This window comes from Bufo gargarizans, chromosome 1 (assembly GCF_014858855.1).
Source record: "Bufo gargarizans isolate SCDJY-AF-19 chromosome 1, ASM1485885v1, whole genome shotgun sequence".
NCBI lineage: Eukaryota > Metazoa > Chordata > Amphibia > Anura > Bufonidae > Bufo > Bufo gargarizans.
In genome coordinates, this window is record NC_058080.1 from 410505075 (window position 1) to 410766464 (window position 261390).

General features: G+C 43.8%; 2 protein-coding genes across 2 annotated transcripts; one reads left to right on the forward strand and one right to left on the reverse strand.

The window, feature by feature from the left end:
• Nucleotides 1–97334: 97334 nt before the first annotated feature.
• On the forward strand, nucleotides 97335–130875 carry LOC122932147 (thioredoxin-like). Its single transcript, XM_044286401.1, has 5 exons — nucleotides 97335–97463; nucleotides 127993–128097; nucleotides 129685–129744; nucleotides 129851–129916; nucleotides 130759–130875. Exons 1-5 carry the CDS (start codon nucleotides 97437–97439, stop codon nucleotides 130828–130830), a joined length of 330 nt encoding a protein of 109 aa, XP_044142336.1. The 5' UTR covers nucleotides 97335–97436; the 3' UTR covers nucleotides 130831–130875.
• A 7012-nt stretch (nucleotides 130876–137887) lies between these two features.
• LOC122932156 (prostaglandin reductase 1-like) lies at nucleotides 137888–228768 on the reverse strand. Its single transcript, XM_044286412.1, has 10 exons — nucleotides 228679–228768; nucleotides 180861–180976; nucleotides 179231–179276; nucleotides 172404–172463; nucleotides 171287–171454; nucleotides 166144–166261; nucleotides 144966–145121; nucleotides 143403–143508; nucleotides 141472–141590; nucleotides 137888–138061 (listed from the first exon to the last, which is right to left on the reverse strand). Exons 2-10 carry the CDS (start codon nucleotides 180964–180966, stop codon nucleotides 137948–137950), a joined length of 993 nt encoding a protein of 330 aa, XP_044142347.1. The 5' UTR covers nucleotides 180967–180976; nucleotides 228679–228768; the 3' UTR covers nucleotides 137888–137947.
• Between the last annotated feature and the right edge of the window lie 32622 nt (nucleotides 228769–261390).

Below are 261390 nucleotides of genomic sequence, written 5' to 3' on the forward strand. Positions count from 1 at the left end.
TTGAAGATGTTTTAGAAGCCCTTCAGTCTCAGATGCTGTCTGATGGTTATGGGGCTGCAGTCAGCACCAGTAAGGGCCTTCATTTGGGTTGAGGATCGTCCTGTGTCTTGACGGACAGCCAATTGGATCCTCCGGCTCAGTGCTGATGAAATTTTTTTGGGTCTTCCACTTGACTTTTTTGTTCCATAACCCTCAGGATCATTTAAGAAATTCCAAATGACTGTCTTACTGCGTCCCACCTCAGCAGCGATGGCGTGTTATGAGAGACCCTGCTTATGCAGTTCAACAACCCGACCACGTTCAAAAAGGGAGTTTTTTTGCCTTTGCCATCACAACGTGTGACTACCTGACAGAAAATGACAATGAATCCACATCTTTGCACAGATTTGGCCTTTTAACCACCTCAGCCCCCCTAGCTTAAACCCCCTTAATGACCAGACCACTTTTTACAATTCTGCACTACACTACTTTCACGGTTTATTGCTTGGTCATACAACTTACCACCCAAATACATTTTACCTCCTTTACTTCTCACTAATAGAGCTTTCATTTGATGGTATTTTATTGCTGCTGACATTTTAACTTTTTTTGATATTAATTTTCTGTTGTAAAATTTTTCAAATAAAACTACATTTCTATATACATTTTTCTCTAAATGTATTGTTCTACATGTCTTTGATAAAAAAAAAATGCAATAATTGTATATTTATTGGTTTGGGTAAAAGTTATAGCGTTTACAAACTATGGTGCAAAAAAATTAATTTACGCACTTTGACTTTCTGAGCACCTGTCATGTTTCCTGAGGTTCTACAATGCCCAGACAGTAGAAACACCCCACAAATTTCAGAAAGTAGACACCCTAAGGTATTCGCTGATGGGCATAGTAAGTTCATGGAAGTTTTTATTTTTTGTCACAAGTTAGCGGAAATTGAATTTTTTTTTTTTCTTACAAAGTCTCATGTTCCACTAACTTGTGACAAAAAATAAAATTTTACATGAACTCACCATACCCCTCACGGAATACCTTGGGGTGTCTTCTTTCTAAAATGGGGTCACTTGTGGGGTATTTATACTGCCCTGGCATTTTAGGGGCCCTAAAGCATGAGAAGTAGTTTGGAATCCAAATTCGTTAAAATGCCCTGTGAAAATCTAAAGGTACTCATTGGAATTTGGGCCCCTTTGCGCATCTTGGCTGCAAAAAAATGTCACTCATGTGTTATCGCCGTACTCAGGAGAAGTAGGGCAATGTGTTTTGGGGTGTATTTTTACATATACCCATACTGTGTGTGAGAAATATCTCTGTAAATGACAACTTTTTAAATTTTTTATACAAAGTTGTCCATTTACAGAGATATTTCTCTCACCCAGCATGGGTATATGTAAAAATACACCCCAAACCACATTGCCCTACTTCTCCTGAGTACGGCGATACATGTGTGACACTTTTTTGCAGCCTAGGTGCGCAAAGGGACCAAATTCCAATGAGTACCTTTTAGGAGGGCATTTTTAGGCATTTGGATTCCAGACTTCTTCTCACGCTTTAGGGCCCCTAAAATGCCAGGGCAGTATAAATACCCCACATATGACCCCATTTTGAAAATAAGACACCCCAAGGTATTCAGTGACGGGCATGGCGAGTTCATAGAAGGTTTTTTTTTGGCACAAGTTAGTGGAAATTGATTTTTTATTTTTATTTTTTCTCACAAAGTCTCCCTTTCCGCTAACTTGTGACAAAAAGTTCAATCTTTCATGGACTCAATATGCCCCTCAGCGAATACCTTAGGGTGTCTTCTTTGCAAAATGGGGTCATTTGTGAGGTGTTTGTACTGCCCTGGCATTTGAGGGTCTCCGCAATCATTACATGTATGGCCAGCATTAGGAGTTTCTGCTATTCTCCTTATATTGAGCATACGGATTTCTTCATTCGCATCGATCAATGTGGATGAAAAAATCTCTGCCAAAAAATGTGCAAAAAAAAAAAAGAGGGGAAAGGCGTCTGCCAGGACATAGGAGCTCCGCCCAACATCCAAACCCACTCAGCCCGTATGCCCTGGCAAACCCGATTTCTCCATTCACATCAATCGATGTGGATGAATAAATCATTGCCGGAATTTTTATTTTTATATGCAAAGTGTTTGCCAAAGCATATGAACCCCGCCCCTCAGCTCATAAGCCTCGGCAAACGTATATTTTTTACTGCAGAGGAGAAATCTCGTCTTGCAGCAACGCATATATCGACTTTTGTGTAATCTGACAGCAGCACAATGCTTCTGTCAGAATGCACATCAGTGCTGCAGCTGGTTGATCGCTTGGACCACCTAGAAGGTAAAAAAAAAAAGCAGGCAGCAACGCAATAAATTTATTAACATAAACTTTATATAACATTTGAAACAGAACATTAACTTTTATAAAGTTTATTGAACTTTTGGAACATTAACTTTTTTGCTTACCTGTGATTTTTTTATTTTATTTTTTTTACCTTTAGAGGACAAACCTCTCCTTCCCCATGGGACAATGTGCAAAGCGCAAATCGCCCAGAGATGTGGCGAAGTACATTATGCACTTTGTCCCAGGTGAAATGAGAGGTTTGCAGCAGCTCTATGTGGAAGGGCCCTAAGACCGCTGTGTGCCTGTCCTGTGTCACGCAATCCCTATACTAAGTGTACATGTGTGTGGTACTTCCGGAAACACTCCCCTACGCCTTATTCCACTCCTGCTGTCACGCCTTATTCCACTCCTGCTACGGATACAACATCTTTTTCGGGGTGACGCTTGGTTTGAGGTACCAGCAACGACATTGGGGAAATGTCGCTCGTGTAGATGGCTCACTACACTAGTGGTTGGGGCCACGGAACCTCCTGGATACAGGAGGTTCTTGATCTCTTACTGAAATTTGAGGAAGGATCCTGTTCTCCCAGCCTTACTGTAGAGAACAAAACTATTGTACATAGCAAATCGAATTTGGTATACAGACACCTTCTTATACCAGCGTCTGGTCCTGCGGGAGAGTAAATAAGGAGCCAACAACTGGTCATTGAAGTCCACCCCTCCCATGAGCAAATTATAGTTGTGGACCGAGAGGGGCTTTTCAATGACACTGGTTGCCCGTTCAATTTGGATTGTCGTGTCTGCGTGAATGGAGGAGAGCATGTAAACGTCACGCTTGTCTCTCCATTTCACCGCGAGCAGTTCTTCGTTACACAAGGCAGCCCTCTCCCCCTTGCAAGACGGGTGGTAACGAGCCATTGGAGCAAGCCCCTGCGACTAGGTCGCGCGGTGCCACAGCAGCCAATCTGTTCTAGAAACAAATGCCTGAAGAGGGGCACACTTGTGTAGAAATTGTCCACATAAAGGTGGTACCCCTTGCTAAATAAAGGTGACACCAAGTCCCAGATTGTCTTCCCACTGCTCCCCAGGTAGTCAGGGCAACCGACCGGCTCCAGGGTCTGATCTTTACCCTCATAGACACTAAATTTGTGCGTATAGCCTGTGGCCCTTTCACAGAGCTTATACAATTTGACCCTATACCGGGCGCGCTTGCTTGGGATGTATTGTTTGAAGCCAAGGCGCCCAGTAAAATGTATCAGGGACTCGTCTATGCAGATGTTTTGCTCAGGGGTACACAAATCTTCAAATTTGGTGTTAAAGTGGTCTATGAGGGGCCGAATTTTGTGACGCCGGTCAAAAGCTGGGTGGCCTCTGGGACGAGAGGTGCTGTTATCACTAAAGTGCAGGAAACGCAGGATGGTCTCAAATCTTGTCTTGGACATGGCAGCAGAGAACATGGGCATGTGATGAATTGGGTTCATGGACCAATATGACTGAAATTCATGCTTTTTTGTCAGACCCATGTTGAGGAGAAGGCCCAGAAAAGTCTTAAGTTCGGAAACTTGGACGGGTTTCCACCGAAAAGACTGGGCATGAAAGCTTCCCGGGTTGGCGGCTATAAATTGAGTGGCATACCGGTTTGTTTCTACCACGACTAAGTTAAAGAGCTCCGCAGTGAAGAACAGCTCAAAAAACCCCAGTGCCGATCCGATCTGAGCTGTCTCAACCCGAACTCCAGACTGGGCGGTAAAAGGGGGAACTACTGGTGCGACTGAAGATGGGGACTGCCAATCAGGGTTTGCCAGCACCTCAGGGACTCTAGGGGCTCTATGGGCCTGTCTGTGCGGTGGCTGCGACGGGGGAACTACTGCACGTGCCACGTTAAAAACAGTCAGATTTTGACTGTTTTTAACATGCTCCTATATTTGTACTTTTGTGAGTATATTAAATATTTTCTATCTGACACTTTGGTACGTACTTCACTATTGTTGTGACCTCCTTTCTTTGAGACCTCGGAAAGTGGGGAGTCCGGTGTTATCCTTTGAAAAACGATATTCCACCCTCTGGATCGCGGTATTCTACCCATTGGATATCCTTTGAACTGACGACTGCAGGCTCGGGTTCACGATATACACAGAGTTCCTCTACACCGGACATCTTCAAGACTTCTGTCCGTGCGGTGAAGTCCTCCGTCCTTGCGGTTCACCTTTGGAATCTCACCTTTTGGATGTGGAAGTTAAGTGATATTGTTCAATAAATTAAGGAATGTCGCACTAAGACACTGAAACCACACCAGGTGCTCCTGTGAATTGAGACCACTCTCTCAATACAGTAAATTATTTAAAATGAATAAACAGGGCACTCAAGGATAACAGAGACCAGGTACTATAAGCAAATATTAGCTTTTATTACTACAACGAAAAAAGTTGATAAAACAATGTAGCACAATGTATCACAAATATAACAGATAAAACTATGTATCATAAGGATTGTAACATGGGTAAGCTGTAGACAGAGTAAATTGTGTTTGATGACCAGCTGATAAATGTTCAAAAATGCGATCTAAATAGGCCTCTTAGTCCAATGGGAATGACTCCGAAAATAATGTCAGTATTTCATTAACTGCAGTATTTCAAATAAATATGGCGACGTCACGCCAAAGCAATCTAGGTAGCGGCGTCCCGCTCCTGAATAGCTTGCAAAGAGAGATAATCCGTTACCTTTCCTTCGACCTGTTGTTCATCCGATGATATTACTTTGAGCCTTCAGGTGTTTTTACTCCCAGAATATGCCTTTAGTTGTTTTTAGCACTATTCCATCAGGATATTGGGGTCGGCTCGTTTTTTCGGTTGCGGTCGGTTGGTTGGTAAATTCAATGTTTCAGTACAGCAATGGGGTGTAGCACCAGACGCGTTTCGGGGTTCAACCCCTTCCTCAGTGGCATGCTTCACCCCATTACACACCCCTCTTTTATACTGAGTATTCCTTGCTTTAATTGGTCCCATTTTGGTCGTAACTTCCTGTTTGTCAATCAGCTCAGGTGTTCACCCTTGCAGCTCTGACATGAGCATAATGTCTTTTAAAGGAGATTTGTCAAAAGTAGCAAGGCACCAAAAAAAGTCTTTTTTAACGTCTTTAGCAATTGACTGTAGTTCTGCAATTTCATCCAATTATATATCTCTGACTGCCGCATGTTATGGTACAAAAAACGCATCTACACCTTGTGCGTTTTTGATGCGTTTTTGATGCGTTTTTTGTTTTTGCAGTGTTTTTTTTTTTTTTTTTTTTTTTTTTGGGTGAATAAGAGCAGAACTAGTTCTACCAAAGACGTATTACTCGTATACAACTTCAAAATTAGAATTAAATTCCACTTTCAGGGGATACTTTGTAACCCAGTAGCTGTTTGCAACATATCACACGCATATAACAAATGACATCACTTATACAACCATATATAGATCAGATTTTCGATTAAAACATATTATGAACACAAATAGAGCATTTTAAAATAAAATAATAAAACTCCAAATACTATATAAAAAAAGTTAAGATAGGGGATGTCCTGTGGTGGGCATAATGTCATATAAAGAAGATTTGTCACAAGTAGGGAGGCACCAAGAAATCATCTTTTTTAGCGCCTTTAGCAATTGAGTATAGTTCTGCAGTTTCATCCAATTGTATTACTCTGACTGCCGCATGTTATGGTCCAAAAAAGCGCATCTACACCTCATGCGTTTTTGATGCGGTTTTGATGCGTTTTTTGTTTTTACAGTTTTTTTGGGTGAATAAGAGCAGAACTAGTTCTGCCAAACACATCTTACTCATATACAACTTCAAATTTAGTGAAAAATTGAGAAAAATTCCACTTCCAGAGGATACTTTGTAGCCCAGTGGCTGTTTGCACCATACCACATACATATAACAAATGACATCACCTATAAAAAATCAGATTTTCGATTCAGACATATTATGAGCACAAATACAACATTTTAAAATGAAATAAAAAGACTCCAAATATGAGATAAAAAGACTCCAAATACTATATAAAAAGTTAAGATGAGGGATGTGCTGTGGTGGGCACCCATGTCTAGAGGAAAAACCGACCGTATTGAAAGCGGTCGGTTAATCGTCGAAACACCGGTGACCACCACCTTCTCATAGAAATCCAAAGAGCTCGAATTCTGCATTGAGCCCCCTGGGCATCAGGGTATCAAGTTCAAAAATTCTTTTAGTTTCCAATCTAGACATCTTTTCTATGTGGTTGCCTCCTCTCCATTCTTTCTCCACTTTGTCAATAGCGAAAAATTTTAGACCTGAAGGGTCCTGATTATGTGTAATTTTAAAGTGGTAAGATAGTGAATGGTTTTCCACTCCCTTCCGTATATTATTTATATGTTCCGAAATGCGTTTTTTTAAAACCCTTTTGGTTCTGCCTATGTATAATCGTTTACACGGACATTCTATGGCATAGATTACATTATCCGTATTGCAGGTTAAACAATCTTTTATTAAATGGCAATGTTTATTGTGGTTAGATACCAATTCGCTGGTTTTTTTTCGGAAAAGATGTAACTTTACAATTTTTACAACTACCACACCTAAAGAACCCCTGTAGGCCTATCCAACTTGGAATAGTGGGTTCCCTATTTGGTTGTTTTTTCACAGTGGGTGCCACTTTTAGGCCTAAATTGGGTGCCTTCGTAAAAACAATTCGTGGGTTTACTGGTATTGCAGTGCCTATAGTTTTGTCCTTTTGTAACAGATGCCAGTGTTTGGTTATGATCTGGCGTATTTTTTTATGATCATCGCTAAAGGGCAAGATTACCTGTAACATTTCCTGAGGAGACTCTGAATTATGTATTTTATCCTCAAAAAAGGACTTTCGATCCATGATTTCTACTTGATGTAATGCTTTTTCCAGGACCTCTATGGGGTATTTTTTCTCCAAAAAACTTTCCCTCATTTTATTGGCCTCCAACTTATATTGTGTTTCCAATGTACAGTTTCTTTTTATTCTTCGGAATTGTCCTTGTGGGATATTTAATAGCCAGCTAGGGAGGTGGCAGCTATTAAACAGAATATAGCTATTCTTGGCGGTAGGCTTAATGAATGTACTGCAGATTACGTCTTGATTTACTATATTAATATTCAAATCCAGATATTCTACCTTCTCCTGACTTGTCACTCCTGTAAATCTGAGATTAATATCGTTAGAATTGATGTCCTTTATAAAAGTTTGTAGACTCTCTTCTCCACTTTGCCAGATAAATAAAATATCATCTATATAACGTTGCCAGAGCACCAGGTCCGTCCCCAGCCTTGGCCGTATGATCTGTCTTTCCCATTCCGCCATAAATAAATTAGCGTAGCTGGGGGCGAACCTGGTGCCCATGGCAGTACCCTGTGTTTGCAAATAAAAAACTCCCTCAAAATTAAAATAATTATGATTTAAAATGAAGTCTATTCCTTCTATAATAAAATCTATTTGTTCAGTTTCCAACCTACCCTCTAATATTAATTGAGATCTTACTGCCTGCTTACCCTTATCATGATCTATTACTGTGTATAGGGATTGTACATCTAAGGATCCCAAAATCCAGGTATCCTTAAATTTCAATTTCTCCACTATTTGAATAATTTGTGTAGTGTCCTTTGTATATGACTCTGTTTTTTGGACCCTAGGTTGCAACATTTGGTCTATATACTGTGACAAATTTGACGTAAGGGATCCAATGCCTGACACTATAGGTCTACCTGGGGGATTTTCTTGATCTTTGTGAACTTTTGGTACGCAGTAGAACATGGGTATTCGTGGAGTTTTATTCAATAAAAATTTGTGCTCCTCATCTGTTAAAATACCTTTCTTGTGGCCTCTATCACAGAAGGCCACAAGTTCTGCATAAAAATGGTTGGTGGGATCATTAGGTAATTTGCGGTAGGTATTGGTATCTTGCAATTGTCTTAGACATTCCATATTATATTTTGAAATGTCCTGGATCACAATGGATCCTCCCTTATCTGCTGGTCGTATCACTATACTATTATCTTTCTGCAAGGTCTTGAGAGCTTTTATTTCATCATTGGACAAATTTTTCCGTTTATATTTGGTGGTGTTTTTTATTTTTCGTATATCACATTCTACACATTTTTTGAAACTTGCCATTTCGTGGCTAATTTCATTTTTGGGATATTTTTTAGATCTATTTTTACATGTTGTATGGATGTATTGATCATTTCTATCAATTTCTCTAGTAGTTGGATTTTTAAGAAAGTACTTTTTGAGACACAGACGTCTTATAAATTTTTCCACCCCTATAAAGGTGTCAAATTTATTTAAGGCAACTGTGGGAGCAAATTTGAGGCCTTTATTTAATAGTTGTTTTTGGGGATCTGTAAGGGTTATAGAACTCAGATTAATAATAGAGTCATTTTCTATTGGATCTAAACTTATCTGCGTTGTCCCCTTTTTCTTCCTGCCTCCTCTACGTATTTGTGTCTGTCTCCCTCGTATGATTTTATCCTTTTTGGGTAATGATGTTCCTGATGGTGATTTGATTGTGCAGTGTAGTGCTCTTGGTAAGGGACATAATGTCTTTGTGATTTGCCTCCTTGTTGGTGATATGGAGTGTACATTACTTGGGGCCTGTTCCTCAAATTGTATTGGTGATCCCCCTGGTGAGTGGTATTGTGTATTTGTGGTTCCTCCTGAGATGGTATGTGTCTTAACCGTGTCCTGTGATGTGGTGGGGTCCTGTCTAAAAAAACCTGCCTATCTTCAAGTGCCTCAAAACGGTTTTGTGTTGGTATTGTGTATTTAATTGTGTTGTGGGGCCTTTCTCTGTCCGTCACATTTTGTCTTTCTTCTGTTAAAATTTCTATAGTTTCAGTGTCTATGGTGGTATTACCTATGTTGGTGATTTGATTATGCCCAATTTTAGGTATAAAATGTAATTTCTTAATTTTCTTTTCCATTATATCTTGCTCTACTTTATCAAGATTATTACACAATTTAGATTGCCAATAGTTAAATTCATCATTTTTTGGCAATTTTCCCATATTGATTTTCATCTCATTAATCCTATCTGTCACTTCATTCAATATTTCTTTCCTCCTTTTCAGGATTAATTCCACCAGGGAAAGGGAATGCTGATGGAGCAGCTTGTCCCATTCAGTATTAAATGTGGGACTATGGAGATCCTGTGCAGGGGATTTAGTTAATGTTAAACCCTTTGGGGTTTTACCACAATCCACAAACCTGCACAGTGTCTTAATCTCCCATCTCTGTCTGAGCTGCTTCACCAGTAAGTTCTCCAATTCTCTGAATGTGTTTTTCATCATCCTATCATTTTCCACATTTGACTCTTCATTGTTAAACACAAAATTTTCAACCTTCAATCTTTTAGTTTCTACATGGTCCCAGATATCCATGGTGTTTACCGTGTCCTGTGCAGACATAGTGAGTGGACAAAATGTGGCTCAATAAATTAAGGAATGTCGCACTAAGACACTGAAACCACACCAGGTGCTCCTGTGAATTGAGACCACTCTCTCAATACAGTAAATTATTTAAAATGAATAAACAGGGCACTCAAGGATAACAGAGACCAGGTACTATAAGCAAATATTAGCTTTTATTACTACAACGAAAAAAGTTGATAAAACAATGTAGCACAATGTATCACAAATATAACAGATAAAACTATGTATCATAAGGATTGTAACATGGGTAAGCTGTAGACAGAGTAAATTGTGTTTGATGACCAGCTGATAAATGTTCAAAAATGCGATCTAAATAGGCCTCTTAGTCCAATGGGAATGACTCCGAAAATAATGTCAGTATTTCATTAACTGCAGTATTTCAAATAAATATGGCGACGTCACGCCAAAGCAATCTAGGTAGCAGCGTCCCGCTCCTGAATAGCTTGCAAAGAGAGATAATCCGTTACCTTTCCTTCGACCTGTTGTTCATCCGATGATATTACTTTGAGCCTTCAGGTGTTTTTACTCCCAGAATATGCCTTTAGTTGTTTTTAGCACTATTCCATCAGGATATTGGGGTCGGCTCGTTTTTTCGGTTGCGGTCGGTTGGTTGGTAAATTCAATGTTTCAGTACAGCAATGGGGTGTAGCACCAGACGCGTTTCGGGGTTCAACCCCTTCCTCAGTGGCATGCTTCACCCCATTACACACCCCTCTTTTATACTGAGTATTCCTTGCTTTAATTGGTCCCATTTTGGTCGTAACTTCCTGTTTGTCAATCAGCTCAGGTGTTCACCCTTGCAGCTCTGACATGAGCATAATGTCTTTTAAAGGAGATTTGTCAAAAGTAGCAAGGCACCAAAAAAAGTCTTTTTTAACGTCTTTAGCAATTGACTGTAGTTCTGCAATTTCATCCAATTATATATCTCTGACTGCCGCATGTTATGGTACAAAAAACGCATCTACACCTTGTGCGTTTTTGATGCGTTTTTGATGCGTTTTTTGTTTTTGCAGTTTTTTTTTTTTTTTTTGGGTGAATAAGAGCAGAACTAGTTCTACCAAAGACGTATTACTCGTATACAACTTCAAAATTAGAATTAAATTCCACTTTCAGGGGATACTTTGTAACCCAGTAGCTGTTTGCAACATATCACACGCATATAACAAATGACATCACTTATACAACCATATATAGATCAGATTTTCGATTAAAACATATTATGAACACAAATAGAGCATTTTAAAATAAAATAATAAAACTCCAAATACTATATAAAAAAAGTTAAGATAGGGGATGTCCTGTGGTGGGCATAATGTCATATAAAGAAGATTTGTCACAAGTAGGGAGGCACCAAGAAATCATCTTTTTTAGCGCCTTTAGCAATTGAGTATAGTTCTGCAGTTTCATCCAATTGTATTACTCTGACTGCCGCATGTTATGGTCCAAAAAAGCGCATCTACACCTCATGCGTTTTTGATGCGGTTTTGATGCGTTTTTTGTTTTTACAGTTTTTTTGGGTGAATAAGAGCAGAACTAGTTCTGCCAAACACATCTTACTCATATACAACTTCAAATTTAGTGAAAAATTGAGAAAAATTCCACTTCCAGAGGATACTTTGTAGCCCAGTGGCTGTTTGCACCATACCACATACATATAACAAATGACATCACCTATAAAAAATCAGATTTTCGATTCAGACATATTATGAGCACAAATACAACATTTTAAAATGAAATAAAAAGACTCCAAATATGAGATAAAAAGACTCCAAATACTATATAAAAAGTTAAGATGAGGGATGTGCTGTGGTGGGCACCCATGTCTAGAGGAAAAACCGACCGTATTGAAAGCGGTCGGTTAATCGTCGAAACACCGGTGACCACCACCTTCTCATAGAAATCCAAAGAGCTCGAATTCTGCATTGAGCCCCCTGGGCATCAGGGTATCAAGTTCAAAAATTCTTTTAGTTTCCAATCTAGACATCTTTTCTATGTGGTTGCCTCCTCTCCATTCTTTCTCCACTTTGTCAATAGCGAAAAATTTTAGACCTGAAGGGTCCTGATTATGTGTAATTTTAAAGTGGTAATTTTAAACTATAGGCACTGCAATACCAGTAAACCCACGAATTGTTTTTACGAAGGCACCCAATTTAGGCCTAAAAGTGGCACCCACTGTGAAAAAACAACCAAATAGGGAACCCACTATTCCAAGTTGGATAGGCCTACAGGGGTTCTTTAGGTGTGGTAGTTGTAAAAATTGTAAAGTTACATCTTTTCCGAAAAAAACCAGCGAATTGGTATCTAACCACAATAAACATTGCCATTTAATAAAAGATTGTTTAACCTGCAATACGGATAATGTAATCTATGCCATAGAATGTCCGTGTAAACGATTATACATAGGCAGAACCAAAAGGGTTTTAAAAAAACGCATTTCGGAACATATAAATAATATACGGAAGGGAGTGGAAAACCATTCACTATCTTACCACTTTAAAATTACACATAATCAGGACCCTTCAGGTCTAAAATTTTTCGCTATTGACAAAGTGGAGAAAGAATGGAGAGGAGGCAACCACATAGAAAAGATGTCTAGATTGGAAACTAAAAGAATTTTTGAACTTGATACCCTGATGCCCAGGGGGCTCAATGCAGAATTCGAGCTCTTTGGATTTCTATGAGAAGGTGGTGGTCACCGGTGTTTCGACGATTAACCGACCGCTTTCAATACGGTCGGTTTTTCCTCTAGACATGGGTGCCCACCACAGCACATCCCTCATCTTAACTTTTTATATAGTATTTGGAGTCTTTTTATCTCATATTTGGAGTCTTTTTATTTCATTTTAAAATGTTGTATTTGTGCTCATAATATGTCTGAATCGAAAATCTGATTTTTTATAGGTGATGTCATTTGTTATATGTATGTGGTATGGTGCAAACAGCCACTGGGCTACAAAGTATCCTCTGGAAGTGGAATTTTTCTCAATTTTTCACTAAATTTGAAGTTGTATATGAGTAAGATGTGTTTGGCAGAACTAGTTCTGCTCTTATTCACCCAAAAAAACTGTAAAAACAAAAAACGCATCAAAACCGCATCAAAAACGCATGAGGTGTAGATGCGCTTTTTTGGACCATAACATGCGGCAGTCAGAGTAATACAATTGGATGAAACTGCAGAACTATACTCAATTGCTAAAGGCGCTAAAAAAGATGATTTCTTGGTGCCTCCCTACTTGTGACAAATCTTCTTTATATGACATTATGCCCACCACAGGACATCCCCTATCTTAACTTTTTTTATATAGTATTTGGAGTTTTATTATTTTATTTTAAAATGCTCTATTTGTGTTCATAATATGTTTTAATCGAAAATCTGATCTATATATGGTTGTATAAGTGATGTCATTTGTTATATGCGTGTGATATGTTGCAAACAGCTACTGGGTTACAAAGTATCCCCTGAAAGTGGAATTTAATTCTAATTTTGAAGTTGTATACGAGTAATACGTCTTTGGTAGAACTAGTTCTGCTCTTATTCACCCAAAAAAAAAAAAAAAAAAAAAAAAAAACTGCAAAAACAAAAAACGCATCAAAAACGCATCAAAAACGCACAAGGTGTAGATGCGTTTTTTGTACCATAACATGCGGCAGTCAGAGATATATAATTGGATGAAATTGCAGAACTACAGTCAATTGCTAAAGACGTTAAAAAAGACTTTTTTTGGTGCCTTGCTACTTTTGACAAATCTCCTTTAAAAGACATTATGCTCATGTCAGAGCTGCAAGGGTGAACACCTGAGCTGATTGACAAACAGGAAGTTACGACCAAAATGGGACCAATTAAAGCAAGGAATACTCAGTATAAAAGAGGGGTGTGTAATGGGGTGAAGCATGCCACTGAGGAAGGGGTTGAACCCCGAAACGCGTCTGGTGCTACACCCCATTGCTGTACTGAAACATTGAATTTACCAACCAACCGACCGCAACCGAAAAAACGAGCCGACCCCAATATCCTGATGGAATAGTGCTAAAAACAACTAAAGGCATATTCTGGGAGTAAAAACACCTGAAGGCTCAAAGTAATATCATCGGATGAACAACAGGTCGAAGGAAAGGTAACGGATTATCTCTCTTTGCAAGCTATTCAGGAGCGGGACGCCGCTACCTAGATTGCTTTGGCGTGACGTCGCCATATTTATTTGAAATACTGCAGTTAATGAAATACTGACATTATTTTCGGAGTCATTCCCATTGGACTAAGAGGCCTATTTAGATCGCATTTTTGAACATTTATCAGCTGGTCATCAAACACAATTTACTCTGTCTACAGCTTACCCATGTTACAATCCTTATGATACATAGTTTTATCTGTTATATTTGTGATACATTGTGCTACATTGTTTTATCAACTTTTTTCGTTGTAGTAATAAAAGCTAATATTTGCTTATAGTACCTGGTCTCTGTTATCCTTGAGTGCCCTGTTTATTCATTTTAAATAATTTACTGTATTGAGAGAGTGGTCTCAATTCACAGGAGCACCTGGTGTGGTTTCAGTGTCTTAGTGCGACATTCCTTAATTTATTGAGCCACATTTTGTCCACTCACTATGTCTGCACAGGACACGGTAAACACCATGGATATCTGGGACCATGTAGAAACTAAAAGATTGAAGGTTGAAAATTTTGTGTTTAACAATGAAGAGTCAAATGTGGAAAATGATAGGATGATGAAAAACACATTCAGAGAATTGGAGAACTTACTGGTGAAGCAGCTCAGACAGAGATGGGAGATTAAGACACTGTGCAGGTTTGTGGATTGTGGTAAAACCCCAAAGGGTTTAACATTAACTAAATCCCCTGCACAGGATCTCCATAGTCCCACATTTAATACTGAATGGGACAAGCTGCTCCATCAGCATTCCCTTTCCCTGGTGGAATTAATCCTGAAAAGGAGGAAAGAAATATTGAATGAAGTGACAGATAGGATTAATGAGATGAAAATCAATATGGGAAAATTGCCAAAAAATGATGAATTTAACTATTGGCAATCTAAATTGTGTAATAATCTTGATAAAGTAGAGCAAGATATAATGGAAAAGAAAATTAAGAAATTACATTTTATACCTAAAATTGGGCATAATCAAATCACCAACATAGGTAATACCACCATAGACACTGAAACTATAGAAATTTTAACAGAAGAAAGACAAAATGTGACGGACAGAGAAAGGCCCCACAACACAATTAAATACACAATACCAACACAAAACCGTTTTGAGGCACTTGAAGATAGGCAGTTTTTTTTAGACAGGACCCCACCACATCACAGGACACGGTTAAGACACATACCATCTCAGGAGGAACCACAAATACACAATACCACTCACCAGGGGGATCACCAATACAATTTGAGGAACAGGCCCCAAGTAATGTACACTCCATATCACCAACAAGGAGGCAAATCACAAAGACATTATGTCCCTTACCAAGAGCACTACACTGCACAATCAAATCACCATCAGGAACATCATTACCCAAAAAGGATAAAATCATACGAGGGAGACAGACACAAATACGTAGAGGAGGCAGGAAGAAAAAGGGGACAACGCAGATAAGTTTAGATCCAATAGAAAATGACTCTATTATTAATCTGAGTTCTATAACCCTTACAGATCCCCAAAAACAACTATTAAATAAAGGCCTCAAATTTGCTCCCACAGTTGCCTTAAATAAATTTGACACCTTTATAGGGGTGGAAAAATTTATAAGACGTCTGTGTCTCAAAAAGTACTTTCTTAAAAATCCAACTACTAGAGAAATTGATAGAAATGATCAATACATCCATACAACATGTAAAAATAGATCTAAAAAATATCCCAAAAATGAAATTAGCCACGAAATGGCAAGTTTCAAAAAATGTGTAGAATGTGATATACGAAAAATAAAAAACACCACCAAATATAAACGGAAAAATTTGTCCAATGATGAAATAAAAGCTCTCAAGACCTTGCAGAAAGATAATAGTATAGTGATACGACCAGCAGATAAGGGAGGATCCATTGTGATCCAGGACATTTCAAAATATAATATGGAATGTCTAAGACAATTGCAAGATACCAATACCTACCGCAAATTACCTAATGATCCCACCAACCATTTTTATGCAGAACTTGTGGCCTTCTGTGATAGAGGCCACAAGAAAGGTATTTTAACAGATGAGGAGCACAAATTTTTATTGAATAAAACTCCACGAATACCCATGTTCTACTGCGTACCAAAAGTTCACAAAGATCAAGAAAATCCCCCAGGTAGACCTATAGTGTCAGGCATTGGATCCCTTACGTCAAATTTGTCACAGTATATAGACCAAATGTTGCAACCTAGGGTCCAAAAAACAGAGTCATATACAAAGGACACTACACAAATTATTCAAATAGTGGAGAAATTGAAATTTAAGGATACCTGGATTTTGGGATCCTTAGATGTACAATCCCTATACACAGTAATAGATCATGATAAGGGTAAGCAGGCAGTAAGATCTCAATTAATATTAGAGGGTAGGTTGGAAACTGAACAAATAGATTTTATTATAGAAGGAATAGACTTCATTTTAAATCATAATTATTTTAATTTTGAGGGAGTTTTTTATTTGCAAACACAGGGTACTGCCATGGGCACCAGGTTCGCCCCCAGCTACGCTAATTTATTTATGGCGGAATGGGAAAGACAGATCATACGGCCAAGGCTGGGGACGGACCTGGTGCTCTGGCAACGTTATATAGATGATATTTTATTTATCTGGCAAAGTGGAGAAGAGAGTCTACAAACTTTTATAAAGGACATCAATTCTAACGATATTAATCTCAGATTTACAGGAGTGACAAGTCAGGAGAAGGTAGAATATCTGGATTTGAATATTAATATAGTAAATCAAGACGTAATCTGCAGTACATTCATTAAGCCTACCGCCAAGAATAGCTATATTCTGTTTAATAGCTGCCACCTCCCTAGCTGGCTATTAAATATCCCACAAGGACAATTCCGAAGAATAAAAAGAAACTGTACATTGGAAACACAATATAAGTTGGAGGCCAATAAAATGAGGGAAAGTTTTTTGGAGAAAAAATACCCCATAGAGGTCCTGGAAAAAGCATTACATCAAGTAGAAATCATGGATCGAAAGTCCTTTTTTGAGGATAAAATACATAATTCAGAGTCTCCTCAGGAAATGTTACAGGTAATCTTGCCCTTTAGCGATGATCATAAAAAAATACGCCAGATCATAACCAAACACTGGCATCTGTTACAAAAGGACAAAACTATAGGCACTGCAATACCAGTAAACCCACGAATTGTTTTTACGAAGGCACCCAATTTAGGCCTAAAAGTGGCACCCACTGTGAAAAAACAACCAAATAGGGAACCCACTATTCCAAGTTGGATAGGCCTACAGGGGTTCTTTAGGTGTGGTAGTTGTAAAAATTGTAAAGTTACATCTTTTCCGAAAAAAACCAGCGAATTGGTATCTAACCACAATAAACATTGCCATTTAATAAAAGATTGTTTAACCTGCAATACGGATAATGTAATCTATGCCATAGAATGTCCGTGTAAACGATTATACATAGGCAGAACCAAAAGGGTTTTAAAAAAACGCATTTCGGAACATATAAATAATATACGGAAGGGAGTGGAAAACCATTCACTATCTTACCACTTTAAAATTACACATAATCAGGACCCTTCAGGTCTAAAATTTTTCGCTATTGACAAAGTGGAGAAAGAATGGAGAGGAGGCAACCACATAGAAAAGATGTCTAGATTGGAAACTAAAAGAATTTTTGAACTTGATACCCTGATGCCCAGGGGGCTCAATGCAGAATTCGAGCTCTTTGGATTTCTATGAGAAGGTGGTGGTCACCGGTGTTTCGACGATTAACCGACCGCTTTCAATACGGTCGGTTTTTCCTCTAGACATGGGTGCCCACCACAGCACATCCCTCATCTTAACTTTTTATATAGTATTTGGAGTCTTTTTATCTCATATTTGGAGTCTTTTTATTTCATTTTAAAATGTTGTATTTGTGCTCATAATATGTCTGAATCGAAAATCTGATTTTTTATAGGTGATGTCATTTGTTATATGTATGTGGTATGGTGCAAACAGCCACTGGGCTACAAAGTATCCTCTGGAAGTGGAATTTTTCTCAATTTTTCACTAAATTTGAAGTTGTATATGAGTAAGATGTGTTTGGCAGAACTAGTTCTGCTCTTATTCACCCAAAAAAACTGTAAAAACAAAAAACGCATCAAAACCGCATCAAAAACGCATGAGGTGTAGATGCGCTTTTTTGGACCATAACATGCGGCAGTCAGAGTAATACAATTGGATGAAACTGCAGAACTATACTCAATTGCTAAAGGCGCTAAAAAAGATGATTTCTTGGTGCCTCCCTACTTGTGACAAATCTTCTTTATATGACATTATGCCCACCACAGGACATCCCCTATCTTAACTTTTTTTATATAGTATTTGGAGTTTTATTATTTTATTTAAAATGCTCTATTTGTGTTCATAATATGTTTTAATCGAAAATCTGATCTATATATGGTTGTATAAGTGATGTCATTTGTTATATGCGTGTGATATGTTGCAAACAGCTACTGGGTTACAAAGTATCCCCTGAAAGTGGAATTTAATTCTAATTTTGAAGTTGTATACGAGTAATACGTCTTTGGTAGAACTAGTTCTGCTCTTATTCACCCAAAAAAAAAAAAAAAAAAAAAAAAACTGCAAAAACAAAAAACGCATCAAAAACGCATCAAAAACGCACAAGGTGTAGATGCGTTTTTTGTACCATAACATGCGGCAGTCAGAGATATATAATTGGATGAAATTGCAGAACTACAGTCAATTGCTAAAGACGTTAAAAAAGACTTTTTTTGGTGCCTTGCTACTTTTGACAAATCTCCTTTAAAAGACATTATGCTCATGTCAGAGCTGCAAGGGTGAACACCTGAGCTGATTGACAAACAGGAAGTTACGACCAAAATGGGACCAATTAAAGCAAGGAATACTCAGTATAAAAGAGGGGTGTGTAATGGGGTGAAGCATGCCACTGAGGAAGGGGTTGAACCCCGAAACGCGTCTGGTGCTACACCCCATTGCTGTACTGAAACATTGAATTTACCAACCAACCGACCGCAACCGAAAAAACGAGCCGACCCCAATATCCTGATGGAATAGTGCTAAAAACAACTAAAGGCATATTCTGGGAGTAAAAACACCTGAAGGCTCAAAGTAATATCATCGGATGAACAACAGGTCGAAGGAAAGGTAACGGATTATCTCTCTTTGCAAGCTATTCAGGAGCGGGACGCCGCTACCTAGATTGCTTTGGCGTGACGTCGCCATATTTATTTGAAATACTGCAGTTAATGAAATACTGACATTATTTTCGGAGTCATTCCCATTGGACTAAGAGGCCTATTTAGATCGCATTTTTGAACATTTATCAGCTGGTCATCAAACACAATTTACTCTGTCTACAGCTTACCCATGTTACAATCCTTATGATACATAGTTTTATCTGTTATATTTGTGATACATTGTGCTACATTGTTTTATCAACTTTTTTCGTTGTAGTAATAAAAGCTAATATTTGCTTATAGTACCTGGTCTCTGTTATCCTTGAGTGCCCTGTTTATTCATTTTAAGTGATATTGTACCCCTGTAGATCACGGTGCTAACCTACACCCGCCTAACCGACCACTCCAGACTCACGTTCACCACAACCTGTGAAGTTCTCAGGTTGAAGATACCGACGAGACCTCTTTCCACGCGCAATATCAGTGGAGTCTTGTGAGTATAATCTGTTCACAAGGGGATAATACTATTGAGAATCTACTACACCATAGTGCGGTTTTTATTCCATTTCAGGTTTCCATACCATAGTTGAGATTGATGTGTGTATGTGGCCCTATTGACTGAAGATTTTCGCATATAAAAGAATAGGAATTGACTTGAACACAAAAAGAACTCTCTCCTGCAGCGCAATCCTTTTTCTACTACTATTATAGATCTGACTGTGATCAGTTCTGAACACTTACAGATACTATAAAGTACCAATGCTGATTAGCGATATGCTAATCAGCGAATCAGTGACTGCGGTGCGGTGGGGTTGGCGCTAACTGAAGCTAACTACCTACCAAAGGGGCCTAAACTAACCTAAACCTAACAGTCAACACTGGTGGGGAAAAAAAGTGACAGTTTACACTCATCACCGTTTTCCCTTTCCCTTGCGAGATGACGCGTATATGCGTCCAGGAGGAAGAACCCGGCCGCCCGCAGGACGCATCCCTGCGTTAGGCGGTCGGGAGGTGGTTAAAGGCATGTGGTCCTAAAATTTGCATCAGCTGAAAAACAGCCTGTCTCAGTTTAATCGTTATTTTCAATTAATTGAATGCTCAAAAAATGTTTTGTCTCACTCCCATTTCTTCTTGTTGCATGTTGAAGCTCTACTTGGAACCTTGTTAAGATCCAGCCATGCTAAATATGATTTTTTGACATTTTTCAATTGGTCTTAAACTTTTGATCAGGACTGTATATGTATATGTATATGTATGTGTGTGTGTGTGTATATATATATATATATATATATATATATATATAGTACAGACCAAAAGTTTGGACACACCTTCTCATTCAAAGAGTTTTCTTTATTTTCATGACTATGAAAATTGTAGATTCACACTGAAGGCATCAAAACTATGAATTAACACATGTGGAATTATGTACATAACAAAAAGGTGTGAAACAACTGAAAATATGTCATATTCTAGGTTCTTCAAAGTAGCCACCTTTTGCTTTGATTACTGCTTTGCACACTCTTGGCATTCTCTTGATGAGCTTCAAGAGGTAGTCACCTGAAATGGTCTTCTAACAGTCTTGAAGGAGTTCCCAAAGATGCTTAGCACTTGTTGGCCCTTTTGCCTTCACTCTGCGGTCCAGCTCACCCCAAAGCATCTCGATTGGGTTCAGGTTTGGTGACTGTGAAGGCCAGGTCATCTGGCGCAGCAACCCATCACTCTCAATCATGGTCAAATAGCCCTTACACAGCCTGGAGGTGTGTTTGGGGTCATTGTCCTGTTGAAAAATAAATGATGGTCCAACTAAACGCAAACCGGATGGAATAGCATGCCGCTGCAAGATGCTGTGGTAGCCATGCTGGTTCAGTATGCCTTCAATTTTAAATAAATCCCAGTGTCAGGGTCAGTGTCACCAGCAAAGCACCCCCACACCATCACACCTCCTCCTCCATGCTTCACGTTGGGAACCAGGCATGTAGAGTCCATCCGTTCACCTTTTCTGCGTCTCACAAAGACACGGTGGTTGGAACCAAAGATCTCAAATTTGGACTCATCAGACCAAAGCACAGATTTCCACTGGTCTAATGTCCATTCCTTGTGTTCTTTAGCCCAAAGAAGTCTCTTCTGCTTGTTGCCTGTCCTTAGCAGTGGTTTCCTAGCAGATATTCTACCATGAAGGCCTGATTCACACAGTCTCCTCTTAACAGTTGTTCTAGAGATGTGTCTGCAGCTAGAACTCTGTGTGGCATTGACCTGGTCTCTAATCTGAGCTGCTGTTAACCTGCGATTTCTGAGGCTGGTGACTTCGGATGAACTTATCCTTCACAGCAGAGGTGACTCTTGGTCTTCCATTCCTGGGGCGGTCCGCATGTGAGCCAGTTTCTTTGTAGCGCTTGATGGTTTTTGTGACTGCACTTGGGGACACTTTCAAAGTTTTCCCAATTTTTCGGACTGACTGACCTTAATTTCTTAAAGTAATGATGGCCACTCATTTTTCTTTACTTAGTTGCTTTTTTTCTTGCCATAATACAAATTCTAACAGTCTATTTAGTAGGACTATCAGCTGTGTATCCACCTGACTTCTCCACAACGTAACTGATGGTCCCAACCCCATTTATAAGGCAAGAAATCCAACTTATTAAACCTGACAGGGCACACCTGTGAAGTGAAAACCATTTCAGGTAACTACCTCTTGAACCTCATCAAGAGAATGCCAAGAGTGTGCAAAGCAGTAATCAAAGCAAAAGGTGGCTACTTTGAAGAACCTAGAATATTACATATTTTCAGTTGTTTCACACTTTTTTGTTATGTATATAATTCCACATGTGTTAATTCATAGTTTTGATGCCTTCAGTGTGAATCTACAATTTTCATAGTCGTGAAAATAAAGAAAACTCTTTGAATGAGAAGGTGTGTCCAAACTTTTGGTCTGTACTGTATATAGTTCATCTGTATATCTATATAGAGATATATATTTACAGATCTATATCTCTATATACATATATAGATAAAGCATATAGATATATATGTATACAGAGATATAGATCAGTAAATATATATCTCCACATACATATATATATAAATGATATATATAGATCTCTATATACATATCTATATATTTATATATACAGTATATCTTTGACATCTATATATCTTTTCTATCATGTGCAAGGATTTACTTGGTTTTGTTCGTGGCGGGGGTTGGCTTTGGGGTCCGATGGCCAGTGGATCAGGGCAATACTCCTTTACATAGGATCAGTACAGGAGCCGGCTGACAGCAGGACACATAGGGATGGGGGCGGGCACTCCAGTGGAGCCGGCGCGATGCTCTTTTCACAAGGCTGCCGGCACTAGTAAGGATCGCGCATGATGTTTTGTGTACAGAGCCGGGCCACTCCCTAAGGCAGGGATAAGCCTGTACACGAAACATCAGCACAGGGAGCTGGCTGGATGATGTCGTGGGTCACGTGACCCTCATCAGCACAGAAGAAAAAGATGATATAGATTAAGAGAGTAATTTACAAAAGTATTATTTGACATGTTATTAAAGCAGATTGGCCTATATTTATATAATTCAGACAACCCCTTTAACTCTATGTTGACTTTTCTTTGAAACAAATATTTTTATAATAATTTTTTTTAATCAGTAAGACAGCGATATTTCAATTCATGGATTATAATTAGAGATCTTGACATGGTGAGGATTTGAATAATATGGTCATGGAAAGTTAAATAACTATTCATTATACATCATTCATCTACATTTATAAGTCTTTAATAACATAATGATAGACTGAATACTTAGTGCAAGATAAGAACAAGAAAGAAGAGTTAAAGTCTCCATACACACTATAATAGAAATGTATCATTCCCTTACGTCCTACCAGCAGCAAAGATGGGGTTAACTGCCCCTGTGGACTGGTAGGACCGGCGGAATTTTTAATGAGCCCAAGAACCAATAAACGATCTTCAGCTCCCTGAAAGGGAGGAGATCACCCCCCAGCCCACTGTGTTTTTTTCTGTCCTCTGGACAGGTGGACTGGCGTGTCGCTCCCCCTCAGGGAGCTGAAGAGTGCTTAGGGGCTCTGTTATTCCTTAAATCCAGGATTGCCCTTTTTTTGTTGCGCTCATTGCCTTTATTATAGGCCTTATTGCGGCTATTTTTTTCTCTAGGGTACCGTTGAGGGGGGAGTGTTTCCCTCCCCCCTTCTTCCGCTGTAGGCCGCCCGGTTGTCCCCGCATGTGTGCGGCGCCGCGGCGTCCACCCAGCGCGGCAGCTGTGCGCCTTTCTCTGCTGTCGGGTCCCTCGCCAGCTGCCGGTGCGGTGTCCCGTTCTCAGCTTTTCCCGCATGTGTGCGGCGACGGTGGGCGCCGCCATCTTCCGGAAGTGACGCGCACTAGGTGCGCTACGTCACTTCCGGTTTTTTCGTATCAAGGCAGTGAGATTCTAAACCTCACCGCTCTATTCTGTTTGTCTCCTTATGGACTTCCTCGACTTCCTGGATTGCAGGGAGAGACACATAGGGTTAAGTGAGCCAGTATGGGCTCTATTACCTCTCTGGGCTGGTCTCAATCGAGGGCCCGCCCTGGGGGCAGGGCTTCCTCCTTTTAAGCACCCAAAGCCTCTCATTCAGTGCTCTCGTTGCATCGCTTCACAAGCTAGCTCCAGAGTTCCCTGTGCCTTGATATATTCTAGTGATATATTGCTTGGGTTGTCCTTCTTCTTCCACAGCTCCATTTTCTTCAGTGCTGGTGGGCGCCCAGATGGTCTTGTTTCACCTCCTCCTGGTGTTTGTAGGTGGTATGACCTGTTTATTCTTTCTTTACAGAATTATAGCTTCCCCTAAGGATTCGGATCCGCGGAAGTCTGGGGCCAAGAGGAAGCATTTGGCCTGTTACGAATGTAACACACCTCTAGACGACAGCTGCCTTTACTCCAGGTGTGAGAGTTGTCGCACGGCATCCACGGAACCCACGAGGATGATTCCTACGTGGATGATTCCATTAAGGGAGTGGTGCGTCTGCTTAATGAGAGACTACCAGGTTCCTCTCAGACTCCCATGGATGTGGTTGCACCGGTCGAGAGACCTACCCCGTGTTCCGTGGGGTCTTCTTCTGAGGAAGAAGAATTAACTTCTTGCTTTTTTCCTCCAGAGAAAACGCAGAAGTTACTAAAGTCCATCAGGTCGGGGGACCAGGATGTTGACATGGGGGAGTCCTCCGATCCCGCCGGACGGACACAGCGTGTCTTTAGAGCGGATGAGACCCTCCTCTCTGTAATGCGTACAGAGTGGAGAAAGCCTGAAAAAGGCCCAGTCCTCACTAGGAAATTTAAGCTCATGTATCCGATGGCTAAACTCTTGGTAGAATCGTGGGGTTCTGTTCCCAAGGTGGACATGGCTATAGCCAAGTTGTCCAGGCGCACTCTGGTCCCTGCAGACGATGGGTCTAGTCTGCAGGACCCTCTAGACTGGAGGGCAGAGTGCACCCTCAGAAGGGGTTACACGGCGGCTGCTGCCTCCGCATCAACTTCAATTGCGGCCACTGAGGTAGCCTCCTTTCTACGCTCTAGGCTCAACCAGATCCAGACGGACGTGGACCAGAGCGTTTCGAGAGACTACATCTTGGCAGCCTTCAAAGCAGCCAATCTGGCTATGGACTTCCTGGTCGATTCCTCTCAGATGCAGCTGAAGCTGGCCGCCAAAACTATGGCCCTAGTTTCAGCTGCCCGCAGACCACTTTGTCTGAAGCCATGGATCGGGGACAACGCGTCCAAATTTAATCTTTGTGGGCTCCCCTTCGAGCCGGATAGGCTGTTCGGGTCCGAATTAGACAGGATTATGGAGGGACTCTCCGACAAGAAAGGGAAGAGTCTCCCCCAGCAGCCCTTTCGGGGACGCCCTAGTCAAGAGAACAAAGGCAGAGGCCGTCCAGGGCAGCAGGCTAGGCGCAGAGATTGGGGGGGCCGTCTCGTAAATTTTCGAGTTGCTCCCGCAAACCCACCAGGGAGGCAAAACCCTCCTGACTATGGGCCTCCTCGAGGCTCTTGGATAAGCCCTGCTGCCCCTGCGGTATCTCCTCTAAACTTTCCCGTACCCCTCCCCCTGATTCCCGTGGGGGGCCGTCTCTCCCATTTCAAAGAACCTTGGGCCCAGTTGATCACAGACCCCTGGGTTCAGGACATAGTTTCGGCCGGGTACTGGGTAGATCTTATCTCCCTCCCCCCAGAAAGATTCATCGCCACGCGAAACTTCGGGGCTACCAAACAAAAGATCCTAGAATCTTATATTCAGGACTATATCTCCAAGGGAGCCCTAGAGGAGGTGCCGGCAGGGGAGAGAGGCCTAGGGATTTATTCTCCAGTGTTCTTGGTTCCCAAGAAGACGGGAGATCTCCGGATGATCATTGATTTGAGATTCCTCAATCGATTCATAAGGAAAACCAGGTTTCGCATGGAAACCATAAGGTCAGTTAGCCATGTCCTCAACCCTGGGGACGTCATGGCTACTCTGGACCTCAAGGATGCGTATCTTCACATCCCGATCCATTCCGTTTCCCGGAAATTCCTCAGGATCGCGGTCCAGATGTTAGGGGTTCGCAGGCACTTTCAGTTCACAGCGCTTCCCTTCGGAATCTCTTCCGCCCCCCCTTATCTTCACCAAGGTTGTGGTGTCGGTGGTGGCAGCCTTGAGACTTCAAGGACTGACTATTATTCCTTATCTGGACAATTGGCTTTTCGTAGCCTCTTCAGTTTTGATTCTCACCCACCATCTTCAGATCGCAATCTCCTTTCTCCTCCGCCTGGGCTGGATTATCAACTGGCAGAAGTCGAATGTGAGCCCATCGACTTCAATCCATTATTTAGGATTCGTGGTCGACTCTGTGGAGATGTCCCTCCGGTTGACTCTAGAAAGGAGAGCGAGAGTCCTTTTTGTCCCTCGTCGAGTCTCTATCCGGACTCTCATGAAGATGCTGGGGCTCATGTCAGCGGCTGCGGACGCAGTCCCTTGGGCGTTATGGCACCTCCTCTTCAGTCGGAGGTATTACACTTATGGAACGGCAGCCCTGCGGGGCTAGATTCCCTGTGCTCCCTGTCCGGTCAAACCCTGAATTCCCTCAGATGGTGGTTTCAGCTACCAGCAGGGAAGTCTATGACCCAACCAGCTTGGGTCATATTGACTACAGATGCGTCCCTTGTAGGCTGGGGCGCTCACCTGGACGGATCCCCAATACAGGGATCTTGGTCCCCTCTGGAGCGGCGTCTTTCTTCCAATCTTCGCGATATGCGAGCTATCCGGCTAGCCCTCCTTCACTTTGCCCCTCAGATCCGGGGCAAAGCAGTGAAAGTCCAGTCAGACAATATGACTGCGGTTCTCTATATAAACAAGCAGGGAGGCACAAGATCATTGCCCCTTCTGTCAGAGATCGGGGTAATTCTTCGGTGGGCAGAGACGAACCTTTCCCATCTATCTGCCATTCATATTCGAGGCTCCCTCAATATGATAGCGGACCGCTTAAGTCGAGGATTACCGACCATGGAGTGGTCTCTGCATCCGGAGATCTTCAGGCAGTTAGTTCACAGATGGGGTATGCCAGAGGTAGATATCATGGCAACCAGGTTCAACGCCAAGGTGCCGAGGTTCTGTTCCCTTTACAGGGAAGACAACCCCCTGGCGATAGATGCTCTGTGGATACCGTGGAGGTTCAGGCTGGCTTACATCTTCCCTCCGTTTTCCATGATACCGAGGGTATTGATGAAAATCCGTCAGGATCAGGCCTCGGTAATAGCCATTATACCGTTCTGGCCCAGGAGATCCTGGTTTACCCAGCTCATTCAGATGAGTCGGGGACAATACTGGAGACTCCCCCCGGAGCAGACCCTGGTGTCGTGGGACACTCACCTCTGCCCAGATCTGCACAGGTTCAACCTGACAGCCTGGAGGTTGATCAGTCCCTTCCCAACATAGAAGGGCTTTCCGTGTCGGTCCTGAGAACGTTGTCGCATTCCCGAGCAGAGTCTACGAAGAAGGCCTACTCCAGGATCATGAGAATCTTCAGGTCATGGTGTGATTCCAAACAGGTGGCGTCTGCAGATCCGCCCCTTCCTGCGATATTACAATTTCTTCAAGATGGATTAGATAAAGGTCTTTCTCCAGCTACCTTGAAGGTACAGATTTGTGCCATCTCGGCCTGTCTCAACAGGCCGCATTCTCGGGACCCACTCATTAAACGCTTCCTGAAGGGAGCTGAAAGACTAAAGCCTACTATACTGAAACCCATTCCCCAGTGGGATCTTTCGATAGTGCTCAGGGGGCTAGCATCTCCCCCCTTCGAGCCTTTGGAGGAGGTCGAATTCAAATTTCTAACTTTAAAGATGGTCTTTCTTCTGGCTGTAGCTTCAGCCAAAAGAATTTCTGAATTGCAGGCGTTCTCTGCGATGCACCCCTATATTATCTTCCTACAGGACAGGGTACTCCTGAAGTTCTTACCCTACTTCAGGCCTAAGGTGCCTACCTTCCAAAATATCAACCAGGTAATCTCCTTACCAGTTTTGTTTTCAGCCTCCTCCTCTTATACTCCAGCAAGAGACCCGCTGGATATTTCAAGGTGCCTCCAGGTCTATGTGGATAGATCCAGAGAATTTAGGATAGATGAAAATCTCCTTATCTTGTTTGCCGGTAAGTCGAAAGGCCATAAAGCGTCTAAAGCCACCATTAGTCGCTGGATCAAGGAGGCCATCAGGGAGGCTTTCGTCTCCCAATCCCTAGATCCTCCGGAGTTTGTGAGAGCCCATTCTACTAGGGCTGTCTCCACCTCTGTTGCGGAGAGAAGACTTCTTCCCTTAGAGTTGATCTGTAAGGCGGCCTCCTGGAGCTCTGAGTCAACCTTCATCTCCCATTATAGGATAGATGCTAGGATGGCAGAGTTTTCGGCCTTTGGGCAGACTGTTCTTAGTTCTGCCAGGCATGAGGACCCTCCCTAGGGGATTCTTCTTGCTATCTCCCCATCTGTGCTGCTGGTAGGACGTAAGGGAATCGTTAATTTCTAACGATAATTTTCCCTTAGTCCTAACAGCAGCACACAAATATCCCACCCTAAATACATTTTTGCTTGTTAAAAACACAGTGGGCTGGGGGGTGATCTCCTCCCTTTCAGGGAGCTGAAGATCGTTTATTGGTTCTTGGGCTCATTAAAAATTCCGCCAGTCCTACCAGTCCACAGGGGCAGTTAACCCCATCTGTGCTGCTGTTAGGACTAAGGGAAAACAAATTATCGTTAGAAATTAACGATTCCCCCACGTCTGTTTTTGGGTTTGTGACTTTTCAATGCACTTTCTAGTCGCAATCTGCCTTTTATGCTGCCCTCGCCAAGTCTACGAAACTGGCGTAAATAATGACTGAAAACGACGGCACCCCCGAGCTGCCATAGACTTCATTGTGGCACACGGAGAGCCAGAGGAAGAAAGTATGGTAATTTATGACGAGGCCTCCCTCCTACGGCAGTGCAGGGCCTACATGTTTATCTGCAAACTCACCACTATGTATGGGGATCTCCTAGCTCTCCCCTGAAGGCAGATGTCAGAGGAGATAAAGATTGGACTGTCGAATTTCAAAATTGCCAATCCTTTTCTTCTCAGGGAGATTAGCTGCAGAAAGAGGTCATATTTAGATGTCAGTGTGTCACTGAATTGTGCTGTCCATGTTCTCCACAGACAGCAAACATACCCATTGATTTTAATGTGTTTATTTACACATCAGTGATTTGATACTGTGGGTCAGTGGAAATACCACAGAAACATGTGCTTCTTTGATCTATGATGCTGCTGTGTTCTGTTTTTCACAGACCATTGGTAAGAGATACTCTAAAAATAAAATTTCAGCCTAGCAGTATGCATGGAAAATGGATCATGCATGGAGAGAAAAAAACGGACACGGGGACAAGACCCGGATTCTTCACAGACATCTTCACGGATGAACCACTGACCATCTTATCACAGATGCCATTATGGACACGGATGTGTAAATAAGCACTAACTTGTTGGTTCTTGTGCCTATAAGTAATAAATAATGGTATAAGAAGTCCTTACCATTGTTAATGAAGCCTCATTATGTAAATTAAGCCGTACAAAAATTACTGCTGCCTGTAATTATGAGCTCTTCCCTAAAGGCACAATTGTATGCTTGCGAAGAATCGGTGCAACAGGCTTTGTAGCATCCACTAACCTAAGTATGCAGGAAGTATGGATGTAGCAATCCTTATCTTGTTCCTTAATGAGTTAACATTGACAGAAACATTTAATTGACCTTTTTAATGGATTTCAATGTCTTTTGTGACATAATATCACACTCAAGTTTAGAACTACTACGTCTGTAATAATATATTCAGAAATTCACCACAAATTTATTTGGATCGAATCTAATTTTTCCCCAAAAATTTGGGAACCAGTGAATCGAATTTTTCAGAAATTCGCTCATCTCTATTTTAGATGTATTTAGAACAATAAACAAATTGGTTGCAAGAATGCTTGAAAAGGTTTCAAGCATTCTTGCAACCAATTTGTTTATTGTTCTAAATACATCTAAAATAGAGATGAGCGAATTTCTGAAAAATTCGATTCACTGGTTCCCAAATTTTTGGGGAAAAATTAGATTCGATCCAAATAAATTTGTGGTGAATTTCTTTTTTAAAAAAAGGCTATTTCCTGGCTGTAGAGAGCTTTTATAGTGGTGTAGAATACTGTGCCTTTCAGTAACACGCATAGAGAGTCTGTTGTGGTAGTGAAATAATACTGTGAGTCCGTATTGCATGCAGATCACAGGTGTCACACTTAGAATCACTGCACACCAGGGGAGGGCTGGCAGCCTTAGCCCTGGGGGGGCAAATCCAGTCAAGTGGCCCATTTTTAGCCCCACCCATTATTAAAAGCCCCTCCTACATATAATAGGCCACTCCCAACAAACACTGTACAGCTGACATTCTATAGTTGAGGCCTGTCTCTACACATCATCCGGAGAGGGGGGTCTGTCCTGGCTGCACTGTCTGCTTGACATTATACAATAAACAGCAGGCTACAGCCAGGAGGCTCCTCCGCTCTCCTCCCTTCCCAGATCCTGCTCAAGGCCTGTGGTTCCCCCACCATCTACCACCCGCCCATGGCCTGCTGCCCCCTTTGGCCGTCCTCACCCAGCTCTGAATCCTCCTTCTGCAAATGGCAGGGGGAGGAGCCGGAGCATCTCCTCTCCTACATAGTGCCACATACCTCTTACATCCAGTGATGTCACCTTTGTTGTAGACGTTCTCTTTCTTTATCTTCTCCATTCAGACCAGACCGCCATGATGATTTTTCTGCCATCTCCTGTCTCTGCAGAGATTGACAAACAGACATTAGTTTCCCACATTTCCATCATCTTCACATCTTCTGAACACCCTTTCCTGCCACCCCCAATACTATACTGTAGAAACAGTCCCCCTGGAAATACTACTACCACACAGATAGTGCCCCCAATACTGTGCCCGCTGTGCCCCCAATACTATACTGCAGAAACAGTCCCCCTGAAAAATACTACTACCACACAGATAGTGCCCCCTTCAACAATTATTAGCACACAGTGCTCTAAAAAATAACTGCGCCCAGACACTAATAGTATAAAGATAATGTCCCCCAAAAATAATTGTGCTAAGCTGATACTGTGCCAGGGTGCCCCCCAAAGTAACAGTGCTCCCCAAAATCCCACCAATAGAAATAATTCTCTGCCAGAGCACACTTAGTAGTAATAGTGCCCCTATAGTGCCCATACTAGTAATCATGTTCCTCATAGCCCCTAGTAGTAGTAAAGCTCCCCATAATACCCCCTAGTAGTAATAATTCTCCCTATAATATGACAGTACATGAAATACCCCCGCTTAGTGCCCGCAGTTGAGCTAATGCCCCCATAATGTATGCCAGTAAAAAAAATACCCCTATATAGGGCCCCAGTAAATGCCCTCATAGTGCTCCTCTCCCCCTTCCCCATAGTGTCCCCCATAATATGCCAGTAAAAAAATGCCCTTTCTTAGTGCCCTCAGCAGATGTCCCTAAAGTGCTCCTCTCCCCCATAATGTGCCAGTAAAAAATGCCCCTTCTTAGTGCCACTATATGCCCCAATAGTGCTCCACTCCCCCATAAGGCCCCAAATAATGCCCCATAGTGCCGCTCTCCCCTATAGTGCCTCCCATAATGTGCCAGTAAAAAATGCCCCCTTAGTGCCACCAAATGCCATAGTGCCCCCATAATGTGCCAATAAAAAAGGCCCCTTTAGATCCCCCACTTCCCCATAGTGCCCCCAAATAATGCCCCTATAGTGACACCAGATGCCCCATGGTGCCTCTCACCCCTATAGTGCCCCCATATTGTGCCAATAATTGAAAAAAGCCCCTTTAGAGCCCCCAGATACCCCATAGTGCTCCTCTCCCCCATGGTGCCCGCCCATAATGTACCAATAAGAAATGCCCCCATAGTGACAGCTCCCCCCATAGTGACAGCTCCCCCATAGTGACAGCTCCCCCATAGTGACAGCTCTCCCCATAGTGACAGCCCCCCATAGTGCCAGCTCCCCCATAGTGTCAGCCCGCTTCACCCTATAGTGCCAGTCCCCCCATAGTGCGAACTCCCCCCATAGTGCCAGCCCCCCAGAGTGCCAGCTCCCCCCATAGTGCCAGTCCCCCATAGTGCCAGCCCCCCCATAGTGCCAGCTCCCCCCGCAAAGAAAAGAAAAAACACTAATACTTACCTCCATCAGCAGCGATGCAGGCCTCTTCCGGCCTGTGTCCCTGCTGTGTGCTGCCTGGCTCGGGCGGCGCAAATGATAATGACGTCATCGCGCTGCCTGAGCCGGCCTCTGATAGGCTACAGGCATTAGTGCCTGCGGCCTATCAGAAGACCAGGGGAGGGACACGCCTCTCCCTCCCCTGCCCCACAGCACACAGCCGCCACCGCCGCCGCAATTACATCCAGGGCCGCGCCGCCTGTGGTGATCGGCGGTGCAGCCCTGAGGAATAAAAAAAAATAATTATCATTTTTAGGGCGGCCCGGAGGGCAATTGCCTCCCTGTCCCCCGGCCCAGCGCGCCCCTGCTGCACGCTTCACTTATTTGCGCAGTCACGGCCAAAACTGACCAAATAAGTCGCTCATCCTTACAGGTCAATGTTAGTGTCAAGAAGAAGTGCACTCCTTTTACACCATCATCAGCTGATTCCACATAGATGTCTACAGACCCTGTTCTTTTAAACGCTTATACAAGTAAAGCCCCCCCGACAGAGTGGAGAGGTTGTCAGCAGTAAGTTTGTGTTGACGTCACTGATTATTTTGCCCTTCCTCTGATCCGTCAGAACAATAACCCCCCCAAAAAACGGATCCTGTCTGTGGAGCATCCGCCTTCACTCGGTCAGCATTTGGTCAGTAATCCATCAGTATTGCTAATACAAAAAAAAAAAAAACAGGAGTGGATCCAAAACAGAGATGACACGTGAACCGAATATTTTGCATGTCTGTGTTTTGTACACACTCCTGCTTTTGGCTACCAAATCACAAGTCAATTGTTAGTTTTTTACTCCTCCATTAAAGGGAGTCTGTCAGCAGATTTACCCCTTTTTAACAGTTGCCATACCGCTGTAGCCGCAAAACAGATGATTAACACAGTACCTTTATATGCTTTGGTGGACTTTTAAATATGCCAAAAACGAACTTTGATGAGGGCTCGCAAGTGCCCAGGGCGGAGTCCACCGGGTTGGAGCCCAGGCAGCTCTGCCTCTTCGGCTCTCATCCCCGCCCAGCCTCCTCCTCTGTCCGCCTTTCTGTTTTCTCTCCCCCCTCAGCGAGATCCCGCGCCGATGCGATAACTTCCTTGGCCGGGGCATGCGCACTGCCATGCCCATTGCTGACACGGCATCGCAGTAGCTTATGCGCATGCCCCGACCAAGGAAGTTATCGCATCGGCGCGGGATCTCGCTGAGGGGGAGAGACAACAGATAGGCGAGCAGAGGAGGAGGCTGGGCGGGGATAAGAGCCGAAGAGGCAGAGCTGCCTGGGCTCCAACCCGGTGGACTCCGCCCTGGGCACTTGCGAGCCCTCATCAAAGTTCGTTTTTGGCATATTTAAAAGTCCACCAAAGCATATAAAGGTACTGTGTTAATCATCTGTGTTGCGGCTACAGCGGTATGGCAACTGTTAAAAAGGGGTAAATCTGCTGACAGACTCCCTTTAAAAAAAAATAAAAAATGTTTATTTAACAAACAGGATATTAACACACATAAAATACAACACAGAAGGGGCAAAACCACAAGATTTAAAAGACAAACTGGAAAACCAAAGTGCTTCATCAACAATAATGGCTTGACGACTAGTGTCGGGGTGACCACGATGGTAATGCATCTGGATCAAGAAATGTATGGGGTTATGGTTGATAACTGGAGTACAGTCCAGCAAACAAGCTGACTCCAGCTCATTCGGTGATGAGCTGGGTTGCTGATAAGTGAATTCTAAAGTGTGTGAAGAAATGCGAGTAAAGACATTGGAATAAATTGTCCACTTCCTCCAACGTGACCTTGTCCTTTGATATATGAATATCGTTCCATAAAGTCTTGAAGTCTAATGCGTAAATGGCATAAGAAATGTCCATGCGAGGTTCGACGGGCACAGAGAAAACAAGCTCTGTGGTCGACACTGATCCAGACAAGTCATACCCGGTCCACATCACTGCTAGCCAAGTAAGGGCCTGAGAACTGATCACCAGCTTACCCAAACAGCAGTCAAAGTTTCTTTAAAACCACGTCCCTACGATAGCCATGAGCGCCTAGGATCCATTATACAGGAAGAGCAGGAGGCAAGTAAATGTCTTTGGTAACACCTCCAAAAGATAGTCTTCTGAGTACGTCCCGCAGAACCAACTTGTCCACACAATCCGGGCCTCTGTGCTTGCCTTGGTGAGTGGAGGCTTTGATGAAATCTGTATGAGCACAGCCAGTGGATCTTTGTCCTTTACTTTGGGTCCAGGTAAACAGGAAAATTTGGCTTTTAGGTTCAACTCTGAGCCCACTTCATTGGCAAGACCCTTCTGCTTCTCAGCAGCTTTGTTGGCAGACAGGTACTTGGAATACTCTTTCAGTCTGGTGTATGAGAAATTATACGTCAGTGTCACGCTGTACAAAGTCTGTTGTTTTTGAAGGAGAAAAGCAGCCTGTGCCAGATCAAGAGTTTACTCCAAGGGGGTACACTGCGGGATTTTTTCTTTTAAACAAGTTTTGCATGCAAACCATCGATGTGCAGAGGTCAAGCTTCCGGGAGGATACCTCGAGCTGTGAAAATGACTGCTCCTTCGTGCCAATGCCCTACTTCTGGCGGTTAACACCCCATCGGTTGGTGTTTGCATATCCTTGCTATAAATAATGTTCCCGTTTACTGACTGTTAACAGACATATTGACAGAAAAATATATCAAACTCTGCCGCTGTCTTTCTAGGCACCACGTCTCCAGTCCCCTGACCAGCCAGATTTATCAGCATCTGTTCCAGGACATGAAACGGGGGAATGACATAGTTGATCCCATAGTCCTGGTGACTGACAAATAGCGTGGCCTCCTCAAAGGGCCTGAGCAAACGGCAGGTGTCTTGCATGAGCTGCCATTGGTTGACATCGTAGTTACACAGGGGAGTACTCCTGTCCACTTGGATCATCAAGAAATTGTTAATGGCCTTTCTCTGTTCATACAGTTGATCCAACATATGGAGGGTGGAATTCCAATGGTTGGAAACGTTGCATATAACCCTATGTTGGGGGATGCTGTTCTGCCACTGCAGCTCAAGGAGGGTGTGCTTTGCAGTGTACAAATGGCTGAAGTGCATGCAAAGTTTCCTGGCCATTTTTAGGATGTCTTGCAGATGGGTGGAAGACTTCAGGAACCACTTGACAACTAGATTGAACACATGTGCCATGCAGGGCGCATGGCTCAGCCCTCCTTAATGCAGCGCCAACACCATGTTCTTCCTGTTGTCGGTCACCATAGTTCTGATTTTGAGTTGTCGCGGAGAAAGCCAGGATTCGATTTCTTAATGAAGGACAAGGAGCAGTTCCTCCCCTGTGTGACTCTGCTCGCCCAGGCAAACCAGGTGCAGAACAGCGTGAGAGTGATGAGAGGGGTTGCACATGGCTTGCATACACTTCATGCCTCCAACATAATTTTTGGATGTCTACATGAAAATAATGTATTTGGTGTAAATCACGAGATGGGCATAGACGCAGCGCCAACACTATGTTCTTCCCATTGTCGGTCACCATGGTTCTGATTTTGAGTTGTCGCGGAGAAAGCCAGGATTCGATTCGATAAAGGACAAGAGCATATTTGGAGACATTGACTTCACAAGAGTTACAGAGCAGCGGAGTTTACTTTGAAATTTAAAATTTCAATACTGCGTAATTCAGCCCATATAGCAAAAGGAAGTGTACAGTCATCAATCAATTTTCCCCAAAAAGGCCAGTGTCACATAAAGAATTTAACCACTAAATTAGTCATTCCATACCGCAAAAGGAGGTGTACATTCACCCATACATTTTCTGAAAAAAGCCAGTGTTACATTAAAAATTTTACCGAAAAAAAGGGAAAACAGAAAGTAGGCCCTTAATTGATAGGCTCGCACATGGCTTGCATACATTACATGCTTCTAACATAATTCTTGGATCTCTAAATAAAAATAATGTATTTTCTGTAAATCTCAAGAGGGGCATTGCTGGAGACATTGGGCCAGATTTATCATTACTCTGACAGCTCACTCCACTTTCACATATAGCTAAAGTCAGTTTTAGCCAAGTCAGATTTATGATCGGCCCTTTAAGACTGTAATAAATGTGGTTTGACGGTAGCAGTTTATCTGTCAGTAAGCAGCTTTACAAAAGTCGCACGTCTTTACGAAAAAGTTGAATGTTCTATTAAAAAGTCTCATAAGATAAGCATGGTCCTCGCTGGAGTGAAATTGCGAATTTTTTTGCGACTTTTTAAATAGTCCCAATAGTAAATCTGTCTAGAGATTCATTTACATAAGAAAATACTACCACTTTCAGGAAATTGGCGAGCATAGTGCAGAGCAGAAAAAAGTCGCAAATTTGTGCGCAGTTTTAGCGATTGCGCAAAAATTTGCGACTTTTTCACTCCATTATTCTGACTTGAGCTAATGATAAATCTGGCCCATTAACTTCACAAGAGATAGAGGTCGCTGAACTCCGCTGCTCTGTATTTGCTTCCCGCTCTGTTCCTGAATTAAAATTTGTACAACCAGCTTCAGCTTCCTCTGATGTGTATGCCTACGGAGTCCTTTTGTCATGGCTTTGCACAGGAAGCAAGATTGTTACGCACAATTCTAATGGAACTCCTGATCTCTAGAAACTGTACTTGGACTCCAAGGCAGAGGCTCTCCTGTCATGTCTTGTGTGCTGTGAAGATCGAATGCAGACGGAGCAGATAAAAACACATGAATATTTTCAACTTAGTGAAGCTGCTTGATTTAATTGTGAATAGATGGTAAAGGGAAAGTCTGCTGGTGTGTTGTCATCAGCATTTTCATTATGTTTACTGCAGGACCCACAACAACATCACTCAGGCCATACCGCAAAAGGAGGTGTACAATCACCTATCAATTTTCCCAAAGAAAACATGGTTGAAATAAAAAATGTCACCAATGAATGGATAATGGAATTCGGTTCATAGAAAAGAAAGTCTACTATCACCCATAAATTTTCCCCAAAAAAGCCTGTTTCACATAAAAAATTTCACCACTACGTAATTCGGTCCATCCTGCGAAAAGTACTTTACCATATATTACTGCACCGCTGAACGGCAATTAGGCCCTAATTTCTTTCTACTTTTATACAACAAAAAAGGCTGTATAATTAGTGTAACGCTGGACCGCGAATATATTTTTATTTCGCCAGTAATACATGGCAAACTGGGCTGTAAAATATCTCACTGCACCCCACAAGGGCAATTAGGCCCTAACTTCTTTCTATTTTTACACAAACGGCTTTTCAACAGATAAGTGCAACGATGAACAGCGATTATATTTTTATTTTGCCAGTAATACACAACAAACTATGCTGTAAAATATCTCACTGCACCGCTGAACGGCAATTAGGCCTTAATTCTTTTCTATTTTTACACAAAAGGCTTTTCAACAGATAAGTAAATAAACAGCTTTATTTATGGTGCTGGAACAGGCGGCCCACTATCTGATCTGGCCAAATAGTGAAGACCAAAAAATACCGGTACAAAACAAAAAAAAAAATACCAGTAACCAGGGTGAGCAGTGCGCTGAGCCGACATTATAAACGTGTGAGCGGGGGCACAATAATAGCTGCACGGCCGCGCACCCGGGAACATTGGCGGGCACTCCAGTGGATCTGGCGCGATGCTCTTTTCACAAGGCTTGTGGCACTAGCAAGGATCACGTATGCGCAATCTCTTACAGGAGCCAGCCGGCAGCCAGATGCAGAGGGGGAGGGCGGGCACACAATGCTTTGATGTTTCGTGTACAGAGCCGGGCCACTCCCTAAGGCAGGGATAAGCCTGTACACGAAACATCAGCACAGGGAGCTGGCTGGATGATGTCGCGGGTCACGTGACCCTCATCAGCACAGAATAAAAAGATGATATAGATAAAGAGAGTAATTTACAAAGGTATTGTTAGATATGTTATAAAGGTGATTGGCCTATACTTATATAACTCGGACATCCCCTTTAACTCTAAGTTGACTTCTCTAAAAAAAAATATTATGGAAAGATTTTTTTTTCAATTAGTAAGACAGGTATATTTAAATTCATGGATTATAATTAGAGATCTTGACATGGTTAGGATTTTAATAATATGGTCATTAGAAAGTTAAATAACTATTCATTATACATCATTTATCTACATTTACAAGTCTTTAATAACATAATGATAGACTTAAAACTTAGTGCAAGATAAGAACAAGAAAGAAGAGTTAAGTTCTCCATACACACTACAGTAGAAATTTATCATTCCCCCTGAATATGTTTTCGGGTTTGTGACTTTTCAATGCATTTTTTTAGTCGCAATCTGCGTTTTACGCTTTCCTCGCCAAGTCTACGAAACTGGCGTAAATAATGACTGAAAACGACGGCACCCCCGAGCTGCCATAGACTTCATTGTGGCCCACGGAGAGCCAGAGGAAGAAAGTATGGTAATTTATGATGAGGCCTCCCTTCTACGGCAGTGCAGGGCCTACATGTTTATCAGGGCCTACATCTCCTAGCTCTCCCCTGAAGGCAGATGTCAGAGGAGATAAAGATTGGGCTGTCGAATTTCAAAATTGCCAATCCTTTTCTTCTCAGGGAGATTAGCCGCAGAAAGAGGTCATATTTAGATGTCGGTGTATCACTGTATCCATGTTCTTCACAGACAGCAAACATACTAATTTTTTATGTGTTTATTTACACATCAGTGATTTGATACTGTGGGTCAGTGGAAATACCACAGAAACATGTGCTGCTTTGATCTATGATGCTGCTGTGTTCTGTTTTTCACAGACCATTGGTAAGAGATACTCTAAAAATAAAATTTCAGCCTAGCAGTATGCATGGAAAATGGATCATGCATGGAGAGAAAAAAACGGACACGGGGACAAGACCCGGATTCTTCACAGACATCTTCACGGATGAACCACTGACCATCTTGTCACAGATGTCATTATGGACACGGATGTGTAAATAAGCACTAACTTGTTGGTTCTTGTGCCTTTTAAGTTATAAATAAATGAGGAAAATTGGCTTCTACCACATAAGTTTTTTTTTTTTTTGCCTTCCTATGGAGCAACCTGCAGGATAACAGGCTGAACTGGATGAACAAATGTCTTTGTTCAGCCTTGCAAACGATTTTACTATCTTTTTGTACCATTAATCATGGAGCCACATAATTACATCAGTATACCTTGTTGCATCGCTTGCAAGTCATTAAAATATCTTACCATTGATCTGTTGACAAAAGTCAGTGGGGCAGATTTACTAATCCTGTCTAAGGCCTTAGGCCTCATGCACATAACCATTGTGTGTTTTGCGGTCCGCAAATCACAGATCCGCAAAACACGGATGGCATCCGTGTGCGTTCTGCAATTTGCGAAACAGCATGGACAGCCTTTAATATAACTGCCTATTCTTGTCCGCAAAGCGCGAACAAGAATAGGACAGTTTATATTTTTTGTGCGGGGCCACGGAACTGAGCAACGGATGCGGACAGCACTCTGAGTAGTGTGAAGGAGGCCTTATGCATACTTTTTGGTATGAACTTGTCCATTGTGTATGTCTCTCCTCGCTGTTCTTTTTGGCAAGGCACAGGTTAATTGCCCTTCCTTGCTGGGTGTACTCTGTTCCATGTAGAGGTTAATTCCCCTTGTATGTGGGCACCTTCGGGTGTTTTGGTCTAATAAGGTCACCTATATGTTCTGTCTGTCTACCAGGCTGTGCACTGCGATTGGCCAGCGCTGCAGCCTAGGAGAAGGAGACGCCCACAGGACAAGGGAAGACCCGCCTACTATAACTTAAGGAGCAAAGGTACCGGAGCCTATAACGGGAGAACTGAGCGACGCCCGGGGATAATAGTAAGTGCAGTGAGATCCCCGGGCGCCGCTCTATATGGCAGCATACTCAGTTCACATAGTTTATACAAGTGAAAGGTCCTCTTTAAAGGATAAATATCGGGGAGGTGCCAGAATAACACCCTTAGATTTTGGGCCAATGTCAAACCAGTTACTTGGCACAGTGATTCCACATGATCCTTCTTGTTATATAATCAGTGGATCTGTAACAGTGAGACACTTTTGTCAAACTTTACACTTGCTTAGCTTATTTTGTGCCAACAATTTTGCCACAATTTGATTCATCTTAAGCCACACCTCTTTCCAGTAGGCAATGCTCTTTCTAATAAGTCACACCACCATCTGTCAAGCATGTGAGAAAACACACAGGGGGGAATTTTTTATGAAGAGAACATTTAAAGTAAGTTTTGCTTGAGTCTGTGTTAGCGTATTTTATGCCGTATTTATGAAAGTCTAGAAAAGCTACTCCAGTTTTCCTACTTCAGCCTCCATACTGGCGTGAGATTGCAACTTTTTTTGTGACTTTAAAAAAAAGTCTCAATGATACATCTGGAGTGAAACTCATTAGCATGAATAACCACACCCACTTTTCAACCCACATTATGAAACTGGAGCAAGTGCTGTAAAACTGCAAAAAATAAAAAATAATTTTTTTTCTACAAGGGAGTACAAAAAGTTGCAAAACTCAAATTTTGCAACTTTTCGACACCAGAATTTTGGAGTTAATGAGTGATAAATCAGGGCCAAAATGTGGAACTAGGGAAATGCACAGGGATTCTGGCCTTAATTTGAGCTAGAATTCTGCTACAGTTTAATTAGAAATCTGCTCCAATTAGAGATGAGTGACAGTCATCATTGAGTAGATGATAAATAGCCACTGTCAGAAATGTCAGATCTATTCATTGGCCTGACATGGACGTGTGTGAAAATCTGCATGGATCCATGTCTGATTCCATTTCACAGATGTAATGTTTTCCACACTTGTGAAGGACAATTTTGTCCACTTTGGTAGGATGAAACCACCTGCCATGCTGAATAGAGGTCCATGGGGTCAGGCATGATTTTATCTGCCAGAGAAAAATCACAGTCCATGTACAGCTTAACCTAGTAGTTCAGATTTGTTGATGTATGTTAGGTTGCCGCGGCAGTTGAAAAACTGTTCCATTATGTTCAGCAAACTGTATTGCCTGCTGCTTTTGTTACTTGCTGTAGTAGTAGTGCTGCAGAGGTGGTAGAATTATAAGGAGGATGACATCAATGTTGCTGTTGTTCCTACTCATAAATCTTTGAAGGGCTTGAGTATGTGACATGCGTCTCAAATGAGCTTCCATGTCTGAGCTCTGGTACATGATGTGATAAATACAGATGTTCCAGCATACTATGTAAGGTAGAATCCCAGTGTTTTGGAATGTCAGAGATCAAGCTGGGCAAAGTCAGACCCTTCTATCGTTTCAAGTCCATGAGGGTGTTCTTACCCACATAAGAATGGCTGAAATGCACACACAATTTCCTAGATATGGTCACCACCTTCTGCATCACCAAATTTATTCTGTGCACCATGCAGGGAGCATGTGTTCTTTCCCCAAAATGCAGCGCAGCTACAATGTTCCTGCCATTGTCACTGACTACATTGCCCAGTTGTGGTTGGCTGTGAGACGTCCAGTGTGAAATTTCCTGCTTGATGTGTAACACCCCAGAGTTGTGTTGCTACACGCCTCTACCCCGCTACTATCTCCTAAGAGCCTTTACCTTGTCATCTGATATGATTTTGCTCATGTCTTCACAACTGTGCATTTAACCACCTCCCGACCGCTGTACGCACCGATGCGTCCGGGAGGTGGTTGATTTATTCCTCCTGGACGCATTGGCGCGTCATCTCGCGAGACGCGAGATTTCGTCACAGCCGGCCCGCGCATGCGCATCGCGGGCCGGCATTTCGTCGAACAGTATTTCGTCAGCAACCTGCCGGCCAATGATCGTGGCTGGCAGGTTGCTGATTTTTTTAAAAACCAATCAGAGTGCCAGATAGCAGATCATATTTGTAAATATGATCTGTTATATGGCTGCCTGCTCCTCTGCTGGTTCTTTTCGTCGGTTGGATCCAGCAGAGGAGCAGGCTACACAGTGAGTACACCAAACACCTCATACTAGCCCCAGATCACCCCCCTGAACCCCTATTAACCCTTTGATCACCCCTTTGATCGCCCCTGTCAATCACTAATGAAAGGAAAAAAGTGATCAGTGCAAACTGTCACTTTTTTTTCCCACTGGTATTGACCGTTAGGTTTTAGGTATAGTTTAGGTCCCTTGGTTAGGTAGTTTAGGGATCAGTTAGCGCCCAGCCCACCGCACCGCAGTCCGTTATTCGCTGATTAGCGTATCGCTAATCAGCATTTGTACTTTTATAGTATCTGGAAGTGATCAAAACTGATCACGGTCAGATCTATAATTGTATTAGTGTCACTTTAGGTTCGCCCTCCACCCAAAACGCAGTGTTTGCCCGATCAGTCCTGATCGGTCGCCCACACGTGCATTCACCCACGCCCGCCCCACCGCAGTGACAAAAAATTTTTTTTTTTGATCACTGCACATTTACTTTACACGCACTGCGGCGATAAAAAAATCAGTTTTGATATTTTTTATCAACCGCAGCGGCCTCCAGTACTTCGCTAGCCTCCCATTTGTAAGACAGGCTTGCTTTTTTTTTCTTGGGTAGTCTCAGGGAATACCCCTAAATTTAGTTGCCCACATGTCAAACAGGGGGTATTCTTCTGAAGAGGCCTACAGGCTTCTGACCCAGTCGGATGAGGAATGGGAACCCTCATCTGATGAATCCAGCGGGTCAGAATACGAACCTGTAGAAAGCAGTGGCTCTCTGACCCAAAGTTCGGACGAGGAGGCTGAGGTCCCTGATACCACCAGGCGTACCCTGCCCCGTGTCGCTAGACCGCAGGTTGCGCAGGATCCGCTTCAAGAGCAGCAGAGTGGGGCTGGTGCTGTCGGATTACATGGTGCGGCATACACCAGCAGCCCAGCCCTTCCTGGACCTAGTACCAGCACTGCCGTAGAACATGGTGAAGTAGCGAGCACCAGAAGGGCAGTTGAAGCTGGTACGGTGGCACGTGCAGTAGTGACCCCGTCGCAGCCACCGCAAAGACGTGCCCGTAGAGCCCCTAGAATCCCTGAGGTGCTGGCAAACCCTGATTGGCAGTCCCCAACTTCAGCCGCACCTGTAGTTCCCCCTTTCACCGCCCAGTCTGGAGTTCGGGTTGAGACAGCTCAGATCGATTCGGCCCTGGGATTTTTTGAGCTGTTCTTGACTGCGGAGCTCTTAGACTTAGTTGTGGCAGAGACAAACCGGTATGCCACACAATTTATAACCGCTAACCCGGGAAGCTTTTATGCCCAGCCTTTCCGGTGGAAACCAGTCCAAGTTTCCGAAATTAAAACTTTTCTGGGCCTCCTCCTCAACATGGGTCTAACTAAGAAACATGAATTGCGGTCATATTGGTCCACGAACCCGATTCATCACATGCCCATGTTCTCTGCTGCTATGTCCAGGACACGATTTGAGACCATCCTGCGTTTCCTGCACTTTAGTGATAACAGCACCTCCCGTCCCAGAGGCCACCCTGCTTTTGACCGGCTCCACAAAATTCGGCCCCTCATAGACCATTTCAACCTGAAATTTGCAGATTTGTATACCCCAGAGCAAAACATCTGCGTAGACGAGTCCCTGATACATTTTACCGGGCGCCTTGGCTTCAAACAATACATCCCAAGCAAGCGCGCCCGGTATGGGGTCAAATTGTATAAGCTCTGTGAAAGGGCCACAGGCTATACCCACAAATTTCGTGTCTATGAGGGAAAAGATCAGACCCTGGAGCCGGTCGGTTGCCCTGACTACCTGGGGAGCAGTGGGAAGATAGTCTGGGACTTGGTGTCACCCTTATTCGGCAAGGGGTACCATCTTTATGTGGACAATTTCTACACAAGTGTGGCCCTCTTTAGGCATTTGTTTCTAGAACGGATTGGCGCCTGTGGTACCGCGCGAACTAGTCGCGCGGGCTTCCTCCAACGGCTCGTTAGCACCCGTCTTGCAAGGGGGCAGAGGGCCGCACTGTGTAACGAAGAACTGCTCGCGGTGAAATGGAGAGACAAGCGTGACGTTTACATGCTCTCCTCCATTCACGCAGACACGACAATACAAATTGAGCGAGCAACCCGTGTCATTGAAAAGCCCCTCTCAGTCCACGACTATAACCTTCACATGGGAGGGGTGGACTTCAATGACCAGATGTTGTCTCCGTATTTAGTTTCCCGCAGAACCAGACGCTGGTATAAGAAGGTGTCTGTATATTTAATTCAATTGGCTCTGTATAATAGTTTTGTTCTCTACAGTAAGGCTGGGAGAACTGGATCCTTCCTCAAATTTCAGGAAGAGATCATCGCGAACCTCCTGTACCCAGGAGGTTCCGTGGCCCCATCCACCAGTGTAGTTAGCCGTCTACACGAGCGACATTTCCCCAGTGTCGTTCCTGGTACCTCAAACCGACCGCCACCCCGAAAAAAATGTTGTGTCTGTAGCAGGAGTGGAATAAGGCGTGACACCCGCTATTTCTGTCCTGACTGTCCTGACCACCCTGCCCTATGCTTAGGGGAGTGTTTCCGGAAGTACCACACACAGGTACACCTAGCATAGGGATCATCTCACCAGGACAGGCACACAGGGCTATTAGGGCCCATTCACTCACACAGCTGCTGCAAACGTCTCCTTTCACCTGGGACAAAGTGCATAACGCACAGGTAAAAAAAAACAAAAAAAAAAAAAACACCAGTAAGCAAAAAGGTTAATGTTTAGTTAAAAAAGTTAAAGTTTATATGTTCTGTTGCAAAGTTAATAAAATTATTGCGTTGCGGCCTGGTTTTTTCTTTTTTTTTTTTTTGTTTTTTTACCTTCCGGGTGGACCAACCAATCGACTAGCTGCAGCACTGATGTGCATTCTGACAGAAGCATTGCGCTGCTATCAGATTACACGCAAGTCGGTGTATGCGGCGCTGCAAGACGAGATTTCTACTCTGCAGTAACAGATACGTTTGCCAAGACATACGAGCTGAGGAGGAGGCGGCGTTCCTATGCTTTGGCAAACACTTTGTATGTAAAGAAAATAATAAAAAGTCCCGGAAATGATTTATTCATCCACATCGATTGATGTAAATGGAGAAATCTGGTTTGCCAGGGCATACGAGCTAAGTGGGTATGGATGTTGGGCGGAGCTCCTATGTCCTAGCAGACGCCTTTTCCCTCCTTTTTTTTTTTTTTTTTGGGCAGATTTTTGTGATCGATGCGAATGAAGAAATCTGTGCCGTTCATTTTTTTCTTTCAGCCCGGAGGCTGAACGGAAAAAAAAATCTCATTACCTGTATGCTCAATATAAGGAGAATAGCAGAAACTCCTAATGCTGGCCATACATGTAATGACTGCGGAGACCCTCAAATGCCAGGGCAGTACAAACACCCCACAACTGACCCCATTTTGGAAAGAAGACACCCCAAGGTATTTGCTGAGGGGCATATTGAGTCCATGAAAGATTTAAATTTTTGTCCTAAGTTAGCAGAAAGTGCGACTTTGTGAGAAAAAAAAAAAAAAAAATCTATTTCCGCTAACTTATGCCAAAAAAATACATTTCTATGAACTCGCTATGCCCCTCATTGAATACCTTGGGGTGTCTTCTTTCCAAAGTGGGGTCACATGTGGGGTATTTATACTGCCCTGGCTTTTCAAGGGCCCTAAAGCGTGAGAAGAAGTCTGGGATCCAAATGTCTAAAAATGCCCTCCTAAAAGGAATTTGGGCACTTTTGCAGCCTAGATGCGCAAAAGTGTCACACATCTGGTATCGCCGTACTCAGGAGAAGCTGGGGAATGTGTTTTGGGGTGTCATTTTACATATACCCATGCTGGGTGAGATAAATATCTTGGTCAAATGCCAACTTTGTAGAAAAAAATGGGAAAAGTTGTCTTTTGCCAAGATATTTCTCTCACCCAACATGGGTATATGTAAAATGACACCCCAAAACACATTCCCCAACTTCTCCTGAGTACGGCGATACCAGATGTGTGACACTTTTTTGCAGCCAAGGTGGGCAAAGGGGCACATATTCCAAAGTGCACCTTTCGGATTTCGCAGGCCATTTTTTACACATTTTGATTGCAAAGTACTTCTCACACATTTGGGCCCCTAAATTGCCAGGGCAGTATAACTACCCCACAAGTGACCCCATTTTGGAAAGAAGACACCCCAAGGTATTCCGTGAGGGGCATGGCGAGTTCCTAGAATTTTTTATTTTTTGTCGCAAGTTAGTGGAATATGAGACTTTGTAAGGAAAAAATAAATAAATAAATAAATCATCATTTTCCGCTAACTTGTGACAAAAAATTAAAAATTCTAGGAACTCGCCATGCCCCTCATGGAATACCTTGGGGTGTCTTCTTTCCAAAATGGGGTCACTTGTGGGGTAGTTATACTGCCCTGGCAATTTAGGGACCCAAATATGTGAGAAGTGCTTTGCAATCAAAATGTGTAAAAAATGGCCTGCAAAATCCGAAAGGTGCTCTTTGGAATATGTGCCCCTTTGCCCACCTTGGCTGCAAAAAAGTGTCACACATCTGGTATCGCCGTACTCAGGAGAAGTTGGGGAATGTGTTTTGGGGTGTCATTTTACATATACCCATGCTGGGTGAGAAAAATATCTTGTCAAATGCCAACTTTGTATAAAAAAATGGGAAAAGTTGTCTTTTGCCAAGATATTTCTCTCACCCAGCATGGTTATATGTAAAATGACACCCCAAAACACATTCCCCAACTTCTCCTGAGTACGGCGATACCAGATGTGTGACACTTTTTTGCAGCCAAGGTGGGCAAAGGGACCCACATTCCAAAGTGCACCTTTCGGATTTCACCGGTCATTTTTTACAGATTTTGATTGCAAACTACTTCTCAAACATATGGGCCCCTAAATTGCCAGGGCAGTATAACTACGCCACAAGTGACCCCATTTCCTAGAATTTTTTATTTTTTGTCGCAAGTTAGTGGACTATGAGAAAACTCATATGCCCATCAGCGAATACCAGGGTGTCTACTTTCCGAAATGGGGTCATTTGTTGGGTTTTTCTACTGTTTGGGCATTGTAGAACCTCAGGAATCATGACAGGTGCTCAGAAAGTCAGAGCTGCTTCAAAAAGTGGAAATTCACATTTTTGTACCATAGTTTGTAAACGCTATAACTTTTACCCAAACCATTTTTTTTTTTTGCCCAAACATTTTTTTTTTATCAAAGACATGTAGAACAATAAATTTAGCGAACAATTTATATATGGATGTCGTTTTTTTTGCTAAATTTTACAGCTGAAAGTGAAAAATGTCATTTTTTTGCAAAAAAACGTTAAATTTTGATTAATAACAAAAAAAGTAAAAATGTCAGCAGCAATGAAATACCACCAAATGAAAGCTCTATTAGTGAGAAGAAAAGGAGGTAAAATTCATTTGGGTGGTAAGTTGCATGACCGAGCGATAAGCGGTGAAAGTAGTGTAGTGCAGAAGTGTAAAAAGTGGTCTGGTCATGAAGGGGGTTTCAGCTAGCGGGGTTGAAGTGGTTAAAACTTTGTTAAATGTAAATTTCCTTGTAATTTCCCATGTTCACCAGCAGATGGCAGCAATGCGTTGGTAAGGTATTCATTTCAGTTTAGTATGTCTAGGCTGGAAAGGTTCATTCCAGCTTAGCTCCCCCTCTGTGGAAGTGTGGACTGTCCCCACATCCTGCACTTGGGTGGAGAAGGAAGTTAGGTCAGTGTGCCAGCCACCCCTGTTGGGGAAGGCTGTGTGATAGCCTTCAGGAGATCCCCTGCATAGGAAAGAAAGCCAGGATCTTGTCTCGGCTGAGACATTGATCAGATTCCCAGTCTGAGCCTTACAGCCTCAGCTGGATGACAAGAAAGCAGACAATTTCCAGAGTTCCAGGACGAAAGCATTCCCTGAGAATATATATGTGAGTAAAGTCCAGAGACCCAGGAGAAGCCATATTCCTCCTCAGCTAGTCAGTCCCCATACAGCAGAAGATAAAGAGAAGCACAGAAGCTAAATTCCTGCCACAGTTACAGAGCTAACAAGCAGACGTCTTATCCTGCAAGCTCCAGATTTATATTGCAGAAGAGTTATTTCTGCCAACCATTGCCAAAACCTGCTGGGACCAAATACCAAAGCTGTATTCTGCTTGGATGAAAGTTATCTTCAGTAAAGACAAGTTTGAATTTCACCTAAAGATCTGGACATCAATTTCTGCTGCAAAATCCCTCTATTACTCTTACTATCACTGCACTCAATTTATTGCAAGTGAGCCAGGAGCCAGGAGTCCAGCCGTACCCAGGTAGGAGACACCGTTGACACCATTATCATCACCATACAGAGACATTATAGGCCATTACACCACTCTGGCATTCCTAACCTGGGACGTGCGTTATAACACCTTGGGAGGGCCCTGTGATAGTACCCTGCGCACGCTGCAATTGGCATCACAAACAAACTATAGACTATTATCCACCCATATCCTGACCCACTGCATAAGTGGCGTCAGCGTATACGCATATCCTGCTCATTGCAGATGTAGAATAGCAAGTGATCTGTAGTGTGGCCTTTTCATCTAAGCCCATCAGTTGGAAGACAGCATGGCAGTGTTCAGTTTAGACACGTTAAAGGAGTTAGGGGGAGTGGAAACAATGCTCTGCCCAGTGTCTATTGGGAACAGGAAGATATCCATTGAGGAGATAAGCACCTGGTATGGGAAGTAGACCAGCTCAATTGTGGTGGTGTCACTTGCACTTGGCCTTGTTTCTGTGGTGCATCATCAACACTGCAGCAAAAAACATTAACCCAGTGGGCCATGAAGGACATGTACTGTCCTTGGCCATAACAGCTGCTCCACGTGTTTATGGTGGTACCACCTCAGTGCACAGCGACAATTCCAAGGTTGTTTTCTGCCATGTGAGAATACAAGGTAGGTATGGCCTTTTTTGAGAAATAGTGGCCACTAAGTGTCCTTGCTTGCACCATCAAGGCTGATTTTTGTAGCTTTAAATCTTGATGTGCAGTGCAAGCAAAGTCCAAACTAGCCTTAGGCTCGTTCCCACTGAGTACTTTTGATTTTCAGTGGCTGACTCCCAACTGAAGTGAATGGGAAGTGTAAAAACAAAACGATTTGTACGTGTTTGCGCCTTTTTGCTCAGTTTTTGGCACGTATCCATGCCAAAAACCACAGACCACAAACTGTTTTGTATTGAATTTAACACCCTTTTGTTAAAATAAAAGAGTAAAAAAAGCATCATTAGGGCTCATGCACACGACCGTAGGTATTTTGCGGTCCTCAAAAACCGGATCCGTCCGTGTGCATTCCGTATTTTGCAGAACGGAACAGCTGGCCCCTAATAGAACAGTACTATCCTTGTCCGTAATACGGACAATAATAGGCCATGTTCTATTTTTTTGCTGAACTGAAATGCGGACATACGGAAACGGAATGCACACGGAGTAACTTCAGTTTTTTTTACGGACCCATTGAAACGAATGGTTCCACATACAGTCCGCAAAAATAAAACGGAACGGACGCGGAAAGAAAATGCGTTTGTGTGCATGAGCCTTAAAACTAATAAAGGCAACAGCAACAAATTAGTTTATTCCCTCAAGTTGTGAGTTCTTTTCATTGTGGATCCAGTAGGTGGCTAATCTGCGGGCGTGTTTGCTTTTAATTCATATCAGGAAATAGTATCAAAATGTTTTAAAATTATTTTGCTGATTATGCGATATATACTGTATGGAAAAAACACAAAAATCTCTGTATAGGAAATTTGTCCCCTCAAGCGCTGCACATCCTAGGACAATGTGGGAAAAAGTCAGTTGAATGAGGTAATAAGGAAAAAGGATTGCGCTGCAAGAGAAGATTCTTTAGATGTTCCTTTTCTCTCTTTTCTTTTCTTACAATCGGAAAAATCTTCAGTTAGATGGACCACAATCAATAATGAATTCTCAACGGTTGCATGGAAACCTAAAAGTAGCAACAAAAAAACGCACTATGGTGTAGTATGTACTGAACACCTGTCGCATCAGGTGCATGCGATATACTCACAAAACTCGCTCGTGATGCGCAGAGAAAAAGACCGGTGCGTCTTCAACCAAGGAGCTCTAGTTGTAAAGCAGGCAGGGAACAGGAGCCGTCGATTCTGGTGATCTTTGTCAGAACCACGATCCCACCAGCAGAGCGTCGTTTTGTGGTATCACCCGTCTCACACTTCCATAGGACTCAAAGAGGAAGGAAGGTGCAGAAATGGTGAAGTACGTACGAGTGGTTGTAGATAAAAATAGTTTATTGTACTTTTACATTGTACTTTTATTTAAGTACAATAAACTATTTTTATCTACAACCACTCGTACGTACTTCACCATTTCTGCACCTTCCTTCCTCTCTGAGTCCTATGGAAGTGTGAGACGGGTGATACCACAAAACGACGCTCTGCTGGTGGGATCGTGGTTCTGACAAAGATCTCCAGAATCGACGGCTCCTGTTCCCTGCCTGCTTTACAACTAGAGCTCCTTGGTTGAAGACGCACCGGTCTTTTTCTATGCGCATCACGAGTGAGTTTTGTGAGTATATCGCATGCACCTGATGCGACAGGTGTTCAGTACATACTACACCATAGTGCGTTTTTTTGTTGCTACTTTTAGGTTTCCATGCAACCGTTGAGAATTCATTATTGATTGTGGTCCATCTAACTGAAGATTTTTCCGATTGTAAGAAAAGGAACATCTAAAGATATATACTGTATGCTGGAGTGCCCCCTGTGGACTACATTATGTTGGCTGTACTTCGTAGTCACTAAGAGAACATATGACCAGACACAGAAGTATGATTAACCCTTTCCTGTGCTGTACTGGTACAGTTCTGGCCAGGTTATTAACTTTTAGGATACCAGAGGTTTTTTGCTTTCATTTTTCTTCTTCCCTGTTTTCCTTGATCCATAACTTTTTTATATTTCCGGTCACATAGTTGTATGAGGGCTTATTTTTTGCGGGACAAGTTGTACTTTCTAATGCCACCATTAAAAATGGCATAAAATGTAGTGGGAAGTAGTAAAAAAAATCCAAATGGGGTGGAATTGAAAAAACCCCCACAATTCCTCCATTTTACGGGTTTTGTTCCCACAGCGTTTCGTTTGCGGCAAAACTGACCCATTCTCTGGGTAAGTATGATTACAACGATAGCCCATATGTATAGTTTTTTTATATGTCTAAATAGTGTAAAAATAAATTTATACTTTGATTAAAAAATATATATTTATATCACCATATTCTGACCCCCATAGCTTTTTTATACTTATGTCTACTGAGCTGTTTAGGGGCTCATATTTTGCGGAACAATCAGTAGTTTTTATTGATACAATTTTTGAGTGTGCATGACTTTTTTTTATTCACATTTTATTTAAAAAAATTGGGTAAGAGAAGCAATTAAAAAAGAATGGCAAATTGGCCATCTTAACCCTAGTATGGGCATTTTCAGTCGTGATGATAGCCATGATGTTTATATTTATTGTTATTTAGGTATTTATTTTTTAATTATATGGAAATGGGGGTAATTTAAGCTTTAATTAATATATATACAGTACAGACCAAAAGTTTGGACACACCTTCTCATTCAAAGAGTTTTCTTTATTTTCATGACTATGAAAATTGTAGATTCACACTGAAGGCATCAAAACTATGAATTAACACATATGGAATTATATACATAACAAAAAAGTGTGAAACAACTGAAAATATGTCATATTCTAGGTTCTTCAAAGTAGCCACCTTTTGCTTTGATTACTGCTTTGCACACTCTTGGCATTCTCTTGATGAGCTTCAAGAGGTAGTCACCTGAAATGGTCTTCCAACAGTCTTGAAGGAGTTCCCAGAGATGCTTAGCACTTGTTGGCCCTTTTGCCTTCACTCTGCTGTCCAGCTCACCCCAAACCATCTTGATTGGGTTAAGGTCTGGTGACTGTGGAGGCCAGGTCATCTGGCGCAGCACCCCATCACTCTCCTTCATGGTCAAATAGCCCTTACACAGCCTGGAGGTGTGTTTGGGGTCATTGTCCTGTTGAAAAATAAATGATGGTCCAACTAAACGCAAACCGGATGGAATAGCATGCCGCTGCAAGATGCTGTGGTATCCATGCTGGTTCAGTATGCCTTTAATTTTGAATAAATCCCCAACATTGTCACCAGCAAAGCACCCCCACACCATCACACCTCCTCCTCCATGCTTCACGGTGGGAACCAGGCATGTAGAGTCCATCCGTTCACCTTTTCTGCGTCGCACAAAGACACGGTGGTTGGAACCAAAGATCTCAAATTTGGACTCATCAGACCAAAGCACAGATTTCCACTGGTCTAATGTCTATTCCTTGTGTTCTTTAGCCCAATCAAGTCTCTTCTGCTTGTTGCCTGTCCTTAGCAGTGGTTTCCTAGGAGATATTCTACCATGAAGGCCTGATTCACACAGTCTCCTCTTAACAGTTGTTCTAGAGATGTGTCTGCTGCTCGAACTCTGTGTGGCATTGACCTGGTCTCTAATCTGAGCTGCTGTTAACCTGCCATTTCTGAGGCTGGTGACTCAGATGAACTTATCCTCCGCAGCAGAGGTAACTCTTGGTCTTCCTTTCCTGGGGCGGTCCGCATGTGAGCCAGTTTCCTTGTAGCGCTTGATGGTTTTTGTGACTGCACTTTCAAAGTTTTCCCAATTTTTCGGACTGACTGACCTTTATTTCTTAAAGTAATGATGGCCACTCGTTTTTCTTTACTTAGTTGCTTTTTTCTTGCCATAATACAAATTCTAACAGTCTATTCAGTAGGACTATCAGCTGTGTATCCACCTGACTTCTCCACAACGCAACTGATGGTCCCAACCCCATTTATAAGGAAAGAAATCCCACTTATTAAACCTGACAGGGCACACCTGTGAAGTGAAAATCATTTCAGGTGACTACCTCTTGTCGGGTATTTATCATATATAAAAATATGAAATCATAAAATTATGACTTCATAATTTTTTTTATGAAAAAAAAAAAAAAAAAAAAAAAATGGAAATGTAATTTGCGTGATATATAAACGCCAGTTCTTTTATTGATGAGATCTAAAGTTAATTTGTGCAGCTAATGAAACAGGGTGCAATTAATTATACAAAATATGATTTATTATAAAAACAAGCAGTACAAATGGCATACAAATGAATACAAAGATATATCAAAATTGACCATAAGATGGTGCTCCACCGTTTACAGGCTGACTTTAGTACAATATAATACTACTTCCTTTTATCAAATTATTACCGATTAATATACTGGTAATCAAAATTTTATAATGTAACAACAACAAAAAAAAAATAATATAGAAATGAATCTGAGGAAAATCCCTTATGCTCAATCAGAGAATATGGCAGTAAGAGACACCTTATAAATACGCCCGTTGACCTAACTACGGATAATAAAATCCGATCAGAGATTCCACTCTGATAGCAATATTACAGAAATTCTAATGATGTGCACGTTCATTAAAATTTCCCATAAAATTATTGTTTTAACACTATTGACCCACTAATAATGGGGTCTCAACTATATGCCAATTGGAGCGATTTATAATTACTGCAAATAAAATAGGTTATACATTACCCCTGGCTTTGGGATAAAGAGCTTTTAAAAGGGACCCAGCTTTCCAAGATTCAGATCTATCCCGTCCTGAGGTACGTTTCTGACGTGTGAAGTGATGCTGATGAATGAATTCCCAAGTGTTCTCCCTGAAGAAGTTCCAAGTGATGTTTGGCTCAAGTCCTCTTTGTCTCAAGTGATTTTTCAAGTGATCTTAGTTTTTTTTTTTTTCTCCCAAAAACTGCATTAGATATCCTCATCCTTATCTATGCCCATCCCCTCTTGGATTAGGGATTTCCAATTAGATAAGGTGGGTGTTACGTATGGTAATCATGGGGATGATGTCATTTAATTGACATTCCTTCTGCCCATCTACCACTTGATGGCACTGTTGTATCATATAGCAATTTTTAGAATTAACATATATATCCGGCTTTATTACACCTCTTAACCTTTGGTCTCTCCCAACTTAAATCAATTAGGAGGTACTCTTTCTGACACTTTAGGATCACTTTCCCAGACATCACGGATCCATTTTGACAGTCAACAGACCATCTTATTTATGGTCAGATAAGAGAACCATAAACTTCTAGCTCTTGCCCTGGTTTGTATACACCTAATTGTCACAGCTATTTGAATAATGATGTTTGAAATACCCTCAGCTCCTCTGAATAGACCCTTCTTAAGAGAAGAAAACAACAACTTGCTATATCCCCTCAATGAGATACAATACAAAAAGATACATTAATAATGTCTGGTTATAATACTTAATATTGCTTATTATATATGAATCATTAACAAGTTCAAACGCTAAATAAATGCACACAGGAATATATATATATATATACGTGAAAAGATACCCATTTCACACCAGATGTGTTTTATGGATGTCTCTTATCAGATCTGGCTTAGCTATATAACACCCATTGTTCCTCAGACTGATATGTTTAGAGAAACCAGTGTTTTTAAGCAATAACCTCTCTTGACCCCGGTAGTTGAGACAGTTTATGTGAGACCCATTACATTCTCTTAAGATACCACATCTGTTGGCAATAACTTTTAAAACAATATACATTGTATGCCAGTGACCATCATGATCTTCTCTGGCTTATTCCAACAGAAAGTTTGGCCTCTTAAAGGGAATGTGAATCTCCATTTTGGTTCTAATATTGTCAGACCTTAATGTGCAGATATACATATGCCCGACAAATCCCCCTTCATTCCAAAATATTCCATAAAAATGTGAATGCATTTGGAATGTAATAAAGGGCTTTCCATATATTTTCTTCGACGCGTAGACTTGGCTCATAGTGTTCCAACCAGAGCTTGGTTAAAGTTCTTCTGGAGAACCTTATCTAACGCATGACTTGGATGGGACACAAATTCAAACATCCTATAGATCCTGCAAAACAGGATATAAGTTCGATAAAGGTTTGTTTTGATTCTCCATCTCCATATGAATGTTTAATAGGTTCCTTTTCAATGAACCAACTTCAAGTTCCAATGTCTTGATAGAGATGGAATCGGTAACTGTCACACCGGTAGTAATAACAGTGCCCACTATGCCAAAGATTATGGCGGCTACGATTGCAAAAATATGAATCGCTTTGGTCTGTAGAAAACTCTTCTTTGGTCAAGGTCTTCCTTGCTTGTTCCAGGATCTGCGTAATCCGTTCTTGGAAATATCCGATGTGCATCTGGTACCAGGATTGGAGCTCCGTCGACAGGATCTCATACATGTTGAGTTGTTTTTCGACGAAGATGCGAGGATCCAGGCTGCTGTAGATCTTCTGGGATAATATCCTCTTGTTCGTCAATATGAACCCCGCGGTGTCTTGTAGCATGATTCCGGACGAAGGACCTGGCACAGCAATCGGCTCAGCGTGGAACTTCTTCCCCAAGATCAGGACGACGTAGATAATGGCAATCATCTTTGATGACATCTTACGCCCCTAAAATATTGTATGACACATATGAGCACATACACTTTTTAACTTTATCCTGCAAGAAAAGAGTTACTAATACCATATACCTCCGACTGGCATAAGTTCTTTTCTTGGACAGAGTAAGTTCTGGTTTCAGAGGTGAGTTAGGAGACATTTTGTTACAGAGGAAACATACATGAGGATGGGTTAGTATGAGTTAAAGATGTTCAATAACAGATAACACTTTTTAGTTCATACGATACCAATCCTTATTCCCGTCTTTAGCTGGAACCGTAAAGTCTCTTCACCTCTTTTCATCCAACTCCTTCAATCTCTCGAAGTCGTGCACTAGGGTGACAAACACGTAGCTGATTAATGTGCACCCATTTTTCAATAAACTCATCCCCCTTAGGGATTTTGATCTTGTAGACCACTGGAGATAATTTGTCAGTGATGACATAGGGACCTTTCCAGGAAGGCAGGAATTTTCTCTCCTTCACTTGATCCCGAGTGAAGTTATAGAGATATACCCGATCGGAAATTTGATACTCCTTCTGTGTAGTCTTCAGATCGTAGTATGTCTTAGCACTCATTGCGGCTTTCTCTATATTCTTCTGTGCGAACGCAAAAGCATGCTGAAGGTGCTTGCGTAAATTTTCCACATACTGATGCGATGTTGTAGCATTGATCAAGTTATGGTCCGTTGTTCTGTAAAGTAAATGCTGGGGTAACACCATCTTCCTTCCCGTGATCATCTCGAAGGGAGAAAGCTTAGTTGCTGCACTCGGGGTGGCTCTGATGGCCATAAGCACCAAAGGCAACTTGACATCCCAGTCCTTACCAGATTCATTGACAAACTTTTTCAGGATGTTTACAATGGACTGGTTGTAACGTTCTACTCCACCACTAGAGGCTGGTCGATAAGCTATATGTAGCTTCCTCTTTACCCCCAGGATTTCCCACATCTTTGTCATCACCTCACTGGTGAAGTGACTTCCACGATCGGATTCGATGCGCTGGGGAAGGCCAAATCTAGAAAATACGTGGTTAATAAGCAGAGATGCACATACGCTTGAACTGCATGTTTTGCATGGCAAACATTCCACCCATTTGGTGAACAGACAAGTTACGGTTAACATATACTTGTTTCCTTTTGATGAGGTTGTTACTGGTCCAATGAAGTCAATTTGGATGTCTGACCATGGCATGGACATCCCCCTTTTCATGAGCGGTGCCCGATGAGTGGGTCCTTGTGGCTGGAATTGAGGGCAGATTAGACATCCCTGACAATATGTTCGCACATCTTGTAACATATGTGGCCAGTAAGCGTAGTCCCGTAGTAACTCGTACGTTATTTTCTCACCTCGATGACCAGCGGTTGGGGCATCATGTGCATGTTGTAACATCAGACCTCGGTATGCTGCAGGTACTACCCATTGTGTGATACCGTTCTTCGAGGTCCTTATCAGTAATCCATCCTGTAATGAGAATTGGGACTTACCTTTCATCAAAATCCGTAACTCCTCCTTATCCCTACAGTCTTCCGTGGTTATGGGACAGTTGTGTGGATCCTCAATGTACTTATAAAAGAGACCAATAATCAGATCCCCCTTTTGGCTCGCAATGAGATCTTCACTAGGGGAATCTTGGCTCCACTGTGCCACATTGGCTTCAGCTCCCTTTTGGGCTTGACTCCTTGTCATAGCATCCACTTGGATAGTTCCCATGAGGTCGTCAACATCAAAGACTTCTCCGTCAATGGCTGCTTGCTTGGCAAGGGAATCCGCTAGGTCATTCCCCTCTTTATCCATGCCTGGATACTTTGAATGACCTCTTACCTTCTTCCAATAAATGATAAGACTGTGGACGGTAACCATCTCATCAATTTTACAAAACATCTTACCATGCTTTACTGGCTTGTTATTACTTCTCATCATGTTGGATCTTTTCCATCCGGGAAAGTACTCCACAAAGCTGTTACGAACATAATCGGAATCTGTGATGATTACAAACTCCTTAATATCATATTCGATAGCCATTTGTACAGCTTTGTACACATCAGTAAGTTCTGCAACCTGGCTGCTTTTAGAACCAATTTTGTATCCAACAGATACATCTAGGAATGTATTATTCCATACGACTCCAATACCTGCAACCAATGTACGTTCAGATCCTTCCTCGGCATGGAAGGAACAGCCGTCTACGTACACACATGGTAACGATTTGCAGTACTCCTCTTCATAAGATTTATATGGTGATGATGATTGTTCCTCCAGGAAATCATTTTCCGTTGTCTCACCTTTATGTTCCGTATTGGTACAGTCATGGAGTTCTGCTAATCCCTGAGCAACTGGGTTTTTATTATTTTGTTTGTACCTGATCTCCAATGGCCATCCCATTAAGGACATTGTCCAGGCGGTTATCCTGCTGTTTGACAAGTTTCCATCTCTTATACGATCACTCTGCAAGTATTGCAGCGGCTGGTGTGCGGTCTCCACAATGATCCTTTCGCCTTGGATAAAACTCCTAAAATATTGCAAAGCCCATACAGTTGACAATAATGCTTTTTCACAGCTATTGAATTTTACCTCTACCGGTGACAAGGACTTGCTGGCATAGGCGATGATCTTGTTTCGGTTTTCCTGTTTTTGGAAAAGAACTGCACTTATGCTTTTATCAGTGAAACCTGTTTCCACGAAGAAAGGTTTTCCCCCTTCTGGATAAGCAAGGCATGGAGCCTGGATAAGTTTGGCCTTGAGCTCAGTTACAGCTTGCTCATGACGCTCGCTCCATTCCCATTTTACTCCTTTCTTTAGCAACTGTAAAAGAGGTTTTGTAATTTCGGCATAATTATCTATGAACTTACGTGAGTAGTTCATCATACCCAGAAATGATCTCAACTCCTTGAGATTTGTAGGAGATTTTGTCTTGGTCACTGCTTCCACCTTCTTTTTCTGTGGGTTAATTCCATCCGCAGTGACTTCATGACCTAGGAAATTAACCTTGGTCCGGCACCATTGAGCCTTCTGCAAAGAAAGTTTTACACCTGCTTTCCTCAGCTGGGTTAGTACATGCCTCAATTCCTGAATATGTTCCTTAAAAGTTGTACTTTTGATCAGGATGTCATCCACATAGGATAAGGTACCTCGTTCAGCGGCATCAGGCATTGCCTTATGCATGAACACTGCAAACTCATGTCCCGCATTTATGTACCCGAAGGGCAATCGGGTCCATGCATACTGTCGTTTGCCAAATGTAAAGGCCAGTTTGTATTGATCCCTTTCATCTATCTTAATCGTCCAATATCCTTGTGCACAGTCAAGGGCAGTGAAGATTTTGGATCCTTGTATTTGTGCCAAACTTTGGTCAATATATGGCACGGGCCATCCGGACATATAAACACGTTTGTTCAACTGTCTTAGGTCCGAGCAGAGACGAAATTGACCGTTAGGTTTGAGGACTCCAAGTATCGGATGATTGAATGAACTGTGTACTGGACGGATGATATCCCTCTCCTCCAAGTTCTTGACGATTTCCGATAGTGACTCGTAAGCCGCCAGCGGAAGTCGGTATTGTTTGACAAAAACAGGGGGTGCATCGGGATCTGTTTGGATTCTTGTAACGTGTAGGTTTGTTTCCCCACAGTCATAAGAATCCTTGGCAAACATCTCCTGGAACTCTGCGAAGAGCTCCTTTAGCCGTTGACGCTTCGACTCGTCGGAGCATGCGTCAGCCATGGAGATTTGTTCTTCCACCCGCTCCTGAAATTCTGGGAAAATCTCAGGCTGACTTAACTCGTAAGCTTCTTCAAGCTCACTAGTTAAATCATTCTGGGTGTAGCGTACCTTATCCTTTCCTTGCTGGTATGATTCATACTCTTTTTCATCGATCTCATGGTTGAAAACTAATGATGACTCTTCGATGTGGCATGTACCTTCTTCAGAGCTGAAAGGATAAACAGAGTGTATGTTAAATAACCCCTCAGGGGTTGAGGAAAAATGTTGTTCCACTGTTTGTTCCTCTGTCAGGTATTCATCAGGAATTATTCCAATAACATCATTTTGGAATCCAAATGTGTAGTATTCCGAATCCATAGCTAAACCAATTACGGTGTCCTTTTGTAGGGATATGCTATGGGGAACCATATTATGAATTACCATGTGTAACTGATCCTGATGGATGTTTATCAGTGGATTAGGTTTTACCTTTAGGCCGAGTTGCTGCATTCTGTTGGATAAACAGATCAACGCGTCTGCGTTCTTCAGCTTCTGTCCCTTCTTTACTTTAATGGGGAGAAGAAATGGTTTGCATCCTTCAGGAATTTCAACTTTCTCAGCAACCATGATACTTACGGCATAGGGCATCTGTTGTCCCCATCGTAAGGCTTGTTCTTCATCCTGGAACCCCTCTGGGTTTCCCGGCAATCTGGACCATAAGGTGTTATTTACCATGTCAATCTGTATGGCAAATCGGTGCAGAAGGTCATTACCTATATACATTTGATATTGTGGTTCATTTATCACGATGAAAACGTGCTCCGTAGTTTTACTTCCTATGGAGATAGATAAAACACATCTTGCAACAACATTATGACTCTGAAAATCTCCATCCAGATCATGAATCCATTGGTCCTGTGGAGAAGAACTTTTAATCATATTAGGGTTGGTGATCTGTTTTAAAAGTCCTAGGCTTATGTAACTCGCTTCGGATTTCAGATCCAACTTGGCATATTTCACCCGGGCTATATTGTTTACCTGTACGGGAATCAATAAACTGTCATTGACCTTTTCAATCCGTACCATCGATTGAATGTGCCTGGTCAGGTCCAAGACTTCTTGATTCCCCCTTTCAAGAGAAATGGTTAATATATCTTCATCCAGAGTTACCTTTTTGATTTTGTCCCTCTGGATGGTAATGGTGTGAGCAGCACCATTGATATCTTCCTCGGGCTTACCATTCTTCAGGATTGTGACCTCTGGTATTTGATTGTTCCTGAAATGCACTTCAATAGAGTTAGGTTTCTCTTCAATCACATGACAACTGCGTTGTGCTTGTGTGTTGCAAGAGTATTCATAGGCAATGGGTGCCTTCACCTGAGTCCATACTGCTTCATTAATGAAATCAACTATGGGACTCAATCTTTTTAATAAATCGATTCCTATGATCATCCGATCATATGGAAGATCCACAATCAATGTGGGATGTCTAATTGTCTTCTTGCCAATCTTAAATGTCAACCAGGATGTTCCTTTTACCTGTAAGGCATTTCCACCTACACTTATCAAAGAGCCATCAAATGACCTTAATCGTGGCTTCTTTGATGTTAAATCTGAAACTTGTTTGAAATAGGTGTAAGATAAAATGGTGGCTTGTGATCCAGTATCTATTAATCCTTTGATTGGTCCGATAAGTTCATTTTGTAGATATATGTCCACAAAGTACCGGCCATCCACCTGCAACAAATCACAGAGAAAGTTAGGATGTTTACCCATCTGCTGTCTGAGAGGTTGACCTCTCTGCAGCTCCGTGACCTCTGCATTCCTGAGTCTCCCAGGACAAGCTGGAGGAGCAGCGTTAGCCCCCCCCTTTGGGACAAGCTGTGTGACATCACAAATCACAGCTGGCTCATGGCTAGATGCTGGGACGATGTGATTACACACTGGAACAGACATCTGGTCAACTGAATTGACATCATTAGACTGCAAGACAAATGACATATTAGACATTTCCCCCCTGGTCCTAATTTCAGGGTCAGAGGTACTGCAAGGAAATAAAGAATTAGGAATCACATCAGATTCTACCACAATCAATTTAATATCCTTACAGTGGCCTGGGTTTTGACCCGGCCCAATCTGCTTTATGCTGTTACATTGCTGGGACCGGCAGTTGCCCCTAAAAAAGGATTAGGCTGTTTTTCTGGGGATAACTGGGACAACTTATTTACCATATTGCTCAGCTGGGCCACTTGCTCTACCAGCTGATCAAACCTGTTTGGTTTGGGCACATTTTGGCTTTGTTGGGCACCCTGGTTATTGGTAGGTGACCTACTCCTGGGTGAATTCAAGGATTCCTGCCTATCTTCCCTCTGTTGTCTGGGCCTATTATCCCAACGTCTATAACCCTGATAAACTCGATTGTTATAGGGCCTATATCCCTGGGGACCGTAATTGTAATAGGGACGGTAGTTAGACTTCCCATTACCTGAATTATTCCCCTCTAATCCATTATTATTTAGGGGTTTGGTCTGTTTGGGCGGTCCTACCTGTTGTTGCTGGGCTTGTTGAGAAGGTCCTGTAGACTGAGGGAACCTTCGTGGCTGGCTTTCAAATCCCAAGCTAGGGTTTACCTTAGCTTCAGCTACCTTTTGCTCTGGGGAATTTTTAAACCTTCTCTCACCTGTTGTATGGCACTCACTGATATTATACAGCGTGGTGGCAGCCGTCACCAACCTATCCAAGGGAGCATCAATATCCAGATCTCTGGCTAAGTTAAGTTTGATCTGGGTTGGCATAGCATCATAGAATAACTGCTTGAATTCTTCAGATTCCCAATTTGGGGATCTATATGCCAACCCATAGGCATTTTTGAGGACAGAGAGGAATTCACGGGGACTTTGATTGGGTCTACACGTAAGGCTATATATGTCCCGTTTTGCAGCAGTAGTGGTTCGGTATGGTCCGAATTCCAATTTAACCTCATGCAAAACACTTGGCCAATCTTGTACTCCTCTCTCCTTAAAGGATGTAAAGTAATGACGATATCTATCATCAAATGCCCATGGAAGGAACCTAATCCGGTCAGCATCAGAGAATAATTTTAAAGAATCCATAGTGGATTCATACAGTTCTAAGTGATTGGCTATCTGAGACGAACCTTTCTTGGAAAACTTGGATACTGTACTATTTAAAAACTTAATTATGCTGGAGGAGCTCTGATCCTTTTCTGAATATTGGGAATTTTTCTTTATAGAAACCACCTCAGCATATGTTGGTCGCCTGTGATTCTGTGGCAAGGAATAAGTCACACGCTTCCCCACATCACCGTCAGACTCACATGCGCTTTCACAACTTTCATGAGACTTATATCGCACAGGTGATTTAACCCTAACCCTAACATGTCTATCCAGGGGAGTATGAGGAGAGACACTTCTAGGGGCTTCCATAATATCAACACCTAGTAAGGTGGTCACAGTTTGGAATGCGCGACCTAATTGGGTTAATGCCTCCCGTTTAATCATGCCAACACTTTCAGGTTGCTGAGTGTTTTGGATGGGGTCTGCTGTAAAAGCATGTGATGACATGTCTGGATATTGGGGAGTAAGAAATGGAGGGTCAGGAGATCTCACAGTGTTAGATGGATCCCTTTCAGCATTGACTATATTATGGGCTGATTCCTCTGTCTGTTTAATTCTGGAATACTGGAGATATAAATCCTCTAAATCACTTTTTGCCTTTTGGTATGCATCAAGGCTGAGACTAAGGTTGTATTCTAAGTCTTTGACCTTCGCTTCTGCGGATTTTAGTTCTGATTCCATTTTGGATACATATATTTTTGTACCCATTATAGACTCATACCTAGCTTTTGAAAGAGTATTGACTGCCAACAATGCATACAAAACAGGTGGCAATGCACATAAGAGGTGTTGGTCCCTCTTGGTATTATCATTTGCCAAATCCATATAGGTCAGGTATCTATCAACCATGCCACCTAACTTCCATACATCATAACGTTCTTCAAAGGCTCTCGCTTGCAGTTCATTAGTCCATTCATCTATATTTTTATCTAACTTCAAACGGGAATAAACATAATTGATAACCTTAGAGATTATCTTTTCTGGGTCAGATGGATTATCTGCTAAAACCTGGCCATTACCTGGGTCGCTGTTTGTTACACTCATGATTCTGATCAATAATCAATAACAACAACAATTTGACTTGCCAATAAGGTTTAAGGAATATTTAATTGGCGGACATATAAACGCCAGTTCTTTTATTGATGAGATCTAAAGTTAATTTGTGCAGCTAATGAAACAGGGTGCAATTCATTATACAAAATATGATTTATTATAAAAACAAGCAGTACAAATGGCATACAAATGAATACAAAGATATATCAAAATTGACCATAAGATGGTGCTCCACCGTTTACAGGCTGACTTTAGTACAATATAATACTACTTCCTTTTATCAAATTATTACCGATTAATATACTGGTAATCAAAATATTATAATGTAACAACAACAAAAAAAAAATAATATAGAAATGAATCTGTGGAAAATCCCTTATGCTCAATCAGAGAATATGGCAGTAAGAGACACCTTATAAATACGCCCGTTGACCTAACTACGGATAATAAAATCCGATCAGAGATTCCACTCTGATAGCAATATTACAGAAATTCTAATGATGTGCACGTTCATTAAAATTTCCCATAAAATTATTGTTTTAACACTATTGACCCACTAATAATGGGGTCTCAACTATATGCCAATTGGAGCGATTTATAATTACTGCAAATAAAATAGGTTATACATTACCCCTGGCTTTGGGATAAAGAGCTTTTAGAAGGGACCCAGCTTTCCAAGATTCAGATCTATCCCGTCCTGAGGTACGTTTCTGACGTGTGAAGTGATGCTGATGAATGAATTCCCAAGTGTTCTCCCTGAAGAAGTTCCAAGTGATGTTTGGCTCAAGTCCTCTTTGTCTCAAGTGATTTTTCAAGTGATCTTAGTTTTTTTTTTTTTCTCCCAAAAACTGCATTAGATATCCTCATCCTTATCTATGCCCATCCCCTCTTGGATTAGGGATTTCCAATTAGATAAGGTGGGTGTTACGTATGGTAATCATGGGGATGATGTCATTTAATTGACATTCCTTCTGCCCATCTACCACTTGATGGCACTGTTGTATCATATAGCAATTTTTAGAATTAACATATATATCCGGCTTTATTACACCTCTTAACCTTTGGTCTCTCCCAACTTAAATCAATTAGGAGGTACTCTTTCTGACACTTTAGGATCACTTTCCCAGACATCACGGATCCATTTTGACAGTCAACAGACCATCTTATTTATGGTCAGATAAGAGAACCATAAACTTCTAGCTCTTGCCCTGGTTTGTATACACCTAATTGTCACAGCTATTTGAATAATGATGTTTGAAATACCCTCAGCTCCTCTGAATAGACCCTTCTTAAGAGAAGAAAACAACAACTTGCTATATCCCCTCAATGAGATACAATACAAAAAGATACATTAATAATGTCTGGTTATAATACTTAATATTGCTTATTATATATGAATCATTAACAAGTTCAAACGCTAAATAAATGCACACAGGAATATATATATATATATATATACGTGAAAAGATACCCATTTCACACCAGATGTGTTTTATGGATGTCTCTTATCAGATCTGGCTTAGCTATATAACACCCATTGTTCCTCAGACTGATATGTTTAGAGAAACCAGTGTTTTTAAGCAATAACCTCTCTTGACCCCGGTAGTTGAGACAGTTTATGTGAGACCCATTACATTCTCTTAAGATACCACATCTGTTGGCAATAACTTTTAAAACAATATACATTGTATGCCAGTGACCATCATGATCTTCTCTGGCTTATTCCAACAGAAAGTTTGGCCTCTTAAAGGGAATGTGAATCTCCATTTTGGTTCTAATATTGTCAGACCTTAATGTGCAGATATACATATGCCCGACACTCTTGAAGCTCAACAAGAGAATGCCAAGAGTGTGCAAAGCAGTAATCAAAGCAAAAGGTGGCTACTTTAAAGAACCTAGAATATGACATATTTTCAGTTGTTTCACACTTTTTTGTTATGTATATAATTCCACATGTGTTAATTCATAGTTGTGATGCCTTCAGTGTGAATCTACAATTTTCATAGTCATGAAAATAAAGAAAACTCTTTGAATGAGAAGGTGTGTCCAAACTTTTGGTCTGTACTGTATATATTTTTTTTTTGTGATGATTTTTAAGCTCATATATGAGCCTATAAATAATGTTTTTTAATTGTTGTTCTATCAGGGATTTTTAAAATGAGATTTACACTAGAAGATGCTGATTTCTTATCCTGGCCATCTGGTGGCCGAAAAAAAATTGCAGCATGAACACTGTAAGCCTCGTCAGCATTATTGCCGTTCACGGTAATTAGCCGCAGGTCTCTGCTGTATGAAACAGCAGAGACCTGCCGGCCATGGCGCCCGCTGCACATGAGAGCGGGCGGTACATTTACATATCGCTCCAGAATGGGTTAAAGAAAATAATATGCAAATGAACCCATGTTGTAGGCAGGGCCAAACTAGTATTAGGCTTGGTCATAATGCTCGTTGGTGGGTCCAGTACAAACAATGATTCTTTTCATTAGGCAAGTATAATTTAAAAGTAAGGTCAGGTTCACATCACGTTTCATTTTCCATTCTTCTGATCTGTCAGAACAGAAATTTTTTTAAAAATCCTTTATTTTGAGCATCCGTTGTGCTTATTTTACATCCATTTTAGGCTAGTTTCACACTAGCGTTCGGCTGTCCGCTCGTGAGCTCCGTTTGAAGGGGCTCACGAGCGGACCCGAACGCTTCCGTCCAGGCCTAATGCATTCTGAATGGATGCGGATCCGCTCAGACTGCATCAGTCTAGCGGCGTTCAGCCTCCGCTCCGCTCAGCAGGCGGACACCTGAACGCTGCTTGCAGCGTTTGGGTGTCCGCCTGGCCGTGCAGAGGCGTGCGGATCCGTCCAGACTTACAATGTAAGTCAATGGGGACGGATCCGTTTGAAGATGACACACTATGGCTCAATCTTCAAGCGGATCCGTCCCCTATTGACTTTCAATGTAAAAGTCTGGACGGATCTGCTCAGGCTAATTTCACACTTAGCTTTTTTTTGCCAATATAATGCAGACCGATCCGTTCTGAACGGAGCCTCCGTCTGCATTATTATGATTGGATCCGTTCAGAACGGATCCGATCGAACGCTAGTGTGAAAGTAGCTTTAGCCATTCCCATCTGAGATCCTTTTTTTTCTTTTTTTGACAATCTAAAATAACAGATCTCACACGAAAATGCCTACAACCCATGCAAAATAAAGGATTTTCTTTTCTTTTTTATTCTCTGTTCTTCTGACAGATCAGAAGAATGGAAAATGAAAACATGATGTGACCTTAGGTGATGTTAACACACCAGTAGGGAGTGTGATTTCACTTTCTTTTCATTGTCCACCTCTGCCCCCCCCCCCATACACAATTTACACTATGTAGTCAACCCCACTGTCACATATACACTATGCAGTCACCCCCACTGTCACATATACACAATATACACTATGTAGTCACCCCCACTGTTACATATACACTATATACACTATGCAGTCACCCCCACTGTCACATATACACAATATACACTATGTAGTCACCCCCACTGTCACATATACACAATATACACTATGTAGTCAACCCCACTGTCACATATACACTATGCAGTCACCCCCACTGTCACATATACACAATATACACTATGTAGTCACCCCCACTGTTACATATACACTATATACACTATGCAGTCACCTCCACTGTCACATATACACAATATACACTATGTAGTCACCCCCACTGTTACATATACACTATATACACTATGCAGTCACCTCCACTGTCACATATACACAATATACACTATGCAGTCACCCCCACTGTCACATATACACAATATACACTATGCAGTCACCTCCACTGTCACATATACACAATATACACTATGTAGTCACCTCCACTGTCACATATACACAATATACACTATGTAGTCACCCCCACTGTCACATATACACAATATACACTATGTAGTCACCTCCACTGTCACATATACACAATATACACTATGTAGTCACCCCCACTGTCACATATACACTATATACACTATGCAGTCACCTCCACTGTCACATATACACTATATACACTATGCAGTCACCTCCACTGTCACATATACACAATATACACTATGCAGTCACCTCCACTGTCACATATACACTATGCAGTCACCCCCACTGTCACATATACACAATATACACTATGCAGTCACCTCCACTGTCACATATACACAATATACACTATGCAGTCACCTCCACTGTCACATATACACATTACACAATATACACTATGTAGTCACCCCCACTGTCACATATACACAATATACACTATGCAGTCACCCCCACTGTCACATATACACAATATACACTATGTAGTCACCCCCACTGTTACATATACACTATATACACTATGCAGTCACCTCCACTGTCACATATACACAATATACACTATGTAGTCACCCCCACTGTTACATATACACTATATACACTATGCAGTCACCTCCACTGTCACATATACACAATATACACTATGCAGTCACCTCCACTGTCACATATACACAATATACACTATGTAGTCACCCCCACTGTCACATATACACTATATACACTATGCAGTCACCTCCACTGTCACATATACACAATATACACTATGCAGTCACCTCCACTGTCACATATACACAATATACACTATGCAGTCACCTCCACTGTCACATATACACAATATACACTATGTAGTCACCTCCACTGTCACATATACACAATATACACTATGCAGTCACCCCCACTGTCACATATACACAATATACACTATGCAGTCACCCCCACTGTCACATATACACAATATACACTATGCAGTCACCCCCACTGTCACATATACACAATATACACTATGTAGTCACCCCCACTGTCACATATACACAATATACACTATGTAGTCACCCCCACTGTCACATATACACAATATACACTATGCAGTCACCCCCACTGTCACATATACACAATATACACTATGCAGTCACCCCCACTGTCACATATACACAATATACACTATGCAGTCACCCCCACTGTCACATATACACAATATACAGTATGCAGTCACCCCCACTGTCACATATACACACTATACACTATGTAGTCACCTCCACTGTCACATATACACATATACACTATGCAGTCACCCCCACTGTCACATATACACAATATACACTATGTAGTCACCTCCACTGTCACATATACACAATATACACTATGTAGTCACCTCCACTGTCACATATACACAATATACACTATGCAGTCACCCCACTGTCACATATACACAATATACACTATGCAGTCACCCCCACTGTCACATATACACAATATACACTATGCAGTCACCCCCACTGTCACATATACACAATATACACTATGTAGTCACCCCCACTGTCACATATACACAATATACACTATGCAGTCACCCCCACTGTCACATATACACAATATACACTATGCAGTCACCCCCACTGTCACATATACACAATATACACTATGCAGTCACCCCCACTGTCACATATACACCAATATACACTATGCAGTCACCTCCACTGTCACATATACACATTACACAATATACACTATGTAGTCACCCCCACTGTCACATATACACAATATACACTATGTAGTCACCTCCACTGTCACATATACACAATATACACTATGTAGTCACCCCCACTGTCACATATACACAATATACACTATGTAGTCACCTCCACTGTCACATATACACAATATACACTATGTAGTCACCCCCACTGTCACATATACACAATATACACTATGTAGTCACCCCCACTGTCACATATACACAATATACACTATGCAGTCACCTCCACTGTCACATATACACAATATACACTATGCAGTCACCTCCACTGTCACATATACACTATGCAGTCACCCCCACTGTCACATATACACAATATACACTATGCAGTCACCTCCACTGTCACATATACACAATATACACTATGTAGTCACCCCCACTGTCACATATACACTATGCAGTCACCCCCACTGTCACATATACACAATATACACTATGCAGTCACCTCCACTGTCACATATACACATTACACAATATACACTATGTAGTCACCCCCACTGTCACATATACACAATATACACTATGTAGTCACCTCCACTGTCACATATACACAATATACACTATGTAGTCACCCCCACTGTCACATATACACAATATACACTATGTAGTCACCTCCACTGTCACATATACACAATATACACTATGTAGTCACCCCCACTGTCACATATACACAATATACACTATGTAGTCACCCCCACTGTCACATATACACAATATACACTATGCAGTCACCTCCACTGTCACATATACACAATATACACTATGCAGTCACCTCCACTGTCACATATACACTATGCAGTCACCCCCACTGTCACATATACACAATATACACTATGCAGTCACCTCCACTGTCACATATACACAATATACACTATGTAGTCACCTCCACTGTCACATATACACAATATACACTATGTAGTCACCCCCACTGTCACATATACACAATATACACTATGCAGTCACCTCCACTGTCACATATACACAATATACACTATGCAGTCACCTCCACTGTCACATATACACATTACACAATATACACTATGTAGTCACCCCCACTGTCACATATACACAATATACACTATGTAGTCACCTCCACTGTCACATATACACAATATACACTATGTAGTCACCCCCACTGTCACATATACACAATATACACTATGTAGTCACCCCCACTGTCACATATACACAATATACACTATGTAGTCACCTCCACTGTCACATATACACAATATACACTATGCAGTCACCCCCACTGTCACATATACACAATATACACTATGTAGTCACCCCCACTGTCACATATACACAATATACACTATGCAGTCACCTCCACTGTCACATATACACAATATACACTATGCAGTCACCTCCACTGTCACATATACACTATGCAGTCACCCCCACTGTCACATATACACAATATACACTATGCAGTCACCTCCACTGTCACATATACACAATATACACTATGTAGTCACCCCCACTGTCACATATACACTATGCAGTCACCCCCACTGTCACATATACACAATATACACTATGCAGTCACCTCCACTGTCACATATACACAATATACACTATGTAGTCACCCCCACTGTCACATATACACAATATACACTATGTAGTCACCTCCACTGTCACATATACACAATATACACTATGTAGTCACCCCCACTGTCACATATACACAATATACACTATGCAGTCACCTCCACTGTCACATATACACTATGCAGTCACCCCCACTGTCACATATACACAATATACACTATGCAGTCACCTCCACTGTCACATATACACAATATACACTATGTAGTCACCCCCACTGTCACATATACACAATATACACTATGTAGTCACCCCCACTGTCACATATACACAATATACACTATGCAGTCACCTCCACTGTCACATATACACAATATACACTATGCAGTCACCTCCACTGTCACATATACACATTACACAATATACACTATGTAGTCACCCCCACTGTCACATATACACAATATACACTATGTAGTCACCTCCACTGTCACATATACACAATATACACTATGTAGTCACCCCCACTGTCACATATACACAATATACACTATGTAGTCACCTCCACTGTCACATATACACAATATACACTATGTAGTCACCCCCACTGTCACATATACACAATATACACTATGTAGTCACCCCCACTGTCACATATACACAATATACACTATGCAGTCACCTCCACTGTCACATATACACAATATACACTATGTAGTCACCTCCACTGTCACATATACACAATATACACTATGTAGTCACCCCCACTGTCACATATACACAATATACACTATGTAGTCACCTCCACTGTCACATATACACAATATACACTATGTAGTCACCCCCACTGTCACATATACACAATATACACTATGTAGTCACCCCCACTGTCACATATACACAATATACACTATGCAGTCACCTCCACTGTCACATATACACAATATACACTATGCAGTCACCTCCACTGTCACATATACACTATGCAGTCACCCCCCACTGTCACATATACACAATATACACTATGCAGTCACCTCCACTGTCACATATACACAATATACACTATGTAGTCACCCCCACTGTCACATATACACTATGCAGTCACCCCCACTGTCACATATACACAATATACACTATGCAGTCACCTCCACTGTCACATATACACAATATACACTATGCAGTCACCTCCACTGTCACATATAGACAATATACACTATGTAGTCACCCCCACTGTCACATATACACAATATACACTATGTAGTCACCCCCACTGTCACATATACACAATATACACTATGCAGTCACCTCCACTGTCACATATACACAATATACACTATGTAGTCACCCCCACTGTCACATATACACAATATACACTATGCAGTCACCCCCACTGTCACATATACACAATATACACTATGCAGTCACCCCCACTGTCACATATACACAATATACACTATGCAATCACAACCACTGCCACATATACACAATATACACAATATACACTATGCAGTCACCTCCACTGTCACATATACACAATATACACTATGCAGTCACCCTCACTGTCACATATACACAATATACACTATGCAGTCACCTCCACTGCCACATATACACAATATACACTATGCAGTCACCCCCACTGTCACATATACACAATATACACTATGTAGTCACCCCCACTGTCACATATACACAATATACACTATGTAGTCACCCCCACTGTCACATATACACAATATACACTATGCAGTCACCCCCACTGTCACATATACACAATATACACTATGTAGTCACCCCCACTGTCACATATACACAATATACACTATGTAGTCACCCCCACTGTCACATATACACAATATACACTATGCAGTCACCCCCCACTGTCACATATACACTATTCAGTCACCCCCACTGTCACATATACACAATATACAGTATGCAGTCACCTCCACTGTCACATACACAATATACACTATGCAGTCACCCCCACTGTCACATTTACACAATATACAGTATGCAGTCACCCCCACTGTCACATATACACAATATACACTATGCAGTCACCCCCACTGTCACATATACACAATATACAGTATGCAGTCACCCCCACTGTCACATATACACAATATACACTATGTAGTGACCCCCACTGTCACATATACACAATATACACTATGCAGTCACCCCCACTGTCACATATACACTATTCAGTCACCCCCACTGTCACATATACACAATATACACTATGCAGTCACCCCCACTGTTACATATACACTATATACACTATGTAGTCACCCCCACTGTCACATATACAGAATATACAGTATGCAGTCACCCCCACTGTCACATATACACAATATACAGTATGCAGTCACCCCCACTGTCACATATACACAATATACAGTATGCAGTCACCCCCACTGTCACATATACACAATATACACTATGTAGTCTCCCCACTGTCACATATACACAATATACACTATGTAGTCACCCCCACTGTCACATATACACAATATACACTATTCAGTCGCCCCCACTGTCACAGATACACAATATACAGTATGCAGTCACCCCCAGTGTCACATATACACTATGTAGTCACCCCCCACTGTCACATATACACAATATACACTATGTAGTCACCCCCACTGTCACATATACACAATATACACTATGCAATCACCCCCACTGCCACATATACACTATTCAGTCACCCCCACTGCCACATATACACAATATACACTATGCAGTCACCCCCACTGTCACATATACACTATTCAGTCACCCCCACTGTCACATATACACAATATACACTATGCAGTCACCCCCACTGTCACATATACACAATATACACTTTGCAGTCACCCCCACTGTCACATATACACAATATACACTATGCAGTCACCCCCACTGTCACATATACACTATATACACTATGCAGTCACCCCCACTGTCACATATACACAATATACACTATGTAGTCAACCCCACTGTCACATATACACACTATACACTATGTAGTCACCCCCACTGTCACATATACACAATATACACTATGTAGTCAACCCCACTGTCACATATACACAATATACACTATGTAGTCACCCCCACTGTCACATATACACAATATACACTATGTAGTCACCTCCACTGTCACATATACACTATGCAGTATGCAGTCACCTCCACTGTCACATATACACAATATACACTATGCAGTCACCCCCACTGTCACATATACACTATATACACTATGCAGTCACCCCCACTGTCACATATACACAATATACACTATGCAGTCACCTCCACTGTCACATATACACAATATACACTATGTAGTCACCCTCACTGTCACATATACACAATATACACTATGCAGTCACCCTCACTGTCACATATACACAATATACACTATGTAGTCACCCCCACTGTCACATATACACAATATACACTATGTAGTCACCCTCACTGTCACATATACACAATATACACTATGCAGTCACCCTCACTGTCACATATACACAATATACACTATGTAGTCACCCCCACTGTCACATATACACAATATACACTATGTAGTCACCCTCACTGTCACATATACACAATATACACTATGTAGTCACCCTCACTGTCACATATACACAATATACACTATGCAGTACCCCCACTGTCACATATACACAATATACACTATGTAGTCACTGTCACATATACACAATATACACTATGTAGTCACCCTCACTGTCACATATACACAATATACACTATGTAGTCACCCCCACTGTCACATATATACAATATACACTATGTAGTCACCCCTACATTCACATATACACCACGTACACTATGTAGTCACCCCTACTTTCACATATACACCACGTACACTATGAGCCCAGGCAGACCCACATGTCTGGTATGAACTGCAGACAGGGAGGGTCTTGCATCTGATTGGCTGACCTGACTCGCCTTCTCTCTTTTATTTGCTGAGTCGCTGGCTTCATTCCTGCTGCTCTGAATCACAGAAATACAGGAGTGTCAACGCCTGAGTAACCCTTTCCTGTCTCTTTGCCTTTTCAGGACAGAGATAATACTGCAGCATGCTGCGATTTTATCTCCGTCCAAAATTCCTGAACACTGGCATTTTTTCCCATTTAAATGCATTAATGCCGGAACCGGCCCCAAGTGTTCCGCCAAAACAGATCAGTTTTTGAGGTCTGCGCATGGTCAGACCTAAAAAAATGTGAAAAAAATAAATGCTGGATCTGGCATTTCAATGCATTTGTCAGACGGATCAGGATCCTGATCCGTTTGGCGAATGCCAGCAGTTTGCATACGTTCCGGTGACGGATCTGCCTGCTGGAATCCTCTGCTGCAAGTGTGAAAGTACCCTTTCAGTGCAACATAGGAGCTTAGTAACTTGTTTTGCACAGTTATGCTACTAGTACTAACGTCCCTGCAGTGCTGTGCTGTCATTATCATACACTGTGTATGGTAATGACAGCCCTGGTCGGCCTGCTGTGCTATTGTTATGATAATGACTGCAGCCTGCGATGTGTATTACAGACTGTAGCATACAGTGCAGGCCAGGGCTGTCATTATCATACACAGTGTATAGTAATGATAGTGCAGCAGGCCAGGCGGCCCACTGCATATTAAAAGGGCAGTAAAAGGGCAGTCGTCCCACCACGACTTTTCCTGGTGAAGTACATTACATGTTCTATATTGTGCGTTTTTCACGCAATGCAGGTCCCATAGAAGTGAATGGGGCTGCCTGAAAATCTCAAGCATCTGCAAGCAAGTGCGGATGCGGTGCGATTTTCACACACGGTTGCTAGTAGACGATTGGGATGGAGACTCGATCATTATTATTTTCCCTTATAACATGGTTATAAGGGAAATTAATAGCATTCTTAATACAGAATGCATAGTACAATAGGGTTGGAGGGGTTAAAAAAAAAAAATAATAATAATAATTTAACTCACCTTAATCCACTTGCTCGCGCAGCCCTGTCTTCATCTTTGCTGTGCACAGGAAAAGGACCTCTGATGACGTCACTGCGCTCATCACATGGTCCATCACATGATCCATCACCATGGTGATGGATCATGTGATGGACCATGTGATGAGCGCAATGACGTCATCAAAGATGAAGACAGAAGAGAAGCTGGGCTGCGCGAACAAGTGGATTAAGGTGAGTTAAATTATTATTATTATTTTTTAACCCCTCCAGCGCTATTGTACTATGCATTCTGTATTAAGAATGCTATTATTTTCCCTTATAACCATTTTATAAGGGAAAATATTACAGTCTACACAAAACCGAACCCAAACCCGAACTTCTGTGAAGAAGTTCGGGTCTGGGTACTAAACATGCCGATTTTTCTCACGCGCGTGCAAAACGCATTACAATGTTTTGCACTCACGTGGAAAAATTGCGCATTTTCCCTCAACGCACCCGCATCTTATTCAGGCCAAAACCATGACAACCGTGTGAAAGAGACCTAACAGCTTTGAGATCTGTCAACAACGGATCTGCAAAATACAAGTACCCTCCGCGTGTATGTGCAGCTACTCTGGAGGTGAGCAGGGAAGATGATGACAGTGATAGTAGATAAGCTGGTGGTAGTGCTACTCATAGTTCACAGTGGCAACCTTCCTTCTGGTGGTCCCAATGGCTGTGCAGTGACTAGTGGTCACACTGGTGCACTCTTACTTCCTTCAGGGCACTCCTTGTGCAGTGCAATGCTTTCCCAATAGAAGTGTATGGACAGCAACAATTATGGGGGTTGTAGTACTCCCCCTCTTAACGTCTCTCATCAGTACCATAGGCATAGAAAGAGGTTCTTGTTGAAGTCTTCTACAATTCCCAGGCTGAGGGGTGCAGATCTAACACACTGCTGACCAGTACGATTGCAGTAATTCCTCTCACAGCAGCAATGTCTCTATCGGCCATAAACATGCACAAAACCTGTCTCCAGTGCACAGCCTTGTGGGTTCTTTATGGTGTGCTCTGATAGCAAAGTGGCCATTGAAGTCTCAGAGATGAGATGATATTGCAGGGACTTTTGCCCTGTTAAACCACCATTATATAACTGTACTTCATTGATAGGCTTACATTAAAGGGGGATTCTGATTTAGTGATATTGATGACCAATCCTCAGAAGAGACGGCCGCACTAGTGCAAGAGCTATGTTCTCTTCAGTGTTTACCTGCACTCCGTCTGCATGGTAGTGGTCGTACAGAGTAATTACACACGTTCGTCCCAATAAAGTGAATGGGAGAGGAAGCTGTAATTACACTGTTCCACCACTACAATGCAGATGGAGTGCCGCAGCCTCTTCAATCAGCTGATGACAGGTGGGACAGTCACACCCCACCGATCTAAAATTGATGACCAATCCTGAAGCTAGGTCATCAGTTTCATTAAAACAAATTACTCCATTAAACCTCCATGACATACAGTTATAGTACAGTGATTGTGCCTGCACAGGAGCAGTGGCAACCTTACACTGACTGACAGTTGGGCTCCCGCTGTGTCTCGGAACTGCCAAAAAATTTTGTGGATCCATTGACTTCAGTGGGTCCATGGTCCTCATTTTGTGGGCCAGGGCAATACATTTTCTATAATTTGTGGAACGGACATACAGATGCAGACAGTACACAGATGGCATCCATATGTCCATTCTGCAAATTATTGGTTCACAAAATGTCAACCACAGACCCACTGAAGTCAATGGACCCACAAAAAATGCCCACGGCACATGGATGGTATCCATGTTTTGCGGATACACTCTTTGCAGATTGCAAAACTGAGCCCTTCTCTTGAAAATGACAATATGTGTAGCTGGTCTAGGAACACTAGTGTTGGTACAGTAGGAGTTAGCTTTTCTAATGCTTCTGGTTTTTAGTCAACTTTCTATGTGGGTGATATTTGAAATAACTGGTTCTTCTAGTTAAGGGTGTAACCATAAATAGTCTGATATGCTCTTTGCTGGTATGTTGCGTTCTTCACCTTGCTTCTGTGAAGCAGATTTATTTGCAGATTACATTGAGCTAGTTTTTTCACATTGTGTTGAAGGTATGTGTGTGTCAGTTGTCATTTATTTCTGCCAGTTAAAACCAGATAGTGACACACATCCTTTTTTACTAACCAGTTTTTATTTTCTGTTTGTAGATTTTTTATTCTATTTCCTGAACATGACTAAGGTCATTTTCTGATGGCACATTCCCTTTAAAATGTAACATAGAAACATAGAATGTGTTGGCAGATAAGTACCATTTGGCCCATTTAGTCTGCCCAATAATTGCAAGCACAAGTAACTTCAGAATCAGCAGAAAAGTTTATTGAAGGCAAAAATAAACAGGATGCTAGTCCAACAGGAGCAATGCCTTTCTAAAACCATGCAAGCCCTGTATCATAAGCAAATTTCTGTAGACTTTGTCTTTGAAAAAGCTTCGAAGATATCACATGTAGAAAGGCTCACTCTGTACAAGTCACAGGTACCAAATCAATGGGCCTCATTTATCAAAACTAACAGGAAAACTGTCTTAGTTGACCATAGCAAGCAATCAGAGCTCACCTTTCATTTTTTCAGAACACTTTAAGAAATGATAGGTCAGAGCTGATTGGTTGCTATGACAGTTTTCCTGTCAGACATTTGATAAATGAGGTCCAGTGTCTGACAGTGGTGTGTCCTTTTTAGCAGCACTTAGCTTTTCTTCTCTGAAAACACAACTTTACAACCACTTACAGGCAGCTTCCCCTTTTTAATTACATTTAGGCCTCTTTCACACGGCCGTTGCGGAAACATGTGCGGGTGCGTTGTGGGAACACCCGCGATTTTTCCGCGCGAGTGCAAAACATTGTCATGCGTTTTGCACTCGCGTGAGAAAAATCGCGCATGTTTGGTACCCAAACCTGAACTTCTTCACAGAAGTTCGCGCTTGGGATCGGTGTTCTGTAGATTGTATTATTTTCCCTTATATCATGGTTATAAGGGAAAATAATAGCATTCTGAATACAGAATGCATAGTTAAATAGCGCTGGAGGGGTTAAAAAAATAAAAAATTTAACTCACCTTAGTCTACTTGCTCGCGTAGCCGGCATCTCCTTCTGTCTTCATCTTAGCTTTGTGTAGCAACAAGGACCTTTGGTGATGTCACATGGTAAAAGATCATGTGATTGATCATGTGATGACTGTGACGTCACCAAAGGTCCTTGTTACTGCACACAGCTAAGATGAAGACAGAAGAGATGCCGGCTGCGCGAGCAAGTGGACTAAGGTGAGTTTTTTTTTTTTTTAACCCCTCCAGCGCTATTTAACTATGCATTCTGTATTCAGAATGCTATTATTTTCCCTTATAACCATGTTATAAGGGAAAATAATAATGATCGGGTCTCCATCCCGATCGTCTCCTAGCAACCGTGCGTGAAAATCGCACTGCATCCGCACTTGCTTGCGGATGCTTGCGATTTTCACGCAAACCCCATTCATTTCTGTGGGGCCTGCGTTACGTTAAGAAACGCAGAATATAGAGCATGCTGCGATTTTCACGCAACGCACAAGTGATGCGTGAAAATCACCGCTCATGTGAACAGCCCCATAGAAATGAATGGGTCGGTATTCAATGCAGGTGCAATGCGTTCAACTCACGCATCGCATCCGCGCGGAATACTCGCCCGTGTGAAAGGGGCCTTAGGCTAGGGCTACATGGCGATATGTGTCACTGAAAAGTTGCCCGCCATTTTTCGTAATGATAGTCAATGGTATTGCACTGCGACATGCTGCGACTGTGCCATGATACATGAAAAAAAAAAAATCCATCTAAGGTCTCATGCACACGGCCGTTGTTTTGGTCCGCATCAGAGCCGCAGTTTTGGCGGCTCGGATGCAGACCTATTCACTTCAATGGATGCTGTCTGCATCTGTTGCTCCGTTCCGTGGCCCCGCTAAAAAAATATAACATGTCCTATTCTTGTCCGCGCTTTGCGGACAAGAATAGGCAGTTATATTTATGGCTGTCCGTGCCGTTCCGCAAATTGCGGAATGCACACGGACGCCATCCGTGTTTTGCGGATCCGCGGTTTGCGGACCACAAAACACACAACGGTCGTGTGCATGAGGCCTAAGTTGGGTTTTTGTTCAACTGTCGCTTTGTAGTCGTAGCATGTTGGGGTGCAACACCATTGACTATCGATACAAAAAAATTTGTGCGACTTTCCTGCGTTATAAATGTTGTGCGACACATGTTGCTGTGCAGTGACTTACTGCCGCCGTGTAGCCCTAGTCTTAGGGTAGGTTCACACCTCTGTTCATCAGAGTTCACCGGGCTCTAATGGGATCTAATGCGCTGCAAGCAGTGGGGCAGATTTAGCCCCCTTTCAGATGAACAAGTTCCACGCATTGGACTCGCAGCGTGAGTATGCGGCAGCTCCCGTCCTGACCTGTCAGTGGATAACACTAATGTAATGCTGTCAGTGTTATACAATACATTCCAGAGCTATAAGGGTTACATAGCATCATAAATCATTATCATGCTATGCAACCCTGTCAGTGCTGGAACGTCAGGACAGGAGCTGTTGCATACTCGCGCTGCGAGTCCGGAATGTGGAACTCGCTTGTCTGAAAGGGTCCTAATCAAACTGGTGTAAAGGAAAACTGGCTTAGTTGCCCATAGCAACCAAATTCCACCTTTTCCAAAGGAAAAATGAAAGGTGGAATCTGATTGGTTGCTAGGGCCAACTAAGCCAGTTTTCCTTTACACCAGTTTTGATAAATCTCCCCCACTGTTTTTGTCTGTCCAAAACCCAGCACATGTTGGAAAGCATCTGGATTTGAGTATAATCAATGGGATTCGCTGGTGTATGGCAGTATCTGGCAGGATCCAATGAAAGTTGAACGAAGATGTGAACCTACTCTTAGGGCCCTTTCACACAAGCGAGTTTTCCGCACAGGTGCAATGCGTGACGTGAACGCATAGAACCTGCACTGAATCCTAACCCATTCATTTCAATGGGTAACTGTACATGAGCGTTTTTTTCACGCATCAGTTCTGTGTAGCGTGAAAAACACAGCACGTTCTATATTCAGCGTTTTTCATGCAGCCCTGGCCCAATAGAAGTAAATGGGGCTTCAGTGAAAAACGCATTGCATCCAGAAGCAAGTGCGGATGCAATGCATTTTTCACTGATGGTTGCTAGGAGATGTTGTTTGTAAGCCTTCAGTTTTTTATCAAGCGCGTGAAAAACGCATTGCACCCGCGCGGAAAAAACTGACTGAACTTGCTTGCAAAATGGTGCGAGTTTCACTGATTGCACCCTGAATGTATCCGGACCTAATCCGTCATGCTCGTGTGAAAGGGGCCTTAGAGCTCCACCTGGACTCAGCAAAGTAAAAACCTGGACCATAGTATGGGAATGACCACTCCACCCAGCCATTCTCCAGCTATTGCTAAATCAAAAGAAACACAGGGTGTGTTCACATGATGTTTTTGACGAGGATTCGCCATGCAGATCCTCCCCATTGATTTCATGGATGGATTGATGGATGTGAATTCATACTGCAATTTTTTCCCCCTTGAGGTTTTAAATGCTGAAAAGAAACGACCTGTCCGTTCTTGACCTGCTTCCCACATGCAGGATGGAAAATTGCATAAAAAAGTGCCCAAAACTGCATCATGGGAAAAAACGCATCCAAACAAAAAGCTAATTTTGTATCTGCCTTTTTTGCAACCTACAAAAAAAATGCTGTGTTAACACAACTACGATGAGCGAATCTACTTCGAATGAAGCATTTGAAGTCGATTTGCATAAAGGTTCGTTAGAATACTGTACGGAGCAAGCGCTCTGTACAGTATTAGAATGTATTGGCTCCAATGAACCAAAGTTAATACTTCGCAAAGTCTCGCGAGACTTCGTGTAATAACTTTAGAAATTAATTTCTACTGTAAAAAACCTTTTACCGAACTCGCCTTCAGTTCCAAGGTACCACTTGGAACTGAAACCAAGTTCGGTAAAAGGTTTTTAACAGTAGAAATTAATTTCTAAAGTTATTTCCCAAAGTCTCCTGAGACTTCACGAACTAATAACTTTGACTCATAGGAGCCAATACATTCTAATACTGTACGGAGCGCTTCCTCCGTTCAGTATTCTAACTAAGTTTTATGCGAATTGACTTCGGATGTTTCATCTGAAGTCGATTCGCTCATCCCTAAACATAACCTAAGTAACATAAATAATGTTGAGTGACGAAATTATTCTGGGAACTATACAACTGAGTTCAGCAACCTAAGGGTTTTGTTTTTTCAGCAAATAAAAGATATTCATTGTAAAATGAAAACAATGAAAAACCAGGAGGAACTGCATATTAGTAGTGCATGACTTTTGCATTTTACTATGCATATGCATTGCTAGTGATGGACGAACATCGTCCGGGACGGTTCGCGAATAGGGATGAGCGAACCCGAACCGTATAGTTCGGGTTCGTACCGAATTTTGGGGTGTCCATGACACGGACCCGAACCCGGACATTTTCGTAAAAGTCCGGGTTCGGGTTCGGTGTTCGTCGCTTTCTTGGAGCTTTTTGAAAGGCTACTGCAGCCTATCAACAAGCGTCATACTACTTGCCCCAAGAGGCCATCACAGCCATGCCTACTATTGGCATGGCTGTGATTGGCCAGTGCAGCATGTGACCCAGCCTCTATTTAAGCTGGAGTCACATAGCGCCGCACGTCACTCGCTCTGATCAGCATAGGGAGAGGTTGCAGCCGCGACGTTAGGGCGAGATTAGGCAGTAATTAACTCCTCCAAAAGACTTCATTCAGAGATCGATCTGCAGCTGTGGATGATTGAACTGCTGCTATTGAATTGCTCACTGTTTTTAGGCTGCCCAGAGCGTTTTTCAGACACTTTTTTCTGGGGTGATCGGCGGCCATTTTGTGTCTTGTGGTGCGCCAGCACAAGCTGCCACCAAGTGCATTTAACCCTCAATAGTGTGGTAGCTTTTTGGCTAAATCCTAAATCAGGGTCAAGCTGTCACATCAAGTGCATTTAACCATCAATAGTGTGGTTATTTTTTGGCCATATACTACATCAGGGGCAAGCTGTCACCAAGTGCATTTAACCCTCAATAGTGTGGTTGTTTTTTGGCTAAATCCTACATCAGGGTCAAGCTGTCACACAAAGTGCATTTAACCATTAATAGTGTGGTTATTTTTTGGCCATATACTACATCAGGGGCAAGCTGTCACCAAGTGCATTTAACCCTCAATGGTGTGTTTTTTTTTTTGCTAAATTCTACATCAGGGTCAAGCTGTCACACCAAGTGCATTTAACCATCAATATTGTGATTATTTTTTGGCCATATCCCAGTCTAATTCTGTCTGTAAACGTATACCTGTCACCCAGCGCCTAAATAATAGGCCTCAAATTTATAGTCAGCTAAATCTGTGGTTATTGCTGTGGCTGGGCAAGTTATTTAGTGTATGTCAAAGCACAGTTTTTGTTCTGGGTTGAAATACAATTCCCAATTTAGCAATTTTCCTAATTTAGTGGTTTCTGCTGTATCAGAGCTGCTTTAAATCTATCCCTAAAAGGGTATATAAGATTCAAGGTGCACATAGGGTCATTCTGAATAACTTCACACACACGCTACTGTGCATTTCCAAGTCTAATTCTGTCAGTAAACCTATACCTGTCACCCAGCGCCTAAATACTAGGCCTCAAATTTACATCCATCTAAATCTGCTGTTATTGCTGTGGCTGGTCAAGTTATTTAGTGTCCGTCAAAGCACAGTTTTTGTTCTGGGTTGAAATACAATTCCCAATTTAGCAATTTCCTAATTTAGTGGTTTCTGCTGTATCAGAGCTACTTTAAATCTATCCCTAAAAGGGTATATAAGATTCAAGGTGCACATAGGGTCATTCTGAATAACTTCACACACACGCTACTGTGCATTTCCAAGTCTAATTCTGTCAGTAAACCTATACCTGTCACCCAGCGCCTAAATACTAGGCCTCAAATTTACATCCATCTAAATCTGCGGTTATTGCTGTGGCTGGTCAAGTTATTTAGTGTCCGTCAAAGCACAGTTTTTGTTCTGGGTTGAAATACAATTCCCAATTTAGCAATTTCCTAATTTAGTGGTTTCTGCTGTATCAGAGCTACTTTAAATCTATCCCTAAAAGGGTATATAAGATTCAAGGTGCACATAGGGTCATTCTGAATAACTTCACACACACGCTACTGTGCATTTCCAAGTCTAATTCTGTCAGTAAACCTATACCTGTCACCCAGCGCCTAAATACTAGGCCTCAAATTAATATTCAGCTAAATCTGTCGTTATTGCTGTGCCTGTATTAGTGTAATAAGGTACCTAAATAGATAGCCAGATAGTGTTAGGTGTCTGTAAAGAAAGGCCTGAATTTGAATCAATACATTGGGCCAAATAATATTTTTCTTATTGTGGTGAACGGTAACAATGAGGAAAACATCTAGTAAGGGACGCGGACATGGTCGTGGTGGTGTTAGTGGACCCTCTGGTGCTGGGAGAGGACGTGGCCGTTCTGCCACAGCCACACGTCCTAGTGTACCAACTACCTCAGGTCCCAGTAGCCGCCATAATTTACAGCGCTATTTGGTGGGGCCCAATGCCGTTCTAAGGATGATAAGGCCTGAGCAGGTACAGGCATTAGTCAATTGAATGGCAGACAGTGGATACAGCACGTTCACATTATCTCCCTCCCAGTCTTCTGCAGAAAGCGCACAGATGGCGCCTGAAAACCAAGCCCATCAGTCTGTCACATCACCCCCATGCATACCAGGGAAACTGTCTGAGCCTCAAGTTATGCAGCAGTCTCTTATGCTGTTTGAAGACTCCGCTGGCAGGGTTTCCCAAGGGCATCCACCCAGCCCTTCCCCAGCGGTGGAAGACATAGAATGCACTGACGCACAACCACTTATGTTTCCTAATGATGAGGACATGGGAATACCACCTCAGCACGTCTCTGATGATGACGAAACACAGGTGCCAACTGCTGCGTCTTTCTGCAGTGTGCAGACTGAACAGGAGGTCAGGGATCAAGACTGGGTGGAAGACGATGCAGGGGACGATGAGGTCCTAGACCCCACATGGAATGAAGGTCGTGCCACTGACTTTCACAGTTCGGAGGAAGAGGCAGTGGTGAGACCGAGCCAACAGCGTAGCAAAAGAGGGAGCGGTGGGCAAAAGCAGAACACCCGCCGCCAAGAGACTCCGCCTGCTACTGACCGCCGCCATCTGGGACCGAGCACCCCAAAGGCAGCTTCAAGGAGTTCCCTGGCATGGCACTTCTTCAAATAATGTGCTGACGACAAGACCCGAGTGGTTTGCACGCTGTGCCATCAGAGCCTGAAGCGAGGCATTAACGTTCTGAACCTTAGCACAACCTGCATGACCAGGCACCTGCATGCAAAGCATGAACTGCAGTGGAGTAAACACCTTAAAAACAAGGAAGTCACTCAGGCTCCCCCTGCTACCTCTTCTGCTGCTGCCGCCTCGGCCTCTTCTGCTGCTGCCGCCTCGGCCTCTTCTGCTGCTGCCGCCTCGGCCTCTTCTGCTGCTGCCGCCTCGGCCTCTTCCTCCGCCTCTGGAGGAACGTTGGCACCTGCCGCCCAGCAAACAGGGGATGTACCACCAACACCACCACCTCCGTCACCAAGCATCTCAACCATGTCACACGGCAGCGTTCAGCTCTCCATCTCACAAACATTTGAGAGAAAGCGTAAATTCCCACCTAGCCACCCTCGATCCCTGGCCCTGAATGCCAGCATTTCTAAACTACTGGCCTATGAAATGCTGTCATTTAGGCTGGTGGACACAGACAGCTTCAAACAGCTCATGTCGCTTGCTGTCCCACAGTATGTTGTTCCCAGCCGGCACTACTTCTCCAAGAGAGCCGTGCCTTCCCTGCACAACCAAGTATCCGATAAAATCAAGTGTGCACTGCGCAACGCCATCTGTGGCAAGGTCCACCTAACCACAGATACGTGGACCAGTAAGCACGGCCAGGGACGCTATATCTCCCTAACTGCACACTGGGTAAATGTAGTGGCGGCTGGGCCCCAGGCAGAGAGCTGTTTGGCGCACGTCCTTCCGCCGCCAAGGATCGCAGGGCAACATTCTTTGCCTCCTGTTGCCACCTCCTCCTACTCAGCTTCCTCATCCTCTTCTTCCACCTGCTCATCCAGTCAGCCACACACCTTCACCACCAACTTCAGCACAGCCCGGGGTAAACGTCAGCAGGCCATTCTGAAACTCATATGTTTGGGGGACAGGCCCCACACCGCACAGGAGTTGTGGCGGGTATAGAACAACAGACCGACGAGTGGTTGCTGCCGGTGAGCCTCAAGCCCGGCCTGGTGGTGTGCGATAATGGGCGAAATCTCGTTGCAGCTCTGGGACTAGCCGGTTTGACGCACATCCCTTGCTTGGCGCATGTGCTGAATTTGGTGGTGCAGAAGTTCATTCACAACTACCCCGACATGTCAGAGCTGCTGCATAAAGTGCGGGCCGTCTGTTCGCGCTTCCGGCGTTCACATCCTGCCGCTGCTCGCCTGTCTGCGCTACAGCGTAACTTCGGCCTTCCTGCTCACCGCCTCATATGCGACGTGCCCACCAGGTGGAACTCCACCTTGCACATGCTGGACAGACTGTGCGAGCAGCAGCAGGCCATAGTGGAGTTTCAGCTGCAGCACGCACGGGTCATTCGCACTGCGGAACAGCACCACTTCACCACCAATAACTGGGCCTCCATGCGAGACCTGTGTGCCCTGTTGCGCTGTTTCGAGTACTCCACCAACATGGCCAGTGGCGATGACGCCGTTATCAGCGTTACAATACCACTTCTATGTCTCCTTGAGAAAACACTTAGGGCGATGATGGAAGAGGAGGTGGCCCAGGAGGAGGAGGAGGAGGAGGAAGAGGGGTCATTTTTAGCACTTTCAGGCCAGTCTCTTCGAAGTGACTCAGAGGGAGTTTTTTTGCAACAGCAGAGGCAAGGTACAAATGTGGCCAGCCAGGGCCCACTACTGGAGGACGAGGAGGACGAGGATGAGGAGGAGGTGGAGGAGGATGAGGATGAAGCATGGTCACAGCGGGGTGGCACCTAACGCAGCTCGGGCCCATCACTGGTGCGTGGCTGGGGGGAAAGGCAGGACGATGACGATACGCCTCCCACAGAGGACAGCTTGTCCTTACCTCTGGGCAGCCTGGCACACATGAGCGACTACATGCTGCAGTGCCTGCGCAACGACAGCAGAGTTGCCCACCCTGCTGGATCCACGGTACAAAGACAATGTGCCCACCTTACTTCCTGCACTGGAGCGTGATAGGAAGATGCGCGAGTACAAGCGCACGTTGGTAGACGCGCTACTGAGAGCATTCTTAAATGTCACAGGGGAACAAGTGGAAGCCCAAGGGCAAGGCAGAGGGGGAGCAAGAGGTCGCCAAGGCAGCTGTGTCATGGCCAGCTCCTCTGAGGGCAGGGTTAGCATGGCAGAGATGTGGAAAAGTTTTGTCAACACGCCACAGCTAACTGCACCACCACCTGATACGCAACGTGTTAGCAGGAGGCAACATTTCACTAACATGGTGGAACAGTACGTGTGCACACCCCTCCACGTACTGACTGATGGTTCGGCCCCATTCAACTTCTGGGTCTCTAAATTGTCCACGTGGCCAGAGCTAGCCTTTTATGCCTTGGAGGTGCTGGCCTGCCCGGCGGCCAGCGTTTTGTCTGAACGTGTATTCAGCACGGCAGGAGGCGTCATTACAGACAAACGCAGCCGCCTGTCTACAGCCAATGTGGACAAGCTGACGTTCATAAAAATGAACCAGGCATGGATCCCACAGGACCTGTCCATCCCTTGTGCAGATTAGACATTAACTACCTCCCCTTAACCATATATTATTGTACTCCAGGGCACTTCCTCATTCAATCCTCTTTTTATTTTCATTTTACCATTATATTGCGGGGCAACCCAAAGTTGAATGAACATCTCCTCTGTCTGGGTGCCGGGACCTAAATATATGACAATGGACTGTTCCAATGTTGGGTGACGTGAAGCCTGATTCTCTGCTATGACATGCAGACTGATTCTCTGCTGACATGAAGCCAGATTCTCTGTTACGGGACCTCTCTCCTCTACCTTGGTGCCTGGGCCTAAATATATGACAATGGACTGTTACAGTGGTGGCTGACGTGAAGCCTAATTCTCTGCTATGACATGCAGACTGATTCTCTGCTGACATGAAGCCAGATTCTCTGTTACGGGACCTCTCTCCTCTACCTGGGTGCCTGGGCCTAAATATATGACAATGGACTGTTACAGTGGTGGCTGACGTGAAGCCTGATTCTCTGCTATGACATGCAGACTGATTCTCTGCTGACATGAAGCCAGATTCTCTGTTACGGGACCTCTCTCTTCTACCTGGGTGCCTGGGCCTAAATATATGACAATGGACTGTTACAGTGGTGGCTGACGTGAAGCCTGATTCTCTGCTATGACTGCAGACTGATTCTCTGCTGACATGAAGCCAGATTCTCTGTTACGGGACCTCTCTTCTCTACCTGGGTGCCTGGGCCTAAATATATGACAATGGACTGTTACAGTGGTGGCTGACGTGAAGCCTGATTCTCTGCTATGACATGCAGACTGATTCTCTGCTGACATAAAGCCAGATTCTCTGTTACGGGACCTCTCTCCTCTGCCTGGGTGCCTGGGCCTAAATATATGACAATGGACTGTTACAGTGGTGGCTGACGTGAAGCCTGATTCTCTGCTATGACATGCAGACTGATTCTCTGCTGACATAAAGCCAGATTCTCTGTTAAGGGACCTCTCTCCTCTGCCTGGGTGCCTGGGACTAAATATCTGACAATGGACTGTTACAGTGGTGGGTGACGTGAAGCCAGATTCTCTGCTATGGGACCTCTCTCCAATTGATATTGGTTAATTTTTATTTATTTTATTTATATTTTTATTTATTTCCCTATCCACATTTGTTTGCAGGGGATTTACCTACATGTTGCTGCCTTTTGCAGCCCTCTATCTCTTTCCTGGGCTGTTTTACAGCCTTTTTAGTGCCGAAAAGTTCGGGTCCCCATTGACTTCAATGGGGTTCGGGTTCAGGACGAAGTTCGGATCCCGAACCCGAACATTTCCGGGAAGTTCGGCCGAACTTCTCGAACCCGAACATCCAGGTGTTCGCTCAACTCTACCTAAAATCTAAAATGCAAATCTGGGTTTGCGATCTTGCTTATGCTGGACAGGAAATCACCTACAGTTGAAAGAACACGCATGTAAACCATTTGGAATTACCTGGATTTCTGCACTGATTGCTAATAAAATGTATACTGATTGTTAGTTATATCATAATTGTAGACAAATACAATCTAACATTAAGTAATAACACACAAACAGTTGTATTGTTCATCTATTTTATTGAACTCATTGAGTAAAAACTGTGTATTCTGTGTTAATGACTTCTCCAAGAGCTAATTCACAAAAGGTGTTTAAATTTAGGAGATGAGATTGAAAGTGTGGGTTTCACAGGTACTTTTTTTTAGAAACATTGGTCAGTGTGAACTATGCTTCGATGCAAACAACATTCAGAAGACTTCAGAAGGCATGTCAGATGCAGGAGACTGGAAAAGGCTATAAAAGCACTGTTAAGCAGGGGCAGATTGGGAACCTAAAGTGTCCCTGGAAAAAAGAAAATACTTACAAGTGGCCCCGTGTTGTAGGAGGGTCTATTCGAAAAGCACCATGAACAATGGTGTCCATGGAAGGATACATTGAAAAAAACTACAAAAACAAAAACAAAAAGATATTGCCTGAATGGTCTGTGGAGTCCCTGACTGGATAAGGAAGGGAATCTGGGACTGCTGGGACCCTCTTCCTTGTTGCCGTGGTTCTGTGGGGCCTGTTTGCGGTCCCCCCCCCTTGTTCTGCCTGCGAGCGGTGGGGGGAGTCCGTGGGTGGCCATGGTATAGCACCAGGCAGGGTTTTGGCAGCTTGGGGGTTAAAACTCCTCCTTGCTGATTGCTGCCTCCTCCTTTTCCCTCCACATGCTCAGGCGGACCTCCCCTTACCTGGCGTGCCATCATGTCCACTGTCGACCCCCTTTATGGCGGCTCTACTGGCGAGGATCCAATCGGAAGGGGATAGCTGGCTGCATTCTCTTCTGAATGTGCCTGCCATCCTTCGCAGTCTGCCCTGTCTCTGCCTTCTCCTCCTGCGTCGCATGGCCCTGCGGTTCAGCTTCCGCAGTGGGGGGCCGGCGGTCTGCTCGTCGCACCCCCCCACTCGTTTAGGCCATAGTCCCCTGGTTCTTGTGGGTCCCCGTATAGCCGAACAATCTGCGATTGTGGCCTCCCCAGTACAGGAGGAATGGCTATCGCAGTGCTGCATTCAAGCCCCGCCCCTTCCTCCTGCTGCCTGCTTTCCCGCTCCTTCCTCCTCTGGCACCCAGGAGCACACTTTATCTAATATAATGGGAGCCCAGGCCAGCTCTCCGTCTGCTTCAGAGAGCACTCCCACCCCCACCCAAATAACAGTAAGCCCCCTTACTGTGCCTGCTCCTTCTCCTGCCCCTCCTGTGAGTGATGCTGTCCCACTTGAAGTTTATGTGGCTGCTGTGGAGCATCCTACTCAGGCTGTTGCTAGTGTTCCCCTGCCCCAGACGGTCCCACAAGGCTCTTCCCGTCCCCCGCCCCTCCCTCCATGTCACGCAGATGCCATTGTCACTCTTCTTCCTCGTCAGCTGGATGCAGATGGGGGGGGTCATCGCGGTTCTCGCAGGCGCCAGTCCCGTCGCCGTTCCAGTGTTTCAGGGGGAAACAGGTGCTCCAGATCCTCAAGATGGCGCTCACCGTCGTCTTCGGATGTTTCGTCAGGCGCATCTGGGGAGTCTGGTCCTGGTTTGCATTCAAGATGTCAAAGGGGGGAGCCTTATCAACCATCCAGGGCATCAAGCCTGGTTTCTCAATCCACACGGCATGATCTGGTTCCAACTGCGGCTGCAGCGACAGCCCCTCCTGTGCCTCCCATGACTTTTCATCTTCAGGTGAGTTCCAATACACGGGTGCTTGGGTGTGGGTTCCAGGGGTTCAGAGGTTGTAGCAGCCCTAAGGGTTGTCAAATTGCAACCTGCCCTTCCTCAGCCTCCCTCTCCTTCTCCACCTACTGAAAAACCGCCCCCAGTTCAGGCGAGTATTCACAAGGATTCTTACTTTTGTGGCTTCAGCCCGCTGGGGGCCCATTTGGAGGAGGAGGTTAGGGAAAAAATATAGTTGAACCAATATGTAGATATCTGGTCTTTAGTTTCCATGGACCACCATTTGGTGGATAAAGAATGCCGTCCAGCTGATAAAACATATGACCTATGGCCTTGAGTTGCAAAAACTATGAATAATTGGCTCCAGGCTTTCTCTGTATTGGGATGCGTTATGGGTCAGCGCCACCCAGAGTGATGTCCTGAGCTCTTTGTGTACCTAGACACTATTTACAGAGCCTACAAAGCCCATAGTAGCTCTGTTTGGTGGAGGTACGATGAGGAATTCAGTCGGCGACTGTCCCCCCAACCGGATATCGGATGGGGGGTTAAGGCCACCGACGTATGGTTGCAGTAGATGGTGTCACAAAGACCTCCCTTTCCCAGTGCGGCCACTGGTTCCGGGGTCTCACCTCCCCAGGGATCGGTGGTCGTGCGACGCCCAGGTGCATGTTGGTTATTCAGCGGCACTGCAGATTTGCTGGACTTTGCAAGTACAAACACGAGTGTTCTACTTGCGGAGGCCCACAAGCTGCTGCTCGCTGTTCATGCTCCCAAGGAAAAGCTTCTAAACCCCCTCCCTCCCACTGTGACCCTAAGGACACTGGTAACCGAAGCTGGGATGGCAACCTAGCTATATCTGTACCCAAATAAACCTGTTTCTGCCCAGTTACGTTTTGGTTTTACGTTTGGCTTCTTTATCCCTGTTCTCCGGAAAAGAGATACTGTTTTGTCTGACAACCTCAAGTCTGCCAAGGATCACCCAGATGTGCTCAGGGAAAAGCTGTTTAAAGAAGTGTCTATGGGTAGTATGGAGGGCCCCTTCGTTTCCCCACCATTCCACAATCTTTGAGTTTCCCCCCTGGGTGTCGTCCCCAAAAAAGAACCTGGCAAGTTCTGTCTTATCCATCACCTTTCACACCCTAAGGGCCATTCAGTTAATGATGCCATCCCCCAGAGGACGCCTCAGTCTCTTATGTATCTTTTAAAAGGGCTATCGCCCTGGTTAGGGCTGCGGGCTCCTGGCGAAGTCCTATATTGAATCAGCTTTTCGCCTTCTTTCGGTTCATCCGCGGATTGTTATAATCTGTTGGGCTATTGTGTGGATGGGCTGTTCTATATCTTGCCATTACTTTGAAATGATGGTGGGGGTGGTGGGTAGGTGAGGGGTACCAGTTCTTATGGAACACCTTTCTGTATTTTATGAGACATTTCGGTGTCCCAATATCTCCCGATAAAACTGAGGGTCCGGTCACTTGCCTATCGTTCTTAGGCATTGCGATCGACACGGTATCCATGGTTTTCCATCTTCCCATTGATAAACTCAAGAGACTCCTGCAGTTAATAAAACATTTTTTGTCAGTTTCGAAAGCCATCCTCCACCAGGTCCAGTCCCTACTTGGTTTGTTAGTCTTCGCATGTAGGGTCATGCCCATGGGCAGGGTTTTCTCCCACCGCCTTTCCCTTTCTACCCGCGGGGCCACTTCGCCCATCACCATATTCACATTACTAGGCCCTTAAAAACGGACATAAGGGTATGACAGGAATTTCCTTCCTCCTACAATGGCCACACTTGCTTCTTGGCTAGCGAACACACCAATTTGGAGCTTTCATTGTTTACGGATTCCTCGGGCTCCTGTGGTTTTGGAGCTATTTACAGCGACGAATAGTGTGCTTCACCTTGGCCTGAGTCTTGGCCCTCTATGGGTTTTTGCAGTAACTTGACATTATTAGAACTCGTCCCAATTATAGTAGAAGTTGAAATTTGGGGTCCCAGGTTGGCTAACCACTATGTTTGTTTTTGGATGGATAACTTGGGTGTTGTCCATTGTATTAACAGTTTGTCATCCTCATCTTTACCTGTTCTCAGCCTTTTGCAGGATCTAGTGCTTTGGTGTTTGGAGCATAACATATTCTTCAGGGCCTGCCATGTAACCGTTGCCTCCAACCTTACTGCTGATGCCCTCTCTCGATTTCGTTGGCTGGAATTCTGAACCAGTTGGCGTACCTATGGCGTCTAGTGGACAACAACTGATATCCCTGATGTAATCGTCTGTGACCCCGGCAACTTGGTTGGCTCATGGTAAGGTGTGGAATGAATACCTGTCCATTGCAGGGAGCAGAGATTTGTGCAGGGATGATGTTCATTTAGAGGTCACTGTTGTTGACTACTTGTTGCATATGCGTTCACTCGGGGTCTCCACGTCAGTAGGTCAGAACAGGCTGTCAGGAGTTGCTTTCCACTGTTCTCGGTTGGGCTTACATCACAAAAATGTTTTCAATCACATAGGCGCTGCAAGGTTGGCGCAAGGAACATGTCCAAAAGGAATGCCAGCGTCTAGTCTCTTATCAATTGCTTTGCGGATTGATTTCCGCATGCCAGGCAGTTTGCAGTTCCCCCTTTGAGGCTGCCCTGTTGTCAACCGGCTTCAGCCTTTCATTTTTGGTGCCATCCGGGTTGGCGAGCTGTTGCCTCCTTCTCGAAACAAACCGGGTGATTTACTCCCCAAAGATATAGTGTTGGGCAACGGATCGGTCCAAGTTTGCATCCGTCGCTCTGAGACGGACATGTTTGGCCAAGGAGCATGGATTCCTTTGCATCAGATTCCGGGTCCAGCGTGCCTGGTACGCTTAGTAAAAGAGTATACTATTTTACGCCCAGGCTGGTGTCATTTCTGGGTACACCAAGATCGTTCCCCCCTTACCAGGTTTCAATTTACTTCCCTCTTTAAAAGTTCTCAGCTGCATATGGGTGCCGACCCACGCGCATTCGGGATGCATTCCTTTAGGATTGGCGCTGCGACAGAGGCTGCTAGAGCTGGCCTTCCGAAGTCTGACGTTATGCGCATTGGTCAGTGGCATTCTGCATATTTTGCTATGTATATACGCCCTGATTTGCTATGAGGTTTAGAAGCAACACAAAAAAATAATTGTTCCTTGCCTTCCAACAGTTGTCTACTTGCTCGTACTATCTTTGTATGCTTTTATGTTTCTTACAGGTGCCATTTGTCCGGCAGTCTGGATCATCGGCCATTCATATGTTCTTTGGGCAGCCCAGAGGGAAGATTGCAGACCGGGTGGTCGCACTTTGGGTTTTCGGGAAGTGGATGTGTTCTGGGGCGGTATCCATGGTCTCCGTTGGTCCCAAGTCCTTCCCAAGGTGGTAGACATTGGCAGGTCCTCAGCTGGGCCCGTAATTCTGGTAATCCATGCTGGGGGGAATGATCTCTGCACCTTACATCTGACAGAGCTTATGACGCTTATCTGGGCAGACATGGTTCTGGTCTGGTTGGAGATTGTTTCCTGTATTGTCTGGCATGGCGCTAGGGATTCTGAAGCCATGGAGAAGTGCCGCAAAACAGTGAACGCTCGGATTTCACATTTTATCTGGTCCCGGTTGGATATAGTGGCTCGCCAGTGCCAATTGTAGGGGGATAACAGGGTTTTTATGCGCCTGGACGGTGTCCATCTATGCGACATTGGCCTTGACATTTTCCTATCCGGTCTACAGGAAAGGGAAGAGCAAGCTATGTTGGGTGGTGGTAGAGCCCCATGTAGGAGTACAGTGGCTCCTCTGTGGCAGTATGAACACAATTAGGAGTACGGGGTGAAGAAAAATGGTGGACTTGCCCGCTGGGAGTCCAGCGGCCGGCATACCACTCCTAATGATTGATGGTTCGAGCAGTTTAAAGCTCGGGTTTTTCTGTGTCATAGAAAAAATAAAGCTGTGGCGGATCACCACCCAACAACATGGTAGTCCTGTGTTGATTGCCCTTGGGTTTGGGTACCTTAAGGGGGGAGGGGGTATTTGTTGCTGGCCCTGATTTAGGGCTGGGATTCTTGGCAATCTGTGGAGCCCCTGACTGAATAAGAAAGGGGATCTGGAACCCCCTTCCTTGTTGCTTTGGTTCTGTCTTGTTCTGTCTGTGAGGGGTGGAGGGAGTCCATGGGTGGCCTGGGTATAGCACCAGGCAGGGTTTCAGCAGCTTGGGGGTTAAAACACCTCCGTGCTGATTGCTGCCTCCTCCTCTTCTCTCCATGTGCTCAGGCGGACTTCCCCCCTTTGCTCCCACAGTATATATTCCTCTCCTCTCCCCTTCTTCCCCCCTTGGCTGGCCAGCGGTTGTTCCTGCCCGCCCTTTGTTTTTGGCAGTGCCTTACAGTTAAGGGTGTTCCCGGTTATTTGCCAGTGTTTTTCTGTGTCCCTGACTTCTGTTTTATTTTGTAGTGTAGATTGGGTATACTTCCTACCAAGTCATAGCTGGTGGTATCGGCCAGCATACTGCTCCTGATGATTGATGGTTCGAGCAGTTTAAAGCTCGGGTTTTTCTGTCATAGGAAAAAAACAAAAAACAAATCTGTGGCCGATTACCACCCAACAAAATGGTAGACCTGTGTTGATTGTCCTTGTGTTTGGGTAGCTTATGGGGGGAGGTATTTGTTGCTGATCCTGGTTTCGGGCTGGGTTTCTCCGAAGTCCACAATGCTTCTGGGAAAATGTTCTATGAGTAGATTGGACAAAAGAGCAACTTTTTTTTAGCACAATGCACACCAACAGCAAAGCCTCATTCCAACTGTAAAGCAACTGGAGAGTGCATCACGATTTGGGATTGCTTTGCTGCCTCATGGCCTGGAAGCCTTCAGATCATTTAGAGATCAATGAATTCTAAGGTATATCAAAACATTTTACAGGAGAATGGACAGCAGTCTATGAACTCAAGCTAAAAAGATGTTAGACGATGCAACAAGACAATGACCCAGAGCCCACAAGTAAATTAACTAAAGCATGGTTGAAACTTTTCGAGTTGATGTGGCATTGCCTAAAGAGCGTTTTGCTGGGGAGAATGGTGCAAAATTCCTCCTCACCATTGTACAACTCTTATTTACAGCTTTCAGAAACATTTGATGGAGACAATTGCTGCTAAAGAGGGATCTATACATTGTTAAGTATTCACATTTTCACCATACACTGTGAATTTTTACTCAGTGTGCTCAATAAAACACACAAATGGTACACTCATTTGTGTGCTATTAGTTTACTTAAAGGATAACTGTCACACTTAGACCCTAATTTAAATTTTCATATATGTAGTTACTAATAACATGATATTCCAGAATCAGTTACTATTAGACTGACTTATCCCATATTTAATAAGATTCAGCCCTTAGCAACCAGTCTGCATAAAACTGCAATTTCACTATTCAGTTAAGATGGCTGCCACTGCCCTCACCCTGAGGCTAATCCCGCCTGCCCTCACTAGCCAGTAACAATAGCCCCCCAAAAGTGTCAGTAACCAGAGCCCTCCCCCTAAAGGGTTAATCTCCTGCAGCACAAAGGGGTCCTCTTACCACATGTTGCTTTCATTTATACACTGAGCAGACGGCAGATCTCCCTTCCTTGCTCTGCGCTTCTTCGACTCTGCATTGTCCAAGTCTGCTGAGTGAGGGAGCGTCTGCCAAGCGCAGAGACAAGGAGAAGTGCACACAGCCCAGGCACTGTTATCAGCTGCTGGGGAGGACCTGGCTTTAATCATTTACTACAGTCCCTGGCTGGCTGTAATCTGACCTTGCACGCTGCGTGCTTCTGCGTCCTCCGTCCTTCAACACATAGACGGACCATGCCTAGCAACCCTATTTTAAGCACAGGTAAAAGTAGGCAGTACAGGGAACAAAACTGTGGAATTAAGGGGTAATTGAATACACAGTGAAAAGTTGAAATAGGGCCACCAAGGAGATATTAATCACCACAATCCAATACTCCCAAAAAAAAAAAAAAAAAAGACAGTTATACTTTAAATTCTTTCTGTCTACAGTTCTGACTTAAAGGGGTTATCCTTTGATTAATGTACAAAATGAAAAGCAGACATCATATAGTACATGACAATATATTTGTAACAAAGCTAGAACCAGCCCTGTACCTCACATGGACCCAGAGATCTCCCCAGTCATTGCTCTGCTAGATTTATATCAAGCTAGCAGCTGAAGAGGAGTGTCTTTTTTGCTGCAGCTAAGGGGGCGTGTCTTTTCTTCTGGAGCTCTCTCCCTATCACAGCTCAGGAGGCAGTTGAAGGATGAAACTGAGCATGTGCGGCCTTCTCAGTGAGCAGGTCAAATAAATAAGAAAAAGCAGGTGGCACTATACAGATGCATTTTATTGGATAACTCATTGGCTATACGAATTTTTTAATTGCATGCAAATACAAAAGTTTTCAAATCCATATGCTGGCTAGAAAACTGTAGAATATTTTTTGCACGACAACCCCTTTAAATAACAATTAGACCACCATATTAGCAATCAACATTGTTCACTTACTTTGTCTTGCAACTATACACGTGAACCCATGAGTGGCAATTACATAAACTGGAGAATTTTAACGCCCACACTAATTTGTGCCACTCCCAAATATTGGTGAGCACAGTACTGATCTAATTGTACTTTGCAATAATGGGCTGGGTTGTTTCCCTGAGGGTCATTGGAAAACTCAGAAATACCAGGAAACAGCCTTTAAACATCCAGAGCATGCTACAACATCTTCATACGAGACATTAGGAAGAATAAGACGTGCAGCCATAGAAAGAAATCATGCCTCTACTACACATACAAGAACAGGTAAATCTGTTATTCTATTCACATTATATATATATATATATATATATATATATATATATATATATTATATTTTATGGAGATATATTCATGATTATTATGATTCCATCTCTCTCTATCTATCAGTCTGTCTATATATCCATCTATATATCATCCATCTAGCTGTCTATCTATCTAAAGTTATATTGCAGTTTTTTTCCTTCAAGTTTAACATGAGAGACATTCTTCCAGCAAATGTAGTATAAAAGTAATGTAAGCCAGAGTATGAGTAGAAGATACTAAATATACATACAGTATAAGGCTTCTTTCACATCGTATCCCAAACATCTTCATCAAAAGGAGGACTGGATCCAGTGGATAAGTGAAAGAGGATACATTCCCTAACATTGCTTTCTAGATTGTTCCTCTCCATCTTATACCGAGAAAGAGTTTTCCCTTTCGTCCTAACCAGCAGCACAAGTGGGGGTATTCGCCCCTGTGAAGCTGGTCAGGACAGGCGGAATTTTTGCTGAATAAAATTCTGCATCTCTAGTAATTAATTAATTAATTAACTCCCCCCTCCTTATATAGGCCGCCCTCCACAGGGCTAGTTGCTTTTATTTTGTCCTGTGTGTCAGTCTGACAGCCTGGAGACTGACCGGTCCCTTCTAGAAGCTAGAGGGCTTTCGGTGGAGGTCCTGAGAACAATCTCTCACTCCAGAGCGGATTCTACGAATCAGAAATATTCCCGCATATTCAGAAAATTTATGCGATGGTGCACGGATAGAGAGGTAGTTTACTCAGATCCTCCTCTCTCTGAGATTCTTCAATTCCTGCAAGATGGTCTAGACAAGGGTCTAAGCCCATCTACATTGAAAGCTCACGTTGCTGCCTTGTCAGCATGCCTTGGTAAGCCAGTTTCTCAGGACCCCCTAATTAAGAGGTTCCTTAAGGGTGCTCAGAGGCTTAGGCCCAGCATCCAGAGACCAATCCCTGAGTGGGAGCTCCCAGTGGTCCTAAGGGGGTTGTGCTCCCCCCCCTTCGAGCCTTTGGAACAGGTAGACTTAAGGTACCTTTCCCTCAAGGTTACCTTTCTCTTGGCCATAACCTCAGCCAAGAGGGTTGGGGAGCTCCAGGCTCTGGGGGCAGCGGAACCATACTTAAGTTTCCTGCAGGACAAGGTCCTGTTAAGATTTCTGCCTACCTTTCTACCAAAGGTTCCTTCATTTGCGAACACCAACCAGACAATAACACTGCCGGTGTTGTCTCCTACCTCTAACTCTCCTGAGGAGGAGAGATTACTTTCCTTGGACATCCCAAGAGTCCTTAGAATTTATTTGAATAGAACGGAAGAGTTCAGGAGATCAGAAAATCTGCTGATCTCCTATTCGGGGAACAATAAAGGGCTCAAGGTTTCCAAGCCCACCTTGAGCAGATGGCTTAAGGACTCTATTAAGCTGGCTTTCACGTCCCAAGACTTACCTCCGCCATCCTTCTTATCTGCCCATTCTACAAGGGCAGTCTCTACATCATATGTGGAAAGGAAACTAATCCCCTTAGAACAAATTTGTGCGGCTGCCTCGTGGAGCACGCAAAACACCTTTATTGCCCATTACCGCCTGGAGAATAGGCGTTCTGAGGGAACAGCCTTTGGACGGTCCGTGTTAGATGCTGCTCGTCCATAGGTCAGCTCTCTAACTCCTGTGGGATTATGCAGCTACTTAGTGTAGTCCTTTAGCCCTCCCAAGATTTGTGTGAGGTTCCTTGCTACTTCCCCACTTGTGCTGCTGGTTAGGACGAAAGGGAAGTGTCAATTTTGACGTAAATTTGTTTTCCCTTAGTCCTAACAGCAGCACACAAATATCCCTCCCTCTATGCTGTTATGATTACTTGTTAAAAAAGCAACTAGCCCTGTGGAGGGCGGCCTATATAAGGAGGGGGGAGTTAATTAATTAATTAATTACTAGAGATGCAGAATTTTATTCAGCAAAAATTCCGCCTGTCCTGACCAGCTTCACAGGGGCGAATACCCCCACTTGTGCTGCTGTTAGGACTAAGGGAAAACAAATTTACGTCAAAATTGACGCGTCTTTTTGATAGATAATAAAGAACTCTACAGCAGAGAGAATATTTTAAACATCAAGTCCTTAGGGTGTTATTTAGACCATTGTTTCATTGTTTCTTCTTCTTGAGAACCTTTCAGTGAGAGACTTCACTCCGCATGCTGAGCTCATTTTCAGTGAACACGGTGCCCATTTATTTGCAACATAACATGGAGTTACCCCCACTGATGGAACACCCTGTTCGATATGCCTAACATATTGTAAACATTGATTCAAGAAAAAAATAAAATCACAATTATTGATCGTTCCTCCAATAATCATACATTGTACTTGACATTACAGAAATAAAAAATTTTGAGAGAAAATTTACATTTATATTTTAGACCAAAAATCTATTTATATCGGTTTAGCAATAGAGTTCTGTATATGTTTGTTTAGTTATGCTAAAAGTTATACTAAACGTCAGAACTTTGGATAAAACCCTACAATGACGATTCCATATGTAACGCTATACATATTTACATACCACGCTACAATATGAGTGTTAGTGGATTTGGGAGGGAAAAAGAAGAGCTACAGAGATTAATACAGACTACCACTGCTATAACGTTCATATTACTGTTCCTATACTGTATAATGGGCCTTACCCAAATGTGGTAAATCATGTCTTTTGCAAAAAACAAAAGCTGTCGTTCCCAACTGGTGAAGATACAGGGATGGGTTTACGAAGACTGTAAGAAAAACTGTCTTTGTTAAACATAGCAACTTATCACAGTCCAGCTCTGATTTTTTTCAATAGTACAATAAAAGCTGCATTGTGATTTCTTGCTATGGGCAAGGCACACAGTTTTTCTTTTAGACGGTTTCATATATTTTCAGAATAGAACAATGTGGATGCATTTAGGAGTGGCTGACAAAATTAATCCAAGGGCTCAGAGGCAACGCATCAAGGAAGTAGTAATGTAATGCTTAAAAAAAAAAAAAAAGGGCCAGGTCTATTATGTGTTGCAAAGTAGTAGAGCTGTGCAGTTTTCACAATATTTTTGGGTGTGATCATGAAAATAAAGGGTGTAATTATGCACATAAGGACTATGGTAAAGTATTGCATCATCTCTAAGTTTAACTTAATGCAAAAATATTAGCAAGCTGACTGCAAAAAGGTTTAAGCAGATTATTAGGAAATAAAACTGTATTATTGTAAATACATAGGGGCACATTTATTTTGGACGCCAGTCTTATTAAAACTCCAATCCGATGGTATAAAAGAACTCCAGACTTTACATTGAAAGTCAATGGGGACGGATCCGTTTGAAATGGCACCATATTGTGTCAACAAACGGATCCGATTGTGTCAACAAACGGATCCGTCCCCATTGACTTGCATTGTAATTCAGGACGGATCCGTTTGGCTCCGCACGGCCAGGCGGACGCCAAAACGACTTTTTTTTCATGTGCGTGGATCCTCCAAAAATCAAGGAAGACCCACGGACGAAAAAACGGTCACGGATCACGGACCTACGGACCCCGTTTTTGCGGACCGTGAAAATAAACTGTCGTGTGCATGAGGCCTTATGTGTATTTCTGTTTAATAAATAACCCCCATAATTTCAATCTTTTCACCTCAAGATTGAGCAACTCTAAAAATATACTCTTTTTAAAGTGACTATTGACTAACCAATAATATTTACTACATATTTAAAGTGTGTTCCTGGTAGCTCAATACCGTAGAACAAATGAACAGTAATATTAAATCTTATTTATATTTCATATATAATTTTTGTCTTTTTCCAGTTTCTCCTCTCCCTTCTTTTGACAGTTCCCATTCACTATCAATTTAGTTCTGCGTATCCCTCTAAGTCCTCCTACAGTCTCCTTCCTTATCCAGATCCTTCATCCTCCAAAACCCTTCCTGCCCCAAACTCCTAGTCTTTTTCTTTACAAATATCAATATTATTATTTTTTGTCAAATTTTTCCTCTCCTTTCTATTATAGGCTGTAAAATGATTGCCTATACTAACCCCCTTCCAATTTATACATGCCTCTCTTCTCACACCCTGCACAGTTATGTGACCACCTCTGAGCACTCTTCATTGCTGCAGTATTGACATCCAGGACTGGCTCATTGCTAAGGTTTTAAAACATCTAACCCCACCAAAAATATATATAAATACTTATTTATGTATGTAAAATGAAGACAACTTTTATAACATGATAGGCTTACATACACTAACTTAGCAGTAAATAAGATATTAGTTGATAATTAAAATTCAGTTTGATGGAAGAAATCCAAAAAGGTCATTTGCCAAATAATTTGCCCTGTCATAAAATGAATCTATAGAATACTTTTAAATCAGTCATACAGTTGCCATATAAAACTACTACACAAGGGCCAAATAATATCACTTGACCATATATTACCACATAGTGTCTGATGTTTGACTATTACCATTATAATGTGATAGTGAATAAAAACACTTTCCAAAGGTCAATATTACTACTATACAGTAACCATATAATAATGACAGATAGCAGTTCTAAAAAGACTCTACTGACTATATAAGTGAATACAGTGAAGATAAATCCAGTAGTTGATTAGAGGCTTTCCCTTTGTCCCCCTTCTCCTTCTTTCTTCATCTGACCCAGACTGCCATGATGACTTCTGATTACTTCTCATCTCTTGCAGAGTTTGCTGCCAGGACATCTTTGGCTCGTAGCTTTTCCAGCACCATCCCCACATACTACTCACTCTCTACACAAACTTCCCATCTTGATGCTGTCACATTCGGGTGTGGGAGGGAAACACCACACCGAACATAGCAGGGAAAGGGGTGAGGGAATAAGGCCTGGAAACTAGGGAAAGGAGATAGACACCTCCTAGTAAAACCCTAATCAAAGTCCTGACTAACTACCAGTATGTACAGACCCCAGAGGTAGGTGAGTTCATACACAAGGAATACCTAGTGTCCTAACTCACCCTATAGGACCCTGGTACTAATGTCAGCACTGAGACAACCTGTTCCTCTAAAAGGAAGGACGAACAGGAGTCTCCCTCAGGCCTTAATGCAAATGGCAGGGAAATGCAACACACAAAGTAGCCCAAACAAAATGGAAAGAAAACACTTAACTTCAAGTGGCTATGGCAGCACCAGGAACTCAGCTGAGATCCACACACCAGCTATCAACAACTCCAATAGACGCTATAAACAGCATAGCATAGTGGGAGAAACAACAATAAATAGAGAAGGTTAAATGACCATAATAGCCACACCTGTGCCCTTTTCAACAATAACATCCTGCTTCCCCCCTATTTTTAAGCCTGCTCCTGACACAGTCGGCCATATTGATTTGCTGTATAGTAATGAAGTCATAACTATAGTTCTCTCAAAAATTATAATGCCAAATAGATTACCTTTTTTGTGCTACCCCTCATGATGCCTTGTTAATGCCTCTAGACAGTACTAGTGAACCCTTAATGTTACAACACAGTAATAATACATGTAACTGAAAAAAAGTCATACTCACTGAATAAAGGATAAAGCACTAGTTCACTAAAGGACACAGCCAGGCTCCAATAGTATATAATTGAAGCTGCAAAGCAAAAGCACAATAATGTTCGTTCTCCCATCACAGTAATACTAGACCTTTAGTGCCCCTTTAACAATACCAGGGCTTCGTTACTTTATCTTCACAGTAATCCTTTCCTTTAAAGGGGTTCTGCACTTTGTTTTAACTAATGATCTATCCTCTGGATAGATCATCAGCATCTGATCGGCGGGGGTCTGACACCCGGGACCACCGCCGCCGATTAGCTGTTTGAGAAGGCAACGGCACTCCAGCAGCGCCGCGGCCTTCTCACTGTTTACTGCTGGCCCAGTGACATCACGACTAGTATCAACTAGCGTGGGCGGGGCTAAGCTCCATTCAAGTGTCGGACCCCTGCCGATCAGATGTTGATGATCTATCCAGAGGATAGATCATCAGTTAAAACAAAGTGCAGAACCCCTTTAATGCTTATGCACATTATTAACCCCTAAAGGTCCTATTTTAACCCCTCGAGTCCTATTTTAATTTTTGCATTTTGGATCTTTCCTCCTCACATTCCAATAACCACCACATTTTTCCGTTCACATAGCTATATGAGGGATTATCTTTTGTGGGTTTACGATGAATTTTTTAATGCCATCATTTAGGAGGGTGATTTAAACTTTTAAAATATTGGTGCTTTTTTTATTTAATTTTCTTTAACCTTTTTTCCTTTTTATTTTACTATTAGCCCCCATAGGGTGCTAGTAAATGGGATCTTTTGATCCCCTCTCCCATTCACCCTAATAGAGATCTATTAGGGTGAATAGGATTTTTACTCTCTCCATTTTGAGCTATGCACCCTGTATAGCTCAGTATGGAGAATGCCATGACAGGCCTGAATCGCTTGAGCAGGGTCCAGGCTGAGCCGCATCCCTCTGCCTTCACTCACAGGGGTTAAATCACAGGGGCGGCGAGATCGCCACTCCATGTCAGTGCGGGTGGGTGCAGAGGCCTGCTCTATAAATACCCTCCAACATTATGACGTACAGGTATGTCATAATGCGTGAAGGGGTTAATGGCTGCATATTTGCCCCTGTACAGTGATTGTGTCCCCTACTTAGTGATTTAGTGTCCTCTAACAGTAATGCTGTCTGTTTAGTGACACTATTTGGTAATCGACCCCATTAGTGCTCCCACACAGTACCAATACCCCCTAAGTAAACGCCAATACAGTAAAAGTGCCCACTTAGGTTCTGAGTCTAGTAATGGTGTTCTTTATATAATTTTAACATAGTAAAAGTCCCATTAGTGCCCCCATGTAATAGCATACCCCATAATTGCAAAGTGAACCAGAATCTTCCCAAAAGTATTTTTTTTATCTTTATTTATAAAAGAAAACTTCCATATTGAGCATGGTGTCTGATCTGACAGCAGCATGTTACAGATAGGGTAGCCACTTGATTAGCCCCAAAAAGGACATCATAGACCATGCCCCCTGTCACACCCCGTTATAAGCCACACCCCTCTTCCAGTAATGGTTCCTGGCAAGAAAAAATGAAAAGAGGGAGGACCTTAACGTGAGCTGTGCGAGGGTCCAGAGTGCTTCTCTCACCTTCAGTTAGTGACAGAGTGACATGTTGGCTGGCTCTAGTGAGGGTGAGAGAAGGCCTCAGTCAGTCTGTAGCTGTAATGCATACTCAAAGGACAGTGCTTCTATTTTAGCATGGAGCAACAAAAATGGAGGACACCCAAGAGCCCATTCAGGCCTAGTGCAGACTGTCCAGTCTAAAGCCAGACGTTTGGCCGCCCTAGTTATAGAGCAGGAGGAGCTGAGCAGATTGATATATAAAGTAATTTAGTATTTTTGGAGAATAAAAATCAGTATAGCTTGTATTTCATTCAATGCCTATTCTTTCTATGCTTGGGAGTCCAGTGGGTTGTCCAACTCAGTGATTGATAGCTATCTCTGTAAGTATAGTGGTACAGAAAAGGTGACACCACCCACTAAACTCCAAATCATGGAAAAAGCAGGGATGTAAGTGAATGAAATAGAAGTTAAACTGAATCTCCCTTTGAAAAAATATATATGACTCTGCTAAGCTGCTCCTGCTCTATAACATGCTGATGATAGATTACACAGCATGTTCAAGGACAGTTAAAGGGATTATCCTATGACTAATGTAAAAAATGAAAATCGGACATCATAAAGTACATTGCAATCTCTTTCTAACAAAGCTACAACCAGCCCTGTACCCCCCATGAATCCAGAGATCTCCCCATTCAATGCTCTGCTAGATTTACAGGGTATATCAAGCTGACAGCTCAAGGGGAGTGTCTTTACTGCTGCAGCTAAGGGGGCGTGTCTCAGGTCTACCAATCACAGCTCAGTAGGCAGCTGAAGGATGAAACTGAGCATGTGCGGCCTTCTCAGTGAGCAGGACAAAGAAATAAGAAAAAGAACAAACAGCAGGTGGCGCTACACAGATATATTTTATTGAATAACTCAGTGGTTATGCAAAATTTTTAATTACATGCAATTACTAAAGAATTCAGATCCAGGTGCTGGTTTGAAAATTGTAGAATATTTTTCATGAGACAAACCCTTTAGGCGCGCCTTCAGCCAACAAGAAGACGCAGCTCTCAGCTGTACTCTTGTGAGTATAGTATAGTCTTAAAAAATTCAACAAAGCTTGCAATTTATACATTTCTAAGTCTCTGGTTTTTCTCAGTTCAATTCTACATGAGAATCCCTTATCAGTGATTGACAGCTATATCTGTGTGCACATGCCTGATTAGGGTGGCTTCACAGGTGGTGAAAAAATCAAATAGAAAATACACAGGTGTGGATTTTCACATAGGTGCAGATTTTGTGATTATGGTGTAGATTTTTACATGCGGATTACTTTGTGAATTTTGATGTGGGTTTCTGTGCATATTACATCTTCCATTCAAAATGAACGGAGATGTTCAGCTTCATTATTTATTTGATGGAATATCAATTCTGCAGTGGAACACAGTGCAAAGGATTGACACTTTTCAGTCCCATAGGTTAACATGGAGGAAGTTTTTATGTGGCATATTTTCTGGAGGAATTTTCCACCATGTGTGGGGGAACCCTAACATGCTGCCTGCAGACATTGCACTATATAGACTCCTGATACAAATAAAATCACAGGCAATTAAATTAGGAATCAGCAGTCTTAAAGGGGTTTTCCGCAGCAGCGCCGCTGCCTTTTTGCTGCTTTCCCTAGACTGAGTGAAGACATGTTTATTAGTCACATGACCTAGGGGCAGCTTAGCCTCATTAAAGTGAATGGGGCTGAGCTGCGATACCTGGGTAAGCATGGAGAAGGCAGCGGCGCTCACAGGAGCACCAGTATCTTCTCAAACAGCTGATCGGCAGAGGTCCCGGGTGTTGGACCTCCACCGATCAGATACTGATGACCTATGCCAGGGCTGGCCAACCTGAGGCTCTCCAGCTGTTGCAAAACTACAACTCCCAGCATGCCCAAACTGCCTACAGCTATCAGCCTATCAGCCTATCGGCATGGTGGGAGTTGTAGTTTTACAACAGCTGGAGAGCCGCAGGTTGGCCAGCCCTGACCTATGCAGTTGTAAAATCTCGGAAAAAAAACCTTTTAAATTCCCTGCCTAGCTCTAGCAGTGGACACAGAAACAGAAACCTGATTGACTCGGCTTCCAGTTGCACCAATTGGCTGGTCGGCATGACAACCCACAGTCCTACATAGAGATTTAGCCACATAATTATTCAATAAATGTATTGTTATAGCTCCACTTGCAGGGAGAAACAGTGATAGTTACAGGAAGAGAGCTGTAAAAGAAAAGACACACCTCCTGAGCTGTGATAGGGAGATAACTGCAGCAAAAAGGACATGCCCCCTGAGCTGTAATAGGGAGAGTGCTACAGCAAAAAAGGACATTCTCCCAGAGATATCAGCTTGAAATAAATCTAGCAAAGCAATTGGAGCAATGAATGGGATGACCTCGGGATCCAGGTGTGGTCCAGGGCTGGATCTAGCTCTGTCAGAAAGAGATTGTTATGTATGTTGTGATGTTTAACTTTCAATTTTTACATTATTTGTGGGATACGCTCTTTAAGTCCAGTTATATTAGTACGCCCACACCACGCCCACTTTTTAGACCTGGCTTGAGCGGGGAAAAGTTACAGATTGTGGCACATCTCACCGTTGCGGTGCAATCTGCCCCTGAAATACGGCTAATATAGACATATTTCAGGATAACAAATACCCCCAAAGACTTTAGTATTGTGTAATGGCACTGTCATCTTATAGTCATATCCATTATTACAGGATTACAGGATATTAATGGACAAGATGAAACAAGAATACATTTGTTGAACAGGCTTTTGCTTTGTTAGCATAGCTGCCAGTGTAGACCCAGATTCTTTGCTTCTGATGTAAGCAGTGTAATTTCATCAGTTTTACATGCTTCACAGTCCCAGTAATCTACCCTGACAAGCTGTGTGTTGGCACAATTCTAGGTACCACACCTAAACCACACCCCTATTTATGTATTGTTATTTAATAATGATATGGGATATCATTGCGTATATGGACATTGGATATTACAGGTATTTTGCATTGCTTTAATGACTGACAATATTAAGTCATTTTAAAGAGGACCTGCCACCACTCCTGACGTGTCTGTTTTATTAGCTTCATGCATTCCTCATGTAATAACAATCCTGGAGAATATATTTTTATGCCTCTATGTTGTGCTGTTCCTTTATTATTTCTACTAGACATTGTGAATGAATTGCTAGTAGAGATGAGCGAACTTGTGTTTTATGCTCGGCGTCTAAAGTCCGGCTTCCGGTTAGCGGAGAATCCCGATATGGATTCCGAATACCGTTGTGGTCCCTGGTAGCGGAATCAATAATGGCCGATTATTGATTCCGCTACCACGGACCACAACGGAAGTCGGAATCCATATCGGGAACCATATCGGGATTCTCCGCTAACCGGAAGCCGAACTTTAGACGCCGAACTTAAAACAGAAGTTCGCTCATCACTAATTGCTAGCAGTCTGCAGTAAGGGTACAGAGGGGAGGTAACAAGTGTGTAAATGCACAGTCTGAAAATGGCAGCACTTATTGGATAGAGTGAGTCTATGCAGGGACACCCCCCAACTAGTTACCACCCATCTGTACCCTTACTACAGACTGCTAGCAATTAATTTGTAACTTCTAGTAGAAATAATAAAGGAATGGCACAACATAGAGCCATAAGACTAGATGTTCCAGAATTGTTATTACATGGGGAATGCATGTAGCTATTAAAACAGGCACGTCAGGAGTGGTGACAGGTCCTCTTTAAGGGTGCCTTCACATGCTGCAGATTTGGTGGCATAAAATTGTGCGATGGAAAATTAGTTCCATTCACCTTAATAGTGCCTGCTGAAATCCATGTGCTTGCTGCCCCATTCAAATAAATGGAACTGATTTTCAGTTGCAGAATTTTCTGCCACAAAATCTGCCACAAGTGAAGGCACCCTAAATGTCAGTTTTGCCTAAGCTGAGACTAAGGCTACATGCTCACGTCCATTTGTATTTTGCGTTCTGCCAACTGTGGATCCGCAAAATCTGGATACTGGCCATGTGCATGCCGCATTTTCTTAATAGAGCTGCTTATTCTAGAATAGCACATATTCTATAATTTTCTGAATCCATGTGCTGTCCGCATAATTTGCAGCCCTATGGAAATAAATGGGTCCGCGTGCAGTCTGCATAAAATACAGATCAGATGTGGACCCAAAAATATGGTCATGTGCATTAAGTCTAAGGGTGGGTTCACATCTGCGTTCTGGATTCCGTTATGGCTTTCCATTATAAAATGGTTATAATGGAAAATAACGGAATCCATAAGAAGGAAGGACGGATCAGTTTTTCTGCCTATAGACTTTTATTATGACGGAATGCAAAACGGAAGCCTTTAAAAGGCATACCGTTTTGCTTTCCGTCTTAATTGAAGTCTATGGGGAAGCATAACAGATCCGTCTGGTTTCCGTTATGCAGAACGGAGATAAAAGTCCTGTCGACAGGAATTTGTTTTCCGTCTTGCATAACGGGACCCAGACGGATCCGTTATGATTCCCATAGACTTCTATTAAGACGGATCAAAATGGAATGCCTCTAAAGGCTTCCATTTTGACTTCCGTCTTATGGATTCCGTTATTTTCCATTATAACCATGTTAAAACGGAAAGCCATAACTGAATCCTTAACGCAGATGTGAACCCACCCTAACTCTGCAAATGTGTAAAAGTAAACATGCTATATATCTGTCCAAGACAAACATACAGGTAGTTAACTTGATCATTCAGAAAATAGAATATAATGCAGTACACTTTTAATAGCTGTTGGCTTAATATTTGTTTGCCAAGCTACAGAATCTCACTCTACTCTCTAACAACTTCCCCATAAACATATGCTCAGTTTGGTGAAGTATGTAAGTGTTGCCTATAGAGGCAGAGGAGAAAGCTGATTCCTGACACCTCTTGTGGTTTATCTCTTGGAAGAACAAATAAAGTAATATATATTACTATATATATATATATATATATTTATGGGAGAGGCTTAGACTGTGATGAGGGGGAAAGCGCTTCCCCTGACCTAGCTGGCTGTGTTGTGCCAGAAGCCAGGAGCGAGGGTAAGCCTAGTAGTGGGCGTACCCTAAAGGGGGTGTTTGAAAACAGGGGGGGGGGGGGGGGGTGGTCGGGTATGAACAGAAGCGCCCTGAGGAGCTGGGGACTGGAGCTTAAGAAGGTAAGATGCCCCTCCCACAAATTCAGGCTGACTTTTCAGCCTTCCACTTATGGGAGAGGCTTAGACTGTGATGAGGGGGGAAGCGCTTCCCCTGACCTAGCTGGCTGTGTTGTGCCAGAAGCCAGGAGCGAGGGTAAGCCTAGTAGTGGGCGTACCCTAAAGGGGGTGTTTGAAAACAGGGGGGGGGGGGGAGGGTATGAACAGAAGCGCCCTGAGGAGCTGGGGGCTGGAGCTTAAGAAGGTAAGATGCCCCTCCCACAAATTCAGGCTGACTTTTCAGCCTTCCACTTATGGGAGAGGCTTAGACTGTGATGAGGGGGGAAGCGCTTCCCCTGACCTAGCTGGCTGTGTTGTGCTGGAAGCCAGGAGCGAGGGTAAGCCTAGTAGTGGGCAAAAATAGACGAGGAGAGCAGAGTAGTGTCCAAAAAAAACTTTAATTCCTCTCAATACGGAACAGAAGACCGGCACTTCACTCAGAATCTTCAAACTTTTATTTCGGCATAAAAGGAAATAGCGCAGAAGCGACACGTGTTTCGGCTCAGGTATGAGCCTTTGTCAAGCATAATGAACTATTGCATGGAACACATTTAAATAGCCCGCCTACATGGGCGTCGAACGTGATGAAGTCACATCACCATAGAAACGGAGATACAAATCATAAGGTGCAACAATTCTCTACATTGTTGCAACAAAGTACTATGCTATATATGATACAATTACATTTTTAAGAGTATTACAGAAAAGAGAAATCAATAGTGGACATGGGATACAACAAATCTAGAAATTACAATAAACATATTCAATGTAATAATAATAATAATCATCATCATCTATTTGAAAACTAAATCACCCACTGGCTATCTCAAAGTAACAACATATTGTATCTTGCTGCTCTTTTATTCTTTTTGCTTCATTATTTTCATTTTTTCTGTGACTGAATGAATAAAGAATGCATATAATACATTAAAAATGTAGTTACAATAGAAATTTCTTTGGATCTTACAGGAATGCACTCAAATCATACTCTCGATTTAAACCTTTCGGTTCAATGGTCTGCAGGGTATGAATCCAAAAACTTTCACGTTTCTTCAGTAATAGCAATCTGTTGCCACCTCTACACGGTGGCAGCACCTGCTCAATTATTTGAAACCTTAATTGTGAAACATTGTGAGCACACCTGTCAAATGAAGGGGAACAGGCAATAGCAAATTTTTCTTACGTATGGTCGATTTGTGATTACTGAACCTGTCCTTCATTCTGACAGATGTCTCACCAATGTACAATAAGCCACAAGGGCATTTTAATAAATATACAACAAAGTTGCTATCTCAGAGAGCAAGGTTACAGAAAGCCTGGGAAATCTCTACGTTCGGGTTCAGGATGTACCTCGTGAAGCAAGAAGAGCGCCAGCGACCCATGCATTTAATCACGTGCGCCGGGACCCCATTTTTTGATGCTGAGGACGCGGCCCCGATTCGGAGCGATTGTCCTGTGATGGTCAGCGGGTTGTAACCGAGACCTGAGGCCAGCGTTCTGATGTGGGATACGAACTGGATTGACGTCAGGAAACCCCCATGCCAAGGAAGCAGCGGGCCATCTAGGGGGGCATCTTGCTACAGGGCTACCAATTTACAGAGGACCATGACCGGGCACAAATCGTTCGAGGTTTTAAAGAACCTGACCTCCGAGGGAGGCCCATGCTGATTGGCCTTCGTGGAAGGGAGCCAGGGACAAAATGGTCATGGACCCAGGACAATTGCCGCACCTGCAATCCCTGATGTTTAGGGGAGGTGCTGGTGAACTCACCTGGCCTGAGGAACCCGTAAAACCCAAGGTACTTGGCTGCCTTAACAACTAAACTAGGAGAGTGCCCAAAAGGATGTCCATCCAGCGCGGACGGCAGTCTCCTAAACATCTTGCCGGAGACAGGCTGCCTACGGGTGGGAGGGGCTTCCCCGCACTTCTGGACCCCCCCTAAGGGCCGCTTTGACTGCCGCACTGAAAAAAATGGAACCTGAATAACTATATGTGATCGGAACGTAGTACGACCGGTGCCTACGAGAAGGCTTGAGTCGGTCTGGGTAACGTACCGGGGCTTAGAGGCTACTACCTGTACTGATGTCTTGGGTCACCTGACCTTGGTCCAAATGTCGTACAAGTGAACGGTCAGGACACGTTCCTGAGGAGGACAAATCCATAAGGTTCGGAAGGGAAAGAGAACATAACTGGGGAGGATGACAGGCCTGGGTGAACCAGGAGACAGAGGTAGGTGCGAGCCTGGGCGATCCAGGAGGCAGAGGTAGGTGTGAGCCTGGGCGAACCAGGAGACAGAGGTAGGTGCGAGCCTGGGCGATCCAGGAGGCAGAGGTAGGTGTGAGCCTGGGTGAACCAGGAGAGAGAGAGAGGTAGGTGCGAGCCTGGGCGATCCAGGAGGCAGAGGTAGGTATGAGCCTGGGCGCGAACCAGGAGACAGAGGTAGGAGTGAGCCTGGGCGAACCAGGAGACAGAGGTAGGTGCGAGCCTGGGCAATCCAGGAGGCAGAGGTAGGTGTGAGCCTGGGCGAACCAGGAGAGAGAGGTAGGTGCGAGCCTGGGCGATCCAGGAGGCAGAGGTAGGTGTGAGCCTGGGTGAACCAGGAGACAGAGGTAGGTGCGAGCCTGGGCGATCCATGAGGCAGAGGTAGGTATGAGTCTGGGAGAACCAGGAGACAGAGGTAGGTGCGAGCCTGGACGATCCAGGAGACAGAGGTAGGAGTGAGCCTGGGCGATCCAGGAGACAGAAGTAGGTGTGAGCCTGGGCGATCCAGGAGGCAGAGGTAGGTATGAGCCTGGGCGAACCAGGAGACAGAGGTAGTTGCGATCCTGGGCGATCCAGGAGGCAGAGGTAGGTGTGAGCCTGGGCGATCCAGGAGACAGAGGTAGGTATGAGCCTGGGCAATCCAGGAGGCAGAGGTAGGTATGAGCTTGGGCGAACCAGGAGACAGAGGTAGTTGCGAGCCTGGGCGAACCAGTAGAGCAGGGAGACAACAGCATATAACGTAAAAGCACATACATATATCATGTGGCCCTGTCGCCACCATAGGACAGATGACTGCAGTGAGCGTTTAGTGACCGCTGGTCGCGTATGGCGTGTGATAACGACCTAGCCTACTCGTGGTGATACCCCCAGCTCTCTTTGGCCGCAGAATTTTCCTACACTGGCGCCGCCGCACTGGAGCCGCCAGGTTGATTAAGTCCGCCGGGCCTGAGTGAAGATTCCGGCGTGTGCTCCACTCTGGAACGCACGCTGAACACGTGACCAGGAGCCCAGGCCCGGTGGAGGATTTCCGGCGTGCGCTCCACGCTGGAACGCACGCCGGGCTGCAACGGCGCCCAAGCAAAAGATGGGACGGGGGAGGCCCTGTGGAGGATGATCGTGGATGATAGATATGTGTCACCGAGGTTCCTGGCCTTAGTGAACTAAGAGCCGGTTTCATGTGTTAGCAGCAGTTGCTGTTTGACACGTTGCTATTTAGTATGGCTGTAATATCTGATCCGGGACAGCTCTTACTGGGTGGGTGACTACACTACACGTTTCAGGCCGGGTCTTGGTTTGGGCTATAAAACACAGGCAGCACTGTCAGGTGGTGTGGATTACTCCTCTCTGACAGTGGAGCTCTGTCAGTCTCTGTGTTGGGACCTGGGAGTTTGGACCTGGATTAAGGCCTGCTACCTTGTTGGTGTGAAAGCAGGTGGAGTCTGCTTTGTCCAAGGACTTCTTCTTTGCTGCATGGTGTGAACGAACACCAGAATCACAAGGTGACTTTTTCTTGAAACTGACTTTTTGTTTTGTCACTTACTTAATGTATGAATAAACACTGAACTGTTTAATTTAAAGACTTTGTTGTTGCCTCTATACTGCTTCCGCTAACCTGCCTATCAGAGCGAACCCCCACAATTGGTGGAGGATGCGGACACGCGCAGTGAGGCTGGCCTGAAGGACGAATTTTTTTAGTTTTTCCGGGCATGGTTGTATGTCTTACATCAAACCAGCAAGATTACAACCCGTGTCCCTTGACAAAATGGAAGCTGTCATGGAGGCTAATAAGCAGCAGCAGGAAACCAACCAGCTGCTACTGCAGCATGTGATGGCTTTTACAAGCAGCAGGAGCATCCCAGAACGATCCCTAAGATGACCCTCTCAGACGACGTCGAGACCTATCTGGCGGTGTTCGAAAAGGTGGCCGTGAAGGAGAAGCTACCCCGAGATCAATGGGGTGAGGTAATCGCTCCATTCCTGGCATCCGTATCCGAGCAGGTGTTTTTTGACTTACCGGATTATCAAGCGGCCGATTACACGACAGTAAAGGGTGAGATTCTGGCAATACTTGGGGTGAATGTGTTGGTCCGGGCCCAGCGGGTGCATCAGTGGGAGTTTAACCCAGCTGAACCCGTGAGACCTCAGTATTATCTGTTACACTGGTTGGAAAAATTGCTGCAGCCTGACGTGCCGAGTTCCACTGCTATGCTGGACTCTCTGTTGTCTGATGTATTCTGGAGGGCTTTGCCGTACCCTCTCCAGCACTGGATCGGCCAGGTGTCTCCTTTTAATGCCCTTGAGATGGTCGACCTGGTGGAGCACTATGAGGCTACCAGAAATCTACAGGGGGGTTCTTTTGGGAGGGGGGCAGTCAAATCCTGGAAATCTCCACCTTAGACCCGGCGGCTGGTGCCAGCAAAACCTGCCCGGGATGTACCCCCTGCGGACCTAGATCCGATGGTCTGCTGGCGGTATCAGGAGCCTGGCCACATAAGGGCCGACTGTCCCCATCGGGGCAAACCCATAGATACTAACTATGGCTACCTCCACTCATTGTATGCCAGGAAGCTGTGTGCAACAGGTACCCCCAAAACTATAGACAATAGCCAAGTGTGCTAGGTGGAAGTGGGAGACACTCTGGCGGTGGCTCTGCTGGACTCAGGGAGTCTGATGTCCCTGGTAAGAGCTTCCCTGATGCTGCCCGCCGAGTATACTGGCCCAAAAGTTGGGGTTGTGTGCATCTATGGAGACTTAAAAGACTTTCCCACCGCTCTGGTGTCTCTGTCCACGGTGGCCAGCAGGTGGACTCACGAGGTGGCAGTCGCCACCAATTTACATTATGAACTTATAATTGGGAGAGACTGATACGAAAGTTACTGATACCCGTGAGAAAGGTGTAACCCCAGTAGAGTGGCCTTGCTCAGGGAAGAAACTGGAACCCTGGGAACCTGAGACCGAAGGGCCAGCGGTAGGGGTGGAAGAGGGGAAGACAACCCCGCTGAGTGTAATGGTGAGAGACATGGAGGATTTGCCGCCGGGTCCTGAGTGAGTTGGCAGACCTTAACGTCTCCGGGAAAAATTTCGGTACAGCACAGCACTGGGACCCAACACTATCTCTGGCCTGGGAAAATGTTGTAATAGTTGATGGTGAACCTTAACAACCGGGGCCCGAGTTGATGTTTCTCCATTGTGTGGTTCATCAGAAGATTTATGGGGTGAGCATATTGAATAGCGGTGGTGCCCAAGGCGTATCGCAAGCTCGTGTTGGAGCTAGCCCACCAACATGTTCTTGGGGGACACCTGGGATGGCAGAAAATGCAGGACCGGATTCTACAGCGGTTTTACTGGCCCAGTGTGTTCAGAGAGGTGGAAGGATATTGTAAGTCTTGCCCAACCTGCCAGATAATGAGCCCCCAGCCACATTTCCTTAGTCCCCAGGTACCTCTCCCGATTATCGAGGTTCCGTTTGAGCGAATTGCTATGGATCTCATAGGCCCAACACATCTTGGTCGTCCTAGACTATGCCGCCCGGTAGCCGGAGGCGATACCCCTGCGACATACATCGGCCAAACTCATAGCTAAGGAGTTAATGGAAATGTTTTCCCGAGTGGGACTACCTAAAGAGGTTCTGACCGACCAGGGGACCCCTTTTATGTCAAAGGTAATGAGGGAACTCTGTAAGTTACTGTACATAAAACCGCTACGGACATCCGTTTATCATCCACAAACGAACGACCTGGTACAGAGGCTTAATCAAAAATTTAAAAACATGTTAAAAAGAGTTGTGTTTTAAGGATGGGAGGGATTGGGACCTTCTTCTGTCCTATCTCATGTTTGCAGTGCGAGAGGTGCCCCAGGCCTCTACTGGGTCCTTGCCCTTCGAAATGCTATATGGCCGACATCCTCGCGGTTTGTTGGACATAGCCAAAGATGCATGGGAACAACAACCCACACCATATAAAAGACAGTATTGATGCTTGTTAGGGAACATATAGAGGCAGCCCAGCGAGCCCAGAATAGGGTCTATAATCGACAGGCTCGGGTTTCGGATCTTTAACCTGGGAGATCAGGTTTTGGTTCTGGTACCGACGATGGACAGTAACTTCCTGGCTAGGTGGCAGGGACCCTACGAAGTACTGGAAAAAGTTGGTGAGGTAAACTACAAGGTACACCAGCCAGGGTGGCGAAAGCCGGAGCAGGTGTACCATGTGAATTTACTTAAAACTTGGAAAGATAGGGAGACCAGTACGGATGACAGCCCGTGTCCGAGTTTCCAGCCCCACGGTCTGATACAAAGGAAGCAGTTGCCACAGTAAAGAATGCTGACAGCCTTTCCTCTAAACAGACTCAGTAGGCCAGGGAGTTCATCAGCAGGAACACGGATCTGTTCTCGGACCTCACTGGACGAACTTCTACCATCCAACATGACATTGTCACTGAGCCTCAGGCCAGAGTCCGGTTGAAACCATACCAGGTACCCGAGTCTCGGCGACAAGCCATCTTGGAAGAAGTGCAGCTAATGCTACAACTAGATGTCATTGAGGAGTCGAAAAGTGAATGAGCCAGTCCGATTGTCTTAATACCCAAGCCGGACGGGACATTACGGTTCTGTAACGATTTCCGCAAACTAAATCAGATTTCTAAATCTGATGCATATCCCATGCTTCGGGTGGATGAGCTTATTGAGAGGTTAGGCCAAGCCCGGCATTTTTCTGTTTTGGACCTCACCAAAGGGTACTGGCAGGTACCCTTGATGGAGGCTGCCAAAGAGAAAACCTCCTATATCACACCATAGGGGCTGTACAATATAAGGTGTTACCCTTTGGTCTGCATGGCACCCCTGCAACTTTTCGATGGCTCATGGACATTTTGCTGCGTCCAAATCGTCGGTACGCTTCGGCTTACCTGGATGATACTGTCATTCACAGTACCGACTGGAAAAGTCACCTACCAAAAGAACAGGCTATAGTGGACTCCCTTTGAAAGGCCGGACTAACAGCTAATCCCAAAAAATGTGCAATTGGTTTAGAGAACAAAATACCTGGGGTATGTCATTGGCAAAATACCTAGGGTATGTCATTGGGCACAGGGTCATCAAACCCAAGTGAACAAAATAGAGGCGATAGGGAATTGGCCCTGACCTGTCACTACTAGGCAAGTTAAGTCGTTCCTGGGAATGGTGGGATATTATATGAGGTTTGTCCCCCACTTTGCTACGGTGGGACAAAAGAGAGTTTATGGTACAGACCGATGCATCCAAAGTAGGCCTCGGTGCTGTAATGTCTTAGGAAGTCAACGGGGAGGAGCATCCCATTGTCTTCCTCAGCTGTAAGCTCACCCCAACTGAGACCAGGTACAGTATAGTGGAGAGAGAGTGCCTGGCTATCACCTGGGCACTAGAGTCTCTCCTCTATTATTTGTTGGGGAGAAAGTTCCTCCAGATGACTGACCTCTCCCTTCTTAAATGAATGAGCCAGGTTACCCGATGGTTTCTCTTTTTAATTTTCGGTAGAACACAGGACAGGCCGGTTGCAAGGAAACACGGATGCCCTGTCCCGGGTACACTGATGTGTGTTTAGCCCCTCAGGGTTGAACAAAGGGGGGAGATACAGTATGTAGGAGGGTTCAAGGGATGATAGAGATGTGTCACCGAGGTTCCTGGCCTCGGTGAAGTAAGAGCCAGTCGCTGTTTGACACATTGCTATATGGCTATATATGGCTATAAAAGCTGAACCGGGACGGCTCTTACTGGGAGTAGTCAAAGTGCTGGGTGGGTGAATACCCCCGCACGTTCCAGGCCGGGTCTTGGTTTTGGGCTATAAAACACACGCAGCACTGTCAGGTGGTGTGGATTACTCCATTCTGACAGTGGAGCTCTGTCAGTCTCTGTGTTGGGACCTGGGAGTTTGGGCCTGGATTAAGGCCTGCTACCTTGTTGGTGTGAAAGCAGCAGGATTCTGCTTTGTCCAAGGACTTCTTCTTTGCTGCATGGTGTGAATGAACACCAGAATCACAAGGTGACTGTTTTCCTTGAAACTGACTTTTTGTTTTGTCACATACTTAGACCTCGGGCACACAACCGTTGTTTGGGTCCGCATCCAAGCTGCCGTTTTGGCGGCTCGGATGCGGACCCATCCACTTCAATGGGGCCGCAAAAGATGCGGACAGCACTCCGTGTGCTGTCTGCATCCGTGGCTCCGTTCCGCGGGCCCGCTACAAGAATAGGCATTTATATTACCGGTGCCCGTTCCGTTCTGCAAAACGGAAGGCAACACTGGCAGCTTCAGTTTTTGGATCAGTGGTTTGCGAACCGCAAAAAACAGCACGACGGCACGGTCGTGTGAAATGAGTCTGAAGTACCTTCTTTTTTGCCGAGGATACTATCACTGGCCACCCATACCTGGAAATGTTAAGGGACTGGCTTATGCCACAGATAGGGAAAGATCTGCCAAACATAGTCTATCAGCAGGATGGTGCAACTCCTCATTTTCAGTTGGATGATCCCTATTGGATCAGGTGTTTTAGAAGAAATGACTCACGTTGTGTTGGCCTCCACAATCTCCAGATCTAACACACTGCAACTTCTTTCTGTGGGGCTACATTAAGAACTCAGTGTATCTGCCCTCTTTTCCCACCAGCCACAGGATCTGAATGACCTGAGATAATCACTGAAAAAGTGGAGTCCTTATTCGAGGATATGTTGGCACTAGTTTGGACAGAAGTGGGCTACCGCCTAGACTTCTGCCATGTCGCCAATGGAGCACACATCGAACATTTGTATCTACAGTGTATCTATCCAATGAATTATATGTATGTCTTACAATTTTATTACAAGAGATGAGCAGATATAAAAAAATGTTCATTTGTCTTTCTAGCCATATTATCTAGCTCCAAAGTTCAAGTGTAAGTGTAAGGAGAGTAGAAACGAAAAAAAATCTATATTTAATAGGTGTACTAGATCCATATTAGAAACATTTAAAGGCTATGGATATTTTTGTGGGGAATAATGTATAATATTATTGCATCGTATTTATATTTTGTTTAAAATCATTTTTCCAATTAGTAGTTATTAAAAACTAGCAGAAGGACCCGGCTTTGCACGAGTAAATTTCATCTACTTTAGTTAATGTTTGTGTGTGTCGTTAAAAGATATCGACAGTATCCACTATAACAGTGACATCTACAGTACCCCGTGCCTTTAACAGTGACCTCCACAGCGGCCGCCCCTTTATTAGCGACTTCCACAGTACCCCATCTCTTTAACAGTGATTTCCACAATAACCCACCCGCAGTGACCTCTACAGAGCTCCGTTCCCTTAAAATGTGACCTCCGCAACACCCCGTCCCCTTAACACTGACCTCTACAGCACCCCGCCCCTCAACACTGACCTCCATAGTGGACCGTCTCCTTAACTGTGACCTCCACTGTTCCCTTAACAGAGATCTCCACAGCGCCTGCCCCTTTAACAGTGACCTCCACAGCATCCCGCCCCCTTAGTGACCTCCACAGTAGCCCGCCCCTTTTACAGTGACCTCAACAGCATCCTGCCCCGTTAACAGTGACCTCCACAGCAGCTCTCTTCTTTATTAGTGACCTGAATCTCAAACCTATACATGTTATATATGAAAATGATCGTCACAAAATAGGGAACCCATTGCAATAATACATTTTTGTGTTATTTTTAACATTTTTACTTTTTAATAATAATTAGCGGTTTTCCTCCAAATTAATCACCTACAAAAAATGTGAAAAAATCTCTAAAAAAACACATTCTAATAAAAAGTCCTAAGTGTCAAGTAAAAAAAAAAAAAAAAAATCTAAAATTATTTTGGTAGTCAAACAAATAAAAAATCTACAGTCACTAAACCATAAGGTGCGCAAAATTCCCAAAAGTTGCCTGGACATTTAGGCCTCTTTTGGGCCCGGTCATGAAAGGATTAACATACAGTTTCATATTTTAAGTTATTAAGAGTGTGTCCAGCCTGACATATTCTTCTGCTTCACAGTTAGGGCTCATTCAGACGATTGTATTTATGTGTCTGCATCCATTCCACATTTGCGGAACGGATGCAGACTCATTCATTTCAATGGGGCCGCAAAAGATGCGACAGCACGCCGTGTACTGTCCATATTCATACTTCCGTCTTGCAGCCCCACAAAAAAGATAGAGCATGTCCTATTCTTGTCCGTAATTGTGGGCAAGAATAGGCATATCTATCATAGGGCTGGCCGTGTGCAGTCTGCAAAATGTGGAATGCACACGGGCGGTATCCATGTTTTGCGGATCCATAATTTGCAGACAGTAAAACACATACGGTCATCTGAATGAGCCCTTATATAACAATTATAGTAGATTCTGTCCAAGTAGTCATTTTTTAAACAAAATTTGCCAAAGTTATATAAATTAAGCTCAACAGAGTGTGCCCCAGCCTGACCTTATTGTGTCACATTTATTATAGTGGACTTTTTTTTTAAACAAAATTTGCCAAAACTAATTAAATTCAGTTGGTCAGAATGTGTCCAAGACTAACATTTTTCTGGGTCACAGTTATATCCCAATGTTTGGGGACCAACTTGGTGGACTCCACTGTTTTAGGCGACTAATGGCGTTTGTTCAGCCTAGATGAAGGATATCTATCCTCCATTATTTCTTAAAAAAACTAAAAAACTGCCTCTTCCTTTTACTCTCACATTGTGGAGTACAAGGGTGCCACTCCTTGGAATTCTTACTGTGTGGCAAGGTGCATGCCACCATCCACATGTGGAGCCACAAATACATTAGAGTACATGTCTTTCACAGCCCACTGAGTAAATGTTTTGCAAAGAGGTGGTCACAATGCACCACTGCTACAAGGTTGCTGCTGACATCTCCACGGTTCTGCAGCTCTGTTCCCACACCAGACGCTTATCCACCATCTCCATTGATAACTTCCTACACGGAACAGAAACAGGACAGAGTGTTGCTTTCACTCTCTTCTTTTACATGTGTAAGGCCTTATGCACACGACCGTTCCGTTTTTTGCAGTCCGCAAACTGCGGATCCGCAAAAACACAGAAGCCGCCTGTGTGCCTTCCGCAATTTGTGGAACGGAACGGGAGGCCCATTGTTGAAATGCCTATTCTTGTCCGCAAAACGGATAAGAATAGGACATGTTATATTTTTTTGGCGGGGCTATGTAACTGAGCAACGGATGCGGACAGCACACTGAGTGCGGCTCAGAGGCGGACCAAAACAACGGTCGTGTGCATGAGGCCTAAGATGAAATGTTGCTATCCAGCCTTTTGACTAATGGCCATGGCCAAGAGAATGCTACTGTGCATCAAGCAGAACATTTTCAGTTAGATTTTTCCCTGCCAGCTACAACTGGCAACATAGCCACAATGACATGAATATTGTGGCTGCACTGTATTTGGGGAATAAAACACATGCACCCTGCATGGCACACATAATAAATGTAGTGGTGCTGACCGTGTCCCCGAGAGTGTGTGCATATTTCAAACATTCTTTTGTGACTTACAGCAACACAACAGTCTGCCTTTGTGCCACTTGATCTCCAACATTCCAACTAAAATGCTACCTTGCATATGATGGAGCAACTGTATGATCAATATAAAGTTGTCAATAATTACATCATACATTAAACCACCACGGCAGGGATGCACTATTTTGAATTCCTGCTGTCAGGAATTTACCGAGCCGAGATTGTTTTATGTATTAACCAATTACATCTACTGATTTAGCTTCTTACAGTTTACCTGGTATTCTGACTGCGGCATGTTTCTGGATTAACCCCTCGCCCGTTGTTTTTGTACTATCCTTCTCTCCTGGTTTTGACTCTGCTTGTCCACTGCTGTTTGCACTCCTGTCATTCTGGTAGGTCTGTTTCTGGCAAGCTTGCACCAGTTTTATGCTTACTCCACAGACGTTTCCTGGGTCACCAGAAGCTAAGTCCATCTGATCTTGCAGCAGGCGCTGGTGAAGTATCTATGGGTGGCTTTCGCTTCCTGCCAACCAGAGTGTTTAAAGAAGACTGGTAGCAGTTTCTAAGTTTGCTGGCTGTGGTTCTAGATGGTGACCATAGTATTTTTAGACAGTGGCAGCTCATCTGGGATCTGTGTTGAGTAATCAGTCTCTTGGAACACACCATCAGATTTGTGAGTAGGGACAACAATGTAAGTAAACATTTACAAGAATAGGTGAACTACTGTGGTGGATGCAATCAACACAATCTGACTAAACCCTCTCTCTGATGTTAAAATGAGACTTTAGCCAATATATCCTTGTATTAAGGACATACCGGAGCCTGCGCACCACGTCAAGGTATCTCAAGTTGCACGGGACCTAACGCTAACCTACCTGTGCTGTAAGGGCAGTACCAGGGGCCAGTGGGCGAATTACAGAAGCGTAAGGTCCGACTCACAGCAAACAGCTCCCGGTTGCCTCCAGTGTGAAACCACACATGCAATGGGAGGGGGGAGGAGGCTGTGAGTCCCACCCACGGTTGACTAATATGACGCAGGCCTCACAGGTCTACCTAAAGATGAATGAATGAAAATCAAGGCACATTTAGTTTGGAGTTTATACACCTCCAAGCATACATATAAAAACTACATAACAAGATAAGGTGGTCTTAAGAGGCAGGAAATGCTCAACCCTATATGCAGTTGTGCGTCTATACCCAGGGGAGCAAATCCTGCACATGTGCAGGATTAGGAGGAGTTGGTGGTGGAGGGGGACATGGCACATCACAGGCACATCTAGAGAATGATACTGACACTGTTTGTGGTACAGATGATGATGATCAAGACAATATTGGCTATGACCAACTATCACAGTGTGGGGCAGAGAATGAAACAAATTGGTTCCCAGGCATGATGGCAAGCATGGTAAGCTGCATTTTGGTTGCTGCTGATGAGCATATTGTTAGCATCAAGTAAAGGGGTGGCTATTGAATGCCCATGCTTTTAGACAATCATTGTTAAAAGAAAATTGGGAATTTTTTTTCTTGATTCAAAAAAGAAGACTGAACTGGCATATTACTAGTGACGAGAGGCAGGGGCAATATTCAAATTTGCAATATTTTGCGAATATTTGGTACAATATTCGTCATATATTTGAGAATTTTCAATTTTCTAGATCACGAAAAATCGGCAATGTAATATTTGTGTAATGCGTGTGAAATACAGGCGTGGGTCACTATAGCTACAATTTTCAAGCTGCTAGAAGTTTCCTGAGACTGGAGAAAATGGTTGGCACGGCAGAACATTACAATAGCTTTATATGCAGCTAGAGTGCTCCAATAGATTCGCAAATGCGAAATCGACACCAATGAATATTTTGGCGCAATATGTTCAACTTCACATTTTAACATGTCTGGTACTTTTTTTTTTTTTTTTTTATAAATATTTCTTTATTGTTATACAAAACACATTAAATATACAGTATCAGACCGTCCAACGGGTCATTACAATAATCATTCACATTAACTTTTTACCCCTAGCACCCCCCCCAACCCAACCCCCCCACCCAAGTGCATCACTATTTATAATGACAGTATATGGTACTATTTATAATGACAATATATGGCAATATTTATTTTTCCTTTCCCTTTCTTCCTCCCTCCTTCTTCTTTTTCCCTTTTTTAAATTTCCCTTTATTACCATCGTCTCAAAAATAATCATCTATAGATTGAATGCCGTCAGAAAAGGATGAAAAAAAGGAAAGAAAAACATTCCATTCTTATTTTATACATACCCAAATATTTTTACTCCCCAATTTCCCTCCCTCCCACCTCCCTTGGGGGGGGGGGGGGGGGAGGGGGAGACGTGCAATACAAAAGATAAGGCCCTCCATCACCCGTTCTTCTTTAATCATGTCCTCTACTGCTTTTCTCCACTGCCGAACTGTTGGAGGGTCAACCCCTACCCATTTCTTAAGTATTAAGAGTCTAGCTTGAAATAAAACCTTACTAAGGACCATACTTATGTCTCTATTTAGACCCAGATGTTCGGTTGCCCCCAGAATACACGTAATCGGATCTTCTGATATTTGAACCTTCAAAATTCGATATATAGTATCTGTTATTTCTGTCCAATATCTAAACAATCTGGGGCATCTCCAGAAGCAATGCATTAAGTCAGCTCTCTCTCCCCCACATTTTACACAGTCATCCGAGGATCTAACGCCCATTCTTTTCAATATCCATGGGGATCTATGCAACCTATGAACCACAAAAAATTGTGAAATCTTATGTGAACCCCTGTTTGAGACTCGAGAATAATTCTTTAATGCATCGTTCCATTTTTCTTCCGTAAAGAATTCCAGTTCATTCTCCCATTTTTTCCTAGCTAATATTGTAACCCGTTTCTTTTTTCCCCACCATCAATATCTTATATCTTTTTGCCGTTATTCCTCTTCTTTCACCCAGATTAGTAAATTTGTGTAATATCTCAGATCTTTCCATCTTATATTTATCCTCTTGCATAACTGACCTCAATGCATTCCTAAGCTGAAAGTATTTATATATGTCCTTATACGGTATACCGAACTCTCTAACCATTGTATTAAAGTCTTTCAATTTACCCTGTTCGAATATCTGGTTTAAGTATTTCATCCCATACCCCACATGTCTGGTACTTATTAGTGATTGGTGCACTAAGTATTGTTGTGAACTTGTGACATGACAGCACTATGTCTGTATGTATGTACCGTATTTTTCGCCCTATAAGACGCACCGGCCCATAAGACGCACCTGGGTTTTTGGGGAGGAAAATAAGAAAAAAAATATTTTTAACCAAAAAGGTGTGCTGTGTGTTTGGTGGGTTTGGAACTAATGGTGGTCTGTGGATGGCACTATTACTGGGGATCTGTGGATGACGGACACTGTTATGGGGGGGATCTGTGGATGACGGACACTGTTATGGGGGGGATCTGTGGATGACGGACACTGTTATGGGGGGATCTGTGGATGACGGACACTGTTACGGGGGGGATCTGTGGATGACAGACACTGTTACGGGGGGGATCTGTGCATGACGGACACTGTTACAGGGGGATCTGTGGATGACGGACACTGTTACAGGGGGATCTGTGGATGACGGACACTGTTACAGGGGGATCTGTGGATGACTGACACTGTTACAGGGGGATCTGTGGATGACTGACACTGTTACAGGGGGATCTGTGGATGACGGACACTGTTACAGGGGGATCTGTGGATGACGGACACTGTTACAGGGGGATCTGTGGATGACGGACACTGTTACAGGGGGATCTGTGGATGACGGACACTGTTACAGGGGGATCTGTGGATGACGGACACTGTTACAGGGGGATCTGTGGATGACGGACACTGTTACAGGGGGATCTGTGGATGACGGACACTGTTACAGGGGGATCTGTGGATGACGGACACTGTTACAGGGGGATCTGTGGATGACGGACACTGTTACAGGGGGGGGTCTGTGGCTGGCACTGTTACAGGGGGGTGGGATCTGTGGCTGGCACTGTTATGGGCTGGGGGGATCTGTGGGTGGCACTGTTATGGGCTGGGGGGGATCTGTGGGTGGCACTGTTATATATGTGCCATCCACAGACCCCCCCAGCCCATAACAGTGACATCCACAGACCCCCCCAGCCCATAACAGTGACATCCACAGACCCCCCCCCAGCCCATAACTGTGCCATCCACAGATCGCAGCCCCCGCCCCCCCCCCCCTGGCGCCGCCGCCAGTATACAAATATAAGATGTTATATTGATTTATTGGTTATTAAACATGCCCCCTCAGTCCTATTACTACCTTATATCCTAATCGCATCTGTAGAATTCAGGCAGGCCATGCGGGCGGCCGGCGCGTCCCTCAGTGACGTCACTTGCCTGCGCCGCCTGCTTCATTCATAAAGTAGGCGGCGCAGGCACATGACAAGACTTGCTGCTGCCCGCCCGGCCTGCATGAATTCTACAGATGCGATTAGGATATAAGGTAGTAATACGACTGAGGGGGCATGTTTAATAACCAATAAATGACTATGACATCTTAAATTACTATACCGGAGCGGCGGGGCGGGGATACCACACTGACTGCACCGCCCCGCCGCTATTGCCGGCCCCAGCTCCTCCTCCCAGTCCCTCCCCGAGTCCCCGCTCGCATCTACATCGCAGCTTGCGATGTAAAAACGGCAAGCATTCGCCCCATAAGACGCAGGGGCATTTCTTCCCCGTTTTGGGGGAAGAAAAAGTGCGTCTTATGGGGCGAAAAATACGGTATGTATCATAAATAAATACATGCATAAATACAGCACTATGCTTTTAGCATGTATGTATGGACAGCAGAACTTATCAGCTACACTATATCACTATCTAACCTACACTGACTATCTCCCACTAACTATCTGTATTATATATATATGAGCTAACTAACTATCTATCTATCTAATGTAATGACACAGTAAAGCACAGAGCACAGCAATAACACTGCTGTCTCTCTCAGATCTGCAAACACTGAATACAAGGGATCTGGGGAGGTTCTTATATAGTAAGGGGTAGGCAACTTTCCTATTGGTTGCTAGGGATGTTGCTAAGCTCATACAAAGACATTGCAGCCTTCTCATGGGCCCTCAAGCAAGAAGAGAGGTTACTGTTGAAAGAAAATCTAGAATATTCGAAATTACGAATATATAGCACTATATTCTAAATATTCACAAATTCTCAAAGTGCCGATATTCGCGAATATTATTCGCTATTCTATTATATAAGCCCAACACTACATTACCAGGATATCCTCTGTATCTCAGTTTTCACTGGGAAGATGCCTGCCAGATCCATGCCTGGTAGGCCCTTGCCCACTCCTGCTGAGCCACTACTCCACTGTCTCTACCAGTGCCATTGCTTTATCAAGTAGCAGAAGCAGCAGCAACAAGTACAGTTTGCTAAACATGATGGAACAGTTTTTTCAACTGCTGCTTCAACAGGCAGCTCATAAGCAAACTGATATTTAGTGTCTGAATGACCAGATTCAGTCATACCTGGGCTGTGCCCTTTCTCTGGCAAATACCCTGATCTCTAACCTTACAGATTTCTCGGTCAGCAGATTGCACCAGTGGCAAGAACAGCCTTAGTTTGTCACTACTATCTGCTTTCCCATAGCTACATACATTGCTGTCACTTTGACATTACTAATATTGCAATGACATTAAACAGCTTGAAAGGTATTGGATACAGTCCAAGGAGACCTCAAAGTGACGGACATGACTTTTCAGGGCGATTGTGGCACCTTCAGTTCAGGCCAAATGAAAGGGGTTTTCCGATGTTCTTATATCGATGACCTATCCTCTGTTCAGTATCTGATCAGTGGAGGTACGACACCCGGGACCCCACCGATTAGCTGTTTGAGGAGGCCACGGCCTTCTCTCTGTTTTTTTCTAGGCCGGGAGTGACAACACATTCATGTGTGATATGGCCTAGGAGTAGCTCAGCCCCATTCAAGTGAATAGGGCTGAGAGTAATACCAAGCACAGCCGTTATACAATGTACTGAGCTGTGCTTGGTAAGCTACGAGAAGGCAGCGGTGATTACAGCGGATTGGCAGGGGTCCCGGGTTTCATGCCCCAACCGATCAGATACTGATGACCTATCCAGAGGACAGGTCATCAATTAAAAATCCTAGAAAACCCTTTTAAAATCTTACCACCAAACTGTCAAGATAGTCCCATAAAAGAGGTGCAATATTCTTTAATGTACATAGCAGTTGTCTAGTTTCCTAATCATGTCATATACATGGTTTTCAGAACCAATCTAACCCCAAACTAAGCATAGGTGTAATGACATGTAATTAATATGTTTTATTATTCTTTTTTGTATAGGATGAACTAGAAAAAGTATTGAAGCAAAGTGGAAGGAAGCTTGTTGTTGTTTGTTTTACCTCTGGTCACTGTGGACCATGCAAAACAACAACTCCCCGCATTGAGGTAACTGGAAGATTGGGGTTTAATACATGTCTCGTTTTTTTTCACTGTGATTTATATTGTCCCCTGCTAAAAGTAAATTACCTATCCAGTTTCTTCTTGTAGGCACTGGTAAAAAGGGGTATGGTTTTAGAGTCATGGTTTCACATGGTTAGTAACAGGGCAACAGAATTCCATCAAGCAAGCAGGTATTTTCAGCAGTTAGCAATAAGCCCTGACGTATAGTAAATAGGGCTATGTAACTCAGGATTGGCAAAGGATAAGTAATGCAATGTTTGTTTAGGCCTCATTCACATGATCGTATTTTTGGTCCACATCCGATCCACATTTTATGCAGATTGGATGCGGACCCATTAATTTCAATAGGTCTGCAAAAAATGCTGACAGAACACCATGTGCTGTCCACGTCTGAATGTCCATTCCGCAGTCCTGCAAAAAAGTTAGAACATGTTCTATTCTTGTCCATTTTGTGGACAAGAATAGGCATTGTTACAATGGTTCAGCAAAAGCAGAACTTCACACGGGGGCGTCATCCGTATTTTTAGCAGATCCACATTTTGCGGACCACAAGATACGTACGGTCATTTGAATGCACCAATACGGTAACCACACCAGCACAATAGTGAGTGCAGCTCTGGAGTATAATACAGGATGTATCTCAAGGTCAGTACAAGATAAGTAATGTACAGTATGTACACAGTAGCTCCACCTGCAGAATGGTGAGTGCAGCTCTAGAGTAAAATACAACATACAGTACAGACCAAAAGTTTGGACACACCTTCTCATTCAAAGAGTTTTCTTTATTTTCATGACTATGAAAATTGTAGATTCCCACTGAAGGCATCAAAACTATGAACTAACACATGTGGAATTATGTACATAACAAAAAAGTGTGAAACAACTGAAAATATGTCATATTCTAGGTTCTTCAAAGTAGCCACCTTTTGCTTTGATTACTGCTTTGCACACTCTTGGCATTCTCTTGATATATGCACTGTATATATGCAGCACAACTTCTGTATGGTATTTACCTCCTCAGAAATCAGGAGCAGCATTTATCCCCCTCTTGATAAAAAGCTCTACACCTGGATGTACGCAAATAGCATCTGCTTTGCCTCTGGGCTGGAGCTCACACTGCTTTTGCCATGCTCCATACCCAGTATTCATTGCAGCTGTAAACTGTTGGTAGAAATCCTGGCACCTGTCTATTAACTAACGATTCCTTAATATGGTATACAAAAACTATTTTAAACAAAACTACATTTCCCAGAAATAGTACCACCTTTGTCCACGGAATGGGTCTGATATTGCAGTTTTGCTTCTCAGACTCATTCACTTGAATAAGGCTGAGCTGTAATACCAGACGTGGCTCGTGGACAACGTGGCACTCTTTCAGGGAAGAAAACAACCATGTTCCTTACTTTAACTGCTGATTCTTTCAAACTACTTACTTACCTGTTTTCGGACACTAGCTCCCAGCTCCCAGCTCTATAGCCTCCGCTGCTCCGCTCAGGTCCCGAAATTTAAACTTCCACCTTTAAAACTACAACCCCTTTAAAATTTCTAACAGAACACGTTTGTTTCTTTCAGTTGATGAGCCAACAGATGCCTGATGTTGTGTTTGTTTTCATTGATGTTAAAAAAGCAGACGTAAGTAGCAAAATTCAATGGAACTGTAACTGTATAAAATTGTATATTTTTTCCAAAGCTGAGAGCAATGCTGCCCTACTAGAATTATTTTGTGTTTTACTTTTAGGAATTCGTAGAGAGATATGAGATCGTTGGAGTACCAACATTTTGTTTCTTCAGAAATATGTGTCAGGTACAATAGGCTTGTATTTACAAAGTTCTTAGTCAATGACTAGATTTTCTTTCTATTAATAAAGCAGTTGTCATGCCCAAATAAATGCCCCCCAAAAATGCACTCTTCTGTCCACAGTTCCACAGTTTGGTCCCCATTAGGACCAGAAGTACAGTAGCTTGGTCATGTGACTGCTGCAGCTATTCACTGGCCTCAGCAGTCACATGTGCTAGAACAGAACAGTGGGGCTTTGAACAGGTATAGTTCTATCCATGGACACAACGGATCTTTGGGTGCTGCCATTGAGTGCCTCCTTGTGTAATCTTGTGTAATCTCATGGTTCGCTGAAACAAAAAACCTCTATGTGTCTCCATTTAAATTAAATGCAAATGGGTGGGTTTCTGTATCGGGCTGTCCTAATTTGGACAATTTCTTCACTCGATGTATGCAGTTCCCAATCTACCGTAATATTTAAGTGAGTTTTTTTGGGGGGAAAAACTGTGATCCAAATAAATAAACCCATGGGACAACAACTGTTGAAAGTACCAGTCCATTCAGCCCACTACCAAGTCATTTCCACCTGGGCACAGACATTAGCCTTGTATGGTTCAGTACATCCTCCTGGTGCACAAGTTACTTTAACTTCTGCCCATTTTGCAGCTTCCAAAAAAAAATATCTTGTTCTTCTGACCATATAATTTGGTATATTGCACATGTATACAACTTAATATTTCATGACTCTTTTTTAAACTCTGCAATTAAAAGTAATTTGTTTTCTGGAAAATACTTATGGTAATTTAAGTCCCTGATACAGCAATTACCAACAGAGACAGAATTTTAATAACTTGTTTGTTCCATTCTAGCTGTACCGATTCCAAGGTGGAAATGCTGACTTCCTATGCAGCAAAGTTGAAGAGCTAAGGTTCCAGATATAACTTGTTGCAGTTTCAAGTAAATAAAGACATCTTCGAGATAACAAATCTGTAGTCGGTATTTTTTTTTTACCACATATAACCAATATGGTTGACTAATATGATTATGTAAAAAAGACACACCACTATTACCTAACAAAGAGTGAGATAATTACAATATCATATCACAGCATCTGTGGCCCCACATCTCTTCTAATATAAGACTATGGTGGGCCATACTATCATTATACATTCTTCATAATGGAAGATGATTGAAGATGGTCTGTAGTGATCCGTGTGTAATCATATTCCAGCTGCATGAAGTGTCTCATTTTAGGCAGCAGTAATGGATCTTATGCTCACCTAAGAGAAATGAGTCTATAGTTCTGCTTGGGCTGAAGCTGTACACAGACATTTAGGTATTTACCATAACTTTTTCCTTGCAGGATAATAACATAAAAGGTGCTTCAAAGTAACATGTACATTTCATTTTCAAGTGATTTTCATATTATTTGGATAAAAGTGACAGTACCTTCTAAAATAACCCCATAAAAATTTGAAAAACCCTCCCAAAGATCTCTTTATTGTAGATTTTGAATGTATGTCTGAAGTAAATATAGTTGCCGCACAACTGAGGTGAGGGTACATATATTTTTTTGGGGAGGGGCATTAACAAACAGCAACTTCAACATTTTTTAAGAGATTTTTTTTTTTACGGCATTACCTGTGTGGTATAGATAACTTGATAACTTTATTCTATGGGTCAGTACGGATATGATAATACCTAATTTATATTTTTATTATTTTCTACCAGCATAATAAAAACACTTGGTTTTACAAAATGATTTGATTTTGTGTCGTGTCATTCCAAGACACAGAGCATTTTTATTTTTACGATGACGTAAATGCGTAAGGTCATGTTTTTGCGGGCCAATTCATAGTTTTCATTGGTAACATTTTTTTTTTATTGCTTTTTATTCTGTTGTTTATAGTACAGGCCATTATGGATGCAGCCTGTCGAGGGTTGCCACTTTTCCAAACAAAAAATACCACCCAAGTTGGCACAGGTAAAAACGCATGTGGTTTGAGGTGGTGGCTTTTGTTCATACTTTGAGTTTTGCAGCATTCTTGTTTTTTACGTTTTCTGCTGTCATTTTTAAAATAAGATGAAGCCAAAAAATATTGACAAGGTTTTGTGTGTAACAGGTGTTATTGAATAAGCTGTTATGGAGAAGCAAATAATCACAAAGCCATGAAAAATACCCTACACCTCTTTCTGTGGTGCCCCTGTGCCATGCAGCAATGTGCAGGAGGCAAGCTTACTGTAGTTTTCAGAACTAGTTTGCTTTGTAAAACTATATGAAAACAATAGTTTTTTGGAGACAGTCAGTGAGTGAAAATGTATTTTCTGTCAGAAGTCTTTTTCATAGATACCATATTTTTTACTTTATAAGACGCATCAGACTGTAAGAAACACTGCAGGTTTAGGCAATAGAAACAATTTTCTAGGTAATCTTTGAAGGGCATGTAGTTTACTGAAGTGGAGGGGTCAAGGTAGTAACTTTAGGGTGTACTGTATGGGGGGGATAGTTTTGGTGAGCTCCCGTTACTCTTATTGTGTCATCTGCTTACCATTGTACCAACCAGCAATGGTGCATGTAGTCATCTCATTAAAAGTACCTATCCAAATAAATGTGTCTCCTGTCATTCCTCTTTAGTGTCCTGCCATGCTTGTTCTTCTGCTTGTATTTGTCTGTGTGACACACACACACAGAGGTCTGGTTCACATACAGCTCTGATATACACACACAGCACTGCCATACACAGATACAGCTCTGCTACATATAGATACAGCTCTGCAATACACATACAGCCCTTCTACACACACGGCTCTGCTACACCCATACAGCCCTGGTACACCCATATACACACATACAGTACTACCACACACACACATGTATCTTTAATAAAAACTCATAATTTCCTGCACTACTGCAAGCTGTATAGTTCTTCTGTTCTGACTCCTCCCATTGATGACATAATCAAAGGTCCTTAAGCTGTACTTGGAATTTGTATTTCCTTTCAGTACAGCTGTAAGACTTTTCTACCCATCTGCTCTCCTGCTGCCACTGATCATGCAGATTGGTGTTGGTAGGAAGTGTGTGCAAATGCACAGCTCTCTCAGTGATCGGGGAAAAGCACAGCATGTGCACTCTGCCAGATCATTAAGGAAGCAGTAAGGGGGTCTGGTCATGCTGGATCTCCCTGACTGCCGTTTATAAGACACAGGCACTTATTAGCAAGATCTTGCTTAAAAAGTATGTCTTATAAACCGAAAAATACAGTATATAAAACAAAATAAATATATTACATTCCTCTCTAGTGATAGACATTAGAGATGAGCGAATTTCATATTTTGAAATTTGTTCACGCTTCATTTACTGGTAAAAGTTGAATAGCGTTATGGATTCCGTTACCACGGACCATATCGCAATTCTGTAGAGGAATGCCTTTCGAGGCATTCCGTTATTCATTCCATTATAATAGAAGTCTATGGGCTGCAAAACGGATCAGTTCAGTTTCCGTTATGCAGGGAGTCCTCTCCTGCATAACGGAAACGGGGCGGACCGGTTTTGCAGCCCAATATACTTCTATTATGACAGAGTGAATAACGGAATTCCTCTAAAGGCATTCTGTTATGCATTCCGTCATAGAATTGAGTTATGGTCTGTGGTAACGGAATCCATAATGCAATTCACGTTTTTACCAGTAAACGAAGCATGAACGAATTTCATAACCTGAAATTCGCTCATCTCTAATAGTTATTATTACTAATAATGTATCATGGAACAGGTATTGCTAGAGAAGCAGTCTGCATATTATATGGAAAAGATAGGACATGGACAGGATAGGAACAGTATAAAACGTAAACTTGATGGTTCTGTGTGTGGGGGAAGTGCTAGTGTTTGATGCGTGACTTATTTGACACTGTGATCTGTATGTTATTAAGCGCCTGGTTCATGGTGTCAAGATAAAGCCTAATGGGGTGATTAGATGGGTTAGCAATCATATTCTCACTCCTTTCCTGCAAAAAAGACACCCCATATGTGACAGTCAGAGCGAAAGTATGCTCTCTGATTGATGAAGGAGATGGGAACACATAACATGCACAGAAGTCTATGTTACCCTCACCCTGTGGTAATGTACAGTTAGACCGGGATAGAGGATCATTCTATCCTCCATGCAGCTTATCAGCCCCCCCCCCCCCCGCCTCCACTCTGGCTGTTATTAATATTTCAGGCTACCAGTTACAAATGTGGTCTTTATGTAGCTTTCACTGGGATCCATTTCTGACAGCTATCTTGCATGGTCTTGTTTTACATCACTGGCCTCTTTCACACTTGCGTTGTCCGGATCCGGCGTGTACTCCACTTGCCGGAATTACACGCCGGATCCGGAAAAACGCAAGTGAACTGAAAGCATTTGAAGACGGATCCGTCTTCAAAATGCGTTCAGTGTTACTATGGCACCCAGGACGCTATTAAAGTCCTGGTTGCCATAGTAGTAGTGGGGAGCGGGGGAGCGGTATACTTACAGTCCGTGCGGCTCCCAGGGCGCTCCAGAGTGACGTCAGAGCACCCCATGCGCATGGATGACGTGCCATGGGATCACGTGATCCATGCGCTTGGGGCGCCCTGACGTCACTCTGGAGCGCCCCGGGAGCCGCACGGACGGTAAGTATGCTGCTCCCCCGCTCCCCACTACACTTTACCATGGCTGCCAGGACTTTAGCGTCCCGGCAGCCATGGTAACCATTCAGAAAAAGCTAAACGTCGGATCCGGCAATGCGCCGAAACGACGTTTAGCTTAAGGCCGGACCCGGATCAATGCCTTTCAATGGGCATTAATTCCGGATCCGGCCTTGCGGCAAGTCTTCAGGATTTTTGGCCGGAGCAAAAAGCGCAGCATGCTGCGGTATTTTCTCCGGCCAAAAACGTTCCGGTCCTGAACTGAAGACATCCTGATGCATCCTGAACGGATTTCTCTCCATTTAGAATGCATTAGGATAAAACTGATCAGGATTCTTCCGGCATAGAGCCCCGACGACGGAACTCTATGCCGGAAGAAAAGAACGCAGGTGTGAAAGAGCCCTAAGGCTACTTTCACACTTGCGTTTAGGTGCGGATCCGTCTGGTATCTGCACAGACGGATCCGCACATATAATGCAAACGCTTAGATCCGTTCAGAACGGATCCGTTTGCATTACCATGAACAAAAAAATGGTAATGCAAACGGATCCGTTTTGACTTTACATTGAAAGTCAATGGGGGGTGGATCCATTTGAAAATTGAGCCATATAGTGTCAAATTCAAACGGATCCGTCCCCATTGACTTCCATTGTAACTCTGGACGGATCCGTTTGCCTCTGCACGGCCAAGCGGACACCCGAACGCTGCAAGCAGCGTTCAGGTGTCCGCCTGCTGAGCGGAGCGGAGGCCAAATGCTGCAAGACTGAGGCATTCTGAGCGGATCCGCATCCACTCAGAATGCATTAGGGCTGGACGGATGCGTTCGGGGCCGCTTGTGAGAGCCTTTAAACGGAACTCACAAGCGGAGCCCCGAACGCAAGTGTGAAAGTAGCCTTAGATTGTCAGCTTTGAAACAAAACTAGGTTTACATCTCTATCTGCTACCCAGCCTGAGATACAGTATTAAGAACAGTATTTCAGCCAGCAAACAGTGAATGGTAGAAAATAATAAAATGTTTAGTTAATTTGTAAATACTTTGCTTTACTTATCTTGCATTGCTCCTGATAAGTAATTATAGTCTAGAGGTGCATTAGAAGCAGTTGGTTAGCCTGTTGTCAGACAGTCCAAACAGATCCTATAATGTAGTAGAAGAGCAAGCCTATTCTTCATCAGTTTCGGACAACAGTAAGGGTACATTCAGTAAGGGTACAGCCACACAAGTTAGGTTTCCTTAAGCAGTTTTGGAAGCTAAAACCAAAAGTGACTTTAAAAAACTGCATCAGGAAACCTGATTGTGTGGCAGTAACTTTAGGAAAGGACTGTTTGGAGAGTTAGAATATCATACAATGACTTTGGATGGCAGTAGCTCTTCAGGGCCACTAAGCATGACTACCGAAGTAGCCACCATTATTTTTGCAGTCTTAACACGTTAACACAACAAAAAACATTACAATGATATAACACATCCTGTTAAAGTGACCGTCCTGGTGCATGCTACATCTGAATCTGCACTGGCTATTAGATTTAGAAGGCAAGAGGGATCCTGAAAGAAGGAACCTCTCTATTAACTTTAAACAATATAAAATGACATATTAGGAGAACAGCAAAGTATGGTCTTCACATGGTTTCTCTGGTGTTATAGTAAAAGTCAGTATAAAATCATTACAGTAAAAGTCAATGCATTGATATAGGATCTAGCACTATGGAAGAGTTTTCTGGAACTCTAACATTAATCACCTATACTATCCCCTGCCGATCTGGCTTCTACCTCATGGGCTCTTTTCCCTTTCTGGATCAACTTTGCAGACTGAATTGGATGGACATATGTTTTTTTTTATCCATATAAGCTATGTTACTATGATTATCATGATGAGGTGCTATGCCTGCTACTGTAGCCATTGAATTAGCTAACAAACCGATGTCTACTTAATCTTTATCGTTTTGATTGGACACCAATGCCAAGGTCTGTATTGCACTAACAGATTATCTGACCAAGATCGGTGTGTGTAAATGGACATCTGACCAATAATTGGTCAGAAAATCTGTCAAATAATCTGTTGGTGTAATACAGCCCTAAGTCCTCGGAAAAAAAAACAACAATTACTCTTTAATAGATTAGGGAACAGGCACAGTTGATTGGTTAATGACTAAATATTAAATGGTTTACAAAGTTAAAACTCCTCCCCTCGGGAATACTGAGTATCTATCTGATGTGTCTCAAACTATGTGTCCCCAAACCATGCAAGCAGCCATGAGATGCACTGAACATTAAAGAAATCAGCCAGCACAAATGTGAGTATGCAATGGTATGGGGCTCTGTGGCTTGCACTTTTATGGAGGCTTTGTAAAAAGATCAAATAACCCTTAAGAGAAAACTTTCCCTAGTAAGAAACTAATCTCACCTTAGCCAATGGACCACCCCTGATGGTGGGGTTTCCCTGTCTGACAGGGGTGGTCCCTGAGCTAAGGTTAGATTAATTTCTTACTAGGGAAAGTTTTCCCGCAGAGTGAGACACAAGCCTCTACACCTCAACACCTAGCGAAGGACCCTCTTCCCTATTCGTTTGTTGTTGTGTTAGTCACAATTGTGGTGGTTGCCATATGTGCAGTAATAGGTGGGCGGCTAATTGGTTTGCCCATGTCTGTGTCATTATCAGCCACCGAGACTGGGGCATATATTTTAACTGAATAATAATAAAAGTTACATTTTAAGGGTCCTATTCTCTTAAGGGTTATTGTATTTTGATTAAAAGGACTAACTCATTATCTCAAAACGTCAGAAAGTGTTAATATTTGAAATAAGATCACTGACTAGCTGGCAAGTGTTTATCCATGTGAGTTTGCACTCATAAGTGTGCCTCCCTGTCTATTTTCATGAGCAACCCTCTTTATTATGTCTATATACTGTACATCTTTCAGATGTGTTGAGTATGATAAGTGTGATAAGTTTTTTTAATTGTCTTCTGGTTTTAATGTAATGCGGCTACTAGATCAGTGTACCATATGCAACAGCAAGAGAAACTGTAGTTTGACTACACATTGCACAAAAAAAGTTACAAAAATCGCCTGTATGACATTTTTGTAAACCAATGAATGAAAGCATGTTCCTTATGATAAACCAATCATAAAAGACATACCTATGTAAAACACTTAAAAGACTTGATGTATTTAAACTAGCACAGATGAAAAGCTAAAAAGAACTGGATCACTGGTTTTATTTTCTCACAGCAATGGACAGCTAGCTTGATAGCTTCCTATGGACATCTCCTTCATTATTTGAGCTATTACTCATTGAATTGCTAATGCTTATTATATTAGTGAAACAATATTACTTATGATTCAAACCTTTTATTTTTATTAACTTTCAAAAGAAATCAAGGCACGTGAAATGGTTATTTAGCAGTTATGATGGCCTTTCCAGTGTTGTCCCCTTTAAGCATCCCAATAAACGCAGCGGGCATGTTGTCAAATCCCCTGGTAATGTGCTCTTGGTACTTTAGTTTACCCTGTGGAAAAAAAATCAGTAAATTCTTGATGACTACTATAATCTAAGTTACCTTAATAGTATTTTATTACATTATACAAAGCCACAGTATATACACCATTAACTAGTAGTACTTTGTCACATGTGAGAAGAAAAAAAAAAAAACATTTTGGAAAGGGATAAAAAAACTTTTACTTACAGCTAGTAGAACCCTATTTGGATTCACATATAGCCATATTCGAAAATGGCAGAGAGAATTGAACATAAATATCCCTATGACAAAATGGAAAAAGCTTATCTAACTTCAATACGGAGCACATCATGCGCTGACCATCATGAGGCTTACTCCAAACATATCTTCAGATGGTATTACACACACCATATAGGCTCTCTAAAATATATAGAGACTCGCTCCACTTATGCTGCAATAAAGTCTGGTACCCTTTTACATATATATTGGGAATGTCCAATTATTACGAGTTTTTTTAAAAAAACTGCACATTTAATCTACTCTACACTTAAGATTAAAACCTTCCTATTGAGACTTGATATTGATAGTTATTCCACTTCCAAAAGAACTGCCACAATTTAACAGCCTTTCTCCAAAGTTTTGTGCAAAACTGGAACTCTTCTTCAACCTCTCATATTTCTCAAATACAGAGGAAGATGAATATTAATTGTAGCTTTGACAAAATGAATGCCAGAAGCAACAATACAACTTGGCTCTCCTCGAGGTACCTCTCATTATTAGACAGCTGTAACGGGGCGCCGAAGGCGCACTCAGCCTCCCATCAGCCGCAGACCTGCTGCTTAGCTTCGGGAGCGAGGATCTGTGTTCGGCCTCCCAGGACGGCTTTGCTAGCTGGGAGGCTCCTTGCTCCAAGGTCTGCCTTGAGAGGCGAGCTGATCACTCGGTGCTCGACTTGTCTGTCTGTCGGTCATGTGACGCTGGCCACCTCACATGACCCTCACTCCCCACTATCACTACAGGCAACCTGCTGGCTACAGGTTGCCTGTGATACTGGTCCATTGGTGCTTCCTTGTTCCTTGGTTCTAGTCTGCGGCTGCTTGTTCTGATTGACCACCTGACCTTGTGACCTCGGCTCGTTCTTTGACCTCGACTTTGTCTCATCCTTTGTACGTATTGCTCTCCTGGATTGACCTCGGCTCTGACTGTTGACTTTACCCGCTCCATTTGTACTCCTGCTTCTCCTGGCTCTGACCCTTGGCTCGTTGACCTTCCGTATCTTTCCTCTGTGCACTTACGTAAGCAAGGGACCGTCGCCCAGTTACGCCCCGTCACCTAGGGCTGGTAGTGTAAGTAGGCAGGGACAGGGGTTGAGGGTGGAGTCACAGTGCACCCTCTTTCCTTCCGCTCTGTTCCCTGACAACAGCTGATTCAGGTTGTGTCGCACTTTTTACATAAGGGACCTAAACAGCTTATCTAAGTTCTCTTCTTTATCTATCTTTCTGTATATTTCATCTCTATACTTATCTATCACATTATTTTCTTTTCTATACTTTACATACAATATATAATATTTTTCTGTCTCTTATCATCAATAAAACGGTTGCTATATCGTAGTCTAATGAAAAATAGTTGTATTATTTAGAAATTCATGTTCACTTATGACTGATTATAACAGTACTCTGATCAACACTATAACAAATTAAACTGTAATGTATAGTGTTTGTCTGTTTGAAACAAAAAAAAAAAAAAAAAACTAGTGAAACAGAAAAAAACATTTGCGTTACTCACAACACATGACAAAGTAGCGCAAAAGGTTTTCTTTTTTAAAGCTGATCATCTCACAAAAGAGAAAAGTTAAGGAAGGAAACATCTGTACATGCTAAGAGCTTATGCACACAGCCACATTTTGACTCCTAATAATAGGTTTGCATAATAGGTTTTCATTTTGAGGCATAAAGAGGTTTCCTCTGTCAGATTCTGTATGAAACCAACAGAAAAAAATAAAATAACATTTGTGGAATGCCTTACTGTCTCCACTTCTGGGGAGAATATCTTAGTATACATGAAGACCCATTAGGGCAGCACATGGTTGTTATATTGGTCCATACTATGGCAGACTTCATACACTCCCAAATGGCTCCATTCCAGTGTGTGCAAGCCCTTAAAACTACTTAAATGACATTAACCACCTGTTATTGATACTATGGGGGGAATGTATCATGAGCGGAATATTTGAAGTCAGTTTTGCTTGAGTCTGGATTTGCGTACTTTGTGCTACATATATCAAATGTTGCATGTTGTGTGATAAACTTATCTTAGGGGTCATTCACATGACTGCATTTTCAGTCCTCATCAGTTCTGCCTTTCCATTCATTTTAGCGGATCCTCAAAGATGATTGTCCTCAAGAAAGATAGAACATGTCCTATTCTTGTTTGTTTTGCGAAATGTGTGGGACCACAAAATGAGGGACGTGCACAGCCAGTATCCATGTTTTGTGGATCTAGAATTTTTAGACCACAAAACGTATACGGTCATGTGAATGGACCCTTAGGGCTCATGCCCACGATAGTGTGCCGGCTGGGCCCGTGCTGCGGACCCCAAAATGCGGTCTGCAATGCACGGGCACGACCGTGGAGCAGACACATGCGGATCGCGGACCCATTCACTGATCCGCGGACCCATGAGATGATCCGCATTGCAAAAAAGTAGTGCATGCACAACTTTTTTATGGTGCGGAGGCACGGCCAGAAACACCACGGAAGCATTCCGTGGTGTTCTGAGCCGTGCCTCTATTCCGCATCTCCGTGATTGTGGACTCATTCAAGTGAATGGGTCCGCGATCTGTGGTGCAAGGTGCACACAGCCGAAGCCCGTGTATTGCAGACTATCTGTATATTTTTCCTAATGGAATGAGATTTTTTTTGCGACTTTTAAAAAAAAGTCTCAGTTATAAATCTCACGTAAAACTCATTAATATAGCATATTTCAAAATTGGTGTGAGTGGTGTAATAATGCAAAAAGTCGCACAATTTGTGGGGCAAGTTAGCCCAGAAATTCGCAAGAGCCCCATTATGCAACTTTTTAAAGCTAGAATTCTGGAGGGAAGGCATGATAATTCAGGGCCTATGTCTAATATAATATAAATTCTTTATTAATAAAAAAAAACTATTATTTTCTAAACAGTGAATATGTTATGACATTGTTTTATAATAGAATTTTTCTCACACAATAGAAAGCATTGGCTTTAAATAATTGCACCCGATTGCAACAGGACCATAATATGGCACTGTAAGAAGGCTATGGGCTTTGCTATACTTCTCTGTATGATTTCTTAGAACCCCACATATGATGCCTATGCCATAGACTGCCTATGGCTCTGTAATACAAAGCTGCAGGGATTTCATGTGCCTCTAACAATTGCAAAAAAACGGTTTTGAAGTGATGAAAATAAATATTTTACCTCAACAACCCATTCCATCAGTTTCTTCAAACCCTCATTATATCTGTTTCGCCAGCGTTGCACCACAAAGCCTTCCATTCGCAGTTCTTGAAAGATTAGAGGAAGGTGGACATATTCTCCTGCAGCAAATCAATGCTGTATTAGTTCATACATCCCTCAATACAATTCTTAAACACACTGGGGGAGTTTTATCAAAACTGGGGTAAATTAGTAACATAGCAACAAATCAGGCTCCACTTTTCATTTTCAGAGCTCCTTTGGAAAAAGAAACGTTGAATCTGATTGGTTGCTATTGGCAGTTTTAGTTTGCACCAGTTTTGACAACTCTTCCCCATTTTGTTATAAAAATTAAATCAAATTTGAAGGGATATCGGAAGAATGTTGCTCCTGGTATCTGCTATCTGACCTTATAGTACACAGCATTTAAAAGGGGTTTCCTCTCTAAGACAAGTCAGTCATAGTAGTGACTCATGTTCCAGCACTCAGCACATTTGGTGCAGTAACTCATCCAGGCAAATCAACAGGAAACTATGAATACTTCATATTTCAGGATTATATATTGCCCACTGATATTACTGGAAAGATGGCAATGCAAGGAATACTACATTTTTTTATGATTCTCTGAATATTGCAGAGAAAGATGTTCTAAAGTTTGTACTACTGTAACAGTACATAAATCCCCCAATCCCACAAGAAGGAAAACAATTTAGGAATGATTTTGTAGCAGAATCATGAAAATTGACAATATAGATCTAACACCAAATTGTACAGCAAGGCCTCTTTTTCCTTTATACTTAAGGCCCATTTTAAAGCAATTCATGGACCAATTGCAATATACCATAAACCGGCTTTCACGCATTCAGTGTTTGGTCAGTGTTTTATCTGTGAGACAAATTCTGGAGCAGGCTAAAAACACAGGACAGGTACAAATCTATACCTTATTTCTGTGTAGGCTTCACTCATGGTTTTGGCTCACAATAAGGTCTCTTTCACACTGTGGCAATATTGAGGCCCGCATATGGCGGGTCCACAATATACGGGCACCGGCCGTGTGCATTCCGCATCACTGATGCGGACCCATTCACTTGAATTTTTTCAATCTTTTTTGCGGAACGGACGGATCGCGGACCTCATTCAAGTTAATGGGTCCGCAATACGTATGCGGCTGGCCCACGGTCGGTGCACATATATTGCAGACCGCAATTTGCAATCTGCAGCACGGGCACGGAGCCCTTAAGTTCGTGTGAAAGAGGCTTAGGCCTCTTTCACACTACAGTATGTCCATTTCAGTGTTTTGCGGTCCGTTTTTCACGGATCCGTTGTCCCGTTTTTTTGCTTCCGTTGTGGTTCCGTTTCCGTTCCGTTGTTCCGTTCCGTTTTTCCGTATGGCATATACAGTATACAGTAATTACATAGAAAAAATTGGGCTGGGCATAACATTTTCAATAGATGGTTCAGAAAAAACGGAACGGAAACGGAAGACATACGGATGCATTTCCGTATGTGTTCAGTTTTTTTTGCGGACCCATTGACTTGAATGGAGCCACAGACCGTGATTTGCGGGCAATAATAGGACATGTTCTATCTTTCAACGGAACGGAAAAACGGAAATACGGAAACGGAATGCATACGGAACACATTCCGTTTTTTTTTGCGGAACCATTGAAATGAATGGTTCCGTATACGGACCGTATACGGAACGCAAAAAACGGAACGCAAAACGGAAAAAAAAAACTGTAGTGTGAAAGAGGCCTTAACTGATGGAAATCACTGATCAAACACTATGTGCAAGCAACCTGAAGGCACATTTAACTTTCTGTATGTTTGTCGAGTTTCTGAACTTCAGGCAACAAATTATTGAAGTTATATAACCAGGCGGCAACCTTTTGTACAGGGCATGTACATGTAATACTTACAATCAGAACAATTACCTTTTCTAGGTGTTGTATCATTGTACAGGGCAATAGCTCCACAAACAGCAATTCTTCCATATTTTCTCATCTGAAGTAAGGCCACGTCTGCAAAATGTCCTCCAACCTAAATTACAGATAGGCACAGACACAAGGTCTTCAGTAAGACCTAAGGCCTCACGCACACGACCGTTTTTCGGGTCTGCATAAGAGCCGCAGTTTTTGCAGCTCGGGTGCGGACCCATTCACTTTAATGGGGCCGCAAAAGATGCGGACAGTGCAGACAGCACTATAGCATGTCCTATTCTTGTCCGTTTTGCGTACAAGAATAGGCATGTCTACAATGGGTCGCACGTTCCGTTCCGCTAATTGCGGAAGGCACACGGGCGGCTTCCGTTTTTTGCAGGTCCGCGGTTTGCGGACCGCATAAAACAGCACGATCGTGTGCATGTGGCCTAATTCACACGTCAGTGTTTTGGTCAGTGATCTCCTTCAGTAATTGTGAGCCAAAACCAGAAGTGGAGCCTACGCAGAGATACACTATAATGGAAAGATTTGCAGTTTATGTGTTTGTGACCTTCAGATAGTTTTGGTTTACAATAACTGATGGAAATCACTGACCAAATCCTGACCTAACATGGCATAAGTCGGTAAGGCTCATTTGTTAACATTTCCAAGTAATCACTATAGACTTTAGCCAAGTTAAGTAGATTTTCTTATAGTGCAATAATACATTTTCAAAATACATTGTAAAGATCTGTCTTCCTTAAGTGCCAATAGATCTTGTTGCCATAATTTTTGTCCCCTCCCCTGTTGTCCTTCTATCACCTTCCACCACAATTTGAAGATGAAATTAGAAAGTAAATTTTATATTTTGCAAATAATGTTGGATGTCACTAGAGAAGCTAGCCGGACCATGTCCACAATGATTAGAGTGAGAGTGGCTAAGGAGCTAGATCTTTTAACACTTGGTAGTTTACATTTATAGTTATTTATATGTTAATTAGCATAGCAGGACAAGGCGTGACTTTGGGGTTCTTTTATAGTGGATATCACAGGTCCGCTTTAAAGAGTGAATGGGTCTGCGATCTGCTGCGGCTGCCACGCGGTCGGTGTTTGTGCATTGCGGCCCACGTTCGTGTGCAGGAGGCCTAAGACAGAATTTTGGCAAGAAACCTTGTGCTAGGAGAAGCATAGCAGTGGTTCAAAAAATCCAAAGGGTTTGTCCAGCATAATAAATTGGATGTTTTACAAATATGCATTTATGAAATCTGTAGTGATATTTCGATTTCAGACCCCCTCTCTAGGTCCTGGAACCTTCACTACGCTCCACTACGCACAGAGAAGAAGGGTGCTAGCTTATCTAAGGAACTGAGATAGACCACCAACCTCCAACACAAAGAGTGGGAAGAAGCGCTCTGTATTTGTCGGGAGCAAGTGCAGAAATGGATGTTCTGGGACTATGAGATGGTCTTCTACTGAGACATTACTGGAGATTTCAATTCACATTAGTTAGTTTTTGACATCCACGCAACATTTTTTGGCACTGGAAAACCCCTTTAATAAAAATTATAATGATCTTACATTCTCAAAGAAACAGTCATAACCCTCAGGAGATGCTTTTTTTAACGCCTCTTCCAGTGAGCCCACTGTCTTATAGTTGAAAGCTTCATCAAAGCCGATGTCTTTCAGAAACTGAACCTTGTCATCGGAGCCAGCAGAGCCAACCACCTTACAACCCTAAGATAAAACAGCAGATTTCAGCTGACAACATTAACCATTTTTTGTATTTAATAAGCTTAAAGTGTACCTCATCCTTTCTGTATACTTTATTTAAATACTATTTTAAATGTCATAAAATCAATTTTTCTAATATACTTTATCTTTTAGTATTTTTCTTTTCAATATTGACATCTGAAATTCAGGTGCCTATGGCCCTTTAGAATCTGTACTCTCAAACACTGCTGTTTATTGGAGTACAGACTCCCCTGTGCCGCACTGAACAGTGTACAGGCTGAAGCATTGCTGCTCCTATCTGCACCAGCTCTGCTTTCCCAAAGCCTTGTCAGGCTTTAGTGGAGCAGGCACAAGCAGAGGAGCAAAGTCTTATGTGAGCTCCTTCCCTGCGCTTGCTCTGCCTGTTTACCATATCGGCACAGGTGTACGGGAGTACAGATTCTTAAGTGCAATAGGCACGTGAACTTCAGGTGCCTATTTCACCGGGAAAACTTTAAAAATATATATTACATTTGTAAAATTTATATTAAATTATATAAATGTATGATCGTATATTAGAAAAAAAATATTTTATGACATTTACAATAGTTTTTTTATGAAGTATATAGAAAGGTTTATGTACACCTTAAAGGGAGTCTGTCACCACTATATGGGCTTATACAGCGCTTACATGGCTCTGTAGAACACCTATACATGATTCTAATGGTACCTTTGTTATTTTCTTTTGACTTGCACAAGCAGGAAAAACGCAGTTTAAGGGTGGGTTCACATTAGCGTTAGGGATTCCATTATGGCTTTCTGTTATAACATGGTTTTAACGGAAAATAATGGAATGCCGAGACAGAATGCAAAACGGAAACCTTTAAAAGGCATTCCGTTTGTTTTCCGTCCTAATAGAAGTCTATGGGAAAGCATAACGGATCCGTCTGGGTCAAGTTATGCAAGACGGAAAACAAAGTCCACGGGACTTTGTTTTTCGTCTTGCATAACGGGACCCAGACATGATTCCCATAGACTTCTATTAGGACGGAAACTAAACGGAATGCCTTTTTATAGGCTTCCGTTTTGTATGCCGTCATAGTACAAGTCTATAGGCAGAAAAATGGATCCGTCCTTCTGTCTTATGGATTCCGTTATAACCATGTTATAACGGAAAGCTATAATGGAATCCCTAACGCTAGTGTGAACCCGCCCTAATCCATATGCAAATGAGCACTTGCAAGTGCCCTGCCCAGGTCCGGCCGAGATCCTGCACCTGTGCACTGCATTGTGGGCACGGCATGGCTTCACGTAGTGCGCATGCCCCGGGCCAGCGGAGCAGTGCACAGGTGCGGGATCTTGGTCGGACCTAGTAATGACGCAAGGGACTTGGAGGACGGCAAAGGGAGAGGCTGGGCAGGAGTAAAGTAAAAAGAAGGCAGAGCAGCCTGGGCACGCCACTGCTGGGCACTTGCAAGTGCTCATTTGCATATGGATTAAACAGTGTTTTTCCTGCTTGTGAAAGTCAAAAGAAAATAACAAAGATATCATCAGAATCATGTATAGGTGTGCTACAGAGCCATGTAAGTGCTGTATAAGGTGATATAGTTGTGACAGACTCCCTTTCATGCATTTAGAGGGTTGGTTTAGGATTAGAAAAACATGGCTTCTTTCTTCTTTATCCACATTGTAGCTCATGCCTATCTATTTAAATAGAGCTGAGCTGCAATAACAGATAACACATGGTCAAGTGTGGCACTGTTTCTAATCCTGGACAACCCCTTCAAATTATGTTATCATTGCAACTTTTAATGAAGATCCTCTTTATTAAAGAATATCTGAAAAACAGAAAACATTTTTATATGATTGTGATTCATTCTTTTATATTAGTTAGGCAGGCAACCTGTTGACAATATTGGTAGATTGCAGGCAGGGGTCCTGTAAATCAGTGGCAGTACTGATTTATTGCTCAACACTGTAGATAATTCAATCCTCAGTTAGCAGGGTGTGCCTTTGGGAGGAGGGTTGAGAGAAGGCCCATGCGACATTGCTCTGTTCCCAGAGCTCAGAGGCATGTAGAATGAGGGACAGTTGTGCATAGTTGTATTTATACATATGCCTATAAAATACAGAACAAATCCCAAAATAATAATTTAAAATTTACAACATATCCTCAAATCTGTCCCGTTTTTCCCCCCCCAGCTTTGAATTATAATGCTGTTGTTTTGTACTTTTGTGTGGAATCTGTGATGAATATTTGCTATGTGCAAGTGAAAAATAAGTAGGCACATTCTAAGACAGGTTGCTGGTGGGTATATATATACCATTCCCAGAGAACACTTTAGGACGGAAACATATTTTTTTTTTTCAGGGGGGGGGGGGGGGGGGGGCACGTTGTATTTTTAATGGCACCATTTAATTTACAATATTTTTGTTTTTTTTGTGTGGAGTGTACAGTGTTCAAAATAACATGATGACCTTATTCTGCGGGTCAGTATGATTACGGCGATACATGGTTTTTATGCTTTCTAATATGTTTATACATTTTATTTGCATCCCCATTTTTTGAAAGCTACACCGTTTCAATATTTCCTTCTACAGAACTGTGCTCAGTTTCTGTGGAAAATGTTGTAGTTTTGTTTAGTACCATTATAGGGTGCACACAACTTTTTCATCACATTTTATTAAATTGTTTTATGGGGACAATATGACCAAAAACAGATCATTTATTTTTCATTACAAATATGTTTTTATATTTTAATAGTTTAGACACTTTCGGATGTAATTTAGATTATTTATGGTTCTGCTCTATATAAGCCCATAACCCCTTATGGACCGGGCTCATTTTCACCTTAAGGACCAGGCCATTTTTTGCAAATCTGACCAGTGTCACTTTATGTGTGAATAACTTTAAAAGGCTTTTACTTATCCAGGCCATTCTGAGTTTGTTTTTTCATCACATATTGTACTCCAGGACACTGGTAAAATGGAGTCAAAAAAAGTAATTTTTATTTATAAAAAATACCAAATTTAACAAAAATATTCAAAAATTTCCAAGTTTCAATTTCTCTACTTCTATAATACATAGTAATACCTCCAAAATTAGTTATTACTTTACATTCCCCATATGTCTACTTCATGTTTGGATCATTTTGGGGATGCCATTTTATATTTTGGGGATGTTACAAGGCTTAGAAGTTTAGAAGCAAATCTTGCAATTTTTCATAAATTTAAAAAAAAAACACTTTTTAAGGACTAGTACAGGTCTGAAGTCACTTTGTGTGGCTTACATAATAGAAACCACCCAAAAATAACCCCATACTAGAAACTACGCCCCTCAAGGTATTTAAAACTGATTTTACAAACGTCGTTAACCCTTTAGGTGTTCCACAAGAGTTAATAGCAAATGGAGATAAAATTTTAAAATTTCGATTTTTTTGGGGCAAATTTTCCATTTTAATCAATTTTTTTCCAGTAACAAAGCAAGGGTTAACAGCCAAACAAAACTCAATATTTGTGGCCCTGATTCTGTAGTTTACAGAAACACTCCATATGTGGTCGTAAACTGCTGTACGGGCACATGGCAGGGCGCAGAAGGAAAGGAATGCCATACGGTTTTTGCTGGATTGTTTTTTTGACACCATGTCCCATTTAAAGCCCCCCATTTTGGAAACTACGGGATAGGGTGGCAGTTTTGTTGGTACTATTTTAGGGTTCATATAATTTTTGTTTGCTCTATTTTACACTTTTTGTGAGGCAAGGTAATAAGAAATAGCTGTTTTGGCACTGTTTTTATTTTGTGTTATTTACAACATTCATATGACAGGTTAGATCATGTGGAATTTTTATAGAGCAGGTTATTACAGACGTGGCAATACCTAATATGTCATCTTTTTTCATTTATGTACGTTTTACACAATTATTTCATTTTTGAAACAAAAAAAATCATGTTTTAGTGTCTCAATAGTCTGAGATCCACAGTTTTTGGGTGTTTATCTTGGGTAGGGTATTATTTTTGAGGGATGAGATGATGGTTTGATTGGCACTATATTTGGGTGCATGTAACTTTTTGATCGCTTGCTATTACACTTTTTGTGATGTAAGGTGACAAAAAATCTATTTTTATACACATTATTATTATTTTTTTACGGCATTCACCTGAGGGGTTAGGTCATGTGATATTTTTATATAGCAGGTTATTACGGACGCGGCTATACCTAATATGTGTAGTGCATTTTATTTTTAATCAGTGATAAATGTGTTTTTTTATTTAAACTTTTTTTTTTTACCCAGACCCACTTGGTTCTTGAAGATCTAGTGGGTCTGATGTCTGTATAATACAGTACAGTACACTATATAGTGTACTGTACTGTATTTTCACTTTACACTTAGTCTGATCAGACTTCTGCCTTTAGCAGAAGTCTGATCAGCACCATGGACAGGCGGAAGCCTGTGAAGGCGACTGGTTGCCATGGTTACCATCAGTCACTGCGACAACACAGCAGTGAGTGATGGGGAGGGAGGGGGGCCCCCTCCCTTTGAGATCCCGTCAAGAATCAGGGGCTAAAAAGGCACAGCAGCCCCCGATGGGAGAGGGAGGGAGCTCCTCCCTGTTAACTCCTTACATAAAGCGGTCCCTACGGTCCGCGACATGGAAGGGGTTAAACAGTTGACATCACAGCAAAGATGTCAGACGTTTCAAGCAGAGTGTCAGCAATGTGCTTGGACATCCTGGAAATGAGAGGGAGCGGGGGGATGATCGCGCACGAGCGCCCGCCCCCCAGCACCGCCCGCACGGCCCTCACCTCTCCCTGCACAGCCCACCAGCAGATAACAATGAGGGCTGCAGGGGGGGTTAAAAATTAAAATTTAGGTCATTTTAAAGTTTCTGAAACCTTCGAAAGCGCTGCAAACCGCAGGTCTGAATTTTCAGCGATCGCCGATACGGGTGGGGGGGTCACAGGACCCCCTCGGCATTGTCCCAGGGTGCCTGCTGATTACCTGTACGCCCTGTGTCCGTAAGAGGTTAAAGTAAATGCAAACATTTATATGATTATGCTTTTAATCCCTTAAGTACTGTGCCCATTTTTGTTTTTGCATTTTCATTTTTTAACTCCCCACGTTCCAATAGCTATATGAAGTGCTTACTTTTTGAAAGATACATTGTATTTTTTAAGGGCACCATTTAATTTACCATGTCTCTTATTGGAAAATGGAAAACAAATTATTTGCGGGGTAAAATTGAAAAAAAAAAAAGTTCTGACAAGGTTTTGGGGGTTTCGACATCAGTGTTAGGCCTCATGCACACGACTGTTGTGTGCATCTGTGTCCGTTGTTCCGTTTTCCGTGATTTTCTGCAGACCCATTGACTTTCAATGGGTCCGTTGAAAACTCGGAAAATGCACCGTTTGTCATCCGCGTCCGTGATCCGTGTTTCCTGTCCGTCAAAAAATAAGACCTGTCCTATTTTTTTGACGGACAACGGTTCGCGGACCCATTCAAGTCAATTGGTCCGTGAAAAAACACGGAGGCACACAAGATTGTCATCCGCGTCCGTGATCCGTGTCAGCTTTTTTCCTATAATTTTCAAGGCAAACTTGACTTAGATTTTTTTTTCACTTTTCTGGTCTGGTGATCCTCCAAAAATAAAGGAAGACACACGGAAACAAAAACGGACACGAATCACGGAACAACGGAACCCCGTTTTGCGGACCATGAAAAAATACTGTCGTGTGCATGAGGCCTTAACTGCGCGCAAAAAATTACATGATGTCCTTTTTCTGCGGCTCAATACGAATATGGTGATACCAAACTTGTAGTTTTTGGTTTTACTAATTAAAAAAAATAAAACCCTTTTTTTTTTTTTTATCTAAATTTTCTTGCAGTTTTCTGACAACCATAACTTTTTTTTATATTTCCATCCACAGAACTGTATGAAGGCTTGTTTTTTGCAGGACAATCTGTAGTTTTTATTGGTACCATGTTTGTGGTACATACAGCTTTTTGATCACTGTTATTCAATTATTTCGGGATGAAAAGGTTACTAAAAAAAACAGCAAATCGTGTGTTTTTCATTTTTTGCCGTTATGGCATTTACAAATTTTTGGATGTGGCGATACCGGATATGTTTATTTTATATTGTTTATATATTTTTATATTTAAAATTAAAAAGGGGGGCATTTTAAACTTTTTTGCTTTTATAATGATACTTTTTAATACCTTAGGTGGCTATAACCTGGGACCTTTTGATCTATTAGGGTGAATGGGAATTTTATACTGTCCCTGCTGAGTTGTGCATAGTGCAAAGTGCAGCAGGGAACTAGAAGGCTTCAGCAGCATGGTAACCACATCCCTCTACCTTATCTCACAGATGCCTTTATTATATCGATCACATCTGAGGAGTTAAATGACAAGGTTCGGCACAATTGCCATTTTTCAGGTATTAAAACTATACAAATGTGGTATCGCCAAAATCGTACTGACCTGGAGAATGTAGGGTATAGGTCAGTTTTACTGCACAGGGAATGCCATAGAAGCAAAACACATTAAACTTTTTATGCCAATGAAAATGGTGCCATTAGAAAATACAACTTGTCCCGCAAAAACAAGCCCTCGTAGGGCTTTGTAAACAGAAAAAAAAAAAGTTACGGCTGTGGGAAGGCTGGAAGTAAAAAAAAGAAAGCAAAAATGAAAAATCCTCTGGGAAGGAGGAGTTAAAGAGAACCTGTGACCATAAGATGCAGTACAATCTACAGGCAGAATATTATATAGCATCAAAGCTTGTTTATTTATACTTTCATCAGTTATCAGTGACTGACAGCTATCTCTGTATACACACTTACACAGAGAATACTATCAATCAGTGATAACAACTCCCCTATGTACAACTATCAGTAACTGTCATCTATCTATAACTAAACACGTATGCCTCATTCACACGTCAGTGTTTTGGTCAGCGATTTCGATCAGTGATTGTGAGCCAAAACCAGGTGTGTCTCTAAACACAGAACAATATACCTTATTTATATACAGTGGTCCCTCAAGTTACAATATTAATTGGTTCCAGGACGACCATTGTATGTTGAAACCATTGTAAGTTGAGTAATCGGTTCCAAAGCCCAAAAATGTCATTCAAGATGAGAGAAAATGAAGATTTAAGAAAAATAAGAAGATAACTAATACAGATTAAACAGTTATTTTACCAGAGAAGTGGCCTTGTTTGTTTGGATCTCAGTCTGAGACATTGTATGTTGAGTCTGGTTTCAACTTACGATGGGTCAGAAAAGACCATTGTATGTTGAAAATATTGTATCCTGAGGCCATTGTATCTTGAGGGATCACTGTATATACTTCATATACCTCCCTTATACCTCATGTCTGTGGAGGCTCCAGTCATGATTTTGGCTCACAATCACTGATGGAAATCACTGACCAAAACACTTACATGTAAATGAGGCTTTACACAGAGAATGTTATTACTCACCTATCTGTATAAAACTATGTTGTAAAGTGTCTGGCAGCTATTTGTATATTTACACAGAGAATCTTATCAATCACTGATAACACCTCCGCCATGTACAGCTATCAGCAGGGAAGGATTGGCCATAGAACTTACAAGGCCCACAAAACACTGAAAAAGTCATACGGTTGTGTGCATGAGCCCTTATACAGAGAATACTATCAATCATTGATGCTATCTCTCCCCTGTGTACAACTATCTGTGACTGACAGCTATTACTGTACACACCCTTACACAAAAAGTTCTGATAACACCATCCCCGTGTACAACTATCAGTGACTGACAGCCATCTATATATACACACTTACACAGCTAATGCTATGAATCACTGATAACACCTTCTACGTGCACAATTATCAGTGACTGATAGATATCCATGTATACACACTTAGGACTCATGCTCACAACCGTTGTTGTTTTGCGGTCTGTTCTGTATTTGAGGTTTTGTTTTTTCTCTGATTTAAGTCCACTTCCGTTCCGTTATTGCACAAAACATATCAGTATGGTTTCCGTATTTGATCAGTTTTTTTGCGGATCGGAAACAGCAATTTATTAATCACCAAACACATGAGCAATATGGGCTGGGCATAGCATTTCTACAGTATGGATCCACGTGCGTTCCGTATTTTTTGCGGACCCATCGACTTGAATGGGGCCTTGGACCATGATTTGCGGACAATAATAGGACATGCACTACTTTACTGCAGACCGGCCATGTGGACAAACGGAAACGGAATGCACACGGAGTAGCTTCCATATTTTCTACAGCCCCATTGAAGTGAATGGTTCCGCATACGGTCCGCAAAAAAACCGGAATGGAAGCGGAAAGAAAATACGTTCGTGTGCATGAGCCCTTACAAAGAGAATGCTATCAATAACTGATAACACCTTCCTTGTGTACAGCTATCAGTGACTGACAGCTATCTATGTATACACACTTACAAGGAGAATGATTTTACTGATAACACCTTCCCTGTGTACTTCTATCAGTGAATGACAGCTGTCTATGTATACACACTTACACAGAGAATGCTATCAATCACTGATAACATCTCCTACATGTACAATTATCACTGACTGACAGCTATGTATACACACTTACACAGAGAATGCTATCTATCACTGATGACACCACCTTGTGTACAACTATCAGTGACTGACAGCTCTCTCTCTATATATATATATATACACACAGTATATATATATACACTCACCTAAAGAATTATTAGGAACACAATACTAATACGGTGTTGGACCTTTTGCCTTCAGAACTGCCTTAATTCTACGTGGCATTGATTCAACAAGGTGCTGATAGCATTCTTTAGAAATGTTGGCCCATATTAATAGGGTAGCATCTTGCAGTTGATGAAGATTTGAGGGATGCACATCCAGGGCACGAAGCTCCGTTCCACCACATCCCAAAGATGCTCTATTGGGTTGAGATCTGGTGACTGTGGGGGCCATTTTAGTACAGTGAACTCATTGTCATGTTCAAGAAACCAATTTGAAATGACTCAAGCTTTGTGACATGGTGCATTATCCTGCTGGAAGTAGCCATCAGAGGATGGGTACATGGTGGTCATGAAGGGATGGACATGGTCAGAAACAATGCTCAGGTAGCCCGTGGCATTTAAACGATGGCCAATTGGCACTAAGGGGCCTAAAGTGTACCCAGAAAACATCCCCCACACCATTACACCACCACCACCACCAGCCTGCACAGTGGTAACAAGCCATGATGGATACATGTTCTCATTCTGTTTACGCCAAATTCGGACTCTACCATTTGAATGTCTCAACATAAATAGAGACTCATCAGACCAGGCAACATTTTTCCAGTCTTCAACAGTCCAATTTTGGTGAGCTTGTGCAAATTGTAGCCTCTTTTTCCTATTTGTAGTGGAGATGAGTGGTACCCGGTGGGGTCTTCTGCTGTTGTAGCCCATCCGCCTCAAGGTTGTGCGTGTTGTGGCTTCACAAATGCTTTGCTGCATACCTCGGTTGTAACGAGTGGTTATTTCAGTCAACGTTGCTCTTCTATCAGCTTGAATCAGTCGGCCCATTCCCCTCTGACCTCTAGCATCAACAAGGCATTTTCGCCCACAGGACTGCCGCATACTGGATCTTTTTCCCTTTTCACACCATTCTTTGTAAACCCTAGAAATAGTTGTGCGTGAAGATCCCAGTAACTGAGCAGATTGTGAAATACTCAGACCGGCCCGTCTGGCACCAACAACCACGCCACGCTCAAAATTGCTTAAATCACCTTTCTTTCCCATTCTGACATTCAGTTTGGAGTTCAGGAGATTGTCTTGACCAGGACCACAACCCTACATGCATTGAAGCAACTGCCATGTGATTGGTTGACTAGATAATCGCATTAATGAGAAATAGAACAGGTGTTCCTAATAATTCTTTAGGTGAGTGTATATATACTGATAACACATCCCCTGTGTAGAACTATCAGTGACTGACAGCTATCTATATATACACAGAGAATGAGAGAAAAGAACGCAACCGGCACTGCTACATGCACCCATGCAGTCACTGGAGCACATAAAACACTTGGATCCCGAACCTTCACGGTGGTGCTCTGTCGGTGATATAGTAATTATGATGATAGCAGAAGAAAAAAGCACCGCGGCACTCACCACTGGTCACAAAGTTGCTGTTTGCAGTTTTATTTTTCAAATACACATCGTGGACGCGGACAGGACACAGGTGAATGAACAGGCTACAGCTGTTTCGCGCTGTGTTGCGCTTTGTCAAGCCTCCTGTGACGTGAAGGAGGAGGGGGCTAGAAATACCCCCATCTCATGCACGTCACTGGTTACAATCAAGTGATATAAAAAACACATGTGTGCTAAGACCAATCAAATGAAAACAGCTAAGTCATTTTTGTCATTTAACCCTAGAGGGCCCATGGCTTGTGTTTTGATTATCCATGCAGCTTCTCTCTGCAGGAGAATGCGTTTTCTGTCCCCCCCTCTCATGGGGGTATGAACCACTTCTATACCTGCACATTTCAAAATTGCACTGTTCCCCGCATGTTCATTATGTATATGCTCAATTAATCTAGTTGCTCCATTTCTGGTGATAATAGATTTTTTGTGTTCCCTGAAACGTACATATAGGCACCTGTGTGTCTTCCCAATGTAAAATCTCCCGCATGGGCACAAAATCGCATACACAACATATTGGGTCTTGCAGTGTATAAATTGTTTAACTGCATGTCCTACATGTCCCAGCTGCAGATACTTCTGTTTGTATACATGTGCGCACATAGAGCAGTGTCCACATGCGAAGTTTCCTCTGGGAGCGCTCCTGCCCAGCCAGTTGTCAACTGGACGGAGGAGGTTTCTCCTGACAACAGCGTCCCCTATAGTTTTACTTCTGCGAAAACTGACAATGGGAGGATTGTCTACCATGGCTGCCAGGGAGGGATCCCTCTGCAGCATCTGCCAGTTGTTCAAGATCACTGTTTTGATAGTGAAAGCCATTGGTGAAAAGTCGAATGTGAACACCGCTCTACGCTCGCCATCATTATTTTGCTGTCTCCTCTTTTTCGTGTGGATGTCCTTACCCAGAACCTCTCTCTTGTGCAAGCACTTCAAATATGCGTTATCTATTATCTTCTCCGGGTAACCCCTCTGTAAAAATCGTCTCTTCATGTCTCCACATTGCTCTTTGAACTCAGTGTCATCTTTCACAATTCTAGCAAGACGCATGAATTGGCCGTAAGGAATGGCGGTTTTTACGTGGGGTGGGTGGTAACTTTTATAATGTAATAGTGCATTCGTGGATGTACTTTTTCTGTAAATAGTGGGGTTTAGCTGACCATCTTTCAGGCCTCTTTCACACTACAGTTTTTTGCGTTCCGTATACGGTCCGTTTTTTGCGTTCCGTATACGGTCCGTATACGGAACCATTCATTTCAATGGTTCCGCAAAAAAACGGAATGTGTTCCGTATGCATTCCGTTTCCGTATTTCCGTTTTTCCGTTCCGTTGAAAAGATAGAACATGTCCTATATTTGGCCGAGAATCACAGTCCGTGGCTCCATTCAAGTCAATGGGGCCGCAAAAAAAACGGAACACATACGGAAATGCATCCGTATGTCTTCCGTATCCGTTCCGTTTTTTGCGGAACCATCAATTGAAAATGTTATGCCCAGCCCAATTTTTAATATGAAATTACTGTATACTGTATTTGCCTTACGGAAAAACGGAACGGAACAACGGAACGGAAACGGAACCACAACGGAAGCAAAAAACGGAACAACGGATCCGTGAAAAACGGAACGCAAAACACTGAATGCAACATACTGTAGTGTGAAAGAGGCCTCACCCTCACTTTGACATCAAAAAAATCCAATTCGTCCGCACTGATTGTGCTGGTGAACCGCATGTTCATATTGTTAGCTTGATTCAAATATTCCACGAATGCACTAAACGTATGCAGATCACCTGTCCAGACAATGAATATATTGTCGATATATTGAAGGAAAACCTTGATATATCGAATAAATGGATTCTGGACAGTGTAGATATACCTCTCTTCAAAACTAGCTAAAAATAAATTAGCAAGGGTGCATGAGACTGGTGTCCCCATTGCTGTGCCTGATGTGGTAGTTATGCATAGGACATGTTACATGCAAGAAGCTTATAAACAACTTAAAGATATCAATACCTATGCACCTCTCACCTCTGACCCCACTCCCAAATATCAACAGCAACTAAAAGCATTATTGTGGAAATATGTTGACAGAGGTTTTCTAACTAAGCGCATGGCCGAAAAGCTCTATCCCCAGTTCCCTAACAAACCTGTGTGGTATATAGTACCCAAGATCCATAAATCGCTGGTAAACCCACCTGGGCGCCCCATAGTGTCAGGGAACGGTTCTCTGACCGAACCCCTGTCCCAATATTTGGATTGGATGTTGCGCCCAGTGTTAAAGGGGGTCCCTTCCTATTTGGAAGATACCACTGATTTTTTGGAGGCTCTGAAGGATGTACAATGGCAGGACGGCTTTTATTTAGCCGCGGTAGATGTGGAGAGTCTGTACACCAGGATTCCACAGGAACTGGGGATAGAGACGATTACGGACATTCTGCGCAGAATTAGCAAAAGTGACGAATATGTTGATTTCGTCACAGAATCCCTCTTATTCATATTGACACATAATGCTTTTATTTTTAATCAGGAATGGTTCAAACAATTGTCAGGCACAGCAATGGGGACACCTGTCTCGTGCACCCTGGCTAATTTATTTTTAGCTATTTTTGTCCAGAATCCATTTATTCGATATATCAAGGTTTTCCTTCAATATATCGACAATATATTCATTGTCTGGACAGGTGATCTGCATACGTTTAGTGCATTCGTGGAATATTTGAATCAAGCTAGTGGTAGGCAATCAAAGAGTGCCGTGTTTGTGTGAGGGGAGGCGGGGCTTTAATTATTTAAACCTGGCTCTCCTGCCCCCACTTGTCGGTTCGAATGCTTTCGAATCGGCTCGTGGGTTGGTGCCAGAGAAGTGCGTGCGTCACTGGAGAATCGGGTGGTCGGCTGCGTCGGGCTCGTCGCTTCGGTGATTAGGTAGGCAGGGTGGCTGCACACCCGTATCGCTATGTATAACATGGGGGGCTGCCGAGCGTGCCGCGCTGGCGACTGCCCGCACTCCTGATCGCTTCCGGCACCCCACTCCAGGCACCCCGCTCCAGGCACCCCGATACAGGCACCCCGATCCGCTCCAGGCCCCGCGCCAAGCACCTCCGCTCCCACGTGCAGAGTCCCCCAGGCGGGCACCCCTCATCTGTGGCTCAGCAGCGACGGGTCACACGTCCTTCACATACCCAGAGCAGCGGTCACGCCGGCCGTCGGCTCCTCAGCGCAGCTCACTGGCTTGCTGCGCTCCAGCAGGCCTGCCTTGATAGAGGGCGACAACTACAGGCCCATACTGGTACTGCAGTCCAGGTACAGGGCTCCTTGCTCAGGCACAGTGGCTAGGTACTAAGGCAGGACAAAAAAAAAAAAATAATATTATATTTGGGATATGTTTTAAGGAGCAAATATAAAGAGGGCTCTAAAGAGGGGGGCTGGCCACGTCACTTTGCGCACGCAGCCGGGCCGCCCGCAAGCAGGGGGTTGGTTCGGGCGCAGTCGCAATAATCCAGTGGACAGCTAAGGAGCGGTGGCAGGAGTGAAGGGTCACCCAGCCACCGTGCGCTCACTCACATGTCTGTCCTTGTTTATTCAGGTCCACAGGTGGTTGGCTAACTTACGATACTGTGGGGTTTGTGGCTGTCATGGCCGCCAGGTGAGTCAGGGGTGGTGCAGGCGTGGGCCAACCCCCTCCTTTTCTCCTGCATAGGCTTGGGGGACGGGGGATGGTGGACTATTATGGCCAGGCCTCTGGCGCATCTCTTACAGGGTGGCGCCTACAGTCGTGGCCTTTGGTGGGGGGGAAAGAAGTAAAAAAAAAAAAAATGGTACAGATAGGAATGTTGCTTTGCCAGGTCTGTCACGACTACAGACTCCTTATAAAGCCCTGCCACGACTGCAGGCATCAGTCTGTCACGACTACAGACCCGCTCTAAAGCCCTGCCACGACTGCAGGCAACAGTCTGTCACGACTACAGACCCGTTATAAAGCCCTGCCACGACTGCAGGCATCAGTCTGTCACGACTACAGACTCGTTATAAAGTCCTGCCACGACTGCAGGCATCAGTCTGTCACGACTACAGACCCGTTATAAAGCCCTGCCACGACTGCAGGCATCAGTCTGTCACGACTACAGACTCGTTATAAAGTCCTGCCACGACTGCAGGCATCAGTCTGTCACGACTACAGACCCGCTCTAAAGCCCTGCCACGACTGCAGGCACAAATCCGTTACGACTACAGACTCGTTATAAAGCCTTGCCACGACTGCAGGCATTAGTCTGTCACGACTACAGACTCGTTATAAAGCCCTGCCACGACTGCAGGCATTAGTCTCATGTCAACAGACTCGTGAGGTAATACTACCACGTCTACAGGCGATGGTCCGTTACCGCTACTCCCGAGGTAGGGTCCCCTCACGACTACAGGGGCCAGTCGGTCACATCCACAGACTCGGTCGCACTCCCGTTGACTACAGGCACTGGGTGGGCATCTACAGGTAGTTGCGTCACGTCTACGCACGCGGGTCAGCCACGGCCTGGGGGGTCAGCCTTCACGGTCACAGGTAGGTCCGGTCAGGCCTCAGTCTCCCAGCGGGTTCCAGTCACAATAACCAGCCCCCAGGTGGGGGCACTCCCGCGCCGGCGCATAATGCCAGGGAGCTATGCGGCTCCCCACGCGGCACACGATTCAAACCGGCGGGGGCCGGGGCTCACGGTAAAGGAAGGGCTCCCTCTGATCCGGTGCACATTGCCAGGGAGCGGCGCTGCTCCCCATGCGGTACGAGTGTCCAGCCGGCGGTGGGTCGGCCCTGGCTGAGGGGGGGGGCTCCCCCGCACTGGTGCACTCTGCCAGGGAGCAGCGTGAGCTCCCCACGCGGCTGGGGGTAAAGGTGCAGGACACCGTTTCCCCGCTCCTCATCTTCAATAAAGTCTGGCACGGGCCGCCGTGCCGTTAGGTAGGCAGGGATCGGGGGAAGGAGTACTAGGCTCGGTCAGGGGGAGCAGATCATAGTCGGTGGCTGGCTTCCTGCTGCCGGCCGTACAGAAGGTTCCAAGGGGGTCATTTAGGCACAGGATGTTAGTTAGTCCGTGCAGGTGACCTGCGTTATACCATGCTCTTCGTGCTCGTACTCAGAGCTGTGCCCATACTGGAGCTGCGTAAGTGGTTTATAGTTCAAAAAAAAAATATATAATAATAATTTCAAACCACAATTAGAGTCTTTCACGCATGGCTTCTCCGTTTTAGGTTTACACATATGACTCCGCCATTAGAGTCTCTCACGCATGGCTTCTCCGTTTTAGGTTTACACATATGACTCCAGCCATTAGAGTCTCTCACGCATGGCTTCTCCGTTTTAGGTTTACACATATGACTCCGCCATTAGAGTCTCTCACGCATGGCTTCTCCGTTTAGGTTACACATATGACTCCACCATTAGAGTCTCTCACGCATGGCTTCTCCGTTTTAGGTTTACACATATGACTCCACCATTAGAGTCTCTCACGCATGGCTTCTCCGTTTTAGGTTTACACATACGACTCCTCCATTAGAGTCTCTCACGCATGGCTTCTCCGTTTTAGGTTTACACATATGACTCCGCCGTTAGAGGCTCTCACGCATGGCTTCTCCGTTTTAGGTTTACACATATGACTCCGCCATTAGAGTCTCTCACGCATGGCTTCTCCGTTTTAGGTTACACATATGACTCCACCATTAGAGTCTCTCACGCATGGCTTCTCCGTTTTAGGTTTACACATATGACTCCGCCATTAGAGTCTCTCACGCATGGCTTCTCCGTATTAGGTTTACACATATGACTCCTCCATTAGAGTCTCTCGCGCATGGCTTCTCCTGTTTAGGTTTACACATATGACTCCTCCATTAGAGTCTCTCACGCATGGCTTCTCCGTTTTAGGTTTACACATATGACTCCGCCGTTAGAGGCTCTCACGCATGGCTTCTCCGTTTTAGGTTACACATATGACTCCGCCGTTAGAGGCTCTCACGCATGGCTTCTCCGTTTAGGTTACACATATGACTCCACCATTAGAGTCTCTCACGCATGGCTTCTCCGTTTTAGGTTTACACATATGACTCCGCCACTAGAGTCTCTCATGCATGGCTTCTCCGTTTTAGGTGTATACATATGACTCCGCCATTAGAGTCTCTCATGCATGGCTTCTCCGTTTAGGTGTACACATATGACTCCGCCACTAGAGTCTCTCATGCATGGCTTCTCCGTTTTAGGTGTATACATATGACTCCGCCACTAGAGTCTCTCATGCATGGCTTCTCCGTTTTAGGTGTACACATATGACTCCGCCATTAGAGTCTCTCGCGCATAGCTCCGCCATTAGTCTATCGCGCATGGCTTCTCCGCTTTAGGTTTACACAGATGACTCTGCCATCAGAGTCTCTCACGCACGACTTCTCCGTTTAGGTTTACACATATGACTCCGCCATTAGAGTCTCTCGCGCATGGCTTCTCAGTTTTAGGTTTACACATATGACTCTGCTATTAGAGTCTCACGCATGGCTTCTCCGTTTAAAAAAATAAAAATAAAATATATATTTTTTTTTTTTCCACTTTTTCTTTCAGGTTTGTCCAGGGGCAGATCGGTTGCCAATGCCAATTCCTCACCAGGCCCAGCTGCGCTGGGACTAGTCTCTCATCTCACCATAGCTAACAGACTGATGGCCAATTCCTTGGCCAGTAATACCCTGAGAGCTTACAAGACAGCTTGGCGCCTGTTTCAGAAATATGAACACCTACCCGGCTGCTGGCCGGGGGGACTATCACTCACCTATTGGGCTTCGTCGGGTTTTTTGCCACTCTCAATTAAACCTGTCCTATAGCACTGTTAACTATACCTGGCAGGTATTCAGCACATTCGGGTTTAGTTAACAGGTTCAGAGGTCGATCCTCTCTCGATCACAGGACATTCCTTCCACAGGGGCGCAGCAGCTGCGGCGTCCATGCATAAGGTACCAGTACATGTAATCAAACGGTTGGGTCGTTGGAGTTCCGCGTGTTCCAATGCGTTATATCCCGGATCCTTAATACAAAATGTCACTGGCTTTCCGAGTTTTGGTTTGTAGTTTCTGTTATCAAAGTCTTTCAAAACTCCTATGCCTGGTTCTTTTGGCCCCTTTAGGCTACCCTTCGATAAGCAGTTCCGGCATAACTCTGCTGCTTCTAGGTAGGGGGGGGGGGGAGTATAGGCTTAGGTAGGGGACCCTCTCGTAATGAGCCGATCCGAGCACAAGTGGTAGGCAATCAAAGAGTGCCGTGTTTGTGTGAGGGGAGGCGGGGCTTTAATTATTTAAACCTGGCTCTCCTGCCCCCACTTGTCGGTTCGAATGCTTTCGACCCACCCAGTAGCCCTCCCTTCTTCTCAGGACTCATCATTGGTGTGGCCCCCTTTAGGCTACCCTTCGATAAGCAGTTCCGGCATAACTCTGCTGCTTCTAGGTAGGGGGGGGGGGGAGTATAGGCTTAGGTAGGGGACCCTCTCGTAATGAGCCGATCCGAGCACAAACAATATGAACATGCGGTTCACCAGCACAATCAGTGCGGACGAATTGGATTTTTTTGATGTCAAAGTGAGGGTTAAAGATGGTCAGCTAAACCCCACTATTTATAGAAAAAGTACATCCACGAATGCACTATTACATTATAAAAGTTACCACCCACCCCACGTAAAAACCGCCATTCCTTACGGCCAATTCATGCGTCTTGCTAGAATTGTGAAAGATGACACTGAGTTCAAAGAGCAATGTGGAGACATGAAGAGACTATTTTTACAGAGGGGTTACCCGGAGAAGATAATAGATAACGCATATTTGAAGTGCTTGCACAAGAGAGAGGTTCTGGGTAAGGACATCCACACGAAAAAGAGGAGACAACAAAATAATGATGGCGAGCGTAGAGCGGTGTTCACATTCGACTTTTCACCAATGGCTTCCACTATCAAAACAGTGATCTTGAACAACTGGCAGATGCTGCAGAGGGATCCCTCCCTGGCAGCCATGGTAGACAATCCTCCCATTGTCAGTTTTCGCAGAAGTAAAACTATAGGAGATGCTGTTGTCAGGAGAAACCTCCCCTGTCCAGTTGATAACTGGCTGGGCAGGAGCGCTCCCAGAGGAAACTTCGCATGTGGACACTGCTCTATGTGCGCACATGTATACAAACAGAAGTATCTGCAGCTGGGACATGTAGGACATGTAGTTAAACAATTTATACACTGCAAGACCCAATATGTTGTGTATGCGATTTTGTGCCCATGCGGGAGATTTTACATTGGGAAGACACACAGGTGCCTATATGTACGTTTCAGGGAACACAAAAAATCTATTATCACCAGAAATGGAGCAACTAGATTAATTGAGCATATACATAATGAACATGCAGGAAACAGTGAAATTTTGAAATGTGCAGGTATAGAAGTGGTTCATACCCCCATGAGAGGGGGGGACAGAAAACGCATTCTCCTGCAGAGAGAAGCTGCATGGATAATCAAAACACAAGCCATGGGCCCTCTAGGGTTAAATGACAAAAATGACTTAGCTGCTTTCATTTGATTGGTTTTAGCACACATGTGTTTTTTATATCACTTGATTGTAACCAGTGACGTCCATGAGATGGGAGTATTTTTAGCCCCCTCCTCCTTCACGTCACAGGAGGCTTGACAAAGCGCAATATAGCGCGAAACAGCTGTAGCCTGTTCATTCACCTGTGTCCTGTCCGCGTCCACGATGTGTATTTGAAAAATAAAACTGCAAACAGCAACTTTGTGACCAGTGGTGAGTGCCGCGGTGCTTTTTTCTCCTGCTATTATCTATGTATACACACTTACACAGAAAATGCTATCAATCACTGATAACACCTCCCCCTGTACAACATCAGTGACTGACAGTTACAGTATCTCTGTATACAAACTTACACATAGAATGCTATCAATTACTGATAATACCTTAAGCAGAGTTCACACTTCAGTTATTTGATCAGTTATTTCCATCAGTTATTTTAAGCCAAAACCAGGTGCGGGTCAAAAACACAGAACAGGTGCAGATCTTTCTATTATAGCTTATCTCTGTGTGCGCTTTAGTACAAGTTTTGGCTCACAATAACTGATGGAAATAACTGATCGAATAACTGAACTGTGAACTCAACCTGTACAACTATCAGTGACTGGCAGATATCTTTGTATACACACGTACACAGAGAATGCTATCATATACTCATAACACCTCACCTGTGTACAACTATCAGTGACTGACAGCTATCTCTGTATACACACTTACACAGAGAATGCCATCAATCACTGATAACACCTCCCCCATGTACAGCTATCAGTGACTGACAGCTATCTTTGTATACACACTTACATAGAGAATTCTATCAATCACTGATAATACCTCCCCCATGTACAGCTATCAGTGACTGACAGCTATCTCTGTATACACACTTACACAGAGAATTCTATCAATCACTGATAATACCTCCCCCATGTACAGCTATCAGTGACTGACAGCTATCTATGTATACACACTTACACAGAGAATTCTATCAATCACTGATAATTGCTCCGCTGTGTACAGCTATCAGTGACTGACCGCTATCTATGTATACACACTTACGCAGAGAATTCTATCAATCACTGATAACACCTCCGCTGTGTACAGCTATCAGTGAACTGGCATCTATCTATATATACACACTTACAGAGAGAATGCTCTCAATCACTGATAACAACTCCCTGTGTACAGCTATTAGTGACTGACATCTATCTGTGTATACACACTGTGTGTGAGCTTGATCCTTTGCTCTGGACTTCCAGAAGCACACAGCATTATCATGATTTATAATGCTGTATCCCTCTGCTTGACCTTACTACTACAGGATCATACTGACAGCTTTATGTCACTATTATCCTGAAGAAGTTTGGCCCAGAATGCAGGATCACACTTACACATAGAGAGTAATTCCCGCAATGGACTCGCTCATGTGAAACAGCCCGTACACAGAGAATGCTATCAATCACTGATAAAACCTCCCCTAGGGGCAATGTGGCTGCTTGAAGTATGGTAGGCAACCAACAAGCATTCAGAAGAAAAAAAAAAATTTGGCTCAGGTTATGTCTATAACCTGCAATAGGATTTGGTGTTTGGAGTTCAGGAGAGATGAGTAGGTCCCCCCTCCACTAACTTAACCCACGGTCAAATTGTTTTTCTGATGTAGAAGAATCCACATGCAATATACTGGTAATTTGAGCATCATGTAAAACAATCACAGACCTCAAATCATACAGATCCCAACTGAATATTTTTATCTATAATAATAAAACAAGAAAACAAACAAGATCTGCAAGATAAATTACTACGCAGTAATGAGAATTGAAGCAAAATTGCTGAAAATAAGAGCTAGATCCTAGATGGAGCCCAGCACCATATTGTATTATGAATATTAGTGTCTAAGAGGATTGTTGAAAAAAATGATACCACTTCTATGGTGAGTGCTGGGTTTCTACTCTTTTTGCAAGGTATATTGGTCTGAATATCTGTTTCATTGGCAGCACAGTGGGCCAGTGGTTAGCAGTCGTCCCTTGAAGCACTGGGGTTCTAGGTTAGAATAAAGGACAGTGGAGTCTTCATGGAGTTTGTATGTTCTCCCTATGTATGTGTAGGTTTCCTCCATGTACATTGATGTGGATAGTGCTGCCGAATATGTCAGTGCTATATACGGTAAGTGAGTGAGATAAATAAATAACATCTTAGTATAAGAGTGAAAGCAAAACTGTAGCCCAAACCTAAATATCAGAGCCAAAGATGTGTTTACCCCCAGGGTGATGGTACTCACAATGATTTTAGCGATTTGGCCAACTAATGATCCAACAGCCCCAGCAGCTCCATTGACCAAAACTATTTCACCCTTTTTTGCAGAGCAGATCTCTTTTAAGCCAAAATATGCTGTTAAACTGTAAAATAAAAGAACAAAAGGTAGATTTATTAAACCTCTCTAATATTTAGACAGTGGAAACCTTAAGCAGTCTAAAAATGTTTCAGATGTATTAAAATGAGTGATGCTGGATGATACATTTGCTGAGCCTTTAGACTGTCCAGTCCTGTAGCATAACTAGAGTTTTGCAGGCTCCAGAGCAAATCTTGATTATACCCCCTTCCCCTGCACATTATACATTGCCACCTGCCAGTGCCCATCTTTCATCCTTTGCTACAGAACACTCAGATGCCCACAGTCTCAGCACAGTTAGTCTGCTGGCCCAGCTGGCATACCTTATACAAAACAGCCACTTGGCTTTTATGCAGTAAGTATGTCGGTTGGATATGGTGTTGCATAGTAGGTTACCATGCATAGTAGGCGATCACTCGGTATGTGAGAGGGGTTTATTTAGACAGGGTAGTCTTTAAATTGCATTTACTCCACCACAGCGGCATCGTTTTGCAGTAACTGCAAAAACCACAGGTTGACTGTTCCATTGCCTACAATGAGGACATTTTCCCCTGTAGTATCTCCTTCTGCTGTGTCTAACTGACTAAAGCCTCCACAGGGGCAGTATCCTCCAATGTCCTTGTTGGCTGTCTGATCTTACAGTCTGTAGCCACTTCTGCTCTGCTACAGTACCGTTCAACTACTGAGTGCCACTCCTGGTACTTCCTTCATTCTTTAACACCACTTTCTACACTCTCCTGTCTTGACCCTCACTGGCACTACCAGCCAACTGGCCTCAGATAGGTTGCTGAAAGCTGGGGGAATATACTGTCAGTCATCTCAGGTGATGTGGCTGCTGAGTATAGGTGAGCTGTCGTAACAGGCACTCAGCCAGAGCTATAAAGTAGATGAATCATGATGTGCTGTGTGGAAGCATGCCCTCTTAGGCTACTTTCACACTGGCGTTTTGGTTTCCGTTTGTGAGATCCGTTCAGGCCTCTCACTAGCGGTCCAAAACGGATCAGTTTAGATCCATTCCACCTCCATTACGCTTTGGAGGTGGACACCAAAACGCTGCTTGCAGCGTTTTGGGGTCTGTCTGATGAAACTGAGCCAAACGGATCCATCCTGGCACACAATGTAAGTCAATGGGGACAGATCCATTTTCACTGACACAATATGGCACAATAAAAAACTGATCCGTCCCCCATTGACTTTCAATGGTGTTCAAGACGGATCCGTTTTGGCTATGTTAAAGATAATACAAACTGATCCGTTCTGAACAGATGCATGCGGTTGTATTATCTGAACGGATGCGTTTGTGCGGATCCGCACCAAATGCGAGTGTAAAAGTAGCCTTACCTCCCCCAAGGCAGGGGATGTGACCATGATTGTTACGCCCCTTATCTGTGTTTTTGATTGCTCGTTAAACAACTTTATTAAGAAAAAAAAAGAGTCATACATTGTACAATACATGACATACCGTGAAAATGCATAGATTGAATATAACATTCAAAAAAAGTATACATAATCCTAGACTTTGACCAGTAGGTTGCTAAATAGACCAAATAAAGTGCTCAGCCCAATCCTGTAAAGTCGTGTTCATCATCCTATGACAACAATTTGTCGTCAATGTCAAAAGGATCCAGTGAACAGAGACATAAAAAACTATACTTGCAGTAAGACAACAAAAGTTAGCAAAAGAAAAGAAAAACAGCAAAATCAGTGTCACATAAGTGGTACTATAGAACATTAGCAAATCATAGATTAAAGCACAAGACACCTAGGGGGCTACTGTGTAGTCTAGATTGAGAGAGGTGCACCGGCATCCTCCATTGTACGCATTTTTTGCTGGGGATTGCCGTTGTCTGCGGACCGCATGCAGAGGAATTGCTCCCCCGGTTATAGACACGCTACAGTGTCTGGGTTTGGAGTATTTTCTCCCATTTAGGCCACTTTTTTCAGTGAGTTTTTGTCCTTATGTGTATGGAATGTGCCACCTTATATTGTTGGTAACATTCTTTTGCACCTGGTAGCTTCTGTGTCACATGGTCTGTTGTGGGTGCGGCTCACAGCTTTATCCTACCTCACAGTGCATTAGTGATACCACTATGGAGGCATGTGAGAGTCTGGCTTTGAGTTGGTTTCTAGCACCCTGTTCACACACCACGGGCAGTTTAGTGGTAGGACCCCATGCGTGCTGAGACACCGTGACGTGGTGCATGAGGGGCTCCGATGTGTTCCTGACTGGAAGATATTGGCAAAGTTCTCAGCTTTTAACATCGGCCTGAGGAATTAGCTAGTATTGTCAGTTGCGTATCCTTTTGGTACATTTTTTTCAGTGAATTGTGTATGTATATTTTTTTCATCTGCACGATGTATCATTTTGTGTAAGATGTTCTTGTGGTGCATGTGGTCCTCGCCGGCATCCTCCATTGTACGTATTTTTTGCTGGGGATTCCGTTGTCTGCGGACCGCATGCGGAGGAATTGCTCCCCCGGTTATAGACACGCCACAGTGTCTAGGTTTGGAGCATTTTCACCCATTTAGGCCTTTTTTCAGTGAGTTTTTGTCCATTCAGAGAGAAAGAACAACCCAAAGGTATCAATTAGGAACCAATCCCTGTACTCTTTGCGAAATGGGTTCTGAACCATGTGGTAAGTTGGAGAGTGAGAGTCACTTCCTGCACCTGGGCTTGGGAGAGGTATGCAGGCATAAGTGGATGCCATTTCTTAAATGAGCAGTTTTACACTCCTTGAGTCTCTTCGTCTCCACCTTATCCATCAGTAGATAATATTTCAACTGTTGAGTAATATTGAACATGAAGGGTACTATTTTTTCAAGCCAGTTCCTTAATAAATAACTCCTTGCCGCTATCAGGGTGATATGAGCTAAAGGGGGTACATTCACAAGCTTACGATCTGTACAATCCAATGGGGTAAATGAGTGAGAAAGAAGAGGCAGTGGGGCCAACTGCAATGGTCCCTTCCACAGACCGCCCAGATACTCCACCATTGCATGCCAAAAACTTGCACATTGGGGCAAAGCCAAATACCATGATATACATCTGTGCTTGTTGATTGTCATTTAGGACATGCCACTATTCTGTCCAGATAAATGGGAGATATATTGAAACCATATTAGGCTGAGTAAATAAGCTTGAAATGAGTTTCACAATATTTTCAGTGACTATGTGTTTGCGTACCAGAGTCCATCCATCTAAGAGTTGTGAACCCACCTCTGGTATTTTAAAGATTGTGTCCCATTTCGGGAAACCAAACTGCACTTTCACTAAGCTACAAATGTCCCTAATGACCTCATACAGGCTAGACAAATAACTTTTGTACTTTCTTCCATAAAGGTGTCAAAAGGTTGGTCTTCAGTCTCTTTAGAATAGTCTTTAAGACAAGAAAGACAGAAAGCTTTCAGCTGCATATACTGGAAGCCTTGGTTAATTGGCAAATGGAAGTTTTGTGTTACTTCATCAATCGTTTTAGGTTCAGACTTGTGTAAAATGTGACGCATTGTTGAGATGCCTGCCGATTGCCATGGAACGAAAAGTTTACTCTGAGTACCTGCTGGAAACTCTGAACGATGCCATAGAAGTAGTTATTTGGAAATCCAAAGTAGTGTTGGAAATGTTTACGGAGTTCCCTCCTTGTGCCTATAGTGTCCCAGATTAGAAGGGTCTGTTTCAGTCTTAAAGGTAAGGACCTTAAGGTGGTATGAAGCAAACAAAAAGTTTTATCTAGGCCCGTGAAGGCCTTCTCCAGGTCATAATTGGAATAGTAACATGTAAGGTATATAAAATCTAGAACATGCCTACCCAAGCAGGCAAGGTTGTAGACATGTACTGTATATTTGGGAAGTTTATTCCTCCCTGTCTTCTAGATAGCAATAACTTTGCCAAAGCTATACATGGCTGCTTGCCCACCCAGAGGAAAGTTTTTCAGACTAGGGCAGCGCTAATGACCTCCCATTAGTGCCAGTGATATCACCGGGATCACTTCTAGGTGGAAGTCTCCACTTATCATATCCATAATAAGACCCAGTATGTGACCGGATCTAAAGAATAAGCCCTTGCCTGCGCAATTCAATGCATGGCAAGGGTGAGCATCAGAGCCTGAAATGCTCCGATGCTCCACTCATTCATGCTGAATGAGGGAAGTAAGGGTTTTGTCCGGGTTGAACTCTGAACCCGGACAACCTCTTTAATTGAATGGGAATGGTCTGTAGGGGATAAAGTAACTTCAAGAAGCTGAGTCCTACCCAGAAAATGTATGGGCAAGTGCTCTCTATTTTGGTAATCAATAGAGGGACTTTTAATTTAATGAGTCCGTTGTTCTACCATTCCTGATGCTCAAATATTTGATATGAGAAGGAACAATTTCTATTAGTTTGCTTCCTATACAGTTTTAATGCTCTTTTGGTAAACTTTGTCACAATGTTAACCCAGCGCTGTTTCTCTCAGCTCACACGCCTTTCCTGGTAGTCCGTGCCCCCTTGTCAGGTGAGTTGAAAAAGAGTCCAAAACACAATAAATGTGTGCAAAGCACGTTCTTCATATTTTTGGCACAAATTAAGCTATAATTCTGGCAAATTTTGATTAGCAACTCTGCCCCACTGTGTTATAGCATTTGTCATAATTAATATTTCTTTTGTCTGTGATATACACATAGCAAAATTCTACACATAATTAAAAACCTCAGGCTTAGCAAAGAAGCAGAGCATTTGTTTTCTACCCCTCATACAGAAAAGGAATTGAAGCAGAAATCATATACAGAAAAGGATATAGCATCAACTTCTGCATCATGACCATTATCGGCAATAAATATATCTATATAAAGAAAAAGCTGTTCCTTTTGATATGTGTCTCAGGAAATGTTTGTATATGCTTTGAAAAATGTTGCATGTGCTCAAGCAGTACTTACACTGATGCAACAAAGTTGTTACATGGTTATGTATGCATGTATAAAGTATGTATGTCCATTTCCAATAAGTGATGTAAGAATAATTAACAATAACCATAGGAACATATTTCAGACTTACTCACCCAGGCATTCCAATTGTTCCAAGAGCCAGGGATTTGGGAATGTGCTTAGGCCAATTTGGTAGTAATGGAGTCAAATCTTTGCCTTGAGAGACTGAATGAGTTGTCCAACCAGCATCTGAAAGAACATGACTGCCAACTGGGAAAGCAGTATCATTACTTTCCAAAACTCTATGGAAATAAAATTATAATTATAAATGTAGTTTGCGTCTATATTGGAATTTCTTGCATCAAAGTGCAATTTCTCTTAAAGGACAGGCTCATCACGGTGGCCATACCCTAAACACACCAACTATTGATTGTCTGACATCCCTGAGGCTGGTGTACGTCATCTCATGCCTGCTCTGGCAGCATCTGGCACATGAGTATTATGAAGATTGTGCTGAGGCCAGCACATATGAATTCACTGCGCATGCACCAGATGATGCCAGGGCAGGCTTAAGAGGAGGTATCCTGGTCTCAGTGGAGTGTTTTATGGACACAAATGGTAGTGAGAGGTTCCTTTAAAGGAGTTGCCGAGGATTAGAAAAAGGGCCATTGACTGGGTATTTCCAGAATAGGATCCAGCAGTTCTTGTATCAGGGCCCATTAGCTTTAAGTTACGCCACTGTGCTCTGAACTGTAGACTGATGTAGAATAAACACATCTCCCACAATGCACTGTATCAGCGTGCACTGTATTATAATGATATCAGCCAAGCTTTTAGAGTTGTGTCTGCGAGCACCCACATTCATATTCATCAGATAACATTATATTATATGAAGGCAAGCAGGCTACGCCTTACTGAATGCCAAGACAAAAAGGAACATTAGGAAACAAAAGCATTAAATGCTGTCAAAAATATACTATTGAAATCGATGGTGACAATATAGATTATAGAGTTTTACTTTCAAGGTTCTTTGTTTTTTGCTGTAACAAAATAAAACACAAAAAATAGGACACAATAATAGAGACTTAGAAATATGGCTTAATAGCTATTATTATTTGCAGTAGGTGGACAAGAGCTTTTTGGCAGGAGACATACTTTTGCAAAATATGAACTTTTTTTAATGGTGCTCTATAGTTTTCACACATTGCTGCCAAAACACCACACTCAAGAAAGTTTAAATTCTTACTGTACCTCCCAACCTGAGTCCCGATCATGATATCTCCCTCCTTCATGATTGTCTTACTGTATGGTCTAAACAAAACAAAAAAAATATATATATTTGAACATTGCTCAAAAACCCACTTAAAGGGGTTCTCCTGAAATTAAGAAAATGAAAATAATTAATATTTTTATAATGAAGTAATATTTACCAAATACCTTTCATTAATTATAATAAGTGTTGATCGAGCACCAAAGTGCTCGGGTGCTCTACCGAGCACCCAAGCACAATGGAAGTCAATGGGAGAACCCAAGCATTAAACCAGACACCCCCTGCTCTGAATGAGAGAGGGTGTCTGGTTTACAGAAAAAGGTTAGAAATTAATGGAAATCCCACCAAAATGGTTTAGAAACATCATGGGGAGGACATCCGGATGCATCGTGGACTCCTATTACCTATGACATACTATAGACAACCACACAAAGGCTATATGCCAAAAGCCGGGTATGTCCAAGCCAACAATGTATCCATGAGACAGATACAGTCAGCACACCTTACAATGGCAGCGTTGTGCACTATGAGACATTCAAAAGCAGCTCTCATCTGACTGAGATCCAGTAAGGGTACTTTCACACTAGCCTTTTCCGGTATTGAGTTCTGTCACAGGGGCTCAATACCGGAAAAAAACTGATCAGTTTTATTCTAATGCATTCTGAATGGAGATCATTCCGTTCAGTATGCATAAGTATGCATCAGTTCAGTCCCTCTTATGTTTTTTGGCCGGAGAAAATACTGCAGCATGCTGCAGTTTTCTCTCCGGCCAAAAATCCTGAACACTTGCCGGAATGCCAGATCCGGCATTAAATTCCATTGAAATGTATTAATGCCGGATCCGGCACTAAGTGTTCCAGTAAACCGGATCCAGTTTCCCGATCTGCGCATACCTTTAAAAATGAGAAAAAAAAAAAATACCGGATCTGTTTTTTCCGGATGACAACCGGAAAGACGGATCCGCATCCGTTTGCTGGATCTGGCAGGCAGTTCCGGCGATGGAACTGCCTGCCGGAATCCTCGGTCACAAGTGTGAAAGTACCTTAAGCCTCAAAGGGGCTCAATACCGGAAAAAAACTGATCAGTTTTATTCTAATGCATTCTGAATGGAGAGCATTCCGTTCAGTATACACAAGTATGCATCAGTTCAGTCCCTCTTATGTTTTTGGCCAGAGAAAAAACTGCAGCATGCTGCAGTTTTCTCTCCGGCCAAAAATCCTGAACACTTGCCGGAATGCCAGGTCCGGCATTAAATTCCATTGAAATGTATTAAGCCTCAAAGTTGCTTCATATCTGTTAGATGGCTTGGGTGGACCTGCGCACCTAGATCATTATCATTAGGGTGACAAAAAGTTTTCTGATTGTCCTAACATAATATTCAATAACCTTTCTATACAGTTTTGTCATGTAAAATCATTTGCATAAACATGGGTATATGGGGAAGACTTGCAAATGAACAGAATCTGCCTTGTTTTTCAGCTGAAAAACTATTTGCATGGAAAATTTGCGATCACAATATTCGCGATCTACACTACTCATGAACAGCACCATCTATTGGATTCATAGTCTTGTCATAAGACTATGAAACCAATAACATATAAAGCATCATCAATCCTTACATAAAGACGCACTACCATGAGACTACACTACAATAAATCCACATGAACTCCGAAATGAGACACTGTACACCTCCATGAATACCTATAATAAAAAGAAAACTTTAAACCACATCACCTGTATAGAAGGGGGTAGGGTTAAGGGGGAAGGGAAATGTTTAGGGAAAGGATTATTGCACTGCTTATTTGTGCTTTATCTTTGTTTTCACTGCACATATCTGTAAAAAAGTAATATGACCTAAAATTTGATCCAATATGTACCTTTGAATGTAAATGTCTATATTATATCAAAACCTAATAAAATGTATTAAACAAAAAAAGACTATGAAACCAATAGATGGCACTGTTCATGAGTCATGAACAGTGCCATCTATTTGATTCATAGTCTTTTCATAAGACTATAAATCCAATAAATGGCACTGTTGATGAGTAGTGTTGATTGCGAATATTCTAATCACAAATTTTTATCGCGAATTTTCCATGCAAATGGTGTTTTAGCTGAAAAACAAGCAGTTTCAGTAGATTTGCATATGCCCATGATTATGCAAATGAGTTTACATGACAAAACTGTATAGAAAGGTTATTTAATATTATGTTAGGACAATCAGAAAACTTTTTGTCACCCTAATGATAATGATCTAGGTGTGCAGGTCCACCCAAACCATCCAACTGTTATGAAGCAACTTTGAGGCTTACTGGCTCTCAGTCAGATGAGAGCTGGTTTTGAATGTCTCATAGTGCACAACACTGCAATTGTAAGGTGTGCTGACTGTATCTGTCTCATGGATAGATTGTTGGCTTGTACATACCCGGCTTTTGGCATATAGCCTTTGTGAGGTTGTGTATTCGGCCAAATACTGCAATGTGCCGAGTATAGCGATGCCCGAGCCGAACTACTGTTTGGCTGAGCATGCTCGCTCAACACTAGTTATAATGGCTCGTTTTGTCCGGGGAGCAATCAATAGGAAAAATAAAATGGCCGCCATCTTACTAGTCCACACAAAACCTGTCCTAATTATACAGGAAGACAAGTTAAAGAGCTGCGCCATCTTCCTCTCTTACTTGTCAGGGATTATGATCCTGAATACAGTTTAATATGATCTTCAGATGAATCTCTATAGGAATGTGGTTCATTAGGAGACATGAAGTACAGAGAGGATAGTGGGGTGTAGATAACAAGCAGCCTACAGCAGTAGAAGAGGAGCGTCTGCGTCCAGGAGCAGGAGAGGTAAGTTTATTTATTTTATTTTATACTAAAGGCGTATAGGCTGAATGGAGAGGCACTGACTGGAGGCTGGTGGAGGGGGCACTCGGGGCTGCTGGATGGGGCAGCACTGGGTGCTAGTGAATGGGGCCCTGGGGGCTGGTAAGAGGCACTGGGCGGCTAATGGAGAGGCTCTGGGGGCTGATATAGAGGACTGGGGGCTGATATAGAGGACTGGGGGCTGATGAGAGGTACTGGGTGCTGATGAGAGGCACTGGGTGCTGATGAGAGGCACTGGGGGGCTAATGTAGAGGCACTGGGGGGCTAATGTAGAGGCACTGGGGGGCTAATGTAGAGGCACTGGGGGCTGATGGAGAGGCACTGGGGGCTGCTATGAGGCATGGGGCTCTTATCTGAGGTCTGATTGGGGGTCATTCATATTGGGTTCTGATCTGAGGTCTTATTGGGGGTCTTATTAACATTGGGGGTCTGATTGGTGGTCTGACCTGAGGTGTAATGAAAAATATTTTTTTCTTATTGTGCAGTGCCCACTTCCAGCCCTGAGCCCAGCTGCCTAGAGCACTGATCCGGAGCAGCTTGGAGAAAAAAGGCCTCACAGTCCCACACTCCTTCTGCTCGGCCAAGCCTGCCAGCACCCCTGAGGCCAAGCCAGCCAGCACCCCTGAGGCCAAGCCTGTCAGCACCCCTGAGGCCAAGCCTGTCAGTCTTCAGAACTGTAAGTAAATTATATATAAGGGGAGTTTTTGTTTTGATCACAATGTGTACATTTGGCTCAGTCCGCAGCGACACAAATTACAGCATGCTAGATTTTCTGTGCTTTTTTTTTTTTTTGGAGGGGGGGGGGGGGGGAGGGGTTGCAGTGGATCTTGGGTGAGTTCCCACACTTTTTTTCCCAGGACTTGACCCCTGATTATAACTGATATTCTTATTAAATGCACTTTTCACACATGTAATTCCCAGCTTTGCATTGCTCAGTTAAAAAATGCTTGGACAGCAGCAGTCATAATTCACATCACATCAGTATGGAGTGAAAATCAGGACTAATCCAATAAAAAGCACAATATAGGATGAAGATTCCCCAACCAAGGTAAGTCCTTATGCACATTGTGCAGTCATGAACAGGAGACTGTACAAAGAAATGCTGCTCTATAATGCAGAGTCATAAACACTCTGTGTGCTGATCTATGTCCTGCCATATTACAGGGCTATTCTCCATAGAAGCTTTGAGTATTACATTGGTAAGACAGAATCTCATAGAGCATGCTACAATTTTTGAAGGGAACCCAATGAACAAATTCAAAACGAAAAAACTCCAACACTCTATAAAAACTTTACTTCTTTATTGGAAAATCCTTAAAAACATCTTGTACAAGAATTAAAGACTTATGCATTTCGGACATAGTAAGTCTGAAACACGTGGGGCTGGTTTTTAATTGTTGTACAAGATCTTTTTAAGGATTTTCTAATAAAGAACTGAAGTTTTTACAGAGCACTGGAGATTTTTCTTTTTGAATTTGTTAATTGTGGATACACCTGTTCCTGTCTCAAGAGCACTGACATCTAACAGAGACAAGGCAGTGAGCATAATCAGTCTTCTTCTGTGTCTCACACTAAGGGCTCATGCACACGACCATATGTATTTTGCAGTCCGCAAAAACAGATCCACAAAAAATACGAATGACATCCATGTGCATTCTGTATTTTGAGGAACGGAACAGCTGGCCCCTAATAGAACAGAACTATCCTTGTCCGTAATGCGGACAATAATAGGACATGTTCTATTTTTTGCAGAACGGAAATACGGACAAACGAAAACGGAATGCACATGGAGTAACTTCCTTTTTTTATTTTTGCAGACCTATTGAAGTGAATGGTTCCGCATACTGTTTTTTTTTTTGCAGACCGAACGGCCAAGGAAGGAAAATACGTTTGTGTGCATGAGCTCTTCGATTTCTACAAGACTCAGAGTTGTACATTAACCCTTAATGCTATATGTTTAATGCATTGTGGCACAATTTGGCACATCTTGGTTGATAGTTTCTGCTCCTAGTACAATAAGGGCTCATGCACATGAATGTATTTTCTTTCCGTGTCTGTTCTGGTTTTTTTTGCGGACTGTATGCGGAACCATTAATTTAAATGAGTTTGCCCAAAAAAACGAAGATACTCCATCTGCGTTCTGTTTGTCTGTATTTCCATTCCGCAAAAAAATAGAACATGTCCTATTATTGTCTGCATTACGGACAAGGATAGTACTTTTCTATTAGGGGCCAGCTGTTCCGTTCCGCAAAATACGGAATGCACATGGACTTCATCCGTAATTTTTGCGGATCCGTTTTTTGCGGACCCCAAAATACATACGGTTGTTTGAATGATCCCTAAGGGACATGGCTTAATAGAAAATATGCTTGGGCCTATTATGAGAACAAGCACATGATATGCAAAGCTTTGCACCAAACCTGTACCACATATGTGGCGTAAAATTCTATCACAAAGTAAGCCAACCAATAGATGGTATAAAGTTAGATACAAGAAGCTAGCAGTGCACCAAATTTATCTGCCAGCCTGAGGCATTGTGATAAATCGGGTCCAGGTCTAGACAACTTGTCTAAGCTTACACCCTCTTAATGATTAGTAAATCATCCATATTGCAGTACACACCTGTGGGGTCAAAATGCTTATTACACCCCTTGTTAAGGCTACTTTCACACTTGCATTGTTGTTTTCTGGTAATGAAATCCGGCAAAGGATCTCAATACCAGAAAAAAATGTTTCTGTTTAGTCCTCATGCATTCTGAATGGAAAGAGATAGGTTCAGGATGCATAAAGCTGCGGTTTTGTGTCCGGTCATAAAAACAATGTAAGTCAATGGTGACGGATCCATTTTTTAGGAACCTAAAAAACTGATCTGTCTTCTATTGACTTTCAATGTATTTAGAGACGGATCTGTTTATTTCAGTTTTGATTTCACACAACTGCATCCTTGATGTGAAAAATCAAAACAGATCCATTGAATTCCAGTATTGAGATCCTCTGCTGGATTTCAATACCTGAATTCACAATGCAAGTGTGAAAGTAGCCTAAATTGTGTGTAGTTATGTGTGTAGTTTCTAAAATGGGGTCACTTTATGTGTTTTTTTAATTTTTTTATTTCTTTTATTTCACCTACTACACCTCTTGGTACATTTCTTGAGTGGTGCAGTTTCCAAATTGTGGGATTTCCAGTCAGTGTATTCTCAAATGCGAAATGGTGCCCAAAAACCATTCTAGCAAAATCTACCCTCCAAAAATCATATGGTGCTCCTTCCCTTCTGAGCCTCACAGTATGCCCATACAGTAGTTTACAATATAAACATATATGGGGTTGTAAACCTCAGAATCATGGCAATAAATATTTACCACTAACATGAAGTAGTCACGGAAAAAAAAATCTCTGAATTCCATGGATAAGTAAAAGCATTCAAACGTTATTACCATATAAAGTAACACATCAGGTTTGTAAAATTAGGCTTGGTCAGGAAGGGGGCTAAATGGCATAGTTTGTAAGTGGTTAAAGCTGAAAGCTATGGCAGTTAATAGCTGGTGTAAATTGCAGTTTGGAATGTACAGGGTGAAGATATACCTTATTTATTAGGATGCGTGTGCGTCTTATAAATTTGTCATATATTGCTCCAATGGACTTTTGACTAATCTGGCTTATGAAACACCAGCAATCTTAGTACCTTTACAGCACATTATTAGATGGTAGAACCTGACGGAACACATTTTAAGTCAGCGGGGTTCATCTGGCACTGTTGGTATCTGTTTTTTGATGGTTCTGCACAGCGTTATGGTTTCTATTGGTTAAATGGAAACCACAGCACAGATGTGAGCTTAGTGATGGGTATGGAGATTTAAGAGAGTAACTCTAATTTGTCTCAAGTATTCCGTGTGTTAGTCAATATTCAATAAACATATTAATTGATACCTCATGTATGGATCCACACTGAAGCACTCAGCTTCCACCAAAACCTCTGTAGAGAAAAAATTCATAATATTAACTTGTGGCACACAATGTCATAAAACAATTCAATAAATTATTCTATACTGTAAGTGAAGGTGACACTAATCTGTCTGCACCTCATTTCTATGGCAATTTTGGTGCAATTTAACATACAATTTGATAAAGCAAGTAAGGCTAAAAGAATAATCCACTGTGCCTCAACCACCGAGGGAGAGAGGCTTAGAAGGAAACGGAAGAAGTTACAAGATAGCGGCATTACTACATATGTCTACATTTTAGGCAGAATTGTTTCATTTATAATAGAGGGAAACCTTTTGCAATGAGCACAAGCATTTATATATGTTGAGATGACATTGTGTGCAGAGTCTCTGTACTATAAATTATAACAGAAACCTCTTAACCTTCTAGACTCCTGACAAAATTACTGACATGAAAAACTAGGCGTATTTCTGGCACAGATAGCGGAGCAAGTTGGCACAACTAAGCTGGTTAGTTGTGCCACTATCTGCGACTTCGCCCCGCTCACGGCAGGCCTAAAATTGTGGGCGTGATGTGGGCGGGGAAGGGGACGGACCAGCAAGCCTGTCTCTTTCACCTTTTTCTACGCCTGTTTTAGGCGTAGAAAAAGGTCTAGATGTAAGACTGCTCAGAAGCTGTCTTACATTTAGAACTGCCGCTGGATACACCGAAGTTATGGAGAGGCCTCTTAGTCTTACTCCAGTAGGAGGTTGGCATACAAAAACTGGAGTAAAGCCTCATTCACACGATAGTATTTTTCAGTCCGTATCCGATCTGCATTTTTTGTGGATCACTAGCAGACCCATTAATTTCTATGTGGCCATAAAAAATGTGGGCAGCACACAGATGTCATATGTATGCTGTAGCATCTGTGCGCTTGTGTCACAAGTTATACAACATGTCCTACTGTATTCTTGCCCGCTTTGCAGACAAGAATAGGCATTTTGATGATGGGGCCCGTGAAAAGTGCAGGATGCACATGGCAGGTATTTGCATTATGTGGAGTATAGTAACAGCTGTAGACAACAATGTTTTTTTAAAGATGCACCACATTTATCATACAACTCCTGTGAACAAGGCAGACATAGCAGAGCTGGAGAGGTACAGAGGAGGGCAACTGAAGTAATAACTGGAATGGGGCAACTACAGTACCCTGAAAGATTATCAAAATTAGGGTTATTCACTTTAGAAAAAAGACGACTGAGGGGAGATGTAATTACTATGTATAAATATATCAGGGGACAGTACAGACATCTCTCCCATCAGCTATTTATCCCCAGGACTGTGACGAGGGGACATCCTCTGCGTCTGGAGGAAAGAAGGTTTGTACACAAACATAGAAAAGGATTCTTTACGGTAAGAGCAGTGAGACTATGGAACTCTCTGCCTGAGGAGGTGGTGATGGTGAGTACAATAAAGGAATTCAAGAGGGGCCTGGATGAATTTCTGTAGTGTAATCGTTGATCCAGGGAGTTATTCTGATTGCCTGTTTGGAGTCGGGAAGGAATTTTTTTTCCTTAAAGTGGGGAAAATTCTCCTCATATTCCCTTCAATAAATTCCATTATGTTAACTTACCTCCATTTTTTATCTTTGGTAATTGCACCTCCTTCAATTTGAAGTCTGACAATTTTGGGGCTCCCTCAAAGTGCTTGACGAGGGTCCAGGCACGAGACAGCACCATTCTGTGAAGGCTGAGAGTCAAAGGAACAAATTCATCTGGTAATATTTTCTATAAAGTCTTTTATTAAAAAGGCAAGAGGGTGGATCTATCAGAATAAATATGTCCTGCTTAATTGGCACAATGAACAATGCTACATTCATTTCACTAAATAACCTTGCCAACAAGCCTATATCTGTTAACATGTCTCCAAAGCTGATTGGCCATTTTTTGCTTTGTAATGGACTAATAATTAATTATGTTACTTGTATGATAAACTGATACGTGCAGCATAATAACCTAGTCTGGGAGGGAGCAATGACTTAGCAAATATCATAACCACATATGAATTTTCACAGTGACTTGGCTCTTCTGTGAATGTTGGGAAACCTCAAGAATTCAACTAAACTTTTATCATGAACATTAGTGTAATTAAAACGTTCTTTTTTCAAGGGGTGAACTGGAAACTGAATGGAGGTATTTCTATCTCAGACAATGGGGGCATATCACTAGTATATGCCCCAATTGTCTGATAGCTGCGGGTTCCACCTCTGGGGTAAACTGAGTCAGCAAAGTGAAGGTGAACGCACTCACGGTCTCTCTCCATTCTTTTTATGGGGCTGCCGAAAATAACGGAGCACTGGCTGAACAATATTGAAGTCAATGGAACCTGTGGCCGTGCACGTGCGGTGCGCATTCCTTCACTTCGCAGGCTCAGTTTATGAGATAGGTGAGGGTCCCAGAGGTGGCCTATCAGACAATGAGGGCTTATCCTAGGGATATGCCCCCATTGTCTGAGATGGGAATATCCCTGAATGAGCAATACCACAGTGCAGCAAAAAATATTATTCCAACAGAACTTAATACCCTAGTGCAACACAAAAAACTACCCTAGTGCAGAAACAAATACTACCCCACAGCACAAAATATTGCTCCACCAGAACCAAAAACCACAGTGCAGTGCAAAATGTTTACATATCAGCACAAAATACCTTTCTAGAAGCCAACTCTCTGTGGTGGCCAGTGCCAGCTACAGTGTTCTGTCTGCATCATCATTTTCCATTTGTATCTAATTAACAAATGGGAGAGGAGGCTGAGGAGGTGAGACACAGGCCAGAACACTGAACTCACCCTACCATCAGCATGCTGACTATTCTTTCAGCACTGCCAAAAGGTACTTTAAAATATACACTATAGACCTATTAAAGCCATTGAGGTCTCAACTAATGTAGAAGTTCTCTTTCCACATCTTCTCTATTTGTCTCAGACTACCATGATTACTTCTTTCAGCCAAGTCTCATCTCTGCAGAGTTTGCCAAACAGACATCTTAAATTCCTCACTTTCTTATCTTCTTTTCCACTTCTCAACACAAACTCCTCACCTTGGTACCCCAATAGTGTCATCCTCCTGCCACCCCCAAAACTGTTCCCACTGTGCTCCCAAATGCCCCAAATACTATACAGCAGATAACTAGTTCCCCCAGTAGTACTAATGCTCCCTATAGTGACTCAAGTAGTATTATACTGCCACAGAGTGGCTCTATTATAAAGTTCCCTGTAGTGCTTCAGTAATAATAATGCCCCCCTATTATGCCCCTAGTAATAATAATACCTTCATATTGCCTTTAGTATTTAAAATGCCATCCTATTGACAGTGATTAATTATGAGCGGCAGGGGTCTTATTCGAATTCGCGATATTTCGTGAATATTTAATAGAATATTCGTTATACCTCCCCTCCCTCTATTATGCGCATTCCGGCAGCGCAATTACTATCACGCTGTCCGGAATGCAGAAAGCTACAGGCGGGAGATCAAAGGATCTCCCGCCTGTTAGCAAGCGCGCACGGCCCTGTGGTGCGCGTGCAGGGACGCGCAGGCTGGCTCGGTGATGTCATCTCACCGCGCCGGCCCACGTGTCCTTCACAGCGGTGAGCGCCACTGTGTGGGCAGTCTGGCAGTGCGGGCGGCCGGACATATAAGTCTGGCAGGTCCTGCACTTGTTAGAAGAGAGCCGGCTGCCCACCCTAGAGAGTCACCCCCAGGACAACAAGCATCCCCTGGACAACGAGCGGCAACCCCTGAAGGGCTGAGTATATCCCACGAATGCTCCATTAACCCTCACTATCCCACCAACGCTCCATTAACCCCCCACTATCCCACCAACACCATTAACCCTATCCCACCAACGAACCCTATACCTCCTCCATTAACCCTATCCCACTAACGAACCCTATAACCCTATTCCACCAACGTACCTCCTCCATTAACCCTATCCCACCAATGTACCCTATCCCACCAAAGCTCCACTATCCCACCACCCTACTTGCCTTAACCCCTTCCCTGCCAGGCATCTGCCAGATCCCGATATACCCCAGCAAACCCCAGCTCCCCTGCTGGTATTAACCCCTATTACACTCCCCCTTTTAGGGATAGTATATTGTTAGGTGGGGTGGGCGGTCATAAGTAAGTGTGTGTGTATGTGTGATTGAATAGTATAGCTAGTATTGTATTTGTAGAGCTGTGTATTTACTGTATATCAAGTGCGTCAGGTGTTAATAAATACCGTTATATTTGTACCCTTTGTGTAGCGTGTACTTGTTAGCGGTAGTGAGTTAGTAAGGCGCACGCAGGTAGTAAGTGTTAGTGACCGTGTGTTGTGTTAAGCAATAGAAAGCGTATAATTAAGGTTATAAATAGGCGTGACTATCTATAGACGGCCTACGCCTATTTTATGAATATTAATGAGCGATATTTGCATAAATATTGGTGATTAATATTCCCCCTTTACACACACAAAGATGCTGCATGCCGCATGCTAATGAGCTGATTCGAGTCCGGCGTGATGTCATTGAGTCCAGCGTATATTTAATTCAGAGCTATAGCCACTCCCCTGCCCACCTGCTGCTGATTCCTATGGAAACAAACTGTCATTCAGCAGCAGGTGGGCGGGGAGAGTCAGGAGCTCATTCAGGACTCATCATTATCAGCTGGAGCTTTTCAATACAAGATGTTGGCAGATTGACTGGGTCAATTAAAGAAAGTGACCCAGCATTTTGCTAAGCAAATCAGTCACTTATTTATGTTGCCCTTAGTTAGGACACCATAAAACTGGTGACAGGTTCCCTTTAAGTTGCTTGTGGGCCAATGATTCATGAGAAAAGTGAAAAGAAAAAAAAAAGAAAAAATTTATATATATATATATATATATATATATATATATTTTTTTTTTATTCTTCTACATATATACCAATATTATAACTTAATAATAATACATAAGCTCTTTTCTCATGTTTAATCCCATTGGAGATCTGGTGTTCAGCCTAAAAATCCAGAATGCCTTTCTTTGTAGAATAATTTTTTTTAAATCTCCACCTCAAGGGGGAACACCACTTTTTCTATTGCAAATGTTTGGAAGCTTTTCAAGCTGCGGTCATGTGAGGATATAAAGTGTTTGGCTGCGTTCTATGTACCCAGGCAGGAAGGATTAGTTATATATTTAATATGTTCTAATATTCAAGTTTTCATAGAAGAACTGCCTACGTACATCAAATCGCAGTCAGCACACCGTATAATAAACTATACCCACTGTATTACAGTTAAAGGGGTTGTCCGGGTTCAGAACTGAACCTCCATATTAAACCAGGCATGCTCCGATGCTCTCCTTTGCCCTGCGCTAAATCGCGCAGGGCAAAGGCATTTTCAAGAGTTCCGGTGACGTTCCGGGCTGTCCATGGGGCTGCCAGGAAGCCCGGTGATTCCAGTAAAACGGCTAGGGCAGCTCTAAAGCACGCCCATCAGAGCCACTGACGTCACCGAACACACTGCCGGGCGGAAGCTTCAGCCTGGCAGTGTGTTATTGTAAACAAAAGAGCCTGTGTCCTGCGCGATCTAGCGCAGGGCAAGAAAGCGCATTGAAACATGAGATGCTCCGATGCCAACATCAGGGGTGCATCCTAGGTGAAAATAAGGGTATGTCCGGGTTCAGCTCTGAACACGGACAACCCCTTTAATGTAACTTTTAATTGGAAACTTCAAGCTATGTTTTAAATCACGAAATATTTGACAGTCACAGTATATTTATATGTTTTACATGGATGACTTCCACATCTTGAAAAACCCATGTATTTTAACCAGATGTTTGTTGTGGTTTTGGTCACATTAGAAAAGAATGAAGGGGAAAGAGTGTTATCTAATGTTCGTGAACGTCTTGATACTACCCTGCAACATATAAAATGCTATCCTCATAAGATGGGGAGACTTTTGAGTATAACATTCTTTATCTGGGAAAATTGTTAACTATAAGTCAATAGAGTTGAGCGGACACCTGGATGTTCGGGTTCGACGGGTTCGGCCGAACTTTGGAAAAAAGTTAGAGTTCGAGACCCGAACTTGACCCCAAACCCGATTAAAGTCAATGGGGACCCGAACTTTTGAGCACTAAAATGGGTGCAAAATTGTCATGGAAAGGGCTAGAGGGTTGCAAATGTCGTCAAAATGTGGTTAAGAGCATGGCAAGTGCTCTGAAAACAAATGTGGATAGGGAAATGAATTTAAATAACAACATAAAATACGTCAAAATAAAAAATAATAATCTTGATCTAGGAGGACCAGGTCCATATGGAGTAGGAGGTTGAGGAGGCGTGGATGTGGCGGTGTAGGTGGAAGTGGAGGAGGAGGAGGAGGAGGTAGCCTACACTGCTTTTTGTTTTAAAATGTATTTATCTTTTTTAAATTGGGGTACACCCCAGAACAGTGGGAAATATAACCCTCCAGTCGTGCTAAACACACGTTCAAACAATACATCGGCTGCAGGGCAGGCCAGCACCTCCAAGGTGTAAAGGGCAAGCTCAGGCCATGTGCCCAATTTGGAGACCCAGAAGTTAGTTCGTGTAGGCGTGTGCATACTTACTGCCCAACCATGTCGCACGTCCCCGTGTGGTTCACGATCCAATTTGATATCTGCTCCATCAACTTTGGATGTTCTTTTATGCACATACCATGGTGATTACGGGTGGCGGGGGAATCAGGGTTCCAGGCCGGAGAGGGAGCGTGAGAAATAGAGACCAAATTTAAGGGAGATACATTTTTAAAAAAATTGGGATCGAGAAGAAATGTGGGAAAAGCTATTGAGGCGCAAATCTGGGACAAATTACAGAAGCCAAAATGTGGGCCAAAAGAGTCAAGCAGAATTGTGGGGAAAGCTATTGAGGTGCAAATGTGGGCCAAAAGAGTCAAGCAGAATTGTGGGAAAAGCTATTGAGGCGCAAATGTTGGCCAAAAAAGTATAGCGGAAATGTGGGACAAAGTATTGAAGCTTAAATGTGGTATAACTTGTTTTTTAAGCATTGAATCAAAGGAGGTGGCGCGCATCAATTAAAGAAGCATTTCAGAAATTTTATTCCCTGTCACCTATGCAGAGCAGGGGTTTATTCACGTCTAAAATTGTATAATGTCAACCCAAGAATGTAACAGAAAAATTACAGAAATGTATTAACCTGTCAACTTGGGGGGTGGCAGGGGTCTATGACAGAAAACAATTGTTTATTGTCACCCGAAAATGTAAAATAAAAAGTATTGAAATTTATTAAGCTGTCAACTAGGTAGACGAGGTGTATATAACACTCAAAAGATGGTGAATTTGACCATAAAATGTAACCGACAAATGTTTTTTTTTTTTTTTACAAGTCTAATAGGTATAGCAGTGGTACTTCACAAAAAAAAAATTGCTGAATTTCACCAGAAAATGTAACTGACAAATTTTATTTTTTTTGTTAACCGGCCTACTAGGTATAGCAGTGGTACTATACACCCAAAAATTGGTGAATTTCACCAGAAAATGTTAATGACAATTTTATTTTACTTTTAAACGGCCTACTAGGTATAACAGTGGTACATCACACCCAAAAATTTGTGAATTTCACCATAAAATGTAACAGACAAATTGTTTTATTGTTTAACCTGTCTACTAGGTATAGCAGTGGTACTTCACACCCAAAAATTGTTGAATTTCAACTGAAAATGTAACTGACACATTTTTTTTTGTTAACCGGCCTACTAGGTATAGCAGTGGTACTATACACCCCAAAATTTGTTAATTTCACCAGAAAATGTAAATGACAAAGTAGTGAAATGGTGGAGTTCCATATGGAGTAGGAGTTTGAGGAGGCGGTGGACATTGTGGAATAGTTGGAAGCGGCGGTGGAGGAGGACGAGATAGCCAACACAGGTTTTTGGTTTTAATTTAATCTTGTAAAATTAAGGTACACTCCAAAAGAGTGTGAAATATCCAAAATACAAACATGAGCTATTGCGCTTCAGTATAACAATGGCTGCTTAGTGCCGGTATACATGTCTATTCTGCACAAGGTACGGACAAGTCCTGAGGGATCCATGCCTGGTTCATTTTAATGAACGTGAGCTTGTCCACATTGGCTGTGGACAGGTGGCTGCGCTTGTCTGTGATGACGCCCCCTGCCGTGCTAAACACACGTTCAGATAATACACTGGCTGCAGGGCAGGCCAGCACCTCCAAACGTAAAGGGCAAGCTCAGGCCATGTGCCCAATTTGGAGACCCAGAAGTTGCAGGGGGCAGACCCGTCATTCAGTACGTATAGGCGTGTGTACACATACTGCTCCACCATGTTGGTGAAATGCTGCCTCCTGCTAAGATGTTCCATATCAGCTGGTAGTGCTGGTTGTTGTGGCGTGCTGACAAAGCTTTTCCACATTTCGGCCATACTAACCCTGCCTTCTGAGGTGCTGGCGGTGCCCCAGCTGCGTTGGCGACCTCTTCCTCGTCCTCTGCCTTCGCCTTGTGCTTCCACTGTGCCCCGTTGTCAGGTGGGAATGCCACCAGCAGCACGTCTACCAGCGTGCGCTTGTACTCGCGCATCTTACGATCACGCTCCAGTGACGGAATTAAGGACGGTATGTTGTCCTTGTAACGGGGCTCCAGCAGCGTGGCCACCCAGTAATCAGCACAAGTTAGAATGTGGGCAACTCGGTGGTCGTTGCGGAGACACTGCAGCATGTAATCGCTTATGTGTGCCAGGCTGCCCAGAGGCAACGAAAAGCTGCCCTCTGTGGGAGGTGTATCGTCTGTGTCCTCTGAATCCCCCCCTCCACGCACCAGTGATGGCCATGAGCTGGTCTGGGTGCCACCCTGCTGTGAACATGGTTCCTCCTCCTCCATCTCCTCCTCATACTCCACCTCGTCATCCTCCAGAACTGTGCCCTGGCTGGACAATTGTGTACCTTGGGTTTGTGGGTGCAGGAACCCACCCTTGGAGCCACTTGGGAATGACTGACCAGAAACCCTACGAAATGATCCCTCTTCCTCATCCTCCTGTGCCACATCCTCTTCCATCATCGCCAGGAGCGTTTTTTCAAGGAGGCATAGAAGTGGGATAGTAACGCTGAGAACATCGGCACTGGCCATGTTGGTGGAGTACTTGAAAACAGCGCAACAAGGAACACAGGTCTCGCATGGAGGCCCAGTCATTGGTGGTGAAGTGGTGCTGTTCTGCTGAGCGACTCACCCGTGCGTGCTGCAGCTGAAACTCCACTATCACCTGCTGCTGCTGCTCGCACACTCTGGCCAGCATGTGCAAGGTGGAGTTCCACCTTGTGGGCACGTCGCAAATGAGGCGGTGAGCGGGAAGGCCGAAGTTACGCTGCAGCACTGACAGGCAAACAGCAGCAGGGTAAGAACGCAGCAGCTCTGACATATCGGTGTAATTTTTAAGGAATCTCTGCACAAGCAAATTCAGCACATGCGCCAGGCAAGGGATGTGCGTCAAACCGGCTAGTTCCAGAGCTGCTACGAGATTTCGACCCATTATCGCACACCACCAGGCCGGGCTTGAGGCTGACTGGCACAAACCTCTCATCGGTCTGTTGTTCAAGGCCCGTCCACAGCTCCTGCACGGTGTGGGGTGTGTCCCCCAAACAGATAAGTTTTAAAACTTTACCCCTGGCTGTGCTGAAGTTGGTGGTGAAGGTGTTACGCTGACCGGATGAGGAAGCAGAGTAGGAGGAGAAAGCAACAGGAGGCAAACTGAAGCGCCCTTCAATCCTCGGTGGTGGAAGGACATGCGTCAAACTGCTATCCGCCTCAGGGCCAGCCGCCACTGCATTTACCCAGTGTGCTGTTATGGAGATATACAGACGTGGACAAAATTGTTGGTACCCTTTGGTCAATGAAAGAAAAAGTCACAATGGTCACAGAAATAACTTTAATCTGACAAAAGTAATAATAAATTAAAATTCTATAAATGTTAACCAATGAAAGTCAGACATTGTTTTTCAACCATGCTTCAACAGAATTATGTAAAAAAATAAACTCATGAAACAGGCATGGACAAAAATGATGGTACCCCTAACTTAATATTTTGTTGCGCAACCTTTTGAGGCAATCACTGCAATCAAACGCTTCCTGTAACTGTCAATGAGACATCTGCACCTCTCAGCAGGTATTTTGGCCCACTCCTCATGAGCAAACTGCTCCAGTTGTGTCCGGTTTGAAGGGTGCCTTTTCCAGACTGCATGTTTCAGCTCCTTCCAAAGATGCTCAATAGGATTGAGGTCAGGGCTCATAGAAGGCCACTTTAGAATAGTCCAATTTTTTCCTCTTAGCCATTCTTGGGTGTTTTTAGCGGTGTGTTTTGGGTCATTGTCCTGTTGCAAGACCCATGACCTGCGACTGAGACCAAGCTTTCTGACACTGGCTAGTACATTTCTCTCTAGAATTCCTTGATAGTCTTGAGATTTCATTGTACCCTGCACAGATTCAAGACACCCTGTGCCAGACGCAGCAAAGCAGCCCCAGAACATAACAGAGCCTCCTCCATGTTTCACAGTAGGGACAGTGTTCTTTTCTTGATATGCTTCATTTTTTCGTCTGTGAACATACAGCTGATGTGCCTTGGCAAAAACTTCGATTTTTGTCTCATCTGTCCACAGGACATTCTCCCAGAAGCTTTGTGGCTTGTCAACATGTAGTTTGGCATATTCCAGTCTTGCTTTTTTATGATTCGTTTTCAACAATGGTGTCCTCCTTGGTCGTCTCCCATGTAGTCCACTTTGGCTCAAACAACGACGGATGGTGCGATCTGACACTGATGTTCCTTGAGCATGAAGTTCACCTTGAATCTCTTTAGAAGTCTTTCTAGGCTCTTTTGTTACCATTCGGATTATCCGTCTCTTAGATTTGTCATCAATTTTCCTCCTGCGGCCACGTCCAGGGAGGTTGGCTACAGTCCCATGGATCTTAAACTTATGAATAATATGTGCAACTGTACTCACAGGAACATCTAGTTGCTTGGAGATGGTCTTATAGCCTTTACCTTTAACATGCTTGTCTATAATTTTCTTTCTGATCTCTTGAGACAGCTCTTTCCTTTGCTTCCTCTGGTCCATGTCGAGTGTGGTACACACCATATCACCAAACAACACAGTGATTACCTGGAGCCATATATATAGGCCCAATGGCTGATTACAAGGTTGTAGACACCTGTGATGCTAATTAGTGGACACACCTTGAATTAACATGTCCCTTTGGTCACATTATGTTCTGTGTTTTCTAGGGGTACCATCATTTTTGTCCATGCCTGTTTCATGAGTTTATTTTTTTACATAATTCTGTTGAAGCATGGTTGAAAAACAATGTCTGACTTTCATTGGTTAACATTTATAGAATTTTAATTTATTATTACTTTTGTCAGATTAAAGTTATTTCTGTGACCATTGTGACTTTTTCTTTCATTGACCAAAGGGTACCAACAATTTTGTCCACGTCTGTAACAGCACTGACCGTGCTTACTGGTCCACGTATCCGTAGTCAGGTGCACCTTGCCACAGATGGCGTTGCGCAGTGCACACCTAATTTTGTCCCCTACTTGGTTGTGAAGGGAACGGATGGCTCGCCTTGAAAAGTAGTGGCGGCTGGGCACGACATAGTGTGGGACAGCCACCGCCATAAGGCCTTTAAAACTATCCGTCTCCACGTGACGGAATGACAGCATTTCAAAGGCCAGTAATTTAGAAATGCTGGCATTCAGGTCTAGGGATCGCGGGTGGGTGGGGGGGGGGTACTTCCTCTTCCTCTCCAGCGTTTGGGATATGGAGAGCTGAACGCTTCCGTGGGACATTGTGGAGATGCCTGGTTACCCAGGTGTTGGTGTTGCTGGGGGTTTTGAGGTGTCTACTCCACTGCAGCTCGTGCTTTGCACTTAAATGCCTGGTCATGCAGGTTGTGCTCAGGTTGAGAACATTTATGCCTCGCTTCAGGCTCTGATTGCACTGCGTGCAAACCACTCGTGTTTTTTCGTCAGCACATTGTCTGAAGAACTGCCACGCCAGGGAACTCCTTGGAGCTGGCTTTGATGTGCTAAGTCCCTTGCTGTGGTGGGCAGTAGGAGGTGTACTGTCTAGAGGACAGCCGCTCCGCTTTTGCACCCTGCTCACTCTTCTGCTGTGCTGGTGGCTCTGTGCGACCACCGCCTCTTCCTCCGAACTACATAGGTCACTTGCTTGACCTAAAATCCATGTGGGGTCGAGGACCTTATCGTCCTCCACATCATCTTCCACCCAGTCGTCACCCCTGCCTTCCTTGTTGGTCAGCAGTTGGCACCTGTGTTTCGTCATCATCGTGCTGCGATGGTCCTCCCATGTACTCATCTTGAAAGATAAGTGGTTAGGCATCGATGCACTCAATATCTTCCACTTCTGGGGCAGGGCTAGGTGGATGGCCCTGGGAAACCCGTCTAGCAGAGTCATCAAAAAGCAGAAAAGACTGCTGCTTGACTTGGGGCTCAGACTGCTTGGCAGATTTGCAAGGGGGTGAGGTGAAAGACTGATGGACATCGGCTGCAGGTGACAACTGTGGTCTTTCAGCAGGAGACTGGATGGGAGACAATGTGAAGGAACTGGATCCAGTGTCAGCAACCCAATCTACTATCGCCTGTACTTGTTAGGGCCTCACCAGTCGTAGAGCAGCATTAGGCCTGACCAAATACCGCTGCAGGTTTTGTCGCCTACTCGCACCTGAGGAAGGGGTTTCACTTGTGCGTGTAGCTGGCACAGATCGACCACGTCCTCTCCCTGCAACAGGAGCTCCACTAGCAGCACCACGACCTGGGCCACATCCCTTATTTGACGCTCTCCTCATATTTTTCGAATTTAGGATCTTGCCCTAAATGGGTGTTTAATTAATAGTAGAATAGAACGACAGTATGTAAAGGGTGTATCTCACACGGTCTGAATCAGTGTAGGCCTGAATTAGAAATGTATTTGCCCAAAATGGCTGTATTTCAAATCCCTGGATCTTACCCCTGTATGTAGATGGAGTATCTCACAGGGCCTGAACCAGTGTAGGCCTGAAGTAAATATTTCTTTGCCCAAAATGGCTGTATTTCAAATCCCTGAATCAAACCCCTGTATGTAGAGGGGGTATCTCACACGGTCCGAAATAGTGTAGGCCTAAAGTAAATATTTCTTTGCCCAAAATGGCTGTATTTCAAATCCCTGACTAATACCCCTGTATGTAGAGGGAGTATCTTACAGGGCCTGAACCAGTGTAGGCCTGAAGTAAAAATTTCTTTGCCCAAAATGGCTGTATTTCAAATGGCTGTATTTCAAATCCCTGAATCAAACGCCTGTATGTAGAGGGAGTATCTTACAGGGCCTGAACCAGTGTAGGCCTAAATTAAATATTTCCTTGCCCAAAATGGCTGTATTTCAAATGGCTGTATTTAAAATGCCTGCATCAAACCCCTGTATGTAGAGGGTGTATCTCACACGGTTTTAACCAGTGTAGACCTGAATTCAATATTGGTGCATCAAATGGCGGTATTTAAAATCTCTGAATGTAACCCAAATGTATTAAGGGTGTATCTCACAATGACATCTGCATCAAAGGCTGCCAACTAAATTTTTTGTGCCCAAACGAGTGTTTGTTTAACAACTGAATTTGACAGCAGTATATAAGCCTGTAATTTCACACTTGCTGATGCGGCAAGGCCTGAAAATAGTGTTTTTTGTCAAAAAAGTGTGTTTTTCAAACCCCAGAAAATGATGGGTGTATTTCTAGCTTAAATTGCACACTCACTAATCAAGATTGCCCAAAAAGTTTTTAGTTTTTTTTGGTAACAGAATATGAAAGCTGTATATATTAAACTTGAATTTAACACTTGCAGATCAGGAAAATACAGATTTTTGGCAAAACAATGTGTTTTTAAAACCCCAGAAAATGATGGGTGTATATTTACCTTACATTGCACACTGACTAATCCAGATGTTGTATTTTGCCCAAAAAAATTGTGATTTGCAATGTCCCAAAAGCTCAGATGCAGTGCTGGTGCACTGGGCTTGCATAAAATGGCCGCCGCCACCCACCTAACTAACAGAATATTAAAAGTTCTTATTTTTTTGGTTAATGGCCTCAGGGCAGGGTAAAACGATTGTGCCCTGCACCCACAGATCTATTTCTCTGTAGATCGCTGAGTTAGATTCTCTCCTATTCTCTCCCTGAAATCACAATTCCAGCAGCATCCTATCCCTACACTAATCAGAGCAGAGTGACGTGCAGCGCTACGTGACTCCAGCTTATATAGAAAATGGGTTAGATGCTGCTCGGGCCAGTCACAGCCATGCCATTAGTAGGCATGGCTGTGATGGCTTCTAAGGTCAGACAGTTAACCGCTTGTTGATTGGCTGTTCTGCAGCCTTTCAAAAAGCGCCAAGAAAGCGCCGAACACCGAACCTGAACTTTTATCCTCTATCCTGTAAACGTGAAATAATTTCACCACATTCCCTATTAAAAGAATCATCTGTACTGCAATTTTTTTGCGTGCTCTAATCAGTTCACCTCCAGGAATGGCCTTAATAGTTTGCATAGGGTGATGACTATTAGCCCTCAGGATCGTATCACCAGTTATTTCCTTCTGTTAAGTTTCAGTTTGTATTTCATTATCAGGAATGCCAGAGTGTATGGTTTATCATTTAGATACATAATGAAGGCTGGTATGGCAGACACATCACCCTCCCATATCAGGAGCAGATCATCAATGTATCTGCCATACCAGCCTATAATCTGAACAAAAGGATTTGCATCATTGTATATGTATCTCTCCTCCCAGTATGACATTACAAGGTTAGCCAGTGATGGAGAAAATCTAGCACCCTTCAACACAATTTTTTTTTCTTGACATAATACTTATCAAACAAAAAATAATTGTGAGTCAATAAAAATCCAGTTGTGTCCAGAATATAATTAATCAGAACTGTGGAATATTTACCGTATCTATGCAGATGATACTCTAACGCTAAAATGGCCACATTATCTGGAATTGACGGGTACAATGAAACGTCACTGGCTATCCATTTAGATTCAGTACTCTAACATCATAAAAGCATCTCAAAATGTCCAAAGTATCTTTTATGTAACCAGGGACTCTTTTTACCAATGGTTGCAAAAGGGAATCCAGCCACTCTCCTAACCTTTCAGTTAATGAGCCTATACCTGAAACTATTGGTCATAGGGGAGGCAGATTAATGCCTTTGTGTACTTTAGGTAAAGCATGGATGATGGGTGTAACCAGAGATTCCCCATTCAAAAGAGCAAACTGTTTGTGTGTAGTGTTGAGCGAGCATGCTCGGCCGAATACCAGTTCGGCTCGAGCATCGCCATGCTCGGCACATGGTGATGCTTGGCAGAGTACCGCATGTGCTCGAGCGCAATGCTCGAGTCTCCTCCCCATACGTTTTGCAGCTGCTAAGCTGCCAATAAACGTGCAGGGAAGTACTGCCCTCACTGTAATGCCAGTAGCCATGTTGGGTACTGGCATTACAGTGATTGGCTGGCCGAAACTATATAGCACCCGATGACGCATGTTCGGCTCATTCAAAGTCAGGGAGAGCTGAGTAAAGGAAGGGACAGACAGTGTAAGGAGTGTAATTGAATATTATTTGTGTACAAAAACATTTCAGAGACCCAAAAGTCCTTTTAAGGACTAATGTGTGTGACAGCCGCAATATATATTTTTAGCGCATCCTGCGCAAAATACGGTGTAATAGGCCGCTGCGGACAGTTAAATTATCCGCGCCACATCTCCTGTTTAAAAACTGTGCGCATCCCTAAAATATCAGTGACATCCAGTGCACTTTTTCCGTAGACGGTGTCCACTTCTGACAGTGACCTTACCAGGGCCACATCTGCTGTGTAACATGTGCGCTTCTAAAATTTTTCTGTGACATAAAATTTTCAATAGACGGTGTTGTGGCGAAACCAACCTCGCCACTGGGTTTTGGAGGGGGCTGTTTAAAAGCCTCTTGCCTCAGGATTATGGCCCATAGTAACTTTAAAGGAGAAAACAGACCGGCCGCACAGCTTAAATCTGTCTGTAGAATTGTATTTTATGTTATTATGCGTTCGGTTAAATTGTATGTTATGTGAGGGCACCCAGATAGCTAATATTATTGTATTCGTGTATTCTGAGTGCCATTCACCTAATGATATGCACTCAGACTTGAGCTATCTGGGGATATGTTAAATGTCTGTGTTTGCTGTGGGGGTGTGCCATTGTGTGTTTGGGTGGTGATTCCTGTCCTGTTGTCTCCGCATGTGTATTGGTGATCTCCCCTTTGTCCTGAGAGATAATTGGATTGTCTTCGGTCGTCTCCGGGACAGAGGGGAGGAAACCATGATGCATTGTGGGGATATGTTGTATCTGCAACAAACTGTAATAAAAACCAGGCTGGGTGTGCCAGCACTTCAGATCACTGCTGACCCTCAAGACGGAGCCTTGTCTCGTTATTGGGGGGATTCCCTGTATGCTGTTAGAGACTGATTGCCAGGAGTGTAAGCCGACTGAATGCTTTTCCTGTTCGCCTGCTGACAGCTACTTGCGAGGTTCCAGTTTGGAGTGCTATTTTGTATCCAGTTCGGAAGGTTGGTGTTCTGCAGTAGCTGTGCCTGTCTCTCGGAAAGGGGCATATCGCCTGAACGGATTTTAACCCCTTGTCTGCTGAAACGGTCCGTTACATTGGTGGCAAGCAGCGGGATCGTTCCTACAGCCAGAAGGACAGCTACAGGAGACACCATTTCTGTGGATTCTACAATTTAAGGGCAACGCATGTCTCAGTACAGCGACCCTAAAAGCACCAGGATGGAACCACCAGTGGAGTACAGATACTCTGTGGAGGAATTTGACCGTATGATGTGGTTGCGGCTGAACTTCTTCGGACCCAATCCAGCTGAGAAATACGTGAAGTTCGTGAGGAGTCTAGTGTCTAAGACCCTACTATACCGGGCAGAAGGTGACGGTCAGCTGCCACGTTGGGTGGACCTCCATCGGAAGTTACGGTTGCGGGACAGTGGGAGCCCAGTCTCCATTCCCCAGCGGCAGTGTGAAGTGCAGGGAGAGGAGAGCAACGTCCTCCCTCCCCAGCGGCAGGCTGAGTTACAGGGGGCAGAGGTAGTTGTTCCTGCCCCCCAGCAGCAGCATGATTGTTTGGGAATTAAGAGCCCAGTCTCCTTTCCCCAGCAGCAGGACACTGTATTGGGAGCGGAGGCGGTCGGTCGCCCTCCCCAGCGGCTGGAAGTATATATGGGAGAGGAGCACGTTACCCCCTCTTCCCAGCGGCAGCTTAACGCACCAGGGGGAGACAGTAAGCCCCACAACAGTGCAGATGGGACCGTGGTCTCTGCACTTACAGCACAGGGGGTAGGGACAGTCGGTCCTGTCCCCCAGCAACAGGGCTGTTTAGCCAAAGAGGAGACAGTCGGTTTCCCCCTCCAACAACCAGACTCCAACCAGGCTTCTTCCGTGGTAACGCTGGCACCAGGGCAGAGTACCGCTGATACCTGCCCACAAAGCAACCTCCACTCCAAGCCAGGGAGCAACACAGAGACCGGGAGTACCAGCTTCCAACATAACCTTGGTGGATTCACTGGACAGAGACAGGCTACGAAATTCAGCAGGTCCAGTATTGGGTTGTGGGTGGGCTGCCAGACTAACTCAGGTACCGACCGGCGTGAGGTCAGGTATCTGGTTAGTCTTCCCTGGGGGGGGAGATGTGTGGCGAAACCAACCTCGCCACTGGGTTTTGGAGGGGGCTGTTTAAAAGCCTCTTGCCTCAGGATTATGGCCCATAGTAACTTTAAAGGAGAAAACAGACCGGCCGCACAGCTTAAATCTGTCTGTAGAATTGTATTTTATGTTATTATGCGTTCGGTTAAATTGTATGTTATGTGAGGGCACCCAGATAGCTAATATTATTGTATTCGTGTATTCTGAGTGCCATTCACCTAATGATATGCACTCAGACTTGAGCTATCTGGGGATATGTTAAATGTCTGTGTTTGCTGTGGGGGTGTGCCATTGTGTGTTTGGGTGGTGATTCCTGTCCTGTTGTCTCCGCATGTGTATTGGTGATCTCCCCTTTGTCCTGAGAGATAATTGGATTGTCTTCGGTCGTCTCCGGGACAGAGGGGAGGAAACCATGATGCATTGTGGGGATATGTTATATCTGCAACAAACTGTAATAAAAACCAGGCTGGGTGTGCCAGCACTTCAGAGCACTGCTTGACCCTCAACACGGAGCCTTGTCTCGTTATTGGGGGGATTCCCTGTATGCTGTTGGAGACTGATTGCCAGGAGTGTAAGCTGACTGATACGCTTTTCCTGTTCGTCTGACTGACAGCTATTTGTGAGGTTCCAGTTTGGAGTGCTATTTTGTATCCAGTTCGGGAGGTTGGTGTCCTGCAGTAGCTGTGCCTGTCTCTCAGAAAGGGGCATATCGCCTAAACGGATCTTAACCCCTTGTCTGCTGAAACGGTCCGTTACAGGTGTCCTCTTCTGACAGTCGGGAGTGGGTAATTTGCGCACCCCCTGCTGCCTTCCTTGGATGTGGTTGCCGTTTCTCAGGCTCCCTCTCCTGAATCGAACATCAATTCCCCGTTACCCATGGTCACCATGTTAGGCGCATAAAAGAACATCGAAAGTTGATAGGGCAGACATCCAAATGGATTATCGACGTCACGGGGACGTGCGATCAGGCAGAAGTTATCTAGAGTCATCAAAGCGGCAGCAGGCCCTCACCCGTAATGTTTGTGATGGTCAGCTCACCTGCAGGTTCTCAACCATACTTTTTTCGATGGTCAGCTAAGCAGCAGGCACTTTCCCATAAGAGTCTGGTCAGCACAATCCTCATGGCCGTTGGTCACGTAACTAATTAGCACCGAGGAGTCTCGTTGGTTAATCGGAATTAACAAGACAAATCGCTCCACAAACTCAGAACGGCTATGCACCACTACCCACAGAATCGAGAAAGAGCTATCAATCTGTCGATCATTTCCGTGTCCGGGCCGGGTGAGGTTTGCTGTGTTAAGTCAAATTAAGCCGCAGGCTCCACTCCTGGTGGTGCCCTTCTGTCAATTAGTTTAGGTTTCAGCTTTGCAACCATACTCCCTCCGGAACCCAAAGACTGGTTTCCCGGAAGCTGCTCGGCTGGTCATGGAAATAATGCCACCAGATCGCCTGTTGGATCGTTTTCGAACCTCCGACTTTTGTTGTTGATTAATGAAAACATTCTTGGCAAATGCTTTCACTGTGGTTCGTCTTGCACCGATCCATGAATATCACCTCTAGCGGGGCAATACGGATGCCACCGGCCGTCTCTCTTAATCATGACCCCAGTTCCGAAAATCAACAACATTTTTGGCTGAACTTGCACTTTATATACAAGTAAATATACAGGAAAGAATGTTTCCTAACAATTTTTCCTCTAAAATTGATTTTATCGTGCGTATTATTGTCAGTCTGTAAAAGTGGCGTACTACTCGGACAACATGGTTCCCAGCAGCGACCTGGGAGTCCAAGATGCATCCAGACATCCTCCCCATGCTGTTTCCGAACCATTTTGGTGGTGTTTCCATCAATTTCTGACCTTTTCCTATGAACCAGGCACCTGGTTTAATGCTCGGGTTCTCCCATTGACTTCCATTATACTCTGTCGAGCACCCGAACATCCCTATGTGTTCTGCACGAGCACCCGAGCACTACGGTGCTCGATCAACACTATTTGTGTGTTATAAATCCTAAATCTCTGCCTTTGCAGAGAATTTGAATATATTCATGTTGGTATTGATTCAAAGGATTACTCTCCAGTTTTTGATATGTGGAAATATACGATAATATACCCATCATCTGTTGATGGTAAATTTGTTGATCAAGTACTACTACCGAACCTCCCTTCTCTGCCATTTTAATTGCCACGTCATTAAGATCAGCTAGATCTTTTAAAGCTAATTTTTGTTTGTGTGTTAAATTGTCATGCGTATCTAAAGGACATTGTGTATCATATATGGCAGGAAGTTTCTTTTCTATACTTTCTTGAAAGACATCCACACTGTGGGTATGAGATTTTAGAGGATAAAACTGAGGGTTCAACACCTTAAAATGATCACTTGTCATATTACCCTCAGCTGAATCCTCATTTTCATGCTGTAGATTCATAAGACACACTTGTTCTTTAAAGGAAAATTCCATAAAATTATTTTTAGTTTTAATTCAATTAGCTTTTTTTTAATGTGGAATCTCTGATTACACCCATCATCCATGCTTTACCTAAAGTACACAAAAGGCATTAATCCGCTATAGTTTCAGGTATAGGTTCATCAACTAAAAGGTTAGGAGAGTGGCTGGATTCCCTTTTGCAACCATTGGTAAAAAAAAGTCCCTGGTTACATAAAAGATACTTTGGACATTTTGAGATGCTTTTAGGATGTTAAATGGAGTACTGAATCTATATGGATAGCCAGTGACGTTTCATTGTACCAGTCAATTCCACATAATGTGGCCATTTTAGCGTTAGAGTATCAAATGCATAGATACAGTAAATGTTCCACAGGTCTGATTGATTATATTCTGGACATAACTAGATTTTTTGGGACTCGCTTGATAATAAGTATTATGTCCAGAAAAAAGGAGTTCAGATGGGTGCTAGATTTTCTCCATCACTGGCTAACCTTGTAATGTCATACTGGGAGGAGAGATACATATACAATGATTCAAATCCTTTTGTTCAGAATATAGGCTGGTATGGCAGATACAGCGATGATCTGCTCTTGATATGGGAGGGTGATGTGTCTGCCATACCAGCCTTCATTATGTATTTAAATGATAATCCATACAATTTGAAATGCACTTGTTCTTTTGGTTCACATACTATTAACTTCCTTGATCTCACATTGACTGGCATTCCTGATAATGTGATACAAACTGAAACTTATCAGAAGGAAATAACTGGTGATACGATCCTGAGGGCTAATAGTAATCACCCTATGCATACTATTAAGGCCATTCCTGTAGGAGAACTGATTAGAGCGCGAAGGAATTGCAGTACAGATGATTCTTTCAATAGGGAATGTGGTGAAATTATTTCACGTTTACAGGATAGAGGATATCCTCAATGGATGCTGACTAGAGCCCTTAGTATAGCACAAAACAAACGAAGAAGTGAGCTACTTTTTAGGACAGAAAAAAAGGTCCAATACAGAAAAAGCAAAAGTAAAAAATCTAAATAAATACAGAAGGGAAGGTAAAAATAATGTTATTTCACCCACATTAGTATTGACTTACAGTCGACAATTTTCCCCCGATTAAAAGGATGTTATACTCAAATATCTTTCCATCTTATATGAGGATGACATTTTATATTAAGTATTAAAATGTGGTTGCAGGGTAGTATCAAGACGTTCACAAACATTAGCTAACACTCTTTCCCCTTCATTCTTTTCTAATGTGACCAAAACCACAGCCAATATTTGGTTGAAATATATGGGTTTTTCAAGATGTGGAAGTCATCCATGTAAAACATAAATAAACTGTGAGTGTCAAAAGTTTCGCGATTTAAAACATAGCTTGAAGTTTCCAATTAAAAGTTACATAAAAGGGGTTGTCTGGGTTCAGAGCTGAACCCGGACATACCCTTATTTTCACCTAGACACCACCCCTGATGTTGGCATCAGAGCATCTCATGCTCCGATGCACTCCCTTGCCCTGCGCTAGATCGCGCAGGGCACGGGCTCTTTTATTTACAATAACACACTGCCGGGCGGAAGCTTCCGCCCGGCAGTATGTTCGGTGATGTCACCGGCTCTGATGGGCGTGCTTTAGCACTGCCCTAGGCGTTTTACTGTTATATTAACTGTAATACAGTGGGTATAGGTTATATTATACGGTGTGCTGACTGTGATTTGATGTACGTATTCAGTTCTTCTATGAAATGTAAAACTAGAATATTATAACATATTAATTATATAACTAATCCTTCCTGCCTGGGTACATAGAACGCAGCCAAACACTTTATATCCTCACATGACTGCAGCTTGAAAAACTTCCAAACATTTGCAATAGAAAAAATGGTGCTCCCCCTAGAGGTGGAGATATTAAAAAAATTATTCTACAGGAGAGAGGCATTCTGGATTTTTGGGCTGAACATGAGATATCCAATGGGATTAACACCTTAAGGACCAGGCAATTTTTAGCAAATCTGACATGTGTCACTTTATGTGATGTTAACTTTAAAATGCTTTTACTTATCCAAGCCATTCTGAAATTGTTTTATCAACACATATTGTACTTCATGACACTGGTAAATTTCAGTCAAAATATTTCATTTTTATTTATAAAAACAATACTAAATTAGCAAAAAAATATTAAAAATTCGCAATTTTTAAAATGTCAATTTCTCTGCTTTTAAAACAGATAGTGATACCTCCTAAAATAGTTATTACTTTACATTTCCCATATGACGACTTCATGTTTGGATCATTTGGTATATTACATTTTCATTTTTTGGGACGTTAGGCTTAGAAGTAAATCTTTAAATATTTGGAGAAAATTTCCCAAACCCACTTTTTAAGTATTAGTTCGGGTCTGAAGTTACTTTGTGAGGCTTACATAATAGAAACCACCCATAAATGGCCCCATTTTAGAAACTACACCCCTCAAAGTATTCAAAACTGATTTTACAAACTTTGTTAAACCTTTAGGTGTTCCACAGGAATTAACCACTTCAACCCCGCTAGCTGAAACCCCCTTAATGACCAGGCCACTTTTTACACTTCTGCACTACACTACTTTCACCGTTTATTGCTCGGTCATGCAACTTACCACCCAAATGAATTTTACCTCCTTTTCTTCTCACTAATAGAGCTTTCATTTGGTGGTATTTTATTGCTGCTGACATTTTTACTTTTTTTGTTATTAATCGAAATTTAATGATTTTTTAGCAAAAAAATGACATTTTTCACTTTCAGCTGTAAAATTTTGCAAAAAAAACAACATCCATATATAAATTTTTCGCAAAATTTATTGTTCTACATGTCTTTGATAAAAAAAATGTTTGGGCAAAAAAAATAATGGTTTGGGTAAAAGTTATAGCGTTTACAAACTATGGTACAAAAATGTGAATTTCCACTTTTTGAAGCAGCTCTGACTTTCTGAGCACCTGTCATGTTTCCTGAGGTTCTACAATGCCCAGACAGTAGAAAACCCCCACAAATGGCCCCATTTCGGAAAGTAGACACCCTAAGGTATTCGCTGATGGGCATAGTGAGTTCATAGAACTTTTTATTTTTTGTCACAAGTTAGCGGAAAATGATGATTTTATTATTATTTTTTTCCTTACAAAGTCTCATATTCCACTAACTTGCGACAAAAAAAGAAAATTCTAGGAACTCGCCATGCCCCTCACGGAATACCTTGGGGTGTCTTCTTTCCAAAATGGGGTCACTTGTGGCGTAGTTATACTGCCCTGGCAATTTAGAGGCCCATATGTGTGAGAAGTAGTTTGCAATCAAAATGTGTAAAAAATGGCCTGCGAAATCCGAAAGGTGCTCTTTGGAATGTGTGCCCCTTTGCCCACCTAGGCTGCAATAAAGTGTCACACATCTGGTATCGCTGTACTCAGGAGAAGTTGGGGAATGTGTTTTGGGGTGTCATTTTACATATACCCATGCTGGGTGAGAGAAATATCTTGGCAAAAGACAACTTTTCCCATTTTTTTATACAAAGTTGGCATTTGACCAAGATATTTATCTCACCCAGCATGGGTATATGTAAAATGACACCCCAAAACACATTCCCCAACTTCTCCTGAGTACGACGATACCACATGTGTAACACTTTTTTGCAGCCTAGATGCGCAAAGGTGCCCAAATTCCTTTTAGGAGGGCATTTTTAGACATTTGGATCCCAGACTTCTTCTCACGCTTTAGGGCCCCTAAAAAGCCAGGGCAGTATAAATACCCCACATGTGACCCCACTTTGGAAAGAAGACACCCCAAGGTATTCAATGAGGGGCCTGGCGAGTTCATAGAAATATTTTTTTTTGGCATATGGAAATAGATTTTTTTTTTTCTCACAAAGTCTCACTTTCCGCTAACTTGGGACAAAAATTTCAATCTTTCATGGACTCAATCTGCCCCTCAGCGAATACCTTGGGGTGTCTTCTTTCCAAAATGGGGTCAGTTGTGGGGTGTTTGTACTGCCCTGGCATTTGAGGGTCTCCACAATCATTACATGTATGGCCAGCATTAGGAGTTTCTGCTATTCTCCTTATATTGAGCATACAGGTAATGAGATTTTTTTTTTCCGTTCAGCCTCTGGGCTGAAAGAAAAAAATGAACGGCACAGATTTCTTCATTCGCATCGATCAATGTGGATGAAAAAATCTCTGCCAAAAAAAAAAAAGGAGGGGAAAGGCGTCTGCCAGGACATAGGAGCTCCGCCCAACATCCATACCCACTTAGCTCGTATGTCCTGGCAAACCAGATTTCTCCATTCACATCAATCGATGTGGATGAATAAATCATTGCCGGGATTTTTTTTTTTATATATATACAAAGTGTTTGCCAAAGCATAGGAACACCGCCACCTCCTCAGCTCGTATGCCTTGGCAAACGTATCTTTTACTGCAGAGGAGAAATCTCGTCTTGCAGCGCCGCATACACCGACTTGCGTGTAATCTGACAGCAGCGCAATGCTTCTGTCAGAATGCACATCAGTGCTGCAGCTAGTCGATCGGTTGGTCCACCTGGAAGGTAAAAAAAAAAAAAAGAAAAAACCAGGCCGCAACGCAATAATTTTATTAACTTTGGAACAGAACATATAAACTTTAACTTTTTGAACTGAACATTAACCTTTTTGCTTACTGGTGTTTTTTTTTTTTTTTTTTTTTACCTAGAACAAACCTCTCCTTCCCCATGGGTCAATGTGCAAAGCGCAAATCGCCCAAAGATGTGGCGAAGTGCGTTATGCACTTTGTCCCAGGTGAAAGGAGACGTTTGCAGCAGCTGTATGTGAATGGGCCCTAATAGCCCTGTGTGCCTGTCCTGGTGAGATGTGATCCCTATGCTAGGTGTACCTGTGTGTGGTACTTCCGGAAACACTCCCCTAAGCATAGGGCAGGGTGGTCAGGGCAGTCAGGACAGAAATAGCGGGTGTCACGCCTTATTCCACTCCTGCTACAGACACGACATCTTTTTCGGGGTGACGGTTGGGTTGAGGTACCGGCAACGACATTGGGAAAATGTCGCTCGTGTAGACGGCTAACTACACTGGTGGATGGGGCCACGGAACCTCCTGGGTAGAGGAGGTTCTCGATGATCTCTTCCTGAAATTTGAGGAAGGATCCAGTTCTCCCAGCCTTACTGTAGAGAACAAAACTATTATACAGAGCCAATTGAATCAAATATACAGACACCTTCTTATACCAGCGTCTGGTTCTGCGGGAAACTAAATACGGAGACAACATCTGGTCATTGAAGTCCACCCCTCCCATGTGAAGGTTATAGTTGTGGACTGAGAGGGGCTTTTTAATGACACGGGTTGCTCGCTCAATTTGTATTGTCGTGTCTGCGTGAATGGAGGAGAGCATGTAAACGTCACGCTTGTCTCTCCATTTCACCGCGAGCAGTTCTTCGTTACACAATGCAGCCTTCTCCCCCCTTGCAAGACGGGTGGTAACGAGCCGTTGGGGGAAGCCCGCGCGACTAGTTTGCGCGGTGCCACAGGCGCCAATCTGTTCTAGAAACAAATGCCTAAAGAGGGCCACACTTGTGTAGAAATTGTCCACATAAAGATGGTACCCCTTGCCGAATAAGGGTGACACCAAGTCCCAGACTGTCTTCCCACTGCTCCCCAGGTAGTCAGGGCAACCGACCGGCTCCAGGGTCTGATCTTTTCCCTCATAGATCCGAAAATTGTGGGTATAGCCTGTGGCCCTTTCACAGAGCTTATACAATTTGACCCCATATTGGGCGCGCTTGCTTGGGATGTATTGTTTGAAGCCAAGGCGCCCGGTAAAATGTATTAGGGACTCATCTACGCAGATTTTTTGCTCTGTGGTATACAAATCTGCAAATTTCAGGTTGAAATGGTCTATGAGGGGCCGAATTTTGTGGAGCCGGTCAAAAGCTGGGTGGCCTCTGGGACGGGAGGCGGTGTTGTCGCTAAAGTGCAGGAAGCTCTAACAGCTCCCAATAGCTCCTCCATATCCTCGTAAGAAATACTTCTTTTCTTCCGATCTTCCATTATTTCACCCTCTGATAGAACGTCAAGATCGACATTCTGTCTAGAGGTGGAGGCCTCCTCGTCCATGATCTCCGAAACAGAGGAGGATGGGGCGGATAATCTAGTTTTTTTTGCCAGAGGATGAGACGGGACTGATCTGAGGGAGGCCAGAGAGGACTTAATTTCATTTTGAATAAGCGATTTGACCTCAGACAAAATTGACGGTTGCTCCTCTTTTATAAGATCTTTTATGCAACCCTGGCAGAGCTTCTTTTTATAATTTTTAGGAAGCCTCTTGCTACAAGTTGCACATCTCTGAACTTTAGACCTTGTTCTGGGCTCTTTAAATCCCTATAAGAGAGGAGCAGCCAGGTATCTATAGACAAACAGGCAAGTAACTAAAAAAATGATACATCATTGTGTCCTTTCCCCACACGGGGACTCACTGTTGGAGTAGCCAAGGGTGTTTCAGAGTCCATCTGGGCTGTAGAGGCGTCCGGGACTTCAGGAGCAGACATCAGTGCTGTATGCGCCAGGAGGAAGATCGGTGCCACTGCCTGTTTGAAACTGCCGCCACAAGTAGTCAGCACAGCGTCTGACGTCACCGCCGTGCGCCCGATCCAAGCTCCACCTCTTCCGCCTCCAGCCGCCGGGAGCAGAGTGTAATGCTGAGGCTTCCCCCAGAGTCGGCGTGCAGCATGCTCCTGCTTCCCTGCGGTCAGCTTCCTCAATATAGGGAAGGGGGACCGCACTGTGGGGAGCGATAAAGGCTACTGCGGCAGGAACGAGATCGGCTCCATATGGATCCCCTGCCCAGCTTTGGACCAGACCGCAGGAGGGCAGGGGAAGAGGACAGAATCTTCAGGTATTTTTAAAATAATAAAAACTTTCTTCACCTCCACCAGAAGGGCTCTCTGTGTGGTTGACCCCGTAGGGACAGGAAACACTGAGGGTGAGAGTGGGTGGTGGCCTTTTAAACTCTGTGTGTTCCTGCCCCTACAGAGGTGAAGGGTCAATCTCATAGTAGAGCCGTCATGGTGGACGAAATGGAAAAATGCAATAAGTGTATATTTATTGGTTTGGGTAAAAGTTATAGCGTTTACAAACTATGGAAGCTTATGGCTCCCTGCCACGCTCATCCCCTCTAAAGGGCCTTCATTGAATCCAGGGGCTACAAGTACCAGCATGCATTGAGTATATAGTCTGCTCAGCATGCATGCTGGTACTTGTAGCCCCTGGATTCAGTGAAGGCCATTTTGGCTCCACATAGACGTAAATCAAGGGGGCCCAGCATGCATGTGGGACCTGCACTCTCTGGATTCATGGTCGCAGTTATGGCACCCAACAGGTGAGTTTTAGTGTTAGGACCCGTCTTATAGAGGTCGCCTTGGCGTTCGGCAGACGGGCTCAAATGATTTTGTACAAAATGTATTTGATAAGCATCTCTAAGTTATTAGCATAGCATTTGCAATGTAATATACTTTTGTACTCTACTTTTGGTTTGTAGAGTGCTGTTGCACCTTGTGTTTGTCAGATATGTATATTTGCAGCCACAAGCAACGTGCACCTGCGTATTGGGATGAGCTTACCCCCCCTTTTTTGTGTTTCTAGTGTTATATATAGGAGTAGTGGCTGACTCCTATATGCCTGGGTCCTGCACTCCCTCCTGCCCCTCCCCTGCCTCACAGGCTGATTTTAATTAGATTGAGTACATAGTCTGCTCAGCATGCATGCTGGTACTTGTAGCCCCTGGATTCAATGAAGGCCATTTTGGCTCCACATAGACGTAAATCAAGGGGGCCCAGCATGCATGTGGGACCTGCACTCTCTGGATTCATGGTCGCAGTTATGGCACCCAACAGGTGAGTTTTAGTGTTAGGACCCGTCTTATAGAGGTCGCCTTGGCGTTTGGCAGACGGGCTCAAATGATTTTGTACAAAATGTATTTGCTAAGCATCTCTAAGTTATTAGCATAGCATTTGCAATGTAATATACTTTTTTACTCTACTTTTGGTTTGTAGAGTGCTGTTGCACCTTGTGTTTGACAAACCTAAGCAAGCAATAACATCTAAACAGAAAAAAAAAAAAAAGGTTACAGTGGGCTAAAAATACATAATATGGAGTGTGGACAGCGCTCCAGTAATACCTGTTATACTGCACCTGTAAGGCCCCCTGCACACGATCAGGATTGCGTGCGGATTTTCCGCGCGGATTTGCGTGCGGAAAATCCGCACCGTAGGTCATGTACATTGTATTCTATGAGAATTTCAAATTCTCAATGCACACGATGCGGATTTTTTCCACGCGGATTTTGACCTGCGGTGCGGATTTTAAAATCCGCGACATGTCAATTAATTTTTTTTTTCCTGACCGGATTTTCTTAAGTCACTTAGTGAAATCCGCATGCAGAAAATCCGCACCGAATCCGCACCAAATCCGCACGCAAATCCGCATGCAAATCCGCACCAATTAATGCGGATTGACCGCACGGATTTGCCTGTGAACACCTGCGGATTTCAGTGCGGATTCTCCGCACATAAATCCTGAACGTGTGCATGTAGCCTAATGGCTCCTATGGTGCTCATGTAATGACCCCTTTAGAGCCCCCAGTAATGCCCCTTACGATGCTCCCCAGCTGGCCGTGGAAAGTAAAAAAAAAAATATATATATTTTCCTGTGTCCCCTTAGATACTGCTGTTTGCAGTACAGACCACTACAGTCCACATGCCTCTCCTTGCCTGCAGCCTGAGATGCCTGTGTACCAGTGCATCATTTCAGGACTCCCTGGACCACTCATACACAGGCTTTTAGGCTTCAGGCCTTTAGAGGGGATGCGCGTGGCAGGGAGCCATAAGCTTCCATTACAGCTGCAGTATTCAACTGTATCACAGCTCTGAAGACAGTGATACAGTTGAACGGAGGAGGGTACCTGCAGTCACCAGTCTGGTACATAAGCATTAGGTTTGAGCGAACCCAAACTGTAAAGTTCGGGTTTGTACCGAACTTTAGGGTTTTTTGTACGTAAAAGTTTGGGTTCGAGTTTGGTGTTCGGCGATTAAATGGCGCTTTTTGAAAGGCTGCAGGGCAGCCAATCAACAAGCGTTTAACTCGTGTGCCCTTAGAAGCCATCACAACTATGCTTACTAATGGCATGGCTGTGATTGGCCAAGTGCGGCTTGTGACCCAGCCTCTATATAATCTGGAGTCACGTAGCCCCGCACGTTCTCTGCTCTTACTAGTTGTAGGGATAGGATGCTACTGCTGTGAAGGAGAGATTAGGAAAGACTGTGATATCTGCTCTTGGTGTGAAGTCAGCGATCTACAGCGTTTTCTGTTTTGGGGGTGCAATGCAACATTTTTGTACCCTGCCCTGAGCCCAGGCAGACTGAAAAAAAAAGTTTTAATCCGTCTGTTAGTTAGGTGGGCATCGGCGGCCATTTTGTGCAACAGCAGTGCACCAGCACTGCATATGTGCCAGGGACAATCATTTAAGCCTGTTCTTGTAGTTCAGTTGCTGACATATACCAATTTTTAAAGTGTACCTGCACTGCATATGTGCCAGGGGAAGGGAAAATAATACCGTCTGAGTTCAGGGACCAAGGGGGTGACAGTACCCCTGTGCTGCATTTCTGAGAGTGAAAAATAATCAGTAGGGTTGAGCGAACCCAAATTGTAAAGTTCGGGTTCGTACAGAACTTTAGGATTTTTGGACCTGGACCCGAACCAGAACTTTTCAGTAAAAGTTTGGGTTCAGTGTTCGGCGAGTTAATGGAGCTTTTTGAAAGGCTGCAGAGCAGCCAATCAACAAGCGTTTAACTTGTGTGCCCTTAGAAGCCATCACAGCCATGCCTACTAATGGCATGGCTGTGATTGGCCAGTGCAGCATGTGACCCAGCCTCTATATAAGCTGGAGTCACATAGTGCTGCACGTCACTCTGCTCTTATTAGTATAGGGATAGAATGCTGCTTCTGTGAGGGAGAGAATAGGAAAGAATCTTTTATCAGAAGTGCTTGTTAACTCAGCGATCTACAGCGATATTGTTTTGTGGGTGCAGTGCACAATTTTTTTTACCCTGCCCTGAGCCCAGTGACCCAGAAAAATAACTTTTATCCGTCTGTTAGTTAGGTGGGCGGCGGCGGCCATTTTATGCAAGTTCTGTGCACCAGCACAGCATATGTGCATTTGTGACAGTCAAATAGAAGCTTGAAATACTGCAATTATATTCTGGGTTTAAAAAAAATCACTTATTTTTGGCAACACCATACATCTGTGGCCTTTGCAGCATTACTCAGTGTGTAATTTAAGCTAGAAATACAGCAACAATTTTCTGGGTTTTAAAAAACACCCTTTTTGTGCAAAATACTCAATTTTACAGCCCTTGCTGCACCTGTCAGTGTAAAATTCAAGCGTTATTTACTGCTGTCATAGTCTGCTATTAAAAAACATCTGTCATTTGCTGCATCTGTCAGTGTGAGATACAAGCTTGAAATACAGCAATAATATTCTGTTATTAAAAAAAAAACATCCATTTTGGGCAACATCTTAAATTTGAGAAATATGGGGAGAGCGTCAAATAAGGGACATGGCCCCAGTCGTGGTGCTGCTGGTGAGCTCCTGTTGCAGGGAGAGGACGTGGTCGATCTGTGCCAGCTACACGCACAAGTGAAACACCTTCCTCGGGTGAGAGTAGGTGACAGAACCTTCAGCTGTATTTGGTCAGGCCTAATGCGGCTCTACGAATGGTGAGGCCAGAATAAGTACAGGCTATAGTAGATTGGGTTGCTGACAGTGCCTCCAGTTCCTTTACATTGTCTCCCACCCAGTCTCCTGCTGAAAGATCAGAGTTGGCACCTGCAGCTGATGTCCATCAGTCTTTCACCTCACCCCCTTGCAAATCAGCCAAGCAGTCTGAGCCCCAAGTCATGCAGCAGTCTCTTCTGCTTTTTGATTACTCTGCTAGCAGGGTTTCCCAGGGCCATCCACCTAGCCCTGCCCCAGAAGCTGAAGAGATTGAGTGCACCGATGCCCAACCACTTATGTTTCAAGATGAGTACATGGGAGGACCACCGCAGTACGTCTCGGATTATGACGAAACACAGGTGCCAACTGCTGTGGCTTTCTGCAGTGTGCAGACCGACAAGGAGGGCAGGGGTGAAGACTGGGTGGAAGATGATGTGGAGGACGATGAGGTCCTCAACCCCACATGGAATCAAGGTCACGCGAGTGACCTGTGTAGTTCGGAGGAAGAGGCGGTGGTCGCACAGAGTCACCAGCACAGCAAAAGAGGGAGCAGGGTGCAAAATCAGAGCGGCCATCCCCCTAGACAGTACGCCTGCTACTGCCCACCACACCAAGAGACTAAGCACACTAAAGCCAGCTTCAAGGCGTTCCCTGGCATGGCAGTTCTTCAGACAATGTGCACGCTGGTTTGCACGCTGTGCAATCAGAGCCTGAAGCGAGGCATAAACGTTCTAAACCTGAGCACATCCTGCATGACCAGGCATCTAAGTGCAAAGAATGAGCTGCAATGGAGTAGACACCTTTAAAAACCAAGAAAGGTCTCTGGCTCCTCCAGCTTTCTCATCTGCTGCAGTCTCTGCTTCTTCATCCCCCTCTGGAGTGATAGTGGCACCTGCCACCCCGCAAACAGAGGATGTGGCAGCAATGCCACCACCTCGGTCACCAAGCCTCTCTACAATGTCCCATGGAAGCATTCAGCTATCTTCCAAACACTGGAGCGAAAGAGGAAGTACCCCCCTACCTACCCGCGATCCCTGGCCCTAAATGCCAGCATTTCCAAATTCCTGGCCTTTGAAATGCTGTCATTCCGTCTGGTGGACACGAACAGTTTTAAGAATCGGATGGCGGTGGCTGTCCCACAGTATGTTGTGCCCAGCCCCCACTACTTTTCCAGGTGAGCCATCCCTTCCCTGCACAACCAAGTGGGGGACAAAATCAGGTGTGCACTGCACAACACCATATGTGGCAAGGTCTACATAACTAAGGAAACGTGGACCAGTAAGCATGGTCAGGGACGTTATATCTTCCTAACAGCACACTGGGTAAATGCAGTGGCGGCTGGGCCTGAAGTGGATAGCAGTTTGGCACATGTCCTTCCACCACCGAGGATTGTAGGGCGTTTCTCTTTGCCTCCTGTTGCTTCCTACTCCTCCTCCTCCTCCTCCTCTACCACCTCCTTATCTGGTCAGCGTAACACCTTCACCACCAACTTCAGCACAGCAAGGGGGAAACAACAGCAGGTAGTTTTAAATCTTATCTGTTTGGGGGACAATCCCCACACCACACAGGAACTGTGGACGGGCATGGAACAAGAGACCGATGAGTGGTTGGTGCCAGTGAGCCTCAAGCCCGGCCTGGTGGTGTGCGATAATGGGCAAAATCTCGTAGCATCTCTAGGCATAGCCGGTTTGACGCACATCTCTTGCCTGGCGCATGTGCTGAATTTAATTTAATAACTTGACCCACCCTCTCCACCCAATCAGATTTCAGCCATTGACCTCCCTTGGATGTGGTATCCCTTTCTCAGGCTCCCTCTCCGGCATGGAACCCTGATTCCCTGTTACCCGTGATCACCATGGTAGGTGCATAAATGAGTATTACACTCACCGGTTTTCCGGTTTCCTGGAAGTCTCCATGACACCACATCTTGAGACTGTCTTACTCTGATAGGACAGGAAAAAACACAGAGGTTTAAAACCCCACCCCTTCCCTCCATCGTCAGTGTATTTTAACGAGACAACCCCAGGATGAAGGGATAACGTAACTTATATTAATGGAAATCCATAACTCAAATAAAAGGGTGGGAAGCATGTGGTGTCATGGAGACTTCCAGGATACCGGATTACCGGTGATTGTAATACTCATTTCCCCAGTCGTCTCCATGACACCAAATCCTGAAAAATATCAAAGAAATTATTAGGGAGGGACAACGGCACAAAGGACTTTACGTCCGAACGCCATATCTTCGCTAGAAGAAACATCTAGTTTGTAATGTTTGGTAAAAGTGTAAACCCTCTTCCAAGTTGCCGTTCTACAGATTTGTTGGCTGACGACCTTTCTGCCCAAGAAGCGGCCATGTCTCTTGTCGAATGCGCTCTAAGGGAAGAAGCAGCTTCTTTCCCTCTGATTTTGTAAGCTTCTGGGATGGCAGTTCTTATCCATCTTGAAATAGAACTTTTTGCTACCTTTTTCCCCTTATTAGGTCCAGAAAATTGGATAAAAATATTAGTCGACTTGCCACTCCCTAGTTGTTTCTAGGTATTTTAGGACTGCCCGCCTAACGTCTAAGGTATGGAAGGTAGCTTCTTGGTCATTTTTGGGATTGGCACAAAAGGAGTGAAGTACGATGTCCTGTGACCTATGAAAGGTAGATACCACCTTTTGTTAAAAAGGTTGGGTCTAACCTAAATACCAGCTTGTCCTGAAACATTGTAAGGAAGGGATCCTGAATAGATAAGGCCTGAAGTTCACAGACATGCCTTGCTGAAGTTATTGCCACTAAAATTTTTTTTTTAATAGTGAGCCATTATATGGAAATAGTTTCCAGAGGTTCGAAAAACCAGAGGTCAGGCCTGATAGTACTGTATTAAGATCCCAAGGAGCTACCATATTTCTGATCGTTGGCTAAATCCTGTCTACTGCTTTAAGAAACCTGGCTATCCAAGGACATTCTGCAAGACTAGTATTGTACAGGGCTCCTAAAGCTGATACTTGGACCCTGAGGGTATTAGGAGATAACCCCATGTCTAGGCCATCTTGTAGAAAATCCAAGATTGATGAGATATTGGGTTTAAACTGATTAAAGGAGTTCCTGGACCATTCAGCAAATTTTTTCCAGACTTTGAAGTATACTTTGTTTGTGTTCTGTTTCCTGCTGAGGAATAAGGTGGCGACCACCTTCTCAGATAGTCCTAATTTAAATAGGATGGATTCTTCAGAATCCAAGCCAATAATTTTAGGATTTGTATGTTTGGATGAGGAATGGGCCCTTGGTGTAGTAGATCCGACCTTGGAGGCAAAAGGAAGGGAGGTTCCAAGCTGGGTGACTTTATTAGAGCAAACCAGCTCCTTTTGGGCCAAAAGGGGACCACCAAGATCAGGGTGCATTTCTCTTTCAAGAATTTTTGAAGGACCCTGGGAATTAGGGGAATGGGTGGAAATGCGTAGACTAGGCGTATTGTCCAGTCTTGATTGAATGCATCCAATGCTGCAAATAGATCTATTGATGGTCTGCCCCACTTCTGTGTTAACGTCTGGAAAATTTCCGGGCATAGTCTCCATTCCCCCGGATCTAGAGCATGACGGCTCAGATAATCGGCTTTTACGTTTAGTGAACCTTTTAAGTGGACTGCTGATATTGATTGTGTTGACAAATGTTGTGTTTCTTTCAGAGCCTCCCAAATTGCTCTCAATTCCCTCAAATTCGAGGATTGCTGTCTTATGGAAACTGTCCATTTTCCCTGGTACGTTTCGTGCCGAGTCACAGCTCCCCAGCCCCAAAGGCTGGCATCTGTCGTGATTACGAACGGACGATGCTGATTCCAGAATACAGTTTTTTAGGTTGTTGTTTTTGAGCCACCGGTTTAGGGAATTTTTCTCACTTACATCCAGGAAGATCTGTTTGTCTATAGTTGTCTGAGATCTGTTCCATCTGGATAAGATGAGTTTTTGAAGGGGTCTTAGATTAAATTGAGCCCACGATACTTTCTTGATTCCCTGTGTATCGGGATGTGGTAGTACGCATCTCTTAAATCGATCGAGGCCATTGCTGAGTCTTTTTTTATTAGTTTTACCGCCGATCTTAGAGTCTCCATTTTGAATCTTTGATACGTGACGTATTTGTTCAACTGTTTTAAGTTTATTATGACCCACGATTTCCCATTAGTTTTTTTTACTATAAATAAATGGGAATAATGGCCCTGTCCTAAGTGATTTTCCGGCACAGGTTCTATAGCGGCTAAGCTTAGTAAATATTTTATGTCTTTCCTTAAGGTACATAGCTGAGAGGGGGGTATGGTGGTGATGACAAATATTTGTGGAGGGGGAGAGTCTAACGCTGTCCTGTAACCCTCTTTTATGATGTTTAGTACCCATGTGTCTGATGTTACTTGCTCCCATGTTTTTAGAAAGGAGCTGAGTCTCCCCCCTACCTGTCTGGCATCATTGTTTGGGGTTAGTAGAGGAGGGTTCTCCAATGTTGGGGTTAAAGAGAAAATTCCTTCCTCTTCCCCCTTTTGCGCAACTCCATCTCCCGGTTTTCCCTTTGTTCTTCTTATTGTCTGTTTGATACTGTCGGTCATGAAAATTTTGTCTTTTCGACCAATATTTTTTTTTTCTGGGAAACCTTTCTTTTTATTAGTAGCAACATCTAAAATTTTGTCTAGGTCTGGTCTGAATAGATATTGGCCATGGAAAGGAAGGGAGATAAGCTTGTTTTTGGAGGACATATCCAACACGGCGAGGCAAGCTTTATGGTTTAAGGCTTGGTCTGGGAATAAGACTGCCGTACGGGCTGAGAGTTTCACGGATTCTGACGCTGCATCAGCTAAAAAACTGGTTGCCATTTTTAACAGGGGAATACTCTAAAGGATTTGATCCCGTGGTGTTTTATTGACCAGGTGAATTTTGAGTTGTTCTAATTATAAATTCAAGGTCCTGGCTAAGCATATGGATGCTACCCTAGGTTTAAGAAGGGCCACTGTGGCCTCCCAGGTTTTTCTTAGAAGGCTTTCAGCCTTCCTGTCCATGGGATCCTTAAGTTGTGCCGAATCTTCAAAGGGTTGGGCAGTATGTCTTGCAACCTTTGCTACTGGTGCACCCACTCTGGGGATAGCTTCCCAATCTGTGCAATCTTCCGCACTAAAAGGATATCACCTCTTGATCCCTCTGGGAATAAAAGAATGCCTGTCTGGTTTTTCCCATTCTGATTTAATTAATTTTTGCACATTATCTGGCACCGGGAATACAGAATTTCTTCTTTCCCCCAGCCCGCCAAATATTTCTTCCTGTGCCGTCTTAGATTTTTTGGGCAGCTCGATTTGTATTGTAGCTCTGATAGCTTTTATGAGCTCCTCAATGTCAACCGGATTGAATAAATATCTTTTATATTCATTGTCTTCGTCCGAAGATGCGTATGGTTTTTGTATAGATTCAGAGTCTGAGCGTTCTAACGCCCTTAGAGTCTGAATCTGAAACTGGATTGCGAGTATCGCGGATGCCTTGGGGAGGGATCCTAATGGGAGCTGGGTCCCTAGACGCTAAAGCGGACTGAACCTCCTCTTTTACTAGAGTTCTGATATCTTCAAGAAAACTGGAGGATTCAGCCTTCACGATATTGGGAGTACACTCTTTACATAAGGGTTTAACTCCAGTACTGGGTAACCGCTTATAACATATTCCACATTTCCTTGTTTTCTTAGGAGCACAAGCAGAATTCTTTTCTCCCTGGAAGTATAAGGGAGAGAATGATCAGCTAACCAGGGAAAATAATTGAACGCCATGTGCCTGAATTCAGGCTACTCACGGCTCCTGGATTTGATGCAGGCTCGGCTCCAGAGCCCGGCATGATGGGGGCACTTATGCTTGCTCCCGAATCGCCAAAGTCCCAGTGATAGCTCTCTGGGTGAGAGACAGGCGCTGATTGGTTGCCATCATGCCGGTCCTGTGGGTTTTTATATCCTTTTCCCTTCTAGGACCTGCGGCGCTCAAAGATGACGTCACAACGTCCGGCTCCGCCCCCGGCGTTTGACGTCATGCACCGGTGACCGGAGGGAACACATCTCAGTGCTGCTCCGGCCGCCATCTTCCTTTCCCCTCTGCATGAAATCGCCCTGGACCGCCGCAGAGGGGATCTTTGCAGGGAGCACAACCGTTTGTGTCCGAGCACAGGCCATGAGGGAAGGATGGAGAGCCGAACCTACGGATCCGACCTCGGCCTGATAAATATGCAGGTGGGCCCATATAGAGCCTCCATACACCTCTCCTGCTTCCTATCCTGATGGGACAGGAAAAAACACTGGCGATGGAGGGAAGGAATGGGGTTTTATACCTTTCTGTGTTTTTTCCTGTTCTATCAGAGGAATATAGTCTCAGGATGTGGTGTCATGGAGATAACTGGGGAAAAGAACGTTGAAAGTTGATAGGGATGATATCCAAATGGATCTTGTATGTCACGGGGACGTGCGATCAGGCAGAAGTTATCTAGAGTCAACAAAGCGGCAGCAGGGCCTCTCCTGTGTAACGTTTCCTAATCCAAAATACCGCAGTGACATTCCCTGTAATTTTTTATAACTCCTTCCAATAACAGGGCATCTTAGGAGTCCTGTATTGTTATTTATCGTCAGTACCATCCCGAGTCGGGAGTGGGTAATTGCCGCGTGCCTACTGCCTTCCTTCAATTTTTCTTCTTTAATAACTTGTCCCACCATCTACACCCAATCAGATTTCAGCCATTGACCTCACTTGGTTGTGGTATCCCTTTCTCAGGCTCGCTCTCTGGCATGGAACCCTGATTCCCCGTTACCCATGATCACCATGGTAGGCGCATAAAAGAACATCGAAAGTTGATAGAGAAAATAGCCAATTGGATCGTGAACGTCACGGGGACGTGCAACATGGTGGGTCAGTATGTGTGCACACACCTACACATACTGACTGATGGGTCTGTCCCCTTCAACTTCTGGGTCTCCAAATTGGGCACATGGCCTGAGCTTGCCCTTTACGCTGGAGGTGCTGGCCTGCCCTGTAGCCAGTGTATTGTCTGAACGTTTTTTTTTTTTAGCAGGGCAGGAGGGGGTTATCACAGACAAGCGCAGCCGCCTGTCCACAGCCAATGTGGACAAGCTCACGTTCATTAAAATAAACCAGGCAGGGATCCCACAGGACTTGTCCGTACCTTGTGCAGAATAGACATGTATACCGGCCTCACCCAGCCATTGTTATACTCCAGCGCACTTTCTCTTTGTTTTATTTTTTATATTTCCCAATGTTTTGGGATCTACCCAAATTTAAACCCCCAAAAAATAATAAAAAAACTGTGTTGCACCGCCGCTTCTACCTACACCGCCACAGCCACCGCCTCCTCAACCTCCTACTCCATATGGACCACTTCCTCCTAGATCAATATTATTATTTTCTATTTTTACTTATTTTAAGTCATTTCCCTATCCAGATTTGTTTGCAGAGCACTTGCCATGCTCTTAACCACATTTTGCTGCCTTTTGCAACCCTCTAGCCCTTTTCTATTACTTTTTTAGAGACATTTTAGTGCTCTAAAGTTCGGGTCCCCATTGACTTTAATGGGGTTCGGGTTCAAGTTCGGGTCCCGAACTCGAACTTTTTTGCGAAGTTCGACTGAACCCATCGAACCCGAACTTCCAGGTGTCCGTTCAGCTCTAATAAGCACTCGACACACCTAGCGTTAAGTAGCACTTGAAGCATCAGTCCTTCTGTACCTGGTTCACCTGTAAGTTTCTCAGTAGGATCTGTGGCCAGTCTTCCCCTACTAGGTTCTATCTATCCGCTACCCCTCTGTACCAGTCTTTTATTATGATCATGCACATTGTACTTGTGTTGTCTTATATAATGTATGTGAAACCCCTCAGATGTACAGCTACATATAATTAATGGCACTCTCAAATAAATAATAGTAATAATCCTGTAAAAAGCAAATGAAAAACTAAGACAGAAGCAGAAATCAATGTTTGTGACAAACCCATAAGAAATCGGCTGAATGAAATGAGATTTACATTTAGAAAAGCCAAACCTAAGCAAGCAATAACACCTGTCACGGGGCGCCAAAGGCACACTCTGTCTCCCATCAGCCGCAGACCTGCTGCTTAGCTTCAGGAGCAAGGATCTGTATTAGGCCTCGTTCCCAGGGCGGCTTTGCTAGCTGGGAGGCTCCCTGCTCCTAGGTCTGCCTTGAGCGCCGAGCTGATCACTCAGGTGCTCGACTTGTCTGTCTGTCGGTCATGTGACGCTGGCCACGTCATATGACCCTCAGACCCCACTATAAATACAGGCAGCCTGCTGGCCACAGGTTGCCTGTTAATTCTAGGTTCCTGGCTATTTGGTGGACTGCTGAATACTCACCTGATCCTGTTCCCTGACGATCCTTTGCCTGCTCCTCCTGTACTGTGCATCCCTCCTGGTATTGTGACCTCGGCTCCCACCTGACTACTCTTTGCGGACTCCTCTGGTACTTCTCTACTCTCCTGGTATTTGACCCCGGCTTCTCCTGACCATTCTTTGCTTAACCCTTTGTACTGTGTAGCTCTCTTGGTTCTGACCCAGTCCATTCACGTTCCGTATTTTGTCTTGTCTGCCTTCCCTGCACATATCCTAAGTAAGGGACTGTCGTCCAGTTGTCCCCTGTCATCAGCACTCGTGAGGCAAGTAGGCAGGGCCAGGGGTGAGGGTGGAGTGCAGTGGTCACTATCCTTCCCGCTGTGTGTGTATGGACGTGACCATTACAACACCCAAACAGAAGAAAACAAGGTTACAGGGTATTAAAGAGAAGTAATCATGAGTGTGGTTGAAAGTGATATTCACTGATGAATCACTAATTTGCATTGGCAAAATAGATGTTGGAATTTTTTGGGGTGATGTTTCGGTTTCTGGAGAATACCTGACATCAAACCCAATATGATAAATGAGTTGGAAAATGTGATTGCTTTATTCAGGTGAAAGGACCAGGAGAGATGGCAATGGAGGTGTTACTACTGTCCACGGTGTTAAACAAGGGCATTATTGGATTACTTACTGGAGTTAACTGTACTGTAACCCCCAATTAGGGAAGAGGGTGTAGCTGTGACTCCCATCTAGGGAAAATGGTGGGGGACAGCATGGTTGTGCTTTGATTTCATGTAAAGGCGCATTTACATGTGCCGAGGAGAAGCAGATTGTCGGGTAGAAAGTGTTCCTTACCAACAGTCGGCTGCTCGCTCAGTGAAGGTTAATCACTGCATTTCCAGGCAGCAATCGCCTCCACAGTATGAGGATGAGGGATCAGTATTGCGATTAGGGATGAGCGAACTCGAACTGTATAGTTCGGGTTTGTACCGAATTTTGGGGTGTCCGTGACACGGACCCGAACCCGGACATTTTCGTAAAAGTCCGGGTTCGGGTTCGGTGTTCGTCGCTTTCTTGGCGCTTTTGTGACGCTTTCTTGGCGCTTTTTGAAAGGCTGCAAAGCAGCCAATCAACAAGCGTCATACTACTTGCCCCAAGAGGCCGTCACAGCCATGCCTACTATTGGCATGGCTGTGATTGGCCAGAGCACCATGTGACCCAGCCTCTATTTAAGCTGGAGTCACATAGCGCCGCCCGTCACTCTGCTCTGATTAGCGTAGGGAGAGGTTGCGGCTGCGACAGTAGGGCGAGATTAGGCAGATTAACTCCTCCAAAGGACTTCACTTGATTAATCGATCGATCTGCAGCTGTGCATCATTGAGCTGCTGAAATTCAAATGCTCACTCACTGTTTTTAGGCTGCCCAGACCGTTTGTCAGTCACTTTTTTTCTGGGGTGATCGGCGGCCATTTTGTGTCTTGTGCGGTGCTGCGACCAAGTGCATCCAAGCTGCGACCAAGTGCATTTAACCCTCAATGGTGTGGTTGTTTTTTGGCTAAAGCCTACATCAGGGTGAAGCTGTCACACCAAGTGCATTTAACCAGCAATAGTCTGTTCATTTTTTGGCCATATACTAAATCAGGGGCAAGCTGCGCCTGTCACCAAGTGCATTTAACCCTCAATGGTGTGGTTGTTTTTTGGCTAAAGCCTACATCAGGGTGAAGCTGTCACACCAAGTGCATTTAACCAGCAATAGTCTGTTTATTTTTTGGCCATATACTACATCAGGGGCAAGCTGCGCCCGTCACCAAGTGCATTTAACCCTCAGTAGTGTGGTTCGTCAAGCTGTGACACCAAGTGCATTTAACCAGCAATAGTCTGTTCATTTTTTGGCCATATACTACATCAGGGGCAAGCTGCGCCCGTCACCAAGTGCATTTAACCCTCAGTAGTGTGGTTGGTCAAGCTATCACACCAAGTGCATTTAACCAGCAATAGTCTGTTCATTTTTTGGCCATATACTAAATCAGGGGCAAGCTGCGCCCGTCACCAAGTGCATTTAACCAGCAATAGTCTGTTCATTTTTTGGCCATATACTACATCAGGGGCAAGCTGCGCCCGTCACCAAGTGCATTTAACCCTCAGTAGTGTGGTTGGTCAAGCAATCACACCAAGTGCATTTAACCAGCAATAGTCTGTTCATTTTTTGGCCATATACTAAATCAGGGGCAAGCTGCGCCCGTCACCAAGTGCATTTAACCAGCAATAGTCTGTTCATTTTTTGGCCATATACTACATCAGGGGCAAGCTGCGCCCGTCACCAAGTGCATTTAACCCTCAGTAGTGTGGTTGGTCAAGCTATCACACCAAGTGCATTTAACCAGCAATAGTCTGTTCATTTTTTGGCCATATACTAAATCAGGGGCAAGCTGCGCCCGTCACCAAGTGCATTTAACCAGCAATAGTCTGTTCATTTTTTGGCCATATACTACATCAGGGGCAAGCTGCGCCCGTCACCAAGTGCATTTAACCCTCAGTAGTGTGGTTCGTCAAGCTGTGACACCAAGTGCATTTAACCAGCAATAGTCTGTTCATTTTTTGGCCATATACTACATCAGGGGCAAGCTGCGCCCGTCACCAAGTGCATTTAACCAGCAATAGTGTGGTTATTTTTTGGCCATATCCCAGTCTAATTCTGTCGCTAAATCCATACCGGTCACCCAGCGCCTAAATACTAGGCCTCAAATTTATATCCCGCTAAATCTCTCGTTACCGCTGTCCTGTTGTGGCTGGGAAAGTTATTTAGTGTCCGTCAAAGCACATTTTTTGTTCTGGGTTGAAATACAATTCCCAATTTAGCAATTTCATAATTTAGTGGTTTCTGCTATATGAGAGCTATTTGAAATCTATCCCTAAAAGGGTATATAATATTCAAGGTGCACATAGGGTCATTCAGAATAACTTCACACACACGCTACTGTGCATTTCCAAGTCTAATTCTGTCACTAAATCCATACCGGTCACCCAGCGCCTAAATACTAGGCCTCAAATTTATATCCCGCTAAATCTCTCGTTACCGCTGTCCTGTTGTGGCTGGGAAAGTTATTTAGTGTCCGTCAAAGCACATTTTTTGTTCTGGGTTGAAATACAATTCCCAATTTAGCAATTTCATAATTTAGTGGTTTCTGCTATATGAGAGCTATTTGAAATCTATCCCTAAAAGGGTATATAATATTCAAGGTGCACATAGGGTCATTCAGAATAACTTCACACACACGCTACTGTGCATTTCCAAGTCTAATTCTGTTAGTAAATCCATACCGGTCACCCAGCGCCTAAATACTAGGCCTCAAATTTATATCCCGCTGAATTTGAATACAATACATTGGGCCAAATAATATTTTTATTGTTGTGGTGAACCATAACAATGAGAAAAACATCTAGTAAGGGACGCGGACGTGGACATGGTCGTGGTGGTGTTAGTGGACCCTCTGGTGCTGGGAGAGGACGTGGCCGTTCTGCCACATCCACACGTCCTAGTGTACCAACTACCTCAGGTCCCAGTAGCCGCCAGAATTTACAGCGATATATGGTGGGGCCCAATGCCGTTCTAAGGATGGTAAGGCCTGAGCAGGTACAGGCATTAGTCAATTGGGTGGCCGACAGTGGATCCAGCACGTTCACATTATCTCCCACCCAGTCTTCTGCAGAAAGCGCACAGATGGCGCCTGAAAACCAACCCCATCAGTCTGTCACATCACCCCCATGCATACCAGGGAAACTGTCTCAGCCTCAAGTTATGCAGCAGTCTCTTATGCTGTTTGAAGACTCCGCTGGCAGGGTTTCCCAAGGGCATCCACCTAGCCCTTCCCCAGCGGTGAAAGATATAGAATGCACTGACGCACAACCACTTATGTTTCCTGATGATGAGGACATGGGAATACCACCTCAGCATGTCTCTGATGATGATGAAACACAGGTGCCAACTGCTGCGTCTTTCTGCAGTGTGCAGACTGAACAGGAGGTCAGGGATCAAGACTGGGTGGAAGACGATGCAGGGGATGATGAGGTCCTAGACCCCACATGGAATGAAGGTCGTGCCACTGACTTTCACAGTTCGGAGGAAGAGGCAGTGGTGAGACCGAGCCAACAGCGTAGCAAAAGAGGGAGCAGTGGGCAAAAGCAGAACACCCGCCGCCAAGAGACTCCGCCTGCTACTGCCCGCCGCCATCTGGGACCGAGCACCCCAAAGGCAGCTTCAAGGAGTTCCCTGGCATGGCACTTCTTCAAACAATGTGCTGACGACAAGACCCGAGTGGTTTGCACGCTGTGCCATCAGAGCCTTAAGCGAGGCATTAACGTTCTGAACCTGAGCACAACCTGCATGACCAGGCACCTGCATGCAAAGCATGAACTGCAGTGGAGTAAACACCTTAAAACCAAGGAAGTCACTCAGGCTCCCCCTGCTACCTCTTCTGCTGCTGCCGCCTCGGCCTCTTCCTCCGCCTCTGGAGGAACGTTGGCACCTGCCGCCCAGCAAACAGGGGATGTACCACCAACACCACCACCACCACCTCCGTCACCAAGCGTCTCAACCATGTCACACGGCAGCGTTCAGCTCTCCATCTCACAAACATTTGAGAGAAAGCGTAAATTCCCACCTAGCCACCCTCGATCCCTGGCCCTGAATGCCAGCATTTCTAAACTACTGGCCTATGAAATGCTGTCATTTAGGCTGGTGGACACAGACAGCTTCAAACAGCTCATGTCGCTTGCTGTCCCACAGTATGTTGTTCCCAGCCGCCACTACTTCTCCAAGAGAGCCGTGCCTTCCCTGCACAACCAAGTATCCGATAAAACCAAGTGTGCACTGCGCAACGCCATCTGTGGCAAGGTCCACCTAACCACAGATACGTGGACCAGTAAGCACGGCCAGGGACGCTATATCTCCCTAACTGCACACTGGGTAAATGTAGTGGCAGCTGGGCCCCAGGCGGAGAGCTGTTTGGCGCACGTCCTTCCGCCGCCAAGGATCGCAGGGCAACATTCTTTGCCTCCTGTTGCCACCTCCTCCTTCTCGGCTTCCTCCTCCTCTTCTTCCACCTGCTCATCCAGTCAGCCACACACCTTCACCACCAACTTCAGCACAGCCCGGGGTAAACGTCAGCAGGCCATTCTGAAACTCATATGTTTGGGGGACAGGCCCCACACCGCACAGGAGTTGTGGCGGGGTATAGAACAACAGACCGACGAGTGGTTGCTGCCGGTGAGCCTCAAGCCCGGCCTGGTGGTGTGCGATAATGGGCGAAATCTCGTTGCAGCTCTGGGACTAGCCAATTTGACGCACATCCCTTGCTTGGCGCATGTGCTGAATTTGGTGGTGCAGAAGTTCATTCACAACTACCCCGACATGTCAGAGCTGCTGCATAAAGTGCGGGCCGTCTGTTCGCCCTTCCGGCGTTCACATCCTGCTGCTGCTCGCCTGTCTGCGCTACAGCGTAACTTCGGCCTTCCCGCTCACCGCCTCATATGCGACGTGCCCACCAGGTGGAACTCCACCTTGCACATGCTGGACAGACTGTGCGAGCAGCAGCAGGCCATAGTGGAGTTTCAGCTGCAGCACGCACGGGTCAGTCGCACTACAGAACAGCACCACTTCACCACCAATGACTGGGCCTCCATGCGAGACCTGTGTGCCCTGTTGCGCTGTTTCGAGTACTCCACCAACATGGCCAGTGGCGATGACGCCGTTATCAGCGTTACAATACCACTTCTATGTCTCCTTGAGAAAACACTTAGGGCGATGATGCAAGAGGAGGTGGCCCAGGAGGAGGAGGAGGAGGAGGAGGAGGAGGAAGAGGGGTCATTTTTAGCACTTTCAGGCCAGTCTCTTCGAAGTGACTCAGAGGGAGGTTTTTGGCAACAGCAGAGGCCAGGTACAAATGTGGCCAGACAGGGCCCACTACTGGAGGACGAGGAGGATGAGGAGGAGGTGGAGGAGGATGAGGATGAAGCATGGTCACAGCGGGGTGGCACCCAACGCAGCTCGGGTCCATCACTGGTGCGTGGCTGGGGGGAAAGGCAGGACGATGACGATACGCCTCCCACAGAGGACAGCTTGTCCTTACCCCTGGGCAGCCTGGCACACATGAGCGACTACATGCTGCAGTGCCTGCGCAACGACAGCAGAGTTGCCCACATTTTAACCTGTGCGGACTACTGGGTTGCCACCCTGCTGGATCCACGCTACAAAGACAATGTGCCCACCTTACTTCCTGCACTGGAGCGTGATAGGAAGATGCGCGAGTACAAGCGCACGTTGGTAGACGCGCTACTGAGAGCATTCCCAAATGTCACAGGGGAACAAGTGGAAGCCCAAGGCCAAGGCAGAGGAGGAGCAAGAGGTCGCCAAGGCAGCTGTGTCAATGCCAGCTCCTTTGAGGGCAGGGTTAGCATGGCAGAGATGTGGAAAACTTTTGTCAACACGCCACAGCTAACTGCACCACCACCTGATACGCAACGTGTTAGCAGGAGGCAACATTTCACTAACATGGTGGAACAGTACGTGTGCACACCCCTCCACGTACTGACTGATGGTTCGGCCCCATTCAACTTCTGGGTCTCTAAATTGTCCACGTGGCCAGAGCTAGCCTTTTATGCCTTGGAGGTGCTGGCCTGCCCGGCGGCCAGCGTTTTGTCTGAACGTGTATTCAGCACGGCAGGGGGCGTCATTACAGACAAACGCAGCCGCCTGTCTACAGCCAATGTGGACAAGCTGACGTTCATAAAAATGAACGAGGCATGGATCCCACAGGACCTGTCCATCTCTTGTGCAGATTAGACATTAACTACCTCCCCATAACCATATATTATTGGACTCCAGGGCACTTCCTCATTCAATCCTATTTTTATTTTCATTTTACCATTATATTGCGAGGCTACCCAAAGTTGAATGAACCTCTCCTCTGTCTGGGTGCCGGGGCCTAAATATATGCCAATGGACTGTTCCAATGTTGGGTGACGTGAAGCCTGATTCTCTGCTACGACATGCAGAATGATTCTCTGCTGACATGAAGCCAGATTGTCTGTTACGGGACCTCTCTCCTCTGCCTGTGTGTGTGCTGGGCCTAAATATATGCCAATGGACTGTTGCAGTGGTGGCTGACGTGAAGCCTCATTCTCTGCTATGACATGCAGACTGATTCTCTGCTGACATGAAGCCAGATTCTCTGTTACGGGACCTCTCTCCTCTGCCTGTGTGTGTGCTGGGCCTAAATATATGCCAATGGACTGTTGCAGTGGTGGCTGACGTGAAGCCTCATTCTCTGCTATGACATGCAGACTGATTCTCTGATGACATGAAGCCAGATTCTCTGTTACGGGACCTCCCTCCTCTGCCTGGGTGCTGGGCCTAAATATATGCCAATGGACTGTTGCAGTGGTGGCTGACGTGAAGCCTCATTCTCTGCTATGACATGCAGACTAATTCTCTGCTGACATGAAGCCAGATTCTCTGTTACGGGACCTCTCTCCTCTGCCTGTGTGTGTGCTGGGCCTAAATATCTGACAATGGACTGTTGCAGTGGTGGCTGACGTGAAGCCTCATTCTCTGCTATGACATGCAGATTAATTCTCTGCTGACATGAAGCCAGATTCTCTGTTACGGGACCTCTCTCCTCTGCCTGGGTGCTGGGCCTAAATTTATGAAAATGGACTCTTACAGTGGTGGGTGACGTGAAGCCAGATTCTCTGCTATGGGACCTCTCTCCAATTGATTTTGGTTAATTTTTATTTTATTTTAATTCATTTCCCTATCCACATTTGTTTGCAGGGGATTTACCTACATGTTGCTGCCTTTTGCAGCCCTCTAGCTCTTTCCTGGGCTGTTTTACAGCCTTTTTAGTGCCGAAAAGTTCGGGTCCCCATTGACTTCAATGGGGTTCGGGTTCGGGTTCGGGACGAAGTTCGGATCGGGTTCGGATCCCGAACCCCAACATTTCAGGGATGTTCGGCCGAACTTCTCGAACCCGAACATCCAGGTGTTCGCTCAACTCTAATTGCGATCACTCATCCATAAAGGCAATCATTGTTTCTGGGCAGCAGGATCGCTGTTTAGACAGCACGATTCTGCTGCCCAGAAACAATAATTTATGTGCCTTCACAAATGACAGGATCACCTGATAAACAAGAGTTTCACTTGACCATCGGTGATCTGCTGCACTTTCAAACAGACATATTGTCAGGAACGAGCATTCACAGGAACAGGTTCCCTATAACCTGCCCAATAATCTGCCTGTGTAAAATCCACCTTAACAGAGACCATGGGATCTCTATTACAAATACAGTCTTGCATTTAATCACAGACCATACAAATTTTCATTGCGTCACTCCAGTTTTGTCTACTGCATAGGGCATTTTGAAGTTTACAACAGTTTGTATGCGGTGCATATTCTATACATCCAAATCAGCCATAACCTACACGTGCGCAAACACAACAAAATATATGGGCTTATGGTCTTTCAAATGACGGGGTACAATTTCAGTTTCACCCTAGATCTATTGTATACTTATATGAATGAGTGAAGTTCATGCAGTCTTATTTTTAAAAATAACCCATGTTATGAAATAGTAGGAAATCCTCAGAATTTTTACACCTATACATTTTGATTAAAATGTCAAGATTTTGATGTTTGTCATCAATGTATACAAACTACAATGAACCAAATACGGGAATATTTTACCATGTATTCACCCAACACTATTAGTCTGTCAGAAAAAAAAAGTGGGGCAGCATCTGGATTCTAACAAGTTTACTAAGCTGCTGATATACCAGTCCATGCCTTGAGTTTACATCAGGGTGAAGACTGAATTACTGTGTATGGATAAATAGCATGATTGAGCTATGGTGCCCACTTGCTGTGTGACTACCTTGGTAAGCCAAAGGGATTGTTCTACCAGTAGAATTGTTCCCTCTTTTCCCCTAAGGCCGTGTACACATCTGTGCTGTAAACTGCAACAGTCTGTTTTGGTGGTGGAATAGACTGCTGTTCACAGTGTCCATGATACCACTCTGCACTGCCTGATCCCCATTCACTATAGTGGGAAATGGCGAGGATCCGACCATGTTCCGGGTTTCGCCCAGACAAAAAATGCTGCATGTAGTATTTTTTTCTGGCCATAAACCAACATTTATGCCAGATACAGTGACCGGATCAAAGTATCGGAGTTCTCAACGCAGGTATGAATGCAGCCTAAGCTAGCTGGTTTCTATTAATGTTAAGGTACTGTTCAACTTCTGATTGTATCTCTTAGGGACTACACATACTGTACATTGTTACGCTGGTCAGTCTGAGTGATATTTTATAGTATTTTTGAATGTGTACCATTTAAAGTATAAGTTTTACAGTACTTCTGAATTTTAGAAGTTCGGAGAATGTTGCTGGTTCCACACTTGCATCTGTTAAGAGATCTGACGGATGAGCTCTAACTTAAATATACTGTAATTGGCCTTGTTTTATAAAACACCTCATATTTAGGAGAAAACATCTTTCAGTACTTCTTCTATGCATTTTGTAAACTGCATTCATTGTGAAATAAATATACATGTTACTTGTGTAATAAATACAACAGAACATGGCAGCTTGCCATCATTAATGGATCTATGAACATCAAGTCTGAACTGGCAAGATCTGGAAATTACTCCACATGTACATGCATGACTTCACTTGGCATGTAGGGCATGCATCTAAAAAAGAACATAATTTTATCTCAAATACACTAGTCTGTTGGGTTCTTTTAAAATCTAGAACAGTTGGTATATAAAAACTAACATACAGTATGTTAACATACAAAATGTCAGTCCACCAAAGATTCAACACAGATTGGTTAAACTTGCATAATCACAGAACACAGAATTCCTTACGTAAACCATTAACATGAGCTTTTTAATACAATGTGTAACAACAGAAGGAAAACAAAATCCTTACAGTTACCAACAGCATACATACAATAAGCTAAAGCAAAACATATTCTGTAAAAGTAGATCCGTTCATTCTTTATGTTACCTTGCTGTGCGATGACAAACAAAATCCACTCAGGGAGAACTTCTTAGAGCTGGAAAGTTTCCCTAGTCTCCTAGACTCCTCCTTTATAAAAGTGATATGTTTGATTAAAGGGCAAGGTACAACATTAAAGGCAGAATGGGCTGAAGAACCTTAGTAGACTGTACAGTGTGTTATGTATTGGCAGATAGAATAAGGTTAATGTCATAAAAAGAAATGAAAAAAAGAATACATATTCATCTAATATGAGCTTGACATTTGTTAAGGGAAATATTAATTATTGAAATTTAGGATAATCTCAATAATATTCATAAATAGGCATGAGTCGTCTAGTGATGACTCCGCCTATTTATACTATAATAGAAATTAACTCTCTAGCTAATTGTCTATCTAACTACCTCTGTTGCCTATACACTACACTGAACTAAACTACATGCAACTTACTACTACTATACTACGGCAGTAAAAACACTATACACTGTATGATATGAATAAAGAAATATTTGTTACACAAATACAATCTATTACGCTATATCTATATATATATATTTATATATCAATGGTTATAAATATATACACATATAAACATACACACCGCAATAAAATAATAGCACTACCATAAACACAATACAAACCTAACTACACAATACACAATTCCCATTCCACCCCACATTACACTTACATACATTCATACGTATATCAGCAACTTACCCGCCTGGCTACTCACTGTCACTACGGGGTACAAGGGGTTAATGCAATGGTGGCACTGCAAGGGTTAATACTTGCAGGCCAGAGATATAGACAGGGATGTAGCTGTGGGTTACAGTTTAGTGTAATACAGGGGTTAATCTGCTGCTGGGTACTGCAGCTGGGGTTCAGGGCAGCAGCAGTGAAGGGGTTACTGCTGTAGGGATTAATGGGATTGTGGCACTGCAAGGGTTCGTGCAGGCCAGGGAATACAGGGTTAATACAGCCCAGCAAGGGAATGCTGGGGCTGCACACAGGGGAGTGGGGGCAGGGGTAACCCAGGAAAGGGTTAACAATGTTTGTAATACAGCCCAGCAAGGGAATGCTGGGGCTGCACTCAGGAAGCAGGGGACTGGGGGCAGGGGTAACCCAGGAAAGGGTTAACAATGTTTGTCATCTGGGGAGTGCGGGGATTATGCTTCCTGAGCACAGCACATCGCTGCCTGTGCTCTCTTCTTCTGTGGGGGCGGTAGGGGCTCTGTGTATTCGAGCGCAGTGCTGCTGGGGTATTTAAACGCCTGCAGCCAGGTCCACGTGGGCTGGTGCGGTGATATGACGTCCTTTGATCCTCCCGCCTGTGGAGATATTGCATACCCCTGGCACTGTAATTACAGCGCCGGAGGTAAGTGGCATACAGGGGCAGGGAACCTCTTTGTTCTCCTGTCCCTGTTATGTATAACATCTCCGGCGCTGCCGGGGAGAGGATCTTTATTGATTCTTTGTCCTTTGAAGTGGCTGAAACTGGACATAATTGTCCAGTTGTCGGCCTCTCCCTCCTGCAGGCACATACCATAGGTGGGGCATCCGTGACTGGGGGGAATATGCTGCATTAGAAATAAATATCTATATGGATGCTTGGGGCACATCTATATATATATATATATATATATATATATATATATATATATATATATATACACTAAATATAAACCTGGGGCACATTATACAAATACACTACGTGCAGAATTATTAGACAAATGAGTATTTTGACCACATCATCCTCTTTATGCATGTTGTCTTACTCCAAGCTGTATAGGATCGAAAGCCTACTACCAATTAAGCATATTAGGTGATGTGCATCTCTGTAATGAGAAGGGGTGTGGTCTAATGACATCAACACCCTATATCAGGTGTGCATAATTATTAGGCAACTTCCTTTCCTTTGGCAAAATGGGTCAAAAGAAGGACTTGACAGGCTCAGAAAAGTCAAAAATAGTGAGATATCTTGCAGAGGGATGCAGCACTCTTAAAATTGCAAAGCTTCTGAAGCGTGATCATCGAACAATCAAGCGTTTCATTCAAAATAGTCAACAGGGTCGCAAGAAGCGTGTGGAAAAACCAAGGCGCAAAATAACTGCCCATGAACTGAGAAAAGTCAAGCGTGCAGCTGCCAAGATGCCACTTGCCACCAGTTTGGCCATAATTCAGAGCTGCAACATCACTGGAGTGCCCAAAAGCACAAGGTGTGCAATACTCAGAGACATGGCCAAGGTAAGAAAGGCTGAAAGACGACCACCACTGAACAAGACACACAAGCTGAAACGTCAAGACTGGGCCAAGAAATATCTCAAGACTGATTTTTCTAAGGTTTTATGGACTGATGAAATGAGAGTGAGTCTTGATGGGCCAGATGGATGGATTGGTAAAGGGCAGAGAGCTCCAGTCCGACTCAGACGCCAGCAAGGTGGAGGTGGAGTACTGGTTTGGGCTGGTATCATCAAAGATGAGCTTGTGGGGCCTTTTAGGGTTGAGGATGGAGTCAAGCTCAACTCCCAGTCCTACTGCCAGTTTCTGGAAGACACCTTCTTCAAGCAGTGGTACAGGAAGAAGTCTGCAAGGTAAGAAAAACATGATTTTCATGCAGGACAATGCTCCATCACAAGCGTCCAAGTACTCCACAACGTGGCTGGCAAGAAAGGGTATAAAAGAAGAAAATCTAATGACATGGCCTCCTTGTTCACCTGATCTGAACCCCATTGAGAACCTGTGGTCCATCAAATGTGAGATTTACAAGGAGGGAAAACAGTACACCTCTCTGAACAGTGTCTGGGAGGCTGTGGTTGCTGCTGCACGCAATGTTGATGGTGAACAGATCAAAACACTGACAGAATCCATGGATGGCAGGCTTTTGAGTGTCCTTGCAAAGAAAGGTGGCTATATTGGTCACTGATTTGTTTTTGTTTTGTTTTTGAATGTCAGAAATGTATATTTGTGAATGTTGAGATGTTATATTGGATTCACTGGTAAAAATAAATAATTGATATGGGGGTATATATTTGTTTTTTGTTAAGTTGCCTAATAATTATGTACAGTAATAGTCACCTGCACACACAGATATCCCCCTAAAATAGCTAAAACTAAAAACAAACTAAAAACTACTTCCAAAAATATTCAGCTTTGATATTAATGAGTTTTTTGGGTTCATTGAGAACATGGTTGTTCAATAATAAAATTAATCCTCAAAAATATAACTTGCCTAATAATTCTGCACTCCCTGTATATATACAGATGTATGCAATACCCGGGGCATGTATAATATATATATATATATATATATACAGGTCCTTCTAAAAAAAATAGCATATTGTGATAAAGTTCATTATTTTCTGTAATGTACTGATAAACATTAGACTTTCATATATTTTAGATTCATTACACACCAACTGAAGTAGTTCAAGCCTTTTATTGTTTTAATATTGCTGATTTTGGCATACAGCTCATGAAAACCCCAAATTCCTATCTAAAAAAATTAGCATATCATGAAAAGGTTCTCTAAACGAGCTATTAACCTAATCATCTGAATCAACTAATTAACTCTAAACACCTGCAAAAGATTCCTGAGGCTTTTAAAAACTCCCAGCCTGGTTCATTACTCAAAACCGCAATCATGGGTAAGACTGCCGACCTGACTGCTGTCCAGAAGGCCATCATTGACACCCTCAAGCAAGAGGGTAAGACACAGAAAGAAATTTCTGAACGAATAGGCTGTTCCCAGAGTGCTGTATCAAGGCACCTCAGTGGGAAGTCTGTGGGAAGGAAAAAGTGTGGCAGAAAACGCTGCACAACGAGAAGAGGTGACCGGACCCTGAGGAAGATTGTGGAGAAGGACCGATTCCAGACCTTGGGGGACCTGAGGAAGCAGTGGACTGAGTCTGGAGTAGAAACATCCAGAGCTACCGTGTACAGGCGTGTGCAGGAAATGGGCTACAGGTGCCGCATTCCCCAGGTCAAGCCACTTTTGAACCAGAAACAGCGGCAGAAGCGCCTGACCTGGGCTACAGAGAAGCAGCACTGGACTGTTGCTCAGTGGTTCAAAGTACTTTTTTCGGATGAAAGCAAATTTTGCATGTCATTAGGAAATCAAGGTGCCAGAGTCTGGAGGAAGACTGGGGAGAGGGAAATGCCCAAATGCCTGAAGTCCAGTGTCAAGTACCCACAGTCAGTGATGGTCTGGGGTGCCATGTCAGCTGCTGGTGTTGGTCCACTGTGTTTTATCAAGGGCAGGGTCAATGCAGCTAGCTATCAGGAGATTTTGGAGCACTTCATGCTTCCATCTGCTGAAAAGCTTTATGGAGATGAAGATTTCATTTTTCAGCATGACCTGGCACCTGCTCAGTGCCAAAACCACTGGTAAATGGTTTGCTGACCATGGTATTACTGTGCTCAATTGGCCTGCCAACTCTCCTGACCTGAACCCCATAGAGAATCTGTGGGATATTGGGAAGAGAAAGTTGAGAGACGCAAGACCCAACACTCTGGATGAGCTTAAGGCCGCTATCGAAGCATCCTGGGCCTCCATAACACCTCAGCAGTGCCACAGGCTGATTGCCTCCATGCCACGCCGCATTGAAGCAGTCATTTCTGCAAAAGGATTCCCGACCAAGTATTGAGTGCATAACTGAACATAATTATTTGAAGGTTGACTTTTTTTGTATTAAAAACACTTTTCTTTTATTGGTCGGATGAAATATGCTAATTTTTTTAGATAGGAAATTTGGGTTTTCATGAGCTGTATGCCAAAATCATCAATATTAAAACAATAAAAGGCTTGAACTACTTCAGTTGGTGTGTAATGAATCTAAAATATATGAAAGTCTAATGTTTATCAGTACATTACAGAAAATAATGAACTTTATCACAATATGCTAATTTTTTTAGAAGGACCTGTATATATATATATATATATATATATATATATATATATATATATATATATATATAATCTCAAAGAAGAGGCAGCACTCCAAGATAAAAGTGAAAAAATGACCCGCTTTATTTCCCCTGTGCAACGTTTCAACTGCTCATTGCAGTCTTTCTCAAGCATAACAATTGGTGTCTCAACATCTCCATTTATACCCACAATGCTTAGTGAGTCAATTAACAGGGTGATTAGCAATAACATATTCAATAATGTCTAAAAACGTGAGTTACATTAAATGTTTTTTCATACTCATATGTGGATTCAATTACATAACATGTGTCACAATCACAGTTTATACATACATAGTGAATTCTCATGGATTTTCAAAGTTCACAAATAAACACTGTCTGATTCATAAAGTGCCTCGTGCTTTAATTATGGTGGTCACCTGAATGTGCTAATTACGCGGTCAATAGCCGCATGGTTTTAAAAACATGCTAACTTACATAGTGGAGTGCCATGATGGCAGCCGCCCCGGCGTCCCTGAGGTCCCACCGCGCATGCTCGGTATCCTGGATACCGGTGTACACAAACAGAGACCGCACCTACTGATGACGCAGGTCCTGATGCGCACAGAGGCAACCCGGCACCTCCCCCGAAGCATGACGATCCGGAGAGCAGCGTCTTCCTGTTCGGCCTCCCGGTCACATGACCAAGTCACGTGAACCGTTGCCTGACAACTAGGAAGCGCTTACCCTCAACGTCTCGCCAACTCCAGGATCAGTCAGAGCACGGCATTGAGACCCTTGTCGGGAAGGAAGTAGATAGAGAATGATCGGGTTGTAAATACTATCCGCATGATTATTTGTAGACAATTATAGTAAATACTTAAGTCAAGAGGTCAAATCGTGAATATCGGAGGATAATAGTCCTAAAGGGGACTTAACATATATTAAATGGAGAAAAGGGGGTGCGGTATATGAGGATACGCCACGTCAGTGATTACCCCCATACACCAAAAGGATCATAGGTTTACAGAGTGTTGTCCACACCCCGCATCCCCACATTCCACTTCCACTCCCTATACATCTCCTATGGCCTTAGCTTCCTCCATTCACGACTTATCCATTTTTCTTTTTTCTTTCACGTGTGAAACCATGATTCCAACCCCATTCTTTTGTTCTGAACCTAAGCCGCCAAGGCGATTGCCACCATACCCCTCCACCGTGAAAACAGCTTGAAGAATGGCTGAATCCTTTTCGGATCCCAAAAGTTCTAAATGTAAAGAAAGAAAAAGGATGATTAAAATAGACACCAAAGGTAATTGCACAACCAAATTGGTATACGAGAAAAACAAGCCCCCATGGAGGCGAGAGAGACCCCAGCATTCTACATGATATTCCACTTAAATATAGCAGAATTTGAAAGTGAGGGCGAGCACTCAACACTTGGAACCAGTTAGTAGTACATAAAATTATTTATTAAATTATTAAATCACCATATAACAGTATGACATACAAATGGACCATATAAACTAAAATGCAATAAAATACAATAAAGATACCACTTAAAAAAGGTTACTACTTCAAAAAGGTTAAATAATGACAGTCTCTTCTGTTCAATGCTGAAATTGTAGCAAGTGAGTTATTCCGCTAAGTTATAGTATCCCATGCGCATATAGCAACAGTCAATGGAATTAGCTGGCTCTTAAATGCTGCTCCAATAACGGCCCAACAGTGGTGCAAATGGATTCAATAGTGTCCGCCACCACATATAGACAGGGCTTGCTATCCTTAGATGCCAATGATCTTATAAGCCTGCACCTTCCGTTGGTAAGCCTCACCGTATGAGGTTTGGACTGATAATGTTCCTACCTTCCTCTGGTTTCGAGGACGTCCCGTCGGACGTGTACGGTGGATGGGCTGCAAGCGGCTGTTCCGGCGTCTCGCTCGTGGTGTCTGTGATCAGCTGTTCCCAAGTCTCGCGGGATTTCGGAAGTGGTATGTCCCTGGACTGCACAGCGATGATTAGAGGTTCTGTACTTAGCGTCTCAGGGATCTTGCTTCTTCCGCTCGTTGAATTGTTTGCATGGCCATGCGTCTATTTGCGGAGATGCTTCTGATACAGGTGTACGGCCCAGACGCGTTTCGGGAACTCCTTCCCTTCGTCAGTGGGCCGTACACCTGTATCAGAAGCATCTCCGCAAATAGACGCATGGCCATGCAAACAATTCAACGAGCGGAAGAAGCAAGATCCCTGAGACGCTAAGTACAGAACCTCTAATCATCGCTGTGCAGTCCAGGGACATACCACTTCCGAAATCCCGCGAGACTTGGGAACAGCTGATCACAGACACCACGAGCGAGACGCCGGAACAGCCGCTTGCAGCCCATCCACCGTACACGTCCGACGGGACGTCCTCGAAACCAGAGGAAGGTAGGAACATTATCAGTCCAAACCTCATACGGTGAGGCTTACCAACGGAAGGTGCAGGCTTATAAGATCATTGGCATCTAAGGATAGCAAGCCCTGTCTATATGTGGTGGCGGACACTATTGAATCCATTTGCACCACTGTTGGGCCGTTATTGGAGCAGCATTTAAGAGCCAGCTAATTCCATTGACTGTTGCTATATGCGCATGGGATACTATAACTTAGCGGAATAACTCACTTGCTACAATTTCAGCATTGAACAGAAGAGACTGTCATTATTTAACCTTTTTGAAGTAGTAACCTTTTTTAAGTGGTATCTTTATTGTATTTTATTGCATTTTAGTTTATATGGTCCATTTGTATGTCATACTGTTATATGGTGATTTAATAATTTAATAAATAATTTTATGTACTACTAACTGGTTCCAGGTGTTGAGTGCTCGCCCTCACTTTCAAATTCTGCTATATTTATTTATTATTAGAGGAGGGGTGATCCTCTAAATTGGGCTAGCAGCACCATCCAGAACCCTGCCTGAGGTGAGCCACCAATTTTGAGATTTTAGACCATTTATATTCCACTTAAAGTCCACATTTAGACCCTTAGGTTTGAGTGACTGTAGACGATGTATCCACCGCAGCTCCCGTTGTTTCAGGGCCACTGTGCGGTCGCCACCTTGTCTACCCCTTTGGACCTGATCTATAATCATGCATTTAAGATCTTTCTCAGTATGACCAGACTCCACAAAATGTTTAGGGACCGGTAGGTCCAATCTTTTACGTCTTATTGAGAACCGGTGGTTGTTCAAACGCGTTTTCATGTCACATGTGGTCTCCCCCACATAGAGGAGACCACATGGGCATTTCAACACGTAAATAACAAACGTGCTGTCACACGTCAGATAGTGACGAATGTCATATTGTACTCCAGTTTCCGGATGCATAAACACATTACCCCTAATCATATACGTACAGTTCACACATGTGAGGCATGGAAAACATCCCGTCCTCCTTGTACCCAGGAATGTTTGCACCTTCTTTTTAATAGGAACATCAGCCCTTACCAGCCTATCTCTCAAGTTGGTGGGCCGTCTGTATGACAGGAGGGGAGGTCTAGTCAGTATTTCAATCTTAGGGAAGTTACTCCGTAGGATAGGCCAGTGCTTTTTCAATATACTAGCTATATCCTTACTTTGTTCTGAAAATGTTGTTACAAAGGGGATCTGTTTAGGTTTAGATTTCCTTACCTCCTCATCCTGTGGGTACTGTATTCTCTTCAGGTGTCTCGCTAAATTTTTTTGCGGATACCCCCTCTGTCTAAACTTATTGACCATTTGTCCAAATCTGACAGGTAGGTTTTCTGGATCCTGTACGATCCTCTTCACGTGCAGTAATTGACTGCGTGGTAGGGACTCAATACAAGGTCTAGGATGGCAGCTTTCATATCGCAATAACGTATTGCAATCGGTTGATTTGGTGAAGATGTCCGTAGACAATCTATCACCAACAATAGACACCATTGTGTCCAGGAACTGGACCTGTTTGTTGGAGTGTGTTAATGTGAATGCAATATCACTGTCCATTTCGTTCAGATAACAGTGGAACTGTTCCAAGGATTCTACGTCCCCTCGCCAAATGAGGAAAACGTCGTCTATGTACCGCCACCACCCCAGTACCTGACTGAAGTGGTGAGATACATAGACAAGATCCTCCTCAAGTGCCGCCATAAACACATTTGCATACGTGGGGGCCACATTGGACCCCATTGCGGTCCCACGCAATTGCAGTAAAAACTGCTCCCCAAACATAAAATAATTATGTCTCAGGACCAGATTCAACAGTTGAATAATAAAATCACAGCATCCTCCTGAATAATCACTATGTTCCAAACATCTCCTGACCGCATTAACTGATCTATGGAGGTATAAAGACTGGTGACATCAAAAGATGCCACCAGACATCCATCAGATAATTTTACAGAGAAGATTTTATCCAAAAAATCCTCAGTGTCCCTGATGTAGGACTTTGTGTTGATTGCATAAGTGCGGAGTATGCGGTCCAGGAAAATTGAAATATGTGAACAGATCGAGTCAATACCCAACACAATGGGTCGCCCAGGGAGGTTCGTCAGGGACTTATGTATTTTTGGCAATACGTAGATCATTGGCGTACGTGGGTTCTCTATTAACAGGAACAGATATACACCTTCATCAATGATCCCATGATCACGTGCCACATCCAATACATTTTGGATTTTTTTGATATACTCAAATTTTGGGTCACCTGGCAATTCCCTATACACATTCTGATCGTTTAGCTGTCTCCTAATTTCACCCATATACCAGGACGTATCCATGACAACAACCGCACCGCCTTTGTCGGACAGTTTTATGGTGAGGCTGCTGTCATGGCATAACTCGTCCAATGATTTAATGTCAGCTGAGGTCATATTTAGGTGTTGCAGAGGTGTATCAAGGACCCTGGATCTAAGTCCACTGATATCTAGTGTCACAGCCTTAATAAATGTTTCTACAGTGTGATGGTTAATCTGCGGTATGAAGTCACTGTTAGGAGACAGGTTGACCTGTCCCAGAGTGAGTTCAGATCCCCCTGTAGTTGATCGATGGTCAGCTGGAGGTGGATGTTCAGAAAACCAAATTTGCAATTTGATATTCCTAAACAGACGTTGCATATTCACCTCAAGCTGAAACCAATCGACCTTTGTGGACGGGCAAAAGGACAAGCCCTTTGCCAATAAAGCCATCTGTGCATCAGACAATACAACCGAAGACATATTTACCACTGTAGGTTTGGAGGCGAAAGACTCATCCACCCCTACTGTTTGCCCCCTTTGCGACGGAGATTTTGCTTCTGTGGTCTCTGATTTTTGAAGTTTTTGAAGTTTTCTCCATTTGTGGTGCTTCCTCCCTCCTCGTCTGGTTCTTTTGGCATAAGTCCCTGGCCTAAAAAAGGCATTGGTGAGGCTGATGCAATGTCCAGAGTAGGTGCAGTTGACATATTATTTTGTTGTTGTGACTGTTGGTGTTGATTAGGTTGTGGATATTGTTTCCTCATTGCAGAGCGATAAGGTGGCATCTGTCTCCTTTGTGAGTCTTCCTGCCAGGTGTATATTCTCCCTCTGGCATAATCATCCGAGTCACGGAGCCATTTTTTTCTTTTTATACTCTCCTGATCTTTGACAAATCTGTCTAGATATTGGGTACAATATTGGTCATACTGATTCCATTCATCTATATTGAGTAGTAGCTGAAGTGCAGTTTTTGTTTTCAAGTGTCTCTCCTTCACTTCCACCAATTCTTGTTGCAAGTACTCTAAATTGAGCAATATGATATCAAAGGCATATTTATTTGATATCTGCGCAAATTTCAATGCGCAAGCTGAGCCACCAGGGAATAATTTAGGTTTCAATTGTGAGCGAATCCCCCTGGGAATTCTGTGTTCCTTATAATATTGACCCAATGTCATGAGATGTAAGTCCATGGAAGCAATTTTTTTGGCATCAGCTTCATACTGTTTTTTAAGATCAACAGTGGTGGGAGTAGATAAAAACTGGGGATCACTCACCAGGCCATGTAGGATTCTTTCCTCGTCCTCTTTGGTATATGTGAACACATCGGGGGGGGGGGGGGGGGTCCATGATGTAATCAGAAGGAAAAAGTGGCAGTGCAAAAGCTGTACAAGTTCAACAATATAGTACAAAGAAGGAGCAGCAGCACTACTTGTAGATGAAACCGGGTGCAAAATCCTCTGACCTTAGGCTGTTCGGTCAAAATAATTGTAGATGTCTCAAAGAGGAGGCAGCCCTCCAAGATAAAAGTGAAAAAATGACCCGCTTTATTTCCCCTGTGCAACGTTTCAACTGCTCATTGCAGTCTTTCTCAAGCATAACAATTGGTGTCTCAACATCTCCATTTATACCCACAATACTTAGTGAGTCAATTTAACAGGGTGATTAGCAATAACATATTCAATAATGTCTAAAAACGCGAGTTACATTAAAAGTATTATATATACACACAGTTGCAAGAAAAAGTATGTGAACCCTTTGGAATGATATGGATTTCTGCACAAATTGGTCATAAAATGTGATCTGATCTTCATCTAAGTCACAACAATAGACAATCACAGTCTGCTTAAACTAATAACACACAAAGAATTACATGTTACCATGTTTTTATTGAACACATCATGTAAACATTCAAAGTGCAGGTGGAGAAAGTATGTGAACCCTTGGATTTAATAACTGGTTGAACCTCCTTTGGCGGCAATTACTTCAACCAAACGTTTCCTGTAGTTGCAGATCAAACGTGCACAACGGTCAGGAGTAATTCTTGACCATTCCTCTTTACAGAACTGTTTCAGTTCAGCAATATTCTTGGGATGTCTGGTGTGAATCGCTTTCTTGAGGTCATGCAACAGCATCTCAATCGAGTTGAGGTCAGGACTCTGACTGGGCCACTCCAGAAGGCGTATTTTCTTCTGTTTAAGCCATTCTGTTGTTGATTTACTTCTATGCTTTGGGTCGTTGTCCTGTTGCAACACCCATCTTCTGTTGAGCTTCAGCTGGTGGACAGATGGCCTTAAGTTCTCCTGCAAAATGTTTTGATAAACTTGGGAATTCATTTTTCCTTCGATGATAGCAATCCATCCAGGCCCTGATGCAGCAAAGCAGCCCCAAACTATGATGCCCCCACCACCATACTTCACAGTTGGGATGAGGTTTTGATGTTGGTGTGCTGGGCCTCTTTTCCTCCACACATAGTGTTGTGTGTTTCTTCCAAACAACTCAACTTTGGTTTCAACTGTCCACAGAATATTTTGCCAGTACTGCTGTGGAACATCCAGGTGCTCTTGTGCAAACTGTAAACGTGCATCCATTCTTTCTTTTCAAAATCTTTTTATTGATTTTTTGACAAGATAATGGTATTCAGAAAATCGTATTGCAATAAAGACAAATCGTACAATGGTACACAAGCAGGTCCGCGCAAAAGTTGAAGCAGTTAAAACTGGGATACAAGTTTGTTACGGTATGAAGCAGGACAGAACTTGATGTGATGATTTATAAACGTATGCAGACATTAAAATCAAAAGGTAAACAAGCCCTCATGCCCTGCTATCCGGCACCTCCATGTCAGCGAGAGGGAAAATCAAGAGGGCATGTCCTCTTTTAAACAGTACTCGCGTGGAACACAGATTTATGCAGGTCAATACTATTGCTACCGTGATTCCATGCAAACTAATACAGTCACTGCTATAAAGGCACCCTCTGCCGGGCTAGGGTGGGACACAGAGAATAACACTCAATGGATGCTGCAAAGGAATACCAGGTAAGAGGGAAAGAAAAGGGTAAACATTAACGTAAACCGTGAACATTGGGGAAGGGGAGGGGGGGGGAGTATAAAGTAGAGCTGACGTACACCGACCACCAATACATAACAAGGAGGCAAAATATTCATGAGAAAAGGAGTTAGCCATCTGTGAGCTAACCGGAGTGATCAGGCATCCAACTGCAATGCTACGCTTGAAATTTATGGTATCTCTGACTGAGGAAACAAGATTATGGACAGGGGAAGGTTTGAACGATGGCTACAAGAGATTACGAACTAGAGAGGGAGGAGTCTAGCTCTATGATCTGGTGGGAGGAGATGTACTCCTTTTTTTCTTTCCAGGGGGACCAGATATCCGCGTACTTGTATGAAATCCATTCTTGTTTAGTGTTTTATGTATCGTAGATTCGCTAACAGGGATGTTAGCATATGCCAGAGACTTTTGTAAGTCTTTAGCTGACACTCTAGGATTCTTCTTCACCTCATTGAGCAGTCTGCGCTGTGCTCTTGCAGTCATCTTTACAGGACGGCCACTCCTAGGGAGAGTAGCAGCAGTGCTGAACTTGCTCCATTTATAGACAATTTGTCTTACAATGGACTGTTGAACAGCAAGGCTTTTGAAGATACTTTTATAACCCTTTCCAGCTTTATGCAAGTCAACAATTCTTAATTGTAGGTCTTCTGAGAGCTCCTCTGTGCAAGGCATCATTCACATCAGGCAATGCTTCTTGTGAAAAGCAAACCCAGAACTGGTGTGTGTTTTTTATAGGGCAGGGCAGCTGTAACCAACACTCCAATCTCATCTCATTGATTGGACTCCAGTTGGCTGACACCTCATTCCAATTAGCTCTTGGAGATGTCATTAGTCTAGGGGTACACATACTTTTTCCACCTGCAATGTGAATGTTTACATGGTGTGTTCAATAAAAACATGGTAACATTTAATTCTTTGTGTGTTATTAGTTTAAGCAGACTGTGATTGTCTATTGTTGTGACTTAGATGAAGATCAGATCACATTTTATGACCAATTTGTGCAGAAATCCATATAATTCCAAAGGGTTCACATACTTTTTCTTGCAACTGTGTATATATATATATATACACACACACACACACACACACACACACACACACACACACACACACATATATACCCAGACATACCTGTGGCAATGCCTGGCCACAACCTGGGGGAATGAATAGCCAGTTATAAGTGTGTGTGTGTATGTATGTGTGTGTGTGTATGTGTATATGTATGTATATATATATATATATATATATATATATATATATCTATATCTGGGGGAATGCCCATATATACATACAAATATATACAGATGTGTGCAATATACGGGGCATATATGGGCCTATACTGGCCAATATATATGAATATATTAAAAGGCATATATACATATATTATAATACTCCTTCCCTCTACAACAATTAACCAATTGGCTCACTAGTTTTGAAAAGTTCTGTTGTAATTTGACCCAGCCTTTTGTGCTCAGTACAGTCTGTCAGGGATCAGTTACCTTTGGCACTGCAGCTGCTGTGAAACTACAACTCCTAGCATGCATACTTACTCAGCTATTCTTGTAACTCCCCTAGAAGTGAAAGGAGGATTCTAGGAGTTGTAGTTTCAGAACAGCTGGAGGGCCGTACATTGTTGATCCCTGATCTAGGGGATGAAAGGCACACTGTTAAGCTTTTTAACCCATTCTCTGCCATTGGAATATGCTAATGATCTTTATTTACGTAGTGCTAGCTAAAACATTTTGTGACATTTTAAATCAGTAACAATTCAAAATTACTAGTAGTGAAAAAACATTTCCTAATAATGATAGAAAAGAGAATATTAGAGGATAAAAGACAAAGTCAGTTCTCTGTTATGGCTAAACAAAGCAATTATCATTTAGTTGTACTAGATCATATCACACCTAATGCATCCATAAGTGATGGCTATGACTTGCTATTGTTTGAGCCTTACATACTTAACCCTAGTTCATTAACTCAGCAGAGCACAAGAAAAACTTTGGTAAACAGAAAGGGAAAGTAAGGAATCAAGGACAGAACTGGGAGAGATATTGCCTGGGATTAGTTGTTATGTCGGCGGTCCGTGCCCACTGCTGCCTGTCTACTTTGGGCGGGCACCACTCCTCTCACCCTTTGTCTGTTGCAGGTCCAGTGCATCAGCAGCAGTCCTCACCTAGATGTCCTGTTTTTTTTTTTTTGGGGGGGAGAAGGGGGAATTCTTCATTGAACCTCACCTTATTATGCAGTATTCCAAGGTTTAAACCCTCATTTTCTCTGTGTGCAGCTGCTAGGCTGTTTCTAATGTATTAATCACCTTCTTCTATATATACTGTGCTGTTTGTCTCATTCTCTGCCTGAGTAATAGGTTGATATAGCTTGCTAGTCCCTGTGTACAGTGTGTTCTTTTGTTTGTCTGCCCATGTACAGACCTCTGCCTAATTCCTGACTCTGACCCTACTCTGCCAGATTACTATATTGACCCTTTGCTGCCCGCACTGATCTTGTACAAACCGGATTCCAAAAAAGTTGGGACACTAAACAAATTGTGAATAAAAACTGAATGCAATGATGTAGAGATGGCAAATGTCAATATTTTATTTGTAATAGAATGTAGATGACAGATCAAATGTTTAATCCGAGTAAATGTATCATTTTAAAGGAAAAATACGTTGATTCAAATTTTCACGGTGTCAACAAATCCCCAAAAAGTTGGGACATATAGCAATAAGAGGCTGGAAAAAGTAAATTGGAGCATAATGAAGAGCTGGAAGACCAATTAACACTAATTAGATCAATTGGCAACATGATTGGGTATAAAAAGAGCTTCTCAGAGTGGCAGTGTCTCTCAGAAGCCAAGATGGGTAGAGGATCACCAATTCCCACAATGTTGCGCAGAAAGATAGTGGAGCAATATCAGAAAGGTGTTACCCAGCCAAAAATTGCAAAGACTTTGCATCTATTATCATCAACTGTGCATAACATCACCTGAAGATTCAGAGAATCTGGAACAATCTCTGTGCGTAAGGGTCAAGGCCGTAAAACCATACTGGATGCCCGTGATCTCCGGGCCCTTAAACAGGACCACAAACAGGACCACAAACAGGAATGCTACTGTAAAGGAAATCACAGAATGGGCTCAGGAATACTTCCAGAAACCATTGTCAGTGAACACAATCCACCGTGCCATCCGCCGTTGCCAGCTGAAACTCTACAGTGCAAATAAGAAGCCATTTCTAAGCAAGATCCACAAGCTCAGGCGTTTTCACTGGGCCAGGGATCATTTAAAATGGAGTGTGGCAAAATGGAAGACTGTTCTGTGGTCAGACGAGTCACGATTCGAAGTTCTTTTTGGAAATCTGGGACGCCATGTCATCCGGACCAAAGAGGACAAGGACAACCCAAGTTGTTATCAACGCTCAGTTCAGAAGCCTGCATCTCTGATGGTATGGGGTTGCATGAGTGCGTGTGGCATGGGCAGCTTGCATGTCTGGAAAGGCACCATCAATGCAGAAAAATATATTCAGGTTCTAGAACAACATATGCTCCCATCCAGACGTCATCTCTTTCAGTGAAGACCCTGCATTTTTCAACAAGATAATGCCAGACCACATTCTGCATCAATCACAACATCATGGCTGCGTAGGAGAAGGATCCGGGTACTGAAATGGCCAGTCTGCAGTCCAGATCTTTCACCTATAGAGAACATTTGGAGCATCATAAAGAGGAAGGTGCAACAAAGAAGGCCCAAGACGATTGAACAGTTAGAGGCCTGTATTAGACAAGAATGGGAGAGCATTCCTATTTCTAAACTTGAGAAACTTGTCTCCTCGGTCCCCAGATGTCTGTTGAGTGTTGTAAGATGAAGGGGAGATGCCACACAGTGGTGAAAATGGCCTTGTCCCAACTTTTGGGGGATTTGTTGACACCATGAAATTCTGATTCAACATATTTTTCCCTTAAAATTGTACATTTTCTCAGTTTAAACTTTTGCTCTGTGATTTATGTTCTATTCTGAATAAAATATTAGAAGTTTGCACCTCCACATCATTGCATTCATTATTCACGATTTGTATAGTGTCCCAACTTTTTTGGAATCCGGTTTGTACTTGTTTCACAGATTTACATGTACTCTGCCTTCCTTGATCTCAGCCTGTTAGTGACAATGAGTTTTGCCTGCCCCGCAACGGTCTCTCGGACTCCCTTAGGTCAGCTATCAACCACACTGGGTTTACTCCAGGAGTTAACATTCTGGTGGCTCCCCTGCAGTGAAGTCCACATCCCTCTATAGGAGTTAGAGTGAATTCCCAGGGACTTCCAGGATAACATCATTAGGTTTAGCTCTAAGTCAAACAAGGTCATAATGAAATGGGCATAGCTCATGATATTTACTACCTCCGTGAAACAGCCAAAGCAAAACAATATATCACTTTATTGAATATATAATTAATTGAAAATGTACCACGCAAAACAGATGGGAATCCCTAGATGACTACATTTCATTAAAAAGCATGTTGGGTTAGATATTTCCACCTTTTATCTTCTTGGGGCACACCCTGGTTTAGGGGACTCCTCTCTGATGGCTCTTCGGGTACCCTTATTGTCAGTGGGTTTTGGGGTGCAAGGCAAGTTGCAGTACAATGATGAGGTCAGTCTTAGGTAAAAAAAAAAAAAATGAGAAGGAGAAGGCAGCACAAGTATATAGTGATCAAACAGTGCAGAGTTTTCGAGGGGTGATGTAGATAGACTGCACTGGAGGTGTAACATGACAGTAAGTTTGAAGACAAATGGGTTATTAAATGAAAATTATAACTGAATTATAAGCAGGAGTGTTTTGAGTATCTCGCATAGTGTACCTGTCTCCTGCCCTGTATAACTGCCATGTTTAACTGACAGGACACTTTGTCATGATGACACTTAGCCTATGACTTCTATCCTCAGGCCATCCCCTATACCAGGGATGCTCAACCTGTGACCCTCCAGCTGTTGTAAAACTACAATTCCCACCATGCCCTGCTGTAGGCTATCCGAGCATGCTGGGAGTTGTAGTTTTGCAACAGCTGGAGTGCCGCAGGTTGGGCATCCCTGCCCTATACCATCTTTAAATTTATAGTAGAATATTTACTTACATCTATGGCTAAGCAAAGAATAATAATAAAAAATAAAAAAATGAATAACTAACAAGAAAAATTAGCTTCGATCCGAATTTATTTGCGGCGAATTATGTTAAACTGCTTTTTCCTGGCTGCAGAGAGCCTTTATAGTGGTGTAGAACACACATAGGGAGTCTGCTTTAGTAGTTAAATAATACTGTGAGTCCGTATGACATGCAGATGACAGGCGTCGCTCTTAGAATCAATGCACACTTCACTAATTTGGGCAGTCACGGGGCCAAAACTGACCAAATAACTCAAGTATGAACTCAGCCTTACAGGTCGATGTTAGTGCCAAGAAGAAGGGCACTCTTTTTACACCGTCGTCAGCTGATTCCACATAGATGTCAACAGAACCTGTTCTATTAAACGCTTATACAAGTGGAGCCCCCCCGACAGAGTGGAGAGGGTGTCCGCAGTAAGTTTGTGTTGACGTCACTGATTATTTTGCCCTTCCTCTGATGAGTCAGAACAATAACCCACAAAAAACGGATCCTGTCTGTGGAGCATCCGCCTTCACTCGGTCAGCATTTGGTCAGTAATCCATCAGTATTGCTAATGCAAAAAAACAAACAAAAAACAGGAGTAGATCAAAAACAGAGATAACATGTGAACAGAATATTTGCAAGTCTTCGGTGTTTTGTACCTACTCCACTGTACCAAATCATAAGCCAATGCTGATGGGACCATACAGGCCTTACAGCTGCTACACAGATAGGATCCATTGTGCATCTCATTTTACCTTCCTTCTTACAGATCAGAAGAAGGGTCAAATAAATGATGATGTCAGCCAAGCCAAAAAGGCTAAACAGTGGCCCCGTCATGAAGTGGGGAGGATGGGAACAGCATGAGAAGACCACAAAGTGGTCCTGTGACATAGTGGTGAGGGGCAAGCAGAATAAGGAGACCACAGAGTGGCCCAATGACAGAGTCTGGAGGTGGCGGCACCATCAGGAGGCCATAGAGTGGCACAATGACAGAGTTTGGAGGTGGCGGCAGTATCAGTAGGCCACAGGTGGCACAATGACAGAGTATGGAGGTAGAAACAGAATCAGGAGGCCACAGAGTGGCAAGGTGAAATAGTGTGGAGGTGGGTGGCAATACCAGTACCCACTGAAGATGGTGGGTGAAAGAAGGAGCACTTGGCATCAGATGTGTGGCATCAGGTGGGTGGCAGCATCAGAATAGTAGCTGAGGCAGGTAGCCAGAAGAAACTGGTCTCTTTTGTCAAAGTGTTGGTGTGGCACCATGGATGATCTAGTCTGATGCATCAGGAATTGGTAGGTGGAAATCCTGGCTGATCCACGCCTGATTCATCTTCACAAAAGGTCAGTCTCTCCACATTTTGGGTGGACAGGCGAGTTCTTCTTAGGGTAACTATGGCCCCCACCGCACTAAACACCTGCTCTTATGCCACACTATTGGCCAGACAAGACAGCTTTCCTAGGGTAAACTCAGCCAGTTGCGGCCACAAATACAGTTTGGCTGCCCAGTAGTCCAGCTGATCTTCAATGACGGCTGGCAGGGTGCACTCCAAGTATGCCACCACCTGCTGGTTTAGGTTCTGCTCTACGTCTAGCTGCTGGTGGGTAGTTTCTTCACTTTGCTGGTAAAGAAAGCTGCTCATCAGTGACTGTAGACTCAGGCTGCTGCTGATAGAGCTGGTACTGCTCCTGCCACCCCACCCCTCTCCAGCAGCCATGGCAGTGAAACGTGAGCTCAGAAGGCCCCCCTGGTCAGACCTGCGAGAGGATGGACGATGGCGCAGCTAGGCAGCAACCAACTGACTACATAGGATGCCTCTATAGTAGTTCAGTTTGTCCTCCCTCTCAGCGGGTGTAGAAAAAAGGCCTTCATTTTGGACCGGTTGCAAGGGTTCAACAAGGTGTAGAGCCAGAAGTTATCCCTCTGCCGAATAGTGAATATTCGGCTGTCACTACCCAAGCAAGTGAGCATGCAGCGGGCCATTTGCACAAGTCACTTGGAGGGACTCCCTGCCTCCATCTCCACTGCATACTGACACGGAGTGTCTGGGTCCTTTGCCTTATCGCCCTGTAGCTCCTCTGGCTGCTCCTGCTTCTCCTCTCCTGTCACCTTTGTAGAAAAAACACCCATTTCCACCTCCATCACCACGACGGCTACAAGGAGATTGACCCCTGACCTCTGTAGGGGCAGGAACAGAGAGAGGGTTTAAATCCCCCCCTCCCACCACCAGCACCAGTGTTTCCTGTCCCTACAGAGGACAGGGGCAGAGAGAGTCTCCCTGCGGGGAGATGAAGAGAATGTAACCTCCTGACACCTACCGGGTGTTCCCCCTGCCCTCCTGCGGTCCTCGTACTAACGCTGGGCAGGGGTGAAGGAGGGAGGACTCGCTCCATTATAATATGTGAGCCTGCTCCCGGGTCGCGTTCTCCCGCCGGGCCGGCTTGGCTATCGCCGGGTGCGCGCCTAAGCGCTTCAGAAAAGCGGCAGACGTCACTTCCGGCTGGACGAGGGAAGTGACGTCATTCAGAGGCGTCTCCCATTCAAATTTTCGGCGCCAGTGGTGCCGAATGTCTCAGTGTACCGGCGTACATCGGAGCAGCGTGCAGTCATGTCGACCGAACCCCGCTCCCCTGGAGACCCTTCTGTGCCGCCTGCAGTAAGTTCCCCTGTGGGGAAGCGCTTTTTTTCCACCCTGTTACTTGTTCCTAGACACCGTACCAGGTTGCTTGTTCCTCCTCCTACACTTCTCTGGCTTGGGGCTTCTGACTGTTAGTTCTATGTATACCTAGTATGGCTAATGGGGGTTATTCTTCCCAGGTCGCTAAGGAGGCCCAGAAAAAAATCAGAAAACAGTCAAAGTGTGTGTCCTGCCTTAAACGGCTTCCGGACGACTATCGCAAGAAGCTTTGCAAAGACTGCATCTCTAGCGTTATCGCTGAAGAACAGCCTTCCTTCTTTAACGAATTAAGGTCCTTGATCCATGAGGAAGTAAGAACCTCCTTATCCCAGATGCCTTCACCCAGGGATGCACCTCCACCAAAAAAACGTAGGGGTCCATCTCCCTCCTTATCAGACCCGGAGATGATAGAGGAAGATGCCTCATCATCTAGAGCCTGGGAGGACGAGGGGGCCTCCTCTGATATTGATAATTCAGAATCAGATAGAAGATTCTGCTTTTCATTGGACGAGATGCCAGACCTTCTAAAGGCGGTCCGGGCCACTATGGGGGTCGAAGAAACCCCTAGAGCCCACTCGGTCCAGGATGAGATGTTTGGGAGACTCAGGGTTAAAAAGACCCGGGTGTTTCCAATAAACGAGAACATACGAGATATGGTGCTGGACGAGTGGTCCAACCCGGAAAAGAGGTTGGGGGTGTCCAGGTCCTTTAAGAACCGGCTATTGTTTGACTCGAGCGAAGCAAAAATTTTCAGTGAAACACCAAAGGTCGACATTCAAGTCGCAAAGGTCAATAAGAAGACTGCCTTGCCCTTTGAAGACACTTCTCAGCTGCGTGATCCCATGGATAGGAAGGCAGATAGCCTCTTAAAAAAATCGTGGGAAGCGGCGATGTTCACTTTAAAAACAAACATCGCAGCTACCTCAGTGGCAAGATCCATGAGGCTGTGGCTAGAGGAACTGGAATCTCACATCAGAGATAATACTTCCAGGGATGAGATCCTAAGGTCCCTCCCCCTATTGAAATCCGCCACAGCATTTATGGCAGACACCTCAGCTGAGTCTGTCAGATTTGCGGCAAAGGATGCCGGGCTCTCTAATGCGGCCCGCCGTGCCTTGTGGATGAAGAGCTGGTCAGGTGACAACACATCAAAGATGAAACTATGCTCCATCCCGTTCTCGGGGGAATACGTCTTTGGGCCCGTCCTAGACCGTATCCTGGAGAAAGCGGCGGACAAGAAAAAGGGGTTCCCAGAGGAGAGACCCTATAAAAGGAGATATCCCTTTCGGGCCCCCACCAGCCAGAATAGACCCTTTAAGGATAAAGGGAAGTCAGGACGCTGGAGTTACCCAAAAGGGGGCAGGGGTAGGAACAACCCCTCCTCCTCCCAGAATAAGCCCTCGGACAAGCAATGACGCCAGAGTTGGGGGGAGATTGAAGAATTTTCTGACTCCCTGGGAGTCCACTTCCCTGAACCCTTGGGTTCGGGACATAATAAAATCCGGGTACCACATCGAACTTTCTTCATCTCCCCCAAACCGCTTCATTGTCACCAACCCAAGTTCCCCCAAAGTGCGCAAAAAGATTCTGCAAGGCGTCCAAAGTCTTCTGGCGACGGACGTGATAGTACAAGTCCCGTCAACACAGCAAAGACAAGGGTTCTATTCGAACCTGTTTTTGGTAGAGAAAAAAGAGGGCTCATTCCGCACAATTATAAACTTGAAAGCCCTGAACAAGTTTGTCATTTATCGGAAGTTCAGGATGGAATCCCTGAAGTCCCTGATTCCATTAATAGGGAGGAACGCCCTGATGTGCTCAGTAGACCTTCAGGACGCCTACTATCACGTCCCAATTCACCCAGAGTCACAAAAGTTCTTGAGGTTTGCCATCCAGGACCACAAGGGAGTAACTCATCACTTCCAGTTTACGGCCCTCCCCTTTGGGATATCATCTGCACCCAGAGTGTTTACGAAGCTGGTAGTCGAGATGGTGGCCTTCCTGAGACGCAAAGGTCTGGTGATTATACCGTACCTGGACGATTTCCTCTTAATTGGGAATTCGGAGAACAAACTCAGAACAGACCTTCAAACCTTCCTGTCTCTCACTCAAAATCTGGGTTGGTTGGTGAACATGAAAAAATCGAACCTGGTGCCCTCCAGCACTATCCAGTTCTTGGGCGTCATCCTGGATTCCCGAACGCAGCATACCTTCCTTCCACCAGACAAGGTCAAAAACCTTCAATTACAGGTTCGACGTTTCCAGAACAGGAGGTCATGTCCCATAAGGGAAGCTATGAGCCTCCTGGGTCTTCTCTCGTCTTGTATCATGTCCATCCCATGGAGTCAGGCCCACTTCCGATCCCTCCAAGCATGGATCCTCAGAACTTGGAACAAACAACAGTCCTCCTTGGATCACAAAGTTCTGATTCCCCTAGCGGTGAAGACCTCCCTGAATTGGTGGAAAAGCACAAGCAATCTGTCCTTGGGAGTTGCCTGGGAGAAGGTTCCCTACATTCAAGTACTTACGGACGCAAGCGGGAAAGGATGGGGAGCGAAAGTGGGAGATCATTTGTTCCAAGGTTCCTGGATTCCAACAACCCGCTCTCAGTCCTCCAATTTCAGAGAGCTGGAAGCAGTCTGGAAAGCCCTGAAGGCTGCAGAGACCCTTCTGGTGGGTCAGCACGTAAAAATCCTTTCGGACAACACGACGACGGTGGCTTATCTCTCTCACCAGGGAGGTACGAGATCGGACAAACTGATGTCTATTGCAAGGAAGATCTTCAACTGGGCAGAATCCCATGTGAGTTCCATCTCCGCAATTCACTTAAAAGGAATACTGAACGTAGAAGCAGACTACCTCAGTCGCCAGTTAATAGATCATACCGAGTGGTCCCTGAATCAAGAAGTATTTCAGGTTCTGGCAGAAAGATGGGGCACTCCACAAGTGGATCTGTTCGCCTCCAAGAAGAACGCAAAGGTACCAACGTTCTGCTCGCTAAACCCACGGGACAATCCCTGGGCGCTGGATGCGCTCACGATTCATTGGGACTGGGACCTCAGTTATGCATTCCCACCTTTGCCTCTACTTCCCAGGATAATCCAGAAACTCTACCTAGAAGATACGACACTAATTCTAATAGCTCCCTATTGGCCGAAAAGGAGCTGGTTCTCTTCTTTAAAAAATCTATCAGTAGAGGACCCTTGGCCCCTTCCTTCCAGGAGGGACCTGCTTCACCAGGGGCCAATCCTACACCCAGATCCGAGCTTCCTCAAGCTGTCAGCCTGGATCCTGAGGTCCAGAGGTTGAAGTCCCAAGGACTCTCAGACCAAGTGATAGCCACCCTAAAAGCGAGTAGGAAGAAGGTTACCTTCTCAATTTACTTAAAGATTTGGAAGAGATTCTGTACCTGGATTGGCAACCCTGCCCCAAATTTAGAGCCGCCCAATTTTCTGAAAATCTTGGACTTCCTCCAGCAGGGGCTTGAATTAGGTCTTAGACCCTCTACCCTGAGGGTACAGGTCTCGGCACTTGCTTGCTTCTTTGATCGAGATCTAGCCGGTCATCGCTGGATCAAAAGATTCATGAGAGCTGCCTCCCGACTACGTCCCTCTCTAAAATCTAGGATCCCCAACTGGGACCTCAATACGGTACTCACTGGCTTGACTCTTGCTCCGTTTGAGCCCCTATCTAGTTGTTCCACCAAACATCTATCGCTTAAAACTGCATTCTTGGTGGCCATCACGTCCGCAAGAAGGCTAGGCGAGATCCAAGCACTATCGATACAGGAACCCTATCTCCGTATCACCGATGACAGAATCATTCTTAAGTTAGACCCAGGTTTTTTGCCTAAAGTGGTATCGGATTTCCACCGTAACCAGGAGATAGTCTTACCCTCCTTTTGCAGTAACCCCTCTAATATTAGGGAATCTAGCTTCCACTCTCTAGATGTAAGACGCTCTGTCTTACGGTATCTTGAGGTATCAAAGGGGTTCCGTAAATCCAGCAACCTATTTGTCTTATTCTCAGGTAAGAATAAGGGTCTAAAAGCCTCCAGGTCCTCCTTAGCACGGTGGATAAAGGATTCCATCTCCATCTCCTATGAGTCCCAAGGTCTGTCGTGCCCCCCAAATTTGAGAGCTCACTCTACCCGGGCTATGTCCTCCTCCCAGGCCGAGCGGGCCGGAGCTTCTCTTGAGGATATTTGTAAAGCTGCTACTTGGTCTAACATCCACACCTTTACTAAACACTATAGGTTAGACCTATCTTCTTCAGACTTGTCTTTTGGACGTAAGGTCCTTCAGGCGGTCGTCCCCCCCTAAGCTATAATTTTTTATATCTCCTTGTAGCCGTCGTGGTGATGAGGTGGAAAGCCGGAATTAGACTTACCGGTAATTCAGTTTCCACGAGATCACCACGACGGCACATATATTCCCTACCCTTCCTTTAGTCTTACCTGGGAAGTTATGGAGTAATACCCTCTCGGTTCATTATTTTTTCTGTTCTCACCACTTATTTCTGTCTCTGTAATTTTGGACACACTGGTGCTGGTGGTGGGAGGGGGGGATTTAAACCCTCTCTCTGTTCCTGCCCCTACAGAGGTCAGGGGTCAATCTCCTTGTAGCCGTCGTGGTGATCTCGTGGAAACTGAATTACCGGTAAGTCTAATTCCGGCTTTCGCTACACATTGCTTGTGCTCCAATATCCTCCTCCTCCTCCAGTTCAGCACCCACAGGGCTCATGTGGCTGTGAGATCTAGTCGCCACATCTCCAGTCCCCTAACCAGCCAGATTTACCAGCATCTGTTCCAGGACATGAAGCAGTGGAATGACATTGTTCATCCCGTAGTCCTGGCGACTGAAAAATAACATGGCCTCCTCAAAGGGCCTGAGCAAACAGCAGGTGTCTTGCATGAGTTGCCACTGGCTGAAATCGAAGTTACACAGGGGAATACTCCTATCCGCTTGGATCATCAAGAAATAGTTTATGGCCTCTCTCTTTTCGTATAGTCAGTCCAACATATGGAGGGTGGAATTCGAACGGGTAGAAATGTCGCATATCACCCTATGTTGGGGGATGCTGTTCTGCAGCTCAAGGAGGGTGTGCTTTGCAGTATACAAGTGGCTGAAGTGCTTGCAAAGTTTCCAGGCCATTTTTAGGATGTCTTGCAGATGGGTAGAAGACTTCAGGAACCGCTTGACAACCAGATTGAACACGTGTGCCATGCAGGTCGCATGGCTCAGCCCTCCTTGATGCAGCACTGACACAATGTTTTTCCTGTTGTCGGTCACCATGGTTCCGATTTTGAGTTGTCGTGGAGAAAGCCAGGATTCGATTTCTTGCTGAAGGACATGGAACAGTTCCTCCTCTGTGTGACTCTGTTTGCCCAGGCAAACAAGGTGCAGAACAGTGTGACACCGCCGTGCCGTGCACATGTGGTATGCTGGAGGGGCACTGTGAATTTTCCCTGCAGTGGAGGCTGAGGACACAGTGAAGGATTAGGAGGCAGACATTGTCGAAGGACCAACGGCGTGAGAACGTGGAGGCATAAGCGGCGTTACCTGGCCAAGTTGCTGGTGTGGCTGTGCAGGAACCACATTCACCCAGTGGGCCGTAAAGGACATGTATTGTACCTGACTGTAGTTACAGACCCAGCCGTGCACTTTGGCAGACACCGACAGGCTCAAAAAATGGCCCACTTTCTGTTCTACATGCAGTACGTGTACAGGGCTAGTGCTGTCTTTTTGGCAAAGAAATGATGTCTTGGGACTCTCCACCTCGGCTCGACACAAGCCATCAGTTCTCTGAAAGGTGCACAGTCCACCACTTGGAAAGGGAGGGACTGCAGCACCAACAACTTGGACAGGAGCACATTCAGCTTCTGCGCCATTGGATGAATGCACGCATACTTTTGTCTCTTAACAATCACTTCGGTGATTGATTGCTGACTAAATGACTGACGAGGAGTAGGAGGAGCAGGAGCATCAGGACCAACAGATGATGGGAAGGACAGACAGCTCCCTTTGGCTAAGGTGGTGGAGCCTTGACTGCCTGAAATTGGGTGAGTGCCACTGGGTGATGCAGCGGCAGGCTGGACCACCACATCGGAGCCACGGTTTTCCCAGGACACATTATGGCAATGCTGCATATATTGATGCAGGGCGGTAGTGCCAACATTGGCACCCTGGCCATGCTTCATCCTCTGCCCACAGATTCTACATATGGCCAATTTCACCTCCTCCGGTGGCTTAACAAAAAACTGCCACACTGCCGAGTAGGGGATTTTACCCCCAACACTAAGCAGTGACTGACTGCTACTGCCGCTGCCTCCTTGAACCCCTGCATTGTTAATTCTTGGGCAGGTAGACTCCCACAAAGTGGGTAGTCTACCCCGGGCGCCTTTGGCTACCAACCTCCCACTGCTGCCACCCTGCTGACTCCCGCCCATGCTAGCGCCTTGCTGGCTCTGCCGCTGGCTCACGGGCAAGCTACCACCCTCTTCTACTGATGATGATGAAGCCCCTTTGTCACCCGGCTCCAAAGTGTGATCATCTACATCATCATCATCATCGAGTAGTGTCTGCACATCATTGATGTCCTCCTCAACCGTCTCTGGCCACTCGCAACACCAGCTCCCATGCCCCTCTTCTCATCACTACTTGCCCGCCTACCGGAGGAAGCGGTGTGTGTCTCTTCCAGATCTTGGCTGGGCAGTAGCTGCTGACTGTCCTCTAGTAGCTCTTCCTTGCTGAAAAGTGGAGCCGAGCCTACAGCATATAATACTTCTTGTGGTGAGGGCACAGGGTCTGTTTCCGGGTCATGCAACTAAGCGTCGTGTCAGAGGAACCCACCGACTCTTGGCTGGGGGTGTCTGATGTCACTTGGGACGACGTGGATGACCAAGTCAGCCATTCAAGAACTGCTGGGTTGCTGGTCAAGACACGACCGCTAGATGACACCGGTAGCTCAGGCCTCTTGCTGCTACCCCTGCTGCCACGCCCCCTTAGTCTGCTGCGAGCTCTGACTGCGCCAGAAACATTTATGCCTCTGCCACTCCCCTGTGTGGCACTTCTGTGTCTGACATACAGTTAGATCTAATAATCCAATGTTAGATCAAATATTTTTCATTTTGCCACTAATATATCGCAAACTGGGCTTTAGAGTATATGACTGCACAGCACAAAGACAATTAGGCCCTAATGTATTTCTACCTTTCCACAACACAACAAGCTTTTATACAGATAAAAGCAACGCTGAAAGGAAAATATATTTTTATTTTGCCACTAATACACAGCAAACTGGGCTTTAGAGTATATCACTGCACTGCAAAAGGGCAATTATGCCCTCATTTTTTTTTCTACCTTTACTCAACACAACAGGCTTTTCCACAGATAAGTGCAACGCTGAACGGCAAATATATTTTTATTTCGCCACTAATACATGGCAAATAGGGCTGTAGAATATATCACTGCAGCGCTGAACGGCAATTAGGCCCAAATTTTTTTCTACTTTTACACAACAGGCTTTTCAAAAGATAAGTGCAATGCTGAATGGCGAATATATTTTTATTTTGCCACTAATACACGGCAAACTGGGCTTTAGAGTATATTACTGCACCACACAAGGGCAATTAGGCCCTAATTAGGATTTTTGGACCCCGGACGAGAACTTTTCAGTAAAAGTTCGGGTTCGGTGTTTGGCGATTTAATGGCGCTTTTCGAAAGACTGCTGGGCAGCCAATCAACGAGCGTTTAATCGTGTGCCCTTAGAAGTCATCACAGCCATGCCTACTAATGGCATGGCTGTGATTGGCCAGTGCAGCATGTGACCTAGCCTATATAAGCAGGAGTCATGTAGGGCCGCACGTCACTCTGCTCTTACTAGTGTAGGGATAGGATGCTGCTGCTGTGAGGGAGAGAATAGGAAATAATCTATTTGTTATCAGAACTTGTTAACTCTGCGATCTACAGCGATTTTTTTTTTTTTTTTTTTTTTTTTTTTTTTGTGGGTGCAATGCAATATTTTTGTACCCTGCCCTAAGCCCAGTGACACAGAAAAAAAAGTTTTATCCGTCTGTTAGTTAGGTGTGCGTCGGCAGCCATTTTGTGCAAGTTCAGTGCACTAGCACTGCATATGTGCCAGGGACAATAATTGAATCCTGTTCTTTTAGTTTAGTGGGCAACATATACCCATTTTTTAAGTGCACTTGCACTGCATATGTGCCAGGGAAAGGGAAAATAATATAGGGAATCCGTCTGAGTCCAGGGACCCAGGGGGTGACATATTCACATTTTATATTCTGTGGGGACAAATTATTTTTTTGCTACATTTGCGCCCTCAGTTCAATCCATCTGTTTAATTGTGGGTGAAAAAAATCGAATTCTTTTTCTATAAAATACCTTTGCGGCCTGCACTGCAAATCTGAAATGTGAAATAAAATCAGTAAATCCATCTGTTTAACTGTGGGTGAAAAAAAAAATCATATATTTTTCCCCATAAAGTACCTTTGCGGCCTTTGCTGCATTTGTGACAGTCCAATACAAGCGTTAAATACTGCTGTTAAATTCTGGCAATAAAAAAAACACACATTTTGTGCAAGATAATACATTTGTGGCCTTTGCTGCATTTGTGGCAGTCTAATACAACCAGTCAATGCTGCAGTTACATTGTTTGTTGAAAAATTAAAAATTTTTGGGACCTTGAAGTAATTGTATAAAATTCGCCTGTTACACTATTGTGTGACCTCAAGAAATGTTTCCTCTTTATGACACTGGCACTGCCTTACTGTCAGTGAACTTAATTGTTGACTATTGGCGGTTACATTGTCGCCTGACATAAACCATCTGTTAGTTTGGTTGGTGAACGCAAAGAATGAGGAGAGCGTCAAATAAGGGATGTGGCCCCCGTCGTGGTGCTGCTGGTGTTGGTGGAGCTCCTGTTGCAGGGAGAGGACGTGGTCTATCTGTGCCAGCTACATGCACAAGTGAAAAACCTTCCTCAGGTGCCAGTAGGCGACAGAACCTTCAGCGTTATTTGGTAGGGCCGAATGCGGCTCTACGAATGGTGAGGCCAGAACAAGTACAGGCGATAGTAGATTGGGTGGCTGACAGTGCCTCCAGTTCCTTCACATTGTCTCCCACCCAGTCTCCTGCTGAAAGATCAGAGTTGGCACCTACAGCCAATGTCCATCAGTCTTTCACCTCACCCCCTTGCAAATCAGCCAAGCAGTCTGAGCCCCAAGTCATGCAGCAGTCTCTTCTGCTTTTTGATGACTCTGCTAGCAGGGTTTTCCAGGGCCATCCACCTAGCCCTGCCCCAGAAGCTGAAGATATTGAGTGCACCGATGCCCAACCACTTATGTTTCAGGATGAGAACATGGGAGGACCACCGCAGCACGTCTTGGATGATGACGAAACACAGGTGCCAACTGCTGTGGCTTTCTGCAGTGTGCACACCAACAAGGAGGGCAGGGGTGAAGACTGGGTGGAAGATGATGTGGAGGACGATAAGGTCCTCGACCCCACATGGAATCAAGGTTATGCGAGTGACCTGTCTAGTTCGGAGGAAGAGGCGGTGATCACACAGAGCCACCAGCACAGCAAAAGAGGGAGCAGGGTGCAAAAGCGGAGCGGCCGTCCCCTAGACAGTACGCCTGCTACTGCCCACCACACCAAGGGACTGAGCACAAAAAAGCCAGCTCCAAGGAGTTCCCTGGCGTGGCAGTTCTTCAGACAATGTGCTGATGACAAGACACGAGTGGTTTGCACGCAGTGCAATCAGAGCCTGAAGCGAGGCCTAAACCTGAGCACAACCTGCATGACCAAGCATCTAAGTGCAAAGCACGAACTGCAGTGGAGTAGACACCTCAAAAACAAAGAAAGGTCTCTGGCTCCTCCTGCTTCCTCTTCTGCTTCAGTCTCGGCCTCTTCATCCACCTCTGGAGTGACAGTGCCACCTGCCACCCCACAAACAGAGCATGTGCCAGCAACGCCACCACCTGGGTCACCAAGCATCTCCACAATCTCCACAATGTCCCATGGAAGCATTCAGCTGTCTATATCCCAAACACTGCAGCGAAAGAGGAAGTACCCCCCCTACCCAACCGCGATCCCTGGCCCTGAATGCCAGCATTTCAAAATTCCTGGCCTTTGAAATGCTGTCATTCCGTCTGGTGGAGACGGAGAGTATTAAAAGCCTTATGGCAGTGGCTGTCCCAAAGTACGTCGTTCCCAGCCGCCACTACTTTTCCAGGCGAGCCATCCCTTCCCTGCACAGCCAAGTGGGGGACAAAATCAGGTGTACACTGCAGAACGCCATCTGTTGCAATGTCCACCTAACTAAGGGTACGTGGACCAGTAAGCACGGTCAGGGACGTTATATCTCCCTAACAGCACACTGGATAAATGCAGTGGCGGCTGGGCCTGAGGCGGATAGCAGTTTGGCGCCTGTCCTTCCACCACCGAGGATTGCAGGGCATTTCTCTTTGCCTCCTGATGCTTCCTACTCCGCTTCCTCATCCTCTTAGCCAGTTTGACGCACATCCCTTGCCTGGCGCATGTGCTGAATTTGGTGGTGCAAAAATTCCTTAAAAATTACCCCAATATGTCAGAGCTGCTGCAGAAAGTGTGAGCCATCTTTGTGTGCTTTCAGCGTTCTCACCTTGCTGCTGCTTGCCTGTCAGCGCTGCAGCGTAACTTCGGCCTTCCCGCTCACCTCTTCATATGCGACGTGCCCACAAGGTGAAACTCTACATATATACTCTGAATATATTTTTATTTCGCCACTAATACACAGCAAACAGGGCTTTAAAATATATCACTACACAGTTGAACGGCAATTGGGCACAATTTTTTTTCTACTTTTACACTATGCAAAAAGTCTTTTCAACAGATGGGTGCAATGCTGAACTGTGAAAATATTTTTATTTTGTCACTAATACACGGCAAAAAGGCTGTAGAGTATATTACTGCACCGCACAAGGGCAATTACGCCCTAGTTTTTTCTACTTTTACACAACAGCCTTTTGAAAAGATAAGTGCAACGCTGAATGGCAAATATATTTTTATTTTGCCACTAATACATGGCAAACTGGGCTGTAGAATATATCACTGCACCGCTGAACGGCAATTGGGCATTACATTTTTTCTACTTTTACACTACGCAAAAGTATTTTCAACAGATAAGTGCAACACTGAACGGCGATTTTTTTATTTATTTCGACAATAATACAAGGCACACTGGGCTTTAGAGTATATAACTGAACCACACAAGGGCAATTAGACCCCAATTTGTTTCTACTTTTACAGAACACCAAATAGTTTTTCAACAGATAATTGCAATGCTGAACGGAGAATATATTTTTATTTCGCCACTAATACACGGCAAACTGGGCTTTAGAGTATACTAGCTGAAGGACCCGGCTTCGTTCGGGTATATTTAATCTATATCATTTAATGTTTGTGGTTAAAAGATATCAACACTATCCACTATAACAGTGACATCTACAGCACTCCGCCCCCAAAACAGTGACCTCCACAGCTTCCCGCCCTTAACAGTGACCCCCCCCACAGTACCCCGTCCCTTAAAATTGGACCTCCACAGCAGCCCATCCCCTTAACTTTGACCTTTGCAGCAGCCTTCCCTTTTAAGGGTGACTTTGACAGCATAACACCCCCTTGACAGTGACCTTCACAGGGGTCTGCCCCCTTAACAGTGGGCTTTACTGGATCTGGGGCCTGTCCTTTTGAACAGCTCACTCTAAGACAGCAGCACTGTAACCCTCCCTCCCACCTCTGCAGCTGACAAAAGTTGACTTTTATCTTCATTTTATCAATCCCTGTTGGCTGTGGAGTGGAGGGGGCGTGGCCAAACCAGATGGGCATGGCTTAACATGACCTAGAAGTTGATTTTTAACTTCATTTTTTCTAATCTCAGTTGCCTGAGTAGTAGGGGGCTTGGCCTAACCAGATCAGGGGCATGTCCTTTTGAACAGCTCAGTCTAAGAGAGCAGCACTGTGCTGTCTGGTTGTAAGCTGCAGGGGGAAAGTCACCCTCCCTCCCTTGCAGCTGACAGAAGTGGATTTTTACCTTCATTTTCTCAATTCCTGTCGGCTCAGGAGTGGGTGCGGCCTAACCAGATAATGTGTGTGGCCTAGTGGGACTGTGGGCGGGCTTTGAATTCTTTTGAGGGTGGGCACATTGTGGCA

Bases quoted from the DNA above. Each gene is read 5' to 3' on its own strand.
- LOC122932147 (XM_044286401.1), top strand. From the start codon at position 97,437: ATGCCTCTACTACACATACAAGAACAG. The intron at 128,098-129,684 runs GTAACTGGAAGA...TGTTTCTTTCAG, and splicing joins CAACAACTCCCCGCATTGAG to TTGATGAGCCAACAGATGCC. The intron at 129,917-130,758 runs GTACAATAGGCT...GTTCCATTCTAG, and splicing joins TCTTCAGAAATATGTGTCAG to CTGTACCGATTCCAAGGTGG.
- LOC122932156 (XM_044286412.1), bottom strand. From the start codon at position 180,966: ATGGTGCTGTCTCGTGCCTGGACCCTCGTCAAGCACTTTGAGGGAGCC. The intron at 143,509-144,965 runs GTAAGATCATTA...TCTGTAATTTAG, and splicing joins ATGACTGTTTCTTTGAGAAT to GTTGGAGGACATTTTGCAGA. The intron at 141,591-143,402 runs GTAATTGTTCTG...GATTTGCTGCAG, and splicing joins TGATACAACACCTAGAAAAG to GAGAATATGTCCACCTTCCT.